At 39.0% G+C, this 243,793-nt stretch overlaps 2 protein-coding genes and 1 long non-coding RNA gene across 5 annotated transcripts; all 3 read left to right on the top strand.

The window, feature by feature from the left end:
* Positions 1 to 6,755: 6,755 nt before the first annotated feature.
* On the top strand, positions 6,756 to 53,400 carry RAB39A (RAB39A, member RAS oncogene family). Its single transcript, XM_055422958.2, has 2 exons — positions 6,756 to 7,129; positions 46,689 to 53,400. The coding sequence occupies exons 1-2, from the start codon at positions 6,903 to 6,905 to the stop codon at positions 47,113 to 47,115; spliced, it is 654 nt and encodes a 217-aa protein (XP_055278933.1). The 5' UTR covers positions 6,756 to 6,902; the 3' UTR covers positions 47,116 to 53,400.
* Positions 53,401 to 57,160: 3,760 nt separating this feature from the next.
* LOC148775547 (uncharacterized) lies at positions 57,161 to 74,290 on the top strand. Its single transcript, XR_016038962.1, has 3 exons — positions 57,161 to 59,752; positions 72,598 to 72,722; positions 73,876 to 74,290. It is a non-coding gene; the product is annotated as an uncharacterized LOC148775547 (long non-coding RNA).
* A 35,365-nt stretch (positions 74,291 to 109,655) lies between these two features.
* CUL5 (cullin 5) lies at positions 109,656 to 240,808 on the top strand. Of its 3 annotated transcripts, XM_055422959.2 has the most exons (19): positions 109,656 to 109,915; positions 130,020 to 130,129; positions 159,826 to 159,925; positions 175,102 to 175,278; positions 176,524 to 176,665; positions 178,256 to 178,401; positions 178,484 to 178,564; positions 195,445 to 195,538; positions 196,794 to 196,924; positions 197,178 to 197,285; positions 200,308 to 200,372; positions 220,061 to 220,193; positions 222,000 to 222,131; positions 230,687 to 230,810; positions 231,114 to 231,289; positions 231,849 to 232,010; positions 232,763 to 232,881; positions 233,462 to 233,585; positions 237,503 to 240,808. In XM_055422959.2, exons 1-19 carry the CDS (start codon positions 109,892 to 109,894, stop codon positions 237,695 to 237,697), a joined length of 2,343 nt encoding a protein of 780 aa, XP_055278934.1. In that variant the 5' UTR covers positions 109,656 to 109,891; the 3' UTR covers positions 237,698 to 240,808. The 3 variants fall into 3 exon arrangements, with proteins under 3 accessions (XP_055278934.1, XP_055278935.1, XP_055278936.1); XM_055422960.2 differs by lacking the exon at positions 130,020 to 130,129; XM_055422961.2 differs by lacking the exons at positions 109,656 to 109,915; positions 159,826 to 159,925.
* Positions 240,809 to 243,793: the final 2,985 nt, after the last annotated feature.

Below are 243,793 nucleotides of genomic sequence, written 5' to 3' on the forward strand. Positions count from 1 at the left end.
ACAGTAACCCAGACTACAGATGATGGTAGGTTGGATCATGGTGGTAGAGGTAAAGGTGGTAAGAAGTGGTTAGAATCTGGATATATTTTGAATAATGTGTATATGTATAGCCTATCAAATTTCTTCAGTTCAACCACACAGTCGTGTCTGGCTCTTTGTGGCACCATGGACTGCAGCATGCCAGGCTTTCCTATACATCACCAACTCCTGGAACTTGCTCAAACGCATGTCCATTGAGTTGTGCCATCCAACCATCTCATCCTCTGTGGTCCCTTTCTCCTCCTGCCTCCAGTCTTTTCCAATGAGTCAGTTCTTTGCATCAGGTGACCAAAGTATTGGAGTTTCAGCTTCAGCATCAGTCCTTCCAATGAAAATTCAGGATTGATTTCCTTTAGGGTTGACTGGTTTGATCTCCTTGCAGTCCAAGGGATTCTCAAGAGTCTTCTTCAACACCATATTTCAAAACTATCAATGCTTCAGCTTTCCTTATGGTCTAAATCTGACATCCATGCATGACTACTGGAAAAAACAGCTTTGACTATATGGGCCTTTGTTTGCAAAGTAACGGCTCTGCTTTTTAATATGCTGTCAAGGTTAGTCAGTTTTTCTTTCAAGGAGTAAGCATCTTTTAATTTCATGGCTGAAATCACCATCTGCAGTGATTTTGGAGGACCCCCCCCCCCGCCAAAATAAAGTCTGTAACAGTTTCCCCATCTATTTGCCATGAAGTGATGGGACCGGATGTCATGATGATAGTTTTGTGAATGTTCAGTTTAAAAAGCCAACTTTTTCACTCTCCTCTTTCACTTTCATTGAGAGGCTCTTTAGTTCCTCTTTGCTTTCTGTCATAAGGGAGGTGTCATCTGTGTATCTGAGGTTATTGATGTTTCTCCCGGCAATCTTGATTCCAGCTTGTGCTTCACCCAGTCTGGCATTTCACATGATGTACTCTGCATATAAGTTAAATAAACAGGGTGATGATATACAGCCTTGTCATACTCTTTTCCAAATTTGGAACCAGTCTGTTGTTCCATGTCCAGCTCTAACTGTTGCTTCTTGACCTGCATGCAGATTTCTCAGGAGGCAGGTAAGGTGATTTGGTATTCCCATCTCTTTCAGAATTTTCCACAATTTGTTGTGATCCGCACAGTCAAAGGCTTTAGTGTAGTCAGGGAAGCAGAAGTAGATGTGTTTCTGGAATTCTCTTGCTTTTTCTATGATCCAGTGGATGTTGGCAATTTGATCTCTGGTTCCTCTGCCTTTTTAAAATCCAGCTTGAACATCTGGAAGTTCACAGTTCATGTACTGTTTAAGCCTGGCTAGGAGAATTTTGAGAATTATTTTGCTAGCATGTGAGATAAGTGCAAATGTGCAGTAGTCTGAAAATTCTTTGGTATTGCCTTTCTTTGGGATTGAAGTGAAAGCTTACTTTTTCCAGTCCTGTGGCCACTGATGAGTTTTCCAAATTTGCTGGCATATTGAGTGCAGCACTTCTACAACATCATTTTTTAGGACTGAAATTGCTAGCTGGAATTCCATCACCTCCACTAGCTTTGTTCGTAGTGATTTTCCTAAGGTCCACTTGACTTTGCACTCCAGGATGTCTGGTGCTAGGTGAATGATCACACCATCATGGTTATCTGGGTCATGAAGATCTTTTTTGTATAGCTCATTCCAATCCCAAAGAAAGGCAACGCCAAAGAATGCTCAAACTACCGCACAATTGCACTCATCTCACATGCTAGTAAAGTCATGCTCAAAATTCTCCAAGCCAGGCTTCAGCAATACGTGAACCGTGAACTTCCAGATGTTCAAGCTGGTTTTACAAAAGGCAGAGGAACCAGAGATCAAATTGCCAACATCCGCTGGATCATGGAAAAAGCAAGAGAGTTCCAGAAAAACATCTATCTCTGCTTCATTGACTATGCCAAAGCCTTTGACCGTGTGGATCACAACAAACTGTGGAAAATTCTGAAAGAGATGGGAATACCAGACCACCTGACCTGCCTCTTGAGAAACCTGTATGCAGGTCAGGAAGCAACAGTTAGAACTGGACATGGAACAACAGACTGGTTCCAATTAGGAAAAGGAGTACATCAAGGTTGTATATTGTCAGCCTGCTTATTTAACTTATATGCAGAGTACCTCATGAGGAACGCTGGGCTGAAAGAAGCACAGGCTGGAATCAAGATTGCTGGGAGAAATATCAATAACCTCAGATATGCAGGTGACACCACCCTTATGGCAGAAAGTGAAGAGGAACTAAAAAGCCTCTCAATGAAAGTGATAGAGGAGAGTGAAAATGCTGGCTTAAAACTCAACATTCAAATAACCAAGATCATGGCATCTGGTCCCATCACTTCATGGCAAATAGATGGGAAAAAATGGAAACAGTGACAGACTTTATTTTCTTGGGCTCCAAAATCACTACAATGGTGACTGAAGCCATGAAATTAAAAGACGTTTGCTCCTTGGAAGAAAAGCTATTACCATTCTGGACAGTGTATTAAAAAGCAGAGACATTACTTTGCCAACAAAGGTCCATCTAGTCAAAGCTATGGTTTGTCCAGTAGTCATGTATGGATGTGAGAGTTGGGCAATAAAGAAAGCCGAGCGCCAAAGAATTGATACTTTTGAACTGTGGTGTTGGAGAAAATTCTTGAGAGTCCCTTGGACTGCAAGGAGATCAATCCAGTCAATCCTGGTTTGACTCCAAAGGAAATCAATCCCAATATTCTTTAGAAGGACCAAAGCTAAAGCTGAAGCTCCAATACTTTGGCCACCTGATGTGAAGAGCTGACTCATTGGGAAAGACCCTGATGCTAGAAAAAATTGAAGGCAGAAGGAGAAGGGGATGACAGAGGATGAGATGGTTGGATGACAACACTGAGTCAATGGACATGAGTTTGAGCAAACTCCAGGAGATGGTGACAGACAGGAAAGCATGGCGAGCTGCAGTCCATGGGTTTGCAAAGAGTTGGATATGACTGAATGACTGAACAGCAACAACAGTACTCTGTAATGACCTATATGGGAAAATAATATAAAAAAAATAGTGGATCCATGTATATATATATTTTATATATATATATATATGTATAACTGATTCACTTTGCTGTACACCTAATACTAATACAACACTGTAAATCAGCTATACTCCAATAAAAATTAAAAAATAACTTTAAGCTACTGAGTTCACTATTAGACATTATAGAGAATAAATTTTTGACACAAAGGGAAGGCACTGACCCATCCTTTCTCCAGGACTGCTAATATCCCACATACCCCTTACAAAGTGATTGACCTGCTGCATGTTCCTCTTCCCCTGACCATATCTCTTTGGGATGAACACATATTCTGAACTGGGTCAACCAGACTGTCTCTATAGAAAAATGGAAATCGGTTTCCATATGTGTCTAAATATCTAACTTGGAAATTGAAGCAACTACAGTCTTCCATATGGACTAAGTAGCAGGGAAAGCTGATTTGCAGGGAGATAAGGATTAAGCCAATGGCAAGCCACTCCAGTACTCTTGCCTAGAAAATCCCATGGATGGAGGAGCCTGGTAGGCTGCGGTCCATGGGGTCGCTAAGGGTCGGACAAGACTGAGCGACTTCACTTTCACTTTTCACTTTCCACTTTCACACATTGGAGAAGGAAATGGCAACCCACTCCGGTGTTCTTGCCTGGAGAATCCCAGGGACAGGGGAGCCTGGTGGGCTTCCGTCTCTGGGGTCCTACAGAGTCGGACACGACTGAAGTGACTTAGCAGCAGCAGCAGCAGCAAGGATTAAGCAGATGTCAGACAGAAAGAAATATAAGAGAGACAGGGACACATGCTGCCTGGGTTCTTCAGATCTTTCCCTTTCCTGGTTCCAACCCCTTCCTGATAACAGCTGCACACCAGCCTGTGGACTCTGTGAAAATACCTCTGTACTCTTGTGATAAGCACACTCATCTTTTTATATCACCCTAACTAAAACTTTTTTCAAAGAATCCTAACCAACACAGAGTCGACTGTGAAATGTCTATATAACATCTAAGAGGAGAGGTAGTTTGAAATATGAATCTGAATAGACAGCAAAGATTGGGGGAGGACATATGATTTTGGTAAGGGAGTAACTGAAGTCACTAGAGTAGATTAAGTCATGAACAACAGCTTGAAGTGAAGGAAAACAGGGGGAAAGGGTAAATAAAGGAAAGACAGACCTCTTATAACTTTAATATGTAAGATATGGATCAAAGGAACAAGAATCTAAGAGAAAATGCTTCTGTAGAAACCAAGAAATAAAAGTATTTAGGCTATACTTATAGAAAATTCAATCACCACTGGCTTAAACAGGTACTAATTAATTTATCTCAAACAAGAAGATGTCCAGAACTGGTACCACAGATCAACAAGCCCATCAGGGTCTCAGGTTGTTCCTCTCTCTCCTACCACCATCTGAAGCATCTAACCTTCACCTCTATGGTCACACATGGCTGTTACATCTTCCAGGTAGGAAGGAAAAAGAAAGGCAACAAAGTGATGGCCAGTAAGGGTTTTGTTATCAGGAAAACAAAAGCTTTATGTCTCATTGATTACAGCTCTGTCATTTGGCCATCCCTGACTGGAGAAGGACTAGAAGAAAGAAGACTGTGGTTTTAAGAGCTGAGTCAGTCAATTAGCTTTCAGCCAAAGAGTTTAATCAACAAAAACTACAGAGGGGTCAAGAATAGCTAAAGACAAATGATGGGGTTGTTACCAAAAGGGTGTGGTGGGGTGGGGAGGCATCGGGTCTGGCTGCTCAGTGCTCAAAAGCCAAGAAATAGGCCAGCTTGGTGGAAAGGAAAGTTTGATTTATTTCAGACGCCGGCAACTGGACTGGGGGAGGGTGGCGGACACATCTGTCCAAAGGTTGACTGTCCTCCCCACTCCCGACAAATAGTGGGTGAGAGCTTTTATAGAGAGATGGGTGGTGTCTAAGGCAGAAACAGCACAGTCATCTTCAAATCAGTCATCAGTGGTCTGACTAACAACATCTTGGTTGTTTTAGATACAGTTAGTCTTCAGTTCCAGGTTCCTTTGTTCCCATTTCTTTGCGGCCAGTTCTTGGAATTGTGGCAGGTCATATCCTGGGTACAGGCTGGTCATCATGTAGCTAACTTCTTCATCTGGTGTTTCGTATCTATAAGACAGCTCACAGGATATGGCTCATAATATTATCTATAGCCCTTGAGAAAGAGCTAAAAATCCTTCACTATGCTTAATGACTACATTATTATTATTTCATTTGCTTTGCTTTCCTTTGTTTCAGCATTTCTCACTTCTCTGATTAAACTTATTCCTTGGCTAAAGTTTTCCACAGACAACAGGCAAGGCAGAGGACATGATGGGGCAGGCACAAGGACCACAGAGTCCTGCTCCATTTCAGGGTGAGGAGGATTTGGTAGTTGGAAAGTCCCTGGCAACCTTATCAAAAGCAATGTCAGGTACATATTGGGCATGGAGAGGGCTGAGGACTAACTGGTGGGTGAGATATGAGAATAGATCGTTCTTTTTTAACATTTGAAAAGGAGAATAATGGACAAAGCAAAGATCTAAAGAAAAGACACAATAGAAAGATGTTTTGCTTGGTTTCAGGATTGTGATTATTTGAGTATGTCCTTTGGAAGTACAAACAACTGAAAGGGGGACATTCGAGGGATAAATGGTATGAAATAAAGACTACTTTCAAAAAAAAAGGTTTTAAAAAGAGGATTAACCATATCCTTGAAAACAAAACTTATTCCTTCTAAATAAGAAAGGAAGTAAAGCTGAATAACAAAAGTATAAGTTTGGATGTGGACAAGAAAAAAGTTGAATTGTTAAAATTCTATTTTAACAAAAATTCACTTTAAAACTGCTTAACTTTTAAAAGATAAACCTTGAATTCATTATTAACCAGTTTGAAGAACGGCATGAGAATCTCGCCAGAATTCAGGTGTGCTTTGTTTACTTAGATTCCTGACCAGAAACAAGCTAAGTAGAGACCACTATGGGATTTTTTCCGACATGTAGAACAGAGACTGAGAAGAATGGGCGCTTTTATGAACATCTCACCATTTCATTTTCTTTCCTTCTCTCATTTCCCAAACTGAAGGTTCCTAGAGACGACGGAGACGATTGGCATTTTTCTCATTCTTCCGTAGTAATGAAAGCAGTGAGGAATAGACAGACGGTGATGGCATGAGCAATGGCCAAAGTCCTTGCTTGAAGCATCCAGAACTTGCTCTGCAAATTTATTTCAACTTTGCTCTCAACTCCTTCACCTTAGAACACCTGGGAGGTGGCAGTCAACAAGAATGAAGAGCAAAAATACGTGGAGACATCTGGTTCAGCAACAGTGGTCACAGGGCTGCTCAAACCCGATGAAAGTGGAAACCACATTTTCAAAAATCAGAGCCGGAATCTGACGAGCCCGCCCTGACGCCTGTAAAAGAAAATGATTTTCACTTTTCATTGGCTGACCCTCCCAGAGTTGAGACCTTGTTTCATTTTCATTGGTCATTGCTGCTGTCACGTCCTTTCACCACACCCAAAGCGCCCAGTGAGCTTTGGGGAAAACTGATTTACAGAGGTCGGGGGCGGGAGTTCGCTAGCAACTAGATATTCCGCGCCCTCCGCCCCCCGCCCGCCCCGCCGCTTCCTCCTCACGGCCCGGCCCCGCCCCCTGGCCTTAAGCCACGCCCCTTCCCCGCCGGGCCCCGCCTCTCCCTCCAGAGAGGGCGGGGACCTAGTGGCGGCCGCAGCCGCAGGAATATGCTGGAAGCCGGCTGGCGGGCTCCGGGGAGGTGCTGAACGGACAGTTCCCGCCGCTTTATTTGCCCGGCGGCGGGTAGGAGGGTGGGGCGGCCTTAGAGTCCGCTGGGCACGTGAGCGATGGAGACCATCTGGATCTACCAGTTCCGTCTCATCGTCATCGGGGACTCCACCGTGGGAAAGTCGTGCCTCCTGCACCGCTTCACTCAGGGCCGCTTTCCTGGGATGCGCTCCCCAGCTTGCGACCCTACCGTCGGCGTGGACTTCTTCTCTCGCCTGCTGGAGATCGAGCCGGGCAAGAGGATAAAGCTGCAGCTCTGGGACACGGCGGGACAGGAGCGGTTCAGGTAGGACCCCGGGCCCTGGGACCCCCCCCCCAGGGACCGCGCCGCCCCCTCCGTCAGCCTGGGGCCCCCTCCCTAAGCGCTGGCCGCACCGGCCGGAGTCGGGAGTAGCTCTGGCCCTTCCCTCTCGAAAGTGCAAACACTCCATTCTCGCTTCCCCTTTGCCCCTCCTCTTCCAGGGACGACTTCCTCCTCCGCAATTTCTCACTTCTTTCTTTGGCTCCCATTTCCTGCGCCCCCTTTCCGTTTTTCCTTTCCCGCCTGAACCCAGGTCACCCTCACCAGCCCCTCTTACCCAGCGCTCTGGCCCTGCTGACATTTCAATCCCCAACTCTTCGGCTCCCCCGCTGCCTTCTCCCCAAACTCAGCGTCCCTCGCTGCGCACGCCCTGACCTGGCCACCCTTCTCCAAGCTCCGCTTTTCCTCCTGTGACCGAGCAGCTTCCCATCTATGCGGCCCCGGAGAACTGCATAGAAGGATTCCCAGATTCGTGATTGATCCGTTTAGCTTCACAGCAAGCAGTGCTCCAGCCCAGATTACAGCATGAGCTCACTGGGCACCGTGCAGACGGAGATGAATGCGGTAATGGTCTGAACATCTCACAGCACCGAATGTGGTCATCAGAAATACAGGGCCAGGACCCATGAGAGTGTGTCTTGTACAGCAACCAAGGACACAGACACAGCTGAGGAGTTTTTGTTTGTTTCATTGTTATTGTTTTTTAAGGATTGAGTTGTCTTTAGAAGTTTGTCATCACTGGTGCTTTGATGGAGAAAAGAGAGATGTACATACTGAGACTTGTTAGGAACTTTTCTTTTATTTTATTTATAATAGGTTCTTAAAGTTCCAGGGTGATAATAGATCAGAAAATACTTTTCTGCATGGAGGAGGAATACAAATAAAGTCTCATTCTACATGCTCATTGAAACCCTGAAGGATTTCACAAAAATGACTGCCAAATAAAAACTAAATGTAAATTGTATGCATTTCCTAGATATTTAAGATGGAATCAGATATGAAGCACATTTAAAATTTTTAGGATTCAAGAACCTTTTTTTTAGAGGAGGGTGAGGGATCTGATATATTGTAGTGTTTGGGACTCTTTTAAGGTTCTGTTATCAACTGGAACTCATTAAAGCAAGCATTTGGTAGTCTGCTTTTGGAGTGGGTACTTCTTAACCTTACTTCCCAAACATGGCTCCCCCTCACCCCATCCAACACCCGTTCTGAGTGAGATCAGCCTACTTCTCTGCGAAAAAGAGAAAAAGCCTCCTTTAAAATAATTTTTCAAACTCTTAATTCCTCATCTGTAAAATGGAGTCACTGTGATCTCTAAGATGCATTTCAGTTTTACCATTGTAAGGTTGACAGCGAATTCATTCACTTGTGATCTCAGTCAGAGATGAACGTTAAGATATTTCACGGTCAGTAAAAAGCATTTACTGTAGCTCTTGCTCTACCCTCTAAAGTGAATTGAAGTTGCTCAGTCATGGCCAACTCTTTGCGACCCCATGGACTGTAGCCCATCAAGCTCCTCCGTCCATGGGATTTTCCAGGCAAGAATACTGGAGTGAGTTGCCATTTCCTTCTCCAGGGGATCTTCCTGACCCAGGGATCGAACCCAGGTCTCCCGCATTGCGGGCAGACTCCTTACCCTCTGAGCCACTAAAGTGAATATAGTAAAAACATGTTCTTTATACCTTAACTTCTATACCATAACTTTATACCTTAAACTTCTAGCAACTACTGATAATTAAGAAGTATAGGTAGTAAAATCTTCTTGAGTCTAAAACACTTTCCTTGGAGGCTAATTACTTTACAATACTGTGGTGGTTTTCGCCATACACTGACATGAATCAGTCATGGGTGCACATGTGTCCCCCCATCCTGAACCTCCCTCCCTACCCCATCTCTCTGGTTGTCCCAGAGCATCAGCTTTGAGTGCCCTGCTTCATGCATCAGACTTGCGCTGGTTGTCTATTTTACATATGATAATATACATGTTTCAGTGCTATTCTCTCAAATCATCCCACCCTTGCCTTCTCCCACATAGTGCAAAATTCTGTTCTTTACATCTGTGTCTCTTTTGCTGCCTTGCACATAGGATTGTCATTACCTTCTAAATTCCATATATATGTGTTAATATACTGTGTTGGTGTTTCTCTTTCCAACTTACTTCATTCTGTATAATAGGCTCCAGTTTCATCAGCCTCATTAGAACTAACTCAAATGCGTTCTTTATTTATAGCTGAGCAATATTCCATTGTGTATATGTACCATAACTTCCTTATCCATTCATCTGCTGATGGACATCTACGTTGCTTCCATGTCTTATTTATTGTAAAGAGTGCTGCAATGAACATTGGAGTACACGTGTCTCTTTCAATTATGGTTTCCTCAGTGTGTATGCCCAGCAGTGGGATTGCTGAGTCCTATGGCAGTTCTATTCCCAGTTATTTAAGGAATCTCCACACTGTTCTCCATAGTGGCTGTACCAGTTTGCATTCCCACCAACAGTGTAAGAGGGTTGCCTTTTCTCCATACCCTCTCCAGCATTTATTGTTTGTAGACTTTTTGATGGCAGCCATTCTGACCTGTGTGAGATGATACCTCATTGTGGTTTGATTTGCATTTTTCTAATAATGAATGATGTTGAGCATCTTTTCATGTTTTTATTAGCCATATGTATGTCTTCTTTGGAGAAATGTCTGTTTAGTTCTTTGGCCCACTTTTGGATTGGGTCGTTCTCCTGGTATTGAGCTTCCTGAGCTGCTTGTATATTTTGGAGATTAATTCTTTGTCAGTTGTTTTGTTTGCTGCTATTTTCTCCCATTCTGAAGGCTGCCTTTTCACTTTGTTTATAGTTTCCTTCATTGTACAAAAGCTTTTAAGTTTAACTAGGTCCCATTTGTTTATTTTTATTTGCATTACTCTGGGAGGTGGGTCACAGAGGATCTTGTTGTGATTTGCATCAGAGAGTGTTCTGCCCTTGTTTTCCTCTAAGAGTTTTATAGTTTCTGGTCTTCCATTTAGGTCTTTAATCCATAAAAGCAGCTCTTAAACTTATTGTAAGGGATGGTTAAATTGTTAGATTTTAAAGATCTTTTCTGCTAAATACATTATTGTTTTTTATTGCCTTTAAGAAGAATGTACATTTATTTTATTTATTTATTTTTTTAGGATATTTTTTTAAACTTTTTTTTAATTTATTTTTTATTGGAGGCTAATTATTTTACAATATTATATTGGTTAGTTTTGCCATACATTGACATGAATCCGCCCCGGGTGTACATGAGTTCCCCTTCCTGAACCCCCCTCCCACCTCCCTCCTCCCTTTATCCTCCCTCTGGGTCATCCCTGTGCACCAGCCCCAAGCATCCTGTATCATGCATCAACCCTGAACTGGTGATTTGTTTCACATATGACAACATACATGTTTCAATGCCATTCTCCCAAATCATCCCACCCTCACCCTCTCCCTCAGAGTCCCAAAGACTGTTCTATACATCTGTGTCTCTTTTGCTGTCTCGTATACAGGGTTATCATTTCCATCTTTCTAAATTCCATATATATGCGTTAGTAAGAAAGAATGTACATTTATTTTATATATACTATTTAAATTGGCTTCCCAGGTAGCCCAGTGGTAAAGAATTCACCTGCCAATTCAGGAGACAAGGGTTCAATCCCTGGGTAGGGAAGATTCCCCTGGAGTAAGAAATGGCAACTCACTTCAGTATTCTTGCCTGGAAAATTCCATGGACATGGGAGGCTGGTGGGCTATAATCCATGGGGTCACAAGGAGTTGGACATGACTGAGCACACACACACACATTTAAATCAGACAGTACACTCATAATAATGCAAGGACATTTAGGGAACATTTACTGACAGTGAGTCATACTATATTTTGTTTGGCTCTTTACCAAAGATGTATTCCTAAATTCATATATATATCAGTAGCTGCCTCCAAATACTTGCCTTTCTCTCATTTAATAGAACAATTTCTCCATAAAATTGCATTAAACAGTTATTGCTAAATCATTCTGTACCTTCCTCTAAGAAAATACAGATACTTATTTTGAGTAACTGCATTTGTTTCATAGAAGGGTACTATTTAGTTCATGAATGTATAGTCCTGTCATTAGTTGTAATCATACTGTTTAACTGTAATCAGGAATTTGTGGGAAACATTCCATTTACATTCTATCTGGAGGTTTATTGGTGATCAGATATAAACAAAAACAAATCGGTTTTAGACAGTTCAGGAGATAGCTTAAAAGCATAAACAAATATGTTACAGGACAACAAAATAGTGAGCTGATGATTATGATATAAATAGCCTTAAGTTATCTTTTTCTGGGGGGGGGTGGGGGAGTGGGGGCGGAACGGACTTCCCCCATGGTTCAGCTGGTAAAGAATCTGCCTGCAATGTGGAAGACCTGGGTTCAATCCCTTGGTTGGGAAGATACCCTGGAGAAGGGAAAGGCTACCCACTCCAGTATTCTGGCCTGGAGAATTTCAGTCCATGGGGTTGCAAAGAGTCAGAACAGGACTGAGCAACTTTCACTTTTCGTCGTTTTTTTTACCCAAATTTATTAAAGTAATAATTGATAAAGCCTTAGTTTTTAAAGTTCAGAGCATATATTAATATGCTTGTGGCCAGTCACTAGTCACAAAAGATAAAAGAGAACAAAGTCAAAGTAAAGAAAGTTTAGAAAAAATGATGAATATGTGAGCATCTTTAAATTGTAGCATAATACTCAATTGTTAAAGTTTTTGTTATTCAGTTCAGTTCAGTTCAGTTGCTCAGTCGTGTCCGACTCTCCGCGACCCCATGAATCACAGCACGCCAGGCCTCCCTGTCCATCACCAACTCCCGGAGTACACTCAAACTCATGTCCACAGAGTCGGTGATGCCATCCAGCCATCTCATTCTCCGTCGTCCCCTTCTCCTCCCGCCCCCAACCTTTCCCAGCATCAGAGTCTTTTTCAGTGAGTCAACTCGCCGCATGAGGTGGCCAAAGTATTGCAGTTTCAGCTTTAGCATCAGTCCCTCCAATGAACACCCAGGATTGATCTCCTTCAGAATGGACTGGTTGGATCTCCTTGCAGTATAAGGGACTCTCAAGAGTCTTCTCCAACACCACAGTTCAAAACTGTGTTTTAGTCAGAATAAATATTAAATTGCTGTATTAAGGATACTTAAAGTTACAGTGCCTTATTTAATGATAGTTCATTTCTCTTGTTTAACAGTCTCAAGGTAAGTGGTCCATCATTCAGGACCATCAGTCAGATGCCTTCTCTTTTACTTTCCTACCATCCCTAGAACATTATCATCATCTCTGTGGACAAAGCTGGGTTGTAGACAACTATGTGCCTGTTTAGGGAGAGGGGAAAGAAAGGATCTACATCAAGCAATGTTTCTTTTAAGCAGGTGAGGTCAGTGTGGTGCAGATTACTTCAGCTCTCAATTCATTGAGGAGAAAGAGGTTATAAGGCCACACTTATGCAGGGCTACCATGTGCGCATGGAAAGGGAAGATGGATTTGGCATTGTAGGCACTGGGTGAAACTAACAATCACCACTTCTATTTTTTAATCATCATAGTGGAAGAAGTTTAGCAGGAAGGAAAACAAAAATATTGTTTAACAGTATTAACAGGGATCCGTTCCATTCCGTTCAGTCGCTCAGTCGTGTCCGACTCTTTGCGACCCCGTGGACTGTAGCCTACCAGGCTTCTCCGTCCATGGGATTCTCCAGACAAGAATACTGAAGTGGGTTACCATTTCCTTCTCCAATTAATAGGGATAAATAAGTGTAAATATGACTAGACATATAGAGAGCACCAAATGTAAGAATATAAATTTTGAATTTTTCTCATGAAAAGCATTTAAGGCAATATGAAGATAAAATGAGATATAGCAACGTTAGCTGTGGGGATAGAAAATCTGAAACTTCAAGCCAGATTTGGCCTTTTATTTCATGTTGTCTGGCCTTTGGGGTATTACAATTACAGCCAGAGGTTGTAAAGCTCAGAGAATAATGGCCTCCTAGTGCAGTGCTTCTCAAAGTGTGTTCTGCAGAACACTCATACCGTGTGATTCTTTTTAAAGGATGGGTTCTCTGTAAGTTTGAAAATCCTTGTAGTCCATTTCTCTCTTACAAAATTCATATCAAAGATGCCAAGAAGTCTTGAGTGAAGAAACCTATTTACCTTTGATTAAACTAGCATTTTCACCATTTATTGAAGGACTATTCTTAAAATATGAAAATTTATGATTAGTAGTGTTCTAAGTAGTATAATTTGGGGGAAACTCCTTTGATGAATTGCTTTAGTCACATTCTTTGAGCAGAACCAAGTAAACTTTTGAAGTTTGGAGCAAAGGAAAACCTGCAGATATTAGTTAATCTTTTCCTCTAGCTCCTCTTCTACTGTGTATCTTTCTCTTCCTTATGTGTCTTACCCTTCCTTAAACTCCTTATTTTTTAATTTTCCTTTACCCTCTTCATCTGTCAGTTTCCACTCGTAGTTTCCTCCCACCTTCTCTTCTTTCATTTCATGTTAATGTGTCTTTTTTTATCTCATTTTTTTTAGCTTATTTCTCCTTATTTATCCCTCTGCCTCCCTTATGTCTCTGTTTTCTCCTTTGTCACTTCAAAACTTTCATATGAAGTAAATATTTAAAAGTGGTTTGTTTTCTGTTCATAATTTTAAAAGTAAGCATCATGAACATTTTCTGTTTTTCCTTAAGTGATCATTTAAAATTTCTAAACTAAATGGGTTTTTCTTTCGTTTTTAATTAATTATTTATTTTTGGCTTCACTACTCTTCATTGCTTTGCGCAGGCTTTCTCTCATTGCAGCAGGTGGGGGCTACTCTTCAGTGTAGTGCACGTGCTTCTCATTGTGGTGACTTCTCTTGTTGCAAGAGCATAGGCTCTAGGCGTGTGGGCTTCAGTAGTTGTACCCCTGCAGGGCAGAAGCTGCTGCATGCAAGCTGTAGGGTGTGTAGGCTCTAGGGTGCACGGACTCAGTCGTTGCGGCGGCATGGGCTTAGTTGCTCCGCAGCATGTGGAATCTTCCCGGACCAGGGATCAAACCCATGTCCTCTGCATTGGCAGGCAGATTCTTTACCACTGCACCACCCTGGAAGTCCTGTTTTGTTTTTTTTTGTTTGTTTCAATTGTTTATTTTATTTTTTTTTCCTTTAAAAACTTAATAGCATTTATACATTGAAGGTATTTGATTTTCTTGTAACTAGCACTTTAAATGCAACAAGCATTTGACCCAACAAGTAAAACTTTCTACAGTTCATAACTTTTATAAATAAAATAAATTAAATGTACAGTGAATAAGTTCTCTGAAATATTTCAATATTTCTGCAGGTTTAGTAACATCATAAAATACATTTCAACTAAAATTCACAAATCTAAAAAGCTGTTAGGCATTTTTAGGCGTTTTAAGTTGGAAATGAAGACCAATGTTACATCGTAATATGCCAAATACAAATAGTACTTCAAATAGCAAATACTACAGTTTGTCCCAAACTTTAAAAACTATTCATGAACTCAACACTGAACTATTGATGGCTATGAGAATTGTTTCCTAGCCTTTTTGAAAATTTCAACCCATTTACGTTTAAGGTAATTATTGATAAGTACGATCCCATAGCCATTTTCTTTATTGCTTTGGGTTCAAGTTTATACACTCTTTCTGTGTTTCCTGTCTATAGAAGATCCTTTAGCATTTGTTGGAGAGCTGGTTTGGTGATGCTGAATTCCCTCAGCTTTTGCTTGTCTGTAAAGCTTTTGATTTCTCCTTCATATTTGAATGAGATCCTTGCTGGGTATAGTAATCTGGGCTGTAGGGTATTTTCTTTCATCACTTTAAGTATGTCTTGCCACTCCCTTCTGGCCTGAAGAGTTTCTGTTGAAAGATCAGCTGTTATCCTTATGGGAATCCCCTTATGTGTTATTTCCTGCTTTTCCCTTGCTGCTTTTAATATTTGTTCTTTGTGTTTGATCTTTGTTAATTTGATTAATATGTGTCTTGGAGTATTTCGCCTTGGGTTTATCCTGTTGGGGACTCTCTGGGTTTCTTGGACTTGGGTGATTATTTCTTTCCCCATTTTAAGGAAGTTTTCAACTATTATCTCCTCAAGTATTCTCTCATGGTCTTTCTTTTTGTCTTCTTCTTCTGGGACTCCTATGATTCGAATGTTGGAGCGTTTAACATTGTCCCAGAGGTCTCTAATATTGTCCTCATTTCTTTTAATTCGTTTTTCTTTTTTCCTCTCTGTTTCATTTATTTCTACAATTCTATCTTCTAGTTCGCTTATCCTGTCTTCTGCCTCTGTTATTCTACTGTTTGTTCCCTCCAGAGTGTTTCTGATCTCATCTATTGCATTATTCATTGTATATTGACTCTTTTTTATTTCTTCTAAGTCCTTATTAAATCTTTCTTCCATCTTCTCAATCCTTTTCTCCAGGTTATTTATCTGTAACTCCATTTTGCTTTCAAGATTTTGAATCATTTTCACCATCAAAATTTGAAATTCTTTATCAGGTAAATTCCCTATATCTTCTTCTTTTGTTTGTGTTGGTGGGCAATTATCTTGTTCCTTTACTTGCTGGGTATTTCTCTGCCTCTTCATCTTGCTTATATTGCTTTGCTTGGGGTGGCCTTTCCCTCTTCTTGCAGTTTGTGGAGTTCTCTTTATTATGTAGTTTCTTCCTGTGTGTGGGGTTGGACGGGTGACTTGTCCGGGTTCCCTGGTTAGGGAAGCATGTTTCGGTGTTCTGGTGGGTGGAGCTGGATTTCTTCTCTCTCCTTTAGAAGACAATGGGCTGCTTTTCTGGGAGCCTGATGTCCTCTGCCAGTATTCAGAAGTTGTTTTGTGGACTTTACTCCGCGTTCAAATGTTCTTTTGATGAATTTGTGGGGGAGAAAGTGGTCTCGCCGTCTTATCCCTCCGCCATCTTGTTCCTTCCTCCCCAGAACACTGGATTCTTATATTCCACTTGGTCGTGGAGTATCTCTTCCCAGCTGCTCCAGCAAGGTGCAGCCGCTGTACCTTACCTTGGATGAGGGGTGTCTCCTCAAGGCCGCCCCTCCTGCTTTGAATGTGGATCAGCTCCTCTCGGCCCTCCGGTGCCCAAGCAGCCACCGCCTCCTGGATGTGGTACAGCTCCTCTCGGCCACCGCCCCAACCCTGGGCGCCGGGTAGCTCCTCTCAGCCACGATTCTGCACGTGGTCGGTTGCGCCGGAGCCGGGGGTCTCTCGCGTCTGCGCCACCGGAGCCGGGGGTCTCTCGCGTCTGCGCCGCCGGAGCCCCTGTTTTTGTTTTTTAAGGAATCTTTATTTGATCATCACCCTCCTTACTGTGGTTCATGATCGTCAATAGAGATTATCTGACAGTGGATTGGTGGGCTCATAATTACATAGGTAACAGAACAAAGATTGTCTGCTATGAAGTGCTGTAATCATTGCAGTCTGCTGTAGTTCCAAGTTATTAGAAACAATAGAAAGTTGGACTCTATTTGTATTGAGTGATCAGAAATACAGTGTTTTGATTAAAATTATTTGTGTTGTAAGTAACAGAAATAAAGCCAAATTAGATTAGATATAAAGGATAAATTATAAATGATACCGATTTCATGAGAAGCAAAATCTCAGTGAACATACAGGTGTTCTAACAACATGTGTTTGTAGATTTTCTCTCTAGTCTATTTCCATCATCCAGTGTTGTCAGCTCCCAACTGTGTCAGTCTCTGAGAGTCTTATTCAAATTCTTAAAAGAAAAAATATCATTAAATTTTGATTGGCCAGTGAGTCAGCTCCCCTAGGGTTGGGTTATTAAGATAATATACACAAAAAATACAAAGTTCAGTTCAGTTCAGTTCAGTCGCTCAGTCGTGTCCGACTCTTTGCGACCCCATGAATCACAGCACGCCAGGCCTCCCTGTCCATCACCAACTCACGGAGTTCACTCAAACTCATGTCCATCGAGTCGGTGATGCCATCCAGACATCTCATTCTCTGTCGTCCCCTTCTCCTCCCACCCCCAATCCCTCCCAGCATCAGACTGTTTTCCAGTGAGTCAACTCGTGTGGCCAAAGTACTGGAGTTTCAGCTTCAGCATCAGTCCTTCAAATGAACACCCAGGATTGATCTCCTTTAGGACTGGTTGGATCTCCTTGCAGTCCAAGGGACTCTCAAGAGTCTTCTCCAGCACCACAGTTCAAAAGCATCAATTCTTCGGTGATCAGCTTTCTTCACAGTCCAGCTCTCACATCCATACATGACCACTGGAAAAACCATAGCCTTGACTAGACGGACCTTTGTTGGCAAAGTAATGTCTCTGCTTTTTAATATGCTATCTAGGTTGGTCATAACTTTCCTTCCAAGGAGTAAGCGTCTTTTAATTTCATGGCTGCAATCAGCACCTGCAGTGATTTTGGAGCCCAAAAAATAAAGTCTGACACTGTTTCCACTGTTTCCCCATCTATTTCCCATGAAGTGATGGGACCAGATGCCATGGTCTTCGTTTTCTGAATGTTGAGCTTCAAGCCAACCTTTTCACTCTCCTCTTTCACTTTCATCAAGAGGCTTTTGTGTTCCTCTTCACTTTCTGCCATAAAGGTGGTGTCATCTGCATATCTGAGGTTATTGATATTTCTCCCAGCAATCTTGATTCCAGCTTGTGCTTCTTCCAGCCCAGCGTTCCTCATGATGTACTCTGCATATAAATTAAATAACCTGGGTGACAATATACAACCTTGACGTACTCCTTTTCCTATTTGGAACCAGTCTGTTGTTCCATGTCCAGTTCTAACTGTTGCTTCCTGACCTGCATACAGGTTTCTCAAGAGGCAGGTCAGGTGGTCTGGTATTCCCATCTCTTTCAGAATTTTCCATAGTTTCTTGTGATCGACACAGTCAAAGGCTTTGGCACAGTCAATGAAGCAGAAATAGATGCTTTTCTGGAACTCTCTTGCTTTTTCCATCATCCAGCGGATGTTGGCAATTTGATCTCTGGTTCATCTGCCTTTTCTAAAACCTGCTTGAACATCTGGAAGTTCACGGTTCACATACTGCTGAAGCCTGACTTGAAGAATTTTGAGCATGACTTTACTAGCGTGTGAGATGAGTGCATTTGTGCGGTAGTTTGAGCATTCTTTGGCATTCCCTTTCTTTGGAATTGGAATGAAGACTGATCTTTTCCAGTCCTGTGGCCACTGCTGAGTTTTCCAAATTTGCTGGCATATTGAGTGCAGCACTTTCACAGCATCATCTTTCAGGATTTGAAATAGTTCAATTGGAATTCCATCACCTCCACTAGCTTTGTTCGTAGTGATGCTCTCTGAAGGCCCACTTGACTTCACATTCCAAGATGTCTGGCTCCAGGTGAGTGATCACGGCATCGTGATTATCTTCTTCGTGAAGATCTTTTTTGTACAGTTCTTCTGTGTATTCTTGCCACCTCTTCTTAATATCAAGATATGTTTTATGAGTCAAACAAAGCAAATGAATCTGTAGGAGTCTACTTTTTGGGAAAGAGAAAGTCACAGAAGAAAAAAGTGAGCAGTCACCCCAAAAAGAATACTTTCTCATGTTCCAGAGAAAAATGATATGTAAAAAGGAGCCAGCATCATTTCTAACAAGTGTAGCAGAATGTGGAAAGATGACCCTTGTAGCCAAGTGTATTTTTATATACTGAAATTTATTTTCTCTGTCCATTCAGAACATTCAGACCATTTTGAGTGATTGCATAGTCAGTACAGTTAAGAAGCTAGACATATGGCTACGGGATCGTACTTATCAATAATTACCTTAAACGTAAATGGGTTGAAATTTTCAAAAAGGCTAGGAAACAATTCTCATAGCCATCAATAGTTCAGTGTTGAGTTCATGAATAGTTTTTAAAGTTTGGGACAAACTGTAGTATTTGCTATTTGAAGTACTATTTGTAATTGGCATATTACGATATAACATTGGTCTTCATTTCCATCTTAAAACGCCTAAAAATGCCTAACAGCTTTTTAGATTTGTGAATTTTAGTTGAAATGTATTTTACGATGTTACTAAACCTGCAGAAATATTGAAATATTTCAGAGAACTTATTCACTGTACATTTAATTTATTTTATTTATAAAAGTTATGAACTGTAGAAAGTTTTACTTGTTGGGTCAAATGCTTGTTGCATTTGAAGTGCTAGTTACAAGAAAATCAAATACCTTCAATGTATAAATGCTATTAAGTTTTTAAAGGACTCTGGAGTATAAGTAAGTTTGTTTAAAGAAATTTAGTCTGTTCAACTTGAAAAAAATAAATAAATAAAATTGGAAAAAAAATGTAAATACTAAAAAATAAATAAATAAATAAATAAAATAAAATAAAAAAAGAAGCTAGCCATTAAAAAAAAGAAGAAGCTAGCCATTAATCTCAAAAACCTGTGATTAATTTTCTTAATTTCCTTTTTCTTCCATGAATCAGTTGATTTCTCCTATGTACTCAATGACATATTTTATATGAAGGTGATTATACATCCTCTTTAGTAACTAAATATTGTAAATAAAGTAGACTAAATATTGTACTTCAGTGTTTGAAGACCCTAGGCCAGCAGTAGGCAAAATTGCAAAGTAAGTAGAATGCATTCTCAGGGCCTTTGGTACTTGCCTACTTTTTCTTTCCTTCTGTTTTTGAATAGTAAGATCTTGACCAACTCTTCTATTTTCCCTCACATCTCAGTTGAAAAGCCATTCCTTAATTCTCCATCCTAGCTTCAGAGAGAGAAGTAGCTGGAAGACCGAGAGATACAAAAATATTAAAAGAATAAGGGTTCTTCTAGGAGTATTTCTGTTCTAAAAGAGAATGACCACCTTGTATCATCTTGAAGCAATGTTTCCCTGTTGGTGGAGTTATGAATCTGTGGGTGAAGGGTGTTGGAGTTTCCTCTCATCATGATGTGTCAATGACCACCTGTTCTGACACACTGGGCCCACATTTAGCTTTCAAGGAAATGGCTAGAAAAAAAATTAGTAATGTTGTCAGCATATGGATCACTCAGTAAAGTTTTCCCATGAAGAAAAGTGCTTTGCTTAGTCTCAGAAAAAGAGAGAGAATAAATTTCTACCCATTGTTGGTCAGTTTTGATAGCATATAAAGATTTCCTAACAACTTAGCCTCCATAGCCATCTTACTTAAAGTTTAAATAGCAACTTCTTGGAATGATCTGAGATTATTTACTTTGATGTTTTAAAGAGCCAGTTATTCTTATCCTAACTGAGTTAGGAGAAATCTGCATTCTTCCAGTCTGTTCTGTGAAGTAGTGGGAAAGAAAGGTGAACCACTCAAATAATACTGAGGTACACACACACACACACACACCAGAGAACATCAGATTTTACTTTAATAAAATATTTTCATTCTTTCTGAAGTAAAATCCTACAAAGCCTATACTTTATGATACTAATAAATCTGCCTCCAAATGTCAGTAACTTTTAATCAATTCTGACAATATGTAATTCAGAGTTCATTTAAGAATTATTACCATACAAAGTCTACCTCGCTTATCATGAAAGAAATATCATTAAAAACCCATTGTTTTCTGAAAGGAATCACTTCATGTAATGAAGTACTATAGAAATGAAGCTATAGAAATTCCAGAAAAATGTGAAACGGAGGTCCAGTACACTTCAAAGTATATTTTTAGTTTAAGCTGTGAAAGAGTTTCAAAATAGAGATAGAAGTTCTGTATATCAGAGTCGGACACGACTGACGCGACTTACCATACATGCATGCATTGGAGAAGGAAATGGCAACCCACTCCAGTGTTCTTGCCTGGAGAATCCCAGGGACGGGGGAGCCTGGTGGGCTGCCGTCTGTGGGGTCGCACAGAGTCAGACATGACTGAAGCGACTTAGCAGCAGCAGCAGCAGTTCTGTATATAAGCATGACTGAGTAACTGTCAATGGCTTGGTGACATATTATTTTATTTTGGCTTAAAATCTTATGTTCTTTAAAACATTCTTAAAATGTACTGAATTTTGTTTTTTTATTTCCTTCCTATGGTAATGATTCATTTTTAATTGAGGAATAACATGCTAAATAAAATTATTTTTTTACCGGTAGTAAGTCTTTAAGACCATCCACTCGTACCAACATCTGGGATATAAATAAACCATCAAAAATGTCACAATGCGAAAAGAATTGGTAAGGTAACAGAGACTTCTCTCTTAGGTTTATTTCCACTTCACTGGTATAATGAGTGCATTAGAGTCACCTGAGAAAGGTCTTTAGCAAGCCAAGCCCCAAAAGTTATCAGTGACTTTTCTTGGCAAAATATTATCCTTCTGTTGTGGCTCAGACCATAAAGAATCTGCCTGCAGTACAGATAGACCCGGGTTCAATATTTGGGTTGGGAAAATCCCCTAGAGAAGGGAATGGCTACCCCCTCTAGTATTCTTACCTGGAGATATTTCCATGGATAGAGGAGTCTGGTGGGCTACAATGTCAGGGGCACAAAGAGTTGGACACAACTGAATCTATTTAGCATGCATGCATACGCCTATTTCTTCCCCTACTTTTTGTGTAATTGGTCAGAATCTCTGTCTAAATTATTTTCCTATATCAAAAGTAGTTTTTCATCTGATTCTTCAGCCTTTCTAAATGTATTTCCATTTTGTAGGACATAGTGCGATATGGCCTGAAATAGATAAGGTTAAAGGACAGCCTTAATAACAGACTCCTGCCTCAGAAATACAAAAGAATAGTATGTAGCCCGAACTGAAGCCTGTTCTCTGAGGAGAGATCAAGAGAGAATACTGCAAATGGGAGTTAATAGATATTATGAACTTCTTGGCTATAAGAGAAGACATTTTAAAAAAAGAGTATAGATTCTCAAATTCTAGGCATTGCTTATCATTTTTCTTCAGAGTAGCATTTTTCAAAGTAATAGGTATAATTTGAGTAAAAGTTTCCTTGATCAAATACTGTTAGCAATGCTGGGGTTTCGCAAGATTTCTCAGAGCTTTAATATAATACTAATATTCTAATATACTTTGTAAACACCCAAGACATACATGGTGTTTCCCAACCCAGAGTCCCATTACATAGAATGGTAAAGACTGGCGATCTCTTCAAGAAAATCAAAGACACCAAGGGAACATTTCATGCAAAGATGGGCACAATAAGGACAGAAATGGTATGGACCTAACAGAAGCAGAAGATATTGAGAAGAGGTGGCAAGACTACACAGAAGAACTGTACAAAAAAGATCTTCACAACCCAGATAATCACGATAGTGTGATCATTCACCTAGAGCCAGACATCCTGGAATGTGAAGTCAAGTGGGCCTTAGGAGGCATCACTAGGAACAAAGCTAGTGGAGGTGATGGAATTTCAGCTGAGCTATTTCAAATCCTAAGATGATGCTATTAAAATGATGCACTCAATATGCCAGCAAATCTGAAAAATTCAGCAGTGGCCACAGGACTGGACGAAGTCAGTTTTCATTCCAATCCCAAAGAAAGGCAATTCTTTGACCAAAGAATGGTCAAACTATCATACAAGTGCCCTCATTTCACACACTAGCAAAGTAACGCTCAAAATTCTCCAAGCTAGGCTTCAACAGTACATGAACCATGAACTTCCAGATGTTCAAGCTAGATTTAGAAAAGGCAGAGAAACCGAGATCAAATTGCCAACATCCGCTGGATCATTGAAAAAGCAAGAGAGTTCCAGAAAACATCTACTTTTGCCTTATTGACTATACCAAAGCCTTTGGCTGTATGGATCACAGCAAACTGTGGAAAATTCTTCAAGAGATTGGAATACCAGACCACCTGACCTGCCTCCTGAGAAATCTGTATGCAGGTCAAGAAGCAACAGTTAGAACCAGACATGGAACAACAGACTGGTTCCAAATAGGGAAAGGAGTATGTCAAGGCTGTATATTGTCACCCTGCTTATTTAACTTATATGCAGAGTACATCACGTGACATGCCGGGCTAGATTAAGCACAAGCTGGAATCAAGATTGTGGGAGAAATATCAGTGACCTCAGCTATTCAGATGACACCACCATTATGGCAGAAAGCGAAGAACTAAAGAGCCTCTTCATTAAAGTGAAAGAGAAAAGTGAAAAAGTTGTCTTAAAGCTCAACACTCAGAAAACTAAGATCATGGCATCCGGTCCCATCACTTCATGGCAAACAGATGGGGAAAAAATGGAAACAGTGACAGACTTTATTTTCTTGGGCTCCAAAATCACTGCAGATGGTGACTGCAGCCATGAAATTAAAAGACGTTTGCTCCTTGGAAGAAAAACTATGACCAACCTAGACAGCATATTAAAAAGCAGAGACATTACTTTGCCAGCAAAGGTCCGTCTAGTCAAAGCCATGGTTTTTCCACTGTTCTTGTATGTATGTGAGAGTTGTACCATAAAGAAAGCTGAGTGCAGAAGAATTGATGCTTTCGAACAGTGGTATTGGAGAAGACTCTTGAGAGTCCCTTGGACTGCAAGGAGATCCAACCAATCCATCCTAAAGGAAATCAGTCCTGAATATTCATTGGAAGGACTGATGCTGAAGCTGAAACTCCAATACTTTGGCTACCTGATATGAAGAACTGAATCATTGGAAAAGACCCTGATGCTGGGGAAGATTGAAGGCTGGAGGAGAAGGGAACAACAGAGGATGAGATAGTTGGATGGCATCACTGACGTGATGGACATGAGTTTGAGTAAGCTCCGGGGAGTTGGTGATGGGCAGGGAGGCCTGGCATGCTGCAGTCCATGGGGTTGTAAAGAGTCAGACACGACTGATTGACTGAACTGAACTGAACTGATTTGGGGAATCAATAAACAGATTAGATTAGAACACTTCAAAGACAAAGTGTAGGCAGTTCCTTAAATTTTAGAATATATTTGAGAACCTCTCATGGTTTCTTCTCTCATTTGATTCTCTGTCTCTATTTAAAAATTATTTATTATTTTAGTTTTGACTGTGCTAGGTCTTTGTTGCTGCACAGGTTTTTCTCTAATTGCGATGAGCAGTGGCTACTCACTAGTTGTGGTGCACAGGCTTCTTATTGCAGTGGATTCTCTTGTTGCAGAGCACAGGGTCTCGGGTGTGCAGACTTCAGTAGTTGCGGCACCTGGGCTTAGTAGTTGCGGCTCCCAAACTCTCGAGCACAGGCTCAGTAGTTGTGGCACACAGGCTGAGTTGTTCCACGGCATGTGGGATCTTCCTGGGTCAGGGATTGATCCCGTGTCTCTTGCACTGACAGGCGAATTCTTTAATGCTGAACCATCAGGGAAGCCCTCTCTCTCTTTTGCTGGTGCTTCTAAATGACTTCGTCAGGTCTCTGTTTCAAAATTAAAAGGTTCCTTCACTTGTTTTAAGGACTACAGAAATGTTATGGGAGTAGGAAATCAAAAGTTAATGAAGCAAATATGAGATGAAATTTAAGACATATTTGATAGGACTGGAGGATAGACTCTGAAAAGAGAATTAGAAGTGGAAGAGAAGGTATAACTAATTGTATGCTGCTACTGCAGCTAAGTCACTTCAGTCGTGTCCGACTGTGTGACCCCACTGACGGCAGCCCACCAGGCTCCCCCATCCCTGGGATTCTCCAGGCAAGAACACTGGAGTGGGTTGCCATTTCCTTCTCCAATGTGTGAAAGTGAAGTCGCTCAGTCGTGTCCGACTCGTAGCGACCCCATGGACTGCAGCCTACCAGCCTCCTCCATCCATGGGATTTTCTAGGCAAGAGTACTGGAGTGGCTTGCCATTGCCTTCTCCGAACTAATTGTATAGGAGAGATCTATTGGAGGTGAATTAGTGGATTCGTGGGAGTTGAACTGAAAATAAAATCCAAGAAAATTCCATGGACTGTGTAGTCTATGGGGTGGCAAAGAGTCAGGCTGAGTGACTTTCACTTTCACTTTTCGGCTTCCTGGATAGCTAGTTGGTAAAGAATCCGCCTGCAATGCAGGAGACCCCGGTTCGGTCCCTGGGTTGAGAAGATCCCCTGGAGAAGGGAAAGGCTACCCACGCCAGTATTCTAAGGCCTCGAGAATTGCGTGGACTGTGTAGTCCATGGGTCGCCAGGAATCGGTCATGAGTGAGTGACTTTCACCTCACCTCCATGTACTTTCTACCCTGAAAAATATTTTGTACAACGCTACCGCACCCCCATCTCTATAGATCCAAGTTAATTACTGTGTCTACTCAAACCATTATTTTTCTGCTATATTCAGAAACAAAAGGAGAAACAGCCTTACTCAGTAGGAGTGGTACTGATAACTGACCGCAGACACCTGTGGCTGCAGTGACATCAGCCTTCCCCTGCACGCAGTGCTCGGTGACCACACTGCCACACTTAACGACAGGAATGACCCCAACCCACTGCAACAGAAGAATTTACATGAAGTTTCTTGCCTTGATAAACAAGGAAAGATACTGGGTATTAAGCAGTTCAGTTCAGTCGCTCAGTCGTGTCTGACTCTCCGCGACCCCATGAATCACAGCACGGGTATTAAGCAGAGCTACAAGCAAATACTGGCTATGGTGTCCTAAAATTTCAAAAGTACTATGAACTAGCTTTCTGTTTTTTTTTCTGAGAAAAACTGAAATCCATCAGGATGATGATTTACCTGTGGAAACCTATGCATTTATTTACATAAACTGGATACAAGGCACTATACAAAAATAGATGTAAAAATAAATAAGATGTAGTTTCACGTTCAAGGTCCATGTTGTCTCTATACTGGATTGAGTACAGACTATATTGCAATCCAGAAACTGGCCAAATATGGTACCTTAAATGATAAAGAATTTTGTTTCTCTCTCCCCTGTGTTAATGGTCCAGCATGAGCAGTTCTGGACTATTTAGGTGACTATGCCTCAGCATCAGTTTCCAGGGTTTTCCAGTCATTGCCATTCCTAACAAGCAAGAAGGAGAAAGAAGCAGCCTACAGCAAATGGCTTCTTTAAGCAGATGAACCTCAGACTGCACATGTAATTTACCATGTTCCATTAATCCAAACTTAGTGATATGCCAAAACTAACTGTAAGAAAACTGGGGAAATATAGTTTCTATATGAGTTGATGTGTGCAAGCAAAAGCTCATGGAGTTCTATTACTAAAAGAAGACAGGGAGAATAGACCCTGGGGGACAATTAGAGATCTTTCTCACAGACTCATAGCAAAGAAAGATAATAAATAATTGGAATAAAGGCTGGTACGTACTAAAATAAGTTCTGGTGGCAGAACAAAGGGAGAAATTGTCTTCTGTGTGTAGGGTGAGGGCTTGTTTCAGAGGATGTATCTGAAAGAATGTGGTCCTTGCTTGCTGGGACATGAAGGATATGTCAGTAGTAAGAGACATAGCAATAGGAAGCAATAACAATAAAATGGAAAAAGTGGCTTCCAGTAATGACAGCAGATTGAATAATTATGCCCTTTTTAGCTTTTTTTTTCTGAAACCTCACTAAAGTGACAGTTTTGGTTTTTAACCATAGATCCTAGCAAGAATAGGTAACAAGACAACAGCAAAAAATTTGAAGTAAGGAAGCAGATGGAGGAATGATAGATGAATTAGCAATTTAAAGAAAATGAGCTTCTAAGCTAGGGGGTGGGAAAAGCAAAAAACCAAACTAGTATATATCATTGAGTCCGCTAAAGACCCAGGAAATGGTGACACCAGATACTTCTGAATAAGGATCATTGACTGTCAATCTGTTTAAGAAAGATTGGGTCTTCACATCCCCTCCACCATTCCATGCAACTGTTGACTTCCTCTTCCCGCATATTGGCAAAAAACTAGAAATTTATTCTTTGCAAAAGTTAAACATAGAATCTCTTACTGAAATGATCAGGCATAATTTAGTTTGGGATCCCTTATTAAAAGTAAAGACTTTAAGTGAACGTGTGCATGTTGTATGATAAGACTGTCTAACCTTCTTCCCTGTCTTAGCTTCCAGAATGCTGACAATCAGACCTTCACCCTTCAAACAGAACATTGGTGAAATCATTTCAGAAGAATTTGACCAGGGCAAGAAGAAAGATTTAAGATACCAGCATTAGCAATTCCTCAACTAAATGATCCATCCTGATCATCTTATGAGTTAGGCTTTTAGTCTCAATGAAAGATTACAAGAAATATTAAGAAATCCAGAATATGAAATCTAGAAACTAAAATAAACAGAAGCCAAAAGCAACCAGAAAAACAAATTTGATAAGGGAGAAGGGAATGTTTCAGAAGTATAACTCCTCCCCCCCAAAAAATAACCCTGTCTTTAATTTTCTCAGAGGGAAAATAGGAAAATATTGAAATCATAAAAGAAGAATAGATACTGTTTTTTCAAAAGAATATTCTGAGAAAAAAAGAGCTTTTGGAAACACAATAGAAAAAAATAAAGCACTCAATATAAAGTTGGGGAAATCTCTCAAAAAATAGGACAAAAGGACCAAGACTTAGAAAATAGGAAAAAAAAAAATGTATATATATATTTTTAATTAGAGGACTGTTCCAATAGGTTCAGTAAAAACACAACAGGCATTCCAGAAAAATGGAACAGAAAAAACAGGAAAGAAATGATCAGTGAAGCAATTTTAAAAAATATTTCCAAGATGTAGGGACCTGAGTTTTCAGATTAGAAGAGTCCAGCACAATAGATGAAAGTAGACACATTCTAAGGGACATTGTCATGAAGTTCTAAACCCTGGGGCCACAGAAAAGTTCCTGCAAACTTCTGGAGTAGGGCAGGGAAGGGATATGGATAATAGGTAATAGGTCACATAAAAAAAATCAGGAATCAGACTGACTTCACACTTCCTGTAAACAACAATTGAACCTCGAAGGCAATGGAAAGACTTCAAAATTCTGAAAGAATTCTGTGTCTGACCATTCAACTGTGAAAACAGAATAAAAACATGCAAAACTTCAAATATTACCTCATGCATCTTTTTTTCCTCATGTATCTTTTTTTTTTTTTTAAGCTTTTTATTTTGTTTTAGGGTATAGCCTCCTGGCGTGCTGTGGTTCATGGGGTCGCTAAGAGTCGGACACGACTGAGCGACTGAACTGAACTGAACTGATAGCCTATTAACAATGCTGTGATTCAGGTGAACAGGAAAGTGACTCAGCCATACATATACATGTACCCATTCTCCCCGAAACTCCCCTCCCTTCCAGGCTACCACATAACATTAAGCAGAGTTCCCTGTACTTAACAGTATGTCCCTGTTGGTAATCCATTTTAAATATATTTGAATATAGTGTGTGTACCTGTCCATCCCAAACTCCCTAACTATCCCTTCCCCTCATCCTTTCCCCTGGCAACCATAGTTCATTCTCTAAGTCTGTGAGTCTGTTTCCGTTTTGTAAGTAAGTTCATTTGTATTCTTTCTTTTTATTAAGGGATGTCATATGATATTTCTCCTTCTCTGACTGACTTACTTCACTCTGTATGACAATCTCTAGGTCCACCCATGTTGCTGCAAATAGCATTATTTTATTCTTTCTAATGGCTGAGTAATATTCCATTTTTTATATGTACCATGTCTTTATCTATTCCTCTGTTGATGGGCATTTAGGTTGCTTCCATGTTTTGGCTATTGTAAACAATGCTGCAATGATCATTGGGGTGCACGTATCATTTTGGACCATGTTTTCTCCAGATATATGAATCCAGGAGTGGGATTCTTTGGTTATAGGTGGCTAAAGTATTGTAGCTTTAGCATCAGTCCTTCTATTTCTAATTTCATAGCATTGTGATCAGAAAAGATGCCTGATATGATTTCAGTTTTCTTAAACTAACCAAGGCTCACCTTGTGGCCCAGCATGTGGTCAATCCTGGAGAACCTTTCATGTGCACTTGAGAAAAATGTGTAGCCTGCTATTTTTCAATGGAATGCTCTATAAATACCAATTAAGTTCATTGGGTGTAAAGTGCCATGTAAGGCCTGTGTTTCCCTATTAATTTTCTTTTTTTTTTTGCCACACGAAAATGTACTTTTATCAAACTTCGAGTCTAAGAACGTACAAATGTTTCTTTTACCATGTCTACAATAATTGTCTATGGTTTTCCATTTAACTATTTTAAAAATTCCACATAACCCCATTATTTCTTCTGTCCCGTTACAGTACAATGACAGGGAGGAAGAGGGTTGGTTAAGACAACTCTCTAAGCAGTTTTCTGCTGTCCCTTCTTTCCAGTCAGAGACTTGTGGATGTGAGGGATCACTCCACCCCCAGCTATGGTAGCTTTGATAAGAGAATCCAACTCTTCATCACCACGGATTGCAAGCTGCAAGTGGCGTGGAGTGATCCGCTTAACTTTGAGATCCTTGGATGCATTACCTGCCAGTTCCAGCACCCTCAGTTCGGGCTTTCCTGGTAGCTCAGCTGGTACAGTTCAGTTGTTCAGTCATGTCCGACTCTTTGTGACTCCATGGACTGCTGCACGCCAGGCTTCCCTGTCCATCACCAACTCCCGGAGCTTGCTCAAACTCATGTCCATTGAATCTGTGATACCATCAAACCATCTCATTCTGTCGTCCCCTTCTCCTCCCGCCTTCAATCTTTCCCAGCAACAGGGTCTTTTCCAATGAGTCAGTTCTTCACATCATGTGGCCAAACTATTTGAGCTTCAGCATCAGTCCTTCTGATGAATGTTCAGGACTGATTTCCTTTAGGATTGACTGGCCTGCTCCTCCTTGCAGTACAAAGGACTCTCAAGAGTCTTCTCCAACACCACAGTTCAAAAGCTCAGCTTTCTTTAAAGTCCAACTCTCACATACATACATGACTACAGGAAAAACCACAGCTTTGACTAGATGAACCTCTGTTGGCAAAGTAACGTCTCTGCTTTTTAATATGCTGTCAAGGTTAGTCAGAGCTTTCCTTCCAAGGAGTAAGTGTCTTTTAATTTCATGGCTGCAGTCACCATCTGCAGTGATTTTGGAGCCTCCCCAAATAACGTCTCTCACTGTTTCGTTTCTCCAACTATTTACCATGAAGTGACGGGACCGGATATCATGATTTTAGTTTGAATGTTGAGTTTTAAGCCAGTTTTTCACTCTCCTCTTTCACTTTCATTAAGAGGCTCTTTAGTTCTTCTCTTTCTGCCATAAGGGTGGTGTCATCTGTGTATCTGAGGTTATTGATATTTCTCCCGGCAATCCTGATTCCAGCTTGTGCTTCATCCAGCCAGGCATTTCAAATGATGTACTCTGCATATAAGTTAAATAAGCAGGGTGACAATATGCAGCCTTGACGTACTCCTCTGTTGTTCCATGTAGGTTCTAACTGTGGCTTCTTGACCTGCATACAGATTTCTCACGAGGCAGGTCAGGTGGTCTGGTATTCCCATCTCTTTCAGAATTTTCCACAGTTTATTGTGATACAGACAAACACTTTAGCATACTCAATGAAACATGTTTTTCTGGAACTCTCTTGCTTTTTTGATGATCCAGAGGATGTTGGCAATTTGATCTCTGGTTTCTCTGCCTTTTCTAAATCCAGATTGAACATCTGGAAGTTCATGGTTCATGTACTGTTGAAGCCTGGCTTGGAGAATTTTGAGCATGACTTTACTAGTGTGTGAGACAAGTGCAACTGTGCAGTAGTTTGAGCATTCTTTGGCATTGCCTTTCTTTGGGATTGCAATGAAAACTGACCTTTTCCAGTCCTGTGGCCACTGCTGCATTTTCGAAATTTGTTGGCATAATGAGTACAACACTTTCACAGCATCATCTTTTAGGATTTGAAATAGCTTAGCTGGAATTCCATCACCTCCACTGGCTTTGTTCATAGTGATGCTTCCTAAGGCCCACTTGACTTCACACTCCAGGATGTCTGGCTCTAGGTAAATGATCACACCATCGCGGTTATCTGGGTCATCAATGTCTTTTTTGTATAGTTCTTCTGTGCATTCTTGAAACCTCTTTTTAATATCTTTTGCTTCTGTTAGGTCCATACCGTTTCTGTCCTTTATTGTCCTAACTTTAAAAGTGAGCACACCAAAGTTCTGTTTGACACTAGTACTGGCTGATAAGATCCATCTAAAAACCGCTATTAAAAGAAACTAACAAGAGTGAGTCTTTGTGTTTCAAACCCATATTCCATGGGTTTCAGCCATTTATGTCTAGGACAACTCTGGGATTCCAACACATAATTATTTCCACCACTAACCTCAGCGGTGAGGTACTCCAGAATCGCAGCACTGTACACTGCAGCAGTGGCGCCGACCCTTCCATGGCTCGTGGTACGAGTCTTCAAATGTCTATGGATGCGGCCCACAGGAAACTCCTTTTTGCTGGCTCCTTTCCTTCTGCACAGTTCAAAGGTCTCTACACATCTAGTCTACAGCAACTGCCTCCAGTTACAGTCTAGATATCCCTGTAGCCCAGCTCTCTGTGAGCGAGACACTGCCTTGGCCTTGGCCTTCCCACTGTCCTTTCCAGCTTTGCCTCCAGCCATGGTCTCGGCCGCTCGTGTCCTCCGTCCCACCGAGCCACCGCCGCCGCTAGCGCAGCACCAACCGCCATTGCCCTCCCTATTAATTTTCTGTCTGGATGATGTGTCCATTGATGAAAGTGGTCCACTATTATTGTATTACTGTTGATTTCTCCCTTTATGGTTGTTAGTATTTGCCTTACATATTGAAGTGCTCCTGTATTGGGTGCATATACATTTATAATGGTTATATCTTCTTGGATTGATCCCTTGATCATTATGTAGTGTTCTTCTTTTCTCTTATAACAGTCTTTGTTTTCAAGTCTATTTTGTCTGATACGAGTATTGCTATCCTAGCTTTCTTTTGATTTCCATTTGCATGAAATACTCTCTCCCATCCCCTTACTTTCAGTCTGTAAACCACCCTAGGTCTGAGGTGGGTGTCTTGTAGACAGCACATATAGGGTCTTGATTTTGTATCCACTCAGCCAGCCTGTGTCTTTTGGTTGGTGCATTTAGTCCATTTACGTTTAAGGTAATTATTGATATATATGGTGCTATTACCATTTTCTTAATTGTTTGGAGTTTATTTTTTCTTTTCCTTCTCTTGTGTTTCCTGCCTGGAGAAGTGCCTTGAGCATTTATTGTAAAGCTGGTTTGGTGGTGCTGAATTCTCTTAACTTTTGCTTGTCTGGAAAGCTTTTGATTTCTCCATCAAATCTGAAGGCGAGTCTTGCTGGGTAGTGTATTCTTGATTGTAGGTTCTTCCCTTTCATCACTTTAAATATATCATGCTATTCCTTTCCAGCCTAGAGAGTTTCTATTGAAAAATCAGCTGAAACTTGTGGGAGTTGGGTTATATGTTATTTGTCATTTTTCCCTTATTTCTTTTAATAGTTTATCTTTGTTTTTAATTTTTATCAGTTTGATCACTATGTGTCTCAGCATGTTCCTTCTTGGGTCTATCTTTCCTGGTACTCTCTGCACTTCCTGGTCTTGGCTGACTATGTCTTTTCCCATGCTGGGGGAATTTTCAGCTGATTATCTCATCAAATATTTTCTCAGGTCCTTTCTCTCTCTCTCTTCTCCTTCTGGGACCCCTATAAATATGAATGTTGGTGCATTTAATGTCTCAGAGGTCTCTTACACTGTCTTCATCTCCTGTTTTGTTTTGTAATATTCTGTTTTGTGACTATGATTTCTTCATTTTGTCTTCCAGGTCACTGATCTGTTCCTCTGCCTCAGTTATTCTGCTATTGAGTCCATCTAGTATTATGCATCTCTGTTTGTTCTTGATAGTTCTTCTGGGTTTTTGGCAAACATTTCTTGCATCCTTTGCATTCTTTTCCTGAGATCGTGGATCATCTTCACTATCATTGTTCTGAATTCTTTTTCTGGAAGATTGCTCATCTCCACTTCATTTAGTTGTTTCTCTTGGGTTTTGTTGCTTCATGTTGGACATAACTCTCTGCTTTTTCATCCTGATTAACTTTCTGCAATGTGGTTTTTGTTCTAACCATTGTGGGATCATGGTTCTTCTTGCTTCTCCTGTCTGCCCTCTGGTGGATGAGGCTAAGGCTTGCACAGGCTTCCTGATGGGAGTTACTGATTGTGGGAAAAACTGGGTCTTGCTCTAGTGGACAGGGCTGTGCTCTTAATCCAGTTATCTGCTGATGGGTGGGGCTGTACTCCCTCCTTATTAGTTTGGCCTGAGGTTACCCAGCCCTGGAGTCTAAAGGCCCTGCATGCATGCCTTCATGATAAGTTGCTTCAGTTATGTCCTACTCTTTGCAACCCCATGGACTGTAGCCCGCCAGGCTCCTCTGTCCATGGGATTCTCCAGGCAAGAAAACTGGAGTGGGTTGCCATATCCTCCTCCAGGGGATCTTCCCAACCCAGGGATCAAACCCATGTCTCTTATGTCTCTCTCATTAGCAGGTGGGCTCTTTACCAGTAGAGCCACCTGAGAAGCTGCCATGGTAGGACTAATGGCAGCCTCCAAGAGGGTTCACACCAAGGGGCACCTCCTAGAACTACTGCTGTCAGTGCCCCCATCCCTGCATCCCCCATCACTGCTGATCCACACCTTTGCAGGAGACCCTCAAACACTAACAAGTAGATGTGGTTCAGTCTCCTGTGGGGTTACTGCTCCTTTCCCCTGGGTCCTGGGACACACAAGACTTTTTTGTGTGCCCTTCTAGAGTGGAGTCTCTGTTTCCCCTGGTCCTGTGGGAGTCCTGTAATCAAATCCTGCTGGCCTTCAAAATCAGCTTCACTGGAGATTCCTAGTCCTTTTGCTGGATACCCAGGCTGGGAAGCCTGACATAGGCTCAGAACCTTCACAACAGTGGCATAACTTCTTTGGTAATATTGTTCTCCAATTTGTGGGTTTCCCACCTGGTGGGTATGGGATTTGATTTGATCATGATTGTGCCCCTCCTACCATCTTGTTGTGGCTTCTCCTTTATTTTTGGTCGTGGGGTATGTTTTTTGGTGGGTTCTAGCATCTTCCTGTTGATGGTTGGTCAACAGCTAGTTGCAGTTTTGGTGCACTCACAGGAGGACATGAGCACCCATCCTTCTACTCCGCCATCTTGAGCCAGTCTCCCTCATGCATCTTTTTTAGGAAGGTACTTGAAGATGTGCTGTGTATCTCTCTATATGTAAACACAGACAAGCACACACATGCATGTAAAAGAATAAACTAGGAATGAAGACATGGGCTACGAGGAACAGGAGATTTACTTCTAAAGAAAAGCAAAGGAAATGCCCTAGAAAATGGTGAAGGGAGATCCAGGATGCTTTCTCTCTCCCAGATACCAAGGACAACCAGACCTGATTGATTGGAGCAGGGCAGAAGATTGTAGGAGAGAATCCTCAAGAAGGTGAAATTGACAGATAAGCTAACAGGAATGAACTTTCTAAAAGATGGCAACTGGCAGAATTTGGGGTTGGATTATTGACACCTGCATGGAAAACTTAGCAAAAAAAAAAAAAGGTAGGGGAAAAAATGTGGTAGAGAGGGCTCACTCATTATCTGATGCTTCTTTTCCTCTGGACACATGGGAGGAATATATTTCCTTTCCCTCTTACACTTAGAATCACATGACTATCTGGCCAATAGATTTGAGCAGAACTCACATGTGATAGTTTTAAAATACAGCCCAGATTTTTTTTAACTTTCTTCCTATCAAGAGGTGGGTTATTTCTTACTATAGCATAGCCTGGTCTATCTTGATTAATATGCAAGATAATTATCAACTCTAAGGAAATGAAATCATAGTTTATTTGGGGGCTCAGCACTGAAAAGTTTCAGTTCAGTTCAGTTCAGTTCAGTTGCTCAGTCGTGTCTGACTCTTTGCAAGCCCATGAATCACAGCATACCAGGCCTCTCTGTCCATCACCAACTCCCGGAGTTCACTCAAACTCATGTCCATTGAGTCGGTGATGCCATCCAGCCATCTCATTCTCTGTTGTCCCTGTCTCCTCCTGCCCCCAAAGTTTACATGGTCAGAATAAATGCCAAGAAATGATCTTTCTACAGTTATGATATAATCATACAGTATTGGCAGGTTTGGGGAATGGGAAAAATAAGGATGTTCTGTAAGTACGCAGTTAACTTTGATGAAAACATGAATTTAGGAAAAGAATAGAAAAGAACAACCTATTCTAATTTCTTGAAAATAAAAGCGCATAATTTCAGATATAGAATGAAATGAGAAAAGGATAAACACCAACATAAATTATAAAATGTGGAGAGATATACAAAGCCACATGAAATGAAACCATATTGAGAGAGTCATATGGAAACAGAAGTCACAAAATGGTAGGAGGATTATAACCCAAGAAAAAATGTTCTTTACTTATATTAAATCACATAATGCATTATGTTACACGGAAGATCAAATATCATGAGAAGCTGTCGTCATCTCATTTTTGTTCTGCAAAAGGATGCCAGAAAGTGTCAGAATAAGTGCTAGTCTTTTCTACACTTTCTGGTACCATACCAAATGGAAAATAAGCATCTTTCATTATTACCTTACAGACACATGGTGAAGCTAGAAACATTTCTCATTAATTTCTAAATAAATTATTTGGATTTTCACATGACATGTCTACCATCTAGAATCCACTACAGAGGACAATTTGAATTACTACCAATGTAAATACAGTAGTTCTTTAGAAAAGGTGAATCATTTCACCTATATGTTTATAGTGTGTGCTGCTCTATTCAGCCCTCTTCTCCTCTTTGTTATTTGGCCTATTTCTTGAATCCCCACTATAAATATCAAAAGGAGATAAGCTCTTTTATATTTGCCTCTTTTATTCTCCCATTTGCTTCTTATTTGCATGCTGCCTGGGGATAGCCTTAAGAGTCTGAACTTACTAATTCAGTTGTTTGTTTATTTACAACTCTCAATAGGCCTCCAAACATGCCCAGTTGTGTTTTAGACACTAGGATACAATGCACTAAGGGAAGGGAATGGCTACCCACTCCAGTGTTCTTGCCTGCAGAATTCCATGGACAGAGGAGCCTGGCGGGCTACAGTCCATGGGGTTGCAAAGAGTTGGAGACTGCTGAAGCGACTTAACACATTTCAGAAGGCAAGAGCAGGGACTATTAAAGTCAGTAATAATAAGAGGAGTGGGGGGAGATGTGTTTTGGTCTCTTGAAAGCAGTCCTAAGGGCATGGATTACAAGGCAAGTGAAGCATCAACACAATGACTGTTCCCAGAAGGGCAATAGGAGTGTAATGTCACGGTGAAAAAAGGCACTCCCAAAGCTATCACATTTGTAGGCTGCTTGCTGCCAATAGCCTTTTGGCATCAAAGTACTTCCATATTCCAAATGCCTATTTGGCAATTGGCAAAGCCACAGGAAGGGCATTTCCAGAGTGGAACAATGGCTCCTTTTACCCAAGTAAAGTCAGCAAGTGTTCTATGTTTTGTTGCTTTTGTAAGAGGCTAGTGCACACCCTATAAAGTTCATAATAATAACGTATAAGATCTCATTCACACTTGGTTGCACTGCCCATATATTAAGTAACTCTATAAATGTAAGCAAACTCCAGTGCTCTCAATTTCATTTGTCTGTATATATTTCAGGAAAAGAAATTAGAGAGAATGATTAAACAGTTTAAAATGTTTACATAAGCAAGACAACCTTTTTCCTTTTCTATTCTAAAGTACATATACATGTAGGAATAAATTTTGAGATGAATGGATAAAGAAAACGTGGTATATACATACAATTGAAAATCATTCAGCCATAAAAAAGAAAAAGAAACCCTGTCATATGCTACAATGAGGATGAATCTTGGGAGCATTATGTATTAATATATGAAATTGAGACAGGAGAGAGGTGGGCAGGTCACAATCTTTAAAAGAATGACATAGTCATTGAGGAGATGACATAAACTGGTTAGAACCAGCTAGGCCCAAGATTGCGGAAAATTTGACTTGCAGTAGAATTTAAGCCTCATTATATGCTCATTGTTATATCTTAGCATGCTAAATGACATACCCACAGGTGCCATGAAGATTCCCAAACTAACCATAAAAGACCAAAAGTGGGCAGTGGTCCAACTCCTGGAAATCCTTGTCCCTTCTCTGAAAGAATTGAAATAATCCTCCTACTTGTTCAGTTCAGTTCATTTCAGTCGTTCAATCGTGTCCGACTCTCCGCGACCCCATGAATCACAGCACACCAGGCCTCCCTGTCCATCACCAACTCCCAGAGTTCACTCAAACTCATGTCCACAGAGTTGGTGATGCCATCCAGCCATCTCATTCTCTTTCGTCCCCTTCTCCTCCCGCCCCCAACCTTTCCTGGCATCAGAGTCTTTTCCAGTGAGTCAACTCGTCGCATGAGGTGGCCAAAGTATTGCAGTTTCAGCTTTAGCATCAGTCCTTCCAATGAACACCCAGGATTGATCTCCTTTAGAATGGACTGGTTGGATCTCCTTGCAGTCCAAGGGACTCTCAAGAGTCTTCTCCAACACCACTTGTTAGCATATGTAATTACCCAGTCCATAAAAACTAACCACCCCATTTATCAGGGCCTCTTGACTTTTTAGATGACCCACTCTTCATCTCTGTAGTGTGTATCTCCCAGAATAAACTTGTTTTCACTTTACTATGGCTTACTCTTGAATTCTTCCCTGCCAGGGACACTTACTTGGTGGCCTGTCTCAGGAACTCACCTGAGACCTGGGACATGACTGTCCTTTTGCTCCCCATTTTCCCGCAGCAAAATAAGCCAGTCACAGAGTGACAAATACTGCATGATTCCACTTTTTGAGCTATTTGCAGAAGTCAGACTTACAAATGCAGAAAGCAGAATGGTGGTTGTTAGGGGCTGGGTATGGGGAGGAGGGTAGGAAATAAGAAGTTGCTATTCAATGAAAATGGAAGTATCAGTCATGCATGATGAAAAAGTTCTAGAGAATCTGTTGTACAACATTGTGCTTATAGTTAATAATATTGTATACTTTAAAGTTGTTAAGAGAGTAAATCTCATGTGTTTTTTACCACAGTTTTTTTTTTTAATGAATGAATTTTGGCTTCATAAAACTATGTTAAAGGTTTATGTTTCTAACTTTGTTTTGCATCATTCTTTCCTACAAAATATCTGTAGCCTCTGTCAATCAGATCTTTGGTTGCCAGCAGCAAATCAATTTGAGAACTTTAATAAAAAACAAAAGCTACTGGAAGCATGTCTGAGTCACACAGCCTTGACAGGATAGCTGGGCAGGCTTGGAATGAACCCAAAGATCCCAGGGCGAGAACCATCAGAGTCCAGTGTGGTCCCCATGATACTGTCGCCCCTTTTTTTTGCCTTTTCACCCATTGCCATAAGAAACCCTGAATGGACAGTTGGCAGTCTCAGCTACAAATTCAATAGAAGTGTCACGAGGTTCTCTAGTGAAAGCGTTTCTCCCTTGGATGCTAAAACCTTTATATCAGCAGAGTTCAGAGTCATAGAGATTAGAAGCAACAAAAAATGTTAGTGACTCATTCAAGGGTAATTGTGAAAGGTACCATCACCCCACTTTTACCCTTTGTTTCCCATACCACAGCATCTTTTTATGGAGAAAAAAATCACTACCTACTATATTCCTCACTAGCTTAGAACATACACATCCTGAAGGATCATGCTAAAATTTTACAGGGTGTCAACTCCTGGGCATGAGCATAACTGAATCTTTGTTTTAATTATAGTTGATTTACAGTGTTGTGTTAGTTTCACGTGTACAGCAAGGTGATTCAGTTTTTCATGTGTGTGAGTGGGGGGCGGGTTGTGTGTGTGTTCTTTTTCAGATTCTTTTCCACTTAGGTTATTGTAATATATTTTGAATATTTTATTTATTTTTGGCTGTGCTGGGCCTTTGTTGCTTTGCCCAGGCTTTCTCTAGTCGTGGCAAGCAGGGGGTACTCTTTGTTGCGGGGCACAGGCTTCTCATTGCAGTGGCTTCTCTTGTTGCCGAGCATGGGCTCTAGGTACATGGGCTTCAGTAGTTGCAGCACGTGGGCTCAGTAGTTGTGGCACATGGGCTTGGTTGCTCCTTGTCATGTGGAATCTTCCTGGACCAGGGATCAAACCCATGTCCCCTGCATTAGCAGGCAGATTGTTATCCACTGTGCCACCAGGGAAGTTTATCTAAACAAATAGATAAACTTTTTGTTTATTGATTATATGTGTGTGTGTGTGTATCTGTTAACATAACTAGATCTTAATAACCCATTACACAGTTTTATAGATGTATGCCTCTAGGCAATAATGATATAAGATCATTGAATCTTATGGAATCAGCCCATTTCTTCCTCTGTTAACTGAAACCTTTGGTCTCTAGCAAAGTGTGAGATATCATGACTTTGTGTAAGGCATTCCATAAGTTCATGGATGGTGGTGCTAGCATGGCTTGAGCCTACATTAAATGTCTTTTACAGTGAGAACGTATCAGTGTCCCCTTTGTGATGGTTTTCCCAGGTAAGGTACCATGTTCAAGATGTCATTAACTGCTAGAAAATTGGGTATTAAGCTATTAAAGTTGAGATAAGAGAAAGTCTATGTTGAGCCCAGTCAGCCTGTTACCATGATCACTTTGAGTCCAAAATAGGATAAAAACACTGATGAGTGTAGGACAGAACATTTTGTTTAGCTTATTATTAAGAACTCCTTCACAGAGGAGACTTTTAGTAAGTATTCACATTGGATACAGTATTTGCATACTCAAGACCCATCCACACATCCCAAATATCCTTATTATCAATCTTCTGATTTTGTTTTTTCCAACATGCCTAACCCTTAGCCTCTGCTCATGAATTTATGTAGGTCCTTAACATACTTCTCTCCATCTCTTCCTCTGGTAAAAGTTCCTCAAATGAAAGGATTTCTCCTTTGGAAGAAATGGAAAGATTTCTCCTTTCCACTATTGAGTGGAATTGACTGATGCCAACATATTATTTAGAGCCATCTGTAAGGCAGACTTGATTTTTTTCCCCTCTTTGATTATAGGGGAAATCCACATAAGGCCATAGGTTGAGAGGGTGTTGCAGAAGGACACATGCTGGATGTGTGAGCCGTGTTGCTCCAGGTCCCCTCAGGTTCCACCCCTATTCCTGCCTGTATATATGACTTCTGTTTGATGACATAGTTCCTGCCTGTGAATCAGAACACCTAGCTCTTGATGAACATTCAGACTGCACAGACACCTGTTGTTTGTTAATCTCTATCAAAGCCAGGTTTTAAGCCAAGAACTATTTCTCAAAAGCATAATAGCTCTTGACAAAGACGGCATGTCTGTATTCTAAAATGTCATGCCTATAATTGTCCAGTGGAACCTTCCCCAGGCTTTCTTTAAATCATCTATTCATTCAATGAGACTTTCAAAGCCCGGAAGGAAATAGATATAAAATAACATGCAAAGATGTTGTTGCTTAAAAAAATTGTTACTCTTCATTCTTTATAACTCTTGGATTCTTTACAGGAAGACCTATCTACCTAGTTCTTTTAGGGTTTATTCCCTGCCTCCTTAAAACACCTTTAAGACATTTTGAAGACCTAGGTGTCTCAACCCAAGAGAGTAACTTCCAGAGAAAGATAGATGTCCCTTCATCATCTCTGTAAGATCTGGCTCTCAAGTTCTATTTTTCAATCTTAAGGCCTGTCTCTTCCCCTAAATAATTGACAGCAGGGATACTCAATTATTTTAGGGAAAACCCTACCTCTTAGGACAACTAATTCTGAATTTAAATCCTAACTATATCAGAATTCTAAATCTAATATCCAGATACAAACTGGAGATCAAGTTATTATATTGAAAAAGGCAGATGTCCTATTGAGGCCTTTTATTTCAACTAATTATTAATAAGGGCTGTTTTATAGAATATGTTACATATATTTTGCTGTTATTTTATTCTATAGAATGATTTGCCAACTGTATTCCAAATATGTTTTCAAAATTAAATATAGAGTACTAGAATATATAGCACTTCCTGCAGTGTAAGACATGCCTCTGCCCAATAGATGAGCATTTTTTTTAATACATTATTTTTTTTAATTGGAGGCTAATTACTTTACAATATTGTGGTGGTTTTTGCCCTACATCGACTTGAATCAGCCACAGGTCCACGTGTCCCCCGATCCTGAACAGTGTTGATTTTCCATCCACAAAATCATATTGATTTGGGCTTCCCTGGTGGCTCAAAGAATCCACATGCTCATGCAGGAGACATGGGTTCGATCCCTGACCCAGGATGATCCCACATGCTGTAAAGCAACTAAGCCTATGTGCCACAACTGTTGAGCCTGTGCTCTGGAGCCCAAGAGCTGCACCTTCTGAACTCACATGCCTCATCTACTGAAGCCCATTTACCCTAGAGTCCATGCGCAGCAACAAGATAAAGCACCACAACAAGGAGCCCATGCACCGCTCCAGTCCCAACTTGCTGCAACTAGAGAAAGTCACATGCAGGAACAAAAACCCAGTGGAGTCAAAAGTAAATAATAAAAATAAATAAAATTGTTTTTAAAAGGCATATTGTTTTAAATTATACTGGTAGTAAATTAATTGGCGAAGGAGTAATACAGACTTGGTTCTGAGTAAGTGAAAGCTTTCAGTCTAGTATCAGCCTTATTTAGGTTTCCCTTAAGACACTACGTGCTAAGTTGCTTCAGTTGTGTTTGACTGTTTGCGACCCTATGGACTTTGACCTGCCAGGCTCCACTGTCCATGGGATTCTCCAGGCAAGAATACTGGAGTGGATAGCCATTCCCTCTTCCAGGAGATCTTCCAGACCCAGAGATCAAACCCCTGTCTCTTAGGTATCCTGCATTGGCAGGTGGGTTCTTTACCAGTAGCGCCACCTGAGGAGCCCTGCATATCTGCCTAAATTCCAGCGTATATAGATGAGCAGCAAAACAATAACAAATTCGTTATCCCTCAAAATTGAAAAAGAACAGCAGCAACTTAAATGAACTGCATTATTGGTAGCCTGCCAGCGGTAGTAGGAGTGTGCTTCCCAGGTTGCACTAGTGGTAAAGAGCTCACCTGCAAATGCAGAAGTTGCAGGTTCAGTCCTTGAGTCTGGAAGATCCCCTGGAGAAGGGTATGGCAACCTACCCTAGTATTCTTGCCTGGAGAATCCAATGGACAGAGGAGCCAGGTGGACTGCAGTCCATAGGGTTGCAAAGAGTTGGACATACTGAAGCAACTTAGCACTCACACAATGATAAGGGGAGTTTTTTCTTACTGTCTCCAACTGTATGGTACAGTAGTCCTTGAAAGAGGTTTTTTTAAGCAGTCACTTAAGAGCCTCTCTATTAGGAATTCCAGGGAGAAGGGCAGGCAGGAGATATGCAGATGGGAGGTAATCTTTCTTCAACAAATTGTATTTGTGGTATCCAGACACTGAACTGAGCTGTGATTTCAGCAATAAGGATAATGTAGGTATGTAAATTTACTAACCCTTCACAAATATCTTTGGTGCCTCAGGCAAATAACAGGAACACTTGCTTAAGGATGATCTAAATGCTTAAGATCACTGACAACTTGGGTAATTCCCTAACAGTGCAGGGTTTAGGACTCCATGCTTCCACTACAGGGGTCCCAGGTTTGATCCCTGGTCAGAGAACTAAAGACTTCCCAGGTGGCTCAATGGTAAAGAATCTACCTGCCAAGCAGGAGATGCTGGCTCAATCCCTGGGTCGGGAAGATCCCCTGGAGAAGGAAATGGAAACCCACTCCAGTATTCTTGCCTGGGAAATCCCATAAACAGAGGAGCCCAGCCCGGCCACAGTCCGTGGGGTTGCAGAGTCAGACACAACCTAACGACTAAACCACCACCACCACCAGGGAACTAAGATTCTGCAAGCCACGTGGCTTGACCAAAAAAAAAAATCACTGACAACTTGGAAGCTGAGACACTTATGGGATCTCTGGCTCATACAACATTTAACACGTTCCCTCTCCAATAAGATTAATTAATCCAATATAACAAATATTAAAATACATCCATCACTTGTCAGGCAGTTGTCAGATACATAGATGGAATATGTTTAGCCCTCAAGAAGGAACATATTTGTTGTTATGTCTTCATTAAGTAGAAGACATACCAACAAATCCAATCATTACATTATGAAAATTGATACATAATGGCAGTATGCCAAAGGGTCGATGGAGTTATTAGAGAAATACCTCAGAGAGGTAGAGGAGGAGAAGACAGTGACAAGGAAGGCTTTTTATATGACAGGATTTTTTTTTTAATTTATTTATTTATTTATTTTTTGGAGGCTGATTACTTTACAATGTTGTATTGGTTTTGCCATATATTGACATGAATCTGCCCCGGGTGTACATGTGTTCCCATCTTGAACCCCCCTCCCACCTCCCTCCCCATCCCATCCCTCTGGGTCATCCCAGTGCACCAGCCCTGAGCATCCTGTCTCATGCATCAAACCTGGACTGGCAATTCATTTCACATATGATAATATACGTGTTTCAATGCCATTCTCCCAAATCATCCCACCCTCGCCCTCTCCCACAGAGTCCAAAAGACTGTTCTATACATCTGCGTCTCTTTTGCTGTCTCGTATAGAGGGTTATCATTATCATCTTTCTAAATTCCATATATATGCATTAGTATACTGTATTGGTGTCTTTCTTTCTGGCTTACTTCACTCTGTATAATAGGCTCCAGTTTCATCCACCTCATTAGAACTGATTCAAATGTATTCTTTTTAATGGCTAAGTGCAATACTCTGGCCACCTCATGCGACGAGTTGACTCACTGGAAAAGACTCTGCTGCTGGGAAGGGTTGGGGGCGGGAGGAGAAGGGGACGACCGAGAATGAGATGGCTGGATGTCATCACCGACTCTGTGGACATGGGTTTGAGTGAACTCCGGGAGTTGGTGATGGACAGGGAGGCCTGGCGTGCTGTGATTCATGGGGTCGCTGAGAGTCGGACACGACTGAGCGACTGAACTAAACTGAACAGAACTGAATATTCCATTGTTTATATGTACCACAGCTTTCTTACCCATTCGTCTGCAGATGGACATCTAGGTTGCTTCCATGTCCTGGCTATCATAAACAGTGCTGTGATGAACATTGGGGTACACGTGTCTCTTTTGATTCTGGTTTCCTCAGTATGTATGCCCAGCAGTGGGATTGCTGGGTCATATGGCAGTTCTGTTTCCTATTTTTTAAGGAATCTCCACACTGTTCTCCATAGTGGCTGTAGTAGTTTGCATTCCCACCAACAGTGTAAGAGGGTTCCCTTTTCTCCACACCCTCTCCAGCATTTATTGCCTGAAGACTTTTTGATGGCGGCCATTCTGACCTGTGTGAGATGATGCCTCATTGTGGTTTTGATTTGCCTTTCTCTGATTATGAGTGATGTTGAGCATCTTTTCATGTGTTTGTTAGCCATCTGTATGTCTTCTTTGGAGAAATGTCTGTTTAGTTCTTTGGCCCATTTTTTGATTGGGTCATTTATTTTTCTGGAATTGAGCTGCAGGAGTTGCTTGTATATTTTTGAGATTAATTCTTTGTCAGTTGCTTCATTTGCTATTATTTTCTCCCATTCTGAAGGCTGTCTTTTCACCTTGCTTATAGTTTCCTTTGCTGTGCAGAAGCTTTTAATTTTTATTAGGTCCCATTTATTTATTTTTGCTTTTATTTCCAATATTCTGGGAGGTGGGTCATGGAGGATCCTGCTGTTATTTATGTCAGAGAGTGTTTTGCCTATGTCTTCCTCTAGGAGTTTTATAGTTTCTGGCCTTACGTTTAGATCTTTAATCCATTTTGAGTTTTGGGTTTTTTTTTTTTTTTTGAAACTTCAGTGTTTTATTTATTTATTTATTTTTAATTTTTATGTTTATTGGAGGCTAATTATTTTACAATATTATATTGGTTGGTTTTGCCATACTTTGACATGAATCCGCCCCGGGTGTACATGAGTTCCCCCTCCCGAACCCCCCTCCCACCTCCCTCCTCCCCTTATCCTCCCTCTGGGTCATCCCCGCATACCAGCCCCAAGCATCCTGTAACATGCATCCACCCTGAACTGGCGATTTGTTTCACATATGATAATATACATGTTTCAATGCCATTCTCCTAAACCATCCCACCCTCACCCTCTCCCACAGAGTCCCAAAGACTGTTCTATACATCTGTGTCTCTTTTGCTGTCTCGTATACAGGGTTATCATTATCATCTTTCTAAATTCCATATATATGTGTTAGTATTGAGTTTATTTTTGTGTATGGTATTAGAAAGTGTTCTAGTTTCATTTTTTTACAAGTGGTTGACCAGTTTTCCCAGCACCACTTGTTAAAGAGATTATCTTTTCTCCATTGTATATTCTTGCCTCCTTTGTCAAAGATAAGGTGACCATAGGTGCGTGGATTTATCTCTGGGCTTTCTATTTTGTTCGATTGATCTATATTTCTTTGTGCCAGTACCATACTGTCTATCATAGGATTTTTTAACTGACTCTCTAAAGAAGAAATGGGAGTTTGCTAGGCAAAGAAAAGTGTAGAAGACATTCTAGGTAGAGAAAACAACATACATAAAGGCAAAAAATATAAAATAGTATGACCTTGTCATAAGAGCCTCTTGATTTAGTCAGGAAACAAATGGCACACTTGAAAGGTTTAATGAAGATAACTATTTCCAGAAATGTGGGCCAAGTCAAGGGCACCAACAAAGAATGGTGAAGCATTCAGTGGGAAGCTATCATGCATGACCTGGCCAGAAGGGGCAGGGAAAGGGATTGAGACCACCAGAACCTGCTGAGAGGCAGAGCCGTGGGAGAAGGACTACCCAACAGCAACCTCAACCAGAAGCAGAAGAAAACAACCGCTAACAAATCACAGCCTGGCAGAGACAAAGGGAGGGGTAAATACCCTGTCCTCCCTTTCCTCCTGTCTCCAGGAGACCCCCTTTCGCTAGCTGAACCCCACTGCCGCCCAGAGAGCAAAGGGGTTTGAGAAAGCTTCTGTAAATGTTGGCTTTCTGAGGCCGGGAGAGCAGAGACTAGATCCACAGAGGCAAACAATCAGTACATACATCTCAGATTCATATCCCATGTCTGAACAATTTCCTGTTTCTTGAACAGGTATAACTAACCCAGATTAAACCTCTAACTGATGTGACGAGTTTGCCCTCATTTCTTCTTCCTTGACTGACATTAGGAGTAGCTTGTTGACCTAAATGATAGAAAAAGATTCTTAAGATCATTGCAACTTCTGCCCTGAACTGAAACTTTCTGTGTACATACTTTTAATCACAGTAATGTGATAATTATCCTATCAGATATTTAAAAATAAGTAATCCTGAGTGTGAGATGACATATAAGTGTTTATCTGTCTACCTAAAAATATCTATTTTAATATTGTCAGTGGATGAAACTGGTTTGCATATTAGTTTCATAGAATTTTTTTGTTCACTTAAGACACTTCATATTTGATTTATAACCTCTAGGTAAGTCACATTTAAAGTATCTTAAGATTTTGTTATGGTGCTACATTGTTTGAAATAGAACAAGTTGTCCTTTTACAACCTTTTTTTCTATTTATTTTTCAGATCAATAACTCGATCTTATTACCGCAACTCGGTTGGTGGATTTTTAGTATTTGACATTACTAACCGACGATCTTTTGAACACGTGAAAGATTGGCTGGAGGAAGCAAAAATGCACGTACAGCCATTTCAGATTGTATTTCTGCTAGTGGGACATAAATGTGATTTAGCTTCACAACGTCAAGTTACAAGGGAAGAAGCTGAAAAACTGTCAGCAGACTGTGGTATGAAGTATATAGAAACCTCAGCAAAAGATGCTACGAATGTTGAGGAATCCTTCACTATTTTGACAAGAGACATATATGAACTTATTAAAAGGGGAGAGATTTGTATTCAGGATGGCTGGGAAGGGGTTAAAAGTGGTTTCGTTCCAAATACTGTGCATTCTTCTGAGGAAGCAGTAAAGCCCAGGAAAGAGTGCTTCTGCTGACTTCAAACATGCCAAAGAATTAAGAACAGATTGGGTGTCATTTCAGGATAAATACCAACATTAACAACAGAATGATATGATGAAAGCATTTTAAAAAGTTATAAACCCATGCTAATGCTGTTTTGTAAGGTATTTAATTCAGAGCAATATGCTTACTTGTTAAACTACCAGATTGGTATTTTGCTAAATTATCAAGCAAAGCAGACAACATTTTCTGGAAACTGGAGTGTCTACATAATTGCCTTCATTCCCATTTTGTTAGCACATAACTGACCATAATATCCAAATATGTCAATATTACTCGTCTTTCTTGATAGTTTGAAATGGATGTTTTATGCACCCATATAATCTGTTGAAAAGATTTTATCAGGAATTACATTCTCTAGCATTAATTAATATTAAATAATAAAGTGGATTTAAAAGTGCACTGTTCATTTACAAAGTAAACAATCTCAGAGTTATTAACTAGGCCTAAAATAACAATTTCTTGCTTAAGGTAGCAGGTTTGTAACCATTCTCTGAAATATTCTCCCTTAATTTTGCCTGAACATGAAAAGATAAATTTTATATTATTTTTTGTTCTCTGATTTATTGCTCCTGAAAATTTTATGTTTTATAGAGACATCTAAGGATCTCAGCAAAATATTTTATTATAAATATTTGTAAAAATCAAAATGAAGTATCACTATCAGCAAATGTTTTGTTTTTATAGTATACTGTCCTTAATCAGATAAGAAAAATGAATTTATATACTGATGACATTTTCAAAGAAAGTAAATCCAATCTACCTTGAGCTACTGTCAAAATTATCAATATAGGTAAGTGTAGAATACTTTGAATAATTGCTTTTTATGTTCAAGTGAATTTCCAAATTTCCCCGTTTTCAATACAAGGAAAATGTAGAAAATATTTTTCTGGGCAAGAAAAATTGGCTAGATATTTGAAATAGCATTCAAATTTTATTTTAAAATATCATCAGTAAAAGTAAAAATAAAATAATGAGTTAAGGCTACAAGATAATGTTTGAGTTTCCTAGTTTTTAACTTGTTGATCAAATTCACCTCCTGGAAGGGATGTTTTTATGACAGTGTCAAATATTTTATAATATACATTTCTATTCTGTTCTGTAAACCATTCTTGATCACAAAGAAATTGCTTTTTGGAATCATAAGGTCTTTACTGTTTAACTGTAGTTGCTTCATTTGTTTGAAAACCAAATTTGTATAGTAGAAAGAATATTTAATGAGAAATCAGAAAACCTGGTTCTAAGCTTGCCTTTGCTTTCCAGTATTCATACATGAGTAAGTAACTTAACCTCTATTAGTTTTCTCATCTGTTAAACAAGGCTAATGACCTCAAAATTGTATTTCATGGAATTATTTTGGAAATCCAGTGAATCATGTAGAAAAGCTTTGTAAATGGAGAAAGAATTATACAAATGTGAGATCAGTATCAACTGCTGATGGGCATACTATTATATTTACAATGGATGAGAATTTTTACAATAGATGAGAATTTTTCCCATGCTCTTTTCCTTCACTCCCATACAGAAGGAGCAAAGAAGGTATATGCTTTCATGGGCCTGGCGCAGTTCTTGGTTTGATGTATTTCTGTAGACTGTTACCCTGAAACTCCACTCCTCTAAAGTGGAAATGATAGGCAAGAAAATCCCACGAGATTTAATTCAATCAAAAGTCATGTTTGAATGTGGTTTTTGTGCCTCTTTGAATGTTTAAATACTAGTACCTTCCTAGGTTGATGTAAGTATTTTTATAGTGCCTGTTCAGTTCAGTTCAGTTCAGTCGCTCAGTCGTGTCCAGCTCTCCACGACCCCATGAATCACAGCACGCCAGACCTCCCTGTCCATCACCAACTCCCGAAGTTCACTCAAACTCATCTCCATCGCGTCGGTGATGCCATCCAGCCATCTCATTCTCTGTCGTCCCCTTCTCCTCCCACCCCCAACCTTTCCCAGCATCAGAGTCTTTTCCAGTGAGTCAACTCGTCGCATGAGGTGGCCAAAGTATTGCAGTTTCAGCTTTAGCATCAGTCCTTCCAATGAACACCCAGGATTGATCTCCTTCAGAATGGACTGGTTGGATCTCCTTGCAGTACAAGGGACTCTCAAGAATCTTCTCCAACACCACAGTTCAAAAGCATCAATTCTTCGGCAGTCAGCTTTCTTCACAGTCCAACTCTCACATCCATACATGACCACGGGAAAAACCATAGCTTTGGCTAGACGGACCTTGGTTGGCAAAGTAATGTCTCTGCTTTTTAATATACTATCAAGGTTGGTCATAACTTTCCTTCCAAGGAGTAAGTGTCTTCTAATTTCATGGCTGCAATCAGCATCTGCAGTGATTTTGGAGCCCAAAAAAATAAAGTTTGACACTGTTTCCACTGTTTTTCCATTTCCCATGAAGTGATGGGACCAGATGCCGTGATCTTTGTTTTCTGAATGTTGAGCTTCAAGCCAACCTTTTCACTCTCCTCTTTCACTTTCATCAAGAGGCTTTTGAGTTCCTCTTCACTTTCTGCCATAAGGGTAGTGTCATCTGCATATCTGAGGTTATTGATATTTCTCCCAGCAATCTTGATTCCAGCCTGTGCTTCTTCCAGCCCAGCATTCCTCATGATGTACTCTGCATATAAGTTAAATAAGCAAGGTGACAATATACAGCCTTGATGTACTCCTTTTCCTATTTGGAACCAGTCTGTTGTTCCATGACCAGTTCTAACTGTTGCTTCCTGACCTGCATACAGGTTTCTCAAGAGGCAGGTCAGGTGGTCTGGGATTCCCATCTCTTTCAGAATGTTCCACAGTTGATTGTGATCCACACAGTCAAAGGCTTTGGCATAGTCAATGAAGCAGAAGTAGATGTTTTTCTGGAACTCTCTTGCTTTCTCCATGATCCAGTGGATGTTGGCAATTTGATCTCTGGTGCCTCTGCCTTTTCTAAAACCTGCTTGAACATCTGGGAGTTCATGGTTCACATATTGCTGAAGCCTGGCTTGGAGAATTTTGAGCATGACTTTACTAGCATGTGAGATGAGTGAAATTGTGTGGTAGTTTGAGCATTCTTTGGCATTGCCTTTCTTTGGGATTGGAATGAAGACTGACCTTTTCCAGTCCTGTGGCCACTGCTGAGTTTTCCAAATCTGCTGGCATATTGAGTGGAGCACTTTCACAGCATCATCTTTCAAGATTTGAAATAGTTCAACTGGGTAGAGACTATAAATTATACCATCACTATAATTTTTTAATATATTATCAATGTTTTCTTGATATCCTTGGATTAATTTTACTTGAGTAAGTTCAAACTATAACTGGCCAGATAAGGCAATACTGTCACCCCAAATGTGAGGTAGTCTATTTTTATTGTTACAATTTAAAATCTTATAATTTTCATCAGTTCAAAGTAGCATAAACTCACATAGTGAATACTTAACAGTAGTTTAAAGTACAGTTATTTGTGGCTACTTGTAAAGTTAAACAGCTAAAATATAAAATGTGATTTAGCTTTCAGTGGATACCCTTTGTAATACCAGTGTTGGGATAGAACTCATGTTTGGTCAAAGCGTATGATGTGTTCCAAGATTTGGAATCGAATTAAGGAATCAAAAGAAACAAATGGGAATATGCAGGGCCCCATAAAGCTGATACTTAGCAGAATCATACATGAGCAGAAGCAAGCATCGAAGTGTAATTCTTATATCTTGGTTGGTGTTCTTTCTATAATCATGCTGTGTCAGGGTGTGTGTTGAATAAAAGGGGAAATGTTATCTAACTGAATCTGCAAAGTCTAAAATTGGGCTAAATCATTATATTATAGAGGAGCTGAAATTTTTTAGTTCTTATACCAGATTGCCAAATATCTATATAAACTTAGCCAGATATCTTTATCTATTTATCTGCCTATCTCCATATACATATAAGTAACTGACATATTTTCTTACACATCATTACGTAGCATATGGATAATAATGCCAATGTAGTAAAGATATTAGCTCCAGGCAAAATATTTTGACTAAGGTTCTTAGAAATCACAAATACTTGATTTTACATTAGAATTATATAATTTAATATTTAATTTAAACCTTAAATTAAAATCTTTAAAATGAATAATGTAGCTAATTTAATAATTATTAAACATTTTAAATGTGATTAAAAAGAAATGAAAAACTATCCAATCATATAACAAATTTGTCCCTGACAGAAATTGCTTATCTTGAGTATTATTAACACTTTCAGGGCATATAGTGATATGTTTCATTAAATGGTAAGCTTAAGCCAAAATGATTATGTAATTGAAGTGTGGAGTGTATAAATGTGGCCTTTATATACACGGTAGTAGCAAACAAGAATTTTTGAGCCTGGAAACTTGACAGTTTACTCTAGGTTTCCCAAAGCTTCAAAGCAGTTTCGGTTTGTTTGGTTTGTTGGTTAGTTGGTTTGGTTTGGTAGCAACCAAAGCAGTCATGTCTATTATTGTTAAGATAACTTTGGCAGTCTTTTTATCCAACTTTACATCATGAAAAAACTGAATCTATGGATTAATAAAATCATCTTAGTGCTGCTTTTGTCAGATTTTATATTGCCATTGGTTAAATTAAGAAGAAAGTTTCAGGCTTCCTTGGTGGTCTAGCTGGGTTTAAAGTCTGCCTTGCACTGCAGGGGATACTGGTTCCATCCCTGATCCGGGAAGATCCCATACGCCGCAGGGCACCTAAGCCCCTGTGCCACAACTACTGAAGCCATGCTCTAGAATCTGTGAGCCGCAATTACTGAGCACAAGCTCCTCAACTTCTGAAGCCCTTGCGTCCTAGAGCCTGTGCTCCACAGGAGAGCCACCAAAATGAGAAGCCTGCACACAACAGCTAGAGAGTAGCCCCTGGTTACTGCAACTAGAGGAGGCTTCATGCATGGTAATGAAGACCTAGCAAAGCCAAAAATAAATACGTAAATGAAATTATTAAAAGAAGAACACAGTTTCCTTTGTGAAATAAAATTCACAGATATGGCAAGATAAGAAAAATCTAAAAGGAGTTCTTCTCTGCCCTTCGGCCTCCTCTCTCCCCACTGTGCATCAACCAAATCTCTTTCATTAGCAGGAATACCCGCTTAATCATTAAGAGCACCATTGGCCTAGCATCAAAAAGACAACTTAAAAGATAACATTCCTTCTTGGTCTTGTAAAGGATCACATAACTTACCACGATGACACTTAGACCTGGATTATGTAAACTCACTAATAGTATGTCATTTGATGTACAGCCTTCTGTCTCAAAAAACTATATAAACTGTGCCTTGACTTATAACAAGTGGAATAGTTCTCAAAGCTTTCTGAGATCCTCTTCCCAGGTTTTATTTCTCAAATTCGGCTTGAATAAAATTTTCCGATTCTTTCTTAGGTCGACTGAATAGTGTTTCTTCTACATCTTAAAAGAGCGCACTCTATTTCCTTAGTTACGACAAAGAAGCATTCAAAAGACTAAAGATTTGTTTGATAAGCTAACTCATTTGTTCCCCAGTAACTGCCTGGAGAGATTCAGTTGGAAATGCAAAGGAAATCATTAAGAAAAAATAAAGACTATGAAGGCTTTAAAGTTAGATTCTTAGTATTTTAAAATAGTAGAATGCATTCCCAATCAGAACCTACTTTTGGATATTCCATAGCTGATAAACAACCATCTCTGCTTCAGAATCTTTCTAAATTCCAGTTTTCTCAGTAAACTTTCCTGAGCCACTGATCTTAAAATAACTAACAAACTCTTCTCCTGAACCTGAATGAACTGCTACATGACTTGGTATTTCCAAAATCTTAATAACACATGAGTGATGAGCTGTGACAATCTAATCAATTACTATACAATCTAATTCACATCATTATGATATAGAATAAATATAAAAGAAAAAATTTAAAGATGTTAAAAAACTGGTGTTCCTTGTTGTTATGTCTCGGTAAATTTTTCATCATTTTTAAAATAGTGCCTAAAACATTATCTATGTGACATTCAGTGACTATTAATTGATGATTGTTATGCTGAGTTAATCCTATTTAATGTGGGATCCATATATGTTATGCTGAGTTAATCCTATTTAATGTGGGATCCGTATATTTAGTTTTAGTTTATATATTCCATGGAAGAAGAAACATGTTTTGATACAATTTCTCTCGCAATTTTTTCAGAATGACAGCCAATGGAAGAAAGATATGGCATAAAGTTTTTGAAATATGTTATTTGATTTTAAATAGTGAATAAAAAGAATGAGAATGAGAACTCATTGTCACATGATTGTTACATTATCTATTTTTAGTGTGCCATCTTTAGCGGTGCTTTTAAAGCAGAAGCAACTACTAAATACATGTGTGTATATATTCACAAGTAAAGTATGAATAAGAATCTGGAATCTCTAATATATTACATAATACCTTGGTGGAGTGTGGGGTAGAACAGTATAATCAAGCATTAACATATATGCAGCAAAATGTATGAATATTCATGCTAAAAAGACAAGTCATCAATAACCAGATTAGGTCAAATTTTTGTTGCCAAATGAGTTATCAAAAGAATTTCAGATTTTCAGAGCTTTTTGGATTTCAGAATTACAGAAAAGGGAACATGATCATCTACCTCGCTTTAACAGATATTTCAGAATTTGTGACTTTTTGGTAATTGGTTTATCTTTGTCATGTTTCAGCCTCACACATAGTAGGAACTTATTAGATTTTTAATTGAGCTGTTAAACCACACAACATTTTCTTAACTTCAGCATACATATACAGTTTTACATGTAAAATATTTACAACAATGATTGGTACATAGCAAGCACTTGATAAATGTCACCTATAATTTTTATTTTTAGGATAATTCTTTTAACTACAAACTTGCCATGAAGCCGGTTTTAATCCCTGTGATGTGCTAATTGTGAATAATGGCTATCTTACCTGTCCTATTCTTGGAGTCAGGGAAGAACGCTTTAACAAGGATTGTTGGCGATCCCTAGCAGCATCTGACCAGATGGACAGGTGCTTGAATGAGCGTAGGCCATCATGTCTCTATAGCAATTCTGGGAAGTCATCACCAGAAACAGTGCACATGCGCTGTCTGCTAAGAACTGTAGGTCAAAGGATTGGACTTCTTAGTTATATACAAAATGGTTATCAGCATTGTTTTTTAAAAGATGCTTTGGTAACAGCTTTATTGACATAGTTTACATACAAAACCCACTTAAGATGTACAGTTAAATGGATTTTAGTACACTCAAAGTTGTGCAGTCATCACCGCAATCAGTTTCAGAACATATGTGTCACCTGAAAAAGGAAATTCAGTACTCTCTAGCTGTCACTCCCAATACCCTCCCCACCCCATACTACCAGAGTCCTAAACAGACACTAATCTACTTTGTGTCTAAAATATAGGGATATTTGCCTATATTGCACATTTCATATAAATGGAATGGTATAATATGTGGTCTTTGATGACTGACTTCAATTAGCATAATGTTTCTAAGGTAGTACTATCATTTTGGGCTTCCCTGATGGCTCAGACTGTAAAGAATCCACCTGCAATGCAGGAAACCTGGGTTTGATCCCTGGATCAGGAAGATGCCCTGGAGAAGGAAATGGCAACCCACTCCAGTATTCCTGCCTGGAGAATTCCATGGACAGAGGAGCCTGGCAGGCTGTGGGGTCGCAAACAGTCAGACAGACTTGACTGAGCGACAAACACACACACATATTAACAGAAGTGTTCCCATTATGTATTGAATACTAGCTGATTGTACAAAATTTGGAAAATATAGAAAAATAGAGTGGTGACAGAAGAAGAAGAATCACTGTTAGACTCATTTCTGAAAATAATTATGTCAACATTTATTTCCTCTTAGTAATGTAAAAAGAAATATATATATAAGAAGGGAGATACATAAAGTAGGAAATGAAAGACTCCTTTTATCCTAAGCCAGTTCCATTCTCCTTGAAGAGAAAATAACTTCACAATTTTATGTGTATTCTTCATGTCATTTTCTTATGTATTTCCCCATGCTATACACACATATATAGTGGAAGAGGGACTACATAAATGAATTCGCTTATATTATTCTGTAACTTGCTTTTTACACATAATAAGGATCTTGGAAATTTCTTTCTGTTGACATACATTGATTTTTCTCTTTGACAACTTCATAGACTACCACAATATAAAGGGAAATATCATATCTACTTTTAATATGAGAAATTTATATTACTTCCAATTTTTCTACTATAAATGTTACAATGAACATATTAGTGAACATATTTTGGTGCAAACGTGTGGGTAGTTTATATGATAGATTCCTAAAAGTGTCCTTGCTGGGTCAAAGGGCATTGCGCAGTTTTCAGTAGCTGTTGCCAAATTTCATTTAAAAAGAAGTCAATGATAGTCTCAAAAAAAGAGTCTGTTGGTAATTCTGTTGGTAATTCCCTGGAAGTTCAGCGGTTAGGACTCAGCACTTCCACTGCAAGGGCCCGAGTTCAGTCTCTGGTTGGGGAACTATGCTACATGGCACAAGCTGCATGGCACAGCCAAAAAAATTTGTTCCCCTCACGTCTTCATTAATACTAAATACTGGAAAAAAATTTTTCTTATTTTAATTTGCATTTTTCTGTCCTGAGGCTGAGCAGCCTTCATAAATTTATTAATCATTGACTTTTTCTTTGGTGAATTGCCTACTGATATTCTTTTTCAATTGGATTATTAGAATTTTTCTTACTGTTTTTTTTAAGTAAAGCTTTCTATAGTACAGATAGAAATTATTTGTTTTTAATTGATTTTGGCTGCTCTGGGTCTTCACTGTGGCACACGGACTTCTCTAGTTGGAGGGCATGGGCTTAGCTACAGTATGTGGGATCTTAGTTCTCCAACCAGGGATGGAACCCAAACCCCCTGCAATGGGAGCAGAGACCCTTATCTTGCACCACCAAGGAAGTCCCTTGTTTTGTATGTTGAAGTTACTTTCTTCCAACCAGTTACTACCTGCTTATGGTATCTTTGGAGAAGGAAATGGCAACCCACTCCAATACTCTTGCCTGGAAAATCCCATGGACGGAGGAGCCTGGTAGGCTGCAGTCCATGGGGTCACTAAGAGTCGGACACAACTGAGCACCTTCACTTTCACTTTTCACTTTCATGCATTGGAGAAGGAAATGGCAACCCACTCCAGTGTTCTTGCCTGGAGAATCCCAGGGACGGGGGAGCCTGGTGGGCTGCTGTCTGTGGGCTCACACAGAGTCGAACACGACTGATGAGACTTAGCAGCAGCATGGTATCTTTGTTGTAAAATTTTTGTTTTGTGTTTTCTAGAATTTATGTCTTGGGTAGGAATTTCTTCCCTGACCCCAAATTATAAAATACTCTCCTGCATTTTGCTTTTGATGTTTATTCTTTTACATATCAGAACTTACCTATACATGATGGTATTCTGACTATTTAGTCTAAATAATCCATTGTTCCAATGTCATTCCTTCCTTTGTCCAAACATTTGAATTGCCATCTTTATCACATAGATTTACATTTTGATATTTTAGCACTGTCTATGTCTATACAAAAGTTGTTTCCAGACTTCAGTGTCATTGATTATTGTTCTATTGTTGAGCTTACCACATTTTCATTTACTGAATTTTTAAAATATAGGTGTCACAATGACTAAATCAGTTGCTCTCAGTCCTTCCCACATCCACCAACATCCAGACTCTGGTGTCTAAGTACTATTTTGCACTGAAAAGAGCCAGGGCTTTTTTATGACATGCCTGATGCTTGGTCTAGAGCAGGAAATAAACAAAATGACCCTGGGTATCTTGTCACATCAGAAAGTAAAAAAGCTATCAAAGAATACTGTGGACATAGCAAAGGGACTTGGAAGCAAATCTGAAGAGGCTAAAATGGGCAATATGAGTGTCACAATGAATAATAGTGTAAAAAAAAATTAAATTAAAAAATAAAAAATAGTGTAGTAAAATATTTTTAAATCTGTGAGTTGAATTGATAGAAAAACTCAATGTATAATGAAAGGAGTCACTCAAACTTCTATTTTGTGATTCCCAGACCCATGTATTCAGGATATAGGGAAAACTAAGAGTCAGACATGACTGAGCGACTTCACTTTCACTTTTCACTTTCATTCATTGGAGAAGGAAATGGCAACCCGCTCCAGTGTTCTTGCCTGGAGAATCCCAGGGACGGGGGAGCCTGGTGGGCTGTCGTCTATGGGGTAGCACAGAGTCGGACATGACTGAAGCGACTTAGCAGCAGCAGCAGCATAGTATATGATGGTCTCTGATTCAGTGTGCTGCAGTCCATGGGGTCGCAAAGAGTCAGACACAACTGAGCAACTGGACTGAACTGATTCAAAGCATATACTTCATTCTTTAATATTGAACCTCATCCTTTTAGATTTTATCTCCTGTATGACTCCGTAACTGAGTCTTCAGTAAGCCATTTTACCTTTCAGTTAGTCCAACTGCTTCTAGGTAATGAGGTATGCAGGAAGACCAAATAATTCCATAAGCATGACCCCAGTGCTGTACTTCCTTTGCTGTGAAGTTAGTTCCTTGATCAGACCCAAAGCTATGAGGGAATCTTTTGAGTTAAAGTATGGCCATGAAGCCAAAAGCATTGCAGACAGTGAAGGTAAAACCATACTCAGAATATGCACCTATTCTGATGTGGACAAATCTCCATACCTTTCATGACTATAAAGGTCCAATGTGATTATCCTTCAATGAGTGATCAGTCCCTGTCAAAGGGGACCTCCAAGACCACACCCAGTTTCAGTAATTCACAGAAAGATTCAGAGAACTCAGCAGATAATCTACGCATGGCTGTGATTTATTACAGCAAAGGATATAAAGCAAAATCAGCCAAGGGAAAAAGGTGCATGGAACAAAGCCTGGGGAAAAACAGTCATGAGACTCCAAGGGTCCTTTTCAGGTGAAATCACATAGGATGTGCTTAATCCCTCCAGCAAAAATTTGTGACAACACTTAAGGAATGTTGTCCATGATGGGAGTTCACTGAGACTCGGCTCCCAGAGTTTTTATTGGGGCTAATCACATTGGCTTTGGCCACCTCATGCGACAAGTTGACTCATTGGAAAAGAGTCTGATGCTAGGAGGGATTGGGGGTGGGAGGAGAAGGGGACGACAGAGAATGAGATGGCTGGATGGCATCACCGACTCGATGGACATGAGTCTGAGTGAACGCCGGGAGTTGGTGATGGACAGGGAAGCCTGGCGTGCTGTGATTCATGGGGTTGCAAAGAGTCGGACACGACTGAGCAACTGAACTGAACTGAATCACATTGGCAGCCTCTACCTGGCACATATTCAGCATAAACCACTTATTTGTACAGTTTTGGCATCATAAGCCACTCTTATCAGTTCTGGGGATAATGAGAACCTTCCTGAAATCCAAGTTTCCAGATGCCAACCAAGGCCAACCTTGTAAGATCTTTCAAAGCACAGTAGTCAGGCCTGCTATGTTACATCCCCATGGCCAATGGTCTTGAAATATATAAGTATTCCCTTTTCCCCAGGTCATAGTCACCCAAACAAATAGCTGCATGTTTTGAGGAGGAAGGGAAGGAGATGCCATTACTATGTACATTTGCTGAGATGTTGCAGTGTGATATGGAAAACTGCCTCTGTGAATTAGTGCCAAATCAAATCTCAGGGACAGACAGAGTTTGGGGTGAAGTAGAAAAGAATAGCTTCATTAATTTTTCAGACAAAGGGGGACAGAGGTATACTATTATCCCTATTCCTGTTGGGAACGCTAGTTCTGTAATGACCGCCCTACCATAAGCCCTGGCCTGCAGTATGTACTTATCATACTAGTCAGAAATGATTCCATTTCAAAACCTCATTTTAGTTGCTCTTCTATTGAAAACCTCCTGGTAACAACTCTCAGGATGTGAAGCTGTCTGTGAGACAGGAAGGAAGCTGACTGTGAGACAGTTAAGCTGAGATGTTGAGGCCTTTATTCCTTTTTGTTGATAAGTTGCCAGAGATGGGCCTTCCAGAGGAGGTGTGGCCTTGGGTATGGCCTTGGGTGAGGTGGCTCTGCATCAATTCCTGAGGAAACTAACAGCTAAATGTAGTCTGCTGGAATGTTGGGACAGCAGAACTGGTGCAATAAGTCCTTCACAAGAGGGGATCAGGATGGGATATCTCAATGTCCACCATAGAAACTTGTAAGTTAAAAGAGATTTAAGGAATATATCAATCATATGTGTTACATTGATCACATGAACCTGTTTTAACTGTTAAGAAGCATTTTGTGACAATCAAAGAAAGGTGAATATGAAACAGTGATATTAACACATTATGTTGAGTTTTAGGTGTGATAACGGTATTGTTAGTAGAACCAATGACTGAAACCACCCACCCTGGCCAGGCATCATAGTAACCACTTGCATGAGTTATCTTCTAATAGGAGGTCCTGGTAAGGAAGAGGAACTAACAAGCTACCACCAACCAGAAGAATTTGGGAAAGATCCAAAGGAGAGAGAAATCTTCAGTCCATATGTCCTACCAACCTTCCAGAATCCTTCTTGCTGAAATTCATCTTGGCTGAGAGATGTGTGCGCCAGCAGGTAGGACCCTGAGTCAGAATGATTGGCCAGAGACAAACTGGAAACTAACCCTACTACCATAACATCTGAGACTGAGTCACATGGCAGAGCAGTTCTCCTGCATTTCCTTATCCTGCAGCTGTCTGCCTGGGCACCTCTTCCTAATAAAGTCTCTGGCTTTGTCAGAATGGGTGTCTCCTCGGACAATTAATTTCTGAATATTAGACAAGAGCCCACTCTCGGGCTCTGGGAAGGGGTCCTCCTTCCTGCAACAGTATTATAATGGTTTTTAAATGAGGTCAATGTTTTAGAGATACATACTAAAATGCTTATGAGATAATAGGCTGTCAGGAATTTGCTTCAAAGTAATAGATTAGAAGTGGATTGGAGTATACATGGGACAAGAGTGACTGTGAGTTGTTGCTGTGAACTGAAGACAAAATAATGCCTCAGATGTTCATGTCCTAACTTTGATAGGGTTAGACTAAGACAGTTATACAGGCAGTTGTAGAAGTCCCAGTGGGGGACTGTGAATAGAGGGAAACAGGAAAATTTGGCAGACCACTGTAAGTTATGATTGTTCAAGAAAGCTATCAGAATGTCGTGGAACAAAGCAGACTTGTTTAACTATAAAACCATAAAAAAAGTACAAGATATTCTGTGGGTCATCAGGTGAAAGAAAAATGTTGCGACCCTTCAACTAATTTGAATAAGTACTATGATAATCCTAGTAACATCCACTCAAAGAAGGCAATCTTTCCCCCCTTTCCCACTTTCCTTTGATTATGAAATTTGGCTGTCTTCATTTCATCCTTTTTTCTCTATTCTGTTCTGCAGCAGTGATTTCCACCATTTTGTCCTCCAGGTCATTTATTCATTCTTCTGCCTGCTATTGATTCCTTCTAGTGTATTATTCATCTCCGTTTATTTGTTCTTTAGTTCTTCTGGTTCTTTGGTAAACATTTCTTGCATCTTCTCTATCTTTGTCTCCATTCTTTTTCCAAGATCCTGAATCATCTTCACTATCATTATCCTGAAATTTTTTCTGGAAGGTTGCCTATCTCTACTTCATTTAGTTGTTTTTCTAGGGTTTTATCTTGTCCCTTCATCTGGGACATAGCTTCCTCTTTTTTCATGCTGATTAATTCTCTGTAATGTGGTTTTTGTTTTAGTCACTATGGGACTGTGGTTATTCTTGCTTTTTCTGTCTTCCCTCTGATGGAGGAGGCTAAGAGGCTGGTGTAAGCTTCCTGATGGAAGGGACTGGTAGTAGGAAAAACAGGATCTTGCTCTGATGGGCTTGGCCTTGCTCAGGAAAACTTTAATCCAATTATCTGCTGATGGCTCCATGGTCGGATTAATGTCAACCTCCAAGAGGGTTTATGCCAAGGGGGACCTTCCCAGACTCCTGCTGCCAGTGCCTCCATCCCTGTGGTGAGCCCCTGCAGACCCAGTCCCCACAGGAGACCCTCCAACACTTGCAGGCAGTTTTAGTTCAGTCTCCTATGGGGTCACTTCTCCTTTCCCCTGAGTCTTGATGCATGCAAAGTTTTGCTTGTGTCCTCCAAGACTGGAGTCTCTGTTTCCCCCAGTCCTGTGGAAGTTCTATAATCAAATCCCTCTGGCCTTCAAGGTCAGATTCCCTGGGGATTCCCAGCCCTGTTGTCAGAACCCCAGGCTGGAAGCCTGATGTGGGGTTCTGAATCTTCACAACAGTGGGAGAACTTCTTCGATATTATTGTTTTCCAGTTTGTGGGTCACCCACCTGGCAGGTATGGGATTTATTTTTATCGTGATTGTGTCCCTCTTACCATCTTGCTGCAGCTTGTTCTTTGTCTTTGTACGTGGGCTGTTTTTTTGGTGGGTTCCAGTGTCCCCCTGTTGATGGTTGTTCAACACCTAGTGGTGATTTCGGAGCTCTCACAGGAGAAAATGAACGCACATCCTTCTACTCTGCCATCTCGAACCAGAAGCTCTTTATTTCTCCCTTTGTGCTTAGTCGGGTTTCATGTGCTCACAGGGGACTACGTGCAAAGGCCTCACACCCTGCTGTTCAGACTGGTGTTCTTCCTGTGGAGTGTGTTCCAGCACCACCGCTGAGTGGCTTTGTAATCCAAGATGGCGGCCGGGGCTGTGCTGTTTCTGTGTGACAACTCTTTGGGCACTAACACCTGGATGGAAGACTACATTGGAAGGGATAAATCTAAAATCATAAGTGCACATCTTGACCAAATTGTGTGCCTTTTGACTTAAGAGTGGAATTTTGAATAACATGGGAGTTCACCTGAGGTTTGGGTCTGAAGTGAGTCAGGCTGCATCAGCCCCAACCAATACCCCTCTGGGCCATATCCTCCAGATTGGGAGAAGTTCAGACAACAGAAATTAAGAAGAAAAAAAAAAAGAAAGAAATGTATTAGATTACGTAGGCTTCCCTGGTGGCTCAGATGGTAAAGAATCTGCCTGCAATGCGAGAGACCCGGGTTTGATCCCTGGATCAGGATGATCCCCTGGAGAAGGGAATGGCTACCCACTCCAGTATTCTTGCTTGGAGAATTCCATAGACAGAGGAGCCTGGCCGGCCACAGTCCCATGAGGTTATGCAATCAGGTTTGGCCACAGTATGAGTTATGAAGTCAAGAAAAGTGGACACTAAACAGGTCCCTGAGTTATGACACTGTATTGCAGTGGTGGATCAGACAGTAAAGAATCTGCTTGCAATGCAGGAGACCTGGGTTCAACCCCTGGGTCAGGAAGATCCCCTGGGTCAGGAAGTCTCCCTGGAAAAGGAAACAGCAACCCACTCCAGTATTCTTGCCTGGAGAATCCCATGGACAGGCCACAATCCATGGGGTTACAAAGAGTCAGATATGACTGAGCAACTAACACTTTCTTTTATATTGTAGAAAGAAATTTAAATGAAATGAACTTCTGAGTGTTCAAATTTTCATGGCTTTGTATTTAGACATTGAGACTGAAAAGGAATTTAAGGCACGTGTATCTTGAGGGATAATTCTGGTAAGGACATAGAAGACATTTTAACTGATCTACACCACAGGGCCATCAGATAATCAAACCCTCTACAAGGAGGAGCTGCTCCTCCAGCTAGAGCTACTCTGCAATCACCAGGTGGTAGCTGCTATACCAGAAGCAGCTGTGGCTCCAAAAAGGGCAACACCTCAGGTGGGAGACCCCCCTCCAGCTGAGACTATTGCCCCAGGGGAAGACACAGCCAGGAATGAAAAGATACTTCCCCATATCAAGGATCCTCTTCTTTTTACCCTGAATTTCCCAATGGGCCCATCCTTAGCCCAGCTAGCACGTGCAGCAGTGTAAGTTACCAACTGACTGCCCCTACAGTTTTGCCTCTGAGAGAAGTTCCTGATGAAAATCAAGGAACAATAAGAATCCCTGTACCTTTCTCAATGCATGTTCTAAGTATGGCAGAGTACAGGGTGGGAAGTTTTTCTGAGGATCCTGAACCTCTTACAAAGGGGTTTACCTGACTAGTGAGATCTTTTGATCTCACCTTAGAGGATTTACAGTTCTTACTATCCCACTGCTGTACCCCTGAGGAAAAGCATCATGTAATGCTAGTGGCCAGATCCCATGCAGACCAACTGGCAGCTCAAGCCCAATAAAACTATGCAGTGTATCCAGTGGGAAATGATGGTTTTCCTGAGGCAGATCCCCAGTGGAATTACCAGGTCAATTCTATTGATAGAGACAGATGGGACCATATGATTATCTGTTTAATAGAGAGCATGAAGAAACTTAGAGTAAAACCTGTTAATGATGAAAAGGTGAAAGAGGTACAACAGGGACAGGATAAAAATCCTGCAGCCTTCCAAATGAGACTAGTAGAAGCTTTTAAGAAGTATATAAACCTGTATATATAAAAGTATAAAATCCCTCCTCCCTCAAGGGACAGGCCATTTTGGCTATGGATTTCATATCCCAGTCTATCCCAGACATCAGATGCAAAATTCAGAAAGCAACTGCTGGTCCTCAGATTCCAATGAACAATTTGCTCCAATGGACTTATTTGGTCTTCAATAACAGGGATATGGCCGAAAAGGTCTAATGAACCCAAAGAACTATGCAAAAGGCCCAAACAATTTCAATGGCTTTGTCTGCTGAGAGACCACCAACTTGGAGGCTAGTTTTCCAGGCCAGTCTGGCCCTGGCAGACCACAAGGCCCATGGGTACCTATATAAGGCCAGTGTACTCTGTGTGGACAAAGGGGCATTGGAAGGAGGATTGTGATTGATGCACCCTTTGCAAACATCCAGGGCATTGGCAGAGGGAAAGACCCAGATGCCAGAGAGTGACGGGGACCCCTCAGCCATTGATGGTTTTGCAATCAGAAGACTAACAGGGCCTATGGTTGAAAGTGGCTCTGTCTAGAGATACCATCTACATAAGAAAGCTCATCGCCAAAGAATTGATGCTTTTGAACTGTGGTGCTGGAGAAGACTCTTGAGAGTCCCTTGGACTGCAAGGAGATCCAACCAGTCCATTCTGAAGGAGATCAATCCTGGGTGTTCATTGAAAGGACTGATGCTAAAGCTGAAACTCCAATACTTTGGCCACCTCATGCGAAGAGTTGACTCACTGGAAAAGACTCTGATGCTGGGAAGGATTGGGGGTGGGAGGAGAAGGGGACGACAGAGAATGAGATGGCTGGATGGCATCACCGACTCGATGGACATGGGTTTGAGTGAACTCCGGGAGTTGGTGATGGACAGGGAAGCCTGGCGTGCTGTGGTTCATGGGGTTGCAAAGAGTTGGACATGACTGAGCGACTGAACTGAACTGAATTGAACTGAACTAATGTCAAGCCTCAGGTGGTCATCGATGTGGCATGCCACTTAATAGAATTTCTCTTAGACCCTGGTGCAACCTTCTCAGCCTTAACCCAAAGGACTGGAAACTTTAGCAGTCATAAGGAATACTTAATGGGGTTGTCAGGCAAGAGACAAGGGCGCAATTTCCTGGAGCCCCTTTTGTATAACATCAATGGTTAGCTGTTTTTACATTCCTTTACGTTGGTGCCTGATTGTCTCATCTCTTTAATGGGAAAATATTTATTAACTAAGCTAGGGGCCACTCTGTTTCTCAAGGGGCAAAGGAACGACCCTCATCACCAAATCGTTCTAACAGAAAGCAGAAGGGAATAGATTGAATCTGAAGCTGAGATAGACGCCTTAGTAGACCCTGGAATGGTTTACTGGTTTTGCATGTTTTATTGGTACTCTGTCAGTCACCATGTAATACATTGATATTGTGTGTGTGTGCATGCAATTAGTCACTCGATCATGTTACCCATGGACTGTAACCTACCAGGCTCCTCTATCCATGGAATTTTCCAGGCAAGAATACTTATGGAATGGGTTGCCATTTCCTTCTCCAGGGGATCTTCCTAACCCAGGGATCAAACCCACATTTCTTTCATCTCCTGCATTGGCAGGCAGATTCTTTATCTATGGGCCACCTGGTAAGCCCCAATACATTGATATTACCCATTCTTAGACCTACTGAGGAATATCTATTTGTACAAGATCTAAAGCTCCTCATGAAGCAGTGGAACCCCTCTATCCTATTGTGCCTAGTCCTTATACTGTCCTGACTTAGATCACAGGAGAAACCAACTGTTTTACTGCACTAGACTTAAAGGATGCTTTCTGCATTCCATTATCCAAAGAATCTTAGTTTCTTTTTGCCCTCCAATGGACAGACCCAGATAAAAAGAAACCCAACAATATCCTTGGACTTGACTTCCCCAAGGATTTAGGGATAGCCCACATATTTGGGGGAATGCCTTGGCACAAGACCTGAGAGAATTAAAATTAACAGATGGTGTTATTCTGCAATATGTAAATGACCTTTTTTTTTTTTTGCTATGTTTCATTTGTCCTTTGTCTTCAAACAGGATAACCAAAGATCCAGACAGTATTCAACAAAATAAAATAGATGAAATAAAGACTGTGATGCTACATGCTACAGTTAACCTAATTTTTTTTCATGCTTTCCTTGGGATGTGGAATAGATCATTCAGTAAAAACACAGAGGAAAAACAAAATATGGTTTATCATGTACAACTTTGAAACTATAATAATGTTGTACCTTAATTACTTCCATGAACACAAGTCTAACATTACAGTTTGTTTGTTTATTTAAATAAACACAACTAAGTCTTCTAGAGAAAAGACTTCTAGGGGTATTCTGTAACAAAGTAATTCCTAATTTTTCTTTGTAGATATATCAAGCACCTCCAAAATATGAATTTCTGTACACTGTGAGTGCTTTACTTACAATGAATTCTTAAGTAAATTAAGGACAGCCTTAGGATAAGCTGACATTATATATTCAGCTAAGTAGGCAACAAACCATAGGCCAAATGGAAAGAGTGTATTTGCAAATAAACTTCAAAAACTAAGTTAACATTTTATAATTAAATACAGAAAATATACTGATTTGCTAAAATAAATAAGATGTAATGTAGTAATACTTTACTATAAAGAATGCATACCTTTATTGTAAACTATTCTTAATAAGATTCACTCACCATTTATAAGTGTTCTGTAGATGATATTTTAATAGCAAATTTTTCAAAGAAGGCATTAGATGAGAACACTGTTAAGATTCTAACTCATTTATGGAAAAAGGGTTATGGGGTGTCTAAGATGCAAATTTCTAAACAGAGCGTTCATTATCTGGAATGCATGCTTACCCCAGGGAAGAGGTCTATATCTGCTGATAGAATGGTGCTAATTCAGAGATTAAGGTCACCAAAAACAGTAAAACAGCTTAGGGCCTTTTTGAGGGGTAACTGAATATTGCTGGATTTGGATTGCTGGTTATGGACTAGACGCCAAAACATTCTATGAGCTCATAAACTATATGACCACTAAACTGGGGAGATATAGAAGAACAGGTCTTCAAAACTCTAAAATGAAAATTATTAGATCCCTCTGCTCTGGGATTGTCTAATTTAGAAAAAAGCATTTTTTCTCCTTGTGACTGAAGGAGGGGGTATGGCCTTTGGTGTGTTAACTCAGCATTTAGGACTCACATATTGCATATCTATCTAAGACCCTGGACCATACAACAACAAAATGGTCACCTTGCCTACAAGCAGTGGCAGCAACTGCCTTATTAGTTATTAGAGACTGCTAAGCTGATGCTGGGCCAAAGGATGACAGTGCTCACACCCCATCAGGTGGTTTCTGTTTTACAAGCAAAGGGAAACCATTGGATGACCAGAGGATTCATCATTAAGTATCAGGCCCTTCTTCTAGATACCCAGAAGTAGATTTGAATGTATATCAAGATTTAAACTCTGCAACTTTTCTGCCCAGTTTGCATGTATGAGGAGATCAGGAAGAGGAAGTTTTGCTTTGTAATTTTGTACAGGTTATCGAACAAGTATATTCTAGTAGGCCTGACTCAAAGGAGATTCCCCTTGAAAACCCTGATGTTGAATGGAATAACAGATGGAAACAGTTTCTTAGGAGAAGGAAAAAGAAAGGCAGGATATGCCATAATAAGTGCTGATGATACCATAGACTCAGGACCTCTACTAATGGAACTTCAGCTCAAAGGGCTGAACTTTTATCATTGACCAGGGCACTTAAACTAGCAAAAGGAAAATGAGCCACAATTTATACTGATTCTCAGTATGCTTTCTTGATCCTACATGCTCATGCCACCACCTGGAAAGAAAGAGGTATGCTGAGCTAAAATAAATTCCCCTAATAAATATGGCAGAGAGATTCTTGAATTGTTAGAGGTAGAACAAGATCCTCAAAAAATAGCTGTAGTTCACTGTGTGGTTCAGCTGGTAAAGAATCCGCCTGCAGTGTGGGAGACCTGGGTTCGATCCCTGGGTTGGGAAGATCCCCTGGAGAAGGGAAAGGCTACCCACTCCAGTATCTGGCCTAGAGAATTCCATGGACTAATCCGTGGGGTCACAAAGAGTTGGACACAACTGAGCAGCTTTCACTTTCACTTTTTTCTCTGTAGGGGACATCAGGCTCAGATTCGGGGTCTGAAATTGGAAAGGGAAATCCCCAAGTTGACCAAGAAGCAAAGAAAGCAGCTCGCATACCAGCAGATAGAATAGAGGCAGTTTTAAAAGTCCCAGGCTTGATAGAGGAAATGCCACAACCTTGCTATACCAAGGAAAAAGAGGATTGGGCTAAAAATAGAGGGTTAATAAATCAAAGGGGATGGTACATGTTAAATGAAAAAATTATGATTCCACAAGCTCAGCAATGGAAAGCAACCAAGGCTTTACAGGAAACCATCCACTATGAATGCAAAGCTCTTTGGAATTTACTGCAAAGTTTGTTTGTGGGTAAAGGAATAAAAATGGTGGTGGCCCAGTTTACCAAATCATGTGACACATGTTTACAAAATAATCCTAAAACAGCACCACTGTCTCCTCTATTGATTAAACTTGTTCAATGCCAGGGAAGCTACCCAGGGGAGAATTGCCAAATTATTTTATACAGATGCCCAAGTCCAGAGGATACAAGTATTTATTTGTAATGATAGACACATTCACTTGACGGGTAGAGGCTTTCCCCACATGGACAGAAGAGGTAACAAAGAACTTGATTAAGGAGATAATCCCACATTTCATAATATCTCAATCAAAAAGGTCAGTCTTCATTCCAGTCCCAAAGAAAGGCAATGCCAAAGAATGCTCAAACTACCGCACAATTGCACTCGTCTCACACGCTAGTAAAGTCATGCTCAAAATTCTCCAAGCCAGGCTTCAGCAATATGTGAACCGTTTATTTCCAGATGTTCAAGCAGGTTTTAGAAAAGGCAGAGGCACCAGAGATCAAATTGCCAACATCCGCTGGATCATGGAGAAAGCAAGAGAATTCCAGGAAAACATCTATTTCTGCTTCATTGACTATGCCAAAGCCCTTGACTGTGTGGATCACAATAAACTGTGGAAAATTCTGAAAGAGATGGGAATACCAGACCACCTGACCTGCCTCTTGAGAAACCTGTATGCAGGTCAGGAAGCAACAGTTAGAACTGGACATGGAACAACAGACTGGTTCCAAATAGGAAAAAGAGTACGTCAAGGTTGTATATTGTCACCCTGCTTATTTAACTTATATGCAGAGTACATCATGAGGAACGCTGGGCTGGAAGAAGCACAGGCTGGAATCAAGATTGCCAGGAGAAATATCAATCACCTCAGATATGCAGATGACACCACCCTTATGGCAGAAAGTGAAGAGGAACTAAAAAGCCATTTGATGAAAGTGAAAGAGGAGAGTGAAAAGGTTGGCTTGAAGCTCAACATTCAGAAAACAAAGATCATGGCATTTGGTCCCATCACTTCATGGGAAATAGATGGGGAAACAGTGGAAACCGTGTCAGACTTTATTTTTTGTGGCTCCAAAATCACTGTGGATGCTGATTGCAGCCATGAAATTAAAAGACGCTTACTCCTTGGAAGGAAAGTTATGACCAGCCTAGATAGCATATTAAAAAGCAGAGACATTACTTTGCCAACAAAGGTCCGTCTAGTCAAGGCTATGGTTTTTCCAGTGGTCATGTATGGATGTGAGAGTTGGACTGTGAAGAAAGCTGATTGCCGAAGAACTGATGCTTTTGAACTGTGGTGCTGGAGAAGACTCTTGAGAGTCCCTTGGACTGCAAGGAGATCCAACCAGTCCATTCTAAAGGAGATCAGTCCTGGATGTTCATTGGAAGGACTGATGCTAAAGCTGAAACTGCAATACTTTGGCCATCTCATGCGACAAGTTGACTCACTGGAAAAGACGCTGATGCTGGGAGGGATTGGGGGTGGGAGGAGAAGGGGACGACAGAGAATGAGATGGCTGGATGGCATCACTGACTCTATGGACATGAGTTTGAGTGAACTCCGGGAGTTGGTGATGGACAAGGAGGACTGGCGTGCTGTGATTCATGGGGTCACAGAGTCGGACACGACTGAGCGACTGAACTGAACTGAACTGACACAGAGTGATAATGGACCAGGCTTTACCTCTAAAATTACCCTTCAAGTAGCTAAAACCTTAGACATAAACTATTCCCTTCATGCAGCATGGAGACGCCAGTCCTCAGGGAAAGTGGAAAAAATGAACGATACTTTGAAGCAAACTGTAGTCATAGTATGCCAAGAGACTCAGGAAAACTGGGTCCAAACACTGCCAACTGCTCTAATGGAATAAGGGCATGCCCCCAAACAAAAGCTAAGACTCAGTCCCTATGAATTAATGTATAGGAAACCCTTCTTAACGAATGACTTTTTATTAGATAAAGAAATAGCTGTTATTAGAGATTATGCTGCAAATTTAGGACAAGTACAACTGACTCTCATAGATTATGGATAAAGCGACTAAACAAAATACTTTAGCAACAACCCCAGAGATTGGGATTTATTTAACCAAAAGCTGGAAAGAGGGGGTCACTAGATGACCAGTTAGAACCAAGAAGGAAGGGTTCTTACAAAGTGATATTATCAACTCCCACTACAATGAAAATAGAGGGGCATCCCACTTGAATTCACATCTCAAGGGTTAAACCATATAACTCTTTTGAAATGAACCCGCTTACTCCTTTAAACCTAAGATTTTAAATTATTGTTCAAAGACAGCCTTAGGTAAGATATGCAGATTATTTCTGGAATACCAATATGGATGGGAAAGATTCTCCTGCTCCTTGCTCTGTGATCCCCTTCACTTACCTGATATACTGATTTATTACAATTGCTGGAAGAGAACCAGAAGAGACCACATTACCACCTTTGAAACAGATAAGTGTTCAGCAAGAATTTCTATATCAAAAGCTATACTGTGCTGCATGGTTGTTTATACAGTGTTCCTTTGGCAAGGGCCACGGCAAGTTCTAATGTTTTCCTGACTTTGGCTAAAGCTTATGTGGATTTTAATAATAATTCCAGTTGTTGCCTGTGTGGTCAACTTTCCCTCTCCAGTGCCTCTGGATTGCCATGGTGGATTTCCCCATTCCAGGGGGCTGATTGGCTAGGATTAAGAGATTTAATCATAGAAGAGAGAAATGCAAGCATGACTTTGAAGGAGAGATCCATTACTATGCAGGACCCCCCTTAATTGGCATATAGCCTCTGTTGTACAAAATCATGGGCATTCTTTGAAATTCTCACATAATAAAATGGTCACCCAAACCCATCAGATAGCATATTCCATGGTCAAGGATAAGAACACAAGATTGTGGGAATACTATTTGATTCAAATTTGGGATGGATTCATTTGGTTCACTCCAGGATATGATCGACCAAGTAACAGAGCTCCCTTATGTTGAATCAGAGAAACAATTCTTGAGTGCTCTGGGCAAACAGGACTAGAGACATGGGATGGTTATCTAGAGTCTCTTGTCACCACATCAGGATCCTTAGAGACATTGGTTAGGAATATAACCAATGAGCAAGGAGACCAGGAATATACTGGATAGCTCCTGCTGCTGCTGCTGCTGCTGCTAAGTCACTTCAGTCGTGTCCGACTCTGTGTGACCCCATAGACAGCAGCCCATCAGGCTCCCCCGTCCCTGGGATTCTCCAGACAAGAACAGTGGAGTGGGTTGCCATTTCCTTCTCCAATGTGTGAAAGTGAAAAGGGAAAGTGAAGTCGCTCAGTCATGTCTGACTCGTAGCGACCCCATGGACTGCAGCCTACCAGGCTCCTCCGTCCATGGGATTTTCTAGGCAAGAGTACTGGAGTGGCTTGCCATTGCCTTCTCCGGGATAGCTCCTAATGGCACCCAATGAATATATGGCAGAAATATCTTGCTGTGGCTTCCACCAGGATGATTTATTCCAGATGAATCTGCTAATGCATCTCAATTACTGAGTCACATGCACAGATAGAGGCCCTAAATGACCCTCTCCCAGATTTAGGAACTATTTTGGGAAAATGGTTTGAGTCCTCAAGATCATGATTACAAACTCTCTTAATGACTCTTTTGATGCTTGTTGTTGTATTTCTCTTGATCTGTGTTTTTTATAGACTTATCCTACACTATTTAACCTCTATGATGGCTGTAAAAATAATGTTAACAGAGCAACATTGCCTTGCGAGTGTGCAAAGTTGCCTCAGTCCTATCTGACTCTTTGCAACGTTACGAACTATAGCTCACCAGGCTCCTTTGTCCATGGGATTCTCCAGGCAAAAATACTGGAGTGGGTTGCCATGGCCTCCTCCAGGGAATCTTCCTAACCCACGGACCAGACCTGTGTCTCTAATGTTTCCTGCATTGACAGGCGGGTTCTTTACCTACAGCCCTCCCAAAAGAGTAGGGACAGTTAGCCAGGTGTTTTTCTGCTTTCCTAGTCAGGCCAACGTCCAGTCTCAGCAGAAAGTAGTTAATGAATGGTCATCGCCCCATTTTCCCCTTTTAGCATAAAGGGGTAAAACACCTGGCTGCGGGGGGGTGGGGAAATGATAGGGATAGAATAAGATAGGATACAGGTAATTGTAGAAGTCCCGGTAGGGAACTGTGGATTGAAAGTGAAACCGAAGAAACAGGAAGCCCACTGTAAGTTATGATTGCTCAAGAAAGCTATCAAAACATTGTGGAACAAAGCAGGCCAGCTTAACTATAAAACCATAAATAAAAGCACAAGATACACCCCAGGTCATTAGGTGAAAGAAAAATGTTACCATCCTTCTACTATAAGCACTATGATAATCCTAGTTGGACCTCATAGGGTTAGACAATTTCCTGCCCGATACAAAGGAGGAGCTAGTGATATAAGCCTGACATCTACCCAAAGAAGGTGGTCTTTTCCCCCTTCCCCACTTTCCTTTGATTATAAAATTGTTGCCCACTTAATCCTCAGGGGAGAGCACCTTCACCTGTTGGCTTGCATCTCTCACAAGTGTGTTCATCCCTCAATTGTGTCTGATTCTTTGCAATCTGATGAACTGCAGCCCGCCAGGCTCCTCTATCCGCAGAATTCTCCAGGTAAGATACTGGAGTGGGTAGCCATTTCCTTCTCCAGGGGATCTTCCAGACCAAGGGATCAAACCTGGGTCTCCTGCATTGGAGATTATTTACCATCTGAACCACCAGGGAAGCCCATCTCTCACACGTGTCTTATATTAAGAAATATACTTCTTGCCTAACACTTTGCCTCTTGCTGAATTCCTTCTTCACTGAGACACAAAGAACCTGAACCTCAGTAAGTTCAGACACCGGGTGAGTGATTCTAATCAAGACTGTGGATTCAGGTCCCAATCACAGTTTTGGCCAGGTTCAAGTCCCAGCTCATGGGTTCAAGTCCCAATCTGAGGTACACGGTTTCAATCTCCAGAACCTGTGAATATACTATCTTACTTGGCAAGCAGAATTTTGCAGGCTAAGGATTAAGGATCTTGAGAAGGAAAGATTATCCTGCGATATCAATGTAAGGCCCCATTATAATCACAAGAGTCATAAGAGGAAAGCAAGTGGGTCAAAATCAAAACAAAAAGAAGAGCATGTAGTCATGGAAGCAGAGAGAGCAGAGTCAAAGGGAGAAGATGTCATGTTGCTGGCTTGGAAGATGGAGCAAAGAGCCACCAGTCAGGGAAAGCGAGAAGCCACTAGAAGATGGAAAAGCTAAGAGAAGCTGAGTAAGACCCTATGGTACAAATGGTAGGACCTCCCTGGTGCGAATCCTTTCTGTGTCCCCCATTTCTTATTGTAAGAAATAGGCTTCATTCAGCTTCCTTGACCTTCTCTGAGTTCCAAAGGGCAGAGTCAAACAGCTGCTAATCAGGGAAGGGAAGGAATGCAGAAACAAGGGAAGAATGGTCAAAAAACAATACTGGTGGTCTAGTGGTTAGGAATCCACCTTCCATTGCAGGGGATACAGGTTCAACCCCTGGGTGGGGAACTAAGATCCTACATGCTACAGGACAACCAAGCCTGCACACCACAACTAGAGGAGCCCACGCACTGCAATGAAAGGTCCCATAAGCTGCAACTAAACCGCAACACAGCTAAGTAAATAAAATAAGTAAATAAATATTTTTTAAAAGACATTTATAAAAAAGAAACAATAGTGCAACTTTGGGGAAAGGTTCCTCCTCAAGGAATACTGCATACATAACAATGTCTTTGAGTTCTTTTGCAGGAACAAAGGCCCCCAGCCAGGTGGAAGAAGGCAACTTCAGACTGAGCAAAAGATTCCTGGAGCACTGCTCACCACTAACCAATCAGGAGAAAGTCACACACTCTGAAGTTTGCCTTCACTCTACATTTTGCCTATAAAAACTCTTCCCCTGAAAACCATCAGGGAGTTCGGGGCTTTTGAGCATGAACTACCTGTTCTCCTTGCTTGGCCTAGCAATGAACCTTTCTCTGCTCCAAACTCTGACATTTTGGCTGGCCTCACTGTGTGTCAGGCATACAAACTTGTGTTCAGTAATATAAGGAACAATTTCTTTCTTGAAAACTTCAGAAGAAATTCAGCCTTTCTAACACCTGGATTTTAGACTTCTGACCTCCAGAACTGTAAGAAAATAAATTTGTATTGTTTTAAGCCACTATAAGCCAATAAATTCATGGTAATTTGTTACAACAGCAATCAGTTCAGTTCAGTTCAGTCGCTCAGTCGTGTCCGACTCTCCGCGACCCCATGAATCACAGCACGCCAGGCCTCCCTGTCCATCACCAACTCCCGGAGTACACTCAAACTCATGTCCACAGAGTCTGTGATGCCATCCAGCCATCTTATTCTCTGTCGTCCCCTTCTCCTCCCGCCCCCAACCTTTCCCAGCATCAGAGTCTTTTCCAGTGAGTCAACTCGTCGCATGAGGTGGCCAAAGTATTGCAGTTTCAGCTTTAGCATCAGTCCCTCCAATGAACATCCAGGATTGATCTCCTTTAGAATGGACTGGTTGGATCTCTTTGCAGTATAAGGGACTCTTAAGAGTCTTCTCCAACACCACAGTTCAAAAGCATCGATTCTTCGGCAATCAGCTTTCTTCACAGTCCAACTCTCACATCCATACATGACCACGGGAAAAACCATTGCCTTGACTAGACGGACCTTGGTTGGCAAAGTAATGTCTCTGCTTTTTTATATACTATCAAGGTTGGTCATAACTTTCCTTCCAAGGAGCAAGCGTCTTTTAATTTCATGGCTGCAATCAGCATCTGCAGTGATTTTGGAGCCCAAAAAAATAAAGTCTGACACTGTTTCCACTGTTTTTCCATCTATTTCCCATGAAGTGATGGGACCAGATACAGCAATAGGAATAGAATAAAGTATGCACACAGAGTTTCATTGTGTTTTTTCCTGCTCTTTTGATATTTTCTTTGTAGTTATTTATTTGGCTGCATCAGCTCTTAGTTGTGGCACACAGGATCATCTGTCTTCATTGCAGCATACAAAATCTTTAGTTGCATCATGCAGGCCCTTTTAGTTGCAGCATGCAAACTTTTAGATGCAGCATGTGGGATCTAGTTACCTGAGCAAGGGTTGAATCTACCTGCCCCCACCATTGGGCCCATGGAGTCTTAGTCACTGGACCACAAGGGGAGGTCCTGAAATTTTCTTTAATAAAAAGTTTTTCTAAAAAAGAAAAACCAGCATTGAAAAAGTAACACATCATTTGATATATAGTTGGACAAGTCCTCCTTTGCTTTTTAAAATTATTTTTTGTTGTTCTTCCACATTTTTATCTCTCAAACACATTTTAATTGGCTTGTCAAGTTTCTGTAAAAATTATGTATTTTATTATAATTTTATTGAATATAGAAATTAACTTGTGGAAAATCACATAAAAGATAGATCTAACAGGATGTCCCTGCTAGTATAAGCTGATTCTTATATATTCCAGGCCATCATTGCTTCTAAGTTGCAAGAGTTAAGGGAGATCTGGAGTTCTTAAGTGGGCAAGTTCTATTCAGAGAGAAGAGAGAGAAAAATAAAATAGTACTTAGCTTCCTTTCAAGACTCATTTTCCAGTATAGCTTTACCACCATGATTTAAATATTTCAAGATCTGTTTGTGCCCTTATATTTGTTCACAGTTGGCTCCTAATTAGCATTTCTAAGTACATGTATGGATGTGAGAGTTGGACTGTGAAGAAAGCTGACTGCCGAAGAACTGATGCTTTTGAACTGTGGTGCTGGAGAAGACTCTTGAGAGTCCCTTGGACTGCAAGGAGATCCATCCAGTCCATTCTAAAGGAGATCAATCATGGGTGTTCATTGGAAAGACTGATGCTAAAGCTGAAACTGCAATACTTTGGCCACCTCATGCGACGAGTTGACTCACTGGAAAAGACTCTGATGCTGGGAAGGGTTGGGGGTGGGAGGAGAAGGGGACGACAGAGAATGAGATGGCTGGATGGCATCACCAACTCTGTGGACATGAGTTTGAGTGAACTCTGGGAGTTGGTGATGGACAGGGAGGCCTGGCGTGCTGTGATTCATGGGGTCGCGGAGAGTTGGACATGACTAAGCGACTGAACTGAACTGAACTGAAGTACATATATTCTCTGAAATCACCAATACATTGTAAGTAGTCAACTAAATGATGGACCTGAATGGACCTGAAGAACACCAGCAGAAATGATTCCAAACATTTTGAACCAAACCAAAACCAAAACAAACAAACAAAAAAAAAAAAAAACTGAGGAGGAAGAAGTGAAGGCCAGTGGAAGAAATGGCAAAATTTAGTTATTAATATTGATGTGCTCTCATTGCTTAGACTTGTGATACCTGGGAATATTTTAGTTTTATAAAAAATGTTACCAAAAATACAGCAGGACCCATCATTGTACTGTAATTACTAGGTTGCTTTGGCACAGCAAAAATACTCTGACAATTCATATATAATTCAAATAAAATTTTGAGTTTCATGTAGAAGGTAACTTTCTAATTTTGATTACTAAAATATTACTTCCCATAGTCCATTCTTATCTTGTAAATTGTCTAAACTGAGAATTTAAAAATGAGAATTTTAAAAGATAGTTGCTTGAATTAAAAGTATTATATAATTAAAAAATAAAATTCTGGGACTTCCCTGGCAGTCCAGTGGTTGAGACTCCTTTGTGGGGGTTACAGGTTCAATCCCTGGTCAGGGAACTAGAATTCTGCATGCCGCATGGCATGGCCAAAGACATTTTTTTAAAATAAATAAAACTTTAAAAAATAAAATTCAGATTAGATTAAGTCTCCAAGTGATAGCATTAACAAAGTGTTATAACTGGCCAACATCTGCTAATTTTTGTTCTACATAGCATTTGATTAGGGCTTCCTTGGTGGCTCAGACAGTAAAGAGTCTGCCTACAATGCGGGAGACCCGGGTTCGATCGCTGGGTCAGGAAGATCCCCTGGAGAAGAAAATGGCAACCCACTCCAGTACTCTTGCCTGGAAAATCCCGTGGACAGAGGAGCCTGGTAGGCTACAGTCCATGGGGTCGCAAAGAGTTGGACACGACTGAGTGACTTCACTTCAGCATTTGATTAGACAATATAGTTTTTTTTCCTGGTATTTGTTAAAGTGAATAATAAGTGTGTAATAATAAGTGTCTAATGAAACAAGTATTAGAAGTGCTGGGATGCCACTGAGTGTTTCTTCCAGAGACTTTTACAAATCCCTTAAGATGAAAAGTTAATGTGGCCTCCTCTGGCAGCTCCTACCACTGTAGCTAACCGACATACGACTAGTGGAGATACAATGAGATGCTGTTTGTTTTAGGTTTGTTTGTTTGTGCCACACCACATGGCATGTGGGATCTTAGTTCCCCACCCAGGGTTGGAATACATGACCCCTGTATTGGAAGCCTAAATTCTTAACCACTAGAGCACCTGGGAAGCAGGAGATGCTGTTTTGAACACTTTCCATCACAGCTGCCACAAACCCAACAGTGGTTTCTGGAGGGGTCCAGAAGGCAAGGTTAGGCAAGGTTAAGGATCCCAGAGTTAAAAATCTCTGACTTGTCTTCTCTTTTCATGGAGGAGAGTTTGCAGCTACTGGTGCATCTACTTATTAGGAGAATAAGAGAGAATGGATAAGCTTGACTTGTGCACTGTAGTAAAGAGGTCCAGAGGATAAGAAAACAGGTCCAGCAAAAAAGTTCAAAACCTTGCAGCCATCTCTGCATTAGCCCCTCCTCTCCTATGTGAAGGGAGTTAGGGTACATCATTAGAGTAGGGCAGGGAAGATTCACTGCTGTGGACAGAGGGCAAAGAGGAACTAGAGTTCGAGCCTTCTGTGAAGCAACTGCAGAGGAGCTAAGCATCAGGTGCAGGAGTGAAAGTTCAGCCTCACAGGATAAGCAAAACATGCCTTGAGTATTCGTCTGTTTTGTTTTTTAGTGAAATCATTCTTCAGACAAGAAGAACATTAAATCACAAATCTGAAGACTTGAATCTAGTCCCAGTTCTGTCAATCAACAAAACTAGTTGATATGGTGGTTCATGCGAAATGCCAGGCTGGATGAAGCACAAGCTGGACTCAAGATTGCCAGGGGAAATATCAATAACCTTGATATGTATATAACACCACCCTTATGACAGAAAGTGAAGAAGAACTAAAGAGCCTCTTGATGAAAGTGAAAGAAGACAGTGACAAAGTTGGCTTAAAACTCAACATTCAGAAAACTAAGATCATGGCATCTGGTCCCATCACTTCAAGGCAAATAGATGGGGAAACAATGGGAACAGTGACAGACTTTATTTTGTGGGGTTCCAAAATCACTGCAGATGGTGACTGAAGCCATGAAATTAAAAGACACTTGCTCCTTGAAGAAAAAGTTATGACCAAACTAGACAGCATATTAAAAAGCAGAGACATTACTTCGCCGACAAAGGTCCATCTAGTCAAAGCTATGGTTTTTCCAGTAGTCAAGTATGGATGTGAGATTTGGACTATAAAGAAAGCTGAGAGCCGAAGAACTGATGCTTTTGAACTGTGGTGCTGGAGAAGACTCTTGAGAGTCCATTGGACTGCAAGGAGATCCAACCAGTCCATCCTAAAGGAAATCAGTCCTGAATATTCATTGGAAGGACTGACGCTGAAGCTGAAACTCCAATACTTTGGCCACCTGATGTGAAGAGCCAACTCATTTGAAAAGACCCTGATGCTGGGAAAGATTGGGGGCAGGAGGTGAAGGGGGCAACAGAGGATGAGATGGTTGGGTGGCATCACTGACTCGATGATCATGAGTTTGAGTAAATTCTGGGTGTTGGTGATGGACAGCGAGGCATGGCGGGCTGCAGTCCATGGGGTCACAACAAATCGGACACAACTGAGCAACTGGACTAAACTGAACTGGATGTGACCCCAAGCAAGTTCATAGGAAACAAGTTAGTCAACAGAACAAGTTGGTTAAAATATCTATTTATTCTAGAAATCATATATCTGACTGCTGGGTTTTCAAGAATTGATACTGTGAAGACTTACAGGATTTTTTAAACAATATTTTTAACCTTTGTATGCTTTTGCTATTTTTCAACATTGGGTGAATTTTCGGTTACATAAAGAGACTATTATAAACCCCATGTTATTTTTTAAACTTTTTATGTTGGAGTATAGCCAATTAACAATATTGCAATAGTTTCAGGTAGACAGCCAAGGGACTCAGTCATACACATACATGTATCCATTCTCGCCTAAACTTCTCTCCCATCCAGGCTTCCACATAACATTGAGCAGAATTCCCTGTGCTATACAGTATATCCTTGTTGGTTTTTAAATATAGCAGTGTGTATATGTTTTCCACCCCAGATTCCCTAAATATCCCTTCCCCTCATTCTCCACCCCACCCCACCCCTGGCGACCATAATTTTGTTCTCTGAAGTCCCTTTCTGTTTTGTAAACAAGTTCATTTGTATCATTTCTTTTTAGATTCCACATATAAGGGATGTCATAGGATATTTCTCCTTCTCTGTCTGACTTACTTCAGTCAGTGTGACGATCTCTATGTCCATCCATGTTGCTGAAAATGATAAAAACCCAAATAATTCAATTATTTAATTATGAATATAATTGAGGCATAAGCTTCAGGCATTAGTTAGCAATTGTTAATGAAGGACCTTGAAAGAACAGGTGACTATTCACCAGTTGCTTTGAGAAAGCTAGCCCCAGACTAGTCATTAAAATTTGTTCTTCAGGGAATTCCTTGGCCGTTCTGTGGTATTCATCTATGCAAAGGGCACAGAGCAGTGTCTGACTTATAGTAAGCATTATACACATATTAGGTCTTATTACACTTATTGAGTGCTTACATGTGCAATATATTATATTATACGTTACAAATATTATCTTTTTTGATCTCTGGAATAACTATGGTGCAGATGCTACTATTTCTATCCTAATTTTACAGATAAGGAAACTAAGACTCATCAAGGTTAGTAATGCACCCAAAGTCTCTCACAGCTCCTATATGGTCAGACCTGTTGGGTTCTAAAGCACATGTTCTTAAGCACATGTTCATCATTCAGTTCAGTTCAGTCGCTCAGTCGTGTCCGACTCTTTGCGACCCCACGAATCACAGCACGCCAGGCCTCCCTGTCCATCACCAACTCCCGGAGTTCACTCAAACTCATGTCCATCGAATTGGTGATGTTCATCATTAGTACATATGAAAATCACCTGGGATACTTGGAATAGGCAGATTTGGGGCCTCATTCCTGGCCTATGAAATCAGAATCTTCACAGAATGAAGCCTGGAGGTCTGCCTTTTAAATAAACACTCTAGGTTATTTTCCAGCAAATTTGGAAAACTCAGCAGTGGCCACAGGGCTGAAAAAGGTCAGTTTTCATTCCAACCCCAAAGAAAGGCAATGCCAAAGAATGTTCAAACTACCACACAATTGCGCTCATCTCACACGCTAGCAAAGTAATGCTCAAAACTCTCCAAGCTAGGCTTCAACAGTACCTGAACTAAGAACTTCCTGAACTGAGATGTTCAAGCTGAATTTAGAAAAGACAGAGGAATCAGAGAGAGATCAAATTGCCAACATCTGTTGGATCATAGAAAAAGTAAGAGAGTTCCAGAAAAAGGTCTACTTCGGGTTTATTGACTATGACAAAGCCTTTGACTGTGTGGATCACAACAAACTGTGGAAAATTATTCAAGAGATGGGAATACCAGACCACCTTACCTGCCTCCTGAGAAATCTGTATGCAGGTCAAGAAGCAACAGTTAGAACCAGACATGGAACAACAGACTGGTTCCAAACTGGGAAAGGAGTACGTCAAGGCTGTATATTGTCACCCTGCTTATTTAAGTTATATGCAGAGTACATCATGTGATATGCCGGGCTGGATGAAGCACAAGCTGGAATCAAGATTGCCAGGAGAAATATCAATAACCTCCAATATGCAGATGACACCACCCTTATGGCAGATAGCAAAGAGGAACTAAGGAACCTCTTGATGAAAGTGTAAGAGGAGAGTGAAAAAGCTGACTTAAAACTCAACATTCAAAAAACAAAGATCATAGTCCAGTCCCATCACTTCATGGCACATAGATGGGGAAACAATGGAAACAGTGACAGACTTTATTTTCTTGGGCTCCAAAATCACTGCAGATGGTGCACTGCAGCCATGAAATTAATTAAAGATACTTGCTTGGAAGAAAAGCTATTACCAATCTAGACAACATATTAAATAGCAGAGACTACTTTGCCGACAAAAGCCCATATAGTCAAAGCTATGGTTTTTCCAGAAGTCATGTATGGATGTGAGAGTTGTACCATAAAGAAAGCTAAGCACTTAAGAACTGATGCTTTTGAACTGTGGTGTTGGAGAAGACTCTTGAGAGTCCCTTGTATTGCAAGGAGATCAAAGCAGTCAATCCTGAAGGAAATCAGTCCTGAATATTCATTGGAAGGACGGATGCTGAAGCTCCAGTAATTTGGTCACCTGATGCGAAGAACTGACTCGTCCTTGATGCTAGGAAGGATTGAGGGCACAAGGAGAAGAAGACAACAGAGGATGAGATAGTTGGATGGCATCACTGACTCGATGGACATGAGTTTGAGCAAACTCTGAGAGCTGGTGATAGACAGAAGCCTGGCATGCTGCAGTCCATTGGGTCACAAAGAGTTCAATATGACTGAGCGACTATACTGAACTAGGTTATTTTGATTGTAACTGATGTAGTCACCACATTTAAGAAACTCCTTCATATGTACTTAATGAATACACAGAAAATAAATGAAAATAAAACAAAAAGTTGACAGTGGATTGATTTCTTAGGAGGTGGGAGAGAGAGATTATAAAAAACTTTCATTGGCACCCCACTCCAGTACTCTTGCCTGGAAAATCCCATGGATGGAGGAGCCTGATAGGCTGCAGTCCATGGAGTCGCGAAGAGTCGGACATGACTGAGCGACTTCACTTTCACTTTCATTTTCTAACCTAGGCAGCATATCAAAAAGCAGAGACATAACTTTGCCAACAAAGGTCTGTATAGTCAAAGCTATGATTTTTCCAGTAGTCATGTATGGATGTAAGAATTGGACCATAAAGAAAGCTGAGCATTGAATAATTGATGCTTTTCAACTGTGGTACTGGAGAAGCCTCTTGAGAGTCTGTTGGTCTGCAAGGAGATCAAACCAGTCAATCTTGAAGGAAATCAACCCTGAATATCCACTGGAAGGACTAATGCTAAATCTAAAGCTTTAATACATTGGCCACCTGATGCAAAGAGCCAACTCACTGGAAAAGACCCTGATGTTGGGAAAGATTGAAGGCAAAAAGCGAAGCGGGTGGCAGAGGATGAGATGGTTAGATAACAACATTGACTCAATACACATGAGTTTGAGCAAACTCCAGGAGATAGTGAAGGGCAGGGAAGTTTGGCAGTACTGCAGTTCATGCAGTCACAAAGTGTTAGACACAACTTAATTACTGAACAACAACAACAATTAGATCTTCAATAAGCAGGTTATTTTCAAAATATTTTAGATGAATAAAGCATAAAAATTATTTCATTTTCTACCAAACACATCTAAACATTGATAACATATTTAAGATATTCTTACAGTTTCCCCCTATTCAGAGTAGGAAATAAAATTATAGTTCTTTTTATGTTAGAATCATAGTACATATGTGGAATTTTGCATCTTCTATTTTCATGTATAGTTTGAGCATTTTCTCATGTAATTAGCCTTCTATGAGTTTTTAAATTTTATTTTTAACTGGAGTACAAATGCTTTACAATGTTGTTTTAGTTTCTGCTGTACAACAAAGTGAATCAGCTATATGTATACATATATCTGCTCCCTCTTGAACCTCTTTCCCACCCCACCCCTACATTCCAGCCATCTAAGTCATCACAGAGCACCAAGCTGAGCTATCTGTGCTATACAGCAGCTTCACACTAGCTGTCTATTTTGCACATGGTAGTGTATATGTGTCAGTGCTATTCTCTCAGTTCATCCCACCCATGTCCACAAGTCCACTCTCTGTGTCTGTGCCTCCATTCCTGCCCTGGAATTAGGTTCAGCAGTACCATTTTCCTAGATTTCATATATGTGTGCTGCTGCTGCTAAGTCACTTCAGTCATGTCTGACTCTGTGCAACCCCATAGACAGCAGCCCACCAGGCTCCCCTGTCCCTGGGATTCTCCAGGCAAGAACACTGGAGTGGGATGCCATTTCCTTCTCCATCATATATGTGTGTGTGTATATATATATATGTATTAATATACAATATTTGTTTTTCTCTTTCTGACTTACTTCATTCTGTAAAACAGACTCCAGATTCAACCACATCACTACAAATGACACAATTTTTTAATATATATATATGTACCACTTCTTCATCCATTCTTCTGTTTATGGACATCTAGGTTGCTTCCATGTCCTGGTTATTTCAATGAACACTGGGGTACATGTGTCTTTTTGAATTATCATTTTCTCAAGGTATAAGGATGACACAAACATGAAGAGATATACCATGTTCTTAGATTGGAAGATTCAATGTTGTGAAAAATGACTTTACTACCAAAGAAATCTGCAGATTCAATGCAATCCTTATCAAATTACCAATGGCATTTTTCACAGAATTAGAACAAAAAAACTTTACAATTTTAATGGAAACACAAGAGATCCCAAAAGCCAAGGCAATCTTGGGATTGAAAGAAAAATGGAGCTAGGGGATCAATCTTCTTGACTTCAGACTATACTACAAAGCTACAGTAATCACGACAGTATGGTACTGACACAAAAACAGAAATATAGATCAATATAACAGGATAGAAAGCCCAAAGGTAAACCCATGAACCTACAGGAATCTTATCTTTGAAAAAGGAGGCAAGAATATACAATGGAAAAAAGACAGCATCTTCAATATGTGGTGCTGGAAAAACTGGACAGCTCCGTGTAAAAGAATGAAATTAGAACACTTCCTAATACCATACACGAAAATAAACTCAAAACGGATTAAAGATCTAAATGTAAGACCAGAAACTATAAAACTCCTAGAGGAGAACGTAGGCAAAACACTCTGGGACATAAATCACAGCAGGATCCTCCATGACCCACCTTCCAGAATATTGGAAATAAAAGCAAAAATAAACAAATGGGAACTAATTAAAATTAAAAGCTTCTGCATAGCAAAGAAAACTATAAGCAAGGTGAAAAGACAGCCTTCAGAATGGGAGAAAATAATAGCAGATGAAGCAACTGACAAAGACTTAATCTCAAAAATATACAAACAATTCCTACAGCTCAATTCCAGAAAAATAAATGACCCAATCAAAACATGGGCCAAAGAACTAAACAGACATTTCTCCAAAGAAGACATTCAGATGGCTAACAAACACATGAAAAGATGCTCAGCATCACTCATAATCAGAGAAATGCAAATTAAAACCACAATGAGGTACCATTTAATGCCAGTCAGAATGGCTGCTATCCAAAAGTCTACAAGCAATAAATGCTGAAGAGGGTGTGGAGAGAAGGGAACCCTCTTACATTGTTGGTGGGAATGCAAACTAGTACAGTCGCTATGGAGAACAGTGTGCAGATTCCTTAACTGGAAATAGAACTGCCATACGACCCAGCAATCGCACTCCTGGGCATACACACTAAGGAAACTGGAATTGAAAGAGACACAGGTACCCCAGTGTTCATCGCAACACTGTTTATAATAGCCAGGACATGGAAGCAAGCTAGATGTCCATCTGCAGATGAATGGATAAGAAAGCTTTGGTACATATACACAATGGAATATTACTCAGCAATTAAAAAGAATACATTTGAATCAGTTCTAATGAGGTGGATGAAACTGGAGCCTATTATACAGAGTGAAGTAAACCAGAAAGAAAGACACCAATACAGTATACTAACGCATATATATGGAATTTAGAAAGATGATAATGATAAACCTGTATACGAGACAGCAATAGAGACACAGATGTATAGAACAGTCTTTTGGACTCTGTGGGAGAGGGTGAGGGTGGGACGATTTGGGAGAATGGCATTGAAATATGTATATTATCATATGTGAAATGAATCGCCATTCCAGGTTCGATGCGTGATACAGGATGCTTGGGGCTGGTGCACTGGGATGAATCAGAGGGATGGGACGGGGAGGGAGGTGGGAGGGGGGTTCAAGATGGGGAACACACGTACATCCAGTTTAGATTCATGTCAATGTATGGCAAAACCAATACAAATTGTAAAGTAATTAGCCTCCAATTAAAATAAATAAATTTTTTAAAAAAAGAAAAAAATAACTCAAAATGGATTAAATACCTAAATGTAAGACCAGACACTATAAAACTTTTAGAGGAGAACATTCTTTCACTTAAATTGCAGTAAGATCCTCTTTGACCAACCTCTTAGAGTAGTGGAAATAAAACCAAAAATAAACAAATGGGACCTAATTTGCACAGTGAAGGAAACTATAAACAAGATGAAAAGACAACCCTCAGAATGGGAGAAAATAATCAAAAATGGAGCAACTAGCAAAGGATTAATCTCCAAAATATACAAGCAGCTCATGTAGCTCAATATCAGAAAAGCAAACAATCCAATCAACAAATGGGTGGAAGACCTAAAGAGACATTTCTCCAAAGAAGACATACAGATGGCCAATAAACACATGAAAAGATGCTCAACTTTGTTCATTATTAGAGAATGCAAACCAAACTACAATGAGGTATCACTTCACACCAGTCAAAATGCCCATCATCAAAAAATCTATAAACAATAAATGCTGATGAGGATGTGGAGAAAAGAGAATCTTCTTGCATTGTTGATGGGAATATAAATTGATACAGCCACTATGGAAAACAGTACGGAGATTCCTGAAAAAACAAGGGATAAATCTGCCATATGACCCAGCATTCCCACTACTGGGCATATAACCTGGAAAATCATAATTCAAAAAGACACATGTACCTTCAATGTTCATTGCAGCACTATTTACAATAGTTAGGACATGGAAGCAACCTAGGTCTCTATCAATAGATGAATAGATAAAGAAGTTGTGGTACACATATACAATGGACTATTACTCAGCCATGAAAAGGAATGGATCTGTGTCATTTGAACTGAGGTGGATGAACCTAGAGTCTATTTTACAGAGTGAAGTAAGTCAGAAAGAGAAAAACAAGTATTGCATATTATCACATATATGTGAAATCTAGAAAAATGGTACTGATGAACCTATTTCCAGGGCAAAAATAGAGGCATAGACATAGAGAATGGACTTGTGAACACAGCAGGGGAAGGATGGAGGGGACAAACTGAGAGCGTAACATTGACTTATATATGCTACCATATGTAAAACAGCTACCTGGAAGCAGCTGTATAGCACAGGGAACTTAGCTCGGTGCTCTGTGATGACCTAGGGGAGTGAGATGGGCAGGTGGGAGGGGTATATGTATACTTACAGCTGATTCATGTTGTTGTAGAAACCAATATAACATTGTAAAGCAATTATTCTTCAATAGAAAAAAATAAAAATAAATAAATTGAGATGGAAAAGCCTTGGGGAGATGAAAGAGAAACACAAACGGACAAGTAAAAGTTATAGTAATGGCTGTTAGAGAAGAAAGAAGATTGGAAGTCACGTTTTCCATATTGTCAAGGTGAAAAGACCATGTAAGGTAGTTGATTTTACTGGGGCCACTGCAATGCAGGGAGCACTGCAAACCCAAAGATTAAAGGTAGTTTCTTAGGTTGATTTTGCCTGGAAGAGCAGCCAAACTATAGGTGAGGTGATTTTGTAACTAAGCAGAAACCTATCACACCTTCCCAGAAGAGACCTCTCCTCCATATTCTCTGCTTTAGCTCCTCTCTGAAGTACATAGATAATAGTGTCGATGCATATTTCCTGAGTTTAACAGACACTAAACATCACCACGTGGAAGAACTTAACTATTTGATGACTATGAGCCTGTAGCCTCCAGGCCAACAGGTGGCTATGGGTTGATAATATTAACCCCTATGACACCACCCCATTACCATCAACCAATGAGAGAACTGTGCATAAGCTGATCACATACCCTGGGATTCCCCTCCCTCACTTTGTCTCTAAAAATGCTTTGCTGAAACTCATCCAGGAGTTGGGCTTTTTGAGCACTAGCTGCCCCTAACACTTTGCTTGGTGCCCTGAAATACTGGGTTGGCCAAAAAGTTCTTTTGGAAAGCCCAAATGAATTTTTTTGGTCAACCCAGTAAATGCTGCTCTTTTTTATCATCACAACCTGGTGTAAGTAGATTGTCTTTACTGTGTGCAAGTGAGCAGACCCAAGTTTGGTTCAGTATCTATTTTACAGTTAGAGTTGTTTTTATAATCTGAGAATCTCTGCCAGTCAGCGAAACAAAAAATGTTTATCTCTGTGTCTAGAGGCAGTTTCAACAGAGGACTAATAGTTCAGCTTATCATTAATGAGACCAAGAATGTAAATTTTGAGCATCTATGTCTGGCCTTATCACAGGTAAATGAGGCAGCCACTTGGGAGTCTTCAGGGAGTCATGAAAAAAGAATGGACCCTGCTGGTCCAGTAGTTAAGAATCCCCCTGCCAATGCAGGGGACATGGCTTCTGTTACAGGGAAGAACAAAATCTGACTCCATGTTAGGTCTGTTTCTTTTACTTTAACCTTTACTTGCCATTGCTTTGTTCCTAAGAGGATACTGTCCATACATAATGTCCTGCCTCAGAGAACCCTGTGCCTCTGCCTGAATGTTAAACCAAAGTGCCTTTGTTCAGGAACCTGTCCACCTGTGGATGGCTACAAGAAGAAATTAACACATTCCCTCTCTGAGGCTGGTCATTCCAGGAGATATTTGCAAGACTTATGATCTTTTTGGGCTTCACCGGTGGCTCAGCAGGTAAAGAATCTGCCTGCCAATGCAGGAGATGCAAGAGACCTGGGTTGGATCCCTGGAACAGGAAGACTCCCTGGAGAAGGAAATGGCAACCCACTCCAATATTCTTGCCTGGAATATTCTATGGACAGAGGAGCATCTCCTCCCCTTCTCTGTTCTGTAAAAGAATCTGGCATCCAGACCCCAAGAAGGTGGGTTTTTTTCGAGACACTAGTTGGCCATTCTCTCGGACTGCTGGTTTTCCAGATAAAGTTGTATTCCTTGCCTCAACACCTCATTTTTTTATTCACTGGCCTGTCATGCAGCAAGCAGAGCAAGTTTGAAATTGGTAACAAATCTGATGAGCCAACCAGGAGACTTGCTGCTTGTGGCTAGTCAGCCCCAGTCAGAGGATATTAGGAAAAGGCCCTAGTAGGTACTGGGACCATTTGTCTTGTGGCTCTCCCCTTCAAAATTCCCTAAAGCAGCACTGTCTGCCCCAGCACTTGGCAACTGAAGCAAAGAACCGACAAACTTAGGCAAGTCAATGGACTCGATTTTGTAGGGTACGTCTACCTATTTCAGCAACCAGTTTGTTGGTGCTATGTCTTGGTCTGTGAATCAATGGACCAAATTTTGTAGTATAAGTCACTCCAGCTCACGTGAAGAGTTGACTCATTGGAAAAGACCCTGATGCTGGGAGGGATTGGGGGCAGGAGGAGAAGGGGACGACAGAGGATTAGATGGTTGGATGGCATTATCGACTCGATGGACATGAGTTTGGGTAAACTCCGGGAGCTGGTGATGGACAGGGAGGCCTGGCGTGCTGTGATTCATGGAGTCGCAAAGAGTCAGACATGACTGAGCAACTGAACTGAGCTGAAGTCACTCCAGTGGATACTGGGAACATATTCGTCCCTCAGTTTGGACTTTTTCTTTATGGGACAAGTCAATTTAGTTGTAGTACCTTGTTGGAGGGGCTTCCCTTGTGGCTCAGCTGGTAAAGAATCCACCTGCAATGCAGGAGACATGGGTTCAATCCCTGGGTTAAGAAGATTCCCTGGAGAAGGGAAAGGCTACCCACTCCAGTATTCTGGCCTGGAGAATTCCAAGAAAGGTATAGCCCATGGGGTCACAAAGAGCTGGACACGACCAAATGAACGACTTTCACTCACACACTCACTCACCCTGTTGGAGAGTGGAATTTATAGGGTAAGCCTATAAAACCGATTTGGGAAATAGTTCATTGGTTTTTGTTCTGGTTTTGTGTGCATCAGTGCTGAAATTCGTGCCTTTTGTATTGGAATTTGTTTGTGTCTTTTGTATTTTAGTGTTACCAAACTTATAAAAAGGGGAAATATTTAATCTTTCCTGAAGGAAAGCTCTTTGGGCATATGTTAGATACGTTAAGATCAGAAGAACAATGGCCCTTGAATGGCTTACTGAGTTATTATACAACCTTGCAGTTAGAAGTGTTTTGCAAAAGAACAGGAAAAGGAAACAAGATCTCACACATAGAAACATTTATGCTATTGCATCTGGGGGAAAAGAAGTCAGAGGGCACCCACTTTGGACCAGAAGCCACTTCCATGGCAAGACAATTTCTCTGTGCTGATATCCTGTATGAGGCCAGGTGTCTCCCCTAGACTTGAGGTGTCTGATTCTAATTTCACCACAGGAGCCCCGGGTAACTTTGACAGTGGGGAATAAGATGACTGATTCTCTGACACCACTCTCTTTTGTAAATTAAATGCTCAAGTAACTTTTTTGCCAGAAGAGTTTGACATCAGTGTCCCACCACGGCATTTTTGACCTTGTCCGATTTGGAGAACTTTTGCTCCAATTTGGGGGAACTTCAGTTCCATTTGGGGAGCTTTGGTTCCAATTTGGGGAGTTCTCCTCTGAAGGGAAACCCCATTTATTCGGCACTTTGGACAAAGGTCACAGGACTCATGTGACTGGGAAGTCATGTTTGAGGCCTTTCTGCCATTTGACTTTGAGTGTGACTTTCTAATGATGGGGTTTTAGTTTGATCTGGTTACTTTGGTAATGTACAGACATCTGGTACTAACCGCTCAAGCTAAAATGGGAAGTGCCTCTTCCAAGATTCCATCCTGACCTGGGAGCCCTTGGAAAATTTTAAATGACTGATTGCCTCAAAAGTATTTGTAAATAGTTTACCAAAACGGGCTAAATGAAGAAAAATAAAAATTTCCAACATAGGTAAATATGACTGAGGTAGCCACTCAATTCTTTTAAAAAGGAAAAAAACAAAACTGTCCTTGTTTTACAGTGGTAGTTTTTACAGGACCAGAAGTATGGTTCCAACATAATCCTAAACCCACCAATCCTTTTACCACTCCCCAAACCTTCCATGTTTATCTTTAAAGGCTTGTAAGTATTAAACAAAGGGGAAATAAAGTCATCCTAGGAGAAATTTGCCCATGGTTTTGAGATGCAAATGTCCTATCTGGTCTTCTCAGGAACTCTCATTTCTCTGTCTTTTTAAAATGCAAATTTTAAAAGGAGGGTCAATTTGAACTTGACTTGTTTTCCATAAATATTAGTAAAAAGAGAAAAAAAAAACCCTTAAATTTGCTTTCCAATTGTTCTTTATAAACTAGTGAGTTTCATATTGTGATATCTGATTCATGACTAAGTTTGAAAAATGAAGCTATGAGATCTCCCATGTCTGTCTGGATATATGTATGGCTCGGTATGTGTCTTTGTCTTTGGATATTATCACTGAGGATAATTTGTTGAAAAGTTCTATTTAATTGCCTTAATGAAAAGTAAGTGCTTGAGTGTTTCTGAAGACTGCTTGCTAGGTACCTGGAGCTCAGCGGCGCCAGCAGAGAATGACGATTCCATGGGCTCATTCCTCTTTCCAGTCACATTTTACTATTCCCCAGCATCCCACAATGGCAAGCCACTCCAGTACTCTTGCCTAGAAAATCCCATGGATGGAGGAGCCTGGTAGGCAGCAGTCCGTGGGGTCGCTAAGGGTTGGACACGACTGAGCGACTTCACTTTCACTTTTCACTTTCCACTTTCACACATTGGAGAAAGAAATGGCAACCCACTCCAGTGTTCTTGCCTGGAGAATCCCAGGGACGGGGGAGCCTTGTGGGCTTCCGTCTGTGGGGTCACACAGAGTCGGACACGACTGAAGTGACTTAGCAGCAGCAGCAGCAGCAGCATCCCACCACCCTGCTTGTCCCTGCCAAAAAAATCCCAGCCACTCGCCTTCCCCAGACAGCTTTGAGGCCTGTTTTGCAAGCTTCCTTCCCCGGGCAAAACTTGGTCTTAAAATGTAGCTCACAGCGTGTACAGCAGAAGGGTTGGTCACGTTAGAGCCACTTGATGTGGGGACGACCAGCCCCCGCCAGGCAAGGGGAAGGCCGGCCACATGTGGACAGACCTGCAAGTCCAGAGAGATGAAACCTGAGGCCCTGCTTCCCCTGCACTTGCTAGAGAGAGGCCGAATTCCTAACACCCATTGATGTGGAGCTCGTAAAGAATGGAATGCTGAGATCAAACCCTGAACTTTGAAGTGGGAGCACTGACTCCAAGACCCCAGACTACCAGAGAACTAACCTTCAGTTCAGTTCAGTTTACTTCAGTCGCTCAGTCGTGTCCGACTCTTTGTGACCCCATGAATCACAGCACGCCAGGCCTCCCTGTCCATCACCAACTAATTTTCAGTTCAGTTCAGTTCAGTCGCTCAGTCGTGTCCAACTCTCTGGGACCCCATGAATCACAGCACACCAGGCCTCCCTGTCCATCACCAACTCCTGGAGTTCACTCAAACTCATGTCCATCGAGTCGGTGATACCATCCAGCCATCTCATTCTCGGTCATCCCCGTCTCCTCCCACCCCCAATCCCTCCCAGCATCAGAGTCTTTTCCAGTGAGTCAACTCATCACATGAAGTGGCCAAAGTATTGGAGTTTCAGCTTTAGCATCAGTCCACCAATGAACACCCAGGACTGATCTCCCTTAGAATGGACTGGTTGGATCTCCTTGCAGTACAAGGGACTCTCAAGAGTCTTCTCCAACACCACAGTTCAAAAGCATCAATTCTTCGGCGATCAGCTTTCTTCACAGTCCAACTCTCACATCCATACATGACCACGGGAAAAACCATAGCCTTGACTAGACGGACCTTGGTTGGCAAAATAATGTCTCTGCTTTTTAACATGCTATCTAGGTTGGGCATAACTTTCCTCCCAAGGAGTAAGCGTCTTTTAATTTCATGGCTGCAATCAGCATCTGCAGTGATTTTGGAGCCCCAAAAAATAAAGTCTGACACTGTTTCCACTGTTTCCTCATCTATTTCCCATGAAGTGATGGGATCAGATGCCATGATCTTTGTTTTCTGAATGTTGAGCTTCAAGCCAACCTTTTCACTCTCCTCTTTCACTTTCATCAAGAGGCTTTTGAGTTCCTCTTCATTTCCTGCCATAAGGGTGGTGTCATCTGCATATCTGAGGTTATTGATATTTCTCCCGGCAATCTTGATTCCAGCTTGTGCTTCTTCCAGCCCAGCGTTCCTCATGATGTACTCTGCATATAAGTTAAATAAGCAGGGTGACAATATACAGCCTTGATGTACTCCTTTTCCTATTTGGAACCAGTCTGTTGTTTCATGACCAGTTCTAACTGTTGCTTCCTGACCTGCATACAGGTTTCTCAAGAGGAAGGTCAGGTGGTCTGGGATTCCCATCTCTTTCAGAATGTTCCGCAGTTTATTGTGATCCACACAGTCAAAGGCTTTGGCACAGTCAATGAAGCAGAAATAGATGTTTTTCTGGAACTCTCTTGCTTTTTCCATGATCCAGCAGATGTTGGCAATTTGATCTCTGGTTCCTCTGCCTTTTCTAAAACCTGCTTGAACATCTGGAAGTTCATGGTTCACATATTGCTGAAGCCTGGCTTGGAGAATTTTGGGCATGACTTTACTAGTGTGTGAGATGAGTGCAACTGTGCGGTAGTTTGAGCATTCTTTGGCATTGCCTTTCTTTGGGATTGGAATGAAGACTGACCTTTTTCAGTCCTGTGGCCACTGCTGATCTTCTGTTCCATTCTGTCGCTCAGTCGTGTCTGACTCTTTGCGACCCTGTGGACTGTAGCCTACGAGGCTTCTCCGTCCATGGGATTCTCCAGGCAAGAATACTGGAGTGAGTTACCGTTTCCTTCTCCAGGGGATCTTCCCAACCCAGGGATCGAACCCGGGTCTCCCGCATTGGAGGCAGACGCTTTAACCTCTGAGCCACCAGGGAAGCCCAAGGGAGAAACCAATAGGAAGAAAGAATTCAACCTTGAAGTCTGGGAAAATGAGACCTCAAATACAATAAGTTAAAAAAAAATGAAAAGGCAGAGAAATACTACACAAATGAAGGAACAAACTAGAAACACAGAAGTCCAAGTAAATGAAGAGGAAATAGGCAAACGACCTGGAAAAGAATGAAGAATAACGATAGTAAAGATTATCAAAAACCTTGAAAATAAAATAAAGTAAAAGCAAGAATCAATTAACAAAGACCTAGAAGAATTAAAGAATAAACATGCAGAGACAAACAATACAATTACTGAAAGGAATAAATCTATAAGGAATCAATAGCAGAATATCTGAAGCAGAAGAATGAACCAGTGAGTTGGAAGACAGAAAGGTGGAAATAAGTTCTGAAGAGCAGAATAAAGTGAAAAGAATGAAAAGAATTGAGGATAGTCTCAGAGACCTCTGAGACAATATCAAATGCACCAATATTCAAACTATAGGGGTTCCAGAAGAAGAAGAGAAAAAGAAAGATTATGAGAAAATTTTTAAAGAGATTATAGTTGAAAATTTCCCCAACATGGAAAAGGAAATAGTCAATCAAGTCCAAGAGGTGCAAAGAGTCCCATATAGGACAAACTCAAGGAGAAACATGCCAAGACACATACTAATCAAACTAACAAAGACTAAACACAAAGAAAGAATATTAAAAGCAGCAAGGGAAAAGCAACAAGTAACATACAAGGGAAACCCCATACATATAACAGTTGATCTTTCAGAAGAAACTCTGCAGGCCAGAAGGGAATGCCAGGATACATTTAAAGTACTGAAAGAGAAAAATCTACAACGAAGATTGCTGTACCCAGCAAGGATCTCATTCAAAACTGATGGAGAAATAAAAAGCTTTTCAGACAAGCAAAACTTAAGAGAAGTCAGTACCACAAAACCAGCTTTATAACAAATAAAGGGACTTATATAGTCAAGAAATACAAGAGAAGAAAACGACCTACAAAAATCAACCCCAAACAATTAAGAAAATGGCAATAGAAACATATATATCAATAATTACTTTAAATGTAAATGGATTAAATGCTCCAATGCACCAAAAGACACAGACTGGCTGATTGGATACAAAAACAAGACCCACATATATGCTGTCTACAAGAAACCCACTTCAGACCTAAAGACACATATAGACTGAAAGTGAGAGAATGGAAAAATATATTCCATTCAAATGGCAAGCCAAAGAAAGCTGGAGTAGCAATCCTCATATCAGACAAAGTAGATCTTAAAATAAAGAATATTACAAGAGATAAAGAAGGACACTACATAATAATCAAGGTATCAATCCAAGAGGAAGACATAGCGAGGATAAATATCTATGCATGCAACATAGGAGCACCTCAATACATAAGACAAAAACTAATAGACATAAAAGGAGAAATTGACAGTAACACAATAATAGTAGGAGCCTTTAACACCCCACTCATACCAATGGACAGATCATCAAAACAGAAAATTAATAAGGAAACAGTCTTTAATGGTACAGTAGAGGAGATGGATCCCATTGACATCCTCAGGACATTCCACACAAAAGAAGCATACACCTTCTTCTCAAGTGCACATGGAACATTCTCCAGGATAGACCACATCTTGGGTCACAAATCAAACCTCAGTAAATTTAAGACAATTGAAATCATATCAAGCATCTTCTCTGACCACAACGCTATGAGACTAGATATCAATTACAAGAAAAAAAAACTGTAAAAAACACAAACACATGGAGATTAAACAACACATTTCTAAATAACCAAGAGGTTACTAAGAAATCAAAAGGGAAATTTAAAAATTTCTAAAAACAAATGACAATGAAAACATGACAACCCAAAACCTATGGGATGCAACAAAAGCAGTTCTGAGAGGGAAATTTATAGCAATACAATCCTACCTCAAGAAACAAGAAAAACATCAAAAAGACATCCTAACTTTACACCTAAAACAACTGGAAAAAGAAGAAGAAGAAAAACAAAAAAACCCCAAAATTAGTAGAAGGAAAGAAATCATAAAGATATGAACAGAAATAAGTGAAAAAGAAATGAAAGAAACAATAGTAAAGATTAATAAAACTAAAAGCTGGTTCTTTGAGAAGATAAACAAAATTGACAAACATTTAGCCAAACTCATGAAAAAAAGAGAGAAGAATCAAATCAATAAAATTAGAAATGAAAAAGGTGAGGTTACAATAGACAATGCAGAAATACAAAGGATTATAAGAGACTATTATGAACAACAATATGACAATAAAATGGATAATCTGGAAGAAATGGACAGATTCTTAGAAAAGGTCAATCTTCACAGTCTGAACCAGGAAGAAATAGAAATTATGAACAACTCAATTACAAGCACTGAAATTGAAGCTGTGTTCAAAAATCTCCCAAAAAACAAAAGCCCAGGACCAGATACTTCACAGGGGAATTCTATCAAACATTTACAGAAGAGCTAATGCCTATCCTTCTAAAAGTCGTTCAAAAATTACAGAGGAAGGAACATTTCCAAAACTCATTCTATGAGGCCACCACCACCCTGATACCAAAACCAAAGACAACACAAAAATAGGAAACTACAGGCCAACATCACTGATAAACATAGATGCAAAAATCCTCAACAAAATTTTAGTAAACAGAATTCAGCAACACATCAAAAAGCTCACACACCATGATCAAGTTGGGTTTATTCCAGGAATGCAAGCATTCTTCAATATATGCAAGTCAATCAATGTGTTACACTATATTAACAAACTGAAAGATAAAAACCATATGATAATCTCAATAGATGCATTAAAAGCCTTTGACAAAATTCAGCACCCACTTATGATTAAAACTCTTCAAAAAATGGGCATAGAAGGAACCTATGTCAACACAGTAAAGGCCATATATGATAAGCCTACAGCAAACATTATTCTCAATGGGGAAAAACTGAAAGCATTCCCCCTAAGATCAGGAACAAGACAAGGGTGTCCATTCTCACCACTATTATTCAACAAAGTTTTGGAAGTCCTAGCCACAGCAATCAGAGAATAAAAAAAAATAAAAGGGTTCCAGAGCAGAAAAGAAGAAGTAAAGCTCTCACTGTTTGCAGATGACTTGATGTTGTACATAGAAAACCCTAAAGATACTATCAGAAAATTCCTAGAGCTAATCAGTGAATTTAGCAAACTTGCAGAATACAAAATTAATACATATAAATCACTTGCACTTCTATATACTACAATGAAAAACCAGAAAGAGAAATTAAGGAATCAATCCCATTCACCATTGTAGCAAAAAGAATTAAATATCTAGGAATAAATTTACCTAAGGAGACAAAAGAACTGTACACAGAAAGTTGTAAGACACTAATGACAGAAATCAAAGGCAACATAAACAGATGGAGAGATATTCCATGTTCCTGGGTAGGAAGAATCAATATTGTGAAAATGACTACACTACCAAATGCAATCTATAGATTCAATGTGATCCCTATCAAATTACCAATGGCATTTTTCACAGAACTAGAACAAAAATTTCACAATTCATATGAAAACACAAAATTCCCCAAATAGCCAATACAGTCTTGAGTTAAGAAAGAAGAATGGAGCTGGAGGAATCAACCTTCCTGCCTTCAGATTATAATACAAAGCAACAGTCATCAAGACAGTATGGTACTGTCAAAAAACAGAAATACAGACCAATCGAAGAAGATAGAAAGCTTAGAAATAAACCCATACACCTATGGGTACCTTATTTTTGAAAAAGAAGGTAAGAATATACAACGGAGCAAAGACAGTCTCCTCAATAAATGGTGCTGGGAAAACTGGACAGCGAGGTTAAAAGAATGAAATTTGAACACTTCTTAACACCATACACAAAGATAAACTCAAAATGGATTAAAGACATAAATGTAAGACCAGAAACTATAAAACTCTTAGAAGAAAACATAGGCAGAACACTCGATGACATAAATCAAAGCAAGATCCTCTATGATCCACCTCCTAGAGTAATGGAAATAAAAACAAAAGTAAACAAGTGGGACCTGATTAAACTTAAAAGGTTTTGCACAGCTAAGGAAACTATAAGCAAGGTCAAAAGACAATCCTCAGAATGGGAGAAAATAATAGCAAATGAAACAACTGACAAAGGATTAATTTCCAAAATATACAAGCAACTCATACAACTCAATACCAGGAAAACAACCCAATCAAAAAGTGGTAAAAAGACCTAAACAGACATTTCTCCAAAGAAGACATCCAGATGGCAAACAAACATGAAAAGATGCTTAACATCACTCATTATTAGAGAAATGTAAATCAAAACTGTAATGAGATATCACCTCACACTGGTCAAAATGGCCATCATCAAAAAGTCTGCTGCTGCTGCTGCTAAGTCTCTTCAGTCGTGTCCGACTCTGTGTGACCCCACATACGCCAGCCCGCCAGGCTCCCCCGTCCCTGGGATTCTCCAGGCAAGAACACTGGAGTGGGTTGCCATTTCCTTCTCCAAAGTGTGAAAGTGAAGTTGCTCAGTCATGTCTGACTTGTAGCAACCCCATGGACTGCAGCCTACCAGGCTCCTCCATCCATGGGATTTTCTAGGCAAGAGTACTGGAGTGGCTTGCCATTGCCTTCTCTGTCAAAAAGTCTACAAACAATAAATGCTGGAGAGAGTGTGGAGAAAAGGGGACGCTCTTGCACTGTTGGTGGGAATGTAAATTGATACAACCACTATGGAAGATGGTATGGAGATACCTTAAAAAGCTAGGAATAAAACCACCATATGACCCAGCAACATACCCGAGTATATCCCACTCCTAGGCATATACCCTGAAGAAACCAAAATTGAAAAAGACACATGTTCATTGCAGCACTATTTACAATAGCTGGAACATAGAAGCAACCTAAATGTCCATCGACAGAATGGAATATTCAGTTCAGCTCAGTTCAGTTCAGTCGCTCAGTCGTGTCCGACTCTCCGCGACCCCATGAATCACAGCACGCCAGGCCTCCCTGTCCATCACCAACTCCCGGAGTTCACTCAAACTCATGTCCACAGAGTCGGTGATGCCATCCAGCCATCTCATTCTCCGTCGTCCCCTTCTCCTCCCGCCCCCAACCTTTCCCAGCATCAGAGGCTTTTCCAGTGAGTCAACTCGTCGCATGAGGTGGCCAAAGTATTGCAGTTTCAGCTTTAGCATCAGTCCTTCCAATGAACACCCAGGATCGATCTCCCTTAGAATGGACTGGTTGGATCTCCTTGCAGTCCAAGGGACTCTCAAGAGTCTTCTCCAGCACCACAGTTCAAAAGCATCAATTCTTCGGCGATCAGCTTTCTTCACAGTCCAACTCTCACATCCATACATGACCACGGGAAAAACCATAGCCTTGACTAGACGGACCTTGGTTGGCAAAGTAATATCTCTGCTTTTTAATATATTATCAAGGTTGATCATAACTTTCCCTCCAAGGAGTAAGCGTCTTTTAATTTCATGGCTGCAATCAGCATCTGCAGTGATTTTGGAGCCCAAAAAAATAAAGTCTGACAATGTTTCCACTGTTTTTCCATCTATTTCCCATGAAGTGATGGGACCAGATGCCATGATCTTTTGTTTTCTGAATGTTGAGCTTCAAGCCAACCTTTTCACTCTCCTCTTTCACTTTCATCAAGAGGCTTTTGAGTTCCTCTTCACTTTCTGCCATAAGGGTAGTGTCATCTGCATATCTGAGATTATTATTTCTCCCAGCAATCTTGATTCCAGCTTGTGCTTCTTCCAGCCCAGCGTTCCTCATGATGTACTCTGCATATAAGTTAAATAAGCAAGGTGACAATATACAGCCTTGACGCACTCCCTTTCCTATTTGGAACCAGTCCGTTGTTCCATGTAAAGTTCTGACTGTTGCTTCCTGACCTGCATACAGATTTCTCAAGAGGCAGGTAAGGTGGTCTGGTATTCCCATCTCTTTCAGAATTTTCCACATGGAATATTACTCCGTCATAAAAAGGAATGCATCTGAGTCAGTTCTAAGAGGTGGATGAACCTAGAACCTATTATACAGACTAAAGTAAGTCAGAAAGAGAAAGATAAATATCGTATTCTAATCCATATATATGGAATCTAGAGAAATGGTATTGAAGAATTTATTTACAGGGCAGCAATGGAGAAACAGACTGGAGAATAGACTTATGGACATGGGGAGAGGGGAGGAGAGGGTGAGACGTATGGAAAGAGTAACATGGAAACTTACATCACCATATGTAAAATAGATAGCCAACGGGAATTTGCTGTCTGGCTCAGGAAACTCAAACAGGGGCTCTGCATCAATCTAGAGGGGTGGAATAGGGAGGGAGATGGAAGGGAGGTTCAAAAGGGAGGGGATATATGTATATCTATGACTGATTCACGTTGAGGTCTGACAGAAAACAACAAAATTCTGTAAAGCCATTATCCTTCAATTAAAATATAAATAAATTTTTTTTAAAAAGTAAGTACTTGCAAACCAAACAATTCTAAACACAAGAAAAATTAAGCTAAATGAACTAGGAAATAATTTAATACCAGATACAAATGTTTGTTTATTGATACAAAGTTGTCAAGAAAAATAACTTGATGTGAAGAAACTTTAATGAAAGAAAATGCAAATGAAATAAGCGATTCAGGTGAACTTTTAGAAATAATTATATTTTAGGGTCTCTCCAGATATTCGACAACTTGAAAGTTAGAACTGCACTAAAGTAAGTTAAGTGATGTAACGTTTATGGACAGTGGACCTCAAAAAAAGAGTTCTGTACATGATCAATCAGGACTAAGTTTAAAATAAGTTTAGTTGAGTAAATAAACTTTAAAAAGTAAACTGGTGCAAAAATTGAATTTGGCTTTTCTCTCTGTTAAAAAGACAAGTTTTCTTAAGATATTGAACTGCCTTTGATAACAGATTTTAAATTTCATTTCCTTTTAAGTGATCTCTTCTGTATTTCCCTTTGAAATCTTTATTATCACTTTGGCTAAGTAAACAACCATTGTTTCACAGTCACCTATGATCCTGCTGTGTTTTAAAACCCTTCTGATTTTTTTGAAGTCAAATTATAATGAAGTTCTTTTGACCTCTAGTTAACTTTGGGATGCTTCAAAGAGCCCTAAAACACCTGTAAAAGGAGATATTAAACTAATTAGGTCTACATGGTATGTTAAATTACATACCAAGTGTTGCCAAATGAATAATAAATCTTTTTCAATTATATTGTATGGTAAATGTCAGATATTCTTGAGATTATATGGAGCTCCTAAAATCTGATATGTCCTAGTAAAATAATATTTGAAGTGTGTTGTATGTAACAGCAGTAACTGAGTTATTAATACTTTGTCAATTGTGTTGTTGCTGCTGCTGCTAAGTCACTTCAGTCGTGTCTGACTCTGTGCGACCCCATAGATGGTAGCCCACCAGGCTCCGCTGTCTCTGGGATTCTCCAGGCAAGAACACTGGAGTGGGCTGCCATTTCCTTCTCCAATGCATGAAAGTGAAAAGTGAAAGTGAAGTCGCTCAGTCGTGTCCGACTCTTCACGACCCCATGGACTACAGCCTACCAGGCTCCTCCACCCATGGGATTTTCCAGGCAAGAGTACTGGAGTGGGTTGCCATTGCCTTCTCCCCAGTTGTGTTGTAATCAGATTTAAATATGACTTCTTAAGTCTTTTATCATTATAGACAGTTATGGTTTTACTTTGATGCCTTTGTAAAAATGCCTCCTGTTCAAGAAGATTTATAAAAAGGACTTTTGGATAATACAATTTTCTGACTTTCAGATCATAATGCTGAACTGGGTAAGAAATTAAAGAATTCTAATAGAAAAACCTGATGGCTTCATAAAGTTGTTAACAAAAGGACATAGCACTTAGTCAACTGGTAAATATGGTTATAACTTTTATGATTTCTATCTAAAAAAAATTTACTGGTTTAAATCTGTGTTTTTCAGGTGTAAGGAAAACCTTCCCCTTTAATTATGACTTAACAGTAACTGAGTAAATTATACCTTTGTAAACAGAATTGAAACATTTATATTTTTCTTTTTACTTGGTTGATTCTGCCAGTAGCACATGCTTGTCTCAAAGATTAAGCCATACGTATCTAAGTATGCACTGACAGTACAGTGACTCTATGGATAACTCATTAAATCAGTTATGGCTCATTTGGTCACTCAGTTATTGCAACTGGATTACTACTAGTCATACTAATCATTGTCTTAATTTGTTCTTTGTTTTCAAATTGTGCTTTTGTGTCTCCCTGCTGTACTGTCTTTGTCAATGTTACTAGCTGCATTACTTATATCCTCCTAATTTATGAGATCATTGTCTCTTATAGTACCCACTATGTAATAAGGCCTCCAACAAAACTTTTATAGCTAAGCATTTTGAGGAAATGGATCACATTTATAACATAAAATAATGGTAATAGTGTGATTCTATGTATGGGAAGAAGCAACAAGAGAAAATGTTTCCTCGGTCATAATTAGACATAGGATCCAGAGGTAAAAGTGAAGTCTCTCAGTCGTGTCCAATTCTTTGCGACCCCATGGACTGTAGCCTACCAGGCTCCTCCATCCATGGAATTTTCCAGGCAAGAATACTGGAGTGGGTTGCCATTTCCTTCTCCAAATCCAAAAATTAACACTTGGATTAATATATCAAGAATTTTCACCTGATCTGGTATGAGCCTCCCACTGCCATGGGACAAGATTTGATCACAAAATATCTCCCAAATATTGGTAAAATTCCTTATCAAGAGAATCTGAGAAATGGAATGTTTTCTGCCACTATAAACCATCAGCGATTGCAGCCCTCCAATGTGAGCTGGTGAAACCTGAGGAAACTCAGGAAGGAGAATAATACCTGCCATCTAGCAGCCATCAGACTGCAGCCACTACGTATAGTGAACTCTGAGGAAACTCAGGATATGAGAATACAGGCCCCTAGATAGCTGAGGTGCATATCAAGGGAATGATTTCAGTGATCCCTGACACTTGCTTCTGTATGGGATACAGAAAAGTGCTAAATTATTTAACTTGAAATGCTGCCTCCTGGGTCTGAAGTCCTCAAAATTCCCACTGAATAAAACATTACTCTTAACTTTTAGGTTGTGAATATTTTTAAAGTCTACAGATGTAAAGTACATACTCTCCACATAGGAGCAAAAGGAGCAACATTTGGAACACTGGCATGGATGGTGGGACTTTCCCAGAGAGATCCATCTAACAAGATAAAACAGAAAGCAATTAGAATGATCATCTCCCCCTTTTCCACAAGATTGTAGAATGGACATCAACAGTGGGGAATTGTTACAGGGAAGAACTGACTCCATGTTGAGTCTGTTTCTCTTACTTTAACTTTTGCCTCCCATTGGTTTTGTTCACTAAAAGGATACTGTCCATACATAATGGCCTGCCTTGAGGAACCCTTAAAAGTTAAACAAAAGTATGCTTGTTTAGGACTCTGTCTTCTAGTAGATGGCTATAGGGTGGAAGAAATGAACAAATTCCCTCCCCAAAGCTGGTCATTCCAAGAAGTATTTTCAAGACTTACGACCTTTCTACTTTCTCACCTCCTTTCCCTCTCTATTCTATAAAAGAACCTGGCATTCAGACCGTGATAAGATGATTTTCTGGAAACACTAGTATGCTATCTTCTAGGTCTGCTGCTGCTGCTGCTGCTAAGTCACTTCAGTCATGTCCGACTCTGTGTGACCCCATAGACGGCAGCCCACCAGGCTCCCTTGTCCCTGGGATTCTCCAGACAAGAACACTGGAGTGGGTTGCCATTTCCTTTTCCAATGCATGAAAGTGAAAAGTGAAAGTGAAGTTGCTCAGTCGTGTCCGACCCTCAGCGACCCCATGGACTGCAGCCTGCCAGGCTCCTCCTTTCAAAGTCATAATCCTTGCCTCAACACCTTGTGTCTGATTCACTGACCTATTGTATGGTGAGCAGAGTGAGCTTGGACTCAGTAACAGTTCAACCCCTGGTCCAGGAAGATTCCACATCCTTCGGGGCAACTAAGCGCCTGCTCCACAACTATTGAAGCCTCTACACCCTAGAGCCCACGCTCTGCAACAAGAGAACCCACCACACGAGAAGCCCACACACCACAACTAGGGAGTAGCCCCTGCTCGCTGCAACTGGAGAAAACCCACGTGGGGCAACAAAGACCTAGCATGACCAAAATTAAATAAATAAAAGAAAAATAATTAGATACATAAAAAGAAAGAATGGATAATCTAAGCCATATGCAGATGGGTCTTTCTTTGTAGTAAGCTGTCTCTGGAAAACAAAGTTTGGTAGGGGGATTACCTGCCACTCTTTTCTAGGAGCACAGGGCTCATGTAAAGATCAACGGTGTCAGTATGTCATACCTGAGATATTTGTGAGATCCCAAGTAGAGAGGACAAGCATGTGACTGGATATATGAGTCAGGAATCCAGGAGAGAGGTTCAAGTCTGGAAATACATATGTGAAAGCTCTCAGTGTTACAGCTGATATTTAATACTACGGGACTTGGTATGATCACTAAAGGAGAAATTGTATATAGAGAAAAGAGGGACCAAGATAGAGCTCCAAAGAACTATAACAATAAAGGTTAAGTAGCGGAGAAGGGCACAATACGAAAGAGACATAACCATAATGGAGGAAACAGGAGAGTTTGGTATCATGGAGGCCAAGAGAGGAAAGTGTTTCAGGAAAGGGAAAGTGGAAAACTGCACTAAAAGATGTTGAGAATTAAAATCAAGGCAGTGACAACTAGAATGATGAGGGAGTTAAAGAAAGGATTCTTTTCTTTGGAGATGAAAGATGCTTCTGAACTTTTAAAAAATATATATAAGAATGAAATAAAATAGGAGGGGGGGAAAACTGATAATACAAAAAAGGTGAGGGATGGATGGTTCTTGAGATAGGATCCCAAATACAAGGGGAAGTACTGGGCTGGAGGGGGGCCCTGGCCAATAGCACAGTAAGAGAAAGGGATTAAAAGCTGGAAGGACAGAAGTTTTGATCTTGGAGAGACAGCAGTGAGCAGTGGTTTGAAGTGAGATCTTAGTTCTTCCTTGCCCAGGAGTAGGATCTAGGTAGCCTGGATAAAAACCAGGAATCCTAACCGCCAGTCCAGCAGGGGCTAGAGGCTGGAAGTAAAATTCCTCTGGCCCTTGTCTCCATTGAAAAATGCATTTCTCAAGGAGGCATTACTGTAAAAGTAGGAACAAAGTCTATTACTAGAGACACAGCACAAGGGGGAAGCACACAGATGAACAGTTTAGTGAAAACAGAAGCAAGGCAAAGAGCAAGGATGGGGCATCCTCCCTAATGAGAAGTGCAACTAACAGCAGTTAAACCGCTTATATAGGGCAGTTCTTCTGGGTCTTTGTTTACTTTTGGCCAGTTGTCTGTTTCTTTTTTCCACACCTGACCCACCCTAGAAGAACCCTCTCCAACATGCACACGCACATTTTTTCCAAGAAGGATTCCAGCCCAGAGGTCTACTATGGGGTGATGCTCCCTCCTTTTTGACCCTCAGGGGGCCTTCCTGGGCATGTGAAATGCCTCCCTTGCGTCAAGGAGGGGAAATATGTGACCTCTTGATCTTTCACTCAAAAAGGGATTAGCCCCTCTCTGTCCCCGCCATAACTATTATCTCAAAGTGTCCAAAGGAAACAAAGCCCGGTTTTTTACCCTATTTCTGTTGTTCTTTCTATTTCAAAGTGCAAACAGGAGGCTGACTGTAAATGCCTAACCTGGAGCTCAACTACCTCCTGTCTCAGGAAATGCAAACAGGGGGTTAGTTTTAAGTATCTTGCCTGAAGCCCATCTATCTCCTGCCTCAGACTGAATATTTCATGGGAGAAAAGAAAGATGCCATTTATATTTGCAATGAAGTAGAGAGGGAGGTAATTCACTGCGGAGAAAGAAGGGGAGTAAGTGCTTATAAAATGAAGTAGGCATACTAGGAAATGGAACGGAAGAGCAAGCCCACTAGAGAAAAATAGGACAGGATTGTTGGGTAGTGTTAAGTTCCCATTTGAGCTCTGAGTTTGAGTCTAAAGTAAAATCACTCAACTCAGTTTTGAGCTTTTCTCTAGCAATGTTTAGCTACTTGGGTGTAGGCATGAAGAAGATAGAGGATTTATTGAAAGGTTCTATTTTTACTACTTACGTATGACAGAGGAGAAAAGGGACTAGGTTGTTGCAGATATTTTTAAGAAAGTGATTATTTAACATGTATAAATTAGACTGTGGGAATTTCACTCCTGACCATTGTCACCTGGGTGAAAATCTTAGGATGGTTTTCTTTAGTTTCTTAAGTTGGTAGTAGGGATTTCACTTCCTTACCTCTCCATTCTCCAGCCACCCATCTTGTCCAGGGCCCCACTTTCTGGAAATAGGAATGGAGCTTAGGAGTATTTGGGGTCATGGAAGAGGAAGTCATCCAAACAGAGTAGTCCTGTGGGCTGAGCAGACTTAAGGTACAGGTGATTGCCAATAGGCAATATGGAGAAGGCAGCCGCCTCTGATAGTCTCCCCCAACAAAGACAAGTAATACAGCTGTCTGCACTGGCAATGTGTGGCATCCTCTGGCACAGCAAAGAAGCAGTTTCTGGTTTAGGAATAAGGATAGAAATTGATAAAGAAATACAGTTAGATTCCAGTTACTGTTAGGCTTACGGTTGGGTTTAGGGTTGGCTCTGTGGGTCTTCCTGGTGCCCGGCGGTCATACAGTTTTTTGGGGTGAACTCTTGTTTTCCTCCATGTAGTACCCAGAGGTCTAGGAAGCCCCAATAGCTATCTTCCTCCGTCTCCCACTCCAAAATCTTGAAAACCCTTGATACTCCATCTAGTGTTTTACCAGTTATTAATAGTTTTTTTAAAAAAATAATTATTTATTTATTTTTGGTCGTGTTGGATCCTAGTTGTGGCAGGCAGGATCTTCTTTGTGGCATGAGAGCTTCTCTCTAGTCGTGGCTCATGAGCTCCAAAGCAAGTGTACTCAGCAGTTGCAGCATGGGGGCTTAGTTGCCAGGCAGCATGTGCGATCTTAGTTCCCCAACTAGGGATTGAACTCATATCATCTGGACTGGAAGGTGGACTCAACCACTGGACCACCAGGGAAGTCCTTAACTAAGAGTTCATTGATTAAGCTTCACACACCACCTTTATATGTACAAAGATTTGTTTTTTCTTCTTATAAATGAAAAGCTTTGAATTTATTATTATGCTAAAAATGGACTTTAAGAGCCTATTTTGGAAGTAACAATCCCAAACTTCCTGGTAGTAACAGGTGCTTTATGGTGTGCCAGTCTTGCTTGGATTTCTATAAGGAAGTGTGAAAAAATAAACACAAATATATTTTTCAGATTTATATCATACAGCTGAGTGGGAAAAAAGATGTTAAGTGTGTAAGTGGTATGTCATCATTTGTGGGAAGAGAAAAGAAATAAATATATGAATGTTTATATATGCAGCAAATGTCCTAGGGATTCACAAGAAATTTATAATCGTTATTTCTGAGTAAGGGACAATGGTTGCCTGAGGGACTGTGGAGGAAGGGAGGTCTATTAAAAAAAATTCCCACAACATTTAATTATGAAAAATGTTAAACATGTAGACAAACTGAAAGATTTTACATAGAGGACACTAGTTAATCCATCCCAGATTCTGCCATTAACATTTTTTACTATAATTGCTTTGTCAACTTTTCTATGCAACCATCAATCCATCTTATTTTTTTGATACATTTCAAAGCAAATGGTAAGCATAACTTCAGTTATCCCTAAATTCTTCAGCCTGAATATCATTAACTAAACTCAAATGTTGTTTCTGCTTTTTCTTTTGAATGAGATGCAAAAATCTTAATGGTACACTGGCTGGGTTTTGACAAATAAACAGTGGTAAAAATCTGCCTGCCAAGCAGGAGACATGGGTTTGATCCCTGGGTTGGGAAGATAGCCTGGACGAGGAAGTGGCAATCCACTCCAGTATTCTTGCCTGGGAAATCCCATGCACAGAGGCACCTAACAGGCTACAGACCATGGGGTCACAAAGAGTCGAACATGGCTTAGTGCTTAAACAACAACACAATAACAATATACCTGAATAAACCAAATACCTGCCACAATATAGAACATTACCCTAGGAAAGGGAAGGAGGTTTACTTTTAACTGTATTCCTTTTAGTACCTTCTGAATTTTATGTGATTGTGCTCTCTATTTTTAAATAAAATATTTGAATGTTTTAATAATGATGGTTTACAGAAGCTAAACTGGGTGACGAAGAAAGTGAAAAAGGAGGGAATGATAAAGAACAAGGAAGTAGTGGGGTCAATGGAATGAAGAACTCATTTGAGGTCACACTGTAGCAGTGGGGTTGCCAGAGCATGCAAGTTTGGAGAAAGGAATGTCTTGTTAGACAGTGGGATATTTGAAACTGAAAATTCAGAAGTGGTCATAAGGTTCAGAGTGTGATCATAGGAATAGTACAGGATAGTAGTCCCTTCCAAACCATATGCTCAGAATTGCACATTGTATTTTACACTTGCGGTATTTATCACACCTCCATTTCAGCAACATTTGATTCATGTAACTATGCTTAATATCTAGCTCCTTTATTAGACTATAAGCTCCAAGAGGACAGAGGTCTTACCTGTCTCATTTAATCCCAGATTTCCAGTGCTTAGTACATAACAAGACACTTGAACAGGCATTAGATACTTAATTACTTAATAATGAATTCTTTAAGAAGGGTCATTAATTTATCAACAAATTCAACTATTACAGTTTGTTGCCTAACTTTTTAATGGTACATAGTTATAAATTAATCAACTCACACTTTGCAAATAAAGCGGTAGAGTTGGACTAGGGTTGAAGACAACCCAGTGTCACTGGAAAAGGGATCCATAATTATACAAAGTTTATCCTGGACCAGACTTTTTGTCGCACCCAGTTGTGACCTTGACCAGAAGGAAGTTTCCATTTTCTCATCTGTAGAACAAAGATGACCTTATCTCCATGTTGACAGGCCATTACAGGCCTAGTGGCTCTGAATCCTTGTTCTACCATGTAGTCATTGTTTAATCATGCCTAGATTACTCTCTAATAAATCACTGTAAAATGTAGGCCACCTAGGTGGCATGATTGTGTCGATCTAATGAGATAATACAAAAGCTTTCTAAACTACCATTCTCATTGGATTCACTATACAGCAGTCAGACCAATCACGTTGAAATGGGAGTCTGATCATACCACTCCTCTGTTCAAAAATCTGCAAGGATTGCCCATCTCACTGAGGATAAGAGCCAGTCTTTGCTGTGGTCTACAAGGCACTATAAGGCCTTCTGCTCTTCCTACTCTCTCTCCACTCTAAACACACTAACCTTCTAACTGTTCCTCTGAAACTCTGGGCAACTTGCCACCCGTGCTCCCCCCATTGGAAATGCTCTCCTCCCAAATATGTCCTGGCATTCTCCCTCACCATTTTCAAGTCTTTTTGTTAAAATGCCATCTTCTCAATGAGCCCTACTTGGATCCCTCTGTTTAAAACTGCAAACTGCATCCCTCTTCTCTGCTTTTTCACTCTATAGCTCTAACTTATTTCTCACATATTATGTATGAATGAACAGTTCGGAAACGTGTAGAATACAATACTAGGTATACTGTAGGTGCTACATATAAATTATATTCCCTTTATTCGGCCAGTGGTTTGAGGTCTAAAGGGATAAAGCTTAGGGGTCTTAGGGTATAGGATGTTCTGGTATACCTGATCAACCTCTTAGAGGTTATTTCAGTGCCAGGCCCTCTTGAGTAAAAATATTAATAGTTAACACGTTCGTGCATGGATTCATTGATTTATGCAAACAATATTTCTTGGGTCCCTTCTATGCGCCAATTCTTGAAGACAGCTATTACAAACATTTCATTCCGGATAATGCCTTTTTCGTAACCCCTCCCCGCCCCGCGAGCACGCGGCGGCGGAGGGAGACACGTACCCCTGCCAGCAGAGGGCGTCCCCCCGCCCTCGCGGCGGGATCTCGGCCCACGATCCTTTCGGGCTCCCACGCTCGCTCCCGAGCGCGGCCCCGCCCGCCGCGTCACGTGACGCGGCCGCCGAAGCAGAGCGGCCGGTCCCAAACCGAGCTAAATTCGTTGCCAGTGGCCTCTGCGGGTGCCACCACAGAGGCTCATCTGAAGGAGTGGGGAGGCTCGTGGAGCCGATGCTTCCTCTTCCGATTTCAGGTCGGCTGCTGTTTCCTCTCACCTTTCGCCGCCGCCGTCTCCCTGAGTGTTTGCATGAGCTCTCTCGTATGGGGAGGCCCCGGTGATCATGTAGGGAGGGAAGAGCGAGGAAGCTCCGGGAGTGAGGGACGAGGTCAGCGCTCTGTGCACGCCGGCGCCCACCACATCCACAGTGCGGGCCCCGGGCCCCTCGGCCCAGGTGGGAAACTCGGGCCTGCAGTAGTGGCCTGGCACGGAGCGCCACGAAATCCCGCGCGGTCTCGCGAGAGTCTAAGTTGAAGGAACATGGCGACGTCTAATCTGTTAAAGGTAAGACCCTCAGTCCGGCTTGGATTTCTACTCCGGGAGCGGTGGGTTCAGCTCTTGGGGAATGGCTCGGTTCTGTTTCAGCGGCGAAATGGGGAAGTGTTCAGGGGTTGTCTACCGGAAGGGGAGCCGGGGAGGCAGCCGCCAAGGAGTGGAACGCGGTTCTTCGGCCTTGGGGTCGAGAGGCCCTGGTTGTCCCTGCAGCCGGTTGCCTGGTGTATGAAAGGCCGGGCCGAGGGCTGACGGCGGGCACTGGGCTCAAGGGGCCAGCGCTGGGCCGGGACCCCAGAAGAAAGGTGGTGCCGCTTCCCTCGCATCGGTCAGTTAGGTCTCAGTTTCTTCTGATGCGCGAGTCTTGAGACGCATAAAAAGAAAATCCCAGAAAATGTTGCCAACAGGTTTTAATGACCTGGACACCCACCTCCTCAGTTTGTTCTTCTCGTTCTGCCTGCGCGGAATTCCAATCAAGACGGCAGCGCCTGTCGCCCCACTCCCTCCCTCAACTGCATGCTACACCTTCCCTTCTGTTCTTCCTTTCTTGAGTTCGTGTCTTTACCCTTTTTAACTTAGGAAACTGTTCCTCAACCCCATTACAGCACACAGCCAGATGACTACAGTGGAAGCACTGCTGTTGTTTTAGGGCTTAGGAAAGTTGCCTTTTCAAAGACAACCGTTAAGGTTAGTTTTATGTATTTGGGATGACAAGGGGGATCTAGGCCCAGAGAGGCAGATTCTCTACCATCAGTTACAAAGTTTAGAGGAGAAGGAGAAAGACATGGCACTAGTTTCTTCTATGGTATGTTTGTAGTAGGCAGTACTTTATACCTTAAAAGTATTACTGAAATGGGGGTAGTGGATGAACTACTTCTCCCTCAAACACCCTGTCAATTAGGCCTTCAAACAGTGTTGATAGAAAATATATTAAAACTTTACTGTAACTTCACGCTTGTCTTCTTTAGACTACTGATGCTAACTGTATTAGTCCCTCTAATTTTACTAATTTTAGAGGCAGTATGTCTTCTTTTGGAGAAGGGAATGGCAACCCACTCCAGTGTTCTTGCATGGAGAATTCCATGGATAGAGGAGCCTGGTGGGCTACAGTCCACGGGGTCGCAAAGAGTGACACGCCTGAGCAACTAACACACACATATACACCGCCGACCCCCTCCCCCCAACCCCGCGTCTTTTAAAAGAGGGAGGGACCTACAACTAGACCGAATTTCTGCTACTTAGAATTTCTGCTCCATGACTTTGGGCAAGTTTCTAAATCTCTCCGTTCCTGAGTTTCCTCATCAATATAATGAAATTATCACTAGCACTTATTTCATAGGAGCTTTGTGAAGATTGAGTTAGTAGTATATATATAATCTTAAAACAGCGACTGGATCTTAACTGATATGCAATACACATAAATTACTACTGCTGTTTCTCTAAGAAAACAAGTTCATAGGAGTTGAGTAACTCACTTTTTTTATAGCAGTATGCTGCTGCTAAGTCACTTTGTCGTGTCTGACTCTGTGCGACTCATAGACCGCAGCCCACCAGGCTCCCCCATCCCTGGGATTCTCCAGGCAGGAACACTGGAGTGGGTTTTATAGCAGGATACAAAGTTCTAATATATTAATTCAGAAAGAATTAATATATTAATTGCAAAGACGCCTGTTAATGTATCCATGCATTTACATAACCAATAGTGTGTTATTAATAGAAATGTGTTTAAGAAGTAATTGTGAATTTTTGACTTATTGATAACGTGGATATAAAGCAAAGTCTTTTTTCCTCTGAGATTTATGTCTCAGAAAAGAGTGAGTCACTTTATTCTCCTCCATACAAAGCCTTACAAAGCATTGTTTGAAGGAGATATGTCTGAAGCTCCTTCATTCAATACTTGTAAGTCGTTACCTTGTAGAGATTATGAATCTATATGTATAGTACACACCCACCTGTAAAATGAAAAAGATACCTGAATGTATAGAAATAGGTGTTTAAGACTTAGGTTAAAAAGATCGTAATTTGAGCAGTTCTGTAACTCAAATAACTTTTGTAAATAAAAGGAAAGTGATAATGTTTTGACAAAACTAGTAAAAGTCACAGTCTCTAGTGAATATGAAAAGATGACAGATATACTGGAAAATTTTCAATAAAATTATTTAATGAAATGTTGAAAAGGGGGAAAAAGAAATTCTCAATATTTTATGTAGTATGTGATTTTAAATACATACAGCTAACAAAATGGTTATTTTAAGTAGACGTTTGATTCTTTTATCTGTATCACCAAAAGTTTCCTTATTCACATTGGTCAGAAAACCTTTTTTTTCCTTTTTTTCTCTCCTCATTGAAGTGTGTGTATGGGTGGGTGGGGGGATTGTATTTATGCCTTTAGAAATAGTTAATGAAAAAGTAGGAAGTTTGTCTTGGAGAAATGGCAGGGAGACCCTTATCAGAATTCATAGGGTCATTTGAATTAAAGTCTGGAGGAGGTTGAGGGGAAGGGATGGACTGGGAGTTTGGGATTAGCAGATGCAAACTACTGTATATATAGAAAATAGAACGGATAAACAACAAGGTGCCACTTACTGTATAGCACAAGGAACTATATTTAATATCCTGTGACAAACCACAGTGGAAAAAACATTGAAAAGATTGTATGTATATATGTATAACTGAATCACTTTGCTGTACAGCAGAAATTAACACAGCATTGTAAATCAACTGTACTTCATTTAAAATATAAATAGATCAATAAATAAATTCAAGTCTGGTAATACCTTGAATAGTCATAGATCTGGCTGGGGAATGGCCAAGTTAGCCTCATTTCCTTTTTTGACAGGTTTAATAGGCTGGTTCACTAGACGGATGCCTTGGACATTGGATGCCATGGTGCAATTAGATTTCATCAGAGCATATTTGACAGAATTACCATGTCTTATGCGGTTCATGGGGTCGCAAAGAGTCAGACACGACTGAGCGACTGAACTGAACTGATGGTCACAATTGAGAAGTGTGGCCTAGAAGAGAATACAGTTAGAATTTGACTGTCAGGTAAACAGCTGTATCTGAAGAATGATGAGTAATGTCATCAACCCTGAAGGGAGGCCTTTAGTCTTCTGCTGAAAAATAACGCCCTCTTCCTGTGTACCAGTGATAAGTTTATTGAATTTGTGGATGAAGAGTTCGGAGGGATAGCTAATATGTTATGAAAGATAACATTATTCAGAACTTTGTTATGAAACTTAAAAGTAAGAACCTAATGCAATAGAAACCACCTACTTTTTTCATATTGGAATTTGATTGTATTAACAATGTATTCACGCAAGTAGACCTTTGCTGGATTTTAGAACTTTTTTGGATATACAGAGATTTTGTGTTGTACATTTTGATATATGCAATTACCAGTTGCTTATGGGTTTGCCAGGTGGCTCAATGGCAAGGAATCCGCCTGCCAATGCAGAAGACACAAGGGCCTTGCGTTCAATCCCTGCGTCGGGAAGATCCCCTGGAGGAGGAAATGGCAACCCATTCCAATATTATTGCCTGAAAAATCCCATGGGTAGAAGAACCTGGCGGGCTATAGTCCATGGGGTCACAAAGAATCAGACACTGATTGAAGCGACTGAGCATGCATCATGCATCTTACTCCAAATAGCCGTTCGAATATTTTTTGTTAAACCTAACCCTGTTCAGTCCTTAGCACATTATCTAGCTATTTGAATGCCCTTAACTTCCTTGGTCAATATCACAACGTTTTCTAGTTTCCCCTATGTTCTTCTCTTTTCCAAGGCACCTGCTCCATTGCCTCCTTCTGCTTGTTCTTATTCAACTTTCATTTTCCCACCAGGACTTAGCAGCCAGTCCCCTGTTATTTTGTTTCAGTCTTCTTTATCCTCACCTCTCTTGTATTTCTCACTGGCCTCCCTTCTCTCCTTTCCAAATATAATTATTTCTTGGGATTTAATCTCCATCGTTTCTCTATTTTTGTACCTTCCTCCCTGCCCTCCCCACCCCACTGGAAGTCTTAACTCCCATGATTTCACTATTTTTATCTCTTAACTCTGATCTGAGCACTAGGCCAAAGCACAGTGCTGACTGTATCAGTTTCCTCCTCGTATACCTTGGTAGTTAAAATTCTTTGAGATCTTTCTAGTGAGGTCTTCTCCCTAATATCTCTCTCCTTCTCCTTCCCCTCTCTCCTCCTTCCTCCCACATGTGCATGGGCTTGCAGGCGCACACACATACATATACATTCCTTCCCTCCCTCCTTGCTGGTTACTTTTTGGTTTATTATTGTACCAGAGTCTTCAAGACTTTTTATTTTTGCTGTTTCTTGTATTAGGAATATCCACCCCCCACCCCAACCTGTTAAAATCCTATTTAAGTCATCAAGACTCAGCCCAGATAGCTCCTTTTTTCTGAGAGCTGTCATTTGGAATTAGTTGTTGCCTACTCTTCACGACCATAGCATTGCATCAGTATCTTCAAGCACTTACATTTTGCTTTTTATGTTAGTTACAGGATCTGTTTGAGTATCTTAACTCTCTTTCTGGATTGTCAGCACTATTAGTTTAGGGACTTTATAATTTGTTGATGCTTTAACCATTTAGTGTGGTGATTATTCATGGTTCATTTCAGTTCAGTTGCTCAGTTGTGTTTGACTCTTTGTGACCCCATGAACCACAGCACACCAGGCCTCCCTGTCCATCAACTCCTGGAGTGCACCCAAATCCATGTCCATTGAGTCGGTGATGCCATCCAACCATATCATCCTCTGTCGTCCCTTTCTCCTCTCGTCTTCAATCTTTCCCAGAGTCAGGGTCTTTTCAAATGAGTCAGCTCTTTGCATCAGGTGGCCAAAGTATTGGAGTTTCAACTTCAGCATCAGTCCTTTCAATGAATAGTCAGAACTGATTTCCTTTAAGATGGACTGGTTGGATCTCCTTGCAGTCCAAGGGACTCTCAAGAGTCTTCTCCAGCACCACAGTTCAAAAGCATCAATTCTTCGGCGCTCAGCTTTCTTGATAGTCCAACTCTTACATCCATACATGACCACTGGAAAAACTGTAGCCTTGACTAGATGGACCTTTGTTGGCAAAGTAATGTCTCTGCTTTTTAATATGCTGTCTAGGTTGGTCATAACTTTTCTTCCAAGTAGTAGCGTCTTTTTATTTCATGGCTGCATTCACCATCTGCAGTGATTTCGGAGACCAGAAAAATAAAGTCTGCCACTGTTTCCTCATCTATTTGCCATGAAGTGACGGGACCGGATGCCATGATCTTGGTTTTCTGAATGTTAAGCTTTAAGGCAACTTTCTCGTGGTAAAGTGAAGTGAAAGTCACTCAGTCGTGTCCGACTCTTTGTGACCCCCTGGACTATACAGTCCATGGAATTCTCCAGGCCAGAATACTGGAGTGGGTAGCCTTTCCCTTCTCCAGGGGATCTTCCCAATCCAGGGATCCAACCCAGGTTTCCCGCATTACAGGCAGATTCTCTGCCAGCTGAGCAACCAGGGAAGCCCAGGTGCTCCATTAATGAATGATAGTTGACTGAAAAGAGAAGTCCAGTGCAGTATCCATGCATTGTTCAGTTCAGTCGCTCAGTCGTGTCCGACTCTCCACGACCCCATGAATCACAGCACGCCAGGCCTCCCTGTCCATGCATTGTTGATGCTCAGTAAATGAGCATTGGTTGGTTAAAGGGAGGAATTTCTGACTTTTATTTCCTTCTAGTTAGATCTAGAGAGAGGGGGAGAGAAGGGAGTAGAAGTGTAAAACCAACCCACCAGACAGTACAAACTTACAAGTGAAATGTGAAGCACTACTTTTTTCAGAAGCATTTTTACTCTTTGAGAGGAAAGAAAATGGAAATACAAAGGAGTGGTTCAAAGTGTGTATAGAATTAATTTTTATTAAAATAATTTTATAGACTCATATGCAAGGCACCAGGATATAAAGATAATGGAAAACAATGTCCATAGCCTTAGGGAATTAACCAGATATTAAAGGTTTTAAGGCAAGAACTTTAGAAGTGTTACCATGTGTTGGATTGGTCTCTCATAGACAGAGGAGATCACTTCTGGTGTGATGATCAAGAAAAGTTGTTTTTTTTTTTTTTTTTTAAGAAAAGTTTTTATTTAGAAAGCATTGGAGCTGGAGTTTGAAGAAAGGTAAACTTTTTGTTGGTGATGGTTAGGGGAAACTTTGGTAGAAAATGCTTGGCAAAGAATATGAATGTGATACCAGATTTGAATAATGTAGTGAATGTGATTAAGATACACAACTGGAATTATTTTTAATGTCTATTTAAGCATAAATGATAGCCTTATTTAGAACCGAACTTTTCATTGGGTTGATGGAAATTGCCCTTTTGAATGAGCATCTAAGGGAAATGTGATCCTTGGGGCCACTGTCCTTCACTCCAGTGGCCTGACCTAGAGACCTGGTTACATTTGACACTCACAGCTGAGGGAGAAAACCAATTCAAGGGTGCATATATTGGCCAAGGATAGGGGTGGGAGTGGGAATAGAGGACTAAATCGTATACTTATTATATGTGATATTTACTATAAAACTGATAAATATGAGTGTGAATATCTTTCATGTTTTGTGAAAATAAGTGAGTGAGCAGTTACCATAATCTGGAGGTGATATATTACTTAAAGCTATTCACGGGAAATGACAGTTTAAGATAAACTGTGAGAGATCCATCATTTATCAATGGATTGGAAGAGAGGAATTTTAGGTTGCAGTGAGATTTCAAGAGGACGCTAGGCATCCAGCTGGTGGACAGAGAAAAATGGAAAAGAGAGACAAAGACAGGTGTTTCTTATTAGGTATTTTGCAAGGGTCCTAGTGAACCTAGTTATATTATAGAAAGTCATGACTCCTGCCTTGGTGTACTGTATACAGTAGTTGGTGCCTAATCAGTTCTGTTCACTTCAGTTCTTGTCTGACTCTTTGCGACCCCGTGGCCTGCAGCACTCCAGGCTTCCTTGTCCATCACCATCTCTGGGAGTTTGCTCAGATTCATGTCCATTGAATTAAAGATGCCATCCAAACCATCTCATCCTCTATCGTCCCCTTCTCCTTCTGCCTTCAATTTTTCCTAGCATCAGGGTCTTTTCCAATGAATCAGTTCTGTCTCTGCTTTTTAATATACTATCTAGGTTGGTCATAACTTTTCTTCCAAGGAGCAAGCATCTTTTAATTTCATGGCTGCAGTTACCATCTGCAGTGATTTTGGAGCCCAGGAAGATAAAATCTGTCCCTGTTTCTATCGTTTCCCCATCTATTTGCCATGAAATGGTGGGACTGAATGCCATGATCTTAGTTTATTGAATGTTGAGTTTTGAGCCAGTTTTTTCCACTCTCCTCTTTCACTTTCATCAAGAGGCTTTTTATTTACTCTTCATTTTCTTACATAAGGGTGGTGTCATCTGCATAGCTGAGGTTATTTGTATTTCTCCCAGCAATCTTGATTCCAGCTTGTGTTTCATCCAGGCCGGCATTTCTCATGATGTACTCTGCATATAAGTTAAATAAACAGAGTGACGATATACAGCCTTGTCATATATTCCTTATGCAAATTCCATTCGCAATATGGAACCAATCCATTGTTCCATGTCTGGTTCTAACTGTTGCTTCTTGACCTGCATACAGATTTCTCAGGAGGCGGGTAAGATGGTCTGGTATTCCTATCTTTTTAAGAATTTTCCACAGTTTGTTGTGTTCTACACAGTCAAAGGCTTTGGTGTAGTCAGAGTTCTGACAAAACGTAGTCCACTGGAGAAGGGAATGGCAAACCACTTCAGTATTCTTGCCTTGAAAACCCCATGAACAGTATGAAAAGGCAAAAAGATATAACACTGAAAAATGAACTCTCCAGGTCAATAGGTGCCCAATATGCTACTGGAGAAGAGTAGAGAAATAACTCCAGAAAGAATGAAAGGACAGAGCCAAAGAGAAAACAGTGCCCAGTTGTGGCTGTGACTGGTGCCTGATAGGCTCTGTAAGGGAACAAGTTACAGCTCAGGTTAAAACATAGGTCATTATACTTGGAGCACATAAAGGCACTATCAAGGATATTTGATCTGTGTAACCGGGCTTGTTCATTCCACAAATACATTAGCACCCCTTCTCTGTTGGATACTGTTTGAAGTGTCAGTAACAGTAGCGTACATTCACTACATATTCAGTGGTGAATGTGATAGACAAGGTCCCTAGCTCTTTGGAGCTTATATTTCTAATGTGTAAATATGGACACTGAAGGAATAAGTAAGGTGGTTTTTATAGTAATGAGGTCTGTGATGAAAACAGTGTAATCAAGACTGCTCAGAAGATGGTGCCACTATTTTGCTTCCTTATTTACAACAGAAAGTCATTTTTCCCGTAAATATAGCTTTCAGTTATGTTCTGTTGAATTGTCCTTCCCTGCTATTTGATGACATTTCAGCCAGATTCCAGAGCTTTTTGGTTTTTTTTCCCCCAAGTACTGTTTAGGGAATTCCCTGGTTGTCCAGTGGTTAGAACCCTATGCTTCCACTGGGTGGAGCCAGGGTTTGACACCTGGTCAGAGAACCAAGATCCCATACGACGAGTAATGTGGCCAAAAAAAAAAATACTGTTTAGTCTGAATTAAAATTTCATTCTCATAGCTAATCAAACTAGCTGTTTTACTGGCTTTAGATCTTGGCTCTGGATTTGCAGAAAGGAAAAGGGAAGGGCATTTTCCCTAGGTTGTCTTGAGAAGGCCTCTGAGGTGACACTGACCCTGAGACCTGAATGATCTTCTTTCTAGGCAAAGGTCTGAGGTGCGGTGGTGAGCTTGGCATATTTGAGTAACGCCTTTAAAAGGGTAGTGTGGCTGGAACATAGTCAGAATTGCCAGTATTCAAATATATACTGTAGTTTTGTGGTTCTTTTGGTTAATGGGGATTGCAAATGTGGTTTCAAATCACATAACTGAGAGCAATAGTGGCTTGTAGATGTTATGGGAACCCACACATTCAAATAGCTAGCCTCATAATTTACACAAAAGCCCTAAAATATACAGATTTGTTTCCTTTTGAAAGGTATTAGAAGGCCATCATTGGATATAATCCACATTCAATAAACTAGGAACTTTTTTTTTGGCCATACTGCATGGCATGCAGGATCTTAGCTCCCTGACCTGGGATTGAATCCATTGCCTTTTACAGTGGAAGCAGCGAGTCCTAACCACTGGACTGCCAAGGAATTCTAAACTACGAACTTGAAAGAGGGAACAAATACAAACATTAAACAACTGAGCTCCTTGTAGTGTGGTAAAAATGTTACAGGTGTAAAAGAATACAGGTGACAAAAAATAATTGCCATCACTTGTGGGAATGTTATTATTTCTTGTCTTGGTTACAACTTCTCCTTAACTTTTCTTTTTTGTCATCCATGAAGATGTAGCAAGAAGACCTCTAGCAATAATAATTACATTCTTTGTTTCTTTCTAAATATGCAACATTTGACATCATTATACTATATTATTGTAATATTGTTTGCACAGTTTGGTGGGGGTATGTATGTTTTGTCTTATATGTTGTATTAGGATTTTTGGATATTTTCAGGGCAAACTAAATGCCAGGTTTGTATTATTTTATTGGAAAGTGAGTGAGTAATTTAAAAATGACTGTTGGGACTTCCCTGGTGAACCGGTGACTAAGACTGTGCTCCCAGTACAGGGGGCTTGAATTCAGTCCCTGGTTAGGGAACTAAACCCCATATGCTGCAGCTGAGAGTTCGCATGCTACAACTAAGGAACCTGAATGCCACAACAAAGATGGAAGATCCTGTGTGCCGCAACTAAAAACCTGGCGTAGCCAACTAGATTTTTTTTAAAATGACTCTGTTACTTTTAAAACATTTTGCAAGCCAGTGGGATTTTCTGTTTTTCTTGTGTTTACTGAAGCACTCCCACTTCTTAGCATGATACAAATTTTATATTTGTGCATAAGCAGTTACACATCTACTCTTTGTTGGGATTATATAACATGGGATTGTAGTTGAACTCATTGCCTGAAAAAGCAGTTGTGAATTTCAATGGAAGGTGTGCAGATTTTTAAAGTGATGATGTATTCTAGACAGATCTATAAAGCATCTTTCATTTCTGACCTGTAACACCTCCACCCACTCCAGGGCATTCCAAAAATTTATTTTTTTTGTAATTTATTTCCTAATGCTTGTTTGTTTGTTTGAACAAACAACCAACAGAGCTATAAATATGAGATTGTGGAACTTCATTGTTAATCTGTTTTAGAACTGATTATTCTACTAGGCAGTATTTTTCAGGTAAAGCTGAATGTATTTAAGTTGAGTCTGGGCAACCAACATGCTGTGGATCCCACCAGCCATTCATTAAAGTCAGAGGCACTGTACTAGAAAGTGAATTACTTGAGAACCTTTCATTTATGTGTCCCAATGACTAGCATAATTTTTCTTGTAAAGTAGGCACTGAGATGTTTGTTGCATGAATTAAGTATAATAATAAATGATAAAGAACCCCAATAAGTTCAAACTCTTTCATTAGTAGTTATCTTTTCCTTCTTAAAACTAGTTGTTTGGGTTTTTAAAAATACAGGCATCATCAGAATTTGTGTAAAAATTTTTTTTTGCCTCTAAAAGAAACCTAAAAGCCTTTTTTCCTTTTTTTTTGACACCCCATTTATGAGTCAAAAGAAATGTAAAAGTTGTAAAGGGAAGGATAATGTGAAATTTTTCATTTCAATGGGAAAAAAAATTTTAACTTTTTGGAAAAAAGTTTCCTACTCCCCCACCAAGTTTAAAGAGAAATATGTCTTTTATGTATTGATGCTTTCACCTTGTGACTTCTAGATAATTGCCACTAAATTTTTATAATCATCGATTTTTTTTTTCCCTTCAATTTATAAGCCTGATGAGATGAAGCCAAGGGCTGAATCTGGCCCATAGTTTAGTCCCACCAGTCCTCTTCCAGAAAGGATCCAGGGAGTGTTTAAGAATGTGACAGAACGAAACTGCTTGGACTTGACCCCTTGCTCTGCACTTAGTGCTTGTAACCTGAGGGTTACAAAAAAGCAAAATGGCTGTCTGAGGAGGCCTTACAAATAGCTGTGAAAAGAAGAGAAGCTAAAAGCAAAGGAGAAAAGGAAAGATATAAGCATCTGAATGCAGAGTTCCAAAGAATAGCAAGGAGAGATAAGAAAGCCTTCCTCAGTGATCAATGCAAAGAAATAGAGGAAAACAACAGAATAGGAAAAACAAGAGATCTCTTCAAGAAAATTAGAGATTCCAAGGGAACATTTCTTGCAAAGATGGGCACAGTAAAGGACAGAAATGGTATGGACCTAACAGAAGCAGAAGATATTAAGAAGAGGTGGCAAGAATACACAGAAGAACTGTACAAAAAAGATCTTCACGACCAAGATAATCATGATAACGTGATCACTGACCTAGAGCCAGACATCTTGGAATGTGAAGTCAAGTGGGCCTTAGAAAGCATCACTAGGAACAAAGCTAGTGGAGGTGATGGAATTCCAGTTGAGCTATTTCAAATCTTGAAAGATGATGCTGTGAAAGTGGTGCACTCAATATGCCAGCAAATTTGGAAAACTCAGCAGTGGCCACAGGACTGGAAAAGGTCAGTCTTCATTCCAATCCCAAAGAAAGGCAATGCCAAAGAATGCTCAAACTACCACACAATTGCAGTCATCTCACATGCTAGTAAAGTCATGCTCAAAATTCTCCAAGCCAGGCTTCAGCAATATGTGAACCGTGAACTCCCAGATGTTCAAGCAGGTTTTAGAAAAGGCAGAGGCACCAGAGATCAAATTGCCAACATCCTCTGGATCATAGAAAAAGAGAGAGAGTTCCAGAAAAACATCTATTTCTGCTTCATTGACTATGCCAAAGCCTTTGACTTTGTGGATCACAACAAACTGTGGAACATTCTGAAAGAGATGGGAATACCAGACCACCTGACCTGCCTCTTGAGAAACCTGGATGCAGGTCAGGAAGCAACAGTTAGAACTGGACATGGAACAACAGACTGGTTCCAAATAGGAAAAGGAGTACATCAAGGTTGTATATTGTCACCCTGCTTATTTAACTTATATGCAGAGTACATCATGAGGAACGCTGGGCTGGAAGAAGCACAAGCTGGAATCAAGATTGCTGGGAGAAATATCAAAAATCTCAGATATGCAGATGACACCACCCGTATGGCAGAAAGTGAAGAGGAAATAAAGAGCCTGTTGATGAAAGTGAAAGAGGAGAGTGAAAAGGTTGGCTTGAAGCTCAACATTCAGAAAACTAAGATCATGGCATCTGGTCCCATCACTTCATGTGAAATAGATGGGGAAACAGTGGAAACAGTGTCAGACTTTATTTTTGGGGGCTCCAAAATCACTGCGGATGCTGACTGCAGCCATGAAATTAAAAGACGGTTACTCCTTGGAAGGAAAGTTATGACCAACCTAGATAGTATATTAAAAAGCAGAGACATTACTTTGCCAACCAAGGTCCGTCTAGTCAAGGCTATGGTTTTTCCAGTGGTCATGTATGGATGTGAGAGTTGGACTGTGAAGAAAGCTGATTCCCGAAGAATTGATGCTTTTGAACTGTGGTGCTGGAGAAGACTCTTGAGAGTCCCTTGGACTGCAAGGAGATCCAACCAGTCCATCCTAAAGGAGATTAGTTCTGGGTGTTCATTGGATGCTGAAGCTGAAACTGCAATACTTTGGCCACCTCATGCGACGAGTTGACTCACTGGAAAAGACTCTGATGCTGGGAAGGATTGGGGCGGGAGAAGAAGGGGACGACAAAAAATGAGATGGCTGGATGGCATCATCGACTCGATGGGCATGAGTTTGAGTGAACTCCGGGAGTAGGTGATGGACAGGGAGGCCTGGTGTGCTGTGATTCATGGGGTCGCAAAGAGTCGGACAAGACTGAACTGAACTGAGCCTGAGGGAAGGGATCTAATCCAATCTCAGGTTACAGTGTATAGTTTTCTCACCTCTAAATGTCACCTAAAACATACGGTAGTTGTAAAAATTAAATGGATTAATATTTTAAAGTATTCAGAATCTAACACATGCTTAGCAATCAGATATTTAAAATGATCACAGCGATGGGAGTGATCTATATTGAAGTTAAATGATAGAGGGTAAAAATAGCTGAACTCATATTTTTTTCCACAGATCTTAAATGTTTGAGCTACACAAGGAAATGTAAAAGAGACTATTTGAAGGTAAAAGGAAATGCTCTTTTGTACCACATTTATCACAAATACAAGATTTATTTTCTTGTATAGCCGCATGCCTTATATTGCCCCTGCAATTGGAAGTATGGGGTCTTGGCTACTGGATCACCAGGGGAATTTTTTTCATTACAGTTTCAAGCATCGTACGTACTCTTAACCTTCTTCTGTTTTTCTAATTCAGTCTAGTGCTCCTATTCTTATAATTCAGCTCCACTGCAGTCTCCAACTCACTGATTCTACCTTATCATTTAATGTCTTAAGTCTGTGGGTTTAAAGTTTTCATCAAATTGGGAAACATTTTGGCTTTTATTTCTTCAAACATTCTCTGTACCCCAGGATTCTGGTTATATGCAGGTGAGGTCATTTGAGGTTGTCTCACAGCTCACTGATATTCTTTTCATTTTGACTTTTGTTTATTTATTTAAGTATAGTTGGTTTACCATGTTGCTTTAGTTACAGGTGATTCAGTTACACACACACACACATACATATATTCTTTTTCAGATTCTTTTCCCTTATAGGTTACAAAATATTCAGTATAATTCCTTGTACTATAAAGTAGGTCCTTGTTGGTATCTGTTTTATTTATAGTAAGTGTGTATATGTTAGTCCCAGATTCCTAATTTATCCTCCCTGATACTTGTTTGAAAACATCTTTTGTTTCTGTGATGTTCATGCTTTCTACTATCTTCTTGTAAATGTGTGGAATACATGTATAATAGAAGGTTTAACATCAATGTCTACTGAAACTGTCATCCATGTCATTTCTGGATCAGGTTCTGTGGTTTGGTTTTTCTCCTGATCGTGGGTTTATATTTCACTGCTTCTTTGTTTGCTTGATAATTTTTTTTAAACTTTTCTTTTTTTTTAATATCGGAATAGGTGGCTTAGTGGTAAAGAATCGCCTGTCAGTGTAGGAGAAACAGGAGATGCAGGTTCAGTCCCTGAGTTGGGAAGATCCCCTGGAGGAAGAAATGGCAACCCACTCCAGTATTCTTCCCTGGACAGTTGCATGGACAGAAGAGCCTGGTAGGCTACAGTCCATGCATAGCCAGTTAATGATGCAGTTATAGCAGCAAAGGGACTCAGCCATACGTATACATGTATCCATTCCCCCCTAAACTCCCCTCCCATCCAGGCTGCCACATAATGTTGACCTGCTTAATTATTTTTGATTGAATTCCAGAAATTGTGAGTTTTGTGTTTTAGGAACTGGAGTTTTAAAATTTCCTTCAACTATTTTTAGATTTGGCTGTGACATAGTTGAGTTACTTGAAATCAGTTTGATCTTTCTAAAGCTTGCTTTTATTGATGAGTTTTGTTAGAGTGGGTCTGAACAACACTCAAGGTGGGGTACGTTGGTATCATTATAGATGCAGTACTTTTCTGAAACTGCTGGATACCTAGCATGTTAAGGAATGTTTCCACTCTGGCTGGTGGAAATGTGATCTATTACTAGGCCTGTGTAGACTCTGGCAATTGTTCTGTTTCTTTCAGTTGTTTCCCCAGACTCTGATAGTTTTCTCACTCACATGTATAGGTCAATATTTAGTAGTGAGAGGCTTGAAGGGACTCCTCTGTGTATCTCCAGAGCTCCCTGTCTGTACGGTTCCTTCTTCTGATACTCTGTGCCACACATATTCATCACTTTGGCCTCCCCAAACTCTGAACTCTGTCTCCTAATCTTAGTAAAACCACCAAGCTATTTGGGTTCCCTCTGGTTATGCTCAGTCCTGAAAACTCTACTCATAGGTAGCATGCTTGGGCATTTTTAGGGCTCACCCCCATTTGTGTACCTTTTCAGGAAATACTGTCCTGTACTGCCCTTTGACTTTCCAGTCATTTGGGCGGGAGGGGAAGTCTGGAACTTGTTATTGCATCCTGGTTGGAAGCACAGGTTTCTGTCTGTCATCATCTTGTCCTTTCTCTTCCCCTTACTTTCCCAGCCTAAGTTTTTTATTCAGTCATTATAATCACTCCCTGAAATACACTTTGACTCCTTTGCTCCTCTCCTGTTTCACTGGGGAAAACCACACCCTGGTTCAGTCCATCTCTTCACCTTTCAGTGCCAGCCTCTATGCGGTTGAATGTTGCAGGAGAAAAAGATCCACACCTGCTACTTTCACTTTAAATTCATAACCACAAACTATATTAGAGCCCAATCACATTACACTTCCATAGTCATTTATTCTTCCACTTTCCTGGATGTCTATTTCATATATTTCCTGTCAAACCTTTGGCACCTCCCCCATCTTTCAAATTGTGCTGGAAAAGAGAGTTCCTTGGACTGCAAGGAGATCAAAACTGTCAATCCTAAAGGAAACCAGCCCTGAATATTCATTGGAAGGACTGTTGCTGAAGCTGAAGCTCTAGTACTTTGGCCACCTGCTGCGAAGAGCCGACTCATTGGGAAAGACCATGATGCTGGGAAAGATTGAAGGCAAAAGGCAAAGGGGGCGACAGAGGATGAGATGGTTATATAGTATCACTGACTCAGTGGACATGAATTTGAGCAAACTCAGGGAGATAGTAGAGGACAGAGGAGCCTGGCATATTGCAGTCCATGGGATCACAAACAGACACAGTGACTGAACAATAAAAAGTCAGTTTACAGAATACTACCCTCTTTATTTTCTTACCACCTCTCTTGTTGCTTTCTTTTTTCCTTTCCTAGTTCTTACTCTTCTCCCCAACTCTTAAGTACATAAGGACTCAGGCCTGGTTCTTTATATTTACTCCCTTTGTGATCTCATCCAGTAGCAAGTTTTAAAAACTTACAGTTTTTAAATGTACCCTGATGACTTTCAGATTTTTATTTGCTGGTCTGATCTTTCTTTTAATTCTAGATTTACTTATTGAGCTGCCTAGTCAACATCTTCAAAATACTGTTTGATAGACATGTCAAGTGTAACTGTCTGAGCTTTCCTTCTTAAGCATGTTATATCTGCAGTCTTTTACATTTCAGTTGATGGCAATGCCATACTTCTTGGACATGTCAAATCACAAAACTAAAACAGTATAGTAAAGAGTTTGATGTCCTTCAGTCAAAGGAAAATAATCAGTGGATTAGAATAGTAGAGTTCCAAACAAGCAATGGAGTATTCTTCCTGAAGGATTTTTATGGAGGAGCGAGTTTTATATAATGTTAAAAGAGGCAGTACAGAAACAAGGCATGATTGATTAGGAGGTCAGGGATTTCATTTTGAGGTAAGCTGGTGCTATTTTTTTAGATAAGGTTAGCTGGATAAAGCTAAATTGAAGGATTATGATTGGCATTATATTTTCTTGACTGTGAGATGTTTACCATCTGTGCAGGCTGATTTAGGTTTAGATTTTTGATGTGGTGTGGGCCAATAGGGTGGCCTCCCATTTTGTGGGTCCCGGTATACAAATTTATCAGACAAAAACTTGAGTCATGCTTTATTTCTTTTTCTCATCTCAGATACCTGTGGTCAGGAAATCTTGTTAGCACTACCTTTAAAACATATACGAATCTAACTGCTACTCCCCATCTCCCCTGCTGCCACCCTGGTCTGTATCACTGATATTTCTAACCTTGCCTCCTACACACAGCTGTAACACTTGCCCCTTATAATGTATTCTCAACATAGCAATCAGGAGATTTAAAAATATAAATCAATTCGTGTCACTTCTTGCTCAGAATCTTTAATGGTTCCCCATCTCACTTACAGTAGAAGCCAAACTTTTTACAGTGGCCTTCAAGACCTTATAAGATTCAGCTCTGTGTTGTTTCTCTGACCTCATCCACTCTCTCTTCTGTCCTTATTTTTCTCTACCTTGAATATATCAGACATGCTTCTACTGTGGGATCTTTGCAGTGGTTGCTTTCTTTGCCTGGAAAATTCTTCTAGTTAGCCCCCATAGGCTTCTCCATGACCCATCTGTGTGTTTGAGAAGAAGAGTGCCTCTGAGGGAATTAGTTGTGTTGTAAGAAATGAAGAATAACGGGACTGGGTTTTGGCAAATGTTGAAATACTGTTGGTGAAAAAGAGCCAGTAGGTGAGAGAATATTAGACTTAATAGCTATTCTGAGTGTAATGAAAGAATTAGAGCAGAAGAGACTTGTAGCACATCCGTAAAGGTGAGGCAGCCTTTAGTTAACCATTGGAAACATTCATAAATCAGAGTTCGTAGTTTGAAGGTGTCTTTGCTTATTAATATCTTTCATAGACAGTAGGTTTGGTGTCTGATGCTTCCGTTCCGTTGCTCAGTCGTGTCTGACTCTATGCGTCCCCGTGGACTGTAGCCTACCAGGCTTGTCCGTCCATGGGATTCTCCAGGCAAGAATACTGGAGTGGGTTACCGTTTCCTTCTCCAGGGGATCTTCCTGACCCAGGGATCGAACCCGGGTCTCCCGCATTGGAGGCAGACGCTTTAACCTCTGAGCTTAGCTATGATTTAATGATGTGCTCTTCAGTTTGACAGAGAATAAGTCAAGGAACTACTTGAGCATCATTTTTGGAATCTACTATAAAAGCTTGATAGGAAAATTCAATTATTTAATGCCTCCTTTAACAGTATTAGAGGAAAATGTTTCTGTAGTTAATCTTGTATGTTTCATCAAATAGGACTGTTTCATCAAATAGGACTGTTTCCTGTCTTTTTGCTGATAGATTTTCCTGTCATTTTGTCATAGCTGATAGATTTCAGAGCCTAACCAGTGTTTATCTTGGATACCTGTTTAGTCTTCTGTACCTTTTTGATTTTTAATTGCAGGATTTGTACTATGTTTCATTTTATAAGTTGACAGAATTGCCTATGGAAATAGACTTAGTTGACATTATAAAATATTCTTTTTAAGAGGGTATTATGAGTCTTCATGTCATAGTCAAGAAAAGAGTTACATGTCCTTTCTGTGGTTCTTCCATATTTGTTTATTTGCCTACCCTTCCCTCAGAGGGAAGAGTAAATGAAGAAGATGGTTATAGGAAACTAATAACAGAAAAAATGAAGCTGGCCATAAGATTAGTACACAAAGTATATACCATGGGATCACAGATCAGACTGAATTTCTCATTAACCAGTACTAAGAAGAGCAGTTACCTATATGATTCACTTAAGTCCACAAGGTAAAAACAAAGTAGTTGTTCAGGGAAGCACAGCTAATCCCAGTACTAATTTTTGAGTATCTCCCACATCTTTATAAGAAGATTACTTTGTGATAAAAGTAGGTACCTGGGGTGAGACAGTACAGTTACTTTTAGGATCAACTGTGTAGGTATAAGAAGTATCATTTTTTTTCACAAAAGTTAAAAGTTAGTAGTTCTTAATCTTCTTGGGGTCATAGACTTTGTAACATTTTTATATAGTTTTATCATGAATTTGCTAAACATGTAAATTCTAAACTCAAGAGATTTCTGATACAGCAAGTCTGTAATAGGTTTTATAAATATTTGTGTAATCACCACTCTAGGTGATCCTGATATAGATTCTTGTTAGACCATATGTTTAAAAACTGCTTCTGAAATATAATTTCAGGGAGTTCAAAGATTCCATTCAGTGCATGGATCTTATCTGATACAAGGGAGCAACATTCTCAACAAATGTATAGTAAAATCAATAGTGAAATTCACAAGGGTATTAGAAAAGTTATGATTTTTGTTGAAATTTATTGATTCAACCAAGTCATATGGCCATAGTTAACTTGAAAATGAAAACTATTCATGACTAACACATATGGGGTGTCCCCCCCATTTTAATAATGAGTTAGTTTTTTTCCCCTTAATATTGAACCACTTTCACATTACTGGAATAAACATGTATGATTATGAGGTATTATTTTTTGATATGCCACTTATTTAATTTACTAATATTTTTAAGAGTTCTGCATCTATATTTTTAAATTAGATTGGTCTAGAATTACCATTTCTTGTTCTTGTCTCACAGTTTGGTATCAAGGTAAGCATTATAAAATGAGATGGGTATCTTTCTGTTTTTTTTTTCCTTCCTCAACTATCAGAATTTATTTGGATTTTCAATGTACTTTTTGTGAAGAGTTAGGGCACAGTCTCTAAACACAAGACCGCCCTCACTTCTGACACTAGCTTCAAATTTGGGAGGTTCGCAAATTACTGAGACTCAATAATTTGTTAGAGATATTCATAAATCTGAAAATACTTAGTAAGATCTTACTGAAAACTGCTCTGCTGATAGTTATGGTTTATTAAGGACCTTTTTTCAGCTGAAGGAAGAAACATACAGGCTGGTGTCCAGGAGGGCCAAAAACAGAGCTTCCGTTGTCCTCTCTGGTGTTGTCAGGTCACATTTCTCTCCTTCCCTCATTAAATGCCAGCCAGAGAAGCTTACCCAAACTTTGGTGTCCAAAATTTTTATTAAGGCTTCATCATGTAGGCATTGCTCATGTGGGTAATCTCAGTCTCCAGGTTGACCCCAAATTGCAATGACCCCAAAATCTCATTGTTGGTATTTCTGGATTGCCCAGCTCCCACCCTAAAACCATATGGGTTTACCAGTCCCCTCCCTAAATCACATTATTAGATTATCCAGTATGACTCAAGGCCCCCAGGGACTCTCTTATCAGCATTCCCAAGACTCAGGGATACTACTTACTAGAAGCCAAGGGCAAAGGCCAGATCTGCTCTTTGGAGAAGGCCCAATTCTTCACTATACCCTTTCATGTAACCTTTTTTTTTCCTCTTGTGAGTTCTTCCTGTGATGCCTTGATACCAGATTAAGTTATAGGGATTCCATTATGGAAATCTGATTCTTTTAAATTTCTCTGGTTGTCTCTTATGAGATAAAAATAACACACTTCTGATTTAACTGCCCTTGAACTACTCTGTCCTTTTTTTTTTTTTTTTTTAGAATAAAGGTTCTCTTCAGTTTGAAGACAAATGGGATTTCATGCGTCCAATTGTTCTGAAGCTTTTACGCCAGGAATCTGTTACAAAACAGCAGTGGTTTGATCTGTTTTCGTAAGTAATTGATTCATTCTAACTTTTTGCTAACATAAAGGAAGTTTTGGTGGCTATATTCAAATGGAATATTGGCTCCAGATTGGACTGCTTACCTGTTTGAAGTAATTACTGGTATTGAAAGTGAAAATGTTAGTCACTCAGTTGAGGTCAGCTCTTTGTGAGCTGTGGACTGTAGCCCACCAGGCTCCTCTGTCTATGGATTTCCCAGGAAAGGATACTGGAGTGGGTTGCCATTTTCTTCTCCCGGGATCTTCCCAACCCAGGGATTGAACCTGCGTTTCCTGCCTTGCAGGCAGATTTTTTACTGTCTGAGCCACTAGGGAAGTCCATGACTGGTATTGGGGTACCCCCAATCACTGAACCATTCCTGGGCTTCCCTGATAGCACAGCTGGTAAAGAATCCACCTGCAATGCAGGAGACCTGGTTCAATTCCTGGTTTGGGAAGATCCCCTGGAGAAGGGAAAGGCTACCCACTCCAGTATTCTGGCCTGCAGAATTCCTTGGACTGTATAGTCCATGGGGTTGTGAATAGTCGGACTCGACTAAGCGACTTTCATTCATTAATATTTCATTGTATTTATGAACCACAACTTCTTTATTCATTCATCTGTCAGTGGACATCTAGGTTGCTTCTGTTTCCTGGCTAATGTAAATAGTGCTGCTTTGAAGGTTGGGGTACATGTTTCTTTTTGAATTACTGTTTTCTCAGGGCATATACCCAGAGTGGGGTGGCTGGATCATTTGGTGGTGGTTTTATTTCTAGTTTTTAAAGGAATCTCCATACTGTTTTTCATCGTGGCTATATCAGTTTATATTCCCACAGTGTAAGAGGGTTTCCTTCTCTCCACATCCTCTCCAGCACTTACTCTTGTAGATTTTTTTTGATGATGGCCATTCTGACTTATGTGAGATGGTGCCTCATTGTAATTTAATTTGTATTTCTCTAATAATGAGAGATGTTGAGTATCTTTTCATGTATTTGTTGGCTACCTGTGTGTCGTCTTTGGAGAAATGTCTGTTTCGATCTTCCATTGTTTTGATTAGGTTGTTTTTCTAATGTTGGCCACGTGAACTACTTGTATATTTTGGGGATTAAGCTTTTGACAGTTGCTTCTTTATTTGATTATTTTCTCCCATTCTGAGGGTTGTCTTTTCATCTTGTTTTAAGTTTCCTTTGCTGTGCAGAAGCTTTTAAATTTAATTAGGTCCCATTTCTTTTTGTTTTTATTTTGATTACTCTAGGAGGTGGGTCAAAGAGGATCTTGCTGGGGTTTATGTCAAAGAGTGTTTTACCTGTATTTTCCTCTAAGAGTTTTATAGCTTCTGGCCTTACATTTATGTCTTTAATCTATCTTGAGTTTATTTTTGTGTATGGTATTAGGAAGTGTTCTAATTTCATTCTTTTATGCATAGCTGTCCAGTTTTCCCAGCACTGCTTATTGAAATGGTTGTCTTTTCTCCATTGCCCTCTTTGTCAAAGATAAGGCGTCCATAGATGTGTGGGTTTATCTCTGGGCTTTCTATCTTGTTCCATTGGTCTATATTTCTGTTTTTGTACCAGTACCATACAGTCTTGATTACTGCAGCTTTGTAGCATAGTCTGAAGTCAGGAAGGTTGATTTCTTCCACTTTCATTTTTCTTTCTCAAGATTGCATTGGCTATTTGGGGTCTTTGGTATTTCCATACAAATTGTAAACTGTGAAAAATGCCATTGGTAATTTGATAGGGATTGCACTGAATCTGTAGATTGCTTTAGGTAGTATAGTAATTTTCACAATACTGATTCTTCCAATCCAACTTTGTGTCCTCTTTTATTTGTTTCATCAGTGTTCTATAGTTTTCTACATACCGGTCTTTTGTGTCTTTAGATAGGTTTACTCCTAGATATTTTATTTTTGTTTCAGTAGTGAGTGGGATTGTTCCCTGCATTTCTCTTTCTGATTTTTCACTGTTAGTGTGTAGGAATGCAAGGGTTTTCTGTGTATTGATTTTGTATCCCGTGACTTTACTAAATTCACTGATGAGCTCCAGTAATTTTCTGAGGGTATCTTTAGGGTTTTCTATGTGTAGTATCATGTCATCTGCAGACAGTGAGAGTTTTAGGACTTCTTTTCCATTCTTGATTCCTTTTATTTCTTTTTCTTCTCTGATTGCCATGGCTAGGACTTCCTAAACTGTGTTGAAATAATAGTGTTGAGTGTTATCTTTTTCCTGATCTTAGAGGAAATGCTTTCAGTTTTTCACCATTAAGAAAAATGTTTGTTGTGGGTTTGTCATATATGATCTTTCTTATGTTGATAGGTTCCTTCTATGCCTATTTTCCCGAGAGATTGTCATCAGAAATTGGTGTTGAATTTTTTCAAAAGCCTTTTCTGCATCTATTGAGATTATCATATGATTTTTAACATTTACTTTGTTAATGTGGTGCAGCACCAAAAAAAGATGCCCTTTTCATCATAAGGGGCTGGAATGCAAAAGTAGGAAGTCAAGAGATACCTGAAGTAACAGTCAATTTTGGCCATGGAGTCCAAAATGAAGCAGGGCAAAGGTTAACACTTCCTCCAAGAGAACACCCTGGTCATAGTATACACCCTCTTCCAACAACACAAGAGACAGCTCTACATGTGAACATCACCAGATGGTAAATACTGGAATCAGATGAATTATATTCTTTGTAACCAAAGATGGAGAAACTCTATACAGTCAGCAAAAACAAGACCTGGAGCTGACTCTGGCTCAGATCATCACCTCCTTATTGCAAAATTTAGACTTAAATTGAAAGTAGGGAAAACCACTAGGCCATTCAGGTATGACCTAAATCAAATCCCTTATGATTGTACAGTGGAAGTGACAAATAGATTCAAGGGATTAGATCTGATAAATGCCTGAAGAACTATGGGCAGAAGTGTGTGACATTGTATAGGAGTTAGTAATCAAAACTATCCTCAAGAAAAAGAAATGCAGCAAGGCAAAATGGTTGTCTGAGGAGGCCTTACAAATAGCTGAGAAAAGAAGAAAAGAGAAAGGCAAAGGAGAAAAGGAAAGATACACCCATGTGATTGCAGAGTTCCAAAGAATAGCAAGGAGAGATAAGATGCCGCCTTAGGTGAACAATGCAAGGAAATAGAGGAAAACAATGGGAAGAAGAGAGGAAGAATGGGAACGACTAGTGATCTTTTCAAGAAAATTGGAGCTACCAAGGGAACATTTCATGCAAAGATGGGCACAGTAAAGGACAGAAACAGAGAGGCCGTAACAGAAGCAGAAAAGATTAAGAAGAGGTGGCAAGAATACACAGAAGAACTATACAAAAAGGCCCTGGATAACCACAATGGTGTGATAACTCACCTAGAACCAGACATCCTGGAGTGTGAAGTCAAGTGGGGCTTCAGAAGCATTACTATGAACAAAGTTAGTGGAGGTGATGAAATTCCAGCTGAGCTATTTCAGATCCTAAAAGATGGTGCTGTTAAAGTGCTGCACTCAGTACACCAGCAAATTTGGAAAACTCAGCAGTGGCCACGGGACTGAAAAAGGTTAGTTTTCATTTCAATCCCAAAGAAAGGCAATGCCAAAGAATGTTCAGACTACTGCATAATAGCGCTCATTTTACATGCTAGCAAGGTAATGCTCAAAATCCTTCAAGCTAGGCTTTAACAGTACATGAACTGAGAACTTGCAGATGTGCAAGCTGGATTTAGAAAAGGCAGAGGAACCAGAGATCAAATTGCCAACATCCACTGGATCATAGAAAAAGCAGGGGAATTCCAGAAAACATCTACTCTCTGCTTCATTGACTATGCTAAAGGCTTTGTGTAGATCACAACAGACTGTGGAAAATTCTTCAAGAGATGGGAATACCAGACCACCTAACCTGTCTCCTGAGAAACCTGTATGCAGGCCAAGAAGCAGCAGTTAGACCGGACATGAACAATGGACTGGTTCAAAATTGGGAAACGAATACTTCAAGGCTGTATATTGTCACCCTGATTATTTAACTTATATGTAGAGTATATCGTGTGAAATGTTGGGCTGGATGAATCGTAAGCTGGAGTCAAGACTGCCAGGAAAAGGATCAATAACCTCACATATGCAGATGACATCACCCTAATGGCAGAAAGTGAAGAGGAACTAAAGAGCCTCTTGATGAAGGTGAAAGAGGAAAGTGAAAAAGCTGGCTTAAAACTCAACATTTAGAGAACAGATCATGGCATTTGGTCCCATCACTTCATGACAAATAGATGGGATAAAATATGGAAATAGTGACAGACGTTATTTTCTTGGGCTCCAAAATCACTGTGTACAGTGACTGCAGCCATAAAATTAAAAGATGCTTGGTCCTTGAAAGAAATGTTGTGACAAACCTAGATAGTGTATTAAAGAGCAGAGATATTACTTTGCTGACAAAGGTCTATATAGTCAAAGGTATAGTTTTTCCTATAGTTATGTGTGAATGTGAGAGTGGGACCATAAAGAATGCTGAGTGTGGAAGAATTGATGCTTTCAAACTGTGGTGCTGGAAGAAGACTCTTGGGAGTCCTTTGGACCGCAAGGAGATCAAACTAGTCATTCCTAAAGGAAGATTCATTGGAAGGACTGATGCTGAAGCTCCAATACTTTGGCCTCCTAATTCAAAGAGCCGACTCTTTGGGGAAAAACCCTAATGCTGGGAAAGATTGAGAGCAGGAAAAGGGGATGATAGAGGATGAGATGGACTCCATCACCGACTCAGTGGACATGAGTGTTAGCAAACTCTGGAAGATAATGAAGGACAGGGAAGCCTGGCGTGTTGCAGTCCATGTGGTCACAAAGAGTTGGACATGACTGAGAGACTGAACAACAGCGACAGATCACATTAATTTATGTATATTGAGGAATCATTGCATGCTTGGGATAAATCCCACTTGATCGTGGTATGTGATCCTTTTGACATGTTATTGGATTTGTTTGCTAGTGTTTTGTTGAGGATATTTGCATATGTACATCAGTGATACTGGCCCGTAATATTGTGTGTGTTGTAGACCAAAAAAAGCAATTCCAGCAACCTGACCTTTGAGAATTAGGTTTTGTTTGGTGGGAATGTTAGGATGGTGGGAAACATCATCTCAAGTGACTCCAAGAGAGTTGACTCACAGGAGGCGGGGGAGGAGCCAGGCTGTATATAAGTTTGCAGCAGGGGGTAGGTAATCTGAATATTAAAAGATTACTGTTAATTAAGAGAAAACTAAATTTATCACATGAAGAGATTTAGTGATCTTCTTTGTATGGGAAAATACAAGTGTCTGGGCTTGCTGAAATCATTTCTTTCATATGCATCTAGGTATTTGGGGCCAGTCCTGCTTCCTTTATTGTTCACATACTAATTTGTTGTTTATGGTAAGAAATAGCATATGTGGTGGATGGCTGCCTGTCACATTCCCCCAGCTCCTTAGTGCTCACAGGGGAGGACGTAGCTGATAGCTTCCAAATAGCTGGCTTGTTTCACCTGGGCTCAGAAACCTGTATTTGGAAAAGGCTTGTGTACTGGTAGAGAGTAGAACAGGAAACATTTCATATCACAGTGCGTGTGTGTGCGCGTGCGTGCGTGTGTGTGTGTGTATTTCCTGTCACAGTGTGTGTGATCTTTGATTTTGGTATCAAGGTGATGGTGGCCTTGTAGAATGAGTTTGGGAGTGTTCCTTCCCCTGCAGTGTTTTGGAAGAGTTTTAGAAAGATAGTTATTATTTGTTCTCTAAACATTTGATGGAATTCACCTGTGAGGCTATCTAACCCTGGACTTTTGTTTTTTGAGAAATTTTTTGCTCACAGGTTTGATTTCAGTGCTGTACCTATTTTCAGTTGGTCTGTACATATTTTCAATTTCTTCTTGATTAAGTCTTACAAGGATATACTTTTTTAAGAGGTTGTCTATTTTATTGGTATATACAATGTTGCTCATCAGTTCATTTCAGTTGCTCAGTCGTGTCCGACTCTCTGCTACCCCATGAATCACAGCACGCCAGGCCTCCCTGTCCATCACCAACTCCCAGAGTTCACTTAAACTCATGTCCATAGAGTCGGTGATGCCATCCAGCCATCTCATTCTCTGTCGTCCCCTTCTCCTGCCACCCCCAATCCTTCTCAGCATCAGACTCTTTTCCAGTGAGTCAACTCGTCGCATGAGGTGGCCAAAGTATTGGAGTTTCAGCTTTAGCATCAGTCCTTCCAGTGAACACCCAGGATAGTCTCTTAATGATCCTTTGTATTTCTGCATTGTGTGTTGTAACATCTCCTGTTTCATTTCTAATTTTATTCAGTCTTCTCCCTTTTTTTTCTTGAGGAGCTTGGCTAATGGTTTGTCAATTTTGTTTATCTTTTCAAAGAAGTAGGTTTTAGTTTTATTGATCTTTGCTATTGTTTGCTTCTGTTAGGTAGTTAGAATAGGGAAAGTTAAGTTCAGTTCAGTTCAGTGGCTCAGTCGTGTTCGACTCTCTGCGACCCCATGAATCACAGCACACCAGGCCTCCCTGTCCATCACCAACTCCCGGAGTACACTCAAACTCATGTCCACAGAGTCGGTGATGCCATCCAGCCATCTCATTCTCAGTCGTCCCCTTCTCCTCCCGCCCCCAACCTTTCCCAGCATCAGAGTCTTTTCCAGTGAGTCAACTCGTCGCATGAGGTGGCCAAAGTATTGCAGTTTCAGCTTTAGCATCAGTCCTTCCAGTGAACATCCAGGATTGATCTCCTCTAGAATGGACTGGTTGGATCTCCTTGCAGTCCAAGGGACTCTCAAGAGTCTTCTCCAACACCACAGTTCAAAAGCATCAATTCTTCGGCGATCAGCTTTCTTCACAGTTCAACTCTCACATCCATACATGACCACGGGAAAAACCATTGCCTTGACTAGACGGACCTTGGTTGGCAAAGTAACGTCTCTGCTTTTTAATATACTATCAAGGTTGGTCATAGCTTTCCTTCCAAGGAGCAAGCGTCTTTTAATTTCATGGCTGCAGTCAGCATCTGCAGTGATTTTGGAGCCCAAAAAAATAAAGTCTGACACTGTTTCCACTGTTTCCCCATCTATTTCCCATGAAGTGATGGGACCAGATGCCATGATCTTTGTTTTCTGAATGTTGAGCTTCAAGCCAACCTTTTCACTCTCCTCTTTCACTTTCATCAAGAGGCTTTTGAGTTCCTCTTCACTTTCTGCCATAAGGGTAGTGTCATCTGCATATCTGAGGTTATTGATATTTCTCCCGGCAATCTTGATTCCAGCTTGTGCTTCTTCCAGCCCAGCGTTCCTCGTGATGTACTCTGCATATAAGTTAAATAAGCAAGGTGACAATATACAACCTTGGCGTACACCTTTTCCTGTTTGGAACCAGTCTGTTGTTCCATGTCCAGTTCCAGTTGAGCTATTTCAAGTCTTGAAAGATGATGCTGTGAAAGTGCTGCACTCAATATGCCAGCAGATTTGGAAAACTCAGCAGTGGCCACAGGACTGGAAGAGGTCAGTCTTCATTCCAATCCCAAAGAAAGGCAATGCCAAAGAATGCTCAAACTACCGCACAATTGCACTCATCTCACACGCTAGTAAAATCATGCTCAAAATTCTCCAAGCCAGGCTTCAGCAGTATGTAAACCGTGAACTCCCAGATGTTCAAGCTGGTTTTAGAAAAGGCAGAGGCACCAGAGATCAAATTGCCAACATCTGCTGGATCATGGAGAAAGCAAGAGAGTTTCAGAATAGGGAAAAGGAGTCCAAAATGGCGGTGGCTAAGACAAGGAAGGGAAGAAGCCTGCGAAAATAGAACAGAAGAAGGTCAAAGGAAGGTCTGAGGACCGGAGTGAGAACTTCAGGTAGAACAACACTCCTGACTAAGCCCAATTTCCATAGGGCAGGCCCAGGGGGAAGAAAAAAACATAAAAAGAGGAGCCAAAGGGCTCTCTCTTTGTCCCCCCCATGCACTGGGGCACTCTTCTTTTCATGTCTTTGGATCGATGTGCCCTCATGCCTCGAAGATGGATTTTCCTGCTATCTTCTAAATAAAATAGAGCTGTAACACTAAGCTGTAACACTGATTTGTCTAAGAGCCTTAACATGGTCCATTTGAGACTTGAGAGCTATAACATGGACTGTCCAAGACGCGAGAGCTGTGACACACCGAGGGGGTTTTAATGTCCGTCACTCCAAATCTTTGTTGTGATGAGACAAAAACTGAGGAGCATACACTCGCCAGACATCTATAATTTTCCTGCTCTCTTCTAAATAGAGCTGTAACACTAAGCTGTAACACTGATTTGTCTAAGAGCTGTAACACAGTCCGTTCAAGACCTGAGAGCTATAACACGGTCTGTCCAAGACGCGGGAGCTGTGACAAGCCGAGGGGGCTTTAATGTTCATCACTCCAGATCTTTTTTGTGACGAGAGAAAAGCCAAGGAGCACACACTAGCCTGACACTTCAAAGGCATAAATTTACCTAGTTAAAATTAATTCCTCCTAACTGTGACATTTATCTTAGAAAAACAGCTGTCTTTCTCCCTCAGTTTCTGTGGTTTGTTGTATTTAGTCACTAAGTTGCATCTGACTCTTTTGGGACCCCATGGAACGTTGCTCCTCAGGCAAAAACTTTGGAGTGGGTTGCCATTTCTTTCTCCAGGAAATCTTACCTACCCAGGGATGGAACCCACATCTCCTGCATTAGCAGGTGGATTCTTTACCACTAAGCCACCAGGGAAGCTTTGGATGCTTTTTACATGCCTGAGGCATCGATTCAAGCAAAGCACAACAGTGGCCATAAAGTTCAATTTGACCTGAAAATTTTTCAGGGTTGAAGGTAGTGTCTTGATAAGGCAGGGTACATATGAAAAGAAATACAGTTTCAGAGGATCCACATGGTAACCCTGGAAAGAAAGAGTTTGCATTTCTGGGTACTCCAGGCAAGACATAAATTAGATATTGGATTGGCCAAGAATTTCCTCAGTTTTTAAAGTAAAAAATTGTTGTCGTTCAGTTGCTTAGTCATATCCAACTCTTTACAACCCCATGGACTGCAGCACGCCAGATTTCCCTGTCCTTCATCATCTCCCAGAGCTAGCTCAAACTCATGTCCATTGAGTGATCCCATCCAACCATTTTGTCATCTGTCGTCCCCTTCTTCTCCTGCTTTTAGTCTTTCCCAGCATCAGGGTTTTTTCTAATGAGTCAGCTCTTCACATCAGGTGGCCAAAGTATTGGAACTTCAGTTTCAGCGTCAGCCCTTCCAGTGAATATTCAGGACTGGTTTCCATTAGGATTGACTGGTTGGATCTCCTTGCAGTCCAAGGGACTCTCAAGAGTCTTCTCCAACACCTCAGTTCAAAAGCATCAGTGTTCTTCAGTGCTCAGCCTTCTTTATGGTCCAGCTCTCACAACCATACACGACTACTGGAAAAACCATAGCTTTGATTAGATGGACCTTTGTTGGCAAGGTAATGTCTCTGCTTTTTAATACATTGTCTGGGTTTGTCATAGCTTTTCTTTCAAGGAGCAAGCATCATTAGACTTCATGACTGCACTCATCATCTGCAGTGATTTTGGAGCCCAAGAAAATAAAGTCTGTCACTGTTTCCATTTTTTTCCCCCATCTATTTGCCATGAAGTGGTGTTCATTGGAGGGACTGATACTAAAGCTGAAACTGCAATACTTTGGCCACCTCATGCAACGAGTTGACTCACTGGAAAAGACTCTGATGCTGGGAAAGGTTGGGGGCGGGAGGAGAAGGGGACGACAGAGAATGAAATGGCTGAATGGCATCACCGACTCTATGGACATGAGTTTGGGTGAACTCCGGGAGTTGGTGATGGACAGGGAGGCCTGGCGTGCTGTGATTCATGGGGTCGTGGAGAGTCGGACACGACTGAGCGACTGAACTGAACTGATGGGACTAAATGCCATGATTTTAGTTATTTGAATGTTGAATTTTAAGCCAGGTTATTTCACTCTCCTCTTTCACTTTATCAAGAGGCTCTTTGGTTCCTCTTCACTTTCTACCATAAGGGTGATGTCATCTGCATATCTGAGATTACTGATATTTCTCCCGGAAATCTGGATTCCAGCTTGTGCTTCATCCAGCCTGGCATTTTAAATAAGTTAAATAAGCAGGGTGACAGTATACAGCCTTGAAGTACCCTTTTCCCAATTTTGAACCAGTTCATTGTTCCATGTCCAATTCTAATTGTTGCTCCTTGATCTGCATACAGATTTCTCAGGCAGCAGGTAAGGTGGTCTGGTATTCCTATCTCTTTGAAGAATTTTCCACAGTTTGTTGTGATCTACACAGTCAAAAGCTTTAGTGTATCAGTGAAGCCGAAAGTATATGTTTTTCTGTAATTCTCTTTCTTTTTCTGTGATCTGACAGATGTTGGCAATTTGATCTCTGGTTCCTCTGCCTTTTCTAAATCCAGCTTGAACATCTGCAGGTTCTCAGTTCCCGTACCGCTGAAGCCTATCTTGAAGAATTTTGAGCATTACTTTGCTAGTGTGTTGAGATGAGGGCAACTGTGCAGTTGTTTGAACATTCTTTGGCATTGCCTTTCTTTGGGATTGGAATGAAAACTGACCTTTTCCTGTAAAAATAAGAAAAGTATAAGTAAAAATAGAAGACATATTTTTCATTTCTGCCAAGAGCTTTACTGAACATCATATTCATTTTTTTGTTCCACTACCTTCTGCCATTTTTCGGGGAACATCATCATTCTATCCTTTTTGAGCAAAGAACTTTTGCAGGTGCCTTTCACAATCTCCTAGGGAATTGAAATTTTTTTCCATCACAATTTTGTAAAGACCAAAATAAATGCACTTCCAGAGGAGCGATATCTGGTGTGTATGGTGGATGAATCAGACCTTCCCAGCCAAGCTGTAACAGTTTTTGCCTGGTCATTAAAGGAACATGCAATCTTGTGTTATCCTGAGGGAAGATTATGCATCTTCTGTTGACTAATTAAGGATACTTTAAGTTGAGTGCTGTTTTCAGTTGATTTTATTGGGAGCAGTACTTGTCGGACTAATCATTTGTTTTTCTGGAAGGAGCTCATAAGACAGGATTCCCTCCCTTAGCAAACCACTTTGACATGTTGGATCAGTCACAACACTTTCTCCATATAATGCACAAGTCATTTTTTTCATTTCAGTTGTGTTTTTAACTCTCTTAAAATGATAAAGCATAGTATCCTGAAAATGTAGCTTGTTTCCTTTCATCTTCAGTACTAAAATGGGTACACAAAAATTCACCAGTTTTGATGAATTTTTAAAAAAATCCTTGCTGATATGACAGCTGTCACAAAATTGTTTCAAATGAAGTTAAAGACAACTAAGCACTACTCAAGCCATCTTACAGAAAAAAATGGAACAAATATTTTGGCCAACTCAATAGTATAAGCTAACAGGCCCCTCAGTATTCATCCCATGGGGCCATTCACTTTAGCATTCTAAGTTTAGTCCGTTTAATTTAGTTCATGACTTGTTTTCAGATGGACTGCCTGAAGGCAATAAGTTCCAATCAGTTTCTTTACCCATGACACCATCTCATTGGCTTCATAGTGTGGACGTCGTTTAGAGGTGTTCATTGTGAAAGGTGTAGGAATTGGGGCTGCTTCCTGCTATCACAGAGCACTGGTAGGTGTGATTGAAGCATGGCATTCAGTTTGAATTGAAAGGACTCACAGCAGTGTGGAAAGCCAACCCCCAGTTTTCCTTCAGGAAGAAGGGAAAGTTTTCAAGAACACTTACGAAAAGCAAATGTCAGTGTCCTCCTCTCTGTACTTCACCAGGTGCTGTGTTGTATTTTTTTCTCCCCTGTAGAATCTGTGTGTCCCATTCAGCAATGAAGACTTTTCATTTTTCTCCCAATCACCCAGACCTGGAGGATGAACAGAAACATTTTTACAAAAAAAACCATTTTTATATAACTTAACTAGAAAGACGTGTGATTTGGGATTAGTCTGGATGAAATCCCAAATTTTCAAAAATTTTCAAAATAAGTTTATGTCACCTCCTATACCGTTTTTGTCCTGGTTATTTATGTAGTGCAGTGTGTTTATTATGCTGGCTAAGTCACTTCAGTTGTGTCCAAATTCTTTGCAACTCGATGACTGAAGCCCGCCAGGATTCTCTGTCCATGGGATTCTCTAGGCAAGAATACTGGAATGGGTTGCCATTTCCTTCTCCAGGGAATCTTCCTGACCCAGGGATTGAACCCAGGTCTCTTCCATCTCCTGCATGGGCAAGTAGGTTCTTTACCACTAGTGCCACCTGGGAAAAGATCAGTTCCTTTCTGGAGATAGCTGTGTATAATAATGAAGCTGCCTAAATAAGTGTGTGTGTGCAAGGAATGGTAAGGTGAACGTGAGGGAAGTAAAATCAGGTTATTAATTCATTCTTGAAAGCTGCAGCTAATCCAGAAAGCTGGATACAAGTCCGTAGCAGTGAGACTTCCCTGAAAGGGAATTGTGACTCCAATCTGTAACAAGGAGTAGAGTGCATTCTTCCAACTTACAACTTTTGGCAGTAGTCATAAGTTAGGAATGTACTTTAGGCCTGTATAACTGACAGCTTGATGGAGATGGCCCTGTCAGAGAATGAGCCCTTTCCTATGGGCATCTGCAAGTGATTCAGATGGTCCAGCCAGAATCCATGATGTTTTCAATTTATGGCTTCAGAGAGGGTGTCTTAAATCTACAGTCCTTAAGTCAAAGTCCTGTTCACTAAGCATATGCTTGCTTTAGTTCAGCACAGCTTGTGTTGAGGTTTAAATAGCCAGTATCAGACTATTGTCAGTTTTTAGCTTAGAGTCAGATCCAAGTAGTTAGGATTTGTGAATTCAGGATTCTGAAAAAGCCAGTGACTTTTCTTCAGCGGGGGCCGAACCAAGATGCAGCAGAGCAGATAGTTATGTTCTGAGTCCAAGTGACAAGCAAGACTTTTCTAATCCCTTTTCATTTTCTCAGTCTCAGAGTTCAAATTAATCACTCAAAAATAATGCATATCACGCTGGAAAATCATCAGCCTTTCAGGATTAGATGTCTGACTTCACAGAAGCTCAGTAGCAACTAAAAACTGCTTTTTAAAACTCCAAAGGTATATTTTGTTTGAAAATTTCCTTTGTTTACATGTTGTCTCCCTTTTCTCTGAGATGGCAATAAATAAAAATAATACTGATTTGGCCAGAAGTTTGTTCGGCTTTTCTATAAGGTGACTCTAGTAGTGCTTATTTAGTTGTCTTTAATGATGCTAAAGCTGAAACTCCAATACTTTGACCACCTCATGCGAAGAGTTGACTCACTGGAAAAGACTCTGATGCTGGGAAAGATTGGGGGCGGGAGGAGAAGGGGACAACAGAGAATGAGATGGCAGGATGGCATCACCGACTCGATGGACATGAGTTTGAGTGAACTCCGGGAGTTGGTGATGGACAGGGAGGCCTGGCGTGCTGTGTTTCATGGGGTCGCAAAGAGTTGGTCACGACTGAGTGACTGAACTGAACTGAATGTCATTTGAAACAATTTTGTTAAGATTGTATTATAATAGCTGTCATTATCAGTGTGCATTATAAAACACTTATCAAAATTGATGAATTTTTGTATATCCATTTTATTATTGAAGAAGAAAGAAAAAAGCAACATTTTCAGCATATTGTCCTTTATTATTTCAAGAAATGTAAAAACTCAACTGAAACCCTAAAGAAGATTTGTGCATTATATTGAGAAAGTGCTGTGACTGATCCAACATGTCAGAAGTCGCTGGCAGTTTCGTGCTGGAGATTTCTCACTGGATGATGGTCCATGTTTGGGTAGCCAGTTGAAGTTGATAGTACTCAGATCAAGACATTAATTGAGAGCAGTCATGCTGTAAGATGATGGAAATAGCTGACATACTCAGAATACCCAAATGAAGCACTGAAAATCATTTGCACCAGCTTGGTTTATGTTAATGACTTTCATGTTTGTATTCCACATAAGTTAAACAAAAAAAAAACACCTTTTTTTTTTAAACCGTGTTTCCATATGCAATTCTTTACTTAAATGTAACAAAAATGTTCCATTTTTAAAACAAACTGTGATGGGCAGTGAAAAGTAAATAGTGTACAATAATGTGGAATGGAAGAGATCCTGGGGCAAAAGAAATAAACCACCACCAACCACACCAAACGCAGATCTTCATCCAAGAAGGTGATTTTGTATATATGGTGAGATTGGAAGGGAGTCCTCTATTATGAGCTCCTTCAGGAAAACCAAATGATTTAATTCCAACAGGTATTGCTCCCAGTGAGACTAAAAAGCAGCACTTTATAAAAAGCATTCAGAATTAGTCAACAGAGAACTAATAATTTTCCATCAGGATAATGCAAGACAGCATGCTTGATAACTGAACAAAAATTGTTACAGCTTGGCTAAAAAGTTCTGATTCATCTGCTGTATTCATCAGACATTGCACCTGTGGATGTCCATTTATTTTGTTGTTTTTGTTTTGTTTTCTGCTGTGCCACGTAGCTTGTGGGATCTTAGTTTCCTGACCAGGGATTGAACCCTAGCCCTCTGCAGTTAATGTGAAATCCTAACAAGTAGACTGCCAGGAAATGCCATGTTTTGGTCTTTACAAAATTCTTTTAATGGAAAATATTTCAATTCTCTGAAAGACAGTAAAAGGCACCTGTAGCAGTTCTTTGCTCAAAAGATAAAAAGTTTTGGGAAGGTGGAGTTCTGAAGTTGCCTGAAAAGGGGCAGAAGGTAGTGAAACAAAACAGTGAATACAATATTCAATCACATTCTTGGTAAAAATAAAAATTGCATTTCTTATTTTTACTTACAAAATTAAAGGAACTTTTGGCCAACCTAATAGTATCCATTATGGAGATTTATTTATTCTGTTTCTTATACTCAAACAGTTTAATTTTCTAATCCACTCACCAGCAGCGTAAAGCAGGCAAGGTATGTCTCATCTAACTTTTTGTTTTTCAACTTTTCCTGATTGATATGATCCATCTAGCATTTATGAGAGTGCAAGCATATAATACTTTATATTTTTATTTCTCATACCTCCAGATGCAATAGCCACAAAATACAAAGGCATCTTTTAAACTTTCCCTGCCTCTTTTTTCTTATTGCATATTTATTCAAACTCCTAGCGATAAACTTAACATTTACAATATTAACATTACAGTTGTTGGAAGTTCCTGACTGGAAAGTAGGAGGCAAGAAAGGATTGCTGAAGCAGCAGTAGTTAGGCTGAAAAAACAGCTGAAATAGTTTCCTTTCCTTTTGTTATCTAAAGCTTTCTCCAGCCCTGAGACCTAATATAACTTTTAATTTCTCATGCTTGGAAGAGAGACCAACACAGGCATTTAACAATTTTGGTCCAGCCAAAGCTTACCTTTGAGAATTTTGGGCCTTTTCTCCTGCGGTTTGAGGCGAGAAGAAAAACCAGAGCTATCACCTGTACTGTGCTTTTTTCTCTTCTCACTTCAGTCATCATGGCCAAAGCAGATTGAAGATTGAATGAGCCAACTCTCTTAGAGTTAGGTCTGTCATTTTCAAATTTCATAGGTAACTTTTACCTCTCAACAGATAGCAACTCAGCTGCTGATTCATCGTGCGTGATTTCATAGCCATGCAAGTAGCAAAGTTTCATCATCCTACCACATCATCCTTCCTTTTCTCAAACAGTGCTTTCGCTGTGTTTAATGAATCCCACTTCTGACATCAGCCCTGTCAGTGGTCTTTAAGACCACTCCCAGGTTCAGTGATTGTTAGGAAGACTCATAGGACTCAGCATATAGTTGTGTTCATGGCTATCATTTATACAGTAAAGGGTACAAAGCAAAGTGCAACAAAGGTGCCTTTGGTAAAGGCCAGGAGAAACCAATACAAGTTTCCAAGCATCTTCTTCCAGTGGAACATATCTACTTAATTCCTATAACAATTGATTGTGACAACACATATGAAATGCTGTCTACCAGGGCAGCTTCTTAAAGATTCAGTGCCCAGGGCTTTTAATAGAGATGGTTTCAAAGGCAGGTTCTGCCTAAGGCGAACTAAAATTCTAGACTTCTAGACGAAAAGCAAGTGTTTGACAAAAATAAAAATTTTATGTAGCAGTTTAGGCATTGTGAGTGATTTTTATCAGGAAATGGTAAGAGCTCTTGCAAAACTCAAGTCCTGCCAGTCAGGAACTAGTCTTGCAACCGTGTCTTTCTAAGGATAGTAGTTTCACACCTGGTATAATTTGTGTGTGTGTGCACGCACTAGTAAAATACTATATAAGTGGGTTGTAGATGTGTGACTAAATAATCTATACACGTTAAGCTGTTCTTATTTTTTTCTTTCCCTCAGAAAATAGTCTAATCTTAATAACATAGAACTTGTTGCTTTATATTAACCTATATTCATGATTTGGCCTTTTGAGAAGTCAGAATTTAGCAAAAAGCAGCTGAAACATTTTAAAAACTTCATAGCATTCTTGTATATGTGTATTTTTCTTATTTAATCAAATGTATTTTATGAACAATATATTGAATGTGGTGGGTTTTTCTGTTTTGTTTTGTTTTTGCCACTTTGTTTGATAATTTGATTTATCATGTAGAATAATGCTTGATATCTGTGCACTCTTGACGGAAAGTTAGCATAGTGTGGTGGTGTTTCCTGCTTAAACTATACATCTCAGCAGAAATAGTACTTGCTATAGTTAGTGGCCTCAGCACATTGTTTTTAAAAATCCTTAATCTCCTTGGAGTTATCCAAGGCTGCTCAATATGTGTAATCCTTTTAGATTACAAGATTCCTGTAGGGGACTTCCCTGGTGGTCCAGTGGCTGAAACTCAGCACTCCCAATGCAGGGAGCCTGAGCTCGATCCCTGGTCAGGGAACTAGATCCCGCATGCCACAACTAAAGATCACGCATGCTGCAAGGAAGATCGAAGGTCCCACATGCCATGACTAAGACCCCTTGCAGCCTCACAAATAAATAAATATTAGAAATAAAGATTCCTGTATATCTTACCATGTCATCGTCAACTGTAAGACCTACATTAATTAAAACTTTTCGAAATTTTAGCCTATTTTGCCTTGTTAGTTAATAACCTTTAGGTTACTTATATCTTACCAAATCTGAGGTACTAAAATAATATATTTGTATTGGACTGTACTGACTGTTTTCTCTCCTTTTCTCATAACTTGAATCATTTTTCAGTAGAGGTGCTATTGGTATTCTGGGTTGTTATAAAAGATTGTTCTGCATATTGTGACATGTTTATCACCTCTGGCCTTCACCCTCATAAGCTTAGTAGTGGATACTTTTTATGTACGCTTCTCCCCACCCCTCATTTATTGGAACAAAAAAAAATCTCTTATTTCCAAGTGTCTGAGGGTACCATACCATCCTCAGTTGAGAGCTGTTGCTTTAGATATATATTGTTTGATTTGACTCTGGTTTATGACATTGAGGCCAAAATTGAAAAATCAAGTATTTTTAATTTGTGAGACTTTATTCTTAATATTTTTTTTAAATTCAGCTTTAAATAATTTTGAAATGTTTTTCTTGTTCCTAAGTTGGTTTTTATGGTACCATTTTTTCCTGTTTTTTTCTCCTATCTCTTGTCTGCCTCATCCCAGTCATGTTAGCTGATTCATCCCTTTTGTGCTTTTAAATGTTGGTTTTCTCCAGAGTTCTGCTTTTTCTTATTCTTTTATCTGAGTTCTCATATCTATAGAAGCAATCCAGATCATCATCAGAGTTGAACTTCCAGATCCATGTGGCCTGTTGTTTCCTGCATGTCTGTCCCTTGAGTGTTGTAAATACTCCAGATATAGAATGATGAAAATCTGTCATTTGTAGTCTGAAATAAAGAATCTGGAAGCTTCTGTCAATCTCCTATTTTTTCTTTTTACTCCTTCATATCCATCTGATTACTAGATTTCATAGATTTTTATTATCTCTTGACTTTCTTTCCATCCCATTTGTCTTTTCCCCCACTTTCTTGCCTAAATGATTACAGTAGTTTCCTGCCTTCTTTGTTGTTTCTATTAGTTATCTACTGCCACAAAACAAATTACCCTGAAGTGTAGCAGCTTAAAATAACAAAAATTTATCATCTCACAGTTTCTGAGGGTCAGGAATCTGATTGCAGCTTAATTGAGTTACTCTAACTCAAAATCTCTTACAAGGTTGCAGTCAAGCTCCAGGCAAAGATCTAGGCCTATATTCAGCTAGGAGTGGATTATCTTCTTCAAAGCTTACCCACATGAGTATTGTCAGGCCTCAGTTCTTCACTAGCTGCTCAGTTTCTCACTGTGTGGAACCCTCCATAAAGCTGTTTACTGTTGGGCAGCTTGCTTTCCCCAGAGCAGGAGTGTTCCCAAGACAGAAGTCATGGTGGTTTTTTCTTGGCTGAGCTGGGTCTTCGTTGCTGCTTGGTTTTTTTCTCTAGCTGCAGCGAGCGGGCTTCTCATTGTGGCGGCTTCTCTTTTAGCAGTCAGTGTGTGGACACCAAGGCACTTGGGCTTCAGTAGTTGCGGCTCTTGAGCTCCAGAGCAGGGGCTCAGTAGTTGTGGCGCACTGCCTTAGTTGCTTTGTGTCATGTGGAATCTTCCTGGACAGGGATCAAACTGGTGTCCTCTGCATTGTAGGGCAGATTCTTAACCACTGAACCACCAGGGAAGCCCATTTTATAAATCTTAGAAATTACAAACCATCGTCTTGCTAGCTCTCTTTTAATTATAGTTGATCTGCAATGTTGTGCTAGTTTCAGATGTATAGCACAATGAATTAGTTATATGAATACATATATCCACTCTTTTTATTTTTAGTTCTTTTCCAATATAGGCAGTTACAGAATATTGAGTAGAATTCCCTGTACTACACAGCAGGTTCTTTAGACCATCTCATCTTTTGTATGCTATTGATCACACAGACAAATGCTTGTACACTGTTGGAGGGAACTTTTATGTGGGTACAGATACCAACCAGGAGACAGGGATCATTGGGGGCAGTCCTCAAGATTGTACCTCAGAGTAAGTAGATGATTGCAAGGTTTAGAAGATAGCTCAAAAAACATTCTAGTTTATATCACTAGAGAGAAGTAAAATAAGAGAGCGAACTTTGAAAATGAAATAGTCAAGATAAAGAAGAGATCTTTATAATAAAAAATAGAAATTAATTTAAAAGTACCAAATTAGTAGAAAAATAAAAGAGTTCTCTTTGAATGTAGACCAGAGTATGGAAAATTAAATAAAAATGAAGAAATACAAGAATGTCTTTAGAATTTGGCTAACTTAGAAGGAGAAGGAAAGAGAAGAAAATGGCAGCCCACTCCAGTATTCTGGCCCAGGGAATTCCATGGACACAGGAGCCTGGCGGGCTACATACAGTCCATGGGATCGCAAGAGTCAGACACAACTTAGCAACTAAGCCACCACATACTTAAAAGAGGTTCCAGAAGGAGAGGACAGAGATAGTAGAGGAGAGGCTATAGTCCCAAAGGATAAGAAGGAAATTTCCTGGGGCTGAAATCTTGTATCTCCACACCTAGCCCTACAGATCTTCCTCCTCTTCTTATTTTTCTTCTCCTGTTTCTTCTTCTGTCTTTTTGACTATTATATATATATATATATATGTATATACACACACATATATTTAAACTCTTTACAATGCTGTGTTAGTTTCTGCTGTACAGCAAAGTGCATCAGCCACACAGATACGTATATCCCCTCTTTTTTGGTTTCCTTCCCATTTAAGTCACCACAGAGCATTGAGTAGAGTTTCCTGTGCTATACGGTTGGTTCTCATTAGTTGTTTATTTTATAAGTAGTGTAAATATTGCCAATCCCAATCTCCCAATTCATCCCACTCCCCATCTTCATATTGAAAGTGCTAAAAAAAAATCATGCCTACACATGCCTTTAATTTCAGAATTCCAAGGATAAAGAAAATAATCTAATTCTTAGAAATAAAAAAACCAGTTAACCTTTCAGGCAAAACAGACTGTGCACTTTGTTGGTCAAATTGAAAGCAGGAGGTTGACGCATTTTTCTTTAAATATTTAAAGGGAAATTATTTTGAACTTAGTGTTCTTTACCTAGTCGAGTTTTCAGTCATGTTCCAAGCAAGATGAACATATTTTCAGACAACTAAGTATTTAGGAAATTTAAGGATTCTGCAGAAATGGAACCCTTTTCTCCACTATTATCAACACTGTCCATAAAAGAAACTGGGCTTGACTACACTAAACTGAAGGAGGTGCTCTTGAACTAGGAATCCTGACCATGAAAGTGAAAGTTGCTCTGTCCTGTCCGACTCTTTGCGACCCCATGGACTATAGAGTTCATGGAATTCTTCAGGCCAGAATACTGGAGTGGGTAGCCTATCTCTTCTCCAGTGGATCTTCCTGACCCAGTAATCAGACTGGGGTCTCCTGCACTGCAGGTAAATTCTTTACCAGCTGAGCCACAAGGGAAGCCGAAGAATATTGGAGTGGGTAGCCTATCCCTTCTCCAGCAGATCTTCCCGACCCAGGAATCAACTTTGGTCTCCTGCATTGCAGGTGGATTCTTTACCAACTGAGCTATCAGGGAAGCTCTGACCATGAAATGAATGTAAATAGAAAAAAGCAGACATTACCTATCCAAAACTATTTTAAAAAGTACATAAATTATAACATTTTAGGTGATACACATTTTCTCACAGAAACCAGCTATGAGGTAGAACACAAATACAGCACTTCAGACTGAGTTCTGTGTTCTCACACAACTTTTGGCTATAAAACAAATTTGAACTGAAAATTTAAGAGCTGAGGAGAGAAATCAACAAAAGTTAGGAAATAACGAAATGAAAATTGAACTCAGAAAACAAATAGAACAAGACAGAATCATATCAGAAACCAATCTTCTTAGTAGATGGAGAAAAGACATGGGATCTTTCCAAAATGAAATATAAAAAATGAAAATATTATTCTTTAAACTGGTAAAGATCATCTATAAGTTTCTTAGCAGCTGTATCCCAGTAATAGTATGTTGGAAGCATTCCGTTTAAAATTGGGAATAAGACAAACTGTTTGCACACCTCATTTCAGTTTCCGGTAGGTTTAGAAATTTGTTCCTTAGAATTACAAGTAGTATACTTATATTGTATATGTGGTTATATCTCACTTTTTATCCCCAATCCTACATATTTTTCTTCCATATGGCTATTAAGGAGTTGATCCATTTTATAGGTCTTTTCACATAATCAAGCTATAAAAATTACTTTGATATGATTTATCAAAATATATTGGGACCAACTGTGCAGTACAGATTCATAGCCTTCGATTCATATATTACACAGAAAATGCTAAAAGTGCACAGTCTGTTTCTATTTCAAGAAATGAGGAAAAAACCGGCAGACAACTTAAAGAAAGTAGAAGGAAGGAAGGAAAGACAAAAGCCAAAATTAATGAAATACAAAATAATTGTAAATAGAGAAAAAAAAGGAAAAATTAGTTATTCAGAAAAAATAATATTCCTTTTTTGTTTTCTTTTTGGTCTCCAGTTTATTTTGTTCTTTGGTTTCTTAGTTCTTTTATTAGATTCTTAGTTTTTAAATTCTTTTTAACATATTTCTTTACAATCGAAGCTTTCAAGTCATATATTTTTTTCTTCAGTTCAATTGCTTAGTTGTGTCTGACTCTTTGCAACCCCATGGACTGCAGCATGCCAGGCCTCCCTGTCCATCCCCAGCTCCCAGAGTTTGCTCAGATTCATGTCCATTGAGTTGGTGATGCCATCCAACTATCTCATCCTCTGTCATCCCCTTCTCCTCCTGCCTTAAGTCTTTCCTAGCATCAGGTCTTTTCAGATGAGTCAGCTGTTCGCATCACGTGGCCAAAGTATTGGAGTTTCAACTGCAGCATCAGTCCTTCCAGTGAATATTCAGGACTGAGTTCCTTTAGGATGGACTGGTTGGATCTCCTTGTAGTCCAAGGGACTCTCAAAAGTCTTCTCCAACACCGCAGTTCAAAAGCATCAATTCTTCGGCGCTCAGCTTTCTTTATAGTCCAACTCTCACATCCAGACGTGACTACTGGAAAAACCATAGCTTTGACTAGACGGACCTTGGTTGGCAAAGTAATGTCTCTGCTTTTTAATTTGCTATCTAGGTTGGTCATAACTTTTTTTCCATGGAGCAAGCGTCTTTTAATTTCATGGCTGCATTCACCATCTGCAGTGATTTTGGAGTCCAAGAAAATAAAGTCAGCCATTGTTTCCACTGTTTCCCCATCTATTTGCCATGAAGTGATGGGATGGAATGCCATGATCTTAGTGTTCTGAATGTTGAGCTTTAAGCCAACTTTTTCACTCCTCTTTCACTTTCATCAACAGGCTCTTTAGTTCTTCACTTTCTGCCATAAGGGTGGTGCCATCTGCATATCTGAAGTTATTGATATTTCTCCCAGCAATCTTGATTCCAGCTTGTGCTTCTTCCAGCCCAGCGTTCCTCATGGTGTACTCTGCATATAAGTTAAATAAGCAGGGTGACAATATACAGCCTTTACGTGCTCCTTTTCCTATTTGGAACCAGTCTGTTGTTCCATGTCCAGTTCTAACTGTTGGCTCCTGACCTGCATACAGGTTTCTCAAGAGGCAGGTCAGGTGGTCTGGTATTCCCATCGCTTTCAGAATTTTCCACAGTTTATTGTGATCCACACAGTCAAAGGCTTTGGCATAGTCTTTCCCATCCTAATTTTTTTCTCATTTCTTTGCGTTGATCACTGAGGATGGCTTTTTTGTCTCTCCTTGCTATTCTTTGGAACTCTGCATTCAAATGGGTATATCTTTCTTTTCTCCTTTGCCTTTTGCTTCTCTTCTATTCACAGCTATTTGTAAGACCTCCTCAGACAATCATTTTGCCTTTTTTGCATTTCTTTTCCCTGGGGATGATCTTGATCCCTGCCTCCTGTGTTTTTTTCTTAATACTACTTTTATGGTCACCATTGGTTTTGTGGTATGAAATGTTTTTCTTTCTTGATTGTTGGTAATTTTTGTTTTTTCTTTAATCCATGCATTATCTGGGAACTGAAATTTCTATATGGTGAAGTTTTAATTTAGTTATTTATGGATTATAATCAGTGAAACAGCCTATAAAATTACTTTTTAAAAATTTTGTGTGTTTGCCTGTGCTCTTAGGAAAAATTTATCTTTCTGTGAGTTGCAATAATCTCTGCCTTGTAAATCATAGACATTAACTTTTTTTTTTGTCTGAGCCCCTTGGTTTATGGGATTTAAGTTCCCCATCCAGGCATTGAACCCAAGGCTTCAGTAGTGAGAGCACGGAGACTGCTAGGGAATTCCTCCATTAATTGTATTTTTAAATTCCTGTGTGTCTTTAATTTTTTTCTTCTAGATTTTAAATGTTGAGAGATTCTCTGGCAGACACTGTTGATTGGCTCGGCCTTATGCCTTTGCCTTGTGTTCCTCCCGCTATAGAGGCTGGATAATTTAATATTCACTTCTTGCTGCTAAGGTGGCAGGGCACATTATACATTTTGGCAAATACACCTATGGGAGGGTATCTAGGAAGTTTTTTGCTTTCCAGATGAATTTAACTAATGTGCTTGGCACCCTCTTCCCTTTCCGCCTTTGCCCAGTCGTAGGCTAACATGCTCAGGTGACAAAGTGGAGAGAGACAGGTCTTGATGAGCCTCTGAACAAAACACCAGCCTTTTCCTCCTTCTAAACTTCTTGTTATATAAGAAAAAGAATCTAGTAATGTAAGCCATTGTTGATTGAGCTTAATGTTTTCATCCTCCTGATATAAGGATGTTTTAAAGTATTCAAATATGTCAAGTTTTTACATTTCTATTTGTTTTGTATTTTACTATGTATATTTTTGGTGTAAATAAATGGACATATATTAATAAATGATGCTTTTTTATCATTACATGATGTTCCTATCACTAATCCTTGTAACTTTAAATTCTTCTTTGGATGATGGTAATATTGCCACTCTGCTTTCTTTCAGTTTATACTTGCCTAGTATCTCTTAAGCCATTAAATTTTTTTTTTTTTGTAAAATTGTATGTTGCATAAAATTTATCATTTTAGCTATTTTCAAGTGTATGATTCAGTCGCATTGAGTTCATTCATAATGTTGTACAAACACCAACACTCTCCATTTTTAGAACATTCACATGTCAAGCAGAGGCTCTATACCAATTAAACAATACCTGTAGCTCTTTTCCCCAGCCTCTGGTAACCTTCATTTTGCTTTCTGTCTCTGAATTTATCTATTCTAGGTACCTCACAAAGTAGAATCATAGTATCTGTCCTTTTGAAAGGTATATTCTCTTCTAATGGGATGGTTTATTTCATTTTAATATTATAACTGATATACTTTTTATTCCTTCTATAAATTTACCACTTATTAAATACTATTGTTTCTTCATTTTTCCTTTTATTGTTAATCTGAAAGTTTACTTCCATTAGTGGTTCCTTTCTGCTTTTCACTCTCAATCAGAAGTATGTGGTATTGGACCTTCCCTCGTGCTTAAGAGTCCATGCTTTCTCTACAAAAGGCGCCGGTTCAATGGTTCAATCCCTGGTCAGAGAAGTAAGATCCCACATGTCCTGCCATGTGGCAAAAAAAAAAAAAAGGAGTATATGGTACTGCTGCTGCTAAGTCGCTTCAGTCTGACTGTGCGACTCCATAGATGGCAGCCCACCAGGCTCCCCTGTCCCTAGGATTCTCCAGGCAAGAATAATGGAGTGGGTTGCCATTTCTTTCTCCAGTGCATGAAAGTGAAAAGTGAAAGTGAAGTTGCTCAGTCGTGTCCAACTCGTAGTGACCCCATGGACTGTAGCCCACCAGGCTGCTCCATCCATGGAATTCTCCAGGCAAGAGTACTGGAGTGGGGTGCCATTGCCTTCTCTGAGTATATGGTACTATTGTTAATTAAAAGCAGAATACCTATTTTTTTGCATCACGGTCACACTATTTCTCTTTTCTTTTTAAGCTAAAGAAGTTGAAATCTTTGAAATACTTCTTACCTTTTGCTTCTTTTCTCATCCTTTCTGTCTCTCCACTTAAAACCTTAAAAAAGTTTTTACTTCATCATCCTCCCATTTCCCAGCTCCTTGACTTTTTTAATATACTTAAGAATTTAAAAACAATTTCCTTTGCTTTTTAAAAAATATTTATTTTTTGGTTGCATTGGGTCTTTGTTGCTGCGCATGAGCTTTCTCTAGTTGCGGCAAGTGGAGGATACTTAGTTGTGTTGCGGTAGCTTCTCTTGTTGTGGAGCATGGGCTCTAGGCACGCAGGCTCATTAGTTACAGATCAAGGGATCATTAGTAGTGGATTGTGAGCTCTAGAGAACAGGTTCAGTAGTTGTGGCACGTGGGCTTAGTTGCTCCGTGGCAAGAGTGATCTTCCCAAATCAGGGATTGAACCCGTGTCTCCTGCTTTGGCAGGTGGATTCTTAACCATTGGACCACCTGGGAAGTCCAACAGGTCCCTTTTTAAAAGCACTTTGATTATATGTTCCAAGAGAGTGTGTTCTTATTCATTCAGACTTAATTTCAGATGTTTATTGCTCATCCATAATTCCTTCCCTTTTATGTTGACATGCCATGTGATGTAACAGACGAACCAGAACTACATGCACTTACGTGGGTAAATATCAGAAACATGTTGAGTAAAACACATTATTTGAAAATATTATTATTTGATATATTTCTGTAATCAGAAACCCCCATAGTTTGTTGTAAAACTTGAAAACCCAAAACAGCAAATTCAGACTTAGTTACTTTTGGGGAGGAATGAGAGAGTAGGTTAGAGAGAGGAACATAAAGGGCTTTAAGGGTATTATCGTATACTTCTCAAGAATTGGATTAGCCTAAAATTCTTCCGGGTTTTTCTATAACATCTTACAGGAAAAACCCAATGAACTTCTTGACCAGCACAATATACATTATATTCCTCAAAATGTGTATGAGAATTGGCCAGGAGCCTCAACATGTTCTGTCGTGTGCTGGTGAGAAGTATTGTGTTTCAAATAGGAAAGAGTGTATTGACGATCTTCTTCCATGATGTACAACATACAGAAGTACCTGGAAGTTGAGGAAAGGGAGCTGGAGAAGACATGTGGATCAAAAGTTTGGCTCTTTCTTGGGTATCCAACACCACACCATTCTCTCTTGCCCTTATGAGACTCAAGTCACATTTGAGCCTTTCCAGCATGTGCCACTGTGGGTCTGAGTAAGCAGGGATACTAAGGTAGTCTAAGTATACTAGGTAGTACTAAGGTAGTCTTAGTATACTAAGGTAGTACCTAAGTCTCTAAGGTATTTTAGAGAGCTAGGGGACTCTGCTGATGGGTGACTTGTGCTCCAAAACTCTTCAAAACTTTCTTTACAAAATTTTCTTGAAACTGTAGTCTTAAGACTCTCGCTACTCAACCTTCTTTCTTCCTACTCTTTCCCACAGGGCTCAGACTGGCATTGTGAGCTTCTCTGTTGCCCAGCTTCATGTAACTCACTTCCCATTGTCCCTCACAGACATTGCACGTGTGCTCGGTCACTCAGTTGTGTCCTACTCTTTGTGACCCCATGGACTGTAGCCACTTCTGTCCATGGTGGTGTCCAGGCAAGAATACTGGAGTGAATTGCGATTTCTTTCTCCAGGGGATTCCCCCAAGCCAGGGATCGTTTCCTGCATTAGTAGGTGGATTGTTCACCACTAAGCCACCTGGGAAGCCCTCCCAGGCATTACCCTCAATAAATCTCTTGCCATGTCTGATCCTGGCTGTTTCTCAGAAGACCTAAACTAATACATAGGTCAGTATGTGTAAAGTCCTTGGCAGTCAATACATGCTCTTACACGTTTGTCTGGCAAAATCCCACTTGTTCTTTGAGATAAACTTAGAAATCATCTCTTCCAGGGAGTCTGCCCCTTTTCTCTTTACCTCTCATTTCCACCCTTTCCTTTGCCTTGGGTTCCTAGACCATCTTGTGTTTATAGGCTTAGTAGTTGTAAACTTATTGAAATATAATCAATCTATTTTTGTATCAGTTTTTTCTTTTAAACTCTAGATTTCTTTAGCCATGAGGTGAGATTGCAGAGGTATTACACAGGTCAGTTAAAGTTTTGTACTTTATTCAAAGAACAATAGGAAACCATTGGAAGATTTTAAATATAGAGGTGGGCATGCGTGCCAAGCTGCTTCAGTGTGTCTGACTCTTTGTGACCCCATGGACCGTAGCTTGACAGGCTCCTCTGTCCATGGAATTTTCCAGACAAGAATACTGGAGTGAGTTGCCACTTCCTCCTCCAGGGGATCTTCCTGACACAGGAGTCGAACCCCGAGTCTCTTAAGTCTCCTGCATTGGCAGGCAGGTTCTTGGTACCTCTGGCGCCTCCTGGAAAGCCACAAATACAGATGCAATAAGATGTAATTTGCTGTTGGACTGTTGCATGGATTGCAGAGGTGCAAGAGTAAATTAAGAGAAGCAGTTTCATGTGGGCTCTGGAGCCCAGTTGCCTGTGTTCACTGTATACTAGCTGTGTATACATAACCTTTCTTTGCCTCAGTTTCCCCATCTCTAAGATAGCAATAAAATTGTACTGTATCAGAGTTGCTGTGAAGGTTGAGTTAAAACAGCTTGGAATAGTATTTAGCATATAGTAAGCAGTTGGATCTGGTCCCATGACTTTATGGGAAATAGATGGAAAAACAGTGGAAACAGTGTCAGACTTTATTTTTTTGGGCTCCAAAATCACTGCAGATGCTGATTGCAGCCATGAAATTAAAAGACGCTTACTCCTTGGAAGGAAAGTTATGACCAACCTTGATAGTATATTAAAAAGCAGAGACATTACTTTGCCAACAAAGGTCTGTCTAGTCAAGGCTATGGTTTTTCCCGTGGTCATGTATGGATGTGAAGAAAGCTGATCACCGAAGAATTGATGCTTTTGAACTGTGATGTTGGAGAAGACTCTTGAGAGTCCCTTGGACTGCAAGGAGATCCAACCAGTCCATTCTAAAGGAGATCAATCCTGGGTGTTCATTGGAAGGACTGATGCTAAAGCTGAAACTGCAATACTTTGGCCACCTCATACGACGAGTTGACTCACTGGAAAAGACTCTGATGCTGGGAAAGGTTGGGGGCAGGAGGAGAAGGGGACGACCGAGAATGAGATGGCTGGATGGCATCACCGACTCTGTGGACATGAGTTTGAGTGTACTCCGGGAGTTGGTGATGGACAGGGAGGCCTGGCGTGCTGTGATTCATGGGGTCGCAGAGAGTCGGACACGACTGAGCGACTGAACTGAACTGAACTATAGCAGTTGGAGGGCTTTCTCTGGTGGTTCAGATGGTAAAGAGTCTGCCTGCAATGCAGGAGACCTGTGTTTGATTCCTGGGTCGGGAAGATCCCCTGGAAAAGGGAATGGCAACCCACTCAAATATTCTTGCCTGGAAATCTCATGGACAGAGGAGCCTGGCAGGCCTCAATTCATGAAGTTGCAAAGAATCTGACCCAGCTAAGCAGCTGACACACAAGCAGTTGGATGAGGCTTCCCAGGTGGTGCTAGTGGTAAAAAACCTGTCTGCCAGTGCAGGAGATGTAAGAGACGTGGGTTCAATCCTTGGGTTGGGAAGATCCCTTGGATGAGGGCATGGCAACCCACTTCCCCGCTCTAATATGTGTGACTAAAAAACTCATTCTGCGAACATGTATTAGTATTAAATATGTTTCTATAATGAATGACCTTTTGGGTAAAATATGTCAGCTTTAGAATTTAAAGAGCTTTTGTTCCTGTTTATTTTGTTGTTGTTTAGTCGCTAAGTCATGTTTGACTCTTTTGCAGCCCCACAGACTGTAGCCCATCAGGCTCCTGTGTCCGTGGGATTTCCCAGGCAAAAATACTGAAGTGGGTTGCCATTTCCTTCTCCAGGGAAATCTTCCTGACCCAATGATCAGACACAGGCAGATTCTTCACCGCCAAGCTGCCAGAGAAGCCCTCTATTTATTTTTTTATTTGAATTGATTATGGTTTTTTGTGTTTTTTTTTTCAAAAAGTTAAATTTTGTATGTTGTACTAGAAAGTTGAAATAGTCACTCTTTTCTTTCTTTTTTTCTTAATTTTTTTAGATTTGTCTTTTAAATGTACTGTAATTGCTTTACAATGTTATGTTAGTTTCTGCTGTACAGTAACATGAATCAGCAGTAAGTATATGTGTATTCTAAATAAAGGAGGCACAGTGATAATTGATGTGTAAATGTGATGAATATTTGGGAGAAATTTGGAGTTTTGTTGTATTAGTATTTAAATTACTAACTTTCTAAAAATGGATAGTTTATATGTGTATATATATATATATAGTGTTATATATTAAAGACTTTATACTTGTCTTTGCACAAGAAAATTTTGGTAGTATTTAACTTTGGAAGTCTGATTAGGCGATGCTTTTGTAGTTTATAAATTAATCAATAAAGTGGCAAAGATTTAAGGAAAACAGTAACAAAGAAAATAAAAATAGAAGCAAGTGTACCTGTATGAGAAAGCTTACAAAGAATGCTTGGTTCATATGAATGGATTCAAGCACCCTTAGCATGGTCCATGGAAACCATATTGAAACAAAAGTTTTGTGTTTGTTCTTGTTCCAGTGTTAAATGTTTGTTTACCTGCTTTATTTTTTACAGGGATGTACATGCAGTCTGTCTCTGGGATGACAAAGGCCCAGCAAAAATTCATCAGGCTTTAAAAGAAGATATTCTTGAGTTTATTAAGCAAGCACAGGCAGTAAGTTTTGCATCTATATATTGTTTAAGACTTCACTCAGAGTATCATCCTGAAGTAATTTTAAAATATCACATAAACTTTTGACACACTTGCTAGTTAAAATTTTTTAATGAAATAATAGTCATTTATTGTTTTCTCCTCCCCGAGTGGCATTTCTTTCAAACGGATATTTAGTTACCTCAATTAAAAGATGCTGTAAAGAATTTCATTCTTATACATTCTTTAGAATCCCCCCACCATTATTATTGGCTACATATCAGTCCACATAAATCTTTTTTTCTCACAATTAATACCTCTTTTCAGGCTCTCAGTAGTTTTTTTGATTCTAAATAATTGTGTGACTGTATAATTCTTGGACTGTCCCTTGCATTGCTCCCGCTGAGCTGAAATTCAGTACTCTTGGGTTGGTACTGTGTACAAATGTTTAATGTTAAAATGAAGGCAGAGCTCAGTTAGGTATTAGGTATTTGTTTGTTTTGTCTTTACTGACACTTTTGTCTTTTGGGAAAAATTAATGCAGAGGTAAAGTGTTATTTCAGATCAACTGTGGCGTCACTGATGCATTGTTTATCACTTTGAAGAAGGGCGTAAGAACATAAGGTTATTTTCCTTTCTATAAAGTTTGAAAAATAGTTAGAATTTCTTATTCTTTATTTGAATTTTTGCATCGTTATCTTGTACAACATTAGTAAAAGTCTGTTAGAAATGTTGTTGAATATTAATGTGTTAGCAGTTGGAAATTAAAAATGAATATATGACTTGAAGGAAGATACTGAAATTGAATATATGATTGGTACATATTTAATTCTGATGAAATAAGGATGATGTCACATTGGATATTACTTACAAAATGAAATGTCTTATTGTTGATACCATTAATTTTGCCATGTTGATCAGTGATTTTTTAAAAATTAGAGTTTTATAAGAAAATTATAAAATTATAAGAAAAGTATCTTTTAATGAAAATAAATCATCTCAAGTTTGCTTAGAAAAATGAAATGTTTCAATATCACAATTTAATCAAAACATACATTTTTCTAGGCCTGTTTAAGGTAAAACAGTTTCTTCTTGCATTGCAAAGCATATCAGCTTATCTCTTTATGACTTTTGATGAAGATAAATCATGTATATTTCAAATCGATAAAGTATTATTCTTTAGTTGCTGGAAATGGGTTCAGAAACAATCATCTTAGAAATATTTAGAAATATATTTTGTACTAGAAAACAAAATATCTTCAGTGTTTCACTGTAACTTGATCCAAAAAAGTTTGGAGTGTAGGCCTTAGCAAGAACTTGAAGTTAGGATTTAGCACCAGTAATTCAGAGCAGTTAAATTTCAGGACCAGCAGTGCCAGACATAAGTATATAATTTTAAAACATTTTAAAAACTTTTAAGAAGATCTAACTTTGTGAGTTTAGTAAACTCAATTACTGGACTAATTGAGTTTATCTTGTTAGGAAGGACCAAATCTCCCAATGGGACAGGTAGTGAGCATTAAAATGTTTATTATAGCATTATTTTAAATGACAAAAAAGGGAAGTAAAAATAAATGTGCAGTGCTTAGAAAGTTATTAGGATATTGAATTTTTTTCTTTCTTAAAGATTAACATAACTCTTCTATTTGTACATAATTCTGTGACTTAGCATTTTGGGCTAGGCTCACCTGATTTTGCCTGAGCTTACTAATGTGGCAGCAGTAAGGTGGTGGATCTGCAGGGACTGGATGGTCTAAGAGAGCTTTTTTCGTATTTCTGGTGTTTGGCACTGTACTGGCTTCCTTCTGGGGCTTTGTCCCCCTCATGTGGTTTCTCGTTCCCAAGGAAACCAGTCTTTGAGGTGATAGTGGAATCTTGCAAACCTCTTGAGATCTTGGCTCAGAAGTGTCAGAGTCACATCTGCAGAATTCTGTTGGTCATAGTTAATCACGGGACCTGCTAAAGTCCAGTGGAGAAATAGATTAGGATCTTTTTTTAAAAAAATTGAGATACATTTGCATACCAGAAAATTTCTTTTAAAACTTGTTTAATTTTGTGTGTTTTAGTATATTCATTAAGTTATATAACTATTGCCTAATTTTAGAAAAATTTTATCAGCCCAGATTGGAGAAGGAAATGGTAACCCACTCCAGTATTCTTGCCTGGAGAATTCCATGAACAGAAGAGCCTGGTGGGCTACAGTCCGTGGGGTCACAAAGAGTCTGGCAGGACTGAGTGACTAACACATACATCAGCCCAGATATTAATAGAAACTCTGTACCTCTTAGCAGTTACTCCCCCATAAACTGCCCCTTCCCTTTGGCAAACAGTTTCCAGTGGTCATGTATGGATGTGAGAGTTGGACTGTGAAGAAAGCTGATTGCCGAAGAATTGATGCTTTTGAACTGTGGTGCTGGAGAAGACTCTTGAGAGTCCCTTGGACTGCAAGGAGATCCAACCAGTCCATTCTAAAGGAGATCAATCCTGGGTGTTCATTGAAAGGACTAATGCTAAAGCTGAAACTGCAATACTTTGGCCACCTCATGCACCGAGTTGACTCACTGGGAAAGAGTCTGATGCTAGGAGGGATTGGGGGCGGGAGGAGACGGGGACGACAGAGAATGAGATGGCTGGATGGCATCACCGACTCGATGGACTTGAGTTTGAGTGAACTCCGGGAGTTGGTGATGGACAGGGAGGCCTGGCATGCTGTGATTCATGGGGTCGCAAAGAGTCGGACACGACTGAGCAACTGAACTGAACTGAACTGAATCTACTTTCTGTTCCTGTGGATTTATTTATTCTAGACATTTATTCCTATAAATGGAATCCTATAACATTTGGCCTTTTATGACTGGCATCTTTCACTTGGAGTAATGTTTTTCAAGTTTCATCTATGTTGTACCATTTAGCACTATTTCATTCTTTCTTATGGGTGAGTAATACTCCATTGTATGAAAGTGAAAGTGTTAGTCACTTAATTGTGTGTCTGACTCTGTGATCCCATGGACTGGAGCCCACCAGGTTGCTCTGTCCATGGAATTCTCCAAGCAAGAATACTGGAGTGGGTTGCCATTTCCTTCTACAGGGGATCTTCCCGACCCAGGGATTGCACCCAGGTCTCCCACATTGCAGGCAGACTCTTTACCAACTGAGTCACCAGGAAAGACCTATTCCATTGTGTGACTGTGCTGTATTTTGTTTACCTATTTGTCATTGACAGACATTGGAGTGTTACTACTTTTTGTCTATTTTGAATAACGGTGCTGTGAACATTTGTGCACAAGTTTTGTTTTAGGTATAATTGACATATAACATTATACCAGTTTCAGGTATACAACATAGTTATTTGATATTTGTATATTTTGTAAAATGATATGTATGTATTGCAAAATGATCACCACAATAAGTCTACTTCATATCCATCACCACATATAGGTACAAAATTTTTTTCTTATGATGAGAACTTTTAAGATTTACTTTTCTTTGCAGCTTTCAAATGTGTGCTACTCCTTTACTAACTGTAGTAACCATGCTGTATTGAGTTGGCCAGAAGGTTCCTTTTGTTTTTAAGTAAAAATAAGAGACACATTTTTCATTTTCACCAAAAACTTTATTGAACAACAGATTCACTTTGTTCCATTTGTTGTTGTCGTTTAGTCGCTAAGTCATGTTCAATTCTTTGTAACACTGTTGATAGGCAGGAGAATTTTTTATTGCTGAGTCACCAGGGAAGACCCTTTTATGCCAGTATCATACTGTTTTAATTACTAGCTTTGTGAAATAATTTGCAGTCAGGAAGCAAGATGCCTCCAGCTTTGTTATTTCTCAGGACTACTTTGGCTATTCAGGGCCTTTTATAGTTCTGTACAAATTTTAGCATTCTTGGTCCTATTTCTGTGAAAAATGTCATTAGAATTCTGTTAGGTATTATACCAAACCTATACTACTTTGAGTAGAGGGGACATTTTAACAATAGAATTTTAACAATCTGTAAGCACAGAATATCTTTTCATTTATTTGTGTCTTAATTTCTTTTATCAGTGTTTCAGTGTAGGTCTTTTACCTCTTAAATTTATTAGTATTCTTAGATATTTTGTTCTTTCAGATGAGATTTTAACTGGGATATTTTCCCCCTAATATTTTTTTGATAGTTTGTTATTAGTGTATAAAAACTCAGGAGATTTTTATATATTGATTTTTCTATCCTGCAACTTTACTGAATTTATTTATTACTTAATGGAGTCTCTAGTGTTTTCTATATATAGTATCATGTCATCTACAAGTAGTGACAGTTTTACTTCTTTTTTTCCAATTAGGGTGCCTTTTATTTCTTTTTCCTAACTAATTGCTCTGGGTAAAACTTGCAGTAGTGTTGGGTAGGAATGGTAAGAGTAGGAGTCCTTGTCTTATTCCTGATCTTAGAAGAATAGCTTTCAACTTTTCACCGTTGAATATAGTATTAGCTGCAGGCTTGTTCTTTATTAAAGTGAGGTACATTCCCTCCATACCCACTTTGTTGAAAGTTTTTAATCATAAATATGTATTGAGTTTTGTCAAATGCTTTTTTCTGCATCCATTGAGATGATCATGGTTTTAATTCGTTTTGTTAATGTGGTGTATCACATTCATTAATTTGTAAGTGTGGACCCATTCTTAAATGCCTGAAGTAAAATCCTACTTGATCATGGTGTATGATGCTGTGGAATTGGCTTGCTGAATTTTTTTCAGAATTCCTTATATCTTCATTCATCAGCGATTTCTGATTTGTAATTTTCTTTTCGCATCCTTGTCTGATTTTGGCATTTGGAAGTGGTCAAACAGGAGATGGCAAGAGTGAACGTCGACATTCTAGGAATCAGTGCATTAAAATGAACTGGAATGGGTGAATTTAACTCAGATGACCGTTATATCTACTACTGTGGGCAGGAATCCCTTAGAAGAAATGGAGTAGCCATCATGGTCAACAAAAGAGTCCGAAATGCAGTACTTGGATGCAATCTTAAAAATGACAGGATGATTTCTGTTCGTTTCCAAGGCAAACCATTCAATATTACAGTAATCCAGGCCTATGCCCCAACCAGTAATGCTGAAGAAGCCGAAGTTAATCGGTTCTATGAAGACCTACAAGACCTTTTAGAACTAACACCCAAAAAAGATGTCCTTTTCATTATAGGGGCCTGGAATGCAAAAGTAGGAAGTCAAGAAACACCTGGAGTAACTGGCAAATTTGGCCTTGGAGCACGGAATGAAGCAGGGCAAAGGCTAATAGAGTTATGTCAAGAGAACGCACTGGTCATAGCAAACACCCTCTTCCAACAACACAAGAGAAGACTCTACACATGGACATCACCAGATGGTCAACACCGAAATCAGATTGATTATATTCTTTGCAACCAAAGATGGAGAAGCTGTATACAGTTAGCGAAAACAAGACCAGGAGCTGACTGTGGCTCAGATCATGAACTCCTTATTGCAAAGTTCAGACTTAAATTGAAGAAAGTAGGGAAAACCACTAGACCATTCAGATATGACCTCAATCAAATCCCTTCTGATTATACAGTGGAAGTGAGAAATAGATTTAAGGGACTAGATCTGATTGATAGAGTGCCTGATGAACTCTGGACGGAGGTTCGTGACATTGTACAGGAGACAGGGACCAAGACCATCCCCATGGAAAAGAAATGCAAAAGAGCGAAATGGCTGTCTGAGGAGGCCTTACAAATAGCTGTGAAAAGAAGAGAGGCGAAAAGCAAAGGAGAAAAGGAAAGATATAAGCATCTGAATGCAGAGTTCCAAAGAATAGCAAGGAGAGATAAGAAAGGCTTCCTCAGTGATCAATGCAAAGAAATAGAGAAAAATAACAGAATAGGAAAAACAAGAGATCTCTTCAAGAAAATTAGAGATTCCAAGGGAAGATTTCATGCAAAGATGGGCTCGATAAAGGACAGAAATGGTATGGACCTAACAGAAGCAGAAGATATTAAGAAGAGGTGGCAAGAATACACAGAAGAACTGTACAAAAAAGATCTTCATGACCAAGATAGTCACGATAACGTGATCACTGACCTAGAGCCAGACATCTTGGAAGGTGAAGTCAAGTGGGCCTTAGAAAGCATCACTACTAACAAAGCTAGTGGAGGTGATGGAATTCCAGTTGAGCTATTTCAAGTCTTGAAAGATGATGCTGTGAAAGTGCTGCACTCAATATGTCAGCAGATTTGGAAAACTCAGCAGTGGCCACAGGACTGGAAGAGGTCAGTCTTCATTCCAATCCCAAAGAAAGGCAATGCCAAAGAATGCTCAAACTATCGGACAATTGCCCTCATCTCACACGCTAGCAAAGTCATGCTCAAAATTCTCCAAGCCAGGCTTCAGCAATATGTAAACCGTGAACTCCCAGATGTTCAAGCAGGTTTTAGAAAAGGCAGAGGCACCAGAGATCAAATTGCCAACATCCGCTGGATCATGGAGAAAGCAAGAGAGTTCCAGAAAAACATCTATTTCTGCTTCATTGACTATGCCAAAGCCTTTGACTGTGTGGATCACAATAAACTGTGGAACATTCTGAAAGAGATGGGAATCCCAGACCACCTGACCTGCCTCTTGAGAAACCTGTATGCAGGTCAGGAAGCAACAGTTAGAACTGGACATGGAACAACAGACTGGTTCCAAATAGGAAAAGGTGTACATCAAGGTTGTATATTGTCACCTTGCTTATTTAACTTATATGCAGAGTACATCACGAGGAACGCTGGGCTGGAAGAAGCACAAGCTGGAATCAAGATTGCCGGGAGAAATATCAATAACCTCAGATATGCAGATGACACTACCCTTATGGCAGAAAGTGAAGAGGAACTCAAAAGCCTCTTGATGAAAGTGAAAGAGGAGACTGAAAAGGTTGGCTTGAAGCTCAACATTCAGAAAACAAAGATCATGGCATCTGGTCCCATCACTTCATGGGAAATAGATGGAAAAACAGTGGAAACAGTGTCAGACTTTGTTTTTTTGGGCTCCAAAATCACTGCAGATGCTGATTGCAGCCATGAAATTAAAAGACGCTTGCTCCTTGGAAGGAAAGTTATGACCAACCTTGATAGTATATTAAAAAGTAGAGACATTACTTTGCCAACCAAGGTCCGTCTAGTCAAGGCAATGGTTTTTCCCGTGGTCATGTATGGATGTGAGAGTTGGACTGTGAAGAAGGCTGATCGCCGAAGAATCGATGCTTTTGAACTGTGGTGTTGGAGAAGACTCTTGAGAGTCCCTTATACTGCAAGGAGATCCAACCAGTCCATTCTAAAGGAGATCAATCCTGGATGTTCATTGGAGGGACTGATGCTAAAGCTGAAACTGCAATACTTTGGCCACCTCACGCGACGAGTTGACTCACAGGAAAAGACTCTGATGCTGGGAAAGGTTGGGGGCGGGAGGAGAAGGGGACGACGGAGAATAAGATGGCTGGATGACATCACCGACTCTGTGGACATGAGTTTGAGTGTACTCCGGGAGTTGGTGATGGACAGGGAGGCCTGGCGTGCTGTGATTCAAGGGGTCGCGGAGAGTCGGACACGACTGAGCGACTGAACTGAACTGAACTGAACTGAAGCTAATAAATGAGTTTGGAAGTGTTCTCTTCTATTTTTTGAAAGAGTTTGAGAAGGATTAGTATAGTTCTTTAAATGTTTGATAAATTCAGCAGTGAAACCATCTGATCCTGGACTTTATTTGTTGGAAATATTTTTTTCTACAAAATGCATTTATAATTGGTGAATTAGAATGAAAACTAAGTTTCCTTTTCCATTTGGATCTGTGTGTGTATGTGGGTTTGTTTCTTTTTTTTAACTTTTTATTTTGTGTTGGGATATAGCCAGTTAACACTGTTATGGTAGTTTCAGGGGAACAGAGAGGGACTCAGCCATACATATACATGTATCTGTTTCCTGCACAGTCCCCTCCCATCTAGGCTGCCACATAGCATTGAGGAGAATTATACAGTGCTTTTTAGTAGGCCCTTGTTGGTTATCCATTTTATTATTTTTAACATGTATTTATTTTTAATTGAATGATAATCGCTTTATAATATTATATGGGTTTCTACCATACATCAATACCATTTTAAATACAGCAGTGTGTATATGTCAATCCTGAACTACTTACTTATCCCTTTCCCACATTCTTCCCCTACCCCCTTGCAGCTTTAAGTTTGTTCTCTAACTCTGTGAATCTTTGTCTGTTTTGCAAGTAAGTTTATTTGTATCATTTCTGTTTTCTTTTAACATTTAGATTGTAAATCTTTATTAATCTTTTTAATAGTATCTTCCACCTTTCTTGTTTTGTTTGTAATAGATTTCTCCATCCAGAAACTGGTTAGCCAGTTCTTTTTATTTTGGTCACTTAGTTTATTTGGAATTTATTTTGAATTATACTTTGGAGTACGGCTCTAACTTCATTATTTTTCCAAAGAGCTAACCAGTTTTCTCAAGATCATTTTTTTAAACTTTTTATTTTGTATTGAAGTATAGCTAGCTGATTAACAGTGTTGTGGTAGTTTCAGGTGAACAACAAAGGGACTCAGCCATATATATACATGTACCTGTTTTTCCCCAAACTCCCCTCCCATCCAGACTGCCACATAATATTGAACAGAGTTCCATGTGTTATCTAGTAGGTATTTTTTGGTTATCCATTTTAAATATAGCAGTGTGTACAGGTAACCATAAGTTTGTTCTTTTAAGTGTATGGGTCTTTCTGTTTTGTAAGTAAGTTCATTTGTATCCTTCCTTTTTAGAGTCCATATAGAAGGGAGGTGCCCTGATATTTCTCCTTCTCTGTCTTCCTTCACTCAGTGTGACAATCTCTCTATCCGTTCATGTTGCTACAGATGGCATTATTTCACTCTTTCTAATGGCTGAGTGATATTCCATTGTATATATGTCCACATCTTCTTTAGCCATTCCTCTGTTGACTGGCATTTAGGTTGGTTTCATGTCTTGGCTATTGTAAACAGCGCTTCAGTGAACACAGGTGCATGTATCTTTTTGGATCATGTTTTTCTCCAGATGCATGCTCAGGAATGGGACTGCAGGGTCATATGGTAGCTTTATTTTTAATCTTTTTAAGGAACCTCCATACTGGTCTCTATATATAGTGTATCTACCTGTTTACATTCCCACCAATAGTGTAGGAGGGTTACCTTCTCTCCAAACCCTCTCCAGCATTTATGTTTATGGATTTTTTGATGATAGCCATTTTGACTGGTGTGAAGTGATATTTCGTTGTAGTTCTGGTTTGCATTTCTCTGTAAGTTAGCGATGCTGAACATCTTTTTATGTTCTTTTGGCCATCTGTATGTCTTCTTTGGAGAAATGCCTATTTAACTCTTCTGCCCACTATTTGATTGGATTGTTTGTTTTGATGTTGTTAAGCGTCATGAGCTATTTGTAAATTCTGGAAACGAATCCCTTGTTTTCCACATCATTTGCAAATATTTTCTCGCAGTTTGTGGCCTCTCTTTTTGTTTTTCTATGGTTCTCTTTGCTGTGCGAACCCATTTGTACATCCTGTTTGTTTGTTTTTGCTTTTATTTCCATTATTCTGTGAGATGGATCAAAAAAGATATTGCTGCCATTTATGTCGGAGAGTGTTCTGCCAGTTTTCCTCTAGGAGTTTTATAGTGTCTGGTCTCACATTTAGGTCTCTAATCCATTTTGAGGTTATTTTTGTGTATGGTATTAAAGAATTTTCTAATTTTTTTTTTTACATGTAGCTGTCCAGTTTTCCCAACACCATTTGTTGAACGGTGTCTTTCCAACTACTGTGTAGTCTTGCCTCCTTTGCCATAGATTAATTGACCGTAAGTGCATGGATTTATTTCTGGGTTTTCTATCCTGTTCCATTGATCTATATTTCTGTTTTTTTGTGCCAGGACCATACTGTTTTAATGACTGTAACTTATAGTATAGTCTGAGGTTACGGAGTCTGATTTCCTCTAGCTCTGTTTTTCTTTCCCAAGGTTGCCCAACTGTTCAGTATCTTATGTGTCTTTGTATAGATTTTAAGATTTTTTTGTTCCAATTCTATGAAAAATATCATTGGTAATTTGATAGGGATTGCATTGGATCTGTAGATTACCTTAGGCAGTATAGTTATTTTGACAATATTGATTCTTCCAACACATGAACATGGTATGACTTTCCATCTGTTTGTCTTTTTCTTTCAACGGTGTCTTGCAGTTTTGGAGGTACAAGTCTTTTGTCCCTTTAGGTAGGTTTATTTGTAGGTATTTTATTCTTTTTGATGTGATGGTAAATGTAATTGTTTCTTGAATTTTTCTTTCCAGTCTTTCATTGTTAGTGTATAGAAGTGCAACAGATTACTGTGTATTAATTTTGTAACCTGCACCTTTACTAAACTCAGTGATGAGCAGTAGTAGTTTTTTGTTGGTCTCTTTAGGATCTTCTATGTATAGTATTACATCATCTGGAAACAGTGACAGTTTAACTTCTTTTCCAATTTAGATTCCCTTTACTTTCTTTTCTTCTCTGATTGCTGTAGCAAGGACTTTGAAAACTATGTTGAATAAAGGTGAGAGTGGACATCCTTGTCTTTTTCCTGATCTTAGAGGAAATACTTTCAGCTTTTCACCATTGAATGTGATGTTACTTATAGGTTTATCATATATGGGCTTTATTCTGTTCAGATATGTTCCCTCTGTGCCCACTCTCTGGAGAGTTTTTATCATAAATTGGTTCTGAATTTTGTGAAAAATTTTCTGCATCTATTGAGATGATCATACCGTTTTTATTCTTCAGCTTGTTGATGTGACATGTCACAGATTGATGTGCGGATATTGAAAAATCCTTGTATCCCTGGGATGAATCCCTCTTGATCATGGTGAATGATCTTTTTAATGTATTGTTGGATGCGAATTGCTAGTGTTTTGTTGAGGGTTTTTGAATCTGTGTTCATCAGTGATATTGGCCTGTAATTTTCTTTTTTGTGTGTGGTATCTTTGTCTGATTTTGTATCAGGGCGATGGGGGCCTCATAGAATGAGTATGGAAGTTGGAAGTTTTCCTTCCTCAGCAATTTTTGGAACAGTTTCAGAAGCATAGATGTGAACTCTTCTCTAAATCATAGTCACAGTTGCAATTTCAGTGCTCATGATTGGTCTGTTCATATTTTCTGTTTCTTCCTGGTTCAGTCTAGGGATACTCTGCCTTTCTAACTTGTCCATTTCTTCCCAGTTGTCCATTTTATTAGCATACAGTTGCTCATAGTAGTCTCATATGATCCTTGGTGTTTCTTTGGAGTCAGTTGTAACTTTTTTTCATTTATAATTTTATTGCTTTGAGTCTTTACCCTTTTTATATTGCTGAGTCTGGCTAAAGGTTTATCAGTTTTGTTTATTTTTTCAAAAAACCAGCTTTTAGTTTCATTGATCTTTGTGATTGTTTTGTCTCTGTTTTATTTATTTCTGTGAAGATCTTTATAATTTGTTTCCTTCTACTAACTTTAGGTTTTGTTTGTCCTCCTTTCTCTAGTTTCTTTAGGTGTAAGCTTAGGTTCTTTATTTGACATTTTTCTTGTTTCTTGATTGTATTGCTGTAAACTTCTTTCTTAGAACTGTTTTTGCTTCATCCCATAGGTTTTGGACCATTGTGCTTTCATTATTATTGTTCCTAGGTATTTTTTAGTTTTCTCTTCGATTTCTTCAGTGATCAGTTGATTGTTTAGTAACATATTGTTTAGCTGGCACATGTTTGTGTTTTTTACAGGTTTTTTTCCTTTGTTTATTTCTAGTCTCAGTGTTATGATCAGAATAGATACTGGATATGATTTCAGTTTTCTTAAATTTACTAAGGTTCACCTTGTGGCCCAGCATGTGATCAGTTCTGGAGGATGTTCTGTGTGCACTGAGAAGAATGTATAGTCTGCTGCTTTTCAGTGGAATGCTCTGTAAATATCACTATCAGATCTAATGTGTCATTTATTTAAGGCCCGTGTTTCCTTATAAATTTTCTGTGGATGATATGTACATTGATGAAAGTGGGATGTTTAAGCCCCCCACTATTATTGTGTTGCTGTCAATTTCTTCCTTTATGGTTATTAGTATTTGCCTTATATATTGAGTGCATATTTACTTACAACAATTATATCTTCTTCTTGGATTGATCCCTTGATCATTATGTACTGTCCTACTTTGCCTCTTATAAACAGTCTGTGTTTTAAAGTCTGTTTTGTCCAATATGAATGTTGCTACTCCGGCTTTCTTTTGATTTCCATTTGTGTGGACTACCTTCTCCCATTTGTTTGCTTTCAGTCTGTAAGTATCCCTAGATCTGAGGTAGGTCTCTTACAGATATGGGTCGTATTTTTCTATTCACCCAGCCAGTCAATGTCTTTTGCGTATGCATTTGATACATTTACATTTAACGTAGTTGTGAATGTGTATGATCCTGTTGGGCTTCCTTGGTGGCACCACTTTCTTAATTGTCTTGGGCTTATTTTTGTATGTTTTTTCTTTCTCTTGTGTTTCCTTCCTAGAGAAGTTTCTTTAGCATTTGTTGTAAAGCTGGTTTTGTGGTGCTGAATTCTCTTAACTTTTGCTTGTTTGTAAAGCTTTGGATTTTTCCATCAAATCTAAACAAGATCCTTGCTGGTTAGAGTTTTCTTGGTTATAGGTTCTTTCCTTCCGTCACTTTAAATATACTGTGCCACTCCCTTCTGACTTGCAGAGTTTCTGTTGAGAAATCAGCTGATAATCATATGGGAGTTCCTTTGTATGTCTTGTGTGTGTGTGTCATTTTTCCCTTATTACTTTAAATATTTTATGTTTGTCTTTAATTTTTAGCAGTTTGATTGCTATGTGTCTCAGTGTCTTCATCTTTAGGTTTATCCTGTCTGGGACTCTCTGCTTCCTAGACTTTGTTGATTATTTCTTTTCCTATGTTAGGGAGGTTTTCATCTATTATCTCTTCAAATACTTTCCTGAGTCCTTTCTCTCTCTCTCCTCCTTCTGGGACCCCTATAATACAAATGTTGGTGTGTTTAAGGTTGTCCCTGGGGTCTTTTAGACTGTCCTTTTTTTTTTTCCGTTCTTCTTTATATATTCTGTTTTGCAGCAGTGATTTCAGCCATTCCATCTTCCAGGTCACTTATCCATTCTCTTACCACAATTATTTTGTTATTCTTTCTAGTGTGTTGTCTATCTCTGTTGGTTCTTTCTTTAGTTCTTCTAGGTCTTTGGTGAACATTTCTTGTATCCTCTCCATTCTTTTTCCAAGATCCTGGATCATCTTCACTGTCATTATTCTGAATTCTTTTTCTGGAAGGTTGCTTATCTCCATATCATTTAGTTGCTTTTCTGGGGCTTTATCTTGTTCCTTCATTTGGGATGTAGTCCTCTGCCTTTTCATTTTATTTAACTTTTTGTGATTGTTGTTCTTATTCTGGAGGCTGCAGAATTGTAGTTCTTCTTGCTTCTTCTGTCTGCCCTCTGGTGGATGAGGCTGTCTAAGAGGCTTGTGCAAGCTTCCTCATGGGAGGGACTGTCAGTGGGAAAAACTGGTCTTGCTCTGGTGGACAGCACCATGATCAGTAAAACTTTAATCCCATTTTCTGCTAATGGATGGGCTGTGCTCCCTCCTTGTTAGTTGTTTAGCCTGAAGCGACCCAGCCCTGGAATCTATAGGCTCTGTGGTAGGGCAGACGGCATCCTCCAGTGTCAGTGTCACTTCCTAGAATTGCTGCTGTCAGTGCCATGGTGAGCCTCTGCCACCTCACACCTCTGCACAAGACCCTCCAGCAATGGCAGGTGAGTCTGATTCAGTCTCCTGTGGGATCTCTCCTCCTTTCTTGTGGTTCTTTATGCACACGAGATTTTGTGTATGCCCTCCAGAAGTGCAAAGTCTGTTTTCCACAGTCCTGTGGAAGTTCTGTAATCAAATCCCACTGGCCTTCAGTTTCCCTGGGAATTCCTTGTCCCTTTGCCAGAATCTCCAGGCTGGAAGCTTGATGTGGGGCTCAGAAACTTTACAATAGTGGGAAAACTTTTTTGGTATTATTGTTCTCCAGTTTGTGGGCTGCCCACTTCATAGGCCTGGGGTTTGATTTTATTGTGATTGTGCCCTTCCTGCCATCTCGTTGCAACTTTTCCTTTGTCTTTTGTATCTTTTTTTGGTGGGTTCCAGCATCCTTCTGTTGATGGTCGTTCAACAGTTAGTTGTGATTTCAGTGCCCTTGCAGGAGGAGATGAGCACACGTCCTTCTACTCTGCCATCTTGAACCAATCTCCCTTGTTGGGAATTTTTAAATTGTGAATGAAATTTAATAACTTACCAGTAATCTGTTTAGATTTCTTTTTCTTTACAAAAAGGTTTTGGTTGATTATTTGTTTCTAGGAATGTATCCATTTCTAATAGATTGTCAAATTTGTTGGCATTCAGTAGTTTACAGTAGTCTCTTATGATCCTTTTTATATCTGTGGTATCAGCTGTAGTGTCTCCTCTTTCATCTCTGAATTGAGTCATTTAAACCCTCTCTCTGTTTTTGGTAAGAGTGCATAAGTTTTTTTGGAATGTTTTCTTATTTTGGTAGCCAAAAGTTGGAAATGATCCACATGTCCACCAGTGAACAAATAGATAAATAAAATATGTTAAGTCCATAAAATGGAATAGTATTTAGGAATAAAGTACTGACATGTAATACTACTTGGATGAGCCCTGAAAACACTGTGGTGTGTAAAAGAAGTCAGTCATAAAAGTCTACATTTTATATAGTTTCATCCATATGAAAGCCCAGAACAGGCAAATATATAGACACAGAAAATAAATTAGTGATTACTTAGGGCTAGGTGAGGAGGGCGCAACCAAGAAAGGAGGAGGGTAGGAAGGTAATAGCTAAAGGATATAGGATTTTTTTTTAATTAAAATATAATTGACACATAACAGTTTATTAGTATACAGCGTAGTGATTCAACATCTGTATATATTGTAAAATGTTCACTATAGTAATGAACATTACTATATGTTCACTATATCTATGTGAACATGTATTTTTTCTTGTGTATATACATATGTTTTAATTTCTTTTAGGTATAATTTAGAGTATACAATAACTTAAAATTATGGCATGAATAGGTTTTATTTTTCTTTTAGCACTTGTATTTATTTAAATTTGATTCTTTTTTTTTTTCAGCGAGTACTGAGCCATCAAGATGATACAGCTTTGCTAAAAGCTTACATTGTTGAATGGCGAAAATTCTTTACACAGTGTGATATTTTACCGAAGCCTTTCTGTCAACTAGAGATTACTTTAATGGGTAAACAGGGCAGCAATAAAAAATCAAATGTAGAAGACAGTATCGTTCGAAAGGTAAGTCAGTTTCCTCAGTTTTCCCTAATATTCTTCAGAAATAGGATGAGTTGAAGACTTTCGAAATAAATTTGCACTGAAATGGGTTTTTCTACTTCACGTATAAACAAACTCTTGTTCATCTTTTGCTGTGTTATAATATTGCTTTTCTTTCACCTACTTTTAGTTTTAGTTCTCTTTTCTTTTATGTGGTCTTAAGCTGTAGATCTGTGTTCAGACATTAGCTCCTTTGCTTTTCCTTTTCACTTTCTCCTTTTCCTAGTTTTATCTTCAGAATTTTGTTTCCTTCTTTTTTATACTTTTACTTTTTTGTAAATTAAATAACTTTTTTTCTGTTCAAAAAATCCTTCCATTAATATATTACCTTCGGGAATTTTTGTGTTTAATTGTGGCTAAACTGCTGTAAAAACTCTGTGCCCAGTGACAGCTCATGAATTAATAGAAAGAACTCAGTTCTTAAATTGAAGAGTCCCAGATTTCCGTTTCAGTTACAACCTAATTTTGCTGTCCTTGTTTTTCATATGTATTTAATACATATGTATTTCTACTTGTGAGAATCAAATGGAACCACAGATTTTAAAAGTAAAAAATTCCGTTTGAACTTTGAACAACTCACTGGTTATAGGAACCAACATAGGCATTCAAATAGTGGCCCATACTTTATTGCCTTTTCCCAGCCTTAAAGTTTGTGCTAATACTGACAGCATATTCATGAGTATGTATGTGCTCTTTCCATAAATAGAAAATTTATAAGGTGAATTTATATATTCTTTTTAGATTTATTATCAAACATATTTTCAATTATCCTTTTCCCATTTATCATATATTTATATAGATAAGCATATGAACGTCCCAAACACATATCATTATTTCTGAAATTCAACCTTCGAACTATATAGAGAAAGTAACATTTTCCGTGTATTACCATGTTTAATTTTGCAACAACCCTTGAAATTTGTACTGTTGTTTTCACTGTTTTCCAGTAGAGAAAGCAGATATATAAGTAACAACTGGAATTCAAATCCAGTTGTGTTTGACTCTAACAAACACTTGTTCTTTGCTGTTGTTTACCAGATGATATTTACCAAATTTAAATATATTGGTTTCCTATAGTATTCAAGTGAATGTAGGACTAAGAGTTTGCTTTCCTTTTTTAGCATTTGTACCTAAAAGTTTTGTGTGTATATATGGTACTTGGTATATTAATAATTGAAATGATTGCCTATTTTGTTCTTTCTTTCCTAGCTCATGCTTGATACATGGAATGAATCAATCTTTTCAAATATAAAAAACAGACTTCAAGATAGTGCAATGAAGCTTGTCCATGCTGAAAGGTTAGGAGAAGCTTTTGATTCTCAGCTTGTCATTGGAGTAAGAGAATCCTATGGTATGTTCTGAATTTTATGATCAAATATCCTTTTCATGGAAATTCTAAGACAATTATAGAAAAGTACTCTCACAGTTAACGTTTGTTAGCATATAGTGACATCTGATTTTAGTGCCCTATGCTTTAAGAGTACAGAAAAGATATTCTGCTTCAATGAAACCTGGAAAAATTCACATTTGTGTAGTTAATATTTATTTTCTCCATTTCACTCATCTCTTAGCTAGTAAATCTTTTTAGCTATGTAAATTAGAGAAACATAGTCTTTAAACTCTAGCTTATAAAAGGTAACCATTTTTTAAACTTATATTTTTAGGGCATCAGTTAATTTCATGCGTGTACATTCCTTTCCAGACTTTTCTTATTCGTTCAGTCACATCCTCTGTTTCCTCATGGAGGTCTTTCCTAATTCCCAGACTACGTTAGGTGCTTCATAGTACCTTTGCTTTCCTGTCATAATACTTTAGCATTTTTAACTGTGTTCTTGACGCTGTATCTTTACTGATCATAGAATGTCTGACACCAACCAGTTTTCAGTAAGAAGATTTTATATTAATGAACCTTTGGTTATCTTTGACTTGCTTTCTGTGTTGCCCTTGTATTTCTTTAGCTATAAAGTCTAGATTTTCTTTAGCCATGTCCCTGAAATCTCTTCCTTTTTGTTTCAGTTGCCACCAGCTTAGACTTCTTTAATTTCTACTTCTAGACTTTTGAAACAGTCTTCTTATAGTGATACTGTTGCTATCATTTAACCCATATACTTTCACAAGATTAATTTTTAAGTACTGTTGTATTGGTATTACCCCTTTAGTGGTATGCCATGCTAAATTTAGGTTACTTAGCCAGAGACAAGGAGAAGGCAATGGCAAGCCACTCCAGTACTCTTGCCTAGAAAATCCCATGGATGGAGGGGCCTGGTAGGCTGCAGTCCGTGGGGTCGCTAAGGGTCGGACACGACTGAGCGACTTCACTTTTGCTTTTCACTTTCACACATTGGAGAAGGAAATGGCAACCCACTCCAGTGTTCTTGCCTGGAGAATCCCAGGGACGGGGGAGCCTGGTGGGTTTCCGTCTATGGGGTCACACAGAGTCGGACACGACTGAAGTGACTTAGCAGCAGCAGCAGCAGCAGCAGCAGCCAGAGACATGAGGTTCTCCATAACCATTCCCAGCTTTCCATTCTGCCTTATCTTCTATTAACCTTACAATCCATTCAGACAGCCTCATTGATGTATCTTGATTTGATCTTGTATTGTCCTGAGTATTTACTAACCATTGTAAAAATTGTTCCAAAAGACTGAATTCAGATCCCATCTTTTCTGTGAATGGTTTCTTGATCATCAGTTATTCATCAGTCTCATTCCTATTCAAAAATAGTTCACGTTTTCTGTCCTATATGTCGCTTTACTCCTTTGTGTTGTTACCTTTTCAAGTTTTTTATGGAGAAGGATTTTGTCTTATATGACTGTATGTTCTTATGGGCATGGTCACAGTCCCTTGAACATGACTCCTCAATATTTGTTTTTCATTTATTGTACTCAAAATACTGATTTGAATCATAATTAGAGTAAAATTTTATTTTCTGTTTTTCAGTTAACCTTTGTTCTAATCCAGAGGATAAGCTCCAAATTTATAGGGACAATTTTGAGAAGGCATACTTGGATTCAACAGAGAGATTTTATAGAACACAGGCACCCTCGTATTTACAACAAAATGGTGTACAGAATTATATGAAATATGTAAGTCAGAACCTAGTATATGTGATCATTTGAGCTGTTTTCTTGATGTTCTTAAAATGATTGCTATTTTGCTTCTGGACAGGCAGATGCTAAATTAAAAGAAGAAGAAAAACGAGCCCTACGTTATTTAGAAACAAGACGAGAATGTAACTCTGTTGAAGCAGTAAGTAATTTTGTAGTTGTTTGTTTTTTGAGATTATTTAAAGTGCAGCAGCACAAGGGTGGCAAATACATGATGCAAGTAACATTATTTATCATTTCTCACTCCTGTGACCAATATTACTAATTGATTATAGTATTCTTTCCCAGTGAACCAAAGCACAGCTTCAGAAGGCACCTTATTCAGAACTCATTGTTATTCCACAGAGGTGATATGCAAGATAAAATCTGTTTGCCATCCCTGCTCTAGACTTTGCTATATTTATTTGGTTTTTAATCAGTCACCTTTTTTGTGCATACCTAAAGTTAATCATATTATGGATTTTCAGGTGGCAAGTAAATTATGCTCCTGAGAGATACAGTTGATTCTCACTATTCATGGTAATTACATTCTATGAAATAGTGGCTGTGAACATCAAATGAGTGAGCAGCAAATCATTACTACAAGGGGATATTTCTTCTGACTATGGGAAGGTGTTTTCATACTTCTCTTGTAGGAAATAAAATATTAATTACTTGATAATTAAGTTCCTCATTTTAAAAAAATGACCAGAGGTAGTTGCCATGCTACAGTATATATTCTGGTGTTTTCTTTTACAGGGAGGGTGACAGTGTGCTTTGTTAAGGAATTTAAGAATCAAACTTAATGTAGAAGTAATATTTCCTCTAGTTCCTTTCAGTCTTTGGAGCCTACAAACTAGATTTACATTCAAAAATGTGACATTCAAGTTTGCTTACACCCAGACTTTTCAACTACGGTTGGGATTTCTTTTTTCTTACTTCTGATTTTTCTTTGGCTTCTTCCATCTTGAGTGATAGTGATGTTTTATTTGTTCAGTAATTGGACTGAGTTGGACCTTTTTTCTCTTGTTTGTTTTGCTTTTTATTATGTACAGTACATTTCCTCTTTCAAATAACTCTGATACTGGCAGAAAAGGGAGCATATATAATGGTTGTTTTTAGAAGTTCTGTATAGAAATTTAAAACCAGTCTTGGTAGCTCCTGGTAGCTCAGCTGGTAAAGAATCCACCTGCAATGTAGGAGACCTTGGTTTGATCCCCAGGTTGGGAAGATCTGCTGGAGAAGGAATAGGCTACCCACTCCAGTATTCTGGCCTGGAGATTTCCATGGGTTTGCAGTGTCAGACACGACTGAGTGACTTTCACTTGAGCTTCATTCAGAAGTTAGGGAAGGCCATTGAATATTTTTAAAACAAGTATGCTGTTCAAAATTATCCCTCAGAAAGATTAATCTAGTGACAACATGAAAGATTAATTGGAGTGGGTAATAGCATGGGTTAGAAGTGGGAGGTTTTTGCAATAATTCATGCAGGGTATTTGGAGTACCAAATAGGGTTTTAGCAATGGGAATGAAAAGAAAGAGGGTAGAAACAGACTTCCCAGAGGTGGAATATTATGTCTTATGAATGGGGATGATATAGCGTATGTCAGCAATATTTCTGAGGTTTTGGCTTTGGAGAATTGTGCTGCTGCAGAGAGACTTGGTATAATAATGTATCTTGGTAGTGAGGGATTTGAATATTTTGGGCTGATTGGTCTGCATACATCACTTGATGGGGATGTTGTAATTTTGTAAGGTAGAATTGTTCTTATACTATAATTTATACGTCTTAGTTGTATCATATTTATAGTAAACTGAACAGAAATTCAACTATAGAGGTCCAACTAACAGGGTGAATAAGAGAGAGGAAGAAAAAGAGAATGAGAAAAGTAGAGATAAACAAATACACATGAAAGCTTATATGGAACAGTTTAGTCTCTCTCTCTACTTTAAAATACACATGTATACGTTTTGGGAAAAAACCTGAGATAGAAGATGTGAACTTGCCCTTTCAAGGAATCCAAGTAGTAGGAACATCTTACCATGCTGAGTGATTCTAGAGTTTAAAGAAAGTTTTTGTTTTGTTTCAAGAAAGATCCTAAGTGAAATATAATATGCTTGCAAAGAAATGGTGCTTTACTGGGGAGATGAGAAGTCTGTTTGTATGGTTTGTTTTTATTTTCTGTTTATTTTTATAAATTAACTATTTTTATTGAAATATAATATATATACAGAAAAGTGTATAAAAATCTCAGGTTAATAAGTGAATTATCACAAAGTGAATGTACCTGTGAAATCACCAGAACAAGAATTATCAGCAATTAAGAGCCTTCCATCATGCTCCTCCAAATTATTATTACCATCTTTTTTTCCCAAAGGTTATCACTTTTCTAACTTTTAAGAACATAGATTAATATTAATCAGTGACCACTATATAGTTTGTACAGCAAAATTTGGGCAGAGAAGACATTAAGCATGAAAACTGTGGACTTAACTGTAACATTGGGAATTTAAGGCTTAATGCAGATACATTATTATATATCTCATTGAGCTAAGGCTATTATACTACATACATAATATTTGTTATATATTTGTTAATTTACAGTTTCTGTTTCCAAGGAGAAATGATGTGTTAAGATGAAATAAGTTGTAATAGAAGGAACAGTAAACCAAAAAATCACCAAGTCCTGGGTTCTAATTTAAAATTCCACAAAGTATGAACAGTATTATTTGAATAGTTACTAAGAAAAGAATTACTGCCATCCCTGAAAATTATTCAGACCAAATTTACTACCCTAAACTCTGTTTTAGAGGAATTATCAGCCATCAAAAAATGGTATGCTATATCTTAATGCTTTACTGATACTGGTTTTAATCAATTCTTACCTGTTAGGCTATTCTTACTAGTGGAGGACAATTGCCTATCAGTTCATATAGGGATACACATATGCACAATGCATACACAACAGTGCACACCAAAGTTTAATTTTAAAGTATGTACATTTTTGACATTTGTGTTTTCTCTGAAAATTAGGAAATTATTATGATATATCAGTTACCATGTTTGAAAGTTGTAAGACATAATCTTCAAAACCTGATTATTTTCCAGTATGTGCAAGAAATCAAATTTCTGGACTAGTGTTCTATGTAATAGAGCAAGTCTTACCTAAGTAGTACCCAGTTATGAGGCCAGGCCTAATAAAGACCAAATACACATTTCAAGTAATATTCATATAGTGCTTAGCAGTTTACTGAATTCCTTCCTTGTTTATAAGAGCTTTATTTTGTTCTTTGGGGTATTCGAAGCATCTGATTATATCTTTCTAGTATAAATATCTCATTTTTCCTTCAGTGGATTAAATCTGCTAGTGGTTTATTTTAGAAAAATGTTAATAATATTGGGATCTTTGTCTTTCAGTCTTTGAAAGGACTGCTTCTAAATTTTCACCATTAAGCATGATGCTTCTTTCTGGCATGATGTATGCATTTTATGATGCTAATAAAGTATTCAGTTTATTTTATTAATATTATCAGGAATGTATCTACCTTAGCCCTAAAGCCAGTATCTTCTTTTATGGAGGATCATAAGAGGCATTTCCATGAAGATCATGAACAAGGCAACTGTATCCATTATTTCTGTTGGTATTTAACATTGCATTAGAAGTATTAGCCCATGCAACTAAATTACAGAAATCAATTAGAGGCAAACGAATGGGTAAGCCAGAAGGAAAACTCTCACTTTGGAGATGATATGATAGTACTTTGTCTGGAAAAACTTGAGTTAATGATAAAACTAACTCAGATTGTAAAGTAAGAAAGTGATAGGATATAAAATTAACATACAAATATCAGTCTTCATATACACAAATAATAAACAGAGGCTATAACATTAGGACAAACCTTACAGCAACAACAAAGAAAATTAAATAGCTGTGAAAAATTTAATAAATTTGTGAAACCTGTAAGAGGAAAAGCTTAGACACTCCAAAGACACAAAAATAGATTTGAAAAAATGGAAAGATACCTCTTATTCTTAAATTCTGTTACTCAAAATGATACAGATGTCACTTCTTCCTTAAATTAATTTATATATTTCCTGTAATTCCAGTAGAATGCCACAACTGTTTCATGAAATTAGACAAGATAAGAAAATTCACATGGAAAAATAAACATGTAAGAATAGCTAGGAAAACACTGAGAAAGAAAAACTTTGAATAGAACTAGCACTATTAGACATTAAAACGTAAATTCTCTGTGATTAAGTAGTGTGGTATTACAATAAAAGAAATAAAAATGTGAACAGAGAAGAACTACAAAAACAACTGAAAAACAGGTAATAAAAGGTCAGTAAGTACATGAAAGTGTTAGTTGCTCAGTCATGTCTGACTCTTTGCAGCCCCATGGACTGTAGCCTTCCAGGCTCCTCTGTCTGTGGAATTCTCTAGGCAAGAAGACTGGAATAGGTAGCCATTCCCTTCTCCAGGGGATCTTCCTGACCTAAGGGTTGAACCTGGGTCTCCTGCATTACAGGCAGATTCTTTACCATATGAGCCACTAGGGTCGCCCCAATAAGTGTATACATGTCAATAGTTACTTTATATGTCAGTGGACTAAATGGTCTGATCAAAAGACATAGGAGGCTGATTGGATAAAAAACAAGACCCATCAATATGCTGCCTACAAAAGACTCCCTTTAAAAGGGGACTGAAAGTGAGGCGTTGGGTTAGGTATTTCATGCAAACAGAAATGACAGGAAAGAAGAGTAGCAATACTCATTTCAGGAAAAATAAGCTTTATAACAAGGACCATGATGAAGGACAAAGACAGGCATTATACAATGATAAAAGGTATGATACAAGAAGAGTATCACTCTTGTTACACTTGTTAACATATATGTACCCAATCCAGGAACATCTATACATAAAGCAAATAATAACAGATACAAAGTGTACTCCGGGAGTTGGTGATGGACAGGGAGGCCTGGCGTGCTGTGATTCATGGGGTCGCGGAGAGTTGGACACGACTGAGCGACTGATCTGATTTGATCTGATCTGATGATACAAGAAGGGAGAAATTGGCAGTAATACAGTAATAGTGGGAGACTTTTAACACCCCACTGACATGGGTGGATATGTCATCCAGACAGAAAATCAGTAAGGCAACAGAGATCCTGAAAAAATAGATGAGTTGGATTTGTTATCTACAGGATATTCCAAGGGGGGAAAGAAAGGCAGAATACATTTTTTTTAAAGTGCACATGGGATGTTCTCTAGGACAGATCACATACTAGGTCACAAGACAAACCTTAATTTGTAAGGATAGAAATTCTATCAGGAGGTTTTTTTTTTAATGACGATAGTGTGTAACTAGTATAACTATTGGAGAAGGAAATGCCAACCCACTCCACTACTCTTGCCTGGAAAATCCCATGGACGGAGGAGCCTGGTAGGCTACAGTCCATGGGTTCGTAAAGAGTCAGACATGACTGAGTGACTTCACTTTCACTTTTCACTTTCATGCTTGGAGAAGGAAATGGCAACCCACTCCAGTGTTCTTGCCTGGAGAATCCCAGGGACGGGGGAGCCTGGTCGGCTGCTGTCTATAGGGTCGCACAGAGTCGGACATGACTGAAGCTTCTTAGCAGCAGCAGCAGTATAACTATACAAAGAAAAGTGGAAAAATAACAAACGTGAAGACTAAACAGCATACTCCTGAAACATCAAAGAGTAAATGATGAAAATCAAAGAGGAAATCATAAAATACCTCTAGACAAATGAAAATGGAAACACAATTTTCCAGAATCTGTGGGATGTAGCAAAAGCAGTTCTAAGGGGAAAGTTGATGGCAATGAAAGTCTTCCTTAATAAATAAAAATTTCAAACAGCCTAATCCACCACCTAAACGAAATAAAAAAAGAACAAACAAAGCCAAAAGCAGAAGGAAGGAAATGTAATAATAAAGATCATAGAGGAAATAAAGATCAAAAAAAAATTAAAAGATCATTGAATCCAAGATCTAGTTTTTTGAAAAGATAAGCAAAATTAATATATCTTTAACCAGGTTCACAAAGAAGAAAAGAGATAGGGCCCAAATAAAAGAGGAGAAAGAACAGCTAAAACCATGGAAATAAAAATAAAATAAGTTGAATAGGAGGCAGTACTCCCAGATTCATTCTGTGAGTCCTCATAGCAAAGACATTTCAAGAAAAGAAAATTACAGGCCAACGTCTTTGATGAATACAAATGCAGAAATCCTCAGCAAAATATTAGCAGACCAAATAAAATAATTCATAAAAAGGATCATATACCATGATGAAGTTGGATTTATTCCAGGATCACAATGATGGTTCAGTGTATGCAAATCAGTGTGATATACCACATTAAAGAAAGGAAAGATAAAAATCACAGTATTATCTCCATAGATACAGAGAAGACATTTGAAAAAATGAACATTTGTTCATGATAAACTCTTACCAAAGTGAGTATAGAGGGAGCGTAACAAATGCCATTTACAGTAAACCCACAGACACCATACTAATTCATGGTTAAAGCTGAAAGCGTTCCCATTAAATTTAGGAACAAGGTAAGGATGACTATTCTAGCTGTTTCTGTTTGATATGATATTGGAAGTCCTAGCCACAGCAGTAAGACAAGAAAAAGAAAAAGATATTCAAATTGAAGGGAAGAGGTAAAACTGTCACTATTTGTAAATGTTGTGATACTTGATGTAGAGAACCCTAATGTCTCTACCCCAAAACTGTTAGAACTAAGAAATGAATTCATCAAGGTTGCAGAATACAAGGTTAATGTGTATAAATCTGTTTTTTCCATACAGTAATAATGAAATATCAGAAAGAGAAAGTAAAAAAAAACAAAACCACATTTGAAATTATCAAAAAAAGTTTTAATTATTAGGAATAAACTTAACCAAGGAAGTGAAAGACATATACTCTGAAAACTATAAGCCGTTGGTAAAGGAATTTGAAGATGATTCAAGGAAATGGAAAGATATATCCCATGCTGGCTTGGATTGGAAGATTTAATATTATGAAAATGGCCGTACTACCCAAAGAAATCTATGCAATCCCTACCAAAATACCCATGACATTTTTCTCAGAATTAGAACAGATAATCCTAAAACTTATATAGAACTGCAAGAGACCCTGGATTTCCAAAGCAGTCTGACAGTCTCTTCAACAAGTGGTGTCTGGTGAAACTATATTACCATGTTAAACCAGTGAGATTAGAACATTCCCTCACACCACATACAAAAATAAATTCAAAGTCATTTTAAAATATAAATGTAATACCTGAAACGATAAAACTCCTAGAAGAGAATATATTCAAGACATTTTGTCATAAATCATAGTATTTTCTTGGATCAGTCTCCCAAGGCAAAAGAAATGAAAGCAAAAACAAATAGAGCCTAATTAAACTTAAAAGCTTTTGTACAGCAAAGGAAACCATCAACAAAACAAAAGCAGCCTGGGAGAAAATATTTGCAAATGATGCAGCTGAGAATGTAATATCTGTGATGTTGGAACAGCTCATGCAACTCAATATCAGAAAAACAACCAAGTCAAAAATATGGGCAGAAAAAAAAAAAATGGGCAGAAGACATGAATAGACATTTCTCCAAAGAAGATATACAAACGGCTGAAAGGCACACAAAAAGTTGTTCAGCCCATCTAATTACTAGAGAAATGCAAATAAAAATAACAGTAATGTACCACCTCACACCTATAAAAATGGCTATCATCAAAAAGTTTACAGATCACACATGTTGGCGAGTATGTGTAGAAAAAGGTACTCTTGTACACTGTTGGTGAGAATGCAAATTAGTGCAGTCACTATGGAGAACACATGCTGCTGCTGCTGTTAAGTCACTTCAGTCGTGTCCGACTCTGTGTGACCCCATAGACGGATCCCACCAGGCTCCCCCGTCCCTGGGATTCTCCAGGCAAGAACACTAGAGTGGGTTGCCATTTCCTTCTCCAATGTGTGAAAGTGAAAAGTGAAAGTGAAGTCGCTCAGTTGTGTCCGACCCTTAGTGACCCCACGGACTGCAGCCTACCAGGCTCCTCCATCCATAGGATTTTCTAGGCAAGAGTACTGGAGTGGCTTGCCATTGCCTTCTCCATGGAGAACACATGGAGGTTCCTTAAAAAACTAAAAATAAAGTTACAGCACCATCTGGTAGCTCCACTCCTGAGCATGTCTGGAAAAGACAAAAACTTTATTTGGAAACATACATGCATCCCAGTGTTCATTGTAGCATTGTTTACAATAACCAAGACATGGAAGCCGTCCAGGTACCCATCAACAGATGACTGGATTAAGAAGATCCGGGAAAGGAGGGTGTGTGTGTCTGCACACACGCACACACCCACAGCAGACTATTACTCAGCCACAAAGGACAAAATACTGCTATTTGCAGCAACATGGTTGGACTTAGTATTAAGTGTTTGGTAAGGGAAAAATAGTTACTATGATCGGCTTCCCTCGTGGCTTAGACAGAAAGAATATGCCTGCAATGCAGGGGACCTGGGTTCGATCCCTGGGTCAGGAAGATCTCCTCGAGGAGGGAATGGCTTATCCACTTCAGTGTTCTTGCCTGGAAATCCCATGGACAGAGGAGCTTGGTGTCCATGGGGTCGCAATGAATCAGACATGACTGAGCGACTTTCACTTACTCAAGATGGAGAAACCCAAAAAACAGTATCTTAATCACGTGATCAAGATTAGCATCACAAGTAATAGGACATAGTGATATTATGTACCCTTTGATATGATACATTTAAGACAGGACAAAAATCATTTCTATGGAATTCTTGTCAAAAGTGAATAACTGAATAACTTATTCGAATGAGAAAATTCTAGACAATCCCTATTTGAGGGGCAGTCTACAAATAACTGGCTACTATTCTTTAAAGGTATCAAGATCATAATACATACACAGACCAAGGAATTATCACAGATTGAAGGAGACTGGGAAAACTAACAACCATAAACAGCATGGGCTTGTAGATAAGATCCTGGAACAGGAAAGAGACATTAGTGGAAAAACTGGTGAATTTCTAATAAGGTCTGTAGTTAATTCATAGCAGTAAATCAATATTATTTTCCTGGTTTTGGTAGTTGTGTTATAGTTATGTAAAAAGTTACCATTATAGGAAATGGGGTGATGTATGTTTGGCATGCTCTGTTATTTTTACTTTTATGTGCTAAAAATGAAAGTAAGATGTAAAAAAAAAAATGATATTATGAAGAATGCCTTTTTTGGGGGGGACTTGGGAAGCATCAGGAGATGATCATATGGCATTTTCCTCCATTGAACTAATCAGGAGATTGAATTAACAGGGTTTCTTAACATTATACCATTCTTTCGTTTTAGGAATGAACACAAGGTCCCATTTTTAATGGATAAAAATTTATATCCCAAAGGGATTTTGACATGTATAGCCAATAAAAGTTACTCTCAAGATTTTCTTTAACAGTTTTTTATATGTCAAATGTTTAAATTTTATGTTTAGTACATAATCACAAAATTATTTTTAGGATCCCCTTATAGATTTATCCTAATGTAACTTTCATTTTAATCTCCTCGTTATCAGTACAGCAGATTCTAATAGATGAATCAAAAAAAAGTGAGTTATGCTGTGAATTGTTTAAATAGTTGTTTTAGATATTTTGAACTGAAATCTCAAGGCTAAAAGTTTTCAGTGAAGGTAGTATCTACCTCCAGCAAGTGTGAATTTGTAGAGGCATTTTAATGTTCAGTGGTCCCACTGGCCACTCATGTAAGAGAAAATCTTCTTTATACTTATTTGAATCTAGAATTTAATTTTACTTATAAACCAAAACACTTTTGCATGATACTAGTAATATACCTCATTTTCTAGGTGTGATATTATTTTGTAAATTAAAGAATGGTAATATATATTTTGTTTGAAATCTTACATTTTTTTCACTGTTGGATATTTATCTCATCTATGGTAATAGTGCTCATGTTATTTGAGTCACCAATGCACCTGTGTTGAATTGAAGTCAGGATCATGAATGCTGCCAGTTTGTCCCTCCGGTTTGTGACCTGAGAGGAGTCTTGCCCCACTGGTTTAATTAGCCTCACTCTAATTGGCCTAGTTTGGGGTGAGTGCCCAAACTGTACGCTTTGTGTGTAAGTGTGTCTTTTGTGCACATGTTGCAAGCATGCTTGAGTCATCAGTATGTATGTGTTTGTAGTAGATATTATATAGTGATGCTTGACTCATCTAGAAGATAACCCATTTAGCAGCGTTAGCTACTTGCAGTTCAGTGGAGAACCTAGAAAGTAAGTGAAGCCAAGAGTTCTGAGCAGCTGCATTAGATGTCTGATAGGCCTACTTCAACTTTTACTTACAGGAGAGCAACTTAGTACCACCTAGATCCAATTATATACACAGTTCTAGTAAGATTGATTATCATTGGATGGGCCTGTGGCAGATGAGCAAAACTGGGTAAAAGGCTTCAGAGCTCTGATGCTTGAAGATGTGCTATTGACCTCAAAAAGTGACACTTAACAATAAGAAAAGAATGAGGAAAAAACAGCCCCTCTAAACTGATGTTGCCATTCTTTCAAAAAATTTTCACATTATTATGCGTTAAAAAGTTGAGAAAATTAACACTGTTGGATTAAAAGTGTGGCTAATATTGTGACATTTTCCATTTTCTCCAAATTTAGAAATTTTATGGCAAATTTACTGACTATTAAGTAGATTAGAGGACCTGGGACAAACTATTAGCAAAAGCATGGCATGCCTACTTTGTAGCAAATGTAGCAATGAGATTATTCTCCTTTTATGTAAAGTATATAAAGTATTTCCTTTTATAAATCATTTAATGCCCAAAAGAATGAGAAAAAATATAAAAGAAAATAACTTGAAAACAATTTTTTCTGAGGCTATTAGTATTTTAGGTGATAGTCTTATATACCTTGGTTTTACCTGAAGTCATATGTTTATCATTTATTATGCACCTGAACTATGTCAAGCCTTGTGCTAGCAAGGATAAGAAGGTAGAACTGATGGCTGTCTTCAAAGTAACACTAGAATTAAATGGAATGATGGAATAGAGAGAATGAAATGGTGATGGTTAGTCTTCCTTTCTTCACAGTGACCAAAGCTCTGATAGGGAGGCAGTGTGTTATACTGATTAGGGGCATACATGTTGAAAGAAGGTGAGGAGTTTAATTCCACTGTCATTTTACCAGCTGTGTGTCCATTATCAATTTCTTCAAATTGTAAAGTGGGGTAATACCTACTTGTGTTTAATGCACTATCATATCAAAACATTTAAGTGCTGTGCCTATCATGGTACTTTTTACTATTAGGGCTGTGGTTTACAGAAGTTGCTTACTTATTCTCAGACAGAAACTATTTTACTACATATGCAAAACATTGAGTAAAAAACTGAATTAGCAGCAAGGTCACAAGTCATAAGTTATTAGCATTAAAGTACTTGTTAACTTTCAAGTATTTAAGTATATTAAGGGTGGTATTTAAAAAGTCAAGGGGAGTCTAATTGGCTTCATTGGTCTATAGAGAGTTACTTGTATAACTAGTTTACAAATGAAGCAACTTAACACTGGTTATAAAGGTTTAAAAAAAAAGTTAATTTTGAGAATAGCCACACATGGAATAAATGAATTCTTGAATACATTATAGATATCTTTGTATGGTTAAAGACCTGATAATGATAAAGTAGAATCTTAAGGTGGGGTAATCTAGAATGATTTTTAATTCGATGACTGTTTTATAGCTCAGGGAAAAGCAAATTATTACTTATGTGAAATTACATAACAAAAGTCAGAACTGTTCCTGTTGCTTTCATTAAACTTCAGTGAAGTAGCATTAATTGTGCAAATTGAATACCACTAAAAAAGACTCTACTATGTCAGTTAGCCTACCTATCCAAACTTTCATCTTCACAGACCTGTGCATTCATTCATTCAACAAATACTGAGTGCCTGCTGTGTTTTATGGCAGGCATCATCTTTGAAGAGTTTTGCTATAAAGGAAGGTAAAACATCAAGCACATTGATAGTTAAAGTGTTTCACCTTGCAGACCTCTGGGGAGATTGCTATGGATTTAGAAGTTGTGCTCATCTCAGGCAAAATACAGGAATTGATGACATATGGCAAAAAGTTTTTTTCTTCACGGAAGCTAGCAAAAGGAGACAGAAAGGGAATACAAGGTGAGAGAGATGGTTTATCACTATCCTTTCCATTCAAGATGTATTTTTCAAATAACCAGTATATACTCAGGGTTGACTCTGTTTGTAGGACTTTGGTAAATGATGGGAGAAAAATACAAAAGAGCAATAACATGGTCCCTTGCCCTCAAGGATCTAACCCTCTTGTGATGACAAGACTCTTTGGAAATAAGCAACTGCCCTTTCTTCTTTTTGCCTATATAAAGTAGTTTTCTAAAGGATTTTTCAATACACAGGGATCTGTACCATAATCTTTTTTTTTTAATTATTTGCTATGAAACTTTTCAAATATTTACTAAAGTAGAGAAAATAGTGGAATGAATCGCACCCTCCAAACTCAGCCAAATTCAACAATGATCATTGTTTTGTAATACTTGCTTGGTTAAGATCCCTTTTTTCATTTCTTTTCTTATTTCCTTTTCCTCCTTTCTTACTCTTTCTTTTCCTTCCCCCCGTTTTTTTTAGCATGCAGGATCTTAGTTCCCTGACCAGGGATCAAACCCAGGCCCTCAAAGTGAAAGTGCAAACTCCTAACCGTTGGACCACCAGGGAATTCCCTTTTTTCTTTCTTCTCTTTTTTTTCCAAAGTTTAAAAAAATTATGATGTACATTGCTACACTAAACACATCTGTATTATTTTTAATGCCTGTATGTATTTCATCATACATATGCACTACAGAAACCAATTCTCTACTGATGGGAATTTTCATTATTATTCATTATTGTTATAGTTTATTTTTTATGAATAGTTCTTCCTGGAACATATTTACATGCTTATATCTTTATATCTTATATCCTTCTATATTTTTGACATCTTTATGCATGCATCTTTCTTACATGTGGCATTCTCTTGGAATGGAATTTCCTAGAAATGAGATTGCTGAAGCAAAGAGTATGCACCTTTTACAGATTGCTATATAATACCAAACTGGTTTTCAGAAATATTGTTGTTAATTCTTATTTCCATTAACAGCGTGCTTGTTTATCTTTGCTGATCTGATTTTTGTCAGTTTATTAATTTTTCCAATTTCCTGGTATTGTAGATTTTAAAAGATTTTTTTATGTGCATTTAAAAATTACTGGGGGACTTCCCTGCCAGTCCAGTGGTTAAGACTATGTGCTTCCAGTGCAGAGGGCATGGGTTGCATCCCTGGTTGGGGAATTAAAATCCCACGTGGTGTATGGCATGACCAAGAAAAGAAGAAGAAAAGTCACTAATGAGGCTGAGCTTGTTTATTCTTACTATGAGCCATTTGTATTTCTTCTTTTGTGAGTTCAGGCTACTCATTTTATAAGCATCACTTTCATTTTTTACTTATTTATTCAGAAACCATAATATTATTTCCAAGGCCCTTCATAATTTGGTCCTAAGTTCTTTTTCCAACTTATTACTGTCCAATAAGAGTCATTCTACCCACTAAGAAGTAATTCCCAATTCATATACTTCATTCTGTTCATTTTTTTCTTGGATTCATGCTTTTAAGTAGTTTTACTATTCTTTTCTGCCTATTCAAATGCTTCAGAATTCTTAAAACCCATCTTGCAGTAGTCTCTCCAAATACTCTAGCCTTCATCCATTTTCTCTTATTTGAATTCCCACTGTATCTGTTGTTTCTACAACTTGATTTAGTAGCAGATTATAGGCTGCTTTATGTTAATTATCAAGCACTGTGTTGAGTCCATGAGTATATAGCTGGACAAGGCACAATCTATCCTTGTGAAGTTTATACTTTAGTAATAGTGTGTTTATTTCTACTTCTTTCCTTTATTGTAATTGAACTTTTCATATACCTCTGTTATGTGTGAAGAATACATACATTTTTAGATATACTATAGTTGCATAGCCCCAACTATATTGTGAGAGTATTGAGCATATAAACCATGTTTTATCTTCTCTGTGTCTTACAACACTTAACTAATTTCTGAGCACATAGCCATTGCTAAGTATATACTTGCTGTCCAATAGTATAGTATCAAAAATCGTGGGCTTGGAGTCACATACCTGACCTCGTATTACAGCTCAAGATCTTATGAACTGTATAACATTTGAAAGTAACTTAGCCTCTCTAAGCTTATTTGCTCATATGTTAAATACCTGCTTCATAAGGTTGTCATGGGTTAAATGACATACTGGTATTAATCAGGTAATGTATGTAAAGGATTTAGCACAATCTTTGGTACAGCATAGTTTCTCATTAAAAGATATTAGTTATTGTAATAATTTGTTTAATCTTTCAAGCTAGAAAGTGCTTCAGTAACCTTTCTTTTTTTTCTTCAGTAACCTGTTATATCCCTAACTCCTTTCATCTAAGCAGTTACCAAATTCTGCTCAGTTTACTTCAGCTATCTTGTCAGTGTAGCCTCTCCTTTATTTTATTTATTTATTCATTTATATTTTTGGTTGTACCATATGGCTTGCAGTATCTTGGTTTCCTAATGAGGAACTGAACCCAGGCCTTTAGCAGTGAACGGTCAAGTCATAACCATTGGACCACCTAGCCTCTTTAGCCTCTCCTTTTAATCCTCACTGAAACTCATAATAAGAAATACATTTTTTATTGTAACTTAGTATGTTCTTTGTTTATTTACTTATATCTGAAACAAAATTCTATGAAATAATATTCATTGTTATTGTATGTGAAGCACTCTGATATTTTTGTTGTAGTTCTGTTCTATATTATTTTAAAAAGAAAATCTGGTCACAGTCATTAAACCATTTCACAACAAACAGGTTGAAACACACAACTCTAGATTTTTTGGAGTCTGCAGAATTTGGACTCCTCCTGAGCTAGATTATGTTCAAGTGTAAATTTTCAGTGAAACAGAAAACAGATGATTTTAGAAAATAGAGCTTCTTTTAGAAAACAGAGCTTATTCTGGTTGCACTTTCTTATTCATTATAAGAATAAGTTATATATAGTTAGATTTACCTATTCTCTATTGAAGGTGGGAGTGTTCTGTTGTACATATTCCAGAGCCGGTATAGAATGAAATTACTCAGTAATTGGTTCAGAGCTTCCCACCTTGGCAGAAATTTCTCAACCACTTCATATATCTATTGCTTTTCTTAGGACAGAATTGACATACGTGGACTTTAAAGTTATTAGCATAATTCTCAAAGAGGGAGGGACCTAAACACTTTTATTGCAGAAATGTTTTTAACATTTTATAAAATAGAAACAGTGGTATAATGAATCTCCATTCCTAAATTCAGCTTCAGTAATTAGCAACATTAAGTCAGTTCTAAGAGGAATTTTTAGCAAAGAACTTGTAAGGCACATATAATTCCCTTTCCTTAATACAGATAGCTGATCTGTTTTAAGAAGAAGAGAGAGATCGGCCTTAGTGTACCTTGTGTAGGTAATCACAACCTATTCATTTTGATACCTGCAAGGAGAGTAAAAATATATGACACAGAGGAGCAGTGATGGAGTCGGGTAGATTTCCCTGAGACCCAACCAGAACGTTAGACCCTGATCATGTTACTTAGTTTCACTTTTCACTTTCACACATTGGAGAAGGAAATGGCAACCCACTCCAGTGTTCTTGCCTGGAGAATCCCAGGGACGGCGGAGCCTGGTCGGCAGCCGTTTATGGGGTCGCACAGAGTCGGACACGACTGAAGCGACTTAGCAGCAGCAGCAGCATGTTACTTAGAATCTTTCAACAGCCTTGTTTGTTCGTCTCCCTACTACCACTCAGTACTACCTACCTTGCTGCCGTTAGACTGATCTTTTAAAAATGACTTGGTGGGGGAATAGAAGTTCATTACATTTATCTTCTGTTTAAAACCTTTCCTACCTATAAAATGGGCTTCCCTGGTGCCTCAGCGGTAAAGAATCTGCCTGACAATTCAGGAGACGCGGGTTCATTCCCTGGGTGGGAAAGATCCCCTGGAGAAGGAAATGGCAATTCACTCCAGTATTCTTGCCTGGAAAATCCCATGGACAGAGGTGCCTGGCAGGGGCTACAGTCCAAGGGATTGTGAAAGAGTCAGATGCAGCTTACCAACTAAGCAGCAACAACAACCTTTGAAGTCCCAAACCTTAGATCTTTACTCGTAATCTCGCTCCAGTCTACCTTTCTAGCTTTCTCTCCTATTGTCTCTTCACTGCCATATTCATGTTCATATTCTTAGAATAACCAATCCATTTTAAGACTTGTATTCACTTTTCAAGATCCAATTTAAATTTCATCAGGTGGATGAGACCTTTTTAACTACCCAGAAAAAAATGGTAGTTTCTTTATTTGTATTTGTGTGTTTTGCCACTTAACTGAGTTTATTTGTTAAAGTTTGCCCTTTATAAGATAGTGATCTTCTCCAAATCTGAGGTTATAGCTTTCTTTTCTTGGTATCCTAACACTTCTTTGGTGCCCACAGCAGTGATACCTACTATGAGTTGAATGTTCATACTTCTAGAATTTTAGCATCTAACTCCAACACAGGTTCTCTCCAGATAAGAGTTCATTAAAGTTTGTTTTTTTTTTAAATTTGACTTTGTAGATTAAAAATTTTTTTTCCTTCCCTCACTGGGGACTTTTACTGAAATTTCTATAGAGAACCTGAATTCCTAGGCTTTTCCTTAGGGTGGAGTATATTTGGTAAACGAATATAGAGTATCCATCTTCATCAATCCTCTGATAAAGGTAAGTAAAATCTACTTTCAGTATACTTAGTTTTTTGCTGTTGTTGAACAGTGTGGTTTTATGGAACTGTAAAGCAAAATGGAGTGAAGTAGATTTGTGCCTTATTTGTGCTTATAATAGCCTTGACCAGTTTTTGATATATTTCAGCTCATGGAATGCTGTGTAAATGCCCTGGTGACATCCTTTAAAGAGACTATCTTAGCAGAGTGCCAAGGCATGATCAAGCGAAATGAAACTGAAAGTAGGTAAAACACTGCATAAAGTTATCATACTCTTTTAATAGGATATCTTTGAAGCACATCACTTTTAATAAATTACTGTTAGATCATTCTTTTATACGCAGGTATTTTCATTATGGAAAACTGTGTAAAGAAAAGGATGAAAATATTTAGCATAGTTAGAAATGCTGTAAAGAAGATTGTGAACTTGTATCTGAAGCATTTTTTTCTCCTTGGGTATCAGTATGTTTGTATGTGCTCATATAAATTTCAATTTGTTCTCAAAAGTAAGACTCTGCTTTTAAAGGCTAATTTAAATGATAAATGTACAGTATAGGATAGAACTAGGTAATTTGACTTTTGTGTGCAACTTTATGACAAATATTTTTAGAAAGCAATAAAACTCTCTGTGTTGGTAATCTTGATCCCTCTCCCCCATAAAGTTGTATTTGGGGAAGTAGAAAGTACATTAATACCAAAAGAAATACATACCAAAAAGAAAAATTACCCATATCCTTACTACTCAGAGACAACCACTTTTAACATTTTGATGTATTGCTCTCTAGATTTCATGTTATAAAATTGCAAGGTCCTATTTAATCTCTAGTTGTGTTTCAAGTATGTATTTCAGTTCACTTAAATCTATACATTCTTCAGAAGTATTTTTGTAGTAAAAGCGAGTTTCTCACTTGGTACAAATGAAATATTTGAATTTCTGTATGCCAAACTAAGTAGAGTCCACTGATACAAGGTGGGGGTTAACAGGAGAAAGTTTTGTAAACTGAAAAATTCTTTATGAATGCAGTTTTATATTATCTCATTACTCTGAATAATCTGAGGACATGATTATTTTACCCCTTGATGTTGCTGTGTATTGTGTGTTTAATATTACATCTGGCTTATGAAACGTACTTATCTTCTGTGTAAATTTTTGTGTTTCTTAGAATAAATATTTTCCATTTTATTGAAAGTCAGATGGCTCACCTTTTAAGAGGAGTTGGGTTTTACAGTATGTGATCACTTTATTTAGAGTTTCTTTTAGAAATGATTTTTGTCAGCCTGAGAAGGTAGGTCAGGCAGTTATAGTATTATGCTTATGCTTATTATAACAACTCCTAAACTAATTGTACTCGCAGAATACTGTTAAAGCTGTCAACTTCCAACTAATATTTCCCCACACTCTTATTATCATAGGCATTCTAGATCCATGATACAAATCAAAGAGAAAATCTATTCTGATGGATGAAATGATTACATGAGTATGTCCTATCCTTTCAGAATTACATTTAATGTTTTCATTGATGGACAAAGTTCCTAATGGGATAGAGCCAATGTTAAAAGACTTGGAGGAGCATATCATCAGTGCGGGCCTGGCAGATATGGTAGCAGCTGCTGAAACTATTACTACTGTAAGTTTTCCTCAATGACAATAATAAGTGTATATTGAGGTTATTTTGTAAGTGCAGGATCAGGTATTTAAACTAGTAATTGATGGTAAAGCAATGGTGTTGGAACACCTTTCCTAAGAAAAAAATATTTCAGAAAATTTTCCAAATTTTAAAGCTATAATGATTTATTAAAATTATGTTTATATTTTCTTATTTTTTGTGTATTAGTCTCTTTTTTAAAACTCATATTAATATAAAACACTTTATTTTTTAGGACTCTGAGAAGTATGTTGAGCAGTTACTTACACTATTTAATAGATTCAGTAAACTTGTCAAAGAAGCTTTTCAAGATGACCCACGATTTCTTACTGCAAGAGACAAGGTAATATTCCTGTATTTTAACACTGTTGTCATAATTTAATTGAAGTAAGAAACTTGCATCATTATGCTATTAAATTGCAAAGTAAAACTAGCAACTTATTTTTCAACAATGGAGGGGAACCATATTACATATGATTTCTTATATGCTTTTGTAAGGATTGGGTATGTTTGTGAACCAGAATTTAGCTAGAAATTAGCTCTCTTCCTCATTTTTTCAAGAATGTTTTCCTCTTAGAATATTACTGATTATTGAATTCCTACTCATCCTTTCCTTAAGACTCAGCTCAAAGTATACTTCTCTTGGAATTTCCTTGATACTCTGCTTCCTCCCACATCCTCCTCTCCCAAGCAGAGTTGATTTCCTTGTCCTATTTCCTTTCCTATGGCTCTTATGAGAGTTATATCACATTTATCCCTGTTTTCCATACCTTATTTCCCATCATTATAGTCTAGGATAATGATAATGAAACATAATATTATCCTTAAAGTTGTTTCTTTTTAAATGTCATAAACCTATCACTAGAAATTACCATTAGTTTTCCCACTCTTAAACAACCTGTCCTTACTTCCCAAGTAAAATATTTTTCTAGACTCTAAAAAGACAATCAGCTTTCTCCAGTAGCTTTTTAAAAATCACTGTTTTTAGATAGATAAATGGATAGAAAGGTACATAGATACATAGGTAAATAAAATATAGAAGGAATTTAAGGGAGTATGGAGGTAATAAGGTGGTTTGAAATATTAAATTGAATAGCCTGCAAAGGCTTTATTGAGGTGACATTCAGATTAAGATTGAAGTTGTTAAGAAATAAGTCACCTGGCTGTCTCAGGGAATAATGCTTTAGCCAGAAGGGGCAGCACTTATGAAGACTCTAAGGCAAGACTATACCTGTCATGTTCCAGAACCAGAGAAGAAAGAGATCATCGTGGCCAGAGTGGATTGAGTGAGGGGAAGAATAGTAAGAAATCAGAAATGGGTAGTCAGGGATAACAGGAGACCAGATCATCATAAGACTGTGAGAGCCATGGTAAGGAGTTTTATTTCTACTCTGAGTAGTATAGAAACTCATAGAAAGATCTTAAACTAAATGACAGGATCTAACTTAACGTTTTATCAGAATCATCTGTCTTGCTACAAAAAGAATAGGCTGAAGGAGGCAAGAGAAGAAGCAAGAATATGGGTTAAGAACCTACTTAAGTAATCAGTTAAGTAATGATGGAAGCGCGGCCCAGAAGGATAGTAGGTGGAGGTAGTCAAAAGTTGTTGGATTTTTCATGTGTTCTGAAAATAGAGTATATAGGACTTGGCACTGGAATCAGATGTGGAATGTGATCAAAAAGTTCAGTCAAGCATGACACTCAGATTTTCTGATCAGTTAAAAGTATATGCTTGCTGAGGTGAGGGAAGATGAAGACTTTGAAAGAAGCAGGTTTGGGGGAGGTGGTTGAAGAGAGACTAGGAACTTGGTTCTGGACAAAGTTAACTTTGAAATTTTTATTAAACATCCATATGGCAACATCAGATCTGGAGCGTAATGGAGGGGGTGGGCCTGCAAAAATAAATTTGGGACCTTCAGCATATAGGTGGTTTTTAAAGCTCTGACACTGGCTATATATAGTCTTCAAATTAAGAGTGAGGGTAGCAAAGAGAAGAAATCCAAGGATTGATCTGGGGCGTTCTAAAGTTAGTTATTGGAAAGATAGGAACCATCTTTCCTGAGGAGAGAGGAGAATGCTGTGCTAGAAAGCAAGTGGAAAACACTCTTTGCAGGAGGAGGGCATGGTTTGCTGTTTTAAAATCCTGCTGACAGGTCAGGTAAGAAGAGGGTCTAACCGACTGTGGTCTTCAGCTACATGGAGGTTGTGAGTGACTTTGACAAGAATGATTGATTGGAGTAGAAGTGTTGAAAGCCTGATTAAAACAGTTTCAAATAAGAATGGTAGTAGTGGAAACAATTCTCATAGCCATCAATAGTTCAGTGTTGAGTTCATGAATAGTTTTTAAAGTTTGGGACAAACTGTAGTATTTGCTATTTGAAGTACTATTTGTAATTGGCATATTACAATGTAACATTGGTCTTCATTTCCATCTTAAAACGCCTAAAAATGCCTAACAGGTTTTTAGATTTGTGAATTTTAGTTGAAATGTATTTTACGATGTTACTAAACCTGCAGAAATATTGAAATATTTCAGAGAACTTATTCACTGTACATTTAATTTATTTTATTTATAAAAGTTATGAACTGTAGAAAGTTTTACTTGTTGGGTCAAATGCTTGTTGCTTCAAATGCTTGTTGCATTTGAAGTGCTAGTTACAAGAAAATCAAATACCTTCAATGTATAAATGCTATTAAGTTTTTAAAGGACTCTGGAGTATAAGTAAGTTTGTTTAAAGAAATTTAGTCTGTTCAACTTGAAAAAAATAAATAAATAAAATTGGAAAAAAAAAAAAAGAATGATAGTAGTGAAATTAGTGACAGTGAGTTAGAGAATTATTCTAGAAGTTTAGCTTAAGGAGAGACAGAGAAATATGGGGCCGTAGCTGAAGGTGGACAAAGACAAGAGAGAATCTTTAAGATTTAAAATAATATATAGACATACTGAGGCTATAAAAACAATGGAGAAAAGGAAAATTGATGATGCTGCAGAAAGAGGAGGAAATTCTGATTACTTTGGTTTTCTCAATGAAATAGGAAGTCATATCATCAGCTGAGAATATGCATGCGGGAGGAAGTACTGGAGATTTGAAGAGAAAGGAGGTGATACGAAAATATTTTCTAGGAGACTGTGTGGACAAGAGAAAATGTTATGGTTATCAGGCCGCATTAAGACCTCACTTGAGAATAATGATAATCATAACATGAAAAGAGCATGTTGAAATCATTAACTTGAAAAATTCTATCATGCCAGATACATCATTTAAAAAAAAGCTAATTTGTGTTTTTTAGAATTAAAATAATTCCTCTAACTGTATTTTAAATATTAAAAATGAAGTTCATATCTTATTTTACATTATTTGCAGGCATATAAAGCAGTTGTTAATGATGCTACCATATTTAAACTTGAATTACCTTTGAAGCAGAAGGGGTGAGTGTTTTAATTCATATGTTTATAATTCTTGCATTTTACGGAGTGTGTTATATGTTATTGGATATGCATATGCAAAGTGCCCTATTTCCCTAACTCCATGAGGTTTATTTTTTGTTTTTTTAACTGTTATGATTTTGCTGCCTTTGATTGTTAAAAGCTCTTCCTTGATTTTAAATTTTATATTATCTCCTCTTGTGACCAAAGAATGTTGACCTTATTTTTTTAAGTTAAAAGTTTTGTTCTAAATCTTTCAGATTCTTTGCTTGTTTTTTCTTCCTCATTATTCACCAGTTACTTTATAACCTACAAAAGCATACAATAGGACTGTCTTCACCATGATGATTAAAAAAAGAGAAATTGCAACTAGTCCAGTGGCTAAGCTTCCACACTCCCAATGCAGGGGACTCAAGTTTGATCCCCTGGTTAGGGAGCTAGATCCCACATTCTGAAACTGAGTTCGCATGCCACAACTAAAGATCCTGCATGCTGCAACTAAGACCTGGCACATCCAAATAAATAAATAAATTTTTTCCAAAAGGATATAAATTTTAATTAAATGTTTATGTTACTATTTTTTTAAACTTATCTCTTGTTAGTGAGTTCTCATCTCAATTAAGATGGATTTATTCATGCTAACTGCTATTACAAAAAATCTGAAAATGAAAGTTTAATGATCTATTAATTAATCTGAGCTAGTTATAGTATCTTCAGAGTAGTACTGAGTAGCACTAAAAGTTAATTGGAAAAATGCTCTTTTGTAATTTTAAATAAATTATACATAATGTTAAAATACTTGAAAATAGGGCTTTGTTGTTTGTTTTGTCTAAATCATTTTCATTTTGTCTTTTGAGCCATATAAGTTATTTGAGTGCTAGTACAGTGGAAGACACCTAGGTCATACGCTTTTATAGTAATTGGCATTGTTTAGAAGGGCATTTGTTGTGCACTCTTTATAAATATGAAACACATAACCCTGCATCTTGGAGATTTCTTCTTATGAATACATAAAGGTCTTCCTTATTCTCCAGTTTCCACCTTTTTTCAGTGAAAATATTCAGACTTAAGAGTAAAGTCACCTCTGTTGCTTTATTAAATAATGTATCTCCCTGTATATCCATCAGTTAAATTTTTAAGTTCATTTCAAAAGAAGTTGCAAGCATCAGCAACCATTACTCCCTAAACATTTTATCATGCAGTCATTAATTGAATATTGTGTTTGTTTTGAGATAAAATTGACCTACAATCATATCCATAAATCTTGTGTTTAATTTTGTGAGATCTGACAAATGCCTACATCCCTATTAAAATAAACATTATTTTCATCATCCTTGAGAGTTACTTCATGTCTGTTCCCAATCAGTCCCACCCCTATCCCTACCTTCTTCCAGAAGGCAACTATTGTTCTGATTATTTCAACATAGGTTAGGTTTGCCTGATCTTGGACTACATATAAATTGAATTCATAAAATAGTGTATTATTTGTGTAAAACTTATTTTCAACTCAGCGTAATGTTTTTAAGATTTATCCATGTTTTTGTATATCACAGTGGTTTGTTTCCCGAAGTGGTTGTACTATTTTACACTCCCACTAGCATATGATTTTTTGATGGATTCCCACCAGTTTTTCATGTATTTTTTTTGGTATTCTTATATTTTTTGAGAATAAGGATTCAGTGGTATTCTCATACATCCAGAGTGACTGGGTGTATGTTCCGTTATCTCAGTATAGCTTTGTGTTGTTTTATTAACTGTGTTGTGTCTTGGTGAGGCCTGCGGAACCTTGTGTTGCAGCACACAGATTCAGTTGTGTGTGGGCTGCAGTGCACACAGCCTTCAGTAGTTGCGGCCATGGGCTTAGGTGCTCCGAGGCTTGTGGGACCTTCGTTCCCTGACCAAGGATCAAACCCAGGTCCCCTGCATCACAGGGCGGATTCTTAACAACTGGACCACCAGGAAAGTCCCCTAAATATATTTTTGATTCCCATTTTCCTCATGACTATTGATATTGAACAGTTTTTCATGTATTCTTTGGGTATTCTTACAGTTTTCTTTATAAAGTGTTCAGATTTTTTTGCCTGTTTATTATTGAGCTATGAGTTCTTACATATTCTGTATACCGGTCCTTTGTTATATGTGTGCTTTTCTTTTGTGGATTTTGCTGTGTTTTATCTAGTAAACCTCTGTCTACATCTACCACTGGGACAAGACGATAATCTTCTGTTTTCTTTTAGAAGCTTTGTATTTTATAGCTTTCACATTTAAATCTAAGAGCCACCTTAAATTGATATTTGTATATAGTGTAAGTTAGGGGTTAAATTTCATTTTTTTTCTGTATGGTGGCCAGTGGTTTCATCACCATTTATTGGAAATACTGTATTTTGGTACCTTTTATGAAGAATCAAGTGACTTAAAAATACGTATGTTTTTCTGGACTTTCTATTCTATTCCAGTGGATTAAATGAATATCCTTAGGCCATTTCAAATCGTTACGATTAATAGAGTTCTGCAAGAAGTCTAAAGTCAGCTGGTGTAACTTTGTTCTTTAATTTTCTTGAGTGCTTTTGATACTCTTTTGCTAGTATATAGAAATATGGTTGTTTTTTGTAAATTGATCTTATATTGTTACCTTGTTAAAGTTATTAGTTCTAGTAGTTCTATTATAGATTTTCTAAAATTTTCTATGTAAAAAATCATGCAGTCTCTGAATAAAAGAGTTATTTCTTTTTAGGGTTTGACACACTGGCTAGGATCATAAGTATAGTGTTGAATAGAAATAGTGAGAGTGGGCGTCCTTACCTTTTTCGGTAAGCTTTGAGGAAAAGCCTTAATACTTTGTCTCTAAGTACAAAGTTAGGTGAGGATTTTTCATAGGGTTGCTTTTTATTCGTAATTTGCTGGAACGTTTTGATGATGAATGGGTGTTGATTTACTATATGCTTTTTCTGTGTCAAATGACCATAAGGTTTTTCTTCCTTATTTTTTCTTTTAAGTATTTTAATTTATTTATATGACTGTGTCAGGTCTTAGTTGCAGCATGCGAGATCTTTCATTGCAGTGTGTGGGCTCAGTAGTTGCAGCACATAGGCTTAATTCCCCACAGAATCCCTGACCAGGGGTCGAACCGGAGTCCCCTGCATTGGAAGGCAGATCTTAGCCACCAGACTTCCGAGGAAGTCTCTTTCCTTACTCTTTTAACGTGGTGACATACTTTGATGGGGGTTGGATTGCTGAGGATTCTTGAAGAGAGATTTATTTAAAGGAATTGGCTTATGTAATTGTGTTATCTTGTGCTTAGTCGCTCAGTCGTGCCCAACTCTTGGCAACACCATGGACTGCAGCTTGCCAGGCTCCTGTGTCAATGGGGATTCTCCAGGCAAGAACACTGGAGTGGGTTGCCTTGCCCTCTTCCAGGGGATCTTCCCAACCCAGGGATCAAACCCAGGTCTCCCACATTGCAGGTGGATTCTTTACCATTCGAACCACCACAGAAGACCCTCCTTACTGTGTAATTGTAAAAGTAAAGTATTAGTTGCTCAGTCGTGTCCAACTCTTTGAGACCCCATGGACTGTAGCCCACCAGGCTCCTCTGTCCACAGGATTTTCCAGGCAAGAGTACTGGAGTGGGTCACCATTTCCTTCTCCAGGGTATCTTCCCGACCCAGAGATTGAACCCCGGTTTCCTGCCTTGCGGGCAGACTCTTTATCATCTGGTAGTTGTAGGAGTTGGTAAATCTGAAGTTTGTCGGGCAGACTAGCAGGCTGGAAATTCTTAATTCTACACTTGGCGCAGAATTTCTTCTTAGAAATCTCAATTCTGCTTTTTTCTTTTATATATATATATTGGAATATAGTTGATTTACAGTGTTGTGTTAGTTTCAGATGTATAGCTAACTGATTAACTTATATATGTACTGCACAATTGCACTAATCTCACATGCTGGTAAAGTAATGCTTAAAATTCTCCAAGCCAGCCTTCAGCAATACGTGAACCGTGAACTTCCAGATGTTCAAGCAGGTTTTAGAGAAGGCAGAGGAACCAGAGATCAAATTGCCAATATTGATGTATCATGGAAAAAGCAAGAGAGTTCCAGAAAAACATCTATTTCTGCTTTATTGACTATGCCAAAGCCTTTGACTGTGTGGATCACAATAAACTGGAAAATTCTGAAAGAGATGGGAATACCAGACCACCTTACCTGCCTCTTGAGAAACCTATTTGCAGGTCAAGAAGCAACAATTAGAACTGGACATGGAACAACAGACTGGTTCCAAATAGGAAAAGGAGTACATCAAGGCTGTATATTGTCACCCTGCTTATTTAACTTATATGCAGAAAACATCATGAGAAACGCTGAGCTGGAGGAAGCACAAGCTGGAATCAAGGTTGCCAGGAGAAATATCAATAACCTCAGATATGCAGATGACACCACCCTTATGGCAGAAAGTGAAGAGGAACTAAAGAGCTTCTTGATGAAAGTGAAAGAGGAAAGTGCAAAAGCTGGCCTAAAACTCAACATTCAAAAAACTAAGATCATGACATCCGGTCCCATCCCTTTATGTCAAATAGATGTGGAAACAGTGGCAGACTTTATTTTTCTGGGCTCCAAAATCACTGCAGATGGTGACTGCAGCCATGAAATTAAAAGACACTTTCTCCTTGGAAGGAAAGTTATGACCAACCTAGACAGCTGATGCTGGGAAAGGTTGGGGGAGGGAGAAGAAGGGGACGACGGAGAATGAGATGGCTGGATGGCATCACCGACTCTGTGGACATGAGTTTGAGTGTACTTCGGGAGTTGGTGATGGACAGGGAGGCCTGGCGTGCTGTGATTCATGGGGTCGCGGAGAGTCGGACACAACTGAGCGACTGAACTGAACTGAACTGAACTGAGACAGCATATTAAAAAGCAGAGACATTACTTTGCCAACAAAGGTCCTTCTAGTCAAGGCTATGGTTTTTCCACTGGTCATGTATGGATGTGAGAGATGGACTATAAAGAAAGCTGAGTGCCGAAGAACTGATGCTTTTGAACTGTGGTGTTGGAGAAGACTCTTGAGAGTCCCTTGTACTGCAAGGAGATCCAACCAGTCCATCCTAAAGGAGATCAGTCCTAGGTGTTCAGTGGAAGGACTGATGTTGAAACTGAAACTCCAATACTTTGGCCACCTGACTCAAAGAGCTGACTCATTTGAAAAGACCCTGATGCTGGGAAAGATTGAGGGCAGGAGGAGAACGGGATGACAGAAGATGAGATGGTTAGATCGAATCACTGACTCGATGGACATGGGTTTGGGTGGACTCCGGGAGTTCAAAATGGACAGGGAGGCCTGACGTGCTGCAGTTCAAGGGGTTGCAAAGAGTCTGAGCGACTAAACTGAACTGATATATGTATATCCATTCTTTCTCAGACTTTTTTCCCACTTTGCTTATTACAGAATATTGAGTAGAGTTCCCTGTGCTTTAGAGTAGTTCCTTGTTAATTATCTATTTTATATATGCATGTGTGCGTGTTAAGTCGTAACCAACTCTTTGAGACCCTATGGACTGTAGCCTGCCAGGCTTCTCTATCCCTGGGATTCTCCAGGCAAGTGGGTTGCCATTTCCTCCTCTAGACAATCTTCCTAACCCAGGAATCAAATCCACATCTCTTATGTCTCTTGCACTGGCTGACAGGTTCTTTACCACTGTCACCACCTGGGAAGCCTCATTTTATATTCACTTTTCACTTACTTCACTTTCACTTTTCACTTTCACACATTGGAGAAGGAAATGGCAACCCACTCCAGTGTTCTTGCCTGGAGAATCCCAGGGACGGGGGAGCCTGGTGGGCTTTCATCTGTGGGGTCGCACAGAGTCGGACACGACTGAAGTGACTTAGCAGCAGCAGCAGTCTGTATATGTTTGTTTGTTTTATAATTTTGTCTGGTTGTTTTTGGCTGTGCTGGGTCTTTGTTGCTGTGTGGGCTTTTCTCTAGTTGCAGTGAGCGGAGGCTGCTCTCTAGTTGTGGTGCATGTGCTTCTCATTGCGGTGGCTTCTCTGGGCTCAGTATTGTTGCTCTCAGGCCCTAGAGCACATGCTCAGCAGTGGTGGTGCATGTGCTTAGTTGTTCTGTGGCATGTGGGATCTTACCAGACCAGGAATCAAACCCATGTCTCCTGCATTGGCAGGCGGATTGTTTACACCTGAGCCACTAGGGAAGCCCAGTAGTGTATATATGTTAATCCTAAACTCCTGGTTTATCCTTCCCCACCCACTTTTCCCCATTTATAATCATGTTTGTTTTCAAAGTCTGATTCTTTTTCTGCTCTGTGAATAAGTTCATTTGTATCTTTTTTTTTTTTTTAGATTTTACTTGTAAGTGGAATCATATGATATTTGTCTCTCTCTGACTTACTTCACTTATATGATAGATTCTAGGTCCATCCATGCTGCTGCAAATGGCATTATTTTGTTTTTTTATGGTTATGTAATATTCCATTGTATACATGTAACACATCTTCTTTATCCATTCCTCTGTCAGTTCAGTTCAGTCACTCAGTCATGTCAGACTCTTTGCGACCCCATGGACTGCAGCACGCCAGGCCTCCCTGCCCATCAGCAACTCCCAGAGCCTACTCAAGCTCATGTCCATTGAGTCAGTGATGCGATCCAACTACCTCATCCTCTGTCGTCCTCTTCTCCTCTTGCCTTCAATCTTTCTCAGCATCAGGGTCTTTTCAGATGAGTCAGTTCTTCATATCAGGTGGCCAAAGTATTGGAGTTTCAGCTTCAACATCAGTCCTTCCAGTGAACACTCAGGACTGATCTCCTTTGGATGGACTGGTTGGCTCTCCTTGCAGTCCACTCCTCTGTCAGTGGCCATTTACTTAGGTTCCTTCCATGTCCTAGCTATTGGAAATAATGCTGCAGTGAACGTTGGGTTGCTTGTATCTTTTTGAATTATGTTTTTTTCTGGATATATGCCCAGGAGCGGGATTGCTGGATCATATAGTAATTTTATTTTTAGTTTTTTAAGGACCCTCCATAACAGTTGTACCAACTTACATTCTCACCAACAGTGTAGAAGGGTTCTCCACAACCTCTCCAGTATTTATTGTTTATAGACTTTAGACATTTAAAAAAAATCATTTGTTTGCTGTGCTGGATCTTCGTTGCTGCACAGGCTTTCTCTAGTTGCATCAAGCAGGGGCTGCTCTCTAGTTGTGGTGCACAGGCTTCTCACTGCAGTGGCTTCTCTTGTTGCAGAACATGGACTCTAGGGTGCACAGGCTTCAGTAGTTGCAGCTTGTGGGTTCAGTAGTTGCGGCTTCCAGACTCTAGGGCACAGGCTCAAAAGTTGTGGCCCGTGGGCTTTTAGTTGCTCCATGAGATGTGGGATCTTCCCAGATCAGGGGTTGAATCCATGTCTCCTACAGTGGCAGACAGATTCTTTACCACTGAGCCACCAGAGAAGCCCTATTTGTAGACTTTTTGATGCTAACCATTCTGACTGGTGGTGTGATACCTCATTGTATTTCGATTTGCATTTCTCTAATAATTAGCCATATTAAGCATCTTTTCATGTGCTTTTTGGCCATCTGTTGTCTTTCGAGAAGTGTCTGTTTAGATCTTCTGCCCATTATTTGGGCTTCCTTGGTGGCTCAGACAGTGAAGAACCTGCCTGAAGTGCAGGAGACGCAAGTTCGATACCTGGATCAGGAGGATCCTCTGGAAAAGGGAATGGCTACCCACTCCAGTATTCTTGCCTGTGAAATTCCATGGACAGAGGAGCTTGGTGGGCTGCAGTCAGTCCATAGGGTCACAAAGAGTCGGACACGAATAAATGGCTTTCATTTCACTTCAGTTCAGTTCACTCTTTGGCTTCCCAGGTGGTGCTAGTGGTGAAGAACCTGCCTGCCAGTACAGGAGACATAAGAAATGTGGGGATCAAATCAGGAAGATCCCGTGGAGAGGGCATGGCAACCCACTCCAGTATTCTTGCCTGGAGAATCCCATGGACAGAGGAGCATGGTTGGCTATAGTCCATAGGGTCACAAAGAGTCAGACACAATTGAAGCAACTTAGTACACACACATGCCCATCATTTGATTAGGTTGTTTGTTGTTTTGATATTGAGCTGCATGAGCTATTTGTATATTTTGGAGATTAATCCTTTCTCAGTCACTTCATTTGCGAATATTTTCTCCCATTTTGTAGGTTGTCTTCATTTTGGTTATAGTTTCCTTTGCTATTCAAAAGCTTTTAAGTTTAATTAGGTCCCCCCCCCCTTTTTTTCCCCACTATTCTATGATGTAGATCCAGAAAGATCTTACTGCAGTTTATGTGGTTCTGCCTGTGTTTACGAGTTTTATAGTGTGTGGTCTTACATTTAGGTCTTTAATCCATTTGAGTTTATTTTTGTGTATAATGTTAGGAAGTTTTCTAATTTCATTCTTTCACATGTAGCTGTCCAGTTTTTCCAGCATCATTTATTGAAGAGACTGTCTTTTCTCCATTGTATATTCTTGCCTCCTGTGTCATAGATTAATCAACCATAGATGCATGGGTATATTTCTAGGCTTTCTACCCTGTTACATTGATACGTATTTCGGGGTGTGTGTGTGTGTGTGTGTGTGTGTGTTTTTATCAATATCGTGCCAGTACAATATTGTTTGATGACTGAACTTTGTAGTATGGTCTGAAGTTAGAGAGCAGGAAGCCTGATTCCTTCATTTCCACTTTTCTTCCTCAGGAAACATTGCATTTTTTTAAGGAAATATTTAACCAAGGTTGAATTCTTGGCATAAATTCTACTTGGTGATGCTGTATTAATTCTTTTTGTATATTCCTGGATTTAATTTACTTATGTTCTGTTAAATATTTTTGTTTATATTGGAGAATGATTTACCTCTTTCTGGCCTTTGTGCCTTGTATAATTTTCATTTTTGTGATATCTTTATTGTTTTCTGATTTTAGGATTATGTTGGCCTCATAAAAAGGGTTGAGAGTTATTCTCTCCTTTTGTAGGTTTTAAAAGAAATAGGTTAATTGGTATTACTGCTTAAATGTTTGGTAGAATTCATTGGTAAAACCATTCGGGCTGGGAGTTTTCTCTGTGGGCGGATACTGATTACAAGTTCAGTTTCTTTAATACAGGGCTCTTCAAATTTTTAAATTTAATCTTGTTTTAGTTTTGGTTGTGCTTTTTAAGGCATATTTTTTCTCAGTTGTCAAAATAATATACACAAAGTTGGAAGTTTCATTATCTTTTTCTCTTTGAAAATATATTAAAACTTTTTTTCCAGAACTGTTTGAGAGTAAGTTGTTCATTATTCCAAGTACAGTTGTGTATATTTTCTACAAATATAATCCCAATACAACTATCAAAATAATTAGAATTGACTTTGATGCATAATAACCATCTACTCAGATCACTTTAAGCTTATTGACCTTATTGTATTCTTTGTAGCAGAAGGATCCAGTACAGAATCATGTTTTACATTTAGTTGTTACATACCTTTTTCTTTGGTCTGGAAACATCTCTCCTTTGACTCTTGTTACCTTGAGATTTTTGAAGATTACAGTCCAGATTTTTTGCGGGATGTTCCTTAGTTTGAGTTAATCTGATGGGTTGGTTTTTTTTTTTTTTAAGATTCAGGTTTGCATCTTTGGCAGAAGTGAAAGTCTGTTATTCTTACTGCATTTTTTGTTTTTGTTTTAGCCATGCCACATGGCTTATGGAATCCTAGTTCGTCAACCAGTAATTGGCCCTTGTCAGTGAAAGGGTAGAGTCCTAACTAACCACTGGACCACCAGGGAATTCCCTTACTGCATCTTATCTAAACGAAGGGTGCATGATTTTGATTTATTTATTTGATTTATTTAGTTTGGTTACCTGATTAAGTTGGTGCCTGCCACACTTCTCCACTCAGTTATTTCCTTTTCTTTTTGTAATCAGGTATTTGTTGACAAGTACTTTATAACTATGTAAAGATTCCATCAGTTCAGTTCAGTTCAGTCACTCAGTCGTGTCTGACTGTTTGCAACCCCATGGATTGCAGCACGCCAGGCTTCCTTGTCCATCACCAACTCCCAGAGCTTGCTCAAACTCATGTCCATTGAGTCAGTGATGCCATCCAAACATCTCATCCTCTATCATCCCCTTCTCCTCCTGCCTTCAATCTTTCCCAGCATCAGGGTCTTTTCGGATGAGTCAGTTCATCACATCAAGTGGCCAGAGTGTTTGAGCTTCAGCTTCAGTATCAGTCCTTCCAATGAATATTCAGGACTGATTTCCTTTAGATCTCCTCATTGCTTGTTAAATTTTCAGTTTGTACATTGTTTTATCATCTCAGTATGGATGCAGTTTACTATTACTGTATTTATTCAGTGGGTTCTCTGTTCTTTTTTGAGGCAGGGTGCTGTGCCACACGGCTTACAGGATCTCAGTTCCCAGGCCATGGCAGTTAAAACCCTGAATCCTAACCACTAGACCACCACGGAATTCTCATTTTGTTGTTGTGATTGTTCAGTTGCTAAATTGTGTCAACTCTCTACAACTCCATGGACTGAAAGATGCCAGGTTCCTCTGTCCTCCACTATCTGCCAGAATTTGCTCAAATTCATGTCATTGGGTTGGTGATGCAGTCTAACCATTTCATTCTCTGCTACCCTCTTCTCCTTTTGCCTTCAATCATTCCCAGCATCAAGGTCTTTTCTAGTGAGTTGGCTCTTCACGTCAGGTGGCCAAAGTATTGGGGCTTCAGCTTCAGCCTCAATCCCTCCAATGAATTATTCAGGTTTGATTTTCTTTAGGATTGACTGGTTTGTTCTCCTTGCAGTCCAAGGGACTCTCAAGAGTCTTCTCCAGCACCACAGTTCAAAAGCATCAAATCGTCAGCGATCATCCTTCTTTTTTGTGGTCCAGCTCTCACATCTGTACATGACTACTGGATAAACCATAGTCTTGACCATACCGACCTTTGTCAGCAGTAATGTCTCTGCTTTTTAATATGCTGTCTAGATTTGTCATAGCTTTACTCCCAGGCAGCAAGTGTCTTTTAAATTCATGGCTAGAGTCAGTGTCCGCAGTGATTTGGGGACCCGAGAAAACAAAATCTGTCAGTGCTTCCACTTTTTCTCCCTCTATTTGCCATGAAGTGGTGGGACCAGATGCCATGATTTTAATTTTATTCATGTTGAGTTTCAGGCCAGCATGTTCACTCTCCTCTTTCACCCTCAACAAGAGATTCTTTAATTCCTCTTCCCTTTCTGTTTTTAGAGTGGTATCATCTGCCTATGTGAGGTTGTTGATATTTCTCCCAGCAGTCTTAATTCCAGCTTGTGATTCATCCAGCCTGACATTTTGCATGATGTACTCTGCATAGAAGTTAAATATGTAGGGTGACAATAAAAGCCTTGCCATACTCCTTTCCCAGTTTTGAACTAGTCAGTTGTTCTGACTGTTGCTTCTGACCTTTATACAGGTTTCTCAGAAGACAGGTAAGGTGCTCTGGTACTCCCATCTCTTTAAGAATTTTCCACAGTTTTTTGAGATCCACATAGTCAAAAGCTTTAGCATAGTCCGTGAATCAGAAGTAGATGTTTTTCTGGAACTCCCGTAATTTATTTTTTATTTTCATTTTCAAATTATCCTAGGTTTCACAGTGGCAACTGGTTTCTGAGTCCTTTTAATAGTAAATTCTTCCTTTCTTTTTGGCACGTGAGGTTTCCAGATTCATTTTGCCATTTACCTTGCCTGGTCTCAGGATTAGCCATTTTGACAACTTTGACAAAGTCCTAGTTGATTTTAGTGGATGTTGATATTTAATGAGCAAAATCTGGTGCTGGGTGTGTTCATTGGTATTGTGGCGTCACTGGTCTAGTCCCCTCAGTTGGCAAACTAGGGTGGAGATACACAGAAGCATTTGAAAGTATAGTACCTGGCCTTGTTTTTTGTGGATACACACCCACCCTGCTAAGGCTCTGACTCCCCCAACTGGGCTGCCCCCTACATGAATGCCTTCCTCATCCAACTGGAGCCTTAACACTTCCCCTTTTACCTTTCCTTTGCATGGACACCCTCCTTACCTATTTGTTCTCTCATACTCCATACCTGGCCACTCCTTCTCATCGATATACCCCTTGTCTGTTTGGTCTTTGACGCCTGAATGCTAGTCCTTTCTAGTGGACATCTAATTTGCCAAGCTTAGGCTCTAACACTGCATGCAAGGCTTTAAACCCTGTAAAGATGGCTCTTCTACTCTGCTTGGGCTTTCATTTTCTTGGTTGTTTATTTCTAGGTATATTTTTCTTTTGGATGTTACTGTAAATGAAATTGTTCTTTTAATTTCCTTTGGACTGTTCACTGCTGGTGTATGAAAGCACAACTAATTCTTGTGTGTCAATCTTATACCCTGCAACTTTGCTAATAAATTCATTCATTGACTTTAAGTAGCTTTCTTGTGGGTTCTTTAATAACTTTGTATAAGGTCATGACATCTGTTACTAAAGACACTTTTATTTTTCTTTCTAATTTGAAAGACTTTGTTTGTTTGTGGCTAATTGCTCTAACTGGAAATTCCAGCTCTAGATAGTGATGAACAGCAGTGGTGAAAGTGAACATCCTTCTCATTTTTGCTTAGCATGTTATCTGTAGTTTTCTTTTTTATAACTTTGTTATTCTTAATAAAAAGCATGGTGTTATGACTGGTAGATACAGCATGTGCATGCTAAGTTGCTTCAGTCATTTCTGACTCTACAACCCTAGGGACAATATCCTGCCAGACTCTTCTGTCGATGGGATTATCCAGACAAGGCTACTAGAGTAGGTTGCCATGCTCTTTTCCAGGGGATATTCCCAACCCAGGGATTGAACCCACGTCTCTTTTTTTGCATTGGCAGGCAGGTTCTTTACCTCTAGCACCACCAGGAAAGCCCAGATACAGCATAGTTTATTTAATTTATCCTTTATTTATACACTAAGTAGTTTCTGATACTTTGCTATTTATTAATAGTGTTCCAGAGGATAATATTGTATATATCCCATTTTTTGTTTCTATACTCTAAATTCCCAGAAGTGGGGATTACTGGGTTCCTCTTTATTTTTTTTATTCTAAGGTGACCATGTCCTATCTTTAGCTCTAGGAAAACTTCTCTGGAATAAAATGAGTATTGTTAGCTTATTTGGGCAGCAGAACATGAGTGTTGGGGCTATTGGAGGTGCTTAAAGTAATTCATTTCTAGGAGAATAAAGCTGCTAGAAGCATCCAGGTTATTTGGAAGACTCACTTCTGAGGAAGACTATAGTAATCATGGTTAGGCAATGCTTCCACTGAGAACAAGCAGGAGAGTCAGGTAAACTTAGAAAATAGTTATTTTAATATTATCAAAGAGCTACAGAAGCAACTAGAACAAACTACTCAAAAGTTATATAAATGAGGGATAACCTTTCAGAAATTAGCTGAGTCTTTGTAGCTGTGTTTCAAAGAAGTAACTGAGAATCTAGATTTAGCTTAGACTAAGACAGGGAGGCCTGGTGTGCTGTGATTCGTGGGGTCGCGGAGAGTTGGACACGACTGAGCCACTGAACTGAACTGAAGCAGTACTGCTAGGGGACAGTAGAGCTTTTGGTTGTCACACAGTATAGAATGACAAAACCCACTAGACTCTCAACTGAAAGCACAGAAGGAACATTCCTTAGATTCATTGGCTAACCAAATGTAGACCGATTTTTAGCAAAACTACAAGTCATCATCCTTGACCAAAATAGTTTGATTGGGTTAAAGTCATCAACCTTTTCCATAGCAGAACAAAGGGTGAACACACTATTAATGGAAGATAAACATCATCTGGTGCCCTGGCATGCTGCAATCCATGGGGTCCCAAAGAGTTGAATACAACTGAGCGACTGAGCTGAACTGGTGGCGCCTCTGTGATTATTTTTTTTAGTTGAATTACAGTTGATTTGCAATGTTGTGTAAATTTCAGGTGTACAACAAAGTGATTGTTACACATATATATTTTTTTCAGATTCTTTTCCCTATAGATTGCTACAAAACATTGTGTATGGTTCCCTGTGCTATACAGTATGTCCTTGTTGGTTATCTGTTTTATATATAATAGTTCAGTTCAGTTGCTCAGTCGTGTCCAACTCTTTGCGACCCCATGAATCACAGCACGCGAGGCCTCCCTGTCTATCACCAGCTCCTGGAGTTCACTCAACCTCATGTCCATTGAGTCAGTGAAGCCATTCAGCCATCTCATCCTCTGTTGTCCCCTTCTCCTCCTGCCCCCAATCCCACCCAGCATCAGAGTCTTTTTCAGTGAGTCAACTCTTCGCATGAGGTGGCCAAAGTATTGGAGTTTTAGCTTCAGCATCAGTCTTTACAATGAACACCTAGGACTGATTCCCTTTAGGATGGACTGGTTGGATCTCCTTGCAGTCCAAGGGACTCTCAAGAGTCTTCTCCAGCACCACAATTCAAAAGCATCAATTCTTTGGCGATCAGCTTTCTTCACAGTCCAACTCTCACATCCATACATGACCACGGGATAAACCATAGCCTTGACTAAGAAGGACCTTTGTTGGCAAAGTAATGTCTCTGCTTTTTAATATACTGTCTAGGTTGGTCATAACTTTTCTTCCAGGGAGTAAGCGTCTTTTAATTTCATGGCTGCAGTCACCATCTGCAGTGATTTTGGAGCCAAAAAAAATAAAGTCTGACACTGTTTCCACCGTTTCCCCATCTATATGCCATGAAGTGTGGGACCAGATGCCATGATCTGTTTTCTGAATGTTGAGCTTTAAGCCAACTTTTTCACTCTTCTCTTTCACTTTCATCAAGAGGCTTTTGAGTTCCTCTTTACTTTCTGCCATAAGGGTGGTGTCATCTACATATCTGAGGTTATTGATATTTCTCCCGGCAGTCTTGATTCCAGCTTGTGCTCCTTCCAGCCCAGCGTTTCTCATGATGTGCTCTGCATATAAGTTAAATAAGCAGGGTGACAATATACAGCCTTGACGTACTCCTTTTCCTATTTGGAACCAGTCTGTTGTTCCATGACCAGTTCTAACTGTTGCTTCCTGACCTGCATACAGGTTTCTCAAGAGGCAGGTCAGGTGGTCTGGTATTCCCATCTCTTTCAGAATTTTCCACAGTTTATTGTGATCCACACAGTCAAAGGCTTTGGCATAGTCAATAAAGCAGAAATAAATGTTTTTCTGGAACTCTCTTGCTTTCTCCATGATCCAGCAGATGTTGGCATTTGATCTCTGGTTCCTCTGCCTTTTCTAAAATCAGCTTGAGTATCTGGAAGTTCACGGTTCACGTATTGCTGAAGCCCGGCTTGGAGAATTTTGAGCATGACTTTACTAGCGTGTGAGATGAGTATGTATATGTTAATCCCAAGCTCCTTATTTACCTCTCAGCCCGTCCCTGCCCCGATTCTTTATATGCAGTGCCTAGTATTCAGTGCGACATTACTACTCCTATGATGGCAGAGAAATTTATGGTCAACTAAGAGAAAAATAATTTTAGATGCAGACTCTCAGATGACTCCATATTAGAGTTAGCAGATAAGGACTTTAAAATAATTAAGATTAGGACTTCCCTGGTTGTCCAGTGAATGAGAGTTCGCCTGCCATGTAGGTGACTTGGGTTCAATTTCTGATCTGGGAAGACTGAAGATTTTACATGTCGTGGGGCACCTAAGCCTGTGCGCTTAACTACTGAGTCCATTCTCTAGAGACCCCAGGCCGCACCTGCTGAAACCCATGCACCTAGAGCCTTTGCTCCAGAACAAGAGAAACCACCCCTTTGAGTAGCCCGTATATTGCAACTAGAGAGTAGCCCCAACTTGCTGTAACTAAAGAAAGCCCACAGACAGCAACAAACACTCAACACAGCTGAAAATAAATAAACAAATAGATAAAAAATATTTTTTAAAAATAATTAAGATTGATAGGTTAACCACAGTGATATATACGACTAACACCCACTAGGATGACTGAAGTTAAAAGATGTTAATAGGTGTTGGTGATGATGTGGAGAGAAATTGGAATCATGTAGAGTTGGTGTGTAGCTACTATGGAAACAGTATTGTAGTTCTTCAAGAAGTTTAACATAAAGTTAACAGGTGAGCCACAGTTCCACCCCTTATATATACCCAAGAGAAAAGAAACTGCATCTGCTAGAAACCTGGGAGATCAATGTTCACAGCAGCATTATTCTTAATAGCCAAAAAATGGAAAGAAGGCAAGTGCCCATTATCTGATGAAAGGATAAGTAGAATGTGATTTTTCTATGCAATGGAAATATTATTTAGTTACAAAAGGAAGGAGATTCTGATATATCCTACAATATGAGTGAAACCTTGATAATATTGTACTAAGTGAAATGAGCCAGTCACAAAAAGAAGCATTTTCTATGATTCCACTTACACAAGGTAGCTAGGATAGGAAAAGTTATTGATACAGAAAGTAGAATAGATGTTTCCAGGGACTGGGGATAAGAAGGAATGGAAGATTATTATCTACAGGGTTTCTGTTTGGGATAATGAAAAGGTTCTAGACATAGTGATGATATTTGCAGAACATTGTGAGTATGCTTAATGCCCCTAAACTGTACACTTAAAATGGCTAATATGTTAAATCTTTTGACCATGTTTAAAAGTAGAATTTTTTTGAAGGAATGAACAGATATGTGCTATCATCTGAATGATTCGTAAAAACATCATCCTAAGTAAGAGATATCAGTCACAAAAGGGCACATATTATATGATTGCATTTATAGATGTCCAGAAGATACAGAAAGCAGATTAGTAATAACCACGGACTGAGAGGCAGGCATCGCTGGAGAATGAGATTTGACTATAATAAGTATGGGCTTTCTTTTTGGAGTAATGAAAATGTTTTAAAATTTTATTTTAATGATAGTTGTACAACCTTGTGAATATACTTTTAAAAAACACTGGGGTGCACACTTTCAATGGATAAATTGTATGGTATGTGAATTATATCTCAGTAATAATCTTAAATAGATCATAAATAATAAACACTAAATAATATATTGGATAATTAATAGACAGGTGGAAATCGTTATCTGAGTAAAGGTGAAATATCTATAACAATATGTAATTGGAATAATAGAGAAAGGAAAAGGAGGCTTGAGCTGTTGACCAAAATTTTTCCAAGTTGAGAAAGACGCCAACTTAATAGCCAAACATCTCTCTTTGATTCCCAAACATAATAGCTACAAATTAAACCATTCCTAGGGACATCATACTAAAACAGCTAAAAACTGGAAACAGAACAAAACACTAAACATCTAGAGAGCAGGGAGAATGACACAGTACCTTCGAAGAAACAACAATAAAATACTTACAATTGTTTTCTCAACCTGTTGAATTGAAAGAAGGGAGATAGACCACTCAGCTATTATAGTAGTTCACACAAAAGCTAGGCATTGGCAGTGCAAATAGATCGGAGGAGATGAATAGATCTTGTGAAGTAAGTTAGTGGCCTTCAGACTGGCTGTTTCTCCCTCAAGAGATATAGAAGGAATTCCCAAAAGTATGCCAGTGTAGATACTGTTCAGGAAATCACTTTCTGAAATTGAGCCCTCTGGTGGAGGTATCATTGCAGTTTCTCCTTTCTACTTCTTTCTAGAATTACTCTTCCCTGTTTTGTAAAGAAAGGAATATTTTGAAGTATTGGTATTATTGTACAGAAGATGAATTTCTGATGACTAGGTATTATATCCTTTTGCAAGACGACTTCTAATTATTTGGTTTTAACACAGTTGATGACTTAATTTGATCCATTATTAAAAGTAACTTTTTTTTGTTAGATCAGTATGTGTTTTTTAACAATAATTCAGGAAATGGTCAATGAATTGAGTAACGTTGTAAGGAAAAATTCTTCTAGTACTATCTACTTACTTATGTGAATACGATTTTTTAGGGAAAAGACATTAATTTATAAACATAAATTTAGAAGTAAGGAACTTCCCTAGTGGTTAAGAATCCACCTTGCAATGCTGAGGAAATGGGTTTGATCCCTGGTTGTGGAACTAAGGTCCTGCAAACAGAGCAGCTAAGCCCACATGCCATAACTAGAGTTCATGTGCCGTGAGGAAAGATCCTACATGATGCAACAAAAATCCCACATGCTTCAACTGAGACTTGAAGCAACCAAATAAATATTAAATATTTATATATTTTTTTAAAGTAGAAGTAGGACTTCCAGGTGGTCTACTGGTTAAGAATCTGCCTGCCAATGCAGAGAGCACAGGTTCGATCCCTGGTCCAGGAAGATTTCCACATGTCACAGTAAGGGGCAAAGCCAATGCAAAACAACTATTGAGCCCACATGCATTAGAGCCCATGCTCCACAGCAGGAGAAGCCACCACAATGAGATGCCCTCACACTGCAGCTAGAGAAAGCCTGTGTGCAGCAGTAAAGACCCAGCACAGCCATGAATAATTTTTTTTTAAGTAGAAGTAAAATTGATCATTCCTGAGTTTATAATTGGAAGGGGAAAAAAGTTTCATCTACTTCATTAGACAAAAAAATTTTGCACATGCATGTTTTATACACATGCACAATATAATTATGTTGTTTTGTTATGTTGTGTACTTACAATTTCTGATAACAGTTGAATTTTGTATATATACAATCTTAACATGTTGAATTTAAATTTATTTACATATATAGCTTAGAGAAGTAAGGTAAAGAATAAAAGACTTTGAAGCATAAAATACAATACACTGGTTTTAAAGTTTTGTTGGGAAAGTGAAATAGTGATATAAGTTCATCGTTTAAGGAAAGTTTGTTTATAGTTTTTTTTTTAATGGATAATGATAGATATATCACTGTTAAATTTAGGTTACATTTGATATGTTTTAAAGAGTGAAGTAACAGTTTTATTTTAACGTATTTTTAATTGATGTTCTGAATCAGGTCAGTAAAAAGCAGAAGAGGATGTTGTGTGACATCTTGCAAATAAATTGAACACTGAGTGCTTTAAAAAAAAAAGTTTTAATTTTTAACTTATACGTATACAAGGCTTCCCTGATAGCTCAGTTGGTAAAGAATCCACCTGCAGTGCAAGAGACCCTGATTCTATTCTTGGGTCGGGAATATCCGCTGGAAAAGGGATAGGCTACCCACTCCAGTCTTCTTGGGCTTCCCTTGTGGCTCAGCTGGTAAAGAATCTGCCTGCAATGTGGGAGACCAGGGTTTGATCCCTGGGTTGGGAAGATTCCCTGGAGGAGGAAAAGGCTACCGCTCCAGTATTCTGGCCTGGAGAATTCCATGGACTGTATACTCCATGGGGTCGCAAAAAGTCAGACACGACTGAGCGACTTTTGCTGTGAATATACAAGGATTTACACAGTTTTCAATACTATTTTAGCAGTATCTGAATAAAATCTTTTAAAGATTATTGGCAAAGCTGCCTCTTGAATGAGACTAGGAAGCATGTAGGTCACAAAATTCAAGGAGGTCTCTCTCAGTGTTCTGTAAGTGTACTTACAGGAACCCAAGAGTGAGTGCCTTCTTGAGCTATGCCGTCTCAGTGCAGACTTCCTCACCCTAGTCCCATTGGATTTATACAACATAACAAATCTGTGAAAAATTGGCTTTAGAAAAAATATTTTCAGATTCAATCATTTTTAATCACCTGCTTTTAATTTGTTTTTTAGGGTGGGATTAAAAACTCAGCCTGAATCAAAATGCCCTGAGCTGCTTGCCAATTACTGTGACATGTTGCTAAGAAAAACGCCATTAAGCAAAAAGCTAACCTCTGAAGAGATTGAAGCAAAGCTTAAAGAAGTGGTACGTAATTTTTTCTAACTTCAGATTTGTAATTACCTTTGAATTTATGTTTTGATTTTAAAGCTTTCTGTGATAGCATCAGTTTTTCTTTAAAGTATATACCTATAAGCAACTAACATGAAATTTTGCCAGTAAAGACCTCTTTGTTTTTTTACTGAAAATTTTATACTATAGCTGCCAGAAAAGGAAATAGCATTTAATTCTTCCCCTTTCCTGATTCTTTTTTAAAAGTCATTTAAATTCTAACTCCTATTAAAGGACAGCAAAAGGAAAAACAGAGCTAACTGGTGGTGTTTGGATTCCCAATTGGGAGACTGGGAGTTTTTCACTTCTTTTTGTGAGGGCCCAAAATAGATAACCATGGATAAATGAATATTGATAAAAAGTTAGTTATCTCTGCTTGTTATTGTAATATGATATAAGCCAAGGACATCAAAGAGGAAAAACTTACTAAGTGAAGATGTAGATAAAGTATAGACAAAAAGGATTAGAAAGGGAATACCCTACCATTTCATGCCAGTCAGAATCGCTGCTATCCAAAAGTCTACAAGCTATAAATGCTGGAGAGGGTGTGGAGAAAAGGGAACCCTCTTATACTGTTGGTAGGAATGCAAACTAGTACAGCCACATGGAGAACAGTGTGGAGATTCCTTAAAAAACTGGAAATAGAACTGCCGTATGACCCAGCAATCCCACTGCTGGGCATACACACCAAGGAAACCAGAATTGAGAGAGACACGTGTACCCCAGTGTTCAGTGCAGCACTGTTTTTAATAGCCAGGACATGGAAACAACCTAGATGTCCATCTGCAGACAATGGATAAGAAAGCTGTGGTACATATACACAATGGAGTATTACTCAGCAATTAAAAAGAATACATTTGAATCAGTTCTAATGAGGTGGATGAAACTGGAGCCAATTATACAGAGTGAAGTAAGCCAGAAAGAAAAACACCAATACAGTATACTAACGCATATATATGGAATTTAGAAAGATGGTAATGATAACCCTGTATATGAGACAGCAAAAGAGACACAGATGTATAGAACAGTCTTTTGGACTCTGTGGGGAGGGCGAGGTTGGGATGATCTGACGGAATAGCAATGAAACATGTATATTATCATATGTGAAACGAATCTCCAGTCCAGGTTCAGTGCATGATACAGGATGCTTGGGGCTGGTGCGCTGGGATGACCCAGAGGGATGGAAGGGGGGTTCAGGATGGGGAACACATATATACTCGTGGCAGATCCATGTCAACGTATAGCAAAACCAATACAATATTGTAAAGTAAAATAAAAAAAGATAAAACTAAAAAAAAAAAAACAAAAACGGAATACCCTGGTGGTTCAGTGGTTAGGAATTGCCTCTTTCACTGTCTGGGCCCAGGTTCAATCTCTGGTCAGGGAACTAAGACCCACCAAGCTGCACAGCACAGCCAAAAAGTGGGGTGGAGTGGTGGTTAGAGTCAGAATAAAATGAAGAAGAAATATAGAAGAAAAAAATATAGGGGGGAACCACTGATTTTCATATAAAGTTTTGTCACATTTTATATAAAATCTCAAAAAGTCATGTTTCTAGGAACTAAAAGGTTATTCGGTTGTAGTCTCAAGTTTGCTAACTTCTTAAGTATTAGTCTATCAGGACTAGTTGTTTTTCAGAGATGGGCAATTTAGTAGGCCTCTATCTGTATATGCTTATATAAATTTCTGAATTTTGACAACAGGGCATATAGAAAGGTCCAAGTGAGAGAAGAATGGCTAAGAGTGTATGTAAATTGAAAATAACTTTGTTTTTCTGTACAGCTCTTGGTACTTAAATACGTACAAAACAAAGATGTTTTTATGAGATATCACAAAGCTCATTTGACACGACGTCTTATATTGGACATCTCTGCTGATAGTGAAATTGAAGAGAATATGGTAGAATGGCTAAGAGTAAGTAAAATTTTTAAAACTATTTGATTTTCTTAAGATAGCATATGGTTCATATGTATTTGTTAATAATGAATTTTGGTGATATTTTAATACTGCAGAAATAGGGAACATTTTATAAGAATATAGCATCAATTATATAAAATAAAATATATTTTGTTAATAAAGAGCAAAGTGCCTTTGCTCTTCCTTTGCTTCTGTTGTTTCACTCTTTTGTATCTCTACCCTCATTGAACTATTAAATAAGCTAAAGGACAAATCATTTCAATTTTAAGATGTGTTTAGTACTACATATTTAGCCATTGAGGTGTTTGTAAATAAATACACCTATAAAGGACAAAGAACCACTACATAAAATGTGATGGCTTATTTATGTTAATCAGTACTAATTATGGTAAAATTCCCATATTAAAATGCTTTAAATCTGTTCCTTTCAGTTCATTTTAGTGGAATTTGAGTTATATTAGCATACTATAAGTGAATGTCTTTCATTTATACACATGATGTTATATAATATTATATTAATATATGATAATAAAATGTGTATAATTCTATGTATGTATGTATTATATATATATGCTGCTGCTACTGCTGCTAAGTCACTTCAGTCGTGTCCGACTCTGCGTGACCCCATAGACGGAAGCCCACCAGGCTCCCCCGTCCCTGGGATTCTCCAGGCAAGAACACTGGAGTGGGTTGCCATTTCCTTCTCCATTATATATATATACTTTCCATTTAAGTGTATTTCACATTGAAGATTTGCAGATAGTCCTGCTTTGCATGGTAGTGTGGCATAGTGAAAATTACTGTGCAGGTTATCTTAATACTAACAATCACTGGGGAATTATTGTGCCCAGTGTTTTATGACTTAGAAATTTTTGTCAAAATATTAGAAATTCTTACTGTTATAAATCATAGAAAAAAGAAAAATTAGTAAAATTAACATGTATTTAGTATACCATGTAAATATTTAAAACAAACTTTCAAATTTAAAGTATTTTTTTCTTTGTAAAAGTCTTAAAGAGTAGTTAGGAAAGTATCTGAAATTCACATGTCTGATATTGTATCTAAAACATATAAAGAACTCTTACAACCGAACAGTGAAGACAAATCAGTTAAAAATGGAAAAAGTATTAGAATAGACATTTTCTCACAAAGATATGCAAATGTCTAATAAGTGCATGCAAAGATGTTCAGCATCATTAATCAGTAGAGAAATGCAAATCAAAGCCACAATAAAATGCCACATTACTTCCACTGGGATAGCTGAAAATTCAGACCATAACAAATATTGGCGAGGAGGAGAAGAAATTGGAACCCTCATGCATTGCTGATAGGAGTGTAAAATGGTGCAGCCACTTTGGAAAACTGACAGTTTCTCAGAAAGCCAAACATAGTGTTGACGTGGCAATTCTACTCCTAGATAATTCCACCTATGAGAAATAAAAACATATGAACACATAAAAACTCGTACATGAATGTTCATAGCATCATTATTCATAATAGCTAAAAAGTGAAAATAACCCAAAGGTCAGTCAGCTGATAAATAGATAAAATATGGTTTGCTGCTAAGTTGCGTCAGTCGTGTCCGACTCTGTGCAACCCCACAGACGGCAGCCCAGCAGGCTCTGCCATCCCTGGGATTCTCCAGGCAAGAATACTGGAGCGGGTTGCCATTTCCTTCTCCAAAATATGGTTTAGTCTACTGTGGCTCGGATCATGAACTCCTTATTGCCAAATTCAGACTGAAACCATATTTCACTAATATGGTTTCACTGAGTTCACTAAACCATATTTTAGTCTAATATAATGGAATGGTCTAGTGGTTTTCTCCACTTTCTTCAATTTCAGTCTGAATTTGGCAATAAGGAGTTCATGAACCGAGCCACAGTCAGCTCCCGGTCTTGTTTTTGCTGACTGTATAGAGCTTCCCCATCTTTGGAATCAAAGAATGTAATCAATCTGATTTCGGTGTCGACCATCTGGTGATGTCCATATGTAGTCTTCTCGTGTTGTTGAAAGAGGTTGTTTGTTATGACCAGTGCGCTTTCTTGGTAGAACTCTATTAGCCTTTGCCCTGTTTCATTCTGTACTCCAAAGACAAATTTGCCTGTTACTCCAGGTGTTTCTTGACTTTGCATTCCAGTCCCTTATAATGAAAAGGACATCTTTTTTGGGTGTTAGTTCTAGAAGGTCTCGTAGGTCTTCATAGAACTGTTCAGCTTCTTCAGCGTTACTGGTCAGGGCATAGACTTGGATTACTGTGATATTGAATGGTTTGCCTTGGAAATGAACAGAGATCATTCCGTCGTTTTTGAGATTGCATCCAAGTACTGCATTTTGGACTCTTTTGTTGGCTATGATGGCTACTCCATTTCTTCCAAGGGATTCCTGCCCACAGTAATAGATATAATGGTTGTCTGAGTTAAATTCACCCATTCCAGTCCATCTGAGTTCACTGATTCCTAGAATGTCTATGTTCACTCTTGCCATCTCCTGTTTGACCACTTCCAATTTGCCTTGATTCATGGACCTAACATTCCAGCAATATTGTTCTTTATAGCATCAAACCTTGCTTCTATCACCAGTCCCATTCACAACTGGGTGTTATTTTTGCTTTGGCCCCATCCCTTCATTCTTTCTGGAGTTATTTCTCAACTGATCTCCAGTAGCATATTGGGCACCTATCGACCTGGGGAGTTCATCTTTCAGTGCCCTATCTTTTTGCCTTTAAATACTGTTCATGGGGTTCTCAAGGCAAGAATAATGAAGTGGTTTGCCATTCCCTTCTCCAGTGGACCATGTTCTGTCAGGCCTCTCCACCATGACCCGTTGGTCTTGGGTGGCCCCATACGGCATGGCTTAGTTTCATTGAGTTAGACAAGGCTGTGGTCCATGTGATCAGATTGGCTAATTGTCTGTGATGCTGAAAATCCTTCAAGCCAGGCTTCAGCAATATGTGAACCGTGAACTTCCAGATATTCAAGCTGGTTTTAGAAAAGGCAGAGGAACCAGAGATCAAATTACCAACATCCACTGGATCATGGAAAAAGCAAGAGAGTTCCAGAAAAACATCTATTTCTGCTTTATTGACTATGCCAAGCCTTTGACTGTGTGGATCACAATAAACAGAATCCTGAAAGAGATGGGAATACCAGGCCACCTGACCTCCATTTTGAGAAACCTGTATGCAGGTCAGGAAGCAACAGTTAGAACTGGACATGGAACAACAGACTGGTTCCAAAGAGGATAAGGAGTATATCAAGGCTGTATATTTTCACCCTGCTTATTTAACTTATATGCAGAGTACATCATGAGAAATGCTGGGCTGGAGGAAGCAGAAGCTGGAATCAAGATTGCTGGGAGAAATATCAATAACCTCACATATGCAGATGACACCACCCTTATGGCAGAAAGTGAAGAAGAACTAAAAAGCCTCTTGATGAAAGTGAAAGAGGAGAGTGAAAAGGTTGGCTTGAAGCTCAACATTCAGAAAACTAAGATCATGGCATCTGGTCCCATCACTTCATGGCAAATAGATGGGGAAACAGTGGCTGACTTTATTTTTCTGGGCTCCAAAATCACTGCAGATGCTGACTCCTGCCATGAAATTAAAGGACACTTACTCCTTGGAAGGAAAGTTATGACCAACCTAGACAGTATATTAAAAAGCAGAGACATTACTTTGCCAACAAAGATCCTTCCAGTCAGTTCGGTTCAGTTCAGTTCAGTCGCTCAGTCGTGTCCGACTCTCCGCGACCCCATGAATCACAGCACGCCAGGCCTCCCTGTCCATCACCAACTCCCAGAGTTCACTCAAACTCATGTCTACAGGGTCGGTGATGCCATCCAGCCATCTCATTCTCGGTCGTCCCCTTCTCCTCCCGCCCCCAACCTTCCCAGCATCAGAGTCTTTTCCAGTGAGTCAACTCGTCGCATGAGGTGGCCAAAGTATTGGAGCTTCAGCTTTAGCATCAGTCCCTCCAATGAACATACAGGATTGATCTCCTCTAGAATGGACTGGTTGGATCTCCTTGCAGTATAAGGGACTCTCAAGAGTCTTCTCCAACACCACAGTTCAAAAGCATCGATTCTTCGGCGGTCAGCCTTCTTCACAGTCCAACTCTCACATCCATACATGACCACGGGAAAAACCATTGCCTTGACTAGACGGACCTTGGTTGGCAAAGTAATGTCTCTGCTTTTTAATATACTATCAAGGTTAGTCATAACTTTCCTTCCAAGGAGCAAGCGTCTTTTAATTTCATGGCTGCAGTCAGCATCTGCAGTGATTTTGGAGCCCAAAAAAACAAAGTCTGACACTGTTTCCACTGTTTTTCCATCTATTTCCCATGAAGTGATGGGACCAGATGCCATGATCTTTGTTTTCTGAATGTTGAGCTTCAAGCCAACCTTTTCAGTCTCCTCTTTCACTTTCATCAAGAGGCTTTTGAGTTCCTCTTCACTTTCTGCCATAAGGGTAGTGTCATCTGCATATCTGAGGTTATTGATATTTCTCCCAGCAATCTTGATTCCAGCTTGTGCTTCTTCCAGCCCAGAGTTCCTCATGATGTACTCTGCATATAAGTTAAATAAGCAAGGTGACAATATACAACCTTGACGTACACTTTTTCCTATTTGGAACCAGTCTGTTGTTCCATGTCCAGTTCTAACTGTTGCTTCCTGACCTGCATACAGGTTTCTCAAGAGGCAGGTCAGGTGGTCTGGGATTCCCATCTCTTTCAGAATGTTCCACAGTTTATTGTGATCCACACAGTCAAAGGCTTTGGCATAGTCAATGAAGCAGAAATAGATGTTTTCCTGGAACTCTCTTGCTTTCTCCATGATCCAGCGGATGTTGGCAATTTGATCTCTGGTTCCTCTGCCTTTTCTAAAACCTGCTTGAACATCTGGGAGTTCACAGTTTACATACTGCTGAAGCCTGGCTTGGAGAATTTTGAGCATGACTTTACTAGCGTGTGAGATAAGTGCAATTGTGCGGTAGTTTGAGCATTCTTTGGTATTGCCTTTCTTTGGGATTGGAATGAAGACTGACCTCTTCCAGTCCTGTGGCCACTGCTGAGTTTTCCAAATCTGCTGGCATATTGAGTGCAGCACTTTCACAGCATCATCTTTCAAAACTTGAAATAGCTCAACTGGAATTCCATCACCACCACTAGCTTTGTTAGTAGTGATGCTTTCTAAGGCCCACTTGACTTCACATTCCAAGATGTCTGGCTCTAGGTCAGTGATCACGTTATCGTGACTATCTTGGTCGTGAAGATCTTTTTTGTACAGTTCTTCTGTGTATTCCTGCCACCTCTTCTTAATATCTTCTGCTTCTGTTAGGTCCATACCATTTCTGTCCTTTATCGAGCCCATCTTTGCATGAAATGTTCCCTTGGAATCTCTAATTTTCTTGAAGAGGTCTCTTGTTTTTCCTGTTCTGTTGTTTTCCTCTATTTCTTTGCATTGATCACTGAGGAAGCCTTTCTTATCTCTCCTTGCTATTCTTTGGAACTCTGCATTCAGATGCTTATATCTTTCCTTTTCTCCTTTGCTTTTCGCCTCTCTTCTTTTCACAGCTATTTGTAAGGCCTCCTCAGACAGCCATTTCGCTCTTTTGCATTTCTTTTCCATGGGGATGGTCTTGGTCCCTGTCTCCTGTACAATGTCACGAACCTCCGTCCAGAGTTCATCAGGCACTCTATCAATCAGATCTAGTCCCTTAAATCTATTTCTCACTTCCACTGTATAATCAGAAGGGATTTGATTGAGGTCATATCTGAATGGTCTAGTGGTTTTCCCTACTTTCTTCAATTTAAGTCTGAATTTGGCAATAAGGAGTTCATGATCTGAGCCATAGTCAGCTCCTGGTCTTGTTTTCGCTAACTGTATACAGCTTCTCCATCTTTGGTTGCAAAGAATATAATCAATCTGATTTCGGTGTTGACCATCTGGTGATGTCCATGTGTAGAGTCTTCTCTTGTGTTGTTGGAAGAGGGTGTTTGCTATGACCAGTGCATTCTCTTGACAAAACTCTATTAGCCTTTGCCCTGCTTCATTCCATGCTCCAAGGCCAAATTTGCCAGTTACTCCAGGTGTTTCTTGACTTCCTACTTTTGCATTCCAGTCCCCTATAATGAAAAGGACATCTTTTTTGGGTGTTAGTTCTAAAAGGTCTTGTAGGTCTTCATAGAACCGATTAACTTCGGCTTCTTCAGCATTATAGTCAAGGCCATGGTTTTTCCAGTGGTCATGTTTGGATGTGAGAGTTGGACTGTGAAGAAAGCTGAGCACCAAAGAATTGATGCTTTTGAACTGTGTTGTTGGAGAAGACTCCTGAGAGTCCCTTGGACTTCAAGGAGATCCAACCAGTCCATTCTAAAGGAGATCAGTCCTGGGTGCTCATTGGAAGGACTGATGTTGAAACTGAAACTCCAGTACTTTAGCCACCTGATGCGAAGAGCTGACTCATTTGAAAAGACCCTGATGCTGGGAAAGATTGAGGGCAGGAGGAGATGGGAACGACAGAGGATGAGATGGTTGGATGGCATCACTGACTCGCTGGACATGGGTTTGGGTTGCCTCCGGGAGTTGGTGATGGACAGGGAGGCCTGGCGTGCTGCGGTTCATGGGGTTGCAAGGAGTCGGACATTACTGAACAACTGAACTCAACGAGTGGAATATCTTTGGCAGTAAAATGAAATTGATTAGTGATATGTGCAACGTGGATGAACTTTGAAAATACTATGCTAAGCAAAAGAATCTATTCACAAAACACCACATACAGTTGTTCTGTCACCCAGTCATGTCTGACTGTTTGCAACACTATGGACTTCTGCATCTCAGGCTTCCATGTACCTCACTATCTCCCAGAGTTTGCCCAAGTTCGTGTCCACTGCGTCTGTGATTCCATCCAGAGATCTCATCCTCTGTCACCCTCTTCCCCTTCTGCCTTTCCCAACATTAGAGTGTTTTCCAGTGAGTCCGCTGTTCACATGAGGTGGCCAAAGTGTTGGAACTTCAGCCTCATTATCGTCATTCCAATGAGTATTCAGGGTTGATTTCACATACAGTGTGATTCCCCTAATACAAAGTAGCCAAGTCTGTTGAGACAAAAAATAAACAAACAGTTTCCAGAAATGGAAGAGTGGAGGAATATGGTAGTGATTGCTAGTAAGTACGGAGTTTCTTTTGGCGATGATGAAAATGTTCTAAAGTTAGATACTGATGATAGTTGCATAACTCTGTCAGTATACTAAAACCTGATTAATTGTATACTTTAAAAGGGCAAATTTTGAGATAGATGATTTATTTCTCAATAACACTGTTACTAAAATGAAGAGTAGTTTGACTGGTACTTACTTTCTTGTCATGTGAGTGACAAGTTACTTAGTGAGCACCTTTTGTTTATTTTGAAGAGTTGTCATACTCTTTGTAAGTTTGAGTCATCTTCCAAACTTTTGGTTTTACAAAGTTTTTGCTGGCTTCACTTCCTCATCTATTTTTTTTTTTTTAGTCAATACCACTTTTGTCATTTATGTTGATTATTTGCCTTCATTAAGTTTCTATACCTTCATGCTGCTGCTAAGTCACTTCAGTCGTGTCCGACTCTGTGTGACCCCATAGACGGCAGCCCACCAGGCTGCCCCGTCCCTGGGATTCTCCAGGCAAGAACACTGGAGTGGGTTGCCATTTCCTTCTCCAATGTGTGAAAGTGAAAAGTGAAAGTGACGTCGCTCAGTCATGTCTGACTCGTAGCGACCCCATGGACTGCAGCCTACCAGACTTCTCCGTCCATCGGATTCTCTAGGCACGAGTACTGGAGTGGCTTGCCATTGCCTTCTCTGATACCTGCATAGAGTCTTTCGCATTGGCATTATCAACAGACATTACAGTCACTGTCAGCTCTTCTGAAGCTCCATTTATGTTCTGCTTTATTTTCATTCCAACGTTATTTTCTCTCTTTTTTGTCTGTATTTTCATCGTCTTTCTTGACTTCTCTCAGTTACCCATTTTTGTAAAATATCACGTGCTTTATCAGTTGAGGACATGGATGCAACAAAGCTGCATGGTTTGCTGTCTGTGGGTGAACTGAATAAACAGATGACTAACAGATTTTGAAAGAAATGCTGTGATTGGTCATGATGGATGTGCTCTGTTATTTGTTAGTGGTTTGTATGATGAAGAGCTAGAAGTAAAGTTTGAGCTTTATGCATTCAGTTCAGTTCAGTTCAGTCACTCAGTCGTGTCCAACTCTCCGCGACCCCTTACATTTAATGTATAATGGTAACTGAAAGTTGAACAGTGTTGTTGAGGTACTGGTATTATTTCGCTATACTGTGGTACCTGAAATTCATGCATTTTAGAATGGTGCACAAAAAGCTAGAATTGCTTATATATTCTGTGTAGTCTCAAAGAATCAAATTTAATAGGTATTAGATTATAAACACTCTATAAATATAAGAGGAGAAGAATTTTGTATTAAAGAATATAAAATTTAGTTTTCCAAATAGTGTATCATTTATTACTTCTTCTGTCTTTGGTTTTCATAGGAAGTTGGTATGCCGGCAGATTATGTAAACAAGCTTGCTAGAATGTTTCAGGACATAAAAGTATCTGAAGATTTGAACCAAGCTTTTAAGGAAATGCACAAAAACAATAAATTGGCGTTACCAGGTATTATTTTATGATTACATACATTTTAAAAACTTAAAAAAAAATCTTTATTTTCTAGTAAATTAAAAATAAACTTAAGCAGTAATTGGTACAGATATGTTTCAGAGTCCACATTCCTTGATGATATCCTGAAAAGCAGAATTTAGATTTACTAACTCTTACTTTGAAACAAAAAGATACTGTTAACAAAATCTTTAGAGTATTGTTTATTTTTCACCAAAGTTTACCCACTGTCTGTGTATTTTGAATTTTATCCATTGTTAAGATTATTTGCTTTATATTTTCTGACATACATTCCTATAGCTGATTCAGTTAATATAAAAATTCTGAATGCTGGTGCCTGGTCAAGAAGCTCTGAGAAAGTCTTCGTCTCACTTCCTACTGAACTGGAGGATCTGATACCTGAAGTAGAAGAATTCTACAAAAAGAACCATAGTGGAAGAAAATTACATTGGCATCATCTCATGTCAAATGGAATTGTAAGTAGATGGTGTTTTAGTTCAGATATTGGTTTGGTTGTAGCAAGATTCCAAATAAGATTTGTTTAAACAAGGTAGATCTTTCCTTTTCTTGCAAGTGAAAGTTTGATCAGGTATAGTGGATCTGTTCCATGAATTTGTTAGGGACATAAACTGTTGGTTATAGCACCCTCCTTAGGTATTCCCTTGCCTGCAGAATCCAGTATTATCCTCTCACTATGTCTGTGTTCCAGCCCAACAGGAGAGGAAAGATGTAATGGTATAATTTCCTTTAATAGCAACTTCTGGAAGATTCTCCTATTATTTCTACTCAAATCTCATTGGCCAGAACTTAGTCACATTGCCACATTTTGCTCAGGAAAGCTGAGAGATGAGCCTTTATTTTGGATAGTCATTAAGGTCTGCTGAAATTTTTATTACCATGTAAGAAAGGAAGAACAGATATTGGAAGATAACTACCAGTCTTTTATATATAATCTCATATAAGAGATATTATAGTAGATAAATGGTAATCCTCATAAAAAGATTCTTATTTTTAAAATTGTTTTATCTATTATAGATAACATTTAAGAATGAAGTAGGCCAATATGATTTGGAGGTAACAACGTTTCAGCTGGCTGTATTGTTTGCATGGAACCAAAGACCCAGAGAGAAAATCAGCTTTGAAAATCTAAAACTTGCAACTGAACTCCCTGATGCTGAGCTTAGGAGGACTTTATGGGTTCGTTTGTCTTTATGTTTTTGTTTTTTTTTTTAATTGTGTCCTCTCATATAGCAGGAAATATGTGTTGACTTGTGTTATAATAAATTCATGAATTCATAACACTCAGATGACTTTTAAGCAAGAAAAGCACACTAGTGAGTTACTTACGGAACAATAAGAAATTGAAAACATGAAAGTTACTGCGACAGAATGGCAAAAAAGAGTGAGAACAATTCAGTTGTTATTTAAATGTTACCTGTGAAGAGCATGACCAAAGATTTTGTATTGAGAATGTTGTTCAGTGATTTTTATGATAACCAAAACTCTTTAAGAATTAGAAAACTTGGGTTCTTTTGAGGCCCCATAAAATGTACTTATTAGCCCTCCTGTTCAAAACTAAATTTTACCCCTACTCCATATGCCTCTTAATAGTTGCAAAATAAATTACTACCTAGAGAGAAACAGCTGGTTTATAACTGACAGTGGTGTTTGCTGTGGTCACATATGATCAATCCCTTTAGTTTTGTTTTGTTTTTGTTTGTCTAATTGTAAAGAGAGCATTTATTGTTTCCTCATAACCAACTCTTTTTCTCCTCATTCTCTTTCCTTATTATGCATGTACATTGTTATGTTTATGAAGTAGCAAATAAAAGTTTGAATTCTGAATTTGTGCTTATAATTTTTCTCATTTATATTGGTCATGTTGGAGAATTGATCTTGGTATTCTATAGTGTTTATAGAAGCTAATTTTTTTTCTTTATTCTTTACAGTCTCTAGTAGCTTTCCCAAAGCTCAAACGGCAAGTTTTATTGTATGAACCTCAAGTCAACTCACCCAAAGACTTTACAGAAGGTACCCTCTTCTCAGTGAACCAGGAGTTCAGTTTAATGTAAGGTTTATGTTGGTTGATCTAAAATAAAAATACCATGTTTGAATTTTGATATTTTATTGTTAGGAGAATAATTACTTTCTTCACATGATATTTAAAGCATATCTGTGTGCTGCCATCACTTTAGATTTATGCCATTTAGTTGAATGAACTGGATACTTTTGGTGTCTGACTTTATACCATATTGCTTTTCATCTTTAAAATAAATATCCTTTTGTACTCTAAAGCAACTTTATCTACACAGAGAACTGTTTCCTTGCGATACCAATTAGAAGATAATGCTGAATTACAACCGACATATCTTCAGTTATCTAATGACTTTCATGACAATATAAATTATTATTTACTTTGTTATTATAGGGAGTATAGTCATACTTATGTATTAACAGAGCTTTTATCATGTTTGAGGGAAAACATAGGGTTCATTTTAATAAAGCTATATATTAGTTGTTATTTTTCCCTTAAGCAGTGCTGAATATTAATTTTTAGAATATTTCTAAATATTTTCTCTTAGACGTTGTTATAAAATGATGTTTAAAAGACCTTTCACCGTAAAATATTTGATTTAATTTTTTAATAGAAAAAACGCAAAAGTTCAGAAAAGGGGTAAAATCAACTTGATTGGACGCTTGCAGCTCACTACAGAAAGAATGAGAGAGGAAGAGAATGAAGGAATAGTTCAACTAAGAATACTGAGAACCCAGGTTTGTAATGTTAAGACAGAATGTCTAAATTTTGAAAAAGTTGGTTGTTTTTTTTTTAATCATCAAATCTTTTTTTTTTTTGTAATTAAAGAAATGTAGGTACTCAAACCTTTTGTAACAGAAAAGCTACTTCATTTTGGGAAATTTAAAAATTATATTAATAGAATTCTGTTAGTTGCTAGTAGAGGTGTTTATATGACTTGATGGTCTATGGTAGATTCTGTTGGTTGGGCAACACCTTGGTTTTAGGTTATGCTTCTCTGACTGTATGTCAAAGAGAATATATATATATTATCAGCGACAGGTTACAATTCTAGGATTGAGTATTTTCATTTTTATTTAATCTTAAGATTTCTGATTCCATTGTAATGGGAAATGAGGGATTATTTTAAACAAATTTTAAAACTAGGATTATGATAACCTTCTGAACATGATAAGAATACCTATTGCAAACTAATGAATGACTGTTTTAACTTTAGAACTAATTAAAACCAAGTTGTCCCACTTTTACTATTTTCATTTAATATTGTTTGAAACTATTAGCCAATGTAATCAAGCATGAAACAAAAAAGAAAAGATTAAAATTTTTCAGTACTTGTAGATTATATGATATAATAAAGGAGCAAAGATAAGTAAAAATTAAACACTTTTCTATTTAGTGATAAATGATTTTTAAGAAAATAAAAGAAGAAACATAGAATTCACAGACATTTCTTTAAAAAGTAGTTAGTCCTATATGATGGAAAAGGCAATGGCAACCCACTCCAGTGTTCTTGCCTGGGGAATCCCAGGGACGGAAGAGCCTGGTGGGCTGCCGTCTATGGGGCTGCACAGAGTCGGACATGACGGAAGTGACTTAGCAGCAGCAGCAGACCTATATGAAGAGAGGAGCCTTCACCTAAGAGATTCAAAAGGAGATTTGAATAAATAGATCATGTTCCTTTTTACTTACTGTATATTTTTTATTGAGGTATAATTTACATATAATAGAATACACATTTCATAGTTTTCAGTGTGTTTTGCTAAATGTGTGTAACTGTATGACCATCATCTCGATTAAAATACGGAATGTTTCTATCACTCCAGTAATTTCCTCATGTCGCTCATTCAGCCAGTCTCCCCCTTCAACCTAACCTGTTTCCTGTCACCATTGCTTAGTTTTGCTTGTTCTTGGTCTTCATAGATATGAAAGCAGACAGCATACTCTTTGTATCTGGCTTTTGTTTAACGTGAAATACCATATTTTTTAATGATAAGTCTGAATAACCCCATACTAGTAATGAGTCTGCTGAATATCATATAAAAATTCTACTGAGGTTTTCTTGGTGGCTCAATGGTAAAGAATACGCCTGCCAGTGCAGGAAAGACAGATTTGATCTCTGGTCCAGAAAGATCCCACATGCCATGGGACAGCTAAGACCGTGTACCACAACTATTGAGCCTGTGTCTAAAGCCTGAGAGCCACAACTACTGAGGTCATGTGCCACAACCACTGAGGCTCACATGCCTAGAGCCTGTGCTTGGCAACAGGAGAAGCCACTGCAGTGAGAAGTCTGCACGCTGCAACAGAGAGCAGCCCTAGCTCGCTGCAACTGGAGAAAACCCCCACAGTGATCCAGCAAAGCCAAAAATAAATTAATTAATTAAATTTAAAAATTTTTCAGTGACGAATATTTTTGTAATTTTAAAAATTGATTCACAATTTTACCAGAATAAATAGATGAGAGTGATTAAGAACCTTAAAATATAAAGTGTTGGTGGTGGAACTTGCCTTGCCAAATATTAAAATTTATTAAAGTATCTACGAATATGAAACAGTATAACAAACAGATTAACCGAAGAATCTAACTCAGAATTAAACCTCCTATATAAGTGTAGATAAACTTTGCAATAAAGGAGATGATTTCTATGTCCCATGAAAAGGGAATGTATTATTCAGTAAGAGATTTTGGAAAATTTTACTTCTGGGAGGAAAAAGCGTGACATAGTCCTAGTTTATGGCTACACCAAGATAAATTCAGATGGATTCTGTTGAGATATGAAATGGAATGGGCAAGTATAGTCATACTATTAATATAAGATGTGCAGAGAAAATGAAGTTTTTTTGTTTTGTCTAAAACTGATTCATAATTATGCTAAGTCTACTAATCCAACCTGTCCCTTTAAGTTATGGTTGGACTTTCTTATTTCTCCCTGATTCTGCTCCACCCATCTCCATTCAGAGGCATCTGGATGTACTGAAGTTGAGAAATTCACTTGACCTCATAGTGACAGTGAAGGGATTATCATATCTATATGGTTGTGACAGTGTTCTGTCAGCTATAGAGGGATTTATCTGTCACCTATGGAAATTTAACTTTTTGTGCTATATATTGCTGATATCTGTAGCAAATGAACTAGGGTTCATTATTTTTTCCAGCAGTAAGACCGCATGGCCTCTTTCCTGGCCTGGTTGCCTATTGTCTTCTGCTCTTACTGAGCTCCTGAGCCCTCTAAGGCTCTGTTACATATTCTTTGTGGCCTTTGGCCTACATGGCACACTGTTATTATCTGCTGCTGCTACAGGGTCATGTATTCCTGCCACTGAAGGCCCTGTGCCAGGTCCCTGAGCTCTGAACTCTATCTGCATCATATGGGAACTGAGAAATTCAGAATTGCAAATTATCCCCATCATATCATGCCACTTTTCGAGTGACCTCCAACATATTAAATGACCAGGGCCAGAACCCCTGTGATCTCTGTTTTTCTCTTAATATCTCATAACACACCCATCATTTTCACCTCTACCAAAGCTAGAATAAGAGAAATTAGAATATTTACAGTTGTTCTTTCCTCCTTACTGGTTTCTGTAATGTACAAGTGCCTGAAGGAAGACAGACTTCTTCCCTCTTCCTTCTTTCTCACTGGACCCTTGACATAAACTGTGATCCAGAGTGTGGATTTGGACATACTGTTAGGAGTAATTCTTCTGACCTGCTAGTGGCAGTGTAGGAATTCTCATGTCTGTACAGAGGAAGTTGACGGTATACTTTTCTCATACTGAATAGTGCCTGACTGCCAAGCCTATTGCCTTGTAGCAAATCTCCATTTTCAGTGTTTAAAAGCAAATATTAACACATTTCTGTTTTCAAACTTCCTTTATAATGAATTCTAATCTCTAGTAAACAGACGGATGCCTTTTGTTGACTACGAAGAGACCTTGTACTGGAAAAGACAAAAGAGAAAATATTTAGTAATTTTCTAATTATCTATATTATATAGATTCAGTTCAGTTCAGTCGCTCAGTCGTGTCCAACTCTCCGCGACCCCATGAATCACAGCACGCCAGGCCTCCCTGTCCACTGGGTATTGGTTTTGCTTTTGCTCCATCCCTTTATTCCTTCTAGAGTTATTTCTCCACTGATCTCCAGGAGCATACTGGGCACCTACCGACCTGGGGAATTCCTCATTCATCAAGGAAATTATTAATAGAATTGACTTAGATGAAAAGTGCTTACTCCTCCAGTAACTTGAACCACTTAGTTGAGTCATAAACTGAAGGTACTTGATAATAAGTACAGCTCATTAATCTGTTAAGTATATAAAGAGTAGTGATTATTAATTTTTAAACGGAGAGCAACTGAAGCAACTGACTGCTACTACTATACAAAGAAGTAACTGTAAATACAAGGGGAAAAGTATGTAAAAAGGGATGTGAGTAATTATGCTTTTCCTTATTTTTCAGAATATCCATAATATGCAGATTTTGTTTTCCAGAGTGAAAGAAGATACTTTTGTTTGTTACGGGTCTCAAGGTTAATCCATTGATTGCTAATCATTTGGATAGATGTTGGATAGAGGATAAAAAACATTAAGTTATTTTTTTGTTTTGTTTTACTTAAAATAATTTAATACTTTATTTTTGTTTTTTCTTTTAGGAAGCTATCATACAAATAATGAAGATGAGAAAGAAAATTAGTAATGCTCAGCTGCAGACTGAATTAGTAGAAATTTTGAAAAACATGTTCCTGCCACAAAAGAAAATGATAAAAGAGCAAATAGAATGGCTAATAGAGCACAAATACATCAGAAGAGATGAATCTGATATCAACACTTTCATATATATGGCATAATTTTGAATATCATGGACAATATTAAGAACCCAAATTTTGGAGTGCTTCGGCAGGAAGTTCTTACAGTTTGTGCTAGGGGAAGGTTTAGTTGGACTTTGATTACATAAATATTAAAATCTCTGCCTTACCTAACAAAACAACTATATTTTGCCCATCACATTAGTTAGCATGGTGGCATTCCTTTCATGTTGTACCACTCTGTTTTAACAGCATGCTGTTTTGTGGAGAAACTTGCATTCACAAAGAGCCCATTATGAGCTTTTAAAAACCTGATTTATACCCACCAGAAGAAATAACAGTTGGGAAGGTGAAAGTGGGGTTCTTGTTGCTTTTTAAAAATTTTTTCTCCTCTCTTAGAAAAATGTGTTTGCACAAGGAAGGATCTTCAGATGTTTGTGCACTGAAAAATGCTGTTATGTTTTGGTTTTTTTAAAAAATGCAATTAAAACTAGAAATAGCACTCTTGATTTCTTTTGATCAAAAGAGTGAGCTGGTCTACACAACATTGGGACAGGGCAGATATAGGTGAAAAGATAAGTATTTAGTATTATCATATGTTCAAACACTGCTTCAGTATAACAACTGGATTTTAATGGTGACTTCAAAGTGATAGTAAATTTTTCCAACTAAAAATTGTTGGCTTTCGTTAAGGAGGAGACTACTGTTTTTGTTGTTCATTGTTAAATGGATTTTTTTTTTTTAATCTTATATGGCCAGAGAGTTTGTTTTGAAAAAGTGAAGCTCATATTGTTATTTTAGTTGTTTAAAAAAATGTATGGAGATAGATCATTTCAACTTCAGAGTCAAAAATAGCAAAACTTGCATATTAAGTGTTTACTAAGACACTTAATATTATATACCTAATATTTATTATGCTACACTCAAATTCATTAAAAAACAAGGCAGAAATCTCCTGCTTTAATATAATACAATTATATAACTGACCTCTTAATCTGTAGCATAGAAATACTTTGAAGTTTTAAAGTCTCATTATTAGGGATTTGTAGCCTCAGGTTTCTGGAAAGGAAGACATTCTGTTTTAAAAAGTAATAATTATCAGTCACCTAGGAGGAAAAGAAAAACCACAACATAGACCTGAAAAGCATAAGCAGAATTGTTGCAATCTTAATATGAACAATAAACTTGCCAAATAATATGTATATATATATTTATATATTTTAAAAGTAAACATTTAAATAATGTTCAGAAGGCAACACTTAAACTTGTTTTTTTCAATCAATCCAAAGTAGCAACATATTAGTTGCTGGCAACTGAATACCCAGAGTAATGGAGATTTTAGGACTTGAGGATGTGAGCAACTTAAAAGAGGAAAACTTACTCCCCACTGGGAATGAATGGCTCAACATGGATTTTATCCATTGTGGTGCCCATGTCAAAACTTTTCTTGCAAACTATATTTTATTTGATATTAAGTAATATTTTAAATGATTTTGATGATAGTAGAAAATGGAGTGCCGGAGTGTTGAACAGCATACAGTATTATTGCAGTGTGCTTTTAACAGCATTTCATGGAATCTGTCCTCAGTCCCAGAGGCTTTGTGAGATGGACTGATGAAGGAAAGCAAATTTAAAACATTTAAGTTTTATAGTCAAAGACCTATTCTGAAATTCACAGGAAAATCTTACACTTGAGCTCTTAGGTAGCATATGGCAATGACTAAGAAAATTGTGAAGATTAGTCTAAATTAGTGCTTACTGTTTTTTTTTGACTAGATGACTGTTAACAATGGAATAAATTTGAAATTTTAAAAAACTGATAATTTGGTAATAATTGTGGCCCTATGTATAACAAGTAGTTTGGTATTGGCATATTTGCTTATCCAGTACAGGAACGCCAAAGGAGGAAGCAATGGAAAGAAAAACTATAGTCTGTTTCTTAAAGTTTAAAATTTGTTGATGTTTTAAACCAGAATTGTTCTCAAAACTTGTTTGGAATTTCTAATCTTTTTCACTCATTTAAGAAAGAGAGCCATGATGTTTTGATTTATAAAGGTAAATTTAATGCAAAAGTGGGTGATTCTAAATCCATAGCAAAGTTTTCTATAAAATTTTATAAATTTTTTAATAGCTTATTATGTCCTAGTTGTATATTGGGGAATAGAACAGCAGCAAATACTGTAGAATTACAGTTTTCATCATTTTTTCTTTATGTATACAAAAGTTTATCTAACTACAATTTGGTGTTCATGAAAATCATTTAGTTGACAAGGTGCCTATTCCATTGTTGAATTTTCTTTACATGTATTTTGACAATAAATTTGCTAATTAAAAATTTAAAAAAAAAAGGATCTGGAAACAAAAACCTACCAGCAATTTGCTAAAGGTACAGAATCACTGTTAGTATCCTTTATTAATAAGTCCCTTTTCTCTAATGTGAACTAAAAATTAGTGCTATCTGAGCAGGGATGAAATCTGACATAGTTAAGGGAAAATGTATACAAATGTATGTATGTATTTTTTTCATGAGCAGTATGGCAATAGGACACTTCAGAGGTTAATTTAAGATTTGAGCATTCATCTTCTAATATAAAGGTGAAGCCATCTTGAAAGTGCTAACCTTTATTACCATCTCATTGCCAGAGTAAGCAGATATGAAGCAAAACTTTCAAAGTAAAAATATAGAACAATTTTAATGCTTACAATGAGTTAAATATTTAGAATATTACTGTTCCAGTGATTTAATGAGGATCGTGAAGTAAATTCTGAAGTCTTCCAATTTTTACATTTATTGGAGGGATCCCTGCATTCTGGCAAACTTTAATTAAATCTCTTTACTCTTATTTTGTGCATAAATGTTAAAATTTCCAAAAAGGAAATGTTAGCTTTCTTAAATTACCTTTTATTAAATTTACTACAAAATATGACTGGAGTAGTTTAAAAGTATTTTGCATTATTTGCAGTAGGATGTCACTGGCCCTGCTCAAAGGGCAAATTTTAAAAATTCAATTTGTGTGAAAGATCTGCTAGTTTTCCAGAAAGATTTGCTATCTTAAACTCAAGCTTGTTTTTTCTATTTTCATGTAAATGACTGGGATGCTATCTTATAAACTCTTCCAATGTTATGTTGGTGAAATAAACATTACAATGAGAGCTTTCCTGTCATCTACACTATATATGTTGTCTGGAGTGTTGAACAAATTTGAGTTCCTAAGTTGTAATCTATCCTCGTATGGTATATACGATTTTGAATGTGTGCCACTACATACTGAGATGATAATGCTGTACAATTTTAAACGGTAGCAGTTTCTGTATGTAGTAGGCCGAAATATTTTGATGAACTGCTTAATTTTTGGATTTTATTTTTTAAGTTGTATAATTTATTTTCTTGCAAAATAAAAATGTAATATAAAAGCTTTCACCTATCAAGAAAATGTTGATGTTCTACTCTAGAGTAGTTTCTCAGAGTTTAATTAAAATTTTTATAATAGGTATATTTACATATTTCATGGTGAAATGGTAAATTTTAGCCAGCCTTAGGAATCAGAAATACAAAAAGTAACCCACTTATTTCTTTTAAATTTAAAATTCAAGTTCAAAAGGAAAACTAACAGGAATATATCTTTCCTGTTGACAGTAGCATAGGCTGTCATGCCTGGAGGAGGTCAGAATTTTAAACCTGAAACTGCATTCATTCATCTGTTTAGATATGCCGTGTCATTACCAAAATTTAAATCTTACATCACAGTAAAAAATATAAAACAAATTATTTCATGTTTTGTACGTATTTTGAAATTTTTGAAATATTTAAATTTCAAAGCTAGAGATAGTTTAGTAGTAAGTTTATGAAGACGGACTGTGTCTTCGTCTTGGTGGTTATAAAAAAGTACTGTGAACTGGATGACTTATAAATCAATACAGATGTATTTCTCATAGTTCTGGAGGTTCAAAGCCTGAGATCAGTGTGCCAGCATGGTTGGTTCTGGTGAGGAACTGCTTTCAGGTTGCAGACTGCTGATATCTCACTGTGCCCTCACATGCAGAAAGAAAAGTTTAAAGGGCTTTGGGTCTCCTTTATAAAGGCACTGATCTCATTCATAAGTGTTCCACTCTCATGACCTAATTACCTCCCAGAGTTAAAGGCCCCACCTCCCAGTAATGGCACATCGAGAGTTAGGTTTCAACATGTGACCTTTGGGGAGAAGCAGGCATTCAGTCTTTAGCACTTCATAATGACCCTAAATGGAGAAGGATGGCAACCCACTCCAGTATTCTTGCCTAGAGAATCCTGTGGACGGAGGAGCCTGGTGGGCTGCTGTCTGTAGGGTTGCGCAGAGTCAGACATGACTGACGCAACTTGGCATGCATGCATGCACTAGAGAAGGAAATGGCAACCCACTCCAGTATTCTTGCCTGGAGAATCCCAGGGATGGAGGAGCCTGATGGGCTGCCATCTATGAGGTTGCACAGAGTTGGACATGACTGAAGCGACTTAGCAGCAGCAGCAGCAATGACCCTAAAATCAACCTTGGACTTTTAACGGATTTGGGCAGTGAGGGGAAATTGACTTGGAAATGAAGGCAGTAAAAATTGTAACCTCAGTTTAAGATTCACCACAACCTACGAACAGATTAGGCATTAGCTTCTGGGCCCCTTAGACCTCCCAAGGCTCTGGGAAGGGCCCTAAGAGCTTTGTTACTTGTAATTTATATTTTGTTGCTTGTAATTTATATTTTTCTCAAAGAGATACTCCTAAATATCCAATGTTGGATCCACTTGCTAAAACAATGCATAAAGAAACAGTCTGGCATTGAGATGTGGTTTGAATGAATGAATGAGAGTATCCGTGCTTGAGAACAAAGTAGAGTTCAATACTTTTATGGGAAGACTTTATTTTCTAATTGCTTATTCTTAGACAATAAAATCAAATATGGCTTTGTGTGTCACTGAACTTCTATTTTTAACCAATGGACAGTCTGAAACAGGTGTCTTAAACTGTCAAGTTTCAGACTTTGGTGAGCATCTGATTAAAGAAAAAGACATAAAGATACAAACAATTCTGTGTAAATTTTAAGTATTTCAGATTAAAACATCTTTGATAGTGAGATCCATAGTGGGTAAAGAGAGTTAAGTAGCAGCCTGCTTTCCCAATTGGTAACATCCTAATGTCACAAACGCTAATGCAAACTTGGGTCTACATTAGTTTTTGACTGTTTTTATCTAAAGAACGACTCTACACATGGACATCACCAGATGGTTACTACTGAAATCAGATTGATTATGTTCTTTGCAGCTGAAGATGGAGAAGCTCTATACAGTCATCAAAAACAAGACTGGGAGCTGACTGTGGGTCAGATTGTGAACTCTTTATTGCAAAATTCAGGCTTAAATTGCAAAGGGAAAACCACTAGGCCATTCAGGTATAACCTAAATCAAATTCAAATCCTTTATGATTATACAGTGGAGGTGACCAATAGATTCAAGGGATTAGATCTGTTAAGAGTGCCTGAACAGCTATGGACTAATTGTCATGGATCTGGTACCTCCTCTATGAACTGTAGACAGAGGTTCATAATACTGTACAGGAGGTGGTGACCAAAACCATCCCCAAGAAAAGAAGGCAAAGTTGTCTGAAGTTGTCTGAGGAGGCCTTACAAACAGCTGAGGAAAGAGAAGTGAAAGGCAAAAGAAAAAGGGGAAGATAGACCCAAATGAATTCAGAGTTCCAGAGAATAGCAAGGAGAGATAAAGCCTTAAGTGAACAATACAAAGAAATAGAGGAAAACAATAGAATGAAAATGAATAGAGATCTCTTCAAGAAAATTGGAGATACCAAGGGAACATTTCATGCAAAGATGGGCACAATAAAGGAGAGAAACGGCAAGGACCTAACAGAAACATTAGGAAGAGGTGGCGAGAATACACAGAACTATGCAAAAATGGTCTTAAAGGCCCATATAATAACAGTGGTGTGGTAACTGACATCCTGGACCTTGGGAAGCATTACTATGAATGAAGCCAATGGAGGTGACAGAATTCCAGCTAAACTATTTAAAATCCTAAAAGATGATGCTGCATTCAATATGCCAACAAATTTGGAAAACACGGTGGCCACAGGACTGGAAAATAATAGTTTTA

The sequence above is a fragment of the Moschus berezovskii genome, chromosome 14 (assembly GCF_049115385.1).
Source record: "Moschus berezovskii isolate FMDL1 chromosome 14, NW_MosBer_1.0, whole genome shotgun sequence".
Taxonomy (NCBI): Eukaryota; Metazoa; Chordata; class Mammalia; order Artiodactyla; family Moschidae; genus Moschus; species Moschus berezovskii.

Excerpts from the sequence above, each read along its gene's own strand:
- CUL5 (XM_055422959.2), top strand. The coding sequence starts at position 109,892 with ATGGCGACGTCTAATCTGTTAAAG. Across the intron at positions 159,926-175,101 it reads TTATTAAGCAAGCACAGGCA|CGAGTACTGAGCCATCAAGA; the intron begins GTAAGTTTTGCA and ends TTTTTTTTTCAG. Across the intron at positions 232,882-233,461 it reads AACCAGGAGTTCAGTTTAAT|AAAAAACGCAAAAGTTCAGA; the intron begins GTAAGGTTTATG and ends ATTTTTTAATAG.
- RAB39A (XM_055422958.2), top strand. The coding sequence starts at position 6,903 with ATGGAGACCATCTGGATCTACCAGTTCCGTCTCATCGTCATCGGGGAC. Across the intron at positions 7,130-46,688 it reads GCGGGACAGGAGCGGTTCAG|ATCAATAACTCGATCTTATT; the intron begins GTAGGACCCCGG and ends TTTATTTTTCAG.